The sequence below is a fragment of the Dasypus novemcinctus genome, chromosome 31, assembly GCF_030445035.2.
Source record: "Dasypus novemcinctus isolate mDasNov1 chromosome 31, mDasNov1.1.hap2, whole genome shotgun sequence".
In the NCBI taxonomy this organism is placed as follows: Eukaryota; Metazoa; Chordata; class Mammalia; order Cingulata; family Dasypodidae; genus Dasypus; species Dasypus novemcinctus.
The window spans coordinates 17,586,507-17,837,200 of NC_080703.1; the positions used below are offsets into that span (position 1 = coordinate 17,586,507).

General features: G+C 40.7%; 2 long non-coding RNA genes across 2 annotated transcripts; one reads left to right on the plus strand and one right to left on the minus strand.

Moving 5' to 3' along the window:
- Positions 1-65,335: 65,335 nt before the first annotated feature.
- Positions 65,336-222,048, minus strand: LOC131277065 (uncharacterized). Its single transcript, XR_009184252.2, has 10 exons — positions 221,885-222,048; positions 221,423-221,509; positions 147,587-147,902; positions 142,858-142,947; positions 137,516-137,547; positions 137,240-137,409; positions 125,170-125,691; positions 67,956-68,133; positions 66,501-67,172; positions 65,336-65,816 (listed from the first exon to the last, which is right to left on the minus strand). It is a non-coding gene; the product is annotated as an uncharacterized lncRNA (long non-coding RNA).
- Positions 156,922-159,029, plus strand: LOC131277066 (uncharacterized). Its single transcript, XR_009184254.2, has 3 exons — positions 156,922-157,190; positions 157,280-157,342; positions 158,725-159,029. It is a non-coding gene; the product is annotated as an uncharacterized lncRNA (long non-coding RNA).
- Positions 222,049-250,694: the final 28,646 nt, after the last annotated feature.

Consider the following 250,694-nt stretch of genomic DNA (forward strand, 5'->3'; position numbering starts at 1 on the left):
TGCCTTGATTGGGACATTTTCAAAGCCTTGGAACTGTAAGCTTTTAACCTAATGCATTCCCATTATATAAGCCTACATTTTTCTGGTATTTTGTTCCTAGCAGCTTTTAGAAAATTAAAACAAGGTGGTTTCAAATGTTTTCTTATTTCCAACAATGCTGTGGTGATTAATGATGCATATTTCCTTGTACATATCTCTACATATTCCAACAAGGAGTGGGATTACTGAGTTGTGGGAAATGTGTTTGTCCAACTTATTTGCTATAGCCAAATGATTTTCAAAGGAGATCAATTTATACTCCCATCAGCAGTGGCAGATAATTCCCATTCCTCCCCTTTTAAATTATCACCAATCAGATGTTTGTGAAAAAGCATCTCATTATTGCTTTAATTTGCATTTCACTAATTAGGTTATGTTGAGCACCTTTTCAAACAGCTAAAAGAAGTTCAGTTTTCCTGTTCTATGAATTGCTATTGCATATATTTCTATTGGTTGTTTTCATTTTCTTACTGATTTGAGTGTGATCTTCATATATTCTGCATACAAATGAGTATTAAATGTTTCAATGAGAATATAAATCACAGGACCATAGTTTGCCTTTTAATTTTGGTGTCTTTTGGGGACAGGTTTTACTTTAGTAAACTTTCTACTGTCATTATGATTTGCTCTTTTTGTTTTTTTTGTCTGAGATTTATTTCTCTACTCTGATGTTATAAAGGTAGTATTGGGGTTCTCTAGAAAAAGAGAACCAATATGATATGTATGCATATATAAATATTAAAGGAATTGGCTCACGTGATCAGGGATTAACAAGTCCAAATTCCATAGGACAGGCCACAAGCTAGAAATTCCAGTGAAGTTGAAATTGTATTCTGAAGGAGAAATAGGCTGACTGATGCAGACATAGACAAACTTTTGATTGCTGAAATCCTAAGTTCTGCCTTACTAATCAGAAAACTGATTAGATGAGGAAAACTCTATCATTTCTATGGGCAATCTTTTTTGTTGTTTGTAGATGCAAACACCCATATGTGCAATCAAATGATATAGATACTAACCCATCTATGAGATACCGTCACAGTAACAATCAGATCAGTGCTTCCTTGACCAAAAAACTGTACACCATAAACTAGCCAAGGTGACACATGCAATTAGCCATCAGAAAAAGGTCTTATCCAAATTCACTGTTCTATTTGGAGTAGTACTCAAGAATAGAGAGGGGGCAGAAGTAGGGAGAGAGAGAAAAAAAAGATATAGAGATACAGAAATACATATAAAGCTATCTTCAAATTCAAAATATATAAATTTGCATGTAAATATACAAATTTAAAATACTCATTTACATATATACTTTTTTACTAGAGAAGTTGTAGGTTTACAGAAAACTCGTGTATAAAATACAGTGTTTCCATATACTACCCTATTATTAAAACCTTGTATTGGCATTGTACATTTGTTTCAATTGATAAAATCATATTTTTATAACTGTACTATTAACTATAGTCCATGGTTTACCTTATGGTTCACTGTTAATACATAAACTGACAAAACTTTGTTGTGACATAAAGTTAACTAATCTCTATACATTTATTTAAGTTTATTTATTTATTGGTTAACTGAGACTTTAAAAAATTTGTGTATTCTGTTTTCTGTGTATGGATTGCACTGGAGGCAAAAATGGAAATAGGTAGAATTGTTACCAGGCAATTGTTCCATTAAAAAATTATGGTAGTTTAAACTATGTTGATAATGATGGGATCGGGCAAATTGGCAGTTCGGGGATGTATTAAAGAACTTGAGCTAACAGAATTTATCAGATTCTCAAATTAGGGTTTTGCAAATAGAGACTGTGACACCTAAGTTCTTGGTTTTGCTTGCTCTTACTCCTTTTAGCATTTTGGTGATTTCCCCCAAGTGGGTCAGAATGGGTGAATTTAACATCATTATTTAGGGTGCTCTGGTAATGGCTATTGCAGAGAACATTGTGGAGTCTTCAACTTTCTCCCTACCACCAGGATCTATGAAGCTGAATTATTAATGAGACTGAGATGAGGAGATAGCAAAGCAAGAGCAAAGGCTTAGTAGGGTCTCCAAAGAATAAAATATGGCATGGAATAGAAATGTGCAAGCAACTGCAATAAAAATCAGTTTTCCTTTTTTCCGAATATATATTTCTCAGCCTTTTTCTCTCTCTCTCTTTTTTAATGTTACATTAAAAAAATATGAGGTCCCCATATACCCCTCACCCCCTCACCCTACTCCTCCCACATCAACTTCCTTCATCATTGTGGGACATTCATTGCTTTTGGTGAATACATTTTGGAGCACTGCTGCACCACATGGATAATGATTTACACTATAGTTTACACTCTCCCCCAGTCCACCCAGTGGGCCATGGCAGGGCATACAATGTCCAGCATCTGTCCCTGCAGTACCATCCAGGACAACTCCAAGTCCTGAGAATGCCCCCACATCATATCTCTTCTTCCCTCTCCCTCCCCTCAGCAGCTACCATGGCCACTTTCTCCACATCAGTGCTACATTTTCTTCCACTGCTAATCACAATAGTTCCATAGTAGAATATCAGTAAATGCACTCTAATCCATACTCTATTCCTCCATCCTGTGGATTCTGGGATGATTATGATAGTTAGGTCCATAATTAAGTGATAGTCAATTGAACATAAGTGGAATGATGAGTGAAGTTTCCAAGTGTATCTCATAGAAGATTCCCAAGATTTCACTTAATATTCAGATCTATTTCTGGGTGACATGTTTATTGCATATGCAGAACTTTGGTCAACCTGAGGACTGAATTTATGCATGAATTGAAGTCTGTCCCCACTCTTGCTGATCTGGAAACAAACTACACTGTTATTTGAATAAGACATAAACTTTTACTACATTTAATTCATTATAACTTTGGGTCAATTTGTTGCTGCAGCCTAGCTCACCAAAACTAAGAGAAACGTGAATTGGAAGTGGCCTGTGCCATAATATAAACCACAAATATATGACATTTTGAAATCATATTAATAGAGCTTTAGCCATTTTAACTGATTTTCTAGTTTTCATATCTCTTTTCCCCTTTTATTAATTTTATTTTACTTTGAATCATCCTGCTTATCTTTAGAAACATATTAAATACTGTTTCAGCTCTCATTATTTAAATTTTAGTAACTATTTTTCCTCTAAGATTGTTTCTCTTTTATAGAATCTTGGTCTTGTTTTATGAATGCAGTATCATTTGTTCTCCCTCTAAGGATATTAAATTTTTATTTTAGGTGGACTGTCTTCTGCACATGAATTGTCTCTTTCCTGTGAGTTCCTTTTTAAATACCTGTGTATTCGATTTTGCAGTCTATCTCCTATATTATAGAATTTCCTCAAATACTTGCTTGTCCACCGTGACAGTTTTATACTATTTATGAATTCCCAAAAGAGATATATGTTATGTTTGTAAACTGGTCTGTTTCTCTGGGAGTGACAATCCTTTTTATTAAATTCAGAGGTTTCACATTCACTTTATGAAATCAAAATTAGCACTTTGATTCAACCATGCCATTAGGGTGTGAAGGTTTGAGTCCCTGCCCCTTTGATGGCTATATAAATGGATGCTCAATCAAGAACAAAGAAGTAGAACACAGAGGAAGAGAGACAGGTCCATAGATATGGCAGAGGCCCTGGGAGGAGAGATGAATCCAATAGCTTGAAGCAGAATAGAATACAGCATCTAAGAAAGTCTGAGAGACAAGCCATATGCCAGCCCTTAGCTGAGATCAGAAGAAGTTGAGACCATGGAGCCTTAAGAAGAAGAAAGACTGAGCCCTTGCAGACATCACCCACCATCTTTCTTCAGCATGTGGCAAATGACTTTGAGTGAGAAAGTACCACTTATGGTTCCTTATGTTGGACTCTTTAGGGCCTTGTGACTGTAAGCTTCTACCCCAAATAAATACCCTTTATGAAAGAATAAATTTCTGGTACTTTGCATGGCACCCCTTTGGCAAATACAGAATTTGATACCAGGAGTGTGGTGGTGCTTTTGCAATTACCAAAATGCTGGAAAGGTTTTATAAATGGAGAAGGGGTATTTTTTTTTTTTTTTGAGGAATTGTGAGATGCTTGATGCAAAAAGCCTAGATTTCTTTGAAGAGACTTTTGGTAGGAATATGGATGCTAAAGAGACTTTTTATGAGGCCTTAGAAGTTAATGATGAAACTATTATTGGAAACTGGATGAAAGGTGATCCATGTTTTAAAGCCAAAGAGAACTTAACAAGATTAACTCCTGATAGTATATTGAAGACAGAATTTGAAATCTACACACTTGGACATTTAGAGAAGGATATTTCCAAATTAAATGTGGAAAATACAGCCTGGCTTATCCATGCAGCTTATAACAAAATGTTAGAGGAAAGAGATAAGATGATAGCTGACTTGGACACAAAGAAAATAGGAACTGATTCTAGAAATTTCAAGCCTATGGCAATCAAGCCCCCAGAAGATAGTTCCCTATTTGAAGAATTAACTAAACATGGAACTTTTAAGTCAGGATTGAAAATGCAGCTATCTAGGAAAGACTTGTGGAAAATTTTATTGTCTGATGGCTTGGTCCCCTGCTTCCAGCATGCTAAACCAACAAGCTTATTGAGAAAGCTGTATGAAGAAAAACACTGTCAGCCTGGACTAAAAGGGACATGGAGGGGAAAGATGAAAGGGAAAACAGTTTTAAGAGGAAAACCATGGAAGCTGAGGTCTGGAATTAAGACATCTCCTTGGGCCAAGAGAGGAAACCCACCTATGTGTACCGAAAGAGTGAGTTTTCCCCAGCAGCTGAAGAAGGTCGATGTTCCATCCTGTTTAGGGAGAGTTTTGCTGCCCCAGGCTACAGAGAGGGTGGAGAACATTCTGCAGTTCAACACTCCATAGGTCTGAGAAGTGTGGGCATGTCTCCCATAGATGAGGGAAGGTGAGGTTGCCAGCCTATTTCTCTGAAAGAGTTGGGCATGTTCTTCAGAGTTTAGGGAGACCGTTGCCACCCCCTCACTGTACTAAGGGGTTGAGAATACTCAAGAGATTGGGTAAAGTGTGGCCATCACCCTAACATTCTTGGATGGTGAGTTCTGGAGCCATCACCCAGATGCTCGATGAGTGTGGAACCAGGAAAATGGCCATTTGGCAAGCCTGTGGAAAGGATGGGATCCACGAGATCCCAGGGAAAAGAAAAAACATATTATTGTCCTGAATGATATTGCAATGACAGATACAGACTTCTTGCCAAAACCTACAAAATTGTGTGGGACAGAGTGAAAACTACAATGTAAACTATAATCCATGCTTAGTGGTAATGCTCCAAAATGTGTTAATCAATTGAAGGATGTTGTTAATGTGGAAAAATGTGGGGGATATAGGGAGCAGGGTATATGGAAATCCCCCCTTGCTTTTTATATAACATTTATGTAATATTTTTTAAAAATAAGAAATATATTAAAAAATACACACACACACACACACAGAATGACTCTCAGACTTTGAAATATAATGAAGTATACCCTACAGGGTTTTGGAACTGTAGAGTACCAGTGATACATGTTTCCCTCCCAAATCCTCTGTATGGTAATGAAAATGTTTATCTTTTGCCTGTTCCTTTGTATATTGGAATCAGATAAATTGTTTTGTAAATTTCAGAGGCCAACAGCCAGGTAGAACTTTGCCCCAAGACAAACTGTATTTCTAGAAACTGATTATGATGTGATTTTGTACTTAGCATTATTACTGTTTTAAGGTTTTGGGTTTATTTTTAATATGGTGAAGTCTTTTTGAAATTCAGAGGGTGGAATGTGGCAGTTTGATATTATTTATGCATTCCAAAAAGAGATTGTGTTTGTTAACTGGTCTGTTTCCCTGGGTGTGAGTCCTTCAGAAGTTTCACTTTTGCTTTATTAAATCAAGATTAAAGTTTTGATTCAACCATGTCATTAGGGTGTGCAGGGCTGAGTCCCCACCCTCCTGGTGGGCTATATAGATGGATGCTCAACCAAGAACAGAGAAGTAGAGACAGAGAAGATGAAGAGGAAGAGAGACAGCAAATACATATGGAGGAAGCCCTGGGAAGAGACAAGCCTGATAATTTGCAGCTGAGGAAAGCAGAGCAGTGGAGAAACCCTGAGAGACAACCTTATGCCAGCCTACAGCTGAGGGACCACAGACTCTTAAGAGGAAAAAGGAAGGCTCAACCCCCATGGACATCACCTGCCATCTTGCTTCAACATGTGGCAAATAACTTTGGGTAAGAAAGTACCTTTTATTGTACCTTGATTTGGACTCTTTAAGGCATTGACTGTGAGCTTCTACCCCAAATAAATATCCTTTATAAAAGCCAACAGATTTCTGGTACTTTGCACAGTACCCTTTTGAGTGACAAATGTATCCATTCGTATTTAACAATGCTGAAAAATTTTGAAGGTCATTCTTATCAAAAGGTGGATTGTTATAGAACACTCATTTTTGGGAACCATTTTCCTATAGATGTTTCTCCAGAAGAGAATCCTCCAGTATCCACTGAAGGGTGGTTATTTGGCAATTAGTCTCCTGGGTGTAGTATGAAGGAGAGGGAATAAGGACCTCTAACTTCATTAAATAGACTCTTAATTAATGTCCCTGTGCCTAGCATTTGTTAAATCTTTGCATTCCCCTGTTACAAGTATTCTCAGGTCTTGAAATTTTCTCATTCAAATTCTCCATTTCTTTATTCCACAAATCCTTATTGGGACTTATGATGTGTTAAGTTTAAATAGAAACATAAATCCCTTACCATGTGGAGTTCATTTTCATTCTAGCAGGTAAAGGCATTAAATAAGCAACAAATATCATCATGTATGCTATAGTATTTTTCATTATGGTATTATATAAATTCATTAAATAACCATTACATAGTATGACTGTATTATCAAGGTTATGAAAAACAGGAATTAATTAAGAATTAGGAGAATAGGATGTTGGGAAGGTGTTGTCATTTTAAATGGGATTTCCAGGGAGGTCCTCATTAAGAAGGGATTGTGGCAGTTTGAGATTATTTTATGTATGCTAAAAAGAGAAAGATTGTTTGTAAACTAATATATTCCTCTGGGTGTGATACCCTTTAACTGCATTAAATAATTATTAAATTATTTTGTAAGATTGCTTTAGAGCAGGGGTTCTTAACCTTTTTTGTTCCATGGACCTCTTTGCCAGTCAGGTGAAAACCACAGACCCCTTATGAAGTCCACACTATAAGGTGTATTATTTAATAAATATATCACACATATATTTTAATAAATATATCATAAATATACCAACCCATCCCCACAAGAATAATGTTTTTTAAATTTAAATTCAAGCTCATTGACCCCTTGTAAATAACACCTGCTTTAGGGCTTTTTTTTTTTTTTAAAGATTTATTTATTTAATTTCCCCCCCTCCCCTGGTTGTCTGTTCTTGGTGTCTATTTGCTGCATCTTGTTTCTTTGTCCACTTCTGTTGTCGTCAGCGGCATGGGAAGTGTGGGCGGCGCCATTCCTGGGCAGGCTGCTCCCTCTTTTCACGCTGGGCGGCTCTCCTCACGGGCGCACTCTTTGCGCGTGGGGCTCCCCCACACGGGGGACACCCCTGCGTGGCAGGGCACTCCTTGCACGCATCAGCACTGCGCATGGCCAGCTCCACATGGGTCAAGGAGGCCCAGGGTTTGAACCGTGGACCTCCCATATGGTAGACGGACGCCCTAACCACTGGGCCAAAGTCCATTTCCCGCTTTAGGGCTTTTGATTGGACTACATCAGTAGGTGTGACTCATCTGAGTCTTCACCCCTTTGCTAGTCTGATATAAATAGACATTTGTTAAGACACAGAAAAAGAGAGCTCTCATTTCTTTTCCTGCCATGTGACAGAAAGGAGAAGGTAACACAGCTGAGGCCCTGGGGAGAGAAGAGACATTTGCCTGAGAGCTTACAGCTGAATTTGTGAAGAGAGCAGAGCAGCTGGGCCTGAGATCCAGGTAGAGATCACTCACCACCTTGCTTCAAAAGCTGACTTTATTGGGAAAGTCAACAGATTTCTGTTACTTTGCATCTGTATCCCTTTGCCAAACCAAGACAGACATGATAGAGAAACACTTGAAGGATGTGAAGGAATTCATCCTGCAAATATATGAGAACAAATATTCCAATCATACAGGACTGAGGAGGGAACATGGAAAAGATATAAAACATTGTGGAGGGATCCCAATTAGCAAGTGAGAGCTTAGGATGAGATGAGGTGAAGAGGAAAAGTGAAGTCAGTTTGGGTAGAAACCTACTGGCCAATTTTTCTGTTGTTAGAGTTGTGGGATTATAGATAATGATGCATAAAATACAGAATATCCATTTACCATGTCACTATCAACACCCTGCACTGGTGTGGTACATTTGCCACAATTGGTGAAAGCACATATAAAAAATTGTACTATTAGCTATAGTCTGTGATTTAACTTAGGGTTCACTGTGTAGTATAGATTCATGAATTTAAAAAATACATATTCTATTGCCATATATACAAGCTAACATTTCCCCTTTTAACCACAATCAGATATATATTTAAGAGCTCTTAATTACATTCATCGTGTTGTCCTAACACCATCACCATCCATTGCCAAAACATTTCCACTGCTCCAAACTCTGTACAGTTTAAGTCTTAACTTCCCATTTAAGACTTTAATATACCCAAAATACCTACTGGCTTTTTAAAGGATTTTGGATTTTATTCTGAATGAGATGGAAAGCCAATGGAGAGTTTTGAAGTTATTGTATGACTTATCTTAAAAATGTCTTTGACTGCTGCATTGTGAATGAAATACATGGACTGATGTTGGAAGCAGGGGAACAGACTGAATCTCATGCAGGAATCCAGTAGAGATGATGGTGGTCAGGAAAAGCACCATACCATGGAGATGGTAAGAGACTTAAACTTGCTTCATATAATACCACAATGTCTCTTGAAAATTTCCATCAAGTTCTTTTTTATATAATGGCATTTTACTACCCTGAAACATATTAAATATATATGATAATTTGACATTAGAATTTTAGGCAAAGATACATTCATTATTTGCATGGCATAATAGCTGCTTCTTAGAAAATATGATATATGATGTAAAACACATAGAAACTGCTCTCTACATTTGAATGAACCCAAAATACTTTATGCACAAGTGAGAGGGTAAGGCAGCATCTAAATGACTCAGTCTGTGGTTTTCCTGGGATATTTCTCCATATTTTGAAGAGTTATATTGGAAACCCCAAGGAGGTTGAAAACTTGGTAAAGGAAATAGGGCAAAAAAAGGAAAAAGGAATGGATAAAATAAAAACTCTAAGTGTACAATTCAGAAGTATTAAATTCATAATGCTATGCTACCATCAATACCAACCATTGCCTAAATTTTTCCTCACATCAAGTACAAACTCTATACCCATTAAGCAATACCTCTCCATTCTCCCCAATACAGGCTCTGATAATCTCTAATCAACTTTCTGCCTGTATGTATTAGTTTATTCATGTAGTTGGAATCATAGAATATCTGTCCTTTGTATCTAGTTATTTCAGCATAATAGTTTCATTCATCCATGTTGTGGCATGCATCAGAGTTTCATTCTTTTTTTTTTACTGAATATTATTCCATTATTATTATTCCATTAAATATGTTTATATATATATATACACACACACTATGTTCCATTTATCCTTTTATCTTTTGATGAACACTTAAGTTGTTTCCACCTTTGGGCTATTTTAAATAATACTGACATGAACATTCATGTTTAAGAATATATTAGGTATTCTGTTTTCATTTCTTTTAAGTATATACCTAGAAGAATGGCTGTTGATCATAGGTAATTCTACATTGAAATTTTTAAGAAATTACCAAAATGTTTTCCACTGAGCTTGCACCTTTTTACCCTTCCAGAGTCATATTATTCTTAACCATTTTTTTCTTTTGTAAACATAAAAATGCATAGAACACAATGGTCAATTTAAACATTAAGGCAAACACCCATATAATTGAAAATATAGCCAATAACTCAAATCCATCCCAATGGTCAATACTTTACTTTTCCCAGGAATTACCACACAACTGACATTATAGGAATTTGAATCCTTGTTTTTAATTTTTAACCACCTTTTATTTTTTTAAAGATTTATTTATTTATTTATTTCTCTCCCCTTCCCCTCACACCTTGGTTGTCTGTTCTCTGTGTCTATTTGCTTCATCTTCTTTGTCTGCTTCTGTTGTTGTCAGCATCATGGGAATCTGTGTTTCTTTTTGTTGTGTCATCTTGTTGTATCAGCTCTCCGTGTGTGTGGCACCATTCTTGGGCAGGCTGCACTTTCTTTCACACTGGGTGGCTCTCCTTATGGGGTGCACTCCTTGCACGTGGTGGCATGGCATTCCTTGCATGCATCAGCACTGCACATGGGCCAGCTCCACATGTAACCACCTTTTAAAGCACCTGTACAATATTGCAAAGTTTTTCCTGTTTTTGAACTTTCTATAAGATGTGCCTTATATATTTATTTGTGCCTTGCATTTTGCTCTTTTGTTCTATTACCATATATACAACCTAAAATTTTGACTTTTAACCATATTCAAATATATAACTCAGTGATGTTAATTGTGTTCACAATGTTGTGCTAAAATCATCACCATCCATTACCAAAACCTATCCACCATCCCAAAAAGAACCTCTGTACATTTTAATCATTGACTCCCTATTTCCTACCTCCACTCTATTAACCTACATTCTAAATTCTGATTCTATGAGTTTGCTTACTTTACTTATTTCAATGAGATCATACTATATTTGCCCTTTTGTGTTTGGATTATTTCACTCAATATAATGTCTTCAAGGTACAACCTGTTATTGCCTGTATCAGAATTTCACTCCCATTTGTTGCTGAATAATATTCAATTTTCTGTATCTACCACATATTGTTTATCCATTCATCAATTAATGTACACTTGGATTCCTGCCATCATTTGGCATCATGCCACTAAGAACATGGATGTGCAGATATCTGCTTTCAATTGTTTTGGCTATACACCCATGAGTGCGATTGCCAGACCAAATGTTAATTCTATGTTTTCCACAGTGGCACCATTTTACATTCCTACCAACAATGAATGAGTATTCCTATTTCTCCACATCCTCTCTAAGACTTGTAATTTTCAGTTTTTGAAATAGTAACCATTCTAGTGGGTGTGAAATGGTATCTCATTGTGTTTTTTATTTGCATTTCCCTAATGGCTAAGCATCTTCAATGGCTTGAATGTCTTTTCGTGTGCTTTCTGGTCATTTGTATGTTGTTTTTGGAGAAATGTCTATTCAAGTCTTTTACCCATTTTTGAAATGGTGTGGTGGTTTGGAGCTATATGTACCCCAGAAACACATGTTCTTAAACTTATTCCTTGTAAATACCAAGAAATTGCTCTCTTTACTCACTGGTTACTGACACCCATCCCCCACTCTCACATTAGGCAGCAGTGGGATCCAGTCACTGCCATAGATTGCTGGTGCCAGACAGAGACATGTAAAACCTGGTTCCCAAGATTGAAGGGAGTACAGCACAGGCCCAAAGCTTCCCACTGCTTCTTGATTAACTACTTTCTGTCTCTGGGGGCATGGCCTTAAGGGCAATTACTGTTCCATGCCTCCCCATCCTCAGCAAAAGTGACAGAGGAGACTTAAAGAAAGAATGCTTCCTCAGACCTGTGGAAGATAGTTGGACTACATTTTGTAGAAAGGTACCAAGTCAAGAAAGTATAACTTTGTGGAGCTATGAAAGAAGTTCCTGACATACTTACTGGCCTCTATCTGATCCTCTACCCTGAAAGCTACTCTGGCTGGTGCTGGTTTTGTGGTTCCTGGCCTTAATCCAGCAGGAAAAGACTTTCTTGGGAAACTCTATCCAGCTTTTCCCTCCTCCCAGAATTTGTCCTACAGGCAAAAGCAGCTTGAGACAACTAAAGCAGTGTAAAAAACAATTGAGGCAGACAGCCTGTGGCAAGGAATTGTCTGCTTTAAGTCCTACAGTGGGACACCTGGAGAAGGAAGGTCTGCCTCTGTGTAAGTCCAGAGGGGCATTCAAATGCTTGCAAACAGAGGAACTCATAAGAGAAAAAACAATTCTAGAAACAGCAATGAAGACCATACTTCTCTGGACATACCAGACAAATTCTTTAAAAAAAAAGTTATTCAATATGTTCAAGGAGATGAAGGAAAATACAGAGAAAAAGCTAAAGGATAAAAATATTTATAAAGAACCAAACAGAACTACTGGAGTTGAAGACCACAATAATTAAAATGAAAACTTCCCAGGAGGGTCTCAAAGCATATTGGAAGTGGAAGAAGAAAGAATTCATGAATTTGAAGACAAGAAAATTAATGAGCAAGGCTGATGAGTAGAGAGAAAGATGAATTATAAAAAGGGAAAATAGCATAGGAGTCCTGTGAAATATCAAGTGTACCAATATACACATTATGAAATTCCCAGGAATAGAAGAAAGACACAAAGAGGCAGAATGAATATTTAAAGATATAATGACAGAAAACTTCCCAAACTTGGCAAAAGACATGAATATGCATATCTAAGAAGCCAAGGGAAAAGCAAGCAATATAAACCTGAAGAGAAAAGTGTACTTTCACATTCTATTCAAACTACCGAGTACAACAGAGACTGCTCAGAAAGCTGCAAGAGAAAAATAACACATTATGAAAAAGGGAGATTCAATTATTTTAAGTGCTGATTTTGTTGTAGAATTTGAGAGAGGTTCAATTATTTGCATATAGAGAGACCAGGACTCAGGAATGATTTTGAGAAGGAAAAATGGTTTATTGATGGCCGGCCAGACTCGGGAGCTTTCTGTTTGAATCCCAAGCCCCAAACAAGATTTTTGAATCCCTTTTATACAGAGAGGAAAGGCCAAATGGTCCCTTTGTTTCAGTTCTCAATAGGCTTCAATTAGCATATATATCTTCCACATCTTAGGTAAGCTTTTAGCATGGACTTCAGACATTCTAGGTAAGCTTTTAGCATATTTAGTTGGCATTTCCCCTAAATACTTAAAGTTTATAGACCTTGCATTGTTAAACTGTTTCCTGGGACTGGAGTCCTTGCCATTGTTACCAAGGGCAAGACTGCAGCCTCTTACCATCACACTCACAAGTCAGAGAGTTTAGGTTATCTCTGAAGAGACAAAGAGCCTCCCACCCATAGCCCACACCATTTCCCCCCTTTGCCAAAGTTTAACTTGCTAAGCTTTGGCATAATTATAGTTGGAGCTATGAGGTGGATGGCTGTTTGTTGTTTTGATTGATTATTTATCAATCTTTAGTGTAGCATACAGGAGTGTTTTTAAAAGTTTAGAAGTTTTCATTCTGGACAGCAGAATCCTGGGGCGGGGGCCTCCTGCAGTCATCCTGCGGCCACTGGCACTCATGTGGATTTCCAGTCAGGTTCCAGATCCATCTATTACTTTTATTTTACCCTTGAAGAGTTTACACCTTTAATTTAAAAGGGGTGCTGAAGGGAGATGATCTCTTTTCTGTAACTGCTTCCTGCTGGCCATGGGCTGTAGTCATTTCCTAATAAGGTGTAAAACTCTTAATTTATTTTAACTGGAGGAAGATGGATCTGGCATTCTGTACGAAATTGGGTGAAGTGTTCATATGGTTAATAAGATGTTCACTCTGAAAGAAACAAACTTAATTAAAAATTTGGAATACCCATTTTTAAAAGAGGACATTGGATTACAGAGGTAGACAAGGTTAGGTGCCTATAAAGATGGCACTCCTTAAAAGCTGGTGGGAACAGCATATATATTCTTTTTTAAGTTATTCATCTTCAGAGAGAAATTGCAACAGACACTTAGCTTTGTCTGAAGACACATTCCAAGCTGTTCAATGATTGGCACTCATTCACTCTGTCAGATGCTCCTGGTCAACTGGCACTCCTTGGGCAACTGGCTTCACTCAGGATTAGAACACTAAGTTGGAAATTCTCTTAGTTTTCACCTGTGGGAGTGATCAGAACTACAGAATAAAGGTTTTTTTACACCTTGGTTTTAATTGTACAATTTCTAGCAATTTTGACTTGTTCAATAGGTGACTCACCATCAGCAAGCAAGCCGCACTTTTGCTACACAGCAGAGTACAGTAGAATATAGAAGTTGACTGAGACTGGCTGAGACTGCCACCTTATTTTATAGACATGTTTATTAACTGTTTAGAAAATGATTTTACCGGGAATTTAACATGTCTAATATACTTCTGCACTTGATCCAAAATAGAAAAGATAACGTTATAATTATTAGGCATATATTTAGTACAGGATAAAAGTACAGCACTTAATATTAACTAATGTATTACTTAATGCATAAGGATTCAGAGTTGCAATTATTAGTTTTGAGTTTCAGGTTTGTAATACTTTACATGTTATCTCTCCATGAGAGCATGCCATAATGCCATTTGTGTTTAAGTTTCACTTACAGTATCCTGGTATCATGGCTCCACTTAGCATGTTCTTCATTGCAGTGAGCAAGTCACAGTATCCTTGATCTTAGAGAGATTTTCCAGTATTCTACTAGCCTGGTGCATAGTGCTCTCTGGCACTATGGAACACGGCCAGTCTGGAGGCGATATCCATTGTACACTTGGCTGTACTGAGTCATTATTGGCTGCTGCAGGAGCTTGAAACTGCAACGTAGTTTCCATTGACTTCAGGAGCAGAACCAGAGGCTGATATAGCAAATATTTTTAATTGAGGGGTCAGTGACCAGCCTCACCAATAACTCACATGGAGAGGCCACCTGTAATGTATTCAAGGCCTGGTTTGAATGCACAAGAGTTTGACAATGTTAAAGTTTATTCCTTGTTTTTATATATATTTTAAACAACTTAATGCAACACATATATCAAATGACTGTTTACTTACACAATTTTACTATGAAGATAACAGTAGGTACTTTACTTTAGTAATAAAGGAAAAATATTATTTTTCATTGTTAAAATGAAAACAGAAGATTTCCAATAGAATCAAGATAACTTTTTATTACCATTTACTTAAATATGTACTTTGTGGTGGCCTTCAGACAGGTTTTATTATCATTAAGTTATTTCTGCTACCAATACCAATCTAAGTTTTAGTTAACAATGACCTCTAGAAGTAGAACTATTTAAACATTTTCAGTTTGGCAGATGTTTTACAAACTCCTTATAATTGACTATAACCACATTGACTAGACACATCATGTTTAAATAAACTTATTAAATTACAATTACCAAAGAAATTTACTCTATTTATTTAAGAGAGCATATCTACAATCTTTTTCCTTTAGCCTAATTTCACCAATGTGAACTTACAATTTTCATTACTCTAAAGATTTCGTACATAATGTTAATTTAGTTTATAAATTAACTATGGGAGATTACACTCACGTTAAATAAAATTGAAACCATTATAGTTTATGCAAGGAATGTTCTCTTTTTCCCTTACAGGAAGCTAAAAACTTTTCTTTGTTTAATTATGAAAATGAATAATTTAAAAGCATACTGACTACCAGGTTTTAAAACACATTACACAATTATTTAATTTGTTTAATCATAACCCAGGAAAGATCTCTCCATAGTTTTTATGGACTTTTCTTTACTTACTGAAATTTGTTAATAGAGCCACTAATTACCTTTATTTTGTTGCAAAGAAATCTTCTGGAAGTAAATAAGGCTCACCAGATTGTGGAGAAGAAAAGAATTTATTCTCAATCTTGCAAGAAGGGGCACAGAGCCAGATATGGCTGGTGCCCCGAACAAAGAAAAATGACACAATTTATACCCCTAAGCCTAGCATACAAGCTCTTCCTCTGCTTTTCCATAGATTGGATACTCCAGAAGTTACAGCTTATCTGAGATCTAACTTTCCAGCACAAAAGTTTGTGATTTAACTGCTTCCTCTATGACAATCATTTTAGTTTTTACCTGTTCCCCTTTGTTAAATAAGGAATAGAATTTAGTGCTGAAATGGCACCGACCTAGCTCCTTCTTGGGCATCCTTCCACTGCCCATAGGACTGGCCTAAGATGGTCTCCTCCACTGCTGTCCAACCCGGGAGTGGGAGACTGAGGCAGCAGGCCACCAGGTTACAAAAATCAACATTTTTTAAATGTGAAAACTAACCTAATCCTTGTTTGTTTGTTTTTTTAATCTAGACCAATTTCCAGGATGTTAGGACTTGAACCTACAAACAGCCCTTTTTATTAAAATCAAGCCTCCACTCCTTTAGTGGATATAAGACTAGTACCAGATTCTAACATGCAGTTAGACAAGCCCAAAACACCAGGGCTTTTTCCTGGTTTTTCTCCAGGACATTAGGACTCGAACCTATAAACAACCCTTCCTATTAAAATCAAGACTCCACTCCTTTAGTGGATATAAGACTAGTACCAGATTCTAACATACAGTTAGACAAACCCAAAACACCAGGACTTTTCCCCAGTTTTTCTCCTTTTCCCAAGCCTAGAGAGAATGGCTTCCCCCCAACTTTCTGGGGCTACTAGGGTTCTCTCGGGAGGTGATCATCCTCCCCTTCCTAGCAATTAAAGCTAGGGCTTTCCAGACTGTGCTCACCTGGGGAGTCTTACCTTCTTCCATGTTTGGAGTTCTTTTTCATTCCCAGAATCTTTCTCTTCAGACCTTCCATTGCCCTCAATTTTTGTCGGGAAGATTCTGGTGGAGCCCACATCTTTTCTGGATTAAATTTAATCCAGGGGCACCCAGATTTGGGGTTCACCTGAGTCCTCCCAGCTTCCTCAGGGATTTGGAAGGGGCAGCAAAATGCTACCATCTCTGGCCTTCATTTGTTATCCCTTCGTGGTTGCCAAAAATGTTGTAGAATTTGAGAGAGTTTCAATTATTTGCGTATAGAGAGACCAGGACACAGGAATGATTTTGAGAAGGAAAAATGGTTTATTGATGGCTGGCCGGACTTGGGAGCTTTCTGTTTGAATCCCAAGCCCCAAACAAGATTTTTGAATCCCTTTTATACAGAGAGGAAAGGCCAAATGGTCCCTTTGTTTCAGTTCTCAATAGGCTTCAATTAGCATATATATCTTCCACATCTTAGGTAAGCTTTTAGCATGGACTTCAGACATTCTAGGTAAGCTTTTAGCATATTTAGTTGGCATTTCCCCTAAATACTTAAAGTTTATAGACCTTGCATTGTTAAACTGTTTCCTGGGACTGGAGTCCTTGCCATTGTTACCAAGGGCAGGACTGCAGCCTCTTACCATCACACCCACAAGTCAGAGAGCTTACGTTATCTCTGAAGAGACACAGAGCCTCCCACCCATAGCCCACATGAATTTCTCATAAGAAACAAGGAGGCAAGAAGGCAGTGGGGTGAAATAATTAAAATATTGAGAGGAAATAACTGCCAACAAAGAATTTTATATCTGGAAAAACATTCTTTTAAAAATGAGGGAAAGATTATGACATTCTCAGATTAACAAAAGTTGAGGAACTTTATCAACACTAGAACTGCTAAAGGTTATTATACAGTTTGAAAGGAAAGGAAACTAGAGAGCAATTCAAAGTGGCATAAAGCATTAAAGTCATCAGATAAAGCAAACCATAAGAATAATTATAAATAAGAGTATTATTGTATTGTATTTTTAAGTATGTAACTCCTCTTTTCATATACTAAAGGTGTTAAAATGCAAATGCAAAGAAAGTAATGATTTATCTATGGATTTTATTTTAAAAACAATATAAGTTGTAACAAGTACAAAAAAGGTAGGGGAATGGAGGGGTATAGGAACACTCTATCTGTAAGCTATAAAAGTCAAATTGGTATCAAATCAAATATGACTGCTACATATTTAGAGTGGATTTTAGCCCTTGGTAACCATAGGAAAACATGAAAAATAAACTGAGAAAGAAATGAGAAGGTACTTAATATGGTATAATACAAAAAATAACCAGCCAAATGACTATGAAATTATAATATATATAAGTGGACATTAATGGAAGAAGTGAGGGACAAAATAGGCATAAGACTTACAAAGACTAAATAGCAAAATGGCAGACATAAGTCCTGAATTATCAATAGTTACTTTAAATGTAAATGGATTAAACTCTCCAATCAATAGGTACAGATTGGCAGAATGGATAAAATATGCTGTTTACCCAATAATTATAATTAAAAGGTGTAAATGGGTTGGAAGTGAAAGGATTGCAAAAACTTACTATACAAGTATAAAACAAAAGAGAGCTGGAGTAGCAATAATAATATGATAAAATAGATTTTAAGTCTAAAACTGTTAGAAGAGACAACTCAGCAGGAATATACATGATAATAAATATATATATACACCTAAGAGGAAGGTACCAAAATATATAGGAGAAATACAGATTTGAAGGGTGAAATGGTTCTACACTAAGAGTTGGAGACTTTAACACACCACTTTCAACAATGGATAGAATATTTTTACAAAGATCAATAAAAAAGTAGAAAACTTGAATGATACTCTAAATGAGCTAGATCTACTGGGCATATATAGAACACTTCACCCAACAGAATATATATTATTCTCAAGTGCACATGGATCATTTTCAAGGATAGACCATGTATTATGTCACAAAAAGTCCCAATGAATCCAAAACACTGAAAGTATAGCATTTACCTTCTCTAATCACAATGAAATGAACTAGAAATCACTGACAGAGATAGAAATGGAAAATTCATATATTTGTGGAAATTAAACAATGTATTATTCAACAGCCAGTGGGTGAAAGAGGAAATCACAAGGGAAATTAAGAAGTAATTTCAGGTAAAAGAAAATGAAAATATGTTGTACCAAGACTTAAGAGATTCAGCAAAGATAGTGCTGAGAGAGAAATTTATAGCTCTAAACAGTAACATTAAAAAAGAAAAAAGAGGGATTGTGGCTGAAAGGGGTAGTCTAGGGATGTAAATGTCAACTGAAATAAAGCTAGAGAATAATCTTGGGACAGAATGACATAGTGAACCTGGAGGTGGGCGGGGATTATGGTTAATAATACAAATGTAATGGAAAACGGACTTTGGCCCAGTGGTTAGGGCGTCCGTCTACCACATGGGAGGCCCGTGGTTCAAGCCCCGGGCCTCCTTGACCCGTGTGGAGCTGGCCCATGCGCAGTGCTGATGCGCACAAGGAGTGCCCTGCCACACAGGGGTGTCCCCCGCGTAGGGGAGCCCCACGGGCAAGGAGTGCACCCATAAGGAGAGCCACCAGCGCGAAGGAGGGAGCAGCCTGCCGAGGAATGGCGCCGCCCACACTTCCCGTGCCGCTGACAACAGAAGCGGACAAAGAAACAAGACGCAGCAAAAAGACACAGAAAACAGACAACCGGGGGAGGGGAGGGGAATTAAATAAATAAAAATAAATCTTTAAAAAATAATAATAATAATAATACAAATGCAAGAATGTTCTATGAACTAGAACAAAGGTACATCACTATTATAAGGTAGTAAGAATATAGTGTAAGGTACAAATACAATTAATATGAATTATGTACTATGGTTAACAGCAATATTGTGATATTCTTGCATCAATGTTAAAGAAAGTGTTATATTAGTGATAAGGGACAATATTGGGGGTATGAGATTTTTTCTTTTAATAAGGAGGAAGTTCAAACATTAACTGGGGTAAACGTTACACAACCCTGTGATGAAAGTGAGAACACCTGAGTATAAATTTTGGATGGAATGTACAAGCATGGGACTGTATAATACAGTGAACCATGTGGTAGAAGATGGATTATGGTTAACAGTACAAATATGAGAATGTTCTCTCATGAACTATAACAAATGTACAATACTAATACATACTGTTAATAACAGTGTATATATGGAAAAATATACCAAAGGTACAATATGTACCATAGTTAGTGTTAATAGTCTAATCATGTCCTGTCAAAATCTGTAACAAATATTCCATAACAGTGTAAGTTGTCAGTGGATGGGTGACGTATGTGAATTTTGCACATTATGCATGATTGTTTTGTAAGCTCACAACTTCTCTAATAAAAATTTTTAAAGATGAGAAAAAAGAATGATTTCTGAATAGAGAACTATCCTCAAAACTGGAAGAACTGGTAAAAGAAGGGCAAATTAAACCCAAAAGGAGCAAAAGGAAGGAAATAACAAAGCTTGAAATGGAGATGAATTAAATGGAGAATCAAAAAACAATATATGGGAAGTGGACTTTGACCCAGTGGTTAGGGCGTCCGTCTACCACATGGGAGGTCTGCGGTTCAAGCCCCGGGCCTCCTTGACCCGTGTGGAGCTGGCCCATGCGCAGTGCTGATGCGCGCAAGGAGTGCCGTGCCACATAGGGGTGTCCCCCGTGTAGGGGAGCCCCACGCACAAGGAGTGCACCCATGGGGAGAGCCGCCCAGCGCGAGGGAGGGAGCAGCCTGCCGAGGAATGGCACCGCCCACACTTCCCATGCCGCTGATGACAACAGAAGTGGACAAAGAAACAAGACGCAGCAAAGGGACACAGAAAACAGACAACCGGAGGAGGGGAGGGGAATTAAATAAATAAAAATAAATCTTAAAAAAACAAAAAACAAAAAACAATATACATCATGAACCAAAAAATCAATAAATTTGACAAACCTTTAGCTAAACACAAAGAAAAATGAGATAGGCAAAACTAACTAAAATCAGAAATGAAAAGAGGAACATTATTACTGTTCCTTTTTATTACCCCACCAAATAAAAAGGACTTTAAGAGGATAATATGAAAAACTGAACAACAGCAAATTAGATAAGCTAGATGAAATGGAAAAATTTCCAGCAACACACAAAGTACCAGATTGACTCAAGAAGATATAGATGTCAAATAATAACTAGTAAAGACAGTCATCAAAACCTTCCCAACAATGAAACCATATTACTTCATTGGGAATTTTATCAAATATTCCAAGAAATATTAAGACCAATCTTAATTTTTTCCAAAAATTGGAAGAGCAGTCTAATGGTCTGTAGTTGTATGTACCTCAGAAAAGTAGGTTCTTCATGTTAATCCATTCCTGTGGATGTGGATCTAGTTTAAGTAGAAACTTGGTGAGAAGAATCTTAAGATGTGACTCACCTCATCCAGGGTGGGTCCTAATCCTCTTACTGGAGTCCTTGAGAAGAGAATGAAATTCAGATAGAGAGAAGCAAGAAGCTGGAAACAAGGACACCTGAGAGAAAAGGGAGATATCAGCAGACACATCTTCCTTCAGCCCTTGCCTGGTTGCTGCAGTGTTCTGCTGAACTCTGGAGTTTTGAAATAGTTGATTCAGACAGTTCCTCACTATTTAATAGTTAGTTGTTCTGGTTAAGGGATTGATTCCTGGAGCATTCTACTCCACCATCTTCCCACAATTCTCCTGTGTGCATGTATCATTGTGTAAACATGCCCAGATTTCTCTAGGGAAGTTGTTGGCATAATTGTTGGCTATATTGAATGCAGATATTCAATTTTGTTACAAAATGTCAAAATGACTCCTGAACAGTCTATTATGTTGTCCTAATGTCAGTGTATAATAGTATTTGTTGCTTCACATTATTTTTGCACATCTTGTTGTCAGCTTTTTAAATTTTGGTAAATCTCACATGTAGGTATGCAATTGTATCACCTTTTGGTTTTAATTTAGATTTCCCTCTGAGCACCTTTCTTTTACTAAATTATTTCTGTTTTGAAGTATTTGTTCAATTATCTTGTCTAATTTTCCTATAGGATTGTATGTTTGTACTGATTTATGAAGGTATTAATATATGCTTGACATAAGTCTTTGTCATTTATATCTGTTGTAAAGTCTTCTCTAATCAGTCAGTGTCTCTTTAACTTTCTTTATATTGTCTTTCATTAACTGGATCTTATTAATTTTTCTGCCATAAACTTCTCAGTCTTATTCATGGTTGTTATTAATTTCTGTGTCTTGTTAAGAATAAACAACATATAATACAAATAATACTTTGTAATATCTTTATGTTCTTTCCTTCAGCTTTTTGCATGTAATTGACCTTGCATTTTATTGTGTAATATTGACACAGGTGTACAATTCAATTATATATACATACCTAATTATCCCTGTATTAAGTATTTAAAAATTTTTTCCTTCCTCCATTGATCTGCAGTGCCAATCTGGTCATACATAACTCATGGATGGATGTTCCTGTTTCAGGGCTCTTCCTTCTTTCCATTGGCTTATTTTCCTATTTGTGCCCTGATATCACACACGTTGAGTTGTAATTATAGGATGTCTCTGTATTATTGTACAACTGGTTCCTTCACTTTTTTCTTCTTTTTCTGAAGGGTTTTTATGTTTTCCATCCCATTTCCATTTAAAATTTAGACTTGTTGAGGTCTACTTTTATTTATTTTTGTTATTACCTTGTATCCATAACTCATTTCCAAAAAGAAAATCTTTCTCCTATTCTTTTAATTCTCTTAGGTTAAAAACTTTATATTCCATAATGGTGACATTGGGAGTTGCAGGAGATCATTCCATACACTCATTATGCCTTATTTATCTGCAGTTATAATTTATTTATCCATTTTAGCTATATATATATAATGATAATTAAATATCCATGTCATTACCACCCAACTTAAGACAGAGTATCACCAATAGCTTTTGAGCCTCCTAAGTGCAAAAAGATCTCTTTCTTTCTTCAGAAATGAAGTATAAATTTTCTGTTAAAATAAGCAAAACCTACAATATTTCCATTTTACTTCAAGTTGATGAGCTTGTTGAATAGGATGATGTCAAATAACATTCTAAGACTTTCATACTCTGACTATATACTTGTGACTTTCTGAATACTCACATACCCTCTTTAAGCTCCAGCCCTGTAAAACTACCTGAAAACATATGTTTTTCCCTTCCTTGTATTTTTGTCCACTATAATTCTTTTCCATGAAATGTTTCTTTTCTATCTTTCCTCATAGTACTGGCTAATTTTTACTTTTCTCTCAAAACCCTCAAAATATTATTCTCTTCTTCAGAAGATTCTTTTGCTCTTAAATAATGCCTGCTTTTTTTTCTTACATGGTACTTCATTGGCTACAAACCTTTTCTCTCTTTTGCCAGTGTGTGATCTACCTAAAGACAAGTTCACCATCACATCTCCATTTAGTGATCAGAAAAAGATAAGCACTCAAGAAATGACCACGTGGGTCTAAGCCCCCTCTCGATATAGAGGTGAAATAACATTACCGTCCCAGGGGCCACAGGATGGAGGAATAAAATATGGATTAGAGTGGACAAATGGGTGACTAGTAATAGAAGTCACTAGTCACCATTGTGACTAGTAATAGAAGAAACTGTAGCATTGATTTGGAGAAAGTGGCCACGGTAGTTGATGAGGGCAGGGAGAGGGAAGAACAGATGTGACGTGGGAGCATTTTTGGGACTTGGAGTTGTCCTAAATAATGCAGGGACAGATATTGGACATTATATATCCTGCCATAACCCACTGAATGTACTGGGGAGTGTTTAAAGTACAGTGTAATCTATAATCCATGCGGTGCAGCAGTGCTCCAAAATGTATTCACCAAATGCTATGAACATGCCACAATCATGAAAGAGATTGTTGATGTAGGAGGAGTGTGGGGGTGTGGGCTATGTGGGAACCTTTTATATTTTTTAATGTAACATTTTTTGTGATCTATGTATTTTCAAATGAATACAATTTAAAAAAAGAAATGACTGGAATGGCATTTTGCATATAATGGCTAATACATTTTAATCACTCATTATTTGATTTAATTCAGCATGTAATTTTGGTTGTTGAGGCATAAAATGGTTAGGAGACATGACTCAGATTTTATGGGCTCTTATTACAAAGTACCATATTTACATAAATAGTTATGTCATATTATTAGTTTTATATAAGTGCATAATAAAGTGTTTCAAATGTGAAGTAAATGTTGGTTGATTTAATAGTAATATGGATGGAGGGATTCAAATAATTCCTTCAGTTAACAATATTTATTGAGCAACTGTTATGTCAGGCACTCTGCTCAGCACTAGAAATAAGATCATCCAAATATTCTCATTTCCTGCCAGCACAAAATTCAGAGTGGAAGCCAGACTTTAAAAATTGGTATGTAATTTTTTCAACTGTTTTTACATGTTAGTAAGTAAAATAAGTAGCATCAATAAAAATGGATTTGTTTCCTCCTGGCAGTTTGTGCAAGGCTTCTGAGAAATGAAGTACAGAGACAAGACACACTGTGAGAAGAATATTCCATTGTGAGTAGAGTAGGCTATAGTGTCTCATTATGGAGGAGAAACTGAAATGTGAGGAACATAAATAGAATACTAAGCAAGACTGGAGTAACTACAACCAAAAAAAAATAGGCAAAGGGAAATTATTACAACTGAGCATTGCAGTCTGTAGGAGGAAGTTTTCTAAAAATAACAAGAAACCATTACTGGGACTTAAATGAAGATCGCAAATGGAAAGACATGTAGATGGATACATAGATGGATGGATGGTGGATGGATGGATAGGCTGATAGATGAATAAAGGACTGTGCACATGTGTTCAATTAAGTCTTGAGAGCATTTTTGGAATATTGAAATTTCATAGTCTAAAAAATAATGTATCAGGTGATGAAATATATGACTTTAGGGATTACAATACATTGGTCTCCTAGGATACTCTTTGGCCATCTTGTATTAAATAAGAATTTCCTAGTGGAGCCTGATATCCCAAGGGAACAACCCATGAGCTGTCAATAGAGAATGCAAGCATCCATGCTTCAGGGAAACTGACAGCTTCATAATAGAACATGTTTATTCTTAGAGTTCAGGGGAAGCAGAACATCTTTACCTACTACCAAGTTACACTTCTCTAAATGTGGCTTGTTAAAAATATAGCATTTTTTATTGCCACCATTTTCTAGAAATTTGGAGTATTCCAAAATCTGGAATCTGGAAGGATAATACATTTCCAAGGAACCTTGTGGTTGAATTAACATATTAGCTTAAGGGAAATTCCAATGATTTTAGAATTGGATATTACGAGAGAGCTCACTTTATTGCTATCTAGTTGTGATCATAATTATGTTACTTTAGAGACATGTTTCTAAGGTGACAATAGTAGCTTTATTTCTGAGCCCTGTTTTTGCTTTATTAATAATGTACTATCTGTTGACTTTAAAAATGATTTTAATTTTTCCATAGAGCATGTCCAGAAAGCATTTTATTTTTAATTTTCATTTTCCAGGGAAGAAAGCATGAGTTCAAGGATCTGCAATGAGCTGGTGGCCAATCATTTTGGATCAGTGTCACCACTGATTGCATTTTTGTTCAATTTTCTTCTCTATGCTCTTATTCCACTTTAGGAGAAAGCGAGAGCTACTCAACACAAAAAAAGGTACATGATTGCAGAGATCACTTTATATGACTGTTATAGTAATGATGTTGTATTCCCTTACCAGAGCAAAGTTCAGTTATGGATTTCCAGTAGGAAGCTCAGGTAACCAATTACATATAAGTCCTTAGATTTTTATGTATGATTTTATAACTTCCTCTACCAGTTTATCCTATAAGTAGCATTTAAGTACTTCAAAAAATCAATCTATAACCATACACATTGATTGGAGTAGATTTACTTAGACCTATAGATTTTAGGGTTCCTCATGTTGAAGGTTAGAAAGAGTTTTGGACTATCATACCCCTCCCCATTGTCCTGTGTAAGCATTTGTGAATCAGAAAATAATACCTGAGATTAAACTTTATATTTTGGCCTCATTCATGCCATGTTTTTCTCAACTGTTTGAGTAAGCTAATGTAAAGTGACCAAGCTTATCATATCCACTTCTTCCACAATTGCATATCTTAACTCCTTGTCCCTTTCCTGATGCCATTGGTTGCCCTTAATATTTACCAGAAGACCACCTCCCACTGGTTCTGTCTACATAATATATTTGTATTCAACATCCCTTCCTCTCTTTATCCAAAATCAGGACATTCATTACACATTTGTGAAATAGGAATTGTTAAAGCACCAAGTTGAACACTGTTTTCTATCTACAATTCTGTAGTGTTAAGGACTCCTAAAGATATTGGAAGATCAAGTGTTTAATGCTAAATATTTAAGTATTCTCCAAGGTATCAGCATAGGTTGGGAAGCCTAAAACTAAAACTCAAAATATAGCAATTTATCATTAAACAGAATTTAGGGAAAAACAGAGAACTTTGGGCTGTGAGCTCCTGTGATCAAATTCTGTTTCTCCCCTAGAGTCCCCTTGGGTGGGTTACTGCACTAAAAAGTCCCTTAGAGGTCAAGATCTCAGAACAGAGCTTGGCACCTGGTGAGCCCAATGTCTCTTATTATCATCATGGCCACCAGGAACTCAAAGCCATCTTCTGGACTCACAGTTCATGGGTCCTGTTAAATTATCATATTTTGCAGTAAATGTGTTTCCAACTCCTCATGACAAGATAAGTTAGATGCATCAAGAAACTGGTATTAACACCCTCACTTGACATATGGAGAAACTCATTTCTGAGGAAAGGAATAATTTTCCAAGGTGAGTGAGTCAGTGATCACACTGAGCACAGTATCCAGATTTATCACCCCACTCTTGAACCTCTATAAGTAGCCGTTATTCCAAACCTGGCAGTCTCTCAGGAAAAATCCAGCCTAGAAAGGCAGGGCACACTTCTCTTTTCCAAAATAGGTCAGAGTAGACAGAAGTTTTCTGAGCCCAACATCCAGACCAGACAGTGAATTCTGTTGTGCAGAGAGAAGCAGCTTGCAAGCTCAACAATGTGATAGGTACTCTTGGATTTATTTCCAGAATGACTGGACCAGAATTGAACATTTAAAAAAATATATATATTTTTAGAGAAGTTGTGAGTTTACAAAAATTCATGCATCATGTGCAGAATTCCCATACATTTCCCATCCACCAGCACCTGGCATTGTTTTGGAATATTTGTTACAGATTATTTTAAAAATCATCAAAATATGACTAGTAATATGGTCTATTGCTTACATTTGGTATAGCTTCCCATTGATCTGGGGGTTCTTTCAGAGGATTATGTTGGTGGACAGTCCCCTGCAGATACAGAGTAGGGTTTCACCCCACCACCAAGTGACTCAGTGCTTAGTGGTTGCTTTTCCAAGCATATTCAATGATGCCCAGTTTGAAGGACTCCCACTGGCTGCCTGCAAGAAGAAAAATGCACCAGGCCCCTTGAGATACAGTGCAATGAAACATTGGTTACCCAGCTATTGTAACTGGCAACCTCAACATTATTCATATCCATTCTTAAATGACCTGATGGGCTTTATGAAAGTTTTCTCTGAAATTAAGGAGTTATGCTTATTTTCAAACCCATGTTAATTAATCTTTAAATCTCTGCTAAATGCATCATGACTCTCTTACCCAAAACTGCTCTCTAATGATCCTGATTAAATGCTTGTTACATTTCTATTGCTTGCCTTACCTTTATTGGTTTTTCTTCACTTTATTCCCTTTTCTTCACATGTCTAGGTACTTATCTGCACATGGTTACTATGAAGAGAGGATTCACAGAGATGGCCTGAAACCATTTCACATCCATCAACCTGCAGTGCCATAATTAGGCAAGGATGGGAGAACATATGGCTAACCCTTAAACAACTTCTACTTTTTTGGGGGCTTGCTTGTTTCTTCCTAGCCAACAAAGTTCTTGATTGCAATGTATTTTTAATTTTATATCCCTGATATGTAGTGTAGGACCTCAAACACAATATTCATTAAATAAATAAGGATGGATACATGAACTGATTTCATGTCCAAAGACAAATAATTAAGTAATATTATTTCTCTAAGAGGTATAATGTGCTCTTAAAAAGTTGTTTATAAATGAATGGAGCCGAATGTGAAAATTAAGTAGAGTATAAAATATAATCTCAAAAATTAATAAGCTCTTCATGTATTCATTCATATATATAAATATATCCATTTAAAAAAATTTATTGAAGGATATCCATTCATATATAAACATACATATATAAACAATAAGAGTATAGTAATAATTGTGAACTTACAAAACAAACATGTACAACATTATACAGGGCTCTCATACTTCATACTACCCTAAATACCTCACATTGTTGTGAAATATTTTTAACTAATGATTAAAGCACATCCTCAAAATATTACTACTAGCCAAAGTATTTTACATTTGGTGTATCTTTCCCCCAACACACCCCATTATTATTTTATATCATTTACACGTGACCATACATAAACAACATATAGTAAAGGTTTGAACTTACAAAGCAAACATACATAACATCATACAGGGGTCCCATCTACCAACTGACCACCACCACCTTGCTTTGTTGTGAGACATTTGTTACAAATTATTTTTTTAAAGATTTATTTATTTACTTATTTATCCCCTCCCCCCCAGTTGTCTGTTCTCTGTGTCTATTTGCTGTGTCATCTTTGTCCGCTTCTGTTATTGTCAGTGGCACAGGAATCTGTGTTTCTTTTTGTTGCATCATCTTGCTCTGTCAGCTCTCCGTGTGTGTGGTGCCATTCCTGGGCAGGCTGCACTTTCTTTCATGCTGGGCGGCTCTCCTTACGGGGTGCACTCCTTGCGCGTGGGGCTCCCCTACGGGGGGGACACTCCTCCGTGGCACAGCACTCCTCGTGCGCATCAGCACTGTGCATGGGCCAGCTCCACACAGGTCAAGGAGGCCCGGGGTTTGAACTGCAGACCTTCCATGTGGTAGACGGATGCCCTAACCACTGGGCCAAGTCTGCCGCCCTGTTACAAATTATTAAAGAATATTGTCAAAATCTTATTACTAATTATATTCCTTATCTTACATTTGGTATATTTTCCCCTAACCCATCCTATTAATTTTTTTTAAATACATTTTTTATGACAGAGGTAAATTTACAAAACAATCATGCACATGTGTAGTATTCCCATTTACAACACCCCTCTATCAACACACCACACTGTGGTGGAACATTTTCTACGGATGAGATAATATCATCAGATTATTACCAGGACCATAGTGTACATTTGGCACACTTTTTCCATACTCCCCCATTATCAACACAGTACATCTTTGGCATAGATGTATGAATATTACATTATTACTGTTAAGCACATTACATAGGTCATTCCATTTGTATTTTTCCCATGTTTCTCCACATTTCCACCCCCACAAATAGTGATGTACATCTCTTTAGCTCACAAAGAACAGTCTTGAATCTGTCCCATCAACTACAATTCTCACCCACCTCTGGGTTTACTGTATTATTCAGTCCCTAAATTATTCTCTAGCTTTCTTTAGTTGGCATTTACATTCCTAGATTGCCCTTTTCAGCCACATTCCTATTTATAAACCAGCTGTTACTCACTAAAATGTGTTACCATCAACTTTATACATGTCCACACTTTTACACTAGTTAATTAAAACCTCCACATACATTAAATATCAGTAGTCCATCTCAGTCCTCCTCTTATTTCCTTTAAGAATCCACCACCTACCACCAGGTCTTAAAGATATTTTCCCATATTTTCTTCTAGAAGCTTTATTGTTCTTGTTTTTATATTTAGGTTTAATCCATTTTGAGCTAATGTTTATATAAGATGTGCAATAGGGGTTCTCTTTCCTTCTTTTGGTTATGGATATCCCGTTCTCCCAGCACTATTTGTTGACTGGACTGTTCTGCTCAAGTTGGGTGGGTTTGATAGGCTAGTTAAAAATCATTTGACCCTAGATGTTAACGTCTGTTTCTGAACCATCAATTCTCTTCCTTTGGTCTATGTGTCTGTCTTTATGCCAGTACCATCTGTTTTTACCACTGTAGCTAGGTAATTTGATTTAAAGCCCAGAAGTGAGAGTCCCCCAACTTTGTTTTTCCTTTTTAAGATGTCTCTGGCTATTCAGGACCCCTTAACCTTCCAAATAAATTTGATAATTATGTTTTCCATTTATTTAAAAAGTAGTGGTGGAATTTTTGTCAGGATTCCATTGAATCTGTATATCAATTTGAGTGAAACACCTTTTTAAAATTTTTACTTTTATTTAAGAATTGACATCTTAATGATATTAAGTCTTCCAATCTGTGACATTGGAATGTTCTTCTAATTAATTTGTTTTTTTTTAACCAATGAGTTGCTTTACATCATTGGTTAAGTTTATTCCTAAATATTTGGGTTTTATCTGTCATATATTATTTTCATCACTCTCTTGACACTTTTAATTACATTTACTGATATAATCTTCATGTCTAGACTCTCTTCCAAGTCTCCCTCTCCTGACTTTTCTTTTCAGGTTATAGCACACCCTCTAGTATTTCCTGCAAAGCAGGTCTCTTGTTTACAAACTCTTTCAGTTTCTGTTTATTTGTGAATATTCTAAACTAGTCCTCATTTTTGAAAAACAATAATGCTGGATATTAGATTCTTGGCTGGAAGTTTTTCTCTGCTGTATCTTAAATATATCAGACCAGTGTCTTCTTACCTCCATGGTTTCTGTTGAGAAATCAGCATTTAAACTTATTGAGTGTCCCTTATGTTATGCATTACTTTTCTCTTGCTGCTCTCAGAATTCCCTTTGTCTTTGGTATTTGAAATTCTGATTAGCATGTGTCTCAGAGTTGGTCTATTCAGATTTATTCAGATAGGAGTACATTGTGTTTCTTGGACATGGCTACCTATGTCCTTCAATAGGGTTGGGTAATTTTTTACCATATTTCTTCAAATATCCTTCTGTCCCTTTTCCCTTCTTTTCTCCTTCTGGGACACCCATGACATGTATGTTTTCATGTCTCTTACTGTTGTTCGGTTTCCTGAGAATTTGTTCTATTTTTTCCTTTCTTTTCTTCAGCCGTTCTTTTGTATGTTCACTTTCAGAGGCCATTTCTTTAAGCTCAACAATCCTTTATTCTGCCTCATCAAATCTGCTATTATATGATTCCAATGTATTTTTAATTTCATTTACTACCCTTTTCATTCCCATAAGATCTGCTATTTTTCTATGTAAGTGTTCAAATTCTTCTTTGTGCTCATTCAATATCTTCTTAATATCCTTAATCTCTCTAGCCATCCCATTGAATTTATTAAGAAGATTTGTTTGAACATCTATGATTAGTTGTCTGAACTACTTTATGTCATCTGGAAGCTTATCTTGACCCTTTAACTGAGCCATATTTTCCTGTTTTTTTGGTGTGGATTGTAATTTTTTGTTGGTGTCTTGGCATGTGGCTTAATAGATGCATTTATTCTGGGTGCAGTTTCTCTCTTTAGTTTAGGGCTTCTTGCCCTTTCTCCCTTGCTGGTTGTGTAGTAGGTGCCAAGAATATAGTTGATGCTGTTAAGCTGTAGAAGCTCATGCTTCTCTCATTGCCCCAGGGACCAATGAAGCTTCTCCCAACTTTCTCCTTTGCCAGGGGTAGTGACAGAGCCACAGCCAAGTGTAGTAATCCAAGTCATGCAGGCCTAGACTATAGTTGCCTGAGAGACTGATGAAGCTTCATGTCTCTTTCTCCCCTGCCTGAGATGTGGATGGGGCTACAGGTGTGGGCAGCAATCTATGCTGTGTGGGTCTAAACTGACCACATTTGCCCAGGTAGACTTCCAACTCTGTCCAGCCAAATATACCTGCAGTTAACAGGACAGGCTGGCACAGGTCTCCCCTGCTTCCTCCCTGCTGGAGGTGGGGCTGGGGCTTAGGATACAACTGCAATCTGATCTGGATGGAAAGAAGGCTTCCCTTGCCAACACTAAGATTTTCAGTGCACCCTGCTTCCCCTCATGGCAGGGGCAGAGTCTGGCCTCTTTCTGACTTGGACATGTTCAAATTTTATCTGTTCTTAGGGTTATAATTTAGCCTGCCAAATTTACTAATCAGTAGCTGAAGTTGGTGCCCAACTATCTCTTCCTCCCCTGTTTTTTTGGGAAGTGGAGCCTCCAATTCTAGCCACAGATTAGCTCCTAAGGTGGCTTGAAATGCCAGTGGAGGATTGTCACCGGCTTCCAGGACATGGAGTACTTTACTCATGAATCTTCTCTGCAGGTGGGTAGTCTCCTCATTCCATTCTTTCAAGGATACTGGAGGATGTTCTTCTGGTCTCCTGGAGCTCCCAAACAGGAGCTTCAGATAGCTCTGGGTGATTACTAACTGCCCTGTTGCATGAGCTGACTCTAGGCTCCTTACTCTCCTGTCATCTTGCTGGTTGTCTATCCATTTATTTTTTTTAACATCATTTCTGGATTAAAGTGGTTTCTGTTTTAAATTTTACTACATTGTTTAGACACACATCTTTAAAAAGAAAATTCAAACAAAGCCACATCCCTCTTATGAAGACTTTCCTTTTACTTGATGAATAATATACAAATAAGGTTTACTGACCTTTTAGGTCTTTGAAAAATTGACTCAAATTTACCTTTAATTACCATATCCTGCTATTTGATTTAGTCAATATATACAGCAATGTCCCCACAAATTTATTTTTTAAATCTTGTTTATTAGAGTATTTGTGAGTTTACAGAACAACCATGCAAAAAATACAGGGTTCCTATACACCACTCTGCCACCAATGCCTTGTATTGGTGTGGAATGTTTTTTACAAGTGATAACACGATATTTTTACAATTTTACCATTAACTAGAGTCCATTGTTTAACATAGTAGTCACTGTGTAGTGTAGTTCCATGGACTTTTTAAAAAATTTTCTGTTACCAGCTATACAGTCTAGCATTTCCCCTTTTAATCACATTCAGAAATGTATTTCAGTGGTGTTAATTGCATTCACAATGTTGTGCTACCATCAACACCATTCATTACCAAAACCTTTCCATCATTCCAAATAGGAACCCTTAAACTTTGTATATTCTAGCTTTATAATCACAATGACCTTTTGTTTTGTCTCAAGGTAGTTGGAAAACCTATAGCCAGTAGACTGTGTTCACACACACTAATATTTTCTAGTGTGGCCTTTTTCTTCATCTATTTCCAAGGCTTGATTTCCCAGCACAAAATCTTTTTTTTTTTACCTATTAAGTTACTTCATTCATTGCAGAGAGGGTAGACCTACATTTCCTTTTTTAACTTTATTCCATTAAACATGGATTTAGAACTTTCAGCATCTTAAAGGTTTAATAAATATAATATTAATTTATTTAATTGATACTCCATAAATGTAGGGAGATTACATTTAAGCTAAATAAAATTGAAACCATTATATTTTATTCCAGAAATGTTCTTTTTGCTTCTTTTATAGGAGGTTTAAGGGATTTTTCTTGAATAAAATTCTAAACCTGTGAATAATCATAAAAGCATACTGAATGCTAGGTTTTGTAATATATTACAATTGCTTAATTTTTTAAAATTACAATTTAGGAAAGATCATTCCATACATTTCAAGGAATTTTCCTTTACTTATTGATATTTGATAATAGGGATATAACCACTCATATTTTAGGCAGCACTAAATCTTTTTCCTTTTTTGCTTGGGCCCTTTTTATTTTCTTTCTTTATTTTTTTAATGTTACATTAAAAAAATATGAGGTTCTCATATACCCCCAACCCCGTCACCCAACTCCTCCCCCAATAACAAAAACCTCCTCCAACATCATGAGACATTCACTGCACTTCGTAGATACATCTCTGAGTACTGCTGCACCTCATGGCCAATGGTCCACACCATAGCACACACTCTCCCACAGTCCACTCTGTGGGCTATGGGAGGACATACAATGTCTGGTAAATGTCCCCGCAGCACCACTCAGGACAATTCCAAGTCCCAAAAACGTCCCCACATCACATCTCTTCTTCACACTCCCTACCACCAGCAGCCACCATAGCCACTTTCTCCACACCAATGCCACATTTTTTTGATTACTAACCACAATAGTTCATGAATAGATTATCAGTAAGTCCACTCTAATCCATACTCTAATCCTCCATCCTGTGGACCTGGAATAGTTGTGTCCACTCCATATCTATATCAAGAGAGGGCTTAGATTCCACATGGATGTTGCTTGCAATTCTCCTGCTTTCAGGTGAAGGCACTCTTGGCTCCATGGTGTGGTGGTTGACCTTCTTTACCTCCATATTAGCTGAGGGGGGATAAGTCCAATAAATCAGAGTGTAGGAGTTGCAAGTCTATTGAGGCTCAGGGCCTGGCTATCACATGGTCAGTCCAAAGATTCAAGTCCCCTGGGTATACATTAAACCCCAGCACCAACTACAGATCCAGTAAAAGTAACAGGAGAGGTTTGTGAACAAAGATCATATCTGAATCCAGCTCCATCATACAGAAACACAAACTGCAAAGTAGGGCCAACTGACATGGGACTGAACTCCATCTGCCATGACCATAGAAACTGTGGGTCTCTGGCCCTCAGAAGAACCAATATCTGAGGTTGTATCTACTTTATCTGTCTTTAGGACTCTGCTGAGGTGTGCATAAGGGTGACCCCTCTGATAACCTCCTGGCTCTTTTTGGAGACTCATAGCCATATAAACTCATTTGTCCTTTCCATTTCCCCCTTTTATTCAGGTCAAAAAGCATTTTTAACTCAGGGTATTATATGTAGACTGAGATGTTCTGCTGGTCTGAGTTGACCCTTTTATTCAAGGTCATTTTCTAGTTACATCATCAGCTGGTACTTGGTAGTAATCCCTCAACACCAGAGAGGCTCATTCCCGGGAGTCATGCTGGGGGGAATGCAACGCATTTACATGCTGAGTTTGGCATTGAGACTGGCCACATTTGAGCAACACGGAGGCTCTCAGGAGGTAACTCTTAGGCACCCTGCAGCTCTAGGCCTTGTTCTTATTTCAGGTGCACAGGTTCACAAGCATAGTCATTAGTCAAGGTCTCATTGTTGGATCTTCCTTTTTTGGTCTTTGCCATTGCATTTGGGGGGTTGTTGCTGTTCCTTTAGGGAATGTGATAGAGCTCCCCTGGCTAGGAACTCAGCACTCCCTCAGTTGTTTTTAATTGTAACCACTATGAAAATATCCATTTTTATGTACCCTGGATATATACCCAGAGAACTCCCTGCCAGCCATGTGTCCCCTGTTAATAACACCCCACACCAGTATTCCTCCCCTGCCATTGTTGAACCTCTCTGTGCTCCAAAACTTCTTCAAAAATGAAGCCTAATATATTGCCAGGTTCCATTAATAGTAAAATGGAATATAGTGATGAGTTTAAAGGTTAGATATAGAATACATATTAATTTTTAGAAAAATTAAGGTAAAAATAAATTGGGGTATCAAAAAATTAAAAGATGTAAAAGCTTTGTTTTTAATATTTTGCCTTCCATCACTGCAATAAATGTGCAAATTGGCAAGGCAACTTCTTCCATCTTTTCCTCAGTGTCTATATCCTTTGACCTTTTTTCCCTAATTATTAAGCTTGTCTTCACAAAAGTTTTAGATCACAGTAATTCATTGAGGTCATTTAGTATTTGTCCTTCAATGCCTGGGTTGCTTTGCTCAAAATAAGGTTCTCAAGATTCAACCATGTTATCCCATGTGTTTTAATGTATTTGTTCTTAAAGTCGAGTAGTATTCCATTGTATGTATATACCACATTTTATTTATCCATTCATCTGTTGATGGACATTTGGGTGATTCCAACTTTTGGCAATAGTGAATAATGCTGCTATGAACATTGGTGTGCATATATCAGTTTGTGTCCTTGTTTTCCATTCGACTGGGTATATACCCAGCAGTGGAATTGCTGGATCATGTGGCAGATCTATAGCTCGTTTTTGGAGAAACTGCCAAACTGTCCTCCAGAAGGGCTGGATTCTTCTGCATTCCCACCAGCAGTGGATGAGTGTTCCCATTCCTCCACATCCTCTCCAGCATTTGTAGTCTTCTGTTTTTTTCATAGCTGGCAATCTTATGGGAGTAAGATGGTATCTCATTGTAGTTTTGATTTGCATTTCCCTAATAGCTGGAGATCTGGAGCATTTTTTCGTGTGCTTTTTGGTCATTTGTATTTCTTCCTTGGAGAAGTGTCTGTTTAAATCTTTTCCCCATTTTTAAAATGGGTTGTTTGTCTTTTTATTTTTGAGATATAGGAGTTCTTTATATATGCAGGTTATAAGTCTCCTATCAGATATATGGTTATGAAATATTTTCTCCCATTGTGTTGGCTCTCTTTTCACTTTCTTGACAAGCTCCTTTGAGGTACAGAAGGCTTTAATTTTGAGGAAGTCCCTTTTATCTATTTGTTCTTTTGCTGCTTGTGCTTTTGGTGTGAAGTTCATGAAGTGATTTCCTATTACAAGGTCCTGTGGCTGCTTCCCTACACTGCTTTACAAAGTCTTTATGGTCTTGATGCTTATATTTAGGTCTTTGATCCATCTTGAGTTGATTTTTTTATAAGGTGTGAGTTGGTAATCCTCTTAAATTCTTTTACATATGGATATCCAGTTCTCCAGGCACCAATTGTTGAATAGGCCATTCTCTCCCAGTTGAGAGGATTTGGTGGCTTTATCAAATATTATATGACTATATATATGAGGATCTCTATCAGAACTCTTAATTTGGTTCCATTGGTCTTTGTGTCTCTCCTTGTGCCAATACCATGCTGTTTTCACTATTGTAGCTTTGTAGTATGTTTTGAAGTCAGGTACTGTTATTTCTCCTATTTCATTTTTCTTTTTCAATATGTCTTTGGCTATTCAGGGCCTCTTTCCTTTCCAAATAAATTTCATAGTTAGTCTCTCTAGTTCCTTAAAGAATGATGTGTTGATTTTTATTGGGATTGCATTGAATTTGTACATCAGTTTTGTTAAGATAGACATCTAATATTTAGTCTTCCTATCCATGAACAGGGAATATTCTTCCATTTCTTTAGGTCTTCTTTGATTTCCTTGAACAGTGTTGTGTAGTTCTCTGTGTATAAGTCTTTTACCTCTTTAGTTAAATTTATTCCTGGGTATTTAATTTATTTATTTACTATTGTGAATGGTATTTGGTTCTTGATTTCATCAAAAGATTGCTCATTATTGGTGTACAGAAATGCTACTGATTTTTGTACATTTATCTTGTAACCTGTGACTTTACTGAACTTATTTATGAGTTAGAAGCTTTCTTGTAGACTTCTCAGGGTTTTCTATGTATAGGATCATGTCATCTGCAAATAATGAAATTTTGACTTCTTCCTTCCCAATTTGAATGCCTTTTATGTCTGGTTCTTGCCTCAGTGCTCGACCAAGTACTTCTAAGACAATGTTAAATAAGAGAGGTGACAGTGGGCATCCTTGTCTTGTTCCTGATCTTACAGGGAAAGATTTTAGGACGTCACCATTGTAAACAATGTTGGCTGTGGGTTTTTCATATATACTCTTTATCATGTTCAGAAAATTTCCTTGTATTCCAAACATTTGCAGTGTTTTTATCAAGAAGTTTGCTGTATTTTGTCAAATGCTTTTTCTGCATGAGTAGATATAATCATGTGACTTTTTCCTCCAATCTGTTTATATGGTGTAGTACATTGATTGATTTTCTTACGTTGAACCATCCTTGCATAACCAGAATGAATCCCATTGGTCATGGTGTATAATTCATTTAATGTGTTGTTGGATATGGTTAGCAAGTATTCTGTTGAGCATTTTGGTGTCATTAGAGAAATTGGTCTGTAATTTCCCTTTCTTGTGATGCCTTTGTTTGACTTGTTACCAGGGTAATGTTGGCATCATAGAATGAGTTAGGCAATATTTCTTCTCTTTCAATTTTTTGGAAGAGTTTCAGCAAGAGTGGCATTAGTTCTTTCCAGAATGTTTTGTAGAATTCACCAGTGAAGCCGTCTGGCCCAGGGCTCTTCTTAGTTGGGAGGTTTTTAATGACTGATTCTATCTCTTTCTTTGTGATGGTTTGTTGAGATCATCAATTTCTTCTTTCATCAATACAGGCTGCTTATGTGTTTCTAGGAATTTGTCCATTTCCTCTGAATTGTCATTTTTGTTGGAATATAGTTTTTCAAAGTATCCTCTCATGATCGTCTTTATTTCTGTGGGATCTTATTTTGTGTATTTTCATCTTCTCTCTTTTTTTGTTAGTCTAGCTAAGGTTTTGTCAATTTTATTAATCTTCTCAAAGAACCAGCTCTTGGTTTTGTTTATCTTTTCAAGTGCTTCCTTATTTTCTATTTCGTTTAGTTCTGCTCTTATCTTTGTTCTTTCTTTCTTTCTTTCTTCTTACTGTGGGGTTGCTTTTTTATTTCCTTTTTTACTAATTTCTCCAAATGTGCAGTTAGTTCTTCAATTTTTGCTCTTTCTTCTTTTTTGATGTATGAATTTGTTGCTATAAATTTCCCTCTCAGTACTGCTTTTGCTGCATCCCATTAGTTTTGGTAGGTTGTGTTATCATTTTCATTAGTTTCAAGGTAGTTATTAATTTCTTTTGAAATTTCCTCCTTCACCAACTGTTTTTCTAAGAGTGTGCTGTTTAATGTCCATATCTTGGTGTGAAATCTGGGTCTGGTCCTCGTAGATTTCCAGCTTCACTCCCCTGTGATCAGAGAAATTATTTTTTATGATTTTGATCTTTCTGAATTCCTTGAGCCTTTCTTTGTGGCCTAGCATATGGTCTATCTTGACAATAATCCACGTGCACTTGAGAAAAATGTATACCCTGCTGTATTCAGGTGTAATGATCTGTATATGGCTATTAAGTCCTGCTCCTCTAATATGCTGTTCAGAGTTTTTGTTTATTGATTCTCTTTTGGGATGTTCTGTCCAAAGTTGATAGTGGTGTATTAAAGTCCCCCAGTATAATTATAGAGGCATCTATTATTTCACTTAGCTTTTCCAATGTTTGCCTCATGTATTTGGAGGCTCCCTTGTTAGGAGCATAAATATATATGATTGTTCATCCTTCTTGAAAGATTATCCCTTTCACTAATATGTAGTGTCCATCTTTGTCTCTCACAATTGTTTTGCATTTAAAGTCTATTTTGTCTGATATTAATATAGCTACTCCTGACTTTTTTTGGTTATTGTTTGCTTGTAAGATTGTTTTCCAGCCATTCACTTTCAACCTCCTTGAATCCCGGGGTCTATCTAAGATGTGTTTCTTGTAGACAGCATATAGATGGGTCATATTTCCTTATCCAATCTTCCAGTCTGAATCTTTTTACAGGTGAATTTAATCCACTGACATTCAGTGTTATTACTTTCAAAGAATTATTTATGTTAGCCATATTTTCTTTGGACTTGTGTTTGTCTAAAATTTTTTTCTTCTCTTTTTGTCTTTTTTGTTGCTTGTACACTCTCCTCCAACTCTGCCTCTCCTGTTTTTTTCTTTGTTCCTGCAGAACTCCCTTTAGTATTTCTTGAAGGGCAGGGTTCTTGTTGGCATACTCTTTTAATTTCGGTTTATCTGTGAATATTTTGAACTCTCCATCATTTTTGAATGCTAGTTTAGCTGGGTAGAGTATTCTTGGTTGGAAATTTTTTTGTTTTATTATCTTGACTATATCATACCACTGCCTTCTTACCTCCATGGTTTCAGATGAGAAATCAGCACTTAATCTTATAGAGCCTCCCTTGTATGTGATGGTTTTCTTTTCTCTTGCTGCTTTTAGAATTTTCTCTGTCTTGAGCATTGGATAATTTGACAAGTATATGTCTTGGGGTGGGTCTGCTGGGATTTATGGTGTTTGGGGTGCATTGTACCTCCTGGACGTGTACATCCATCTCCCTCAGTAGATTTGGGAAGTTTTCAGTCATTATTTCCTCCAACACCCCTTCTGTCCTCTTTCCCTTCTCTTCTCCTTCTGGGATGTCTATAATACGTATGTTTGTGCATTTTGCATTGTCATTCAGGTCCCTAATTCCCAGCTGCGTTTTTTTTCTACCTTTTTATTGATCAGTTCTACTCTCTGATTTCAGATGTACTGTCTTCCACATCACTAATTCTGTCCTCTGCCTCTTCTAATCTGGTGCTCTTTGCTGAGAGGCTAGTTTTGATTTCTTGAACTGTGGTGTTCATCACCATCATATCTGTTATCTTTTTGTGTGACTGCAATTTCTTCTGTATTCTCTCCAAGTGTTTTCTTCATATTGTTAATCTCTTCCTTTACTTCATTAAGTTGGTCTCTAATATATATGTTTTGAGAGCTCCTCTTCCTGGTTTTTAGTTTGTTCATTGGATTCAGCCACGTTTTCCTGATTATTGGTTTGGTTTGTAGTTTTTTGTTGCTGTCTGGTCATCATTTTATCTTGACAGGTTTAATCAGTTCCTTAGCTTCTTTGTCTAGTCTTGGGGATTAATTAGTTGTTGTTCATGTGTAAGTGTCTTCTCTTCATCACTTTGTTCTTCTTACTCTATTTTCTTGTTGCTGGCTAAGTTCACTTTGAAGGAAAATTTAGGGCCAGGGAAAGCAAAATGAGTAAGAAAAGAAAATGTATAAAGTAGTATTGGTAATAAATGTTAACAGAGAAACAATGTGAGATCTAGGAGAATGGATATTAGACTCATGTAAGTTGTGTAGAGTCATAGCAGTAAGTAGAGTACCTATAATGAGACAGTCAACTGAATATGGGGAGGAATATAGTATGAATTAAAAGGCCAGTATTTTCATGAGAGAGGGAAAGAGAAAAGAAAGACAATAATATCAAGAGTGGATAAAAGAAAACAGAACAAAGATATGAGAAATTAAAAAATCAGACAATTTGGGGGCCAAAGAAAGGGAGGTGGAATGCAAGAGAAACAGTAGATGATGGAGGATAGAAAGATGTAGAGGAAAGGGAGAGTGTAGGTGGCCAAAATTAATACACACAGAAAAGAGGAAATGGAGGATGAGGAAACACAGCAAATGTGAAGTGCTCCCTGCAGCACCTATTAAATAAAGAAAATAAAATAAAAAAGAAGAAAAAGAGAGAAAAAAAGAGAAAAAAGGGGGGAACATAAAAGGGGATGAAACAAGCAAGATAAACAGAAAAAAAACTAAATAAATGAAAAAGAACCTTGTGGGATAAAATAGGAGATAAGACCAGGAGACAATGCAACAGTAGCAACCATAATAAAAAAAAAAAAAGAATCAAAGTTTCAAGCTAGGAATCCTCTTTGCAGTTAAATAAAATGCTTAGGGATCTTACATTCCCTCTTTCTCCCATCCTCACTTCTGTCTCTCCCAGGTCAGCTGGAAAGCTGCCTGAGAGGTCCGGTAGGAGATTTAAGTGGGTTCTTGTTGAACCAACTCAACACAGAAGACAGTGACTCTTTATTTCCAGCATGAGAGTACTTACACCTCACCAGCAACCCCAAATATGGGATAGCATGTCCTACAGTCTCTTCCCCTTAGGTGTGCTAGGGGAGGTCTAATTGATTTTCTGATCCACCTCCTCCCAGACCAAGTTTCCTATCCTAGGACATTTAGGTAAATTGGGCTTTCTCAGCAGATTCACCTCTGCTTTCTTCCCAGACTCTCCCCAAGTCAGCTGGTACACTCCTCAAAGCTCAAAGAAAAAAAAAAAACGTGGAGTGCTAGGGTAATCAAGGACCTCAGACGGGCCTCAGGGTGCTGGATTTGGGGATGGGAAATCCAGGATATTGCAGACTCAAGGTATGTGAGTCTGTGGAGTGTGGGCTACCAGGTTTTAGGGTATACAGACCTGGGAACCATGCATCCAGTAAACATGGGGTTTGGGAATGCTGTAGCACAACAAAGATTTCAGGGATCCCTGTGGCTGGGCTGCCAGCCTTAGGGGGAGGGGTCCCACCCACAACTTCTGAGCTTTGTGTCAGAAACCCAAAATTCCACCTCTCACAAGAATCTGTCACTGTCTCACCAAATTGACATCCAGTCACCTCCTGCCCTGCAAGCCCCTGAAACAGCCTGCTCAGGGTCTGGGAACACCTCAGCACAACAAAGTTTTCAGGGATTACCACATCTGGGCTGCCAGCCCTAGGGGGAAGAGTCCCACCCACAACTTCTGACCTCTATGTCAGAGACCCAAAATTCTACCTCTTGCAAGAATCTCTTCTGTCACTGTCTCACCAAATCAATGTCCAGACACATCCTGCCCTGCAAGCCCCCAAAACAGCCTGGTCCAGCAGAACTCTGATCGTACTCACCTGCTTCTTTGCAGGAGAGATTAAGAGATGCACTCACTCAGACACCATCTTGCCCCTAGCACTAAATCTTTATTGTCATTGATTTGTCATAAAATCCCTGAGGTTAATACATGATATGACTTCATCTTTCAGAAGTGAAAGGTCAAAGTGAGAGTAATTCAGGGGACCAATGAGAGTGCCTCCTCTGGATTTATTCTGATAGGTTTTTCAGACAAGTCTCAGTTAGAGCTGGTTCTCTTTGGAATAATCTTGTTCCTTTACCTCATGACCTTTCTAGGCAACACTGCCTATCATCTTGGTGTCCATCTTGGACTCTAAACTCCACACTCCTATGTATATTTTTCCTCTCCCATTTCTCCTTCCTGGACCTCTGCTTCCTCAGCAGTATCATTCCCCAGCTTCTAGTCAACCTCAAGTGTTCAGATAAGTCCATCACATATGTAGACTGCATGATTCAACTCTATGTCTCCCTTGTAATGGGCTACACTGAGTGTATCCACTTGGCTGTGATGACCTATGATCACTATGTTGCTGTTTGCCATCATTTACATTATATTTTTTCATGCATCTTTGGCTCCGCCATGTCTTGGCCTCTATGGAATGGCTCAGTGGGGTGGCCACTACATTGATTCAGTCCACACTCTCCCTTCAGCTGCCCTTCTGTGGTCACTGCCAGGTGGATCATTTCTTCTGTGAGGTCCCTGTACTCATCAGGTTGGCATGTGTGGACACCACCTTCAACCAGGCTGAGCTCTTTGTGGCTAGTGTATTATTCCTGGTGGTGCCTTTGTCACTCATCCTAATCTCCTATGGGTACATTGCTCAAGCAATTTTGAAGATCAAGTCAGCCACTGGAAGACATAAAGCATTTGGGACCTGCTCTTCCCACCTGATGGTAGTCATCTTCTATGGAACCATCATTTTTATGTATTTGCAGTCAGCCAAAAGTAGATCCAAGGACCAAGGAAAGTTTGCTTCCCTCTTCTACATCGTGGTGATCCCCATGCTTAACTCACTCATCTATACCCTGAGGAACAAGAAGTAAAGGCAGCACTGAAAAAAATTTTGGAAACTCTATGACTGAGTGGGACATGATTATCAAGAAACATTTAGGAGAGACTTACTAAGGGTGAATCACTTAATGAAGGGTGACTAAATAACTAATTTTGTTATGTTCATGACCCTGTCAATGGGATTCAGTAGAAGAGAATAAATTAGAGCTTGAATTTCAGAATCTGAACAATCTGAGTTTGAGTGCCCATTTCACCACAGAAGAGCTGTGGGACTTGGCCAATTTGCACAACTACCATTACATTATTTCTAAACTGGGCTGTATACTAGGACCTGAAATGCAATAGACCCAATTAAAACAGATCACTGTTCTAAGGATTTTATTGTTTTTAAAGTTAGTTTTTATAATATTTATTCTCTTTAATAGCCACAGCCATATTTTTAGATGGCTATAAACTACTGAATTATTATAAAGTTTTTACAATTTTTCTTTCACAAAAATTAAAATACTTTGACCAGTTGCTCAGAACAGAAAGAGAAAACACTAAACTTCAGTGATATTCTTTTATCAACTCTAAGTATGGGTTCCTAAGCCCCTTAAATCCCATTTGTAGGCTCTCTGAATTCACCTCTAGTGCTGCACCCCACACCCAGTCCTGTATTATAAGTTTCTGATTTTTTGTATTTCTTCCCTTACTAGTTTTTTTAAAAATCCCCCCTTGTGGCTTTTTGCTTGCCATCTGCTCTCTGTGTCTATTCTCTGTGCATTCTTTTGTGTCTGTATTTTTTTACTTTTTATTTATCTCCCCGCCCTTGTGGCTTGCTTGCTGTCTGCTCGCTGTGTCCATTTGCTGCATGCTCTTCTGCCTTTTTTTTTTTTGCTTGTCTCCCTTTTTTGTTGTTGTTGCATCACCTTGCTGAGGTGATTGTCCATGGTGCTTGTGGGCTCTCCACAGCATGTGGGTGAGCCTGTCTTCACAATGAGGCTCTGGGATGTGAACCCAGGGCCTCCCATATTGTAGATGGGAGTCCAACTGATTAAGTCTTTTTTTTTTATTTATTTATTTATTTTTTGATTAAGTCTTAACCACTTCCCCCCTCACTAGGTTTTTGAGAACAGCAAGTACATTATGATTTAATCACAATTTAAAATAAAACCTTTGCATATGACTTTACAATGCCTCCCAGCTTTCTCTTTAAGCTCAAATGTCTAATCTTCAAAACCTCATATTAAATTATGTATTTCTCTCTAACAGCCTGTTTTATTCCATTAAAAATTTATTGAAGTATGTTATACTTACATGAACAATCAGAAACAGTAAGTATATAGTAAAAGTTGTGAACTTAGAAAACAAACATGCATAACATCATACAGTTCCCATACATCACCCACAACCAATACCTTGCATTTTTGTGAAACACTTGTAACAAATTATGAAAGAGCATCATAGTATATTACTATTAATATATTACTACTAATTATAGCATATATCTTACATTTGGTGTATTTTTCCCCAAACTCACCATATTATTATATTAAAGTTTACAATCAATGACATTTGATATAATCACAGAGTTGTGCATTTATCATTTTAATCAATATTAGAGCATTTTCCTTTTCAAGACTTGAAAAAAGAAAAAAAATTAACAAAAAACCAACCACTATAATGCTCATATGTTAGTGCTATAAATTATAAATCCTAAAATGTTCTTTGACATTTTTCATTCATTTCTAAACATTTAAAAACACATTTTTACCAATTCTGCAAAGATTAAATTTCAGCTTTTCATTCTGTAACTAGGTTCTATTTTCTGGTGACATATTCTTGCTATTATTAACTCCATGATTTTTCTCATTTTATTTATTAATAGTTCATAATAGTGAAATCATGCAATATTTGTCCTTTTGTGCCTGGCTTGCTTCATTCAACATAAAGTTCTATAGGCTCATCCATGTTGTCATATGCTCCACGACTTCATTATTTCTTACTGCTGAATAAAATTCCATGTGATGGAATCCTGGGTTGATTCCATCTTTTGGCAATTGTGAATAATGTCACTATGAACATAGGTGTGTGGATGTCTGTCCATATCACTGCTCTAAGTTCTTCTGGGTTATATACCTAGTAGTGGTCTTGCAGATTCACATGGTAGATCTATATCTAACTTTCTTACGAACCACTAAACAGACTCACAGTGGGGATTCTACATTCCCACCAACAGTGAATAAGCATTCCTGCCCCTCCACATCCTCTCCAACACCTTCAGTTTTCTGTTTTGTTAATAATGGCCATTCTAGTAGGTGTGAAATTAAATCTCACTGTAGATTTGATTTGCATTTCCCTAATAGCCAGTGATGTTGAACATTTTTTTTCATGTGTTTCTTCACCACTTGTAATTCTTTTTTAAGAAAAATACCTATTCAAGTTTTTTGGCCAATTTTTAATCAGGTCATTTGAATTTTTATTGTTGAGTTGCAGGATCTCTTTATATATAATGAATATTAGACCCTTGTCAGATGTATGATTACCAAATATTTTCTTCCATTGTGTAGGCTGCCTTTTTACCATCTTCACACAGTCCTTTTTGCTGGAGAAGTGTTTAATTTTTAGGAGGTTCTATTTATCTATGTTCTCCTTAGTTGCTTAAGCTTTGGGTATAAGGTTTTGGAGACTGCCACCTACTGCAAGGGCTTGTAAATATTTCTCTACATTATCTTCTAGGAGTTTTATAGTCTTGGCTTTTATATTTAGGTCTTTGGTCAATTTCGAGTTGATTCTTGTATAGGGGGTGATATAGGGCTCATGTTTCATTCTTTTTGTATGGATATCAAGTTGTCCCAGCACCATTTGTTGAAGAGACTGTTCTGGCCCAGAAAAGTGGATTTGGTAGGCTTATCAAAAACCATTTGACCTTAAAGGTGAGGGTCTATTTCTGAACTCTCATTTTCATTCTATTGATCAATGTATCTATCTTTATGCCAATACTCTGCTGTTTTTTTTAAGATTTATTTTATTTATTTCTCTCCTCTTCCTCCCCCCCCGTTGTCTGTTCTCTGTGTCCATTTGCTGCATGTTCTTATTTGTCTGCTTCTGTTGTTGCCAGCAGCACAGGAATCTGTGTTTCTTTTTGTTGTGTCATCTTGCTGTGTCAGCCCTCTGTGTGTGTGGTGCCATTCCTGGGCAGGCTGAACTTTCTTTTGCACTGGGTGGCTCTCCTTACAGGGTGCACTCCTTGCACATGGGGCTCCCCTACACAGGGGTCACCCCTGTGTGGCAGGGCACTCTTTGCGTGCATCAGCACTGCACATGGGCCAGCTCCACACCAGTCAAGGAGGCCCGGGATTTGAACCTCAGACCTCCCATATGGTAGATGGATGTCGTAACCACTGGGCCAAGTCAGCTTCCTTTACCCTGCTGTTTTGACCACTGTAGCTATATACTACTCTTCAGTATTGGGAGGCATGCATCTTATTTTGTTTTTCTTTTTTAGGATGTTTTTTATTATTAAGGAACACTTTCCCTTACAAATAAACTTGGTAATTGACTTTTTTTTATATCTGTTAATTAGGCTGTTAGAATTTTGATTGGTATAGTGTTGAATATATAAATGGGTTTGAGTAGAATTGACATCTTCATGATGTTTGGTCTTCCAATGCATGAACACCAAATGTCCTTCCATTTGTTTAGGTCTTCTTTGATTATTTTTAGCAGTGTTTTGTAGTTTTTGGAATAAAGGTCCTTTACATTCTTGATTAAATTAATTTCTACATATTTGAATTTTTTGTTGCTATTATAAATAGAATTTTTTCTTTATTTCCTCCTCGATTTGCTCATTACTAGTACTTAGAAACACCACCTTTTTTTGGCATAGTGATTTAGTTTCCTGCCACTTTGCTGAACTCATTTTTTAGTTTAAAAGCTTTGTTGTAGATATGTCAGAATTTTCTAAATATAAGATCATGTCATCTGTAATAGAGTTTTATAAGTATTTTTTTATTTTTTAAAAGATACTTAGATTACACAAAATGTTACACACAAAAATATAAGGGACTCCCAAAATTTCCCCATCCCCACAGTGTCCACTCTTCTCCACATTAACAAATTCTTTCTTTGGAGTGGAACATTCATTGCAATTGATGAGCACATCTGAAGAACTGACAAAACATGGATTATAGTTAACACTGTACTTTACACTCTTTCCCACTCAACTCTGTAGGTTATGACAGGATATATAATGGCCTGTATCTTTCATAGCAATGTTACTCAGGACAATTCTAAGTCCTGAAAATGCACCTCTTTTTCCCTCTCCCAACCTTCAGCACCTCCAGTGTCTCCACATCAATGAAATAATTTCTTCCATTACTAGAATCACAATAAGCCTATAGTAGAATACCAGCAAGTCCACTCTAGTCCATTCTTTATTCACCAATCCTGAGGATTCTGGGATGGTGATACAACTCCACATCTAATTGAGAAGGGACCTTGATCCCATATGGCTGATGGATGGGACTCTTGCTTGCAGTTGAAGACACTCTCAGTTACTTGCTATGGTGGCTGTCCATCCTCACCTCTTTGTCAGTTGTCCAGGGTGAGTCCAATGAACTAGAAAGTAGGTATTGCATCTCCACTGAGGCTCAGGGCCCAGCCGGCACATGGAAAGCCCAGAGATTCAAATCTCTTGGATGTACGCCTACCAATGTCAGCACCAACTATAGGTACAAATAGAAGGGACAGAGGAGGCATGTGTAGAGAAGTCACATCTAAGTCCAACTCTGTCACACTAGGTTGCACAAACTCCAAAGTAGGGCCCATTGGAGAGACACCAAACTCTGAAATCTACCTGCCATGACTCTAGGACCTGGGTGTCTCCAGAGCCCTCAGGAGCCCCACTATTTGGGGTAGAATATACTTTGGTAGTCTATGAGATTCGGCTGAGGCATACATGAGCATTACCTCTGGGATGACCTCCCAACTAATTTTGAAGACTCTTAGCCATATAAACTCATTTGTCTTTTCATTTCCCCCCTTTTATTCAAGGTCTTTTTCAAGTTGCATCACCAGCCAGTGCTTGGTAATAAACTCTCAGTGGCAGAGAAGCTTATCCCTGGGAGTCACATATGGTAATATATTTATGTGCTGAGTTTGGCTTACAGAGAGGCCACATCTGAGTGACATGGAGGATCTCAGGGGGTAACTCTTAGGCACCCTACAACACTAGGCTAAGTTTCAATTTCAAGAGCAAAGGCTTATAAGCATAGTCATCAATATCAGGGGTCCATCAATGGACTATCCTTCTCTAGTCATTGCCTCCATACTTGGGGAATGTTGATATTCCATTAGAGAATGTGGCAGAGCTTCCCAGGATGGGAATTCAATATTCTTTCAGTTATTGCATGAATCTCCACTCACTGTGACAATGCCCCATGAACATTCCAGCACATGTATATACCTCACATGTATGTCCAGGTGAACTTCCTTCCATGTATCCCACATCATTGACACCCCACACCAATGATGCACCTCCACCACAGTTGTAACCCTTCTGTGATACAAAACTTCTTCAAAATGAAGCCAATAATATCACCAAATGTAATTAATAGGAAAATGAAATAATAATAATGGGTTTAAACACAAGAAATAAAATATATAAACAGAAAAACAAAAACTAAAATAAAGTTTAAAAATTGGGGTATTCAAATAAAAAATATTTTTAAAAAATGAATACTTTTTTTGACATTTTGCCTTTCATCACTGTAATATCTGTTGTCCTGTATGTACAGTGGAATTTTCTTTCATTTCTTCCTCAATGTCTTACTTTTTTCATTTTCTCTTCAAATAACTTTTAGGTCACAGTAAAGTCACAAACAGAATATAGAGGATTCCCATATACCCCAAATCCTCCCCCTTTCCCCCCTTCCCTATTAATAGCCTTTTTACATATGGATGGTACATATGTTACAACTGATGTAGAAATATTGAAACATAGCTACTAACCATGGTCAATGGTTTACATTATGGTTTACACTTTAGACCACACATTTTTACAAATTTTTTATGAAATTTAACATGGCCTATATCCATCATTGCAAGATAATGCAGAACACTTCCATTGTCCCCTAAATATCCCCCTTCCATATATTCTATTCTTCCCTCCCTCTCCCCATGGGGTCCACTGCAACCACCAGACTTCACTCCTTGAAGGACAAGATTCATAGATACTTGCAACAATGCTGAGGGCTTGACACACTAGTCTGTCTTTCCCTATAAGAAACTGTGTGTGCTCTCAAGAGGCACCCTCCCCTTATTTTGAGAACTTATTGGGCCTCCCCAGGATGGGAGTCTATTTCCCACTCATTATGTGGTTCTTTCCCCAATGATACAACACACTAGGATGAAATGATCATTTGCCCTTTCTCTAGAAGACTGTCCCAGGTGCACCCTGTCCCAAATGACCCCCATTCAACACCCTAAACTAGTAACCCTTTTCATATTGCCAAAAGAGCTTTCTCAACATTGTAATTTCAGCCACATACCTACCAATCCCCAGTGTTTACCTCCTCCCTCCCTCAACAATCCCTCCAGTTCAATGGAGCATCCAACAATCCTCCCCACCCTGTCAAGCTTGCACTGCCCAACCCAATAGTAGTAACCCTGTACCCCTGCCATATTCCTTCACTGCACAACTACTCATTTCCACCTTTTCATGGATTTCGCATATATGGGCATTAGTTAACAAACTTCTCCCTTTCTATTTCATGTAACCCTATTTTTCAGACCCTTGCTCTCTGTCATCTTGATTTGCTAAATTCATATCAGAGAGGTCATGTAATATTTGTCCTTCAAGACTTGACTTGCTTCATGCAATGTAATGTCCTCAAGATTCATCAGTTTTCCCATGCGTTAGTACTGTATTCTTTCTTATGGCTGAGTAATATCCCATTGTATGTATATACCACATTTTATTTATCCATTCATCTCTTGATGGGCATTTGAGCTGATTCCAACTTTTGGTAACAGTGAATAATGCTGCTGTGAACATTGGTGTGCATATAACTGTTTCTGTCCTTACCACCAATTCTTTTGGTTATATATCCAGAAGTGGAGTTGCTAGGTCATATAGAAGATCTATAGTTTCTTTGAGGAATTGCCAAAGTATCTTTCACAATGGCTGGGCCATTCTACATTCCCACCAGCAATTGATGAAGTTTCCCATTCCTCCACATTCTCTATATCATTTGTAGTCCTCTGTTTTTTAATGGCCACCAGTTCAAATTATGTAAGATGGTATCTCATTGTAGTTTTGATTTGCATTCCCTAATAGCTAGTGATGTTGAGTATCTTTTCATGTGCTTTTTAGCCATTTGTATTTCTTCTTTTGAGAAGGGTCTGTTCAAATCACTTGCCCATTTTTAAAATGAGTTATATCTTTATTTTTGAGATACAGGATTTCTTTATATGTGCTCCATATTTGGCCCCTATATGGTTACCAAATACTTTTTCCCTTCGTGTGGGCTGTCTTTTCACTTTCTTGGCATACCCCTTTGTGATGCAAAAGGTTTTAATTTTGAGGAGATCCCATTTATCTATTTTTTCTTTTACTGCTCATGCTTTGGGTGTAAAGTTTATGAAGCCATTTCCTATTACAAAATCCTGTAGATGCTTCCTAATATTATCTTCCAAGGTCTTTATGGTCTTGGCTCTTGTATTTAGATCTTTATTCCATCTTGCATTGATTTTGTATAAGGTGTGGCATGGTGGTCCTCTGTCATTCTTTGGTTATGGATATTGAGTTCCCTGCCTTCAGTTTTATTGAGTATATACCAAGAAGTGGGATTGCTGGTTTTATGGTAATTCTATTTTTAACTTTCTGTGGCATTTCCAAGCTGGTTTCCAAAGAGTCTGTGCCATTTTACAATGCTGCTAGCAATATATTAGGATTTGTATTTCTTTGTATCTTCACCAACATTTACTATTTTTTGTTTTGTTAGTGATAGCCATCTAGTGGATGTTAATTGGTATCTCACTGTGGTTCGGATCTGCATTTCTCTGATAACCAATGATTTTGAGTATCTTTTCAGGCTTTTTGTATATCTCCTTTGGAGAAATTCTACTTAAATCACTAGTGAAGACTTATTGTCCTTGACTTCACTGCATTGGGAGTTTTTTTTTCCTTAAGCAATTTTATTAAGATATATTCACATATTATATAATCCAACTAAAGTATTCATTAAATGGCTTTTCTAAAAATGAATGCATTGTGCATTCATCTCTGCACTCAATTTTAGGGCATTTTCATTACTCCAAAAAGAAAAGTCTCTTACCCATTAGCAGTCAGCAATCCCTCTGTCCTTCCCCTGCCATTCATAACCACTAATCTAATTCCATCTCTATAAATTTATTTTTATTTACATTTCATATAAATGAAGCCTAACAATATGTAGTACTTTGTGTTTGGTTTATTTCAGTCAATTTTTTTTTTACCATTGATAGAAAAATATTAATATTTTACTATTCTCTACAGTCCATTGATTGCTTTAGGTGTATTTTCACCCAAATACCACCCTAATTTTTAATATCATGTGATATTAACATAAATTTGTTCTGATTCAGGGAAGAATATGCTTAAATTTGTACTATTTTTTTAATATACTTTTAAAAATTTTTTAAAGAAACGTAGATTACATAAATATTACATAAAAAATTTAGGGGACTCCCATATGTCCCAATCCCTAGCCCTCATTTCCCACATCAATAATATCCTTAATTAATGTGGTACAATTGCCACAATTGATGAACACATCTTGGAACATGCCACTAAGTGTTGATTATAATTTACATTATAGTTTACACTCCCACATTTTTGTAAGTTATTACAAGATATATGATGGCCTATACCTGTCACTGCAATGTCATTCATGACAATTCCCACGTCCCAAAAATATCCCTAAATTATACCTATTTTTCCTTCTCCCTCCCCTCAGAACCTCCAGTGGCCACTGCCTCCACGTCAATGATAAGAGTTCTTCCATTGCTAGGATCACAATAAGTCTATAATAGAATAACAGTAAGCCTCCTCTTGTCCATTGTTCATTCCCCAATTCTGAGGATTCTGGGATGGTGAGGACCACTCTGTCTCTAGTTGAAAAGAGGCTTAGATCCCATGGGATCAATGGATGGGACTATCTTGGGTGCAGTTGCAGACTCTCTGTTCCTTGAGATGGCTGTTGTCAATTATCATCTGGTTAGTTATCCTGGGTGAGCCAATGAACTGGAGAGTAGCTTTTGCAAATCTGTTGAGATTCAGGGCCCACCTGGTACATGGACAACCCAGAGATTTGAGTCTTTAGCACTAACTACAGGTTCAAATGGAAGAGGCAAAAGAGCCATGTTAGGAAAACCACCACTGAGCCCAACTCTGTCATATAGAGCATAAATTTGAAGTAGGGCCTGCTGGTAGGGTGCCAAAATCCTGAGCTGTCTGCCCTGCCTATAGTGTCCATTTGTCAAGGAAGAGAAAAGGCAACCTACTCAATGAGAGAAAATATTTGATAACCATATATCTGATAGGGGCCTAATATCTAGAATTTTAAAAGAAACCCTACATCTCAAAAATAAAAGAAACATACAACCCATTTTTAAAATATGGGCAAGAAATTTGAATAGACACTTCTCTAAAGAAGAAATACAAATGTCTGAAAAGTGCATGAAAACATACTGAATATCACTAGCTATTAGAGAAATACAAATCAAAACTACAAGAGATATCATCTTACACACATTAGACTGGCAACTATTTTAAAAACAGGACTACAAGATTTGGAGAGGATGTGGAGGAATAGAAACCTTTATCCATTGCTGGTGGAAATATAGAATTGTGCAGCCATTGTGCACAGTTTGATGGTTCCTGTGCTATAGAAGCTAACTATAGAGGTGCCATATTATCCAGTAATCCTTCTGCTGGGAATATACATAGAAGAATTGGAAGCAGGTCTGCAAGCAGATATATGCACACCAATTTTCATATCGGCATTATTCGCTATTGCCAAAAATTGGAAACAATCCAAATGTCCATCAAGAGATGAATGGGGGGGGGGGCAAGATTGCATCTGAGTGATAATCTCTCCTGCAAAGAAGAGGCTGAGTAGAGTTGGAGTCCTGCTGGACTAGGCTATCTCAGGTGCTTGCAGGGCAGGAGGTGTCTGGACATCAATTTAGTGGGATGGTGACAGAGGAGATTCTTGCAAGAGGTAGAATTTTGGGTCTCTTTCATGGAGGTTGGGGTTGTGGGTGGGACCCTTCCCCCTGGGTCTGGTGGCCCGGCACTGGGGATTCCTGAAGGCTTTGCTATGCTGGGGAGTTTCCAAGCCCTGAGTGGGCTGTTTCAGGGGCTTGCAGTGTGGGAGGGGTCTGGAAGTTGATTTGGTGAGACAGTGATGGAGGAGATTCTTGTGAGAGGTGGAATTTTGCATTTCTGAAATGGAGGTCAGAGGTTCTAAGTGGAGCCCCTCCCCCTAGGGCTGGTGGCCAGGCCTTGGTGATCCCTGGAATCTTTGTCATGTGGGGTGTTCCCAAACCCTGAGTGGGCGGTTTCAGGGGCTTGCAGGGCAGGAAGTGTCAGGATGTCGATCTGGTGAGACAGTGACAGAGGAGATTCTTGTGAGAGGTGGAATTTTGAGTTTCTGACATGAAGGTCAGAGGTTGTGGGTAGGACCCCTCCCCCTAGGGCTGGCACCCAGCTGTGGGGATCCCTGAAGGCTGTGTTATGCTGTGGTGCTACTAGGCATGCTGTTAACTGGATACAGGGCTCCCAGGTCTGTGTCCCCTAAACCCTGGTGGACCACACTTCAGAGACTCACACACCTTGAGTCTGCAATATCACAGACTTCCCATTCCTGAATATACCGAACCCTGAGGTCTATCTGAGGTCCTTGATTAACCTAGCCCTTGGAGTTTGTGTGGTTTTTTTTTTTCTCTCTCTCTCTCCCTGAACTTGGAGGAGTATACCAGCTGTCTTGGGGAGAGTCTAGGAAGAAAGGAGAGGTGAATCTGCTGAGAAAGCCCAATTTACCTAAACATCCAGGGATAGGAAACTTGGTCTGGGAGAAGGTGGAGGCAGAAAATCAATTAGACCTCTCCTAACACATCTAATGACGAGGAACTGTAGGAGATGCTATCCAAGCTTCCAGTAGCATATTTGGAGTTGCTGGTAAGGTGTAGGTGATCTCACATTGGAAATAAAGAGCTATAGTCTTCTGTGTTGAGTTGGTTCAAAAAGAACCTACTTGAATCTCCTACTGGACCTCTCAGGCAGCTTTCCTGCTGCCCTGGAAGAGAGAAGTGAGGAAAGGAGAAAGGGGGAAGGTCAGATCCCTAAGTGTATTATTTAACTGCAAAGAGATTCCTAGCTTAAAACGTTGGTTCTTTTTTTTTTTTTTTGTCTTGGTTGCTAATATTGCATTGTCTCCTGGTCTTTTCTCCCATTTTATCAACCAAGGTCCTTTTTCATTTATTTAGTTTTTTTTCTTTTTCTTTTTCTTGTTTCCCTCCCTTTTCTTTGCCCATCCCCTTTCTCTCTTCTCTTTTCCTTCTTATTTTATTTTATTTAGATAATAGGTGCTGCAGGGAGCACTTAACATTTGGCTGTGTTTCCTCATCCTCCATTTTCACTTTTCTGTATGTATTGATTTTGGCCACCTACACTATCCCCTTTCCCCCACATCTTTCTATCCTCCATCATCTACTGTTTCTCTTACATTCCACTTTCCTTTCTTTGGCCCCTTAATTGTCTGACATTTAATGTCTAATACCTTTGTTCTGTTTTCTGTCTTTTATCCACTCTTAATATTATTGTCTTTCTTTTCTCTTTCCCTCTCTCATTAAAACACTGGCTTTTTATTTCATACTATATTCCTCCCCATATTCAGTTGACTGTCTCATTATAGGTACTTTACTTACAGCTATAACTCTACACAACTTACATGGGTCTAATATCCATTCTCCCAGATCTCACATTGTTGCTCTGATAACATTTATTACCTATACTACTTTATACATTTTCTTTTCTTACTCATTTTTGTTCCCTGGCCCTAATATTTTCGTTCAAAGTGAACTTAGCAAGCAACAAAAAAACAGAGTAAGAAGAACAAAGTGACAAAGAGAATACATAACACTTATGTATGAACAACAACTAATTGATCCGGAAGACTAGACAAAGAAGCTAAGGAACAGATTAATCCCATCAAGATAACATAATGACCAGACAGTAACAAAAAACTACAAACCAAACCAATAATCAGGAAAACATGGCTGAATCCAATGAACAAACTAAAAACCAGGAAGGGGAGCAGAACATCGGACAAGTAATTAAAGATTTCAAAACATATATTAGAGACCAACTCAATGAAGCAAAGGAAGAGATTAACAAGATGAAGAAAACACTGGGAGAGGAAATTGCAGACATATGCAAAAAGATAACATATGATGGTGATGAACACCACAGTTCAAGAAATCAAAAATACACTCCCAGCAAATAGCAGCAGATTAGAAGAGGCAGAGCAGAGAATTAGTGACATGGAAGACAGTACATCTGAAATCAAACAGAGAGTAAAACTGATCGATAAAAAGATAGAATAAATCCAGTTAGGACTTAGGGATGTGAATGACAATGCAAAATGCACAAACATATGTATTATATGCATCCCAGAAGGAGAAGAGGAGGAAAAGGGGAAAGAAAGGGTTTTGGAGGAAATAATGGCTGAAAACTTCCCAAATCTACTGAGAGAGAGAGATGTACACGTCCAGGAAGCACAATGCACCCCAAACATCATAAATCCCAACAGGCCCACCCCAAGACATATACTTGTCAAATTATCCAATGCTCAAGACAAAGAGAAAATTCTAAAAGCAGCAAGAGAAAAGAGAACCATCACATACAAGGGAGGCTCCATAAGATTAAGTGCTGCTTTCTCATCTGAAACCATGGAGGCAAGAAGGCAGTGGTATGATATAGTCAAGATAATAAAACAAAAACTAATTTCCAAACAAGAATACTCCACCCAGCTAAGCTAGCATTCAAAAATGATGGAGAGTTAAAAATATTCACAGATAAACTGAAATTAAAAGAGTATGCCAACGAGAACCCTGCCCTTCAAGAAATACTAAAGGGAGTTCTGCAGGAACAAAGAAAAAAACAGGAGAGGCAGAGTTGGAGGAGAGTATACAAGCAACAAAAAAGACAAAAAGAGAAGGAAAAAAACAAACAAAACATGACAAACACAAGTCCAAACAAAATATGGCTAACATAAATAATTCCTTGAAGGTAATAACACTGAATGTCACTGGATTAGACTCACCTGTCAAAGGATTCAGACTGGGAGATTGGATAAGGAAATATGACCCATCTATATGCTGTCTACAAGAAACACATCTTAGACCCAGGGATTCATGGAGGTTGAAAGTGAATGGCTGGAAAACAATCTTACAAGCAAACAATAACCAAAAAAGGCAAGTGTAGCTATATTAATATCAGACAAAATAGACTTTGAATGTGAAAAAATTGCGAGAGACAAAGAACGACACTATATATTAGTGAAAGGGATAATCTTTCAAGAAGGAAGAACAATCATAAATATTTATGCTCCTAACAAGGGCACCTCCAAATACATGAGGCAAACACTAGAAAAACTAAGTGAAAGAATAGATGCCTCTACAGTTATACTGGGGAACTTTAATACACCACTATCAGCTTTGGACAGAACATCTCAAAAGAGAATCAATAAACAAAAACTCTGAACAGCATATTAGAGGAGCTGGACTTAATAGACTTATACAGATCATTATACCCGAATACAGCAGGATATATATTTTTCTCAAGTGCACATGGATCATTCTCCAAGATAGATCACATGTGAGGCCACAAAGAAAGTCTCAATGAATTCAGAAAGATCAAAATCATACAAAACAATATCTGTACCAGGAGGGAAGGAGGGCCCAACAGTGGGCTCCTGATACTAAGTGGCTATGCTTTTGAGCCTATACACCTGCAATAAGAACGGGGCCTGGAGTAGCACTGTGCCTGGGAGTTTCCTCCTGACAGCCTTCATGTTACTCAAATGTGGCCACTCTCACAGCCAAACTCAGCATGTAGATGCAGTGCATTCCCCCCAGTGTGGGACATGACACCCGGGGATGAGCCTCCCTGGCACTGAGGGATCACTACCACATACCAGCTGAAGAGGCAACTAGAAAATGACCTTGAATTAAAGGTTCAATACGGATCAGCAGAATATCCCGGTCTACATATAATAACATGACTTCAAAATGCTGTTTGACCTAGTGTAAGGGAGAAATGGAAAGGAGAAATGAGATTATAAGGCTATGAGTCTCTAAAAAAGAGTCTGGAGGCTGTCAGAAAGAATGCCCTTATGCACAACTGAGCAGAGTCTAAGAGACGGATAAAGTAGATACAACCCCAGGTATTGGTTCTTTTGAGGGATAAAGAGACCCATGGGTTCTATGGTCATGGTGGATGGGGTTCACTGCCATGGCAGATGGCCCTTCTTTGGAGCTGGTGTTTCTGCGTGATGAAATTGGACTCAGAGGGGATCTCTTCTCACAAGACTTGCATGCTACTTTATTAGAATTGTAGTTGGTGCTGGGGTTTAAGATACATTTACGGGACTTGAATTCTCTGGACTGATAATATGACACCCAGGCCCAGAGCCTCAACAGACTTCAGCTCCTACACTTTGATTTATTGGACTTACCCCACTCAGCTAACATCGAGTTGAAGAAGGTCAACCACCACACCATGGAGCCTAGAGTGTCTACAACTGAAAGCAGGAGGAGTGCATCCAGTATCCATGTGGAATCTAAGCCCCCACTTGACATAGATGTGCAATGGACACAACCAATCCAATGTCCACAGAGAAAATGTGGAATGTGTGTGGGAAGGGTAGCCATGGTGGCTGCTGGGTTTGGGGAATGGGAGAAAGAGATGAGATGTGGAGGCAGTTTCGGGACATGGAGTTGTCCTGGGTGGTGCTTCATGGACAATTACGGGACATTGTAGATCCCCCCAGGGCCCACTGGATGGAACGTGGGAGAGTGTGGGCTATGATGTGGACCATTGATTTATGGGGTGCAGTGATGTTTGAGATGTACTTACCGGGTGCAATGGATGTGTCACGATGATGGGAGAGAGTGTTGCTGTGGGGGGAGTGGGGGGTGGGGGCGGTGGGGTTGATTGGGACCTCATATTTTTTTAATGTAATTTTTAAAAATAAATAAATAATTTTAATAAAAAAATAGGATCACACAAAAAAAACCAATATCTGTGACTACAGTGGAGTGAAGCTGGAAATCTGCAAGGGCCAGTGGCCCAGATTTCACACCAAGATATGGAAATTAAACACCACACTCTTTGAAAAACAGTGGGTCAAAGAGGAAATCTCAAAAAAAATTAATAACTACCTTGAAACTAATGAAAATGATAACACAACCTACCAAAACTAATGGGATGCAGCAAAAGCAGTACTGAGAGGGAAATTTATAGCCATAAATTCATACATCAAAAAAGAAGAGCAAAAATGGAAGAACTAACTGCACATTTGGAGAAATTAGTAAAAAAAACCAACAAAGTAATCCAACAGGAAGAAGAAAGAAAGGAACAAAGACAAAAGGAGAACTAAATGAAATAGAAAATAAGAAAGCACTTGAAAATATAAACAAAATGAAGAGCTGGTTCTTTGAGAAGATCAATAAAATTGACAAAACCTTAGCTAGACTAACAAAGAAAAAAAGAGAGAAGATGCAAATACACAAAATAAGAAAGGAGAAAGGAGATATCACAACTGACCCCACAGAAATAAAGACTATCATGAGAGGATACTTTGAAAAACTATATTCCAACAAAAATGACAATTCAGAGGAAATGGACAATTCCTAGAAACACATAAGCAGCTTATATTGATGAAAGAAGAAATTGATGATCTCAACAAACCAATCACAAGTAAAGAGATAGAATTAGTCATTAAAAACCTCTCAACTAAGAAGAGCCCTGGGCCAGACAGCATCACTGGTGAATTCTACAAAACATTCCAGAAAGAACTAATACCAATCCTGCTGAAACTCTTCCAAAAAATCAAACCAGAAGGAACATTACCTAACTCATTCTATGATGCCAACATTACCCTAGTACCAAACTCAAACAAAGACATCACAAGAAAGGAAAATTACAGACCAATTTCTCTAATGAACCTAGAAGCAAAAATCCTCAAGAAAATACATGCCAACTGTATTCAACAACACATTAAATGAATTATACAGCATGACCAAGTGGGATTCATTCCAGGTATGTAAGGATGGTTCAACATAAGAAAATCAATCGATGTAATACACCACATAAACAGATTGAAGGAAAAAAATCACATGATTATATCTATAGATGCAGAAAAAGCATTTGACAAAATACAGCACACTTTCTTGATGAAAACATTGCAAAAGATGGGAATACAAGAAAATTTTCTGAACATGATAAAGAGTATATATGAAAAACCCACAGCCAACATCATTTACAATGGTGAAATCCTAAAATCCTTCCCTCTCAGATCAGGAACAAGACAAGGATGCCCACTATCTACCTCTTCTATTTAACATTATCTAAGAAGTACTTGCTTGAGCACTGAGGCAAGAACCAGATATAAAAGGCATTTAAATTGGAAAGGAAGAAGTGAAAATATAATTATTTGCAGATGACATGATCCTATACATTGAAAACCCTGAGAGGGCTACAACGAAGTTTCTAGAACTCATAAATGAGTTTAGCAAAGTCACAGGTTATAAGATCAATGTGCAAAAATCAGTAGCATTTCTGTACACCAATAATGAGCAAGCTCAGGAGGAAATCAAGAAATAAATACCATTTACAATAATAAATTAAAAAATCAAATACCTAGGAATAAATTTAAAGATGTAAAAAACTTATACACAGAGAACTACAGAAGACTATACAAGGAAATCAAAGAAGACCTAAATAAATGGAAGAACATTCCCTGTTCATGGATAGGAACACTAAATATTATCAAGATGTCTATCCTACCAAAACTAATCTACACATTCAATGCAATCCCAATAAAAATCAACACAGCATTCTTTAAAGAACTAGAATAACTAGCTATGAAATTTATTTGGAAAGAAAAGAGGCCCCAAATAGCCAAAGACATATTGAAAAAAGAAAAACGAAATTGGAGGAATCACACTACATGACTTCAAAACATACTACAAAGCTACAGTAGTGAAAACAGCATGATATTGGCACAAGGAGAGACACACAGACCAATGGAACCGAATTGAGATTCTGATAGAGATCCTCAAATATATAGTCATATAATATTCGATAAAACCACCAAACCTCTCAACTGGGAAAGAATGGCCTATTCAACAAATGGTGCCTGGAGAACTGGATATCCATATGTAAAGAATGAAAGAGGATTACCATCTCACACCTTATACAAAAATCAACTCAAGATGGATCAAAGACCTAAATATAAGAGCCAAGACCATAAAGACTTTGGAAAGCAGTGTAGGGAAGCATATACAAGACCCTGTAATAGGAAGTGGCTTCATGAACTTTACACCAAAAGCACGAGCAGCAAAAGAACAAATAGATAAATGTGACTTCCTCAATTTAAAGCCTTCTGTACCTCAAAGAATTTGGTCAAGAAAGTGAAAAGAGAGCCTACACAATGGGAGAAAATATTTCATAACCATATATCTGATAGGAGACTTATATAACCTGCATATATAAAGAACTCCTATATCTTGAAAAGAAAAAGACAATGAACCCATTTTAAAATTGGGGAAAAGATTTAAACAGATACTTCTCCAAAGAAGAAATACAAGTGGCTAAAAAGCACATGAAAAAATGCTCCAAATCTCTAGCTATCAGGGAAATGCAAATCAAAACTACAATGAGATACCATCTTACTCCCATAAGATTGCCAGCTATGAAAAAAACAGAAGACTACAAATGCTGGAGAGGATGTGGAGGAATGGGAACACTCATCCACTGCTGGTGGGATTGTCAAAGAATCCAGCCATTGTGGAGGACATTTTGGCAGTTTCTCTAAAAACTAGCCATAGATTTTCCATATGACCCAGCAAGTCCACTGCTGGGTATATACCCAGTAGAACCGAAAACAAGGAAACAAACTGATATATGCACATCAATGTTCATAGCAGCAGTGTTCACTATTGCCAAAAGTTGGAATCAACCCAAATGCCCATCAACAGATGAATGGATAAATAAAATGTGGTATACACATACAATTGAGTACTACTCAGCTATAAGAATGAGTACACTACAAACACACGTGATAACATGGATGAATCTTGAGAAACTCATGTTGAGTGAAGCAACCCAGGCATTGAAGGGCAAATACTACATGACCTCAATGATATGAAATAAGTAAACCAAGCTGCCTCAGAGAGCTAGAGACTGGACGATAGACTTAAAAGAAATTGGGGTGTAGAGGAAGGATGTAACAAGACACCTACATGGGTGAAATCTATGATAAGCTGGAGGTAAGTATTTGTACAAGGAAGGGATAAAATTGGGGCATAGGTTTACCATTGTGTGGGGCTTTGCAGGCTTGAGGGGGGCTAGCAATGGGAAGATGGGTAATATTACCCAAGAAATTGGGGAGAGGGTAGGGCAACATACAAACATAGGAGATTGCTAGGTATTTGGTTGAGAGTATAATGCTGAGAAAACTTTTTTAAAAATATAATAAGGATCATTACCTATTTAAGATGCTTAAAGGAGATAATCAGATGCAGGACAGGCTCCTAGGGAATATGTGAATGCTCATTTTGCCATAGTGGGTTATATCATTGGATAGAGATCCATATGATGAGAGTGAAAGTATACCCACATACTGGGGAGGACTGATGCCCTTAAATAGAGGGAATTGTATCTCTCAAGAGAAATAGTGGCTCCCAGTGCATTAGGGAAGTTGATCATATCAAGCCCTCAACACTGTTGCAAGTATCTCTGAACATGACCCTTCAAGCAATGAAGATTGACTGTCACTGTGGGCCCTAAGGCGAGGGGGAAAGAGGTATTGAATAGATGGAACCAAAGTAACTGTGTGGGCAATAGAAGTGTTCCACAAGAGTACACAAGGATGTATATAAGACATAAAATTAAACCAAAAATATATAGGGGCTGATAGGCTAAAATGTAAATCGTAATGTAAAACATAAGATAACTAAAAATTTAGAAAATTGTATCATCGAAAATATAAACCACAAGGAAAACACAAATGTTACCTTGTTTGAAAGCTATTGTCTCAATATCTGTACAACAGTTTCAGTAAATATAGTAGGAATATGTAAAAAGATTATTGCTGTGGAAGGGAAAAGGTTTTATGTTGGATATGTGGGAGTACTGTATATTGTATATATCAATTACTGTGATCTAAAACTTTTGTGAAGATAAGGTTAATTAGAAAAAAGAAAAGAAAAAGAAAGGACATAGCGAGGAAAAGATGGAAGCATTTGCCTTGACAATTTGCATACAGGGTCACACTTATTGCAGTGATGGAAGGCAAAACATCAAAAACAAAGTTTTTGCATTTTTAAATTTTTTGATACCCCAATTAATTTTTACCTTAATTTTTCTAAAAATTAATATGTATTCTATATCTAACCTTTAAACTCATCACTATATTCCATTTTACTATTAATGGAACCTGGCAATATATTGGGCTTCACTTTCCAAGAAGTTTTGGATCACAGAGAGGTTCAACAATGGCAGGGGAGGAATACTGGTGTGGGATGTTATTGACAGGAAACACATGGTTGGCAGGGATTTCTACAGGGCATATACCCAGGGTGCATAAAAATGTTTGGATATTTTCATAGTGGATATAAATTAAAAACAACTGAGGGAGTGCTGAGTTCCTAGCCATGGGAGCTCTAGCACAGTCCCTAAAGAAACAGCAACAATCCCCCAAGTGCAACGGCAAAGACCAAAAGAGAATGAAGGTCCAACAAGGAGACCTTGATACTAATGACTATGCTTGTGAGCCTGTGCACCTGAAATAAGAACAAAGCCTAGAGCTGCAGGGTGCCTAAGAGTTACCTCCTGAGAGCCTCCATATTGCTCAAATGTGGCCAGTCTCAAAGCCAAACTCAGCTTATAAATGTGTTGCCTTCCTCCCAGCATGGGACATGACTTCCAGGGATGAGCCTCCCTGGCACCAAGGGATTACTACCAAGTACCAGCTGATGATGTAACTAGAAAATGACCTTGAATAAAAGGGTCAACTCAGACCAGCAGAATATCTCAGTCTACATATAATACTAGGAGTTAAAAATACATTTTGACCTGAATCAAGGGGGAAATGGAAAGGACAAATGAGTTTATATGGCTATGAGTCTCCAAAAAGAGCCAGGAGGTTATCAGAGGGGTTGCCCTTATGCACACCTGAGCAGAGTCCCAGAGACAGATAAAGTAGATACAACCCTGGGTATTGGTTCTTCTGATGGCTACAGAGACCCACAGGTTCTATGGTCATGGCAGATGGAGTTTAGTGCCATGTCAGTTGGCCCTGCTTTGGAGTTTGTGTTTCTGTGTGATGGAGCTGGACTCAGATGTTATCTTTGTCCAAAGCCTCTCCTTTTACTTTTACCAGAACTGTAGTTAGTGCTGGGGTTTAATATATACCCAGAGGACCTGAATCTCTGGACTATGTGATAGCCAGGCCCTAAGCCTTAACAGACTTACCCCTCTCAGCTAACATGGAGTTGAAGAAGGTCAACCACCACACCAGGGAGCCAAGAGTGCCTACAACTGAAAGCAGGAGGATTGCAGCCTGCATCCATGTGGAATCTAAGCCCCCACTTAATATAGATGTGGAGTGGACACAACATTCCTAGGTCCACAGGATGGAGGAATAGAGTATGGATTAGAGTGGACTTACTGATATTCTATTCATGAACTATTGTGATTAGTAATCAAAGAAAATGTGGCATTGGTGTGGAGAAAATGGCCATGGTGGCTGCTGGGGATAGGGAATGGGAGGAAGAGATGTGATGTGGGGGCATTTTCAGGGGTTGGAGTTGTCCTGGTTGTGCTGAGGGGACAGTTATCAGACATTGTATGTCTTCCCATGGCCCACTGGGTGGAATGTGGGAGAGTGTGGGCTATGATGTGGACCACTGACCATGAGGTGCAGCGGTGCTCAGAGATGTATTCACCAAATGCAATGAATGTCTCATGATGATGGAGGAGATTTTTGTTATGGGGGGAGAAGTGTGGTGAGGGGGTGGGAGGTATATGGGGACCTCATATTTTTTTAATGTAATATTAAAAAAATAAATTGAAAAAAATAAAATTGTAATAACCATGTAAAAAATGATAAAATTTCTCATTAAAAAAAAGAGATGAATGGATAAGTTGTGGTATAGACATACAGTGGAATATTACTCAGCTAATAATCATTTTCTCAATTATATAGAGATTTAATTCATATAGATACGAGCCAGACCATTCACCTGTTCACACCAGTACACTTTGACAAAGGCCTACCCCAATGAAACCAACAAACCAACCAAAGAATTTTTCCTTCATGCCCTTTTACAGTCAATACCTGCCCACCCCCAGTATTTCTCACACCTGCTGGGAAGAGACCAAACTTGGTCCTCTTCTTTTACAGGACATCATTTTTTCAGTTATAATGAGCTTTGTAACTTCAATCCATTGTGCCTACTGAGAAAGTTTTCTGCTTCCATTGCAAACTCCTCCTTCTTGTATCTATTTCATTTAATAACATGTAATTTAAAAATGATCAAAATATGTTTTCAGGAGTACAGTAGATGCATTATCATAGTACATTGAGAAAACTAGCACTGAGAGTTTAACTGAATCAAAGATGTTCACACAAAAAGGGTACTTGGGATTGAAATCAGGAGCTGACCAATTTCAAATTTCATGCTTGCTACTTATTTTTTTCTCTAATACTCATTTTCCTCACCTTTGAATGGCAATAATTACATGTGTTTATGAGGACATACCTGTGAATTTTCTAATGGGTCCAGGCAATCAGTGAGTAGTTGATAATGCTTTTATTATCTTAATAGGAGTCAGAGAAAATTGAGAATGTTTATTGTCACATACACATACATTCTATCCCTCTCTCTTTCTCCCTCTCTCTCTGTCTCATACCCACCCACAGACACACATGTGCACAAGCACAGAAACACACACAGCTGCTTTCTGAAAGATCATGGCAAGTAATGCAACTCCCGCTTTTCCTGTTTGGGCCGTTGGAATGTGTCCTGGTGCTTAGGAAGACCAGGAACAAAGAGGAATCCCAGAGAAACAGAGCCATGGCCTAGTTGCATGGTGGCTGCAAGAGTCTGCTGGGGATCATGTGACCTCTGTGGGGACCAAGTGACCCTTGCACTCAAGTCTGTGTCTTCTTATCTTCAGCAGCATCTCCATGAGCAAGTCCTAAACATGAATCAGTGTTCCAGTGACCTTCAGGTCTCTGGGCAAAGGGCCAAATGATCCCCCTCAGATGTCATCTTCCTGAGAATTGTAGTTCACAGAAGCATATATTTTCTGAAAAACAATTCATTTATTGTAGACATGCAACTGGAATGAAATGTTTGTAGTGTCCTTCCTACTCTGTTGCCTACCCCAAAACCATAACCAAATCTCCTAGAAGGCTGCAAGTGTTTTTTGTCTGAATTACAGTTTTTCTAAATAGAGACCTAACAGGAATTAGGCATATAAGCTCCTATAGGATGTGTAGATGGAAGGCAATCATCAAGTAATCTTGGAAATTTCCATCTGTGCCCTGGATATAGACAACCCCCTGCAGGTGAGGAATGAAGCTCAGTAGGCATTGTAGGGTCAGGAGAAGGGTCAGCCTCACAGAATTAAGGAACGCACCAGAATGTGGAAATGAAATTTGAGACATGCCTGAAACCTAGAGGAAACCGTGCAGGCTGTGAAGGATCACTCCTATAATGGATCTACTGCTACTTGATTCCTTAAGTGAGACTGATAGCTAGAATATACACTTCATAAAAATTTCTTCACTTAAGCAGCTCTGGGTCTTCCCAGACATAACTGAACTAGTTTTCAATCAGTCTAATTTTAGAAGCTTACACTTTGCATCTGGTTCCCTGAAGAATATTAACCAAACCTTCTCAGTTTTGCTTACTGGAATAAAAACCTCAAAGCAAAACCAAACAGAATGGTGTCAGGAGTATCTTGTGACCCAGGAAATCTGTAACTTACCTCAGAGGATAAAAACCTTGATATCCTTGAGTGCTCACTGAGAAAGGAGTCATGGAGACTGGCATGTAAGCACCTGCACAACACTTTCTAAACTCTGACTTATTTGGTGCTGAAATCAAGGACAAGGTGAATGTGCTTGAGAGAACACAGGCCTGAGAAATTGCATGTATCCTCCTCACAAGGCCCCTGGAATATCTAGTCCTCACTATGTTTGTTTTTTTTACTTGTTTTACTTCTCCCTTAGCCCTCTCCTTTGCCTATAAAAACCCTGGCTCCCATTCTCACTTTGAACAGGTTTTGGGAAGATCCCCCAGTTCCTTGCTTGTGCACTCACATAAATCACCTCCTCACAGAGACCTGTATCTCCTTGTGGCACAGGACTGGGGGTGGAGGGGCCTTCTGTTGGAAATGCCCCTGCACAGGGTAACAAGATCCCAGAGATTCTGTTTGGTGGTGCTAAGTTCACAGCGGTTTTCTTTCTGTTGCTCACAGCTGCAAGTCTCCTGACCACAGTTCTCAGCCCACTTTCATGTCATGATTTTTCACTTAGCTGTGTTCCAAGTGGTGTCCCAACTTGGGTTACCATGTTTGAGCATGAAAGTTGATGTTTTATGAAATATAAAAATAAATTACCTTGGCAACAAGCTTCTTGGTATTTCTCAGGTACTTGTGCTAAAATCATCAGATCATGACACAGAAAGGAAATTGGGAAGGGGAAGGTTAGAATAACAAGATAGGAGAGGCAGGGCAAGATGGTGTCTGAGTGAGTGCACCTTACAGTCTCTCCTGCAAAGAGGTGGCCAAGTGGGGATGGGGTCTTGCCAGAGTGGGCTGTTTTGGGGGCTTGCAGGGTGGAGGGTGTGTGGATGTTGATTTGGAGAGACAGTGACAGAGGTGCCATTTGCTAAAGGTAGAATTGCGGGTTACAAGTACAGAGGTTGGAAGCTGTGGGCTGGTGGGACCCTTCCCTCTGGGGCTGGCAGCTGCAGTATGCCCTGAGAACTGTCGGTTGTGCAGTATTCCTGGGCCCCATGGTCCCTGGATGTGTGGTGCCCAGGTCAGTGTCCCCTGAGGCCCCATAGCCCGTGTTCCACGGACCTTCATACCCTGGGTTTGCAGTGTCCCAGATTTTCCTTTCCCTAGTCCAGCACTCCTGGAGGTCTGGGGTTGCCCTAGCCCTCCAGTTTTGGACTGATTCTGTGGGTGGGAGGGATTTGGTGGGGGGTGCAGCAGGGGGGCCTGGCTAATATGGGTTCAATATTCTGGTGATTCCCCCCACTTCTGTTCTTTTTATTTTTCCACTTGGAGGAGCATACCGGCTAGCTTGGGGAGAGCCTGGGAAGAAAGGAGTGGCGAATCTGCTGAGAAAGCCTATTCACCTAAATACCCTGGGATAGGAAACTTGGTCTGGGAGAAGGTGGACTCAGAAAATCAACTAGCCCTCTTGTAGCACACCTTAAGGAGAGGGACTGAAGGAGGTGCATTCCAAGCTTCCAATAGCATACTTGGGGTTCCTGGTGAGGTGTGGGTGCTCTCTCTCTGGAAATTAAGTCATTGTTTTCTGTGTGGAGCTGGTTCAACAAGAACCCTCTCGAATCTCCTACCAGACCTCTCAGGTAGCTTTCCTGCTGCCCTGGAAGAGAAGTGAGAAGGGAGAAAGGCCAAATGTCAGATTCCTAAGCATTTTATTTAACTGAAAAGAGGATTCCCTTGCTCGAAGCTTTGTCTGATATTTTCATGGTTTCGGTTTTTTCCTTCCTCTTTATCCCCTGAAGGCCCTTTTTTCTGTTTTTCTTTTTCTCTCTTTTTCTTCTTGTTGCTTGCTTCCCCCTCCCTTTTGTCCCTTTTTTCCTTTTCTTTCTTTCTCTTCTTTTTTATTCTTTTTATATTAGGTGCTGCAGGGAGCACTTCACATTTGCTGTATTACTTCATCCTCAACTTTCTCTTTTCTGTGTGTATTGATTTTGGCCACCTACACTATCCCCTTTCCTCTACATCTTTCTATCCTCCATCATTTATTGTTTCCCTTACATTACACCTCTCTTTGTTTGCCCCCTTATTTTTCTGACTTTTTATTTCTAATACCTTTGTTCTGTTTTCTGTCTTATATTCACTCTTTATATTATTGTCCTTTCTTTTCTCTTTCCATCTCTCCTGAACACAGTGGCCTTTTAATTCACACTATATTCCTCCCCATATTCAGTTTCTGTCTCATTATACATTCTCTGCTTTACTTACTGTTATAACTCTACAGAGCTTACATGAATCTAATATCCATTCTCCTAGATCTCACATGTTTCTTCTGTTAATACTTACTATAGTAGTATATCAATACTACTATTATTCATTTTCTTTTCTTACTCCTTTTGCTTTCTCTGGCCCTAATGTTTTCCTTCAAGTGAACTTAGACAACAACAAGGAAATAGAATAAGAAAAACAAAGTGACAAAGAGAAGACTTAACACACAAAAAAACAACTAATTAAACCCCTCCACAAAGAAGCTAAGCAACTGATTAAACCTGTCAAGATAAAATGATGACCAGACAGCAACAAAAAACTACAAACCAAACCAATAATCAGGAAAACATGCACCAATCCAATGAACACAGTAAAAAGCAGGAAGAGGAGCAGAACATAGAACAAGTAATTAAAGCTCTTGAAACATATTTTAGGGACCAATTCAATGAAGAGAAGGAAGAGATTAAGAATATGAAAAGAACACTTGGAGAGAATACAGAAGAAATTTATATACACAAAAAGATAATGGATATGATGGTGATGAACAGCACAATTCAAGAAATCAAAAATACACTCTCAGCAAATAACAGAAGACTCAAAGAGGCAGAGGAGAGAATTAGTGATATGGAAGACAGTACATCTGAAATCAAAGAGATAGTAGAACTGATGGATAAAAAGATAGAAAAAATCCAGCAGGGACTGAGGAAATTGAATGATGAGGCAAAACACACAAACATACACATTATAGGTATCCTAGAAGGAGGAGAAGGGAAAGGGGACAGAAGGGGTGATGGAGGAAATAAAGGCTGAAAACTTCCCAAACCTATTGAGGGAAATGGATGTACATTATTCAGGAAGAACAACACACCCCAAACAGCATACATCTCAACAGGCTTACCCCAAGACATACACTTGTCAAATTATCCAATAATCAAGACAAAGTGAAAACACTAAAAGTAGCAAGAGAAAAGAGAGCCATCACATGCAAAGGAGGCTCCATAACATTAAGCACTGATTTCTCATCTGAAACCATGGAGGCAAGAAGGCAGTGGTATGACATAGTCAAGGTCCTAAAAGAAAAAAATTTCCAACCAAGAATACTCTACCCAACAAAGTTAGCATTCAAAAATGATGGTGAGTTCAAAATATTTACAGATAAACAGAAACTAAGAGAGTATGCCAACAAGAATCCTGCCCTTCAAGAAATACTAAAGGGAGTTCTGCAGGAAGAAAGAAAAAACCAAGAAAGACAGAGTTGGAGCAGAGTGTAAGAGCAACAAAAAAGACAAACACAGATAAAATCAAACAAAATATGACAAACACAAATCCAAAGAAAATATGGCTAACATAAGAAATTCCTTGAAAATATTAACACTGAATGTCAATCAATTAAACTCACCTGTCAAGAGACTCAGACTGGAAGATTGGATAAGGAACTATGAACCATCTATATGCTCTCTACAAGAAGCGCATCTCAGACCAAGGGATTCAAGGAGGTTGAAAGTGAATGGTTGAAAAACAATCTTACAAACAAACAATGGCCAAAAAAGGGCAGGAGTAGCTATATTAATATCAGACAAAATAGACTTTAAATGCAAAACAATAGTGAGAGACAAAGATGGACACAACATATTAGTGAAAGGGATAATCTTTCAAGAAGAAAGAACAATCATAAACATTTATGCTCCTAACAAGGGAGACTTGAAATATGTGAGGAAACACTGGACAAACTAAGTGAAGGAATAGATGCTTCTACAATTATAGTGGGGGACTTTAATACACCACTATCAACTTTGGACAGAACATCTCAAAAGAGAATCAATAAAGAAGCAAAGACTTTTGAACAATATATTAGAGGAGCTGGACCTAACAGACATATATGGAACATTATACTCAAATATAGTAGGATATACATTCTGCTCAAGTGCACATGGATCATTCTCCAAGATAGACCACATGCTAGGCCACAGAAAAAGTCTCAATGAATTCAGAAAGATTGACATCATACAAAATAATTCTCTGACCACAGTGGAATGAAGCTGGAAATCTGCTAGGGCCAGGGACCTAGATTTGGCACCAAGAATGGAACTTAAACAACACACCCTTATAAAAACAGTGGGTCAAGGAGGAAATCCCAAAAGAAATTAATAACTACCTTGAAACTATTGAAAATGATAACACAACATACCCGAGCTTATGGGATGCAAAAAAAGCAGTACTGAGAGGGAAATTTATGGCCATAAATTCATACATCAAAAAAGAAGAGCTAAAATTGAAGAACTAACTGCACACTTGGAGGAATTAGTTAAAAAAACCAACAAACTAATTCCAAAGGAATAAGAAAGAAAGACATAACAAAGATAAGAGCAGAACTAAATGAAATAGAAAATAAGAAAGCACTTGAAAAAATAAAACCAAGAGCTGGTTCTTTGAGAATATCAATAAAATTGACAAACCCTTAGCTAGACTAACAAAGAAAAAAGGAGAGAAGATGCAATACACAAAATAAGAAAGGAGAAAGGAGATATCACCACTGACCCCACAGAAATAAAGACTTTCATGAGAGGATACTTTGAAAACTATATTCCAACAAGAAGGACAATTTAGAGGAAATGGACAAATTCCTAGAAACAATAAGCAGTCTACATTGACAAAAGAGGAAATTGATGATCTCACCAAACCAAACACAAGTAAAGAGATAGAATCAGTCATTAAAACCTCCCAACTAAGAAGAGCCCTGGGCCAGACAGCTTCACAGGTGATTCCACCAAACATTCCAGAAAGAACTAACACCAATCTTTCTTAAATCTTCCAAAAAATTGAAATAGAAGGAACATTGCCTAATTCATTCTATTATGCCAAGATTACTCTGGTACCAAAGCCAAACAAAGACACCACAATAAAGGAAAATTACACACCAATCTCTGAAATGAACATAGACGTGAAAATCCTCAACAAAATACTTGCTAATCGTATTCAACAACACATGACCAAGTGGGATTCATTCCTGGTATGCAAGGATGGTTCAACATAAGAAACTCAATTAATGTAATATATCATATAAAAGATTGAAGGGGGGTGGCAGACTTGACCCAGTGTTTAGGGCATCCATCTACCACATGGGAGGTCCGTGGTTCAAACTCTGGGCCTCCTTGATTTGTGTGGAGCTGGACCATGTGCAGTGTTGATGCACACAAGGAGTGCCATGCCATGCAGGGATGTCCCCCACATAGGGGAGCCCCATGCACAAGGAGTGTACCCCATAAGGAGAGCCGCCCAGCATGAAAGAAAGTGCAGGCTGCCCAGGAATGGTGCCGCACACATGAAGAATTGACACAACAAGATGGCACAACAAAAAGAAACACAGATTCCCATGTTGCTGACAACAACAGAAGTGGACAAAGAAGATGCAGCAAATAGACACAGAGAACAGACAACCAGTGTGGTGGGGGGAGGGGAGAGAAATAAATAAATAAATCTTAAAAAAAAAAAACCACAGCTAACATCATTTACAATGGTGAAATCCTAAAATCTTTCCCTCTAAGATCAGGAACAAGGATGCCCATTATCACCCATTCTGTGTAACATAGTCTTAGAAGTACTTGTTCAAGCACTGAGGCAATCACCAGACATAAAACGCATCCAAATTGGAAAGAAAGAAGTCAAAATTTCACTATTTGCAGATAATGTGATCCTATACATAGAAAACCCCGAGGAGTCTACAAGAAAGCTTCTAGAACTTATAAATGAGTTCAGTAAAGCCACAGGTTACAAGATCAATGCGCAAAAAAATCAGTAGCATTTCTATACACCAATAATGATCAATCTGAGGAGGAAATCAGGAATCAAATACCATTTCCAATAGTAAATAAAATCAAATACCTAGGAATAAATTTAACTAGAGATGTAAAAGAAATCTATGATAAGCTGGAGGTAAGTATTTATACAGGGAAGGGATAAAATGGGGGCTTAGGATGGGACTTTGTGGGCTTGAGGGGGGCTAGGGATGGGAGGATGGGGCAGATGGCCCAAGAAATTGGGGGGAACATTTGAACATAGGAGATTGTCAGGTATATGGTTAAAATTATAATGCAGAAAAACTCTTTAGAAAATATAATATGGAAGGTTACCTGTTTAAGATGCTTAAGGGGGGGGCATCTGACACAGGGCAGGCTTCTAGGGAGTGTGTGAGTGTTCATTTTGTCATAGTGCGTTGTTATATCATTGGGTGGAGACCCATACAATGAGAGTGAAGGTATACACACATCCTGGGCAGGACTGATGTTCTGAAACAAAGGGAATTGTATCTTTCAAGAGAATTGGTGGCTCCCAATGGGTTCGGGTAGTCAAGTGTGTCAAGTCCTCAACATTGTTGCAAGTATCTCTGAATATGGTCTTCAAGTAACGAAGATTGTTGTGGTGGGCCCTGATGGGAGGGGAAAGAGGGGTTGAATAGATGGAATCAGTGTAACTGTGCAGCAATAAAAGTGTTCCACAAGACATTCAATTATGGATATAGAACATGTTAAATTACACAAAAAATGTATAAATGTCTATAGGCTAAAAATGCAAACCATAATGTAAAACATAAAATAACTAAAAATTTAGAAAATTGTATAGTCAAAAATACAAAGTATAATGTAAACTCAAATGGAACCATGTTTGAAAGCTATTGTTGCAATATTTGTACATCAGCTGCAGCAAATATAATATGAACACATAAAAGGATCATTGCTGGGGAAGGCACAAAATGATGTTGGATATGTGGGAGTACCATATACTGTACATGTGAATTACTGTGATCTAAAACTTATGTGAAGACAAACTTAATAATTAGGGAAAAAAAAGAAAGGATGTAGACACTGAGGAAGAAATGGAAGAAATTGCCTTGCCACTGTACATACAGGACAATACTTTTGCAGTGATGAAAGGCAAAATGTCAAAAACAAAACTTTTTCATTTTTTCATTTTTTGATACCCCAATTTTTCTTTTTTTTATTTTTTAATGTTACATAAAAAAATATGAGGTCCCCATATACCCTCCACCCCCCCCACCCCACTCCGCCCACATCAGCAACTTCTTTCATCATTGTGGCACATTCATTGCATTTGGTGAATACATTTTGGAGCACTGCTGCACCACAGGGATAGTGGTTACATTGTAGTTTACACTCTCACCCAGTCCACCCAGTGGGCCATGGGAGGACATATGATGTCCAGGAACTGTCCCTGGACATCCTGAAAATGCCCCCACATCATATCTCTTCTTCCCTCTCCCTACCTCAGCAGCTACCATGGCCACTTTCTCCACATTAATGCTACCTTTTCTTCCATTACTAATCACAATAGTTCCAGAATAGAATATCAGTAAGTCCACTCTAATCCATACTCTATTCCTCCATCCTGTGGACCCTGGGATGGTTATGTCCACTCCACCTCTATATTGAGATGGGGCTTAGATTCCACATGGATGATGGATGCAATTCTCCTGCATGCAGTTGTAGGCACTCTTGGCTCCCTGGTGTGGTGGTTGAGCATCTTTTCACATGCATTTTGGCCATTAGTATTACCTCTTTGGAAAATTTTCTAGTCTTTTGGCTTTTTAAAAATTGGGTTGCTTGCCATTTTGTCAAGTTGTGTGATCTCTTTATATAATGTGGAAATAAACCCTTGTCAAATATGTGGATTCTGAAGATATTTTCTCATTGAGTTGGCTACCTTTTCACCGTCTTAGTAAAATTTTTTAAGCACAAAAGTGTTCAATTTTGAGAAAGTCCTATTTACCTATTTTTTCTTTATTGCCTGTGCTTTGGGTGTAATCTCCATGGAACCACCATGTACCACAAGGTACTAAAGATGCTGACCTAATTTTTTTGTTCTAGGAGTTTTATTGTCCTTGCATTTATATTTAGTTGTTTGATCCATTTTGAGTTCATTTTTTAATAAGGTGTGGGATAGGGGGCACTTTCTTTAGGCTAAGAATATCCAGTTTTCCCAGTACCATTTGTTGAAGAGGCTGTACTGACCTGGCCGAGTAGCTTTGACAGCTCTGTGAAAAATCACTTAACCATAGATTTGAAGATCTTGTTTTGAGCACTTGGTTTGATTCCATTTGGCAATCTGTCTGTCTTTATTCAAGTACCAAGCTGTTATTACCTCTGTACCAAGATAGTATCTTTTAAAGCCTGGAAGTGAGAATCTTCCATCTTTATTCTTTTTAAAGATATTTTTGGCTATTTTGGCCCTTATCCTTTTAGACATTTTTAAAAATTGGCTTTTCCAATTCCACAAAGATGACTGTTGGAATTTTTATTGGGATTGTGTTAAAACTGTAGTTCAGTTTGCATAGAATTGACATCTTAATGATATTTAGTCTTCCCAGTTATGCATCCAGAATATTCCTCCATTTATTTATATCATCATTCTTTCTTTTAGCTATGTTTTATACTTTCCTGAATATAGGTAATTTATGGTCTTGTTTTAATTTATTCCTAAGTATTTGATTATTTTAGAAACTATGGTAAATGAAATTTTTTCTGACTTCCCCCCTCAGATTTATCATTAATAATGTATATAAACACTATTGATTTTTGTAAATTAGCCTTGTATCAAGCCACTTTGGTGAAATTGTCTATTAGTTCTAGGAGTGTAGTTGTAGATTTTTTGGAATGTACTAGTTATAGGATTATATCATCAGTGAATAGTGATTTTACATCTTCCTTTCCTATTTGGGTACCTTTTTTTCCCCTTGCCTAATGGCTCTATCCAGAACTTGTAGCACAATATTGAATAACAGTGGACAGAGTGGACACCCTTCTCTTATTCCTCATCTTAGCAGAAAAGCTTTCAATTTTTCATATATGTATTTTATTGTATTAAGAATGTTTCCTGCTATTCCTATGTTTTGGAAGGATTTTATCAGGAAATGATGTTGTATTTTGTCAAATGCCCTCTTTTGCATGTACTGAGATGATCATGTGTTGTCCCAAGGCAAATATTTTCTCCATTTTGTTCTCCCAGGACAATGTGTAAATACGTGATACAACAAGGTACTGTTTTTACTTAACTTTGTGTGTTCTGTTTATATTATAGATAATCCTATTGAGAACTGAGACTGTGGCTTGGTTTTGAATATGAAATACAATCAAAATCCAGCAAAAAGTAGATAGGAAACAATTTCAATTTAATTTAATAATACAAAGTCAATCTGGGTTCTTTCATTTTTCACCATTCTTGTCTGTTTTATTATTATTATTATTATTATGAAAAAAATTAAAATACTTTAATAATGATTGAAGTGATGGAGACTGCCCATCTGCAGAGAAGATTCATAAATAAAGCACCCTATGCCCTAGAGGCCAGTGCCCATCCTCCAGTGGAGGAAAAAACCACTTCGGGATTATTCTGCAGTTGGAAACGGAAGCTCCACTTCCCAAAAATGGGCAGGAAGATACAACTGGGCACCAGCTTCAGCTACTGATTAGTAAATTTGGCAGACTAAAGTATAGTCCTTAGAATGGCTAAAATTTAAACATATCCAAGTCAGAAGAGATTGGTATTCACCATTTTAACTCCACCCCATGCACGAGGGAGGCAAATGGACTAAAAAGCCCAGTGCTGGTAGGGACCAGCTTCTTTCCATCCAGATTGGATTGCAGCTCTAGCCCAAGACCCAGTCCCACTTCCAGAGAAAGTTGGGGGGACCTTTGCCAGACTCTCTGGAAAAATACAGTACACACCATGGATGCCAGTAATCATACCACACTGGTGGTGCAAGCCATCTCAGGAGCTCCTCTGTGACTGGAACTGGAAGCTCTATTTCCCAAAAACAGGGAAGGAAGAGATGGTTGGCCACTGATTTCAGCTACTAATTAGTAAATTTGGCCACCTAAAGTACAATCCTAAGAACAGCTAAAGTTTTAACCTATCCAAGTCAGAAAGAGGCCAGTAGGCTATTTTGACTTTGCCCCCAGCAAAGATGAAGCTGGGCTGACTGAAAATCACCCTGCTGGTAGGGACCAACTTCTTTCACTCAGATCAGCCTGCAGGCCAAGCCAAGGCTTCAGCCCCACCTCTAGCAGGAAAGAAGCAGATGGGTCCTCACCACCGTCTCCAGGTAACTGCAGGTACATTCAGTGGGGAAACTGAATAGTGGGAACTCTACTGGGGCAAATACAATCATTTTGGACATGTGTGGCATAGATTATTGCCCATACCTGTAGCTCCACTCCTCCATAGGCAGGGGAGAAAAGGACTTGAGACATCATCAGTCTCTCTGGGTGACTACGATTAAGGCCTGCAAAACTTGGATTATCACACACAGCTGTGGCTCTGTCCATACACCTGGCAAAGGAGAAAGTTGGGACATGCTTCATCAGTCCCTGGGGAAATGAGGGCAACTTGAGCCTCACAGCTTAAAGCACCAACTACATCTTTGGTTCCTACTACACAACAAGCAAGGGAGTAAGGACAAGAAGCACTAAACTAAAAAGAAAACTGCACCCAGAATAAATACTTTTAGTAAGCCAGATGCCAAGACACCAACAAAAAACTGCAATCCATGCCAAGAAACAGGAAGCTATGGCCCAGTTGAAGGAACAAGATAAGCCTCCAGATGATATAAAGGACAACGTTGAGACAACTAATCAGAGATGTTCCAACAAATCTCCTTAACTAATTCAATGAGATGCCTAAAGAGATTAAGGATATTAAGAAGACACTGCATGAGCACAAAGAAGAATTTGAAAGCATACATAGAAAACTAGCAGATCTTATGGGAATGAAAGGCACAATAAATGAAATTAAAAATACACATGAACCATAAAATAACAGATGAGGAGGCATAAAGATTGGTGAGCTTGAAGAAATGGCCTTTGAAAGCAAACATACAAAAGAACAGATGAAAAAAAAGAATGGGAAAAATTGAACAAGGTCTCAGAGAAATAAATGATAGCAAGAGACATGCAAACATATGTGTCATGGGTAGACCAGAAAGAGAAGAGTAAAAGGGAAGAAGGGAAATTTGAAGAAATACTGGTAGAAAATTAATCAACCCTATTGAAGGACATGGATATGCACATCTAAGAAGCACAACACACTCCCATCTGGATAAATCTGAATAGCAACTGAGACACATACTAATCAGAATGTCAAATGTCAAAGACAAAGAAAGAATTCTGAGAGCAGCAAAAGAAAAGCAATGTATAACACATAAGTGATACCCAATAAGATTAAATGCCAATTTCTCATCAGAAACCATGGAGGCAAGAAGACAGAGTTATTATATATTTAAGATACTGCAAGAAAAAAAGTGCCAGAAAAGAACCTTATATCCAGCAAGATTGTCTTTAAAAATTGAGGGTGAGTTTAGAATATTCACAGATTAAAAGAAATGGAGAGAGTTTATAACCAAAAGACTAGCTTTGCAGGAAATATTGAAGGGTGTGTTACAGCCTGAAAAGAAAAAACAGGAAAGAAATGTTTGGAAGAGAGTCTAAAAATGAAGATTATATTAGTAAAAGTAGCTGAAGTAAAAAGAGTGGTGAAAGTAAAATATGACAGATAAAAGCTCAATATTTATGAATATACTTAACCCATGTTGTAAAGCACTTGTATTCAGAAAACCACAACTCATTGTTAAAAGAAATAAATAAGACCAAAATCTTTGGAAGAACATCCCATGCTCAGATTGGAAGACTAAATGTTACCAAGATGCCAATTCTACTCAAAATGATATACAGATTGAATGCATTCCTTATAAAAATTCCACGAGCATTTTAAAAATGAATGGAAATTTATTTGGAAGGGTAAGGAAGGGGTCCTGAATAGCCAGAAACATCTTAAAAAAGAAAAGCAAAGTCAGAGGACTCTCACTTCTGGTCTTTAAACCATATTACCTAGCTACAGTGGTTAAAAACAGCAATGGTACTGTCATAAAAACAGACACATAGACCAACGGAACTGAATTGATTGTGGTAAGGTGAGGTATGAGACCCCTGTATGATCTTATGTATGTTTGCTTTGTAAGTTCACAAAAATTACAATAAACTTATTGTCTATATATTTTATGTATGAGTGATATACTTCAATATATGAAGAAAAATGGGGGAAAAAATCCACAACCACTCACAACCAGCATATCTGCAGGCTTGGTTTCCTGCCATCTTCCAACCTTGGGATCACCCTGATGAATATGACATCCCTCCCCGCTACTGCTCTGTGGGCCTCCAGCTGGCTCCAGTGCCACCTTCTTCCCATCTGACCAGGCCCTTCAGACACCCCAAGTGGCAGCACTGCCTCAGCCAGAAACCCCCAGCCTGCCCACACTAGGGTTCTGCAACCCTACCCCAAAGTGTAAAGACCTCTTTAACCCTAGAGTCACCCCCTCCAACCTATTTGGAGTCCCTGGTGGGCAGCCTCATGGAGCCATCAGCTCTGACAATTCTTTCCAGTCTGCAAATCTGGCAGCTCCCACCTCAACCTCTCCTCAAGGCCAGCCACCCCTGGGCAGCACCAGTTAGCTTTGGGGGGTTGATACCCACAAGTTCCACCTTGGACACCCAAGCCAGGCTCCAGCTGGCCTATGGGTCCACCCCTACTGTATTCTCCTCTGGCACAGCCAATGCATCTGATTTTGCATACATCACCAACGTGCCCTGTGCTGTGACCAATTTCAAGGCCAATGTGAGGCAGTGAATCTCAACAATTGGCAGCACCACTCCAGTCGGGGTTTAAGCAGCACATAGGAGCTTTGGGAACCAAGTGGAGGTCACAGATCTGTGCTCCAACATTCAAGCACTCAGGATAAAAGCAGAATGGAGGGGGGTCCCACACTACAAATTGCTATGGAATAAGCTTAAGCCTGAAGCCCTAGGGCCCTGGAGCCAGAGAACCCCTACTGCCATTGTGGGAGCCAGCACCCCTAATAGGAACCTTGTGTTTGGAGGCACTAATGCCCTTACAAGCTACCCAACACCCAGAGACCTGCCATGGCAGAGCCCCTTCCCGTGGAGGGCCCAGCACCTCTCAAACCCATATTGGATTTACAAGCACATTCATCCCTTTATTCCCACCAACCCACCAGGAACAGCCTTGCTTTCAGGGTTCAGTCATCACAAGGCAGGGCTTTGCATGAGACAGAACTGTGGGCCCTCAGCTCATTCAATTCTCTCCAGGTGGGGCTCCACCATCTCAGGGTCTAAGACGCAAAAGCTGGCCTGAGGGAGAGGAACCTCAAAAAGCAGCCTTGGGAAGTGGATATGACTCAAGCAATTGAGCTCCCATCCACCATATAGGAGGTCCAGGGTTTGATGCCCAGGGTCCCCTGGTGAAAGCAAGCTGGCCCATGAGGCAAGCTGGCACATGTGGAGAGCTGGTGCAGCAAGATGACACAACAAAAAGACACAGAGGAGAGACAATAAGAGACACTGCAGATCAGGGAGCTGAGGTGGCACAAGAGAATAGTCACCTCTCTCACACTCTGGGAGGTCCCAGAATTGGTTTCTGGAGCTGCCTAATGAGAATACAAGCAGACACAGAACACACAGCGAATAGACACAGAAAGCAGACATCGAGGTGGGGAGAGAAAGAAATAAAATAAATTAATAAAAAAAAAAAAGTAGTCTTGTCCACTTTCCTTCAGGCTGAATCTGCGATTGACCAATTTAAATGTGTTATACAAACCAACCCCTGTTCTCTTCACTCCTAGAGCCAGTTGGAGTCCCAAAGATAAAAGTTTCCACTTCCTCTGCATTCCCTGCAGTTTTGTTCCTGAAGTTGGGGGTTTGGGCTATCATCTGGTAGGGTCGCAGTAGCCAGATTACTTGGGCAGGACAGGAGGTGATGACCTGACCCCTCCAGACGAAGAGCCGGCTGAGCCCACAGCTGCCCATAGGTGCCTCCTGCCCTTCCCATTTTCCTTGTCAGTCTTAGAGATGTCTTATAAATAAAACCTGTTTTTTTTTCCTTTTACATAATATATCTCTGCTCTGTAAATCAAGTATAGAGAAGCCATTGACTTGTACAATTGGAGACAGATGAAGCCAGGTTTAACTCTAAAGTTTCTGATGTCCCAGCTAATGGGGTAGGGAAAGCAGCAAAATAAATGAAACCTGAGTATGAAGCCTGACACATAAATATTAAAAATGTGATCTGAGGTGGGGGGAGGAAAATAAAAAAATAAATAAAACCTTTTTTAAAAAATGTGATTTGACTTTAAGGTCTGGGGGTCCAGATATAGTGGATCCAGGGAAAGGATAGATGGGGTGCCCAGGGTAAAAGTGGCCTGGGGAAGGGATTGGTAGACAGGGACCCTGGGGAGAAGAGGCCCTGGGGAGGGAGGGAGACAGGTGGAGGCCCAAGACAGTGGGTCCAGGGAAGGGGACTCTGACTGTGGAACAGGCTATATCATCACTAGTACACCCAATAAAACACATGTGATACATTTAGTGTTTTGAAGCTGATTTTTTTTTTTTTTTGCTTCTAATTAAGGTTTAGACAAATCACAGCTTCATCTAAAGAATGTGGGCCTGGCATCAAGGCCCTAGGACCAGAGTGAACAAGGGAAGAAAACTCACCTCTGCTCTGTAAGCAGTGAAATGCATATGTCTAAGATATGAAATATTCCTGGTCAATTTGTCTTAAAAAAAGCATAGGACTGACAACCAGCAAGATGGCAGTGGAGTAAGAAGCTCCTAGACTCAGCTCCTGCTACAGGGCAGTTAGTAAACATGCAGAGCTCTCTGGAGCTAGCTGAAGCACCTGTCTGGGGGCTCCAGGAGGCCAGAAGAGCATCCTGCAACATCCCTGAAAGAATAGGAGGAGGAGACTGCCCATCTACAGAGAAGGCTTGTAAGTAGAGCAAGTCACACCATGGAGGCCAGTGCCCATCCTCCATTGGAGGCACAAGCTGTTCCACAACTGTAATTGAAAGGTCCACTTCCCAAAAATGGGGAGGAAGAGATGGTTGGGCACCAACTTCAGCTACTGATGAGTAAATTTGGTGGGCTAAAGTATAATCCTAAGAACAGCTAAAGTTTGATACTGTCGTCAGAAAAAGGCTGGCAGTCACCATCTTAACTCTGCACCTGGCATGAGGGGAAGTGGGGCAGACTGAAAATCCCAGTCCTGATAGGGACAGGCATCTTCCCATCCAGATCAGATTGCAGCTGTAGCCTAGGCCTCAGCCGCACCTCCAGCAGGGAGGAAGCTGGGGGACCTGTGTTAGGCTTTCCAGGAAATTACCAGCCAAGCTACAGAGGCCAGTGAATATCTTACTATGGCAGCACAAGTCACCCCAAGAGCTATTCTGTGGCTGGAATTGGAAGTTCCATTTTCCCGAAAACAGGGAAGGAAGAGATTGTTAGCCACTGATTTCAACTACTGATTAGTAAATTCAGCTTGTTAAAGTCTAACCCTAAGAACAGCTAAAGTATGAACCTGTCCAAGTCAGAAAGAGGCTGGTAGCCACCATTTTGACTATGCCCCCAGCATGAGGGGAAGCCAGCCTGACTGAAAATCACTGTGACCATAAGGACCAGTTTCTTTCATCCAGATCAGCCTGCAGCCTTATCATAGGCTTCAACCCCACCTCCAGCAGGGAGGACACTGGCAAGCCCTATACCAGCCTATCCAGGTAATTGCAGGTACCTTTGGCTGACACAGACTGAATAATTAGAAGTCTACTAGGGCAACTGCAGTCATCTTGGACCCACACTGCATAGACTGCTGTCCACACCTGCAGCTCCATCCCTGCCCCAGGCAGGGGAGAAAGGGCTGTGAAGCTTCATCAGTCTCTCTGGGTAACTACAGTCTAGGCCTGCATGACTTGAATTATTCCACACAGCTCTGATTCTGTCCCTACCCCTGGCAATGGAGAAAGTTGGGAGAAACCTCATCAGTCCCTTGGTAAGGAGGGCAGCTTAAGCCTTCACAGCTTATTGCACCAACTATATGCTTGGCTCCTACTGCACAAACAGAAAGGGAGAAAGAGCAGGAAGCCCTAAACTTAAGAGAAAAACTGCACCCAGAATAAATACCCTAGTAAGCCAGATGCCAAGACAACAACAAAAAATTATTATCCACACCAGGAAACAGGAAGATATGGCCCAGTTAAAGGAAAAAGATAAGCCTCCAAGAGTTGAGACAACTAGTCATAGAAGTTCAAACCTCCTTTATAAAGTCAATGAGATGGTTAAAGAGATTAAGGATACTGAGAAACCATTGCATGAGCACAAAGAAGAATTTGAAAGAATACATGGAAAAATTGCAGGTTTTGTGGGAATGGAAATCAATAAATGAAATTTTAAAAACATTGGAATCATATAATAGCATATTTGAGGAGGCAGAAGAAAGGACTGGTCTCTGAAAGTGAACATACAAAAGAACAGATGAAGAATGGAAAAAAAATTGAACAAAGAATCAAGGAACTAAATGTAGCAAAAGACATGCAAATATACATATCATGGATGTCCAAGAGGAGAAGAGAAGGGAAAAGGGGCAGAAGGAATATTTGAAGAAAAAATGTTTAAAAATTTCCCAACCCTATGAAGGACATAGATATCCATGTCCAAGAAGCACAATGAACTCCCATCAAAAAAAATCTTAATAAACCAACTCTGAGACACATTCTAATCAGAATGTCAGATGCCAAAGACAAAGAGAAAAGCAATGCATAACATAAGGGATATCCAATATGATTACATGCTGATTTCTCACCAGAAGCCATGGAGGTAATAAGACAGTGGTCTGATATATTTAAAATATTACAAGAGAAAAACTTTCAGCCAAGAATCTTATATTCAGCAAGACTGTCTTTCAAAAATGAGGGTGAAGGAAGTGGGCTTGGCTCAGTGGATAGGGCATCCGTCTACCACATGGGAGGTCCGTGGTTCAAACCCTGGGCTTCCTTGACCCAAGTGGAGCTGGCCCATGTGCAATGCTGATGTGTGCAAGGAGTGTCATGCCATGCAGGGGTGTTCCCAGTGTAGGGGAGCCCCACATGCAAGGAGTACACCCCATAAGGAGAGCCACCCAGTGTGAAAGAAAGTTCAGCCTGCCCAGTAATGGCACTGCCCACACAGAGAGTTGATGCAGCAAGATGATGCAACAAAAAGAAACACAGATTCCCATGCCACTGATAACAAAAGAAGCTGACAAAGAAGAACACGCAGCAAATAGACAGAGAACAGACAACTAGGGTGGGAGGGAAGGGGAGAGAAATAAAATAAATAAATAAATATTTTAAAAATATTAGGGTAAGAGTAGAATATTCACAGATAAACAGAAACTGAGAGAATTTCTAAGCAAGAGACAAGATTTTCAGGAAATATTAAAGGGTGTGAGAAGGAAGAAGCAAGATGGTCACTGAGTGAACTTGCCTTGCGATCTCTCCTGGGAAGAGACGGCTGGGCATGGCTGGAGGTTCTCTGAGGCAGGGATTTTTCAGGATTTTTGCAGGGCAGGAAGTGTCTGGACATCGATTTGGTGGAAAGGTAACGGAGAGGATTGGTCTATAAGATATAATTTGGGTTCTATTGCCCAGAGGTGAGACCTGCACATGGGTTCCTCCCTCTTGGGGGTGGGTGGAGCCATGGTGCCATGCAGTGGCTCAGCTTTTTGCTGGCTCGGCGGTGCTGGGGAGTTCGCGAGTCCTGGGTGGGCTGTTGGCAGGTTAATGTGACGGGTTGCCTTTGCGGATCGAATTGGGGAGATAGATGGTGTTTTGTTGTGAAGCGGGGGAAATTTTTGATTGCGGACACAAATAATAGCACTTCCACCTGAAGCCCCACCCCCACAAGGCCAGCTGCCGATCTGCAACTGAATTAGGCTGTAGGCAATAAAGGGAAGTAATTGGGAAGTTGTTTCAGGGTGCAGCGAGGGAGGGGGACACATCTGGAAGCTGATTAGGGAATATTTTGCGAAGCTTGGGAATTCCAGTTTTGGAATCTGTTTTTGGCATCATGGGCCAGGCTTCGGATCTGTACCAGTAAAGTGGCTGTGGTGTAAAGGCGCCCTCAAGTGGCAGTGTTGTGGAAGCACAGGGCGGGAGCTGTCCAAAAGCTGAAGTGATGATATACCCACATTAATGAGCCCTACTAAGTAAGTGAATTGCAGGGTTCAGACATAATATAGAGTTTGTGGATCTGACTTCCCCCATAGGGCTGGTGCCCAGCTGTGGGGATCCCCGAGGGCTATGTTACACTATGGGGCTCCTAGGCTTCCTGTTGACCAGATTGGAGGTTGCCAGGTCTGAATCCCCTAAACTCTGGTGGCCCACACCCCAGAGAATCACACCTCTTGAGTCGTTAATATCTCAGACTTTCCACCCCTGAATGCATCATGCCCTGAGGTCCATCTGAGGTCCTTGAATGCCCTAGGCCTTCAACGTTGGCATTTTTTCTTTATCATTTCATTTTGTTTTGTTTTTATTTTCATTTTGTCTTATTTTTTACTTTTTTTAATGTACTGATTGCTAACATCGCATTATCCCCTAGTCTTTTCTCACAGTGTATCCCCCAAAGTCTTTTTTTTATTCAGTTATTTAGGGTTTTTTTTTTTGTGGTTGTTGTTGTGTAGTTGGTGTTTTAATTGTGGTTCATGTATATCTGTTTTTTTCCTTTCCCCTACCTGTTCCCCACCCTTTTCCCACCCCCTTTTCCTTTCTTCCTTTCTTCTCTTCCCCCCCTTTATTTATTTATTTTATTTTTCTGTTTTCTCTCTCCCTCATGTCCCTCATCTTCTACTTATTTTATTTTAACTCAATTATACAATAGGTGCAGCAGGAAACACCTCACATTTGCTGGGGTTTTCTCATCCTCCACTGCCTCATTTCTGTGTGAACTGATTTAGGCTACCTACACTATCCTCTTCCCCCTACATCTTGATATCCACCATCATCTACTGTCTCTCCTATATTCCACCTCCCACCTCCCTTTCTTTGATCCATGAAGTGTCTAAGTCTTAATTTCTAATAACCTTTGTTTTGTTTTCTGTCTGTTATCCACTCTTGAAACTATTACCTTTCTTTTCTTTTTCCCTCTCTCATGAAAACAATAGCTTTTTAGCTCATACCATATTCCTCCCATATTCAATCATCTACCTCATAATAGGTACTCTACCTACTGCTATAACTCTACACAATTTACATGAATCTAACCTCCACCCTCCCAGATCTCATATTCTTGCTTTGTTAACATATATCACCAATACTACTTTACACTTTTCTCTTGCTTACACAATTGCCTTTCCCTGGCACTAATACTTTCCTTTAAAGTGAACTTAACCAACAACAAGAAATTAGAATAAGAAGAACAAAGTGACAAAGAGAAGATATAACACTTATGCAAAAACAACAGCTAATTAATCTCCAAGAGTAGACAAAGAAGCTAAGGAACTGATTAAATCTGTCAAGATTAAATAATGACCAGAAAGCAACAAAAATCTACAAATCAAACCAGTAATCAGGAAAACATGGCTGAATCCAATCAACAAACCAAAAATCAGGAAGGGGAGCAGAACTTTGCACAAGCAATGAAAGATCTCAGAACATTTATCACCGACAAATTTGATGAAATAATGAAAGAGGTTAACAACATGAAGACATCACGTGGAGGGGAAATTGCAGACATACGCAAAAAGATAACAGATATGATGGGAATGAACAGCACAGTTCAAGAAATCAAAAATACACTTGCAGCAAATATCAGCAGACTAGAAGAGGCAGAGCTGAGAATTAGTGATGTGGAAGACAGTACATCAGAAATCAAACAGATAGTAGAAGGGGTCGATAAAAAGATGGACAAAATCCAGCTAGGACTTAGGGACCTGAATGACAATGCAAAATGCTCAAACATATGTATTATAGGCATTCCAGAAGGAGAAGAGAAGGGAAAGGGGTCAGAAGGAGTGTTGCAGGAAATAATGGCTGAAAACTTCCCAAATCTACTGAAAGAGACAGATGTACATATCCAAGAAGCACAGTGCACTCCACTGGTCATAAACCCCAACAGGCCCACCCCAAGACATATACTTGTAAAATTATCCAATGCTCAAGACAAAGAGAAAATCCTAAAAGCGGCAAGAGAAAAGAAAACCATCACATACAAGGGAAGCTCCATTAGATTAAGTGCTGATTTCTCATCTGAAACCATGGCAGCAAGAAGGCAGTGGTATGATATAGTCAAGGTACTAAAGGAAAAAAATTTCCAACCATGAATACTCAATCCACCTAAACTAGCATTCAAACATGATGGAGAGTTCAAAATATTCTCAGACAAACAGAAACTGAAAGAGTATACCAACAAGAAACCTCCCCTTCAAGAAATTCTACAGGCAGTTCTGCAGGAAGAAAGGAAAAAACAGGACAGGCAGAGTTGGAGGAGAGTATAAGAGCAACAGTGACAACAAAAAAAGACAAAAAGAGAAGGGAAAAAAATACAAACAAAATATGACAAACACAAATCCAATCAAAATATGGCTAACACAAATAATTCCTTGAAAGTAATAACAGTGAATGTCAACGGATTAAACTCTCCTATCAAAACATTCAGACTGGGACACTGGATAAGGAAATATGACCCATCCGTATGCTGTCTACAAGAGACACATCTTAGACCCAGAGACGCATGGAGATTGAAAGTGAATGGCTGGAAAACAATTATACAAGCAAACAGTAACCAAAAAAAGGCAGGAGTAGCTATATTAATATCAGACAAAATAGACTTTAAATGTGAAACAATTGTGAGAGACAAAGAAGGATACTACATTTTAGTGAAAGGGAAAATCTGTCAAGAAGATGGAACAATCATAAATATTTATGCTCCTAACAAGGGCGCCTTTAAATACGTGAGGCAAACAATGGAAAAACTAAGTGAAAGAATAGATGCATCTACAATTATAGTGGGGGATTTTAATACACCACTATCAACTCTGGACAGAACATCTCAAAAGAGAATCACTAAAGAAACAAAACATTTGAACGGTATATTAGAGGAGCTGGATCTAATTGACATATATAGATCATTACACCCAAACACAGCAGGATATACATTTTTCTCAAGCGCACATGGATCATTCTCCAAGATAGACCATATGCTAGGCCACAAAGAAAGGCTGAATGAATTCAGAAATATTAAAATCATACAAAACAATATCTCTGACCACAGTGGATTCAAGCTGGAAATTTGCAAGGGACAGAAGCCCAGGTTTCACACCACGATTTGGAAATTAAACAGCACACTCTTAGAAAAACAGTGGGTCAAAGAGGAAATCTCAAAAGAAATCAATGACTACCTTGAATCAAATGATAATGATAACACAACATGCCAAAATTTATGGGATGCAGCAAAAGCAGTACTGAGAGGGAAATTTATAGCCATAAATTCATATATCAAAAAAGAAGAAAGAGGGAAAATTGAAGAACTAAATGCACATTTGAAGGAATTAGAAAAACAACAACAAAGTAACCCAACAGGAAGAAGAAGGAAGGAAATAACAAAGATAAGAGCAGAACTAAATGAAATAGAAAATAAGAAAGCACTTGAAAAGATAAACAAGACCAAGAGCTGGTTTTTTGAGAAGGTCAACAAAATTGACCAATCTTTAGCGAGACTAACAAAGAAAAAAAGAGAGAAGATGCAAATACACAAAATAAGAAATGAGAAAGGCGATATCACCACTGACCCCACAGAAATAAAGACTATCATAAGAGGATACTTTGAAAAACTATATTCCAACAAAAATGACAATTTAGAGGAAATGGCCAAATTCCTAGAAACACATAAGCAGCCGATATTGACAAAAGAAGAAATTGATGATCTTAACAAACCAATCACAAGCAAAGAGATAGAATCACTTATTAAAAATCTCCCAACTAAGAAGAGCCCAGGGCCAGACGGCTTCACAGGTGAATTTTATAAAACATTCCGGAAAGAACTAACACCAATCCTGCTGAAACTATTCCAAAAAATTGAAACAGAAAGAACATTGCCGAACTCCTTCTAGGATGCCAACATTACCCTAGTACCAAAGCCAAACAAAGACACCACAAGAAAGGAAAATTACAGACCAATTTCTCTAATGAACCTAGATGCAAAAATACTTAACAAAATACTTGCTAATCGTATTCAACAAAACATTAAACGAATTATACACCACGACCAAGTGGGATTCATCCCAGGTATGCAAGGATGGTTCAACATAAGAAAATCAATCAACGTAATACACCATATAAACAGATTGCAGGAAAAAAATCACACAATTATATCTATAGATGCAGAAAAAGCATTTGACAAAATACAGCACCCTTTCTTGATAAAAACACTCCAAAAGATTGGAATACAAGGAAATTTTTTGAACATGATAAAGAGTATATACGAAAAACCTAAAGCCAACATTGTTTACAATGGAGAAATCCTAGAATCCTTCCCTCTAAACTCAGGAACAAGACAAGGATGCCCATTGTCTCCGTTCCTATTTATCATTGTCTTAGAAGTACTTGCTCAAGCACTGAGGCAAGAACCAGATAAAAAGGCATTCAAATTGGAAAGGAAGAAGTCAAAAATTTCATTATTTGCAGATGACATGATCCTATACATAGAAAACCCTGAGAGATCTACAACAAAGCTTCTAGAACTCATAAATGAGTTTAGTAAAGTCACAGGTTATAAGATCAATGTGCAAAAATCAGTAGCATTTCTGTACACCAATAATGAGCAAGATCAGGAGGAAATCAAGAAACAAATACCATTCACGATAGTAAATTTAAAAATCAAATACTTAGGAATAAATTTAACTAAAGAGGTAAAAAACTTATACACCGAGAACTATACAAGACTGTTCAAGGAAATCAAAGAAGATCTAAATAAATGGAAGAATATTCCTTGTTCATGGATAGGAAGACTAAATATTATTAAGATGTCTATCCTACCAAAACTGATCTACACATTCAATGCAATCCCAATAAAAATCAACACAGCCTTCTTTAAGGAACTAGAAAAACTTACTAAGAAATTTATTTGGAAAGGAAAGAAGCCCCGAATAGCCAAAGACATACTGAAAAAGAAAAACGAAATTGGAGGAATCACACTACCTGACTTCAAAACATACTACAAAGCTACGCTGGTGAAAACAGCATGGTATCAGCATAAGGAGAGACACACAGACCAATGGAATCGAATTGAAAGCTCTGATATAGAACCTCACATATATAGCCACATAATATTCGATAAAGCCACCAAACCCTCTCAACTGGGAGAGAGTGGCCTATTCAACAAATGGTGTCTGGAGAACTGGATAGCCATATGTAGAAGAATGAAAGAGGATTACCATCTCACACCTTACACAAAGATCAACTCAAGATGGATCAAAGACCTAAATATAAGAGCCAAGACCATAAAAACCTAGAAAGCAGTGTAGGGAAACATCTACAGGACCTTGTAATAGGAAATGGATTCATGAATATCACACCAAAAGCACGAGCAGCAAAAGAACTAATAGATAAATGGGACTTCCTCAAAGTTAAAGCCTTCTGCACCTCAAAGGAGTTTGTCAAGAAAGTAAAAAGGGAGCCCACACAGTGTAAGAAAATATTTGGCAACCATATATCTGATAAGAAACTTATAACTTGCATAAAGAAAGAACTCCTATATCTTGAAAATAAAAAGATAAACAACCCATTTAAAAAATGGGAAAAAGATTTAAACAGATGCTTCTCCAAAGAAGAAATACAAATGGCTAAAAAGCACATGAAAAAATGCTCCAAATCTCTAGCTATCAGGGAAATGCAAATCAAAACTACAATGAGATACCATCTTACACCCATAAGATTGGCAGCTATGAAAAAAACAGAAGAATAAAAATGCTGGAGAGGATGTGAAGAAAGGGGAACACTCATCCACTGCTGGTGGGAATGCAGAAGGATCCAACCATTCTGGAGGACAGTTTGGCGGTTTCTCAAAAAACTAGTCATAGATTTGCCATATGACCCAGCAATACCACTGCTGGGTATATACCCAGCAGAACTGAAAACAAGGACACAAACCGATATATGTACACCAATGTTCATAGCAGCATTGTTCACTATTGCCAAAAGTTGGAATCAACCCAAATGTCCATCAACAGATGAGTGGATCAATAAAATGTGGTATATACACACAATGGAATACTACTCGGCTGTAAGAACAAATACACTACAAACAGATGTGATAACATGGATGAATCTTGAGAACCTTATGTTGAGTGAAGCAACCCAGGCACTGAAGGACAAATACTACATGACCTCAATGATATGAAATAAGGAAGCTGCCTCAGAGAGCTAGAGACTGAACGATAGGCTTACAGGAAATCGGGGGGTGGAGGAAGGATGTGAGCCAACGTCTGCAGGGGTGGAATTTATGACGAGCTGGTGGTAAGTATGAACACAAAGAAGAGATAAAATGGAGGCAAGGGGTTGCCTTTGGGAGGGGCTTTGCGGGTTTGAGGGTAGCTGGGGATGGGCGGATGGGTAATATTGCCCAAAAGTGGGGGGAGGGTGGGGTAGCATATGAACATAGGAAAGTGTCACGTGTTGGTGGAGAGTAAAATGCCGAGAAAATCGTATCAAAATATAATTAAGAGGGTTACCTGTTTAGAATGCTCGGAGGGGATGGTCCGATGCGGGACGGGCTCCTGGGGAATGTCTGAATGCTCATTTTGCCAGAGTGGGTGGCACCATTGGGTAGAGACCCAAGTAGTGAGAGTGGGGGTGGACCCACATCCTGGGGAGGACTAATGCCATCAAATAGAGGGAACTGTATCTCTCGAGAGAAATGGTGGCTCCCAGGGCATTGGGGCAGTTGAGCAAGTTAGGCCCTGAACAATATTCCAACTATCTCTGGACGTGGTTCCTCGGGAAACGGAGGTTGGTTGTCACTGTGGGCACCAAGGTGGATGGGAAAATGGATGTTAAATGTGTGGAACCAAGGTAAATGGGGGGTAAGAGAGGAGTTTCGCAAGAGTACACAAGGATGGATATAAAACATGTAATATTACACCATAACATATAGGAGACGACAGACTGATAATGTAAACCATAATGTAAAACATAGGATAACTAAAAAATTAGAAAACTGTGTATCCTAAAGTAAGCACCACAATGTAAGCACAGATGTCTCCTTGTTTGAAAGCTATTGTCTCAGACTCTGTACATCACTTTAAGTAAATATGATGTGAATAGGGTGTAAAAGTATTGCTGTGGAAGGGAAAAAGTTTTGTGGTGGATGTGTGGGAGTGCTGTATATTATATATATGAATTGCTGTGGTCTAGGGCTCTTGTGAAGAGAAGTTCAATAATTAGGGGAAAAAGAAAAAGAAAAAGATAGGATGTAGAATTTTTTCCAAGTCAACACGTATTCTATATCTAACCTTTAAACCCATCGCTATATGCCATTTTGCTAGTAAGGGATCCTGGCATTATATTGGGCTTCAATTTTCAGGAAGTTCTGGATCACAGAGTGGTTCAACAATGGCAACAGAGGAATACTGGTATAGCATACTATTGACAGGTGATATATGGCTGAAAGGAAGCTATACAGGACATATGTCCAGGGTGCATGGTAATGTTTGGATATACTCATAGTGGCAACAATTAAAAACTACAGCTGGGGGGGTACTGGTTCCTGGCCGGTGGTGCTCTGTCGTGGTCCCTAGGGGAGCAGCGACAGTCTCCCAGGTGCAGCGGCAAGGACTGGGAAGGAATGAGACTCCAACAGTGAGCCCCTGATGCTAATGACTATGCTTGTGAGCTGATATGCCTGAAATAAGAACAAGGCCTAGAGCAGCATTGTGCTGGGAATTTCCTCCTGACAGCCTTCATGTTACTCAAATGTGGCCAGTCTCGAAGCCAAACTTAGCATGTAAATGCAATGCCTTCCCTCCAGTGTGGGACATGACACCCGGGGATGAGCCTCCCTGGCACCGAGGGATCACTATCAACTACCAACTGATGATGCAACTGGAAAATGACCTTGAGTGGAAGGTTCAATGCGGATCAGCAGAATATCCCTGTCTACATAAAATAACATGACTTTAAAATGCTGTTTGACCTAATGTAAGGGGGAAATGGAAAGGAGAAATGAGTTTATTTGGCTACGAGTCTCTAAAAAAGAGTCTGGAGGCTGTCAGAAGGATTGCCCTTATGCACAACTGAGCAGAGTCTAAGAGACAGATAAAGTAGATACAACCCCCAGGTATTGGTTCCTTTGAGGGCTAAAGAGGCCCATGGGTGCTATGGTCATGGCAGATGGGGTTAACTGCCATGTCAGATGGCCCTTCTTTGGAGCTGGTGTTTATGTGTGATGAATCTGGACTCAGATGGGATCTCTCTTCATAAGACTTTCATGCTACTGTGCTGGAGTTGTAGTTGGTGTTGGGGTTTAAGATATATTTAGGGGATCTGAATCTCTGGACTGATAATGTGATAGCCAGGCCCTGAGCCTCCACAGACTCCAGCACCTACAATCTGATTTATTGGACTCACCTCACTCAGCTAAGATGGAGTTGAAGAAGGACAACCACCACACCATGGAGCCTAGAGTGCCTACAACTGAAAGCAGGAGGATTGCATCCAGTATCCATGTGGAATCTGAGCCTCCTCTTGACATAGAGGTGCAATGGACACAACCAATCCAATGTCCACAGAGAAAAGGTGGCATTGGAGTGGGAAAAGTGGACAGGTGGCTAATGGGTATGGGGAATGGCAGGAAGAGATGAGATGTGGAGGCGTCTTAGGGACTTGGAGCTGCCCTGGATGGTGCTTTAGGGGCAATCACCGGACATTGTAAATCCTCACAGGGCCCACTGGATGGAATGGGGGAGAGTATGGGCCATGATGTGGACCATTGACCATGAGGTGCAGAGGTGCCCAGAGATGTACTTACCAAATGCAATGGCTGTGTCATGATGATGGGAATGAGTGTTGCTGGGGGGGGAGTGGTGGGGTGGGGGTGGTGGGGTTGAAGGGGTCCTCATATATATTTTTAATGTAATATTTTTACAAAATCAATTAAAAAAAAGAGCATTGTCAAAATATTACCATTAAACAAAGTATTCCCCCCCCCAAAAAAAAGGGGTGTGCCAGAGCCTGAAAAGACAAGACAGGAGAGAGAGGCCTGGAAGAGAGTCTAGAAATGAATATATCAATAAAAGTAACTAAAGTGTCAAAAGAATGGTGAAAATAAAATATGACAGATAAAACTCAAATAGTCAAGAATAAATTTATCCAAAGATGTAAAGCACTTGTATTCAGAAAACTGCAACTCAATATTTTAAAAACATAAAAAAAGGCCTAAATAACTCAAAGAACATTCCATGCCCACAAATTGGAAGACTAAATATCATTAAGATGTCAATTATACTCAAATTGATATACAGAGTCAATGCAATCCTGATAAAAATTCCACCAGCATTTTTAAAATTGAAATCATGAATATCAAACTTATTTGCCAGGTTAAGGGGTCTTGAATAGCCAGAAACATCTTAAAAAGGAAAAGCAAATTCTCTTCTCCAGACTTTAAATCATATTTCCTAGCTATAGAAGTTTAAAAAAAAAAGCATGGTACTGGCATAAAGACAGACACATAGACAAATGGAATCAATCTGATGGTTCAGAAACAGATCCTCACATGTATGGTCAAATGATTTTTGACTAGCCTGTCAAACCCACACAGCTCAGGCAGAATAATCCATTCAACAAATGGTGCTGAAAGAACTGGATATCCATAGCCAAAAGAAGGAAAGGGGACCACTATTTCACACCTTATCCAAAAATTATCTCAAAATGGATCAATAACCTAAAAATAAAAGAACCACAAAGCTTCTAGAAGAAATTGTGGGAAAGTATTTTCAAGACTTGGTGGTAAGTGGTAGATTCTTAAAAGACATAAGAGGAGGAATGAGATGTGGACTACTGATGGTTAATATATGTAGAAGTTTTAATTAGCTTTGCTATAAAAGTGTGGAAAAGTATAGAGTGGATGGTAATACATAGTGAGTAAAAGCTAGTTTATAAATGGGGATGTGGTTGAAAATGTTAGTCAAGGTATGAAGTGCCAATTGACAGAATGCTAGAGAATAATCTAGGAACTAAATAGCACAGTAAACCAAGAGGTGAATGAGAATTGTGTTTGATGGTACAGATGCAAGAGTGTCCTTTGTTAGCTAAAGCAAATGTACATCACTACTGCAAGGTGGTGGGAACGTGGAGAAGCATGGGAAAAATACAACTAGAGGGACCTTTGGACTGTGGTTAGCAGCAATAATATAATATTCTTGCATCTATGCCAAAGATGTACTGTGTTGATAATGGGGCAGTGTGGAGTATGTGGGCCAAATGTACACTATGGACATGGTAACAATCAGATGATATTCTTATCTGTAACAAATGTTCAGATAGAGGGGTGTAGTTTGGGAATTCTGCACATGTGGATGATTATAAGTTTACAACTTCTTCCAAAAAAATATACTTTAAAAATTAATGAGGGTGGGTTGGGGGAAAAATACACCAAATGTAAGATAAGGACTTTAAGATTTTGACAATAATTTTTCGTAATTTGTAACAAACGTCTCATGAAAATTCAAGGGTGTTGATGGAGGGTTGATGTATGTGACCCCTGTATGATGTTATACATTTGCTTTGTAAGCCCACAATTTTTACCATACTTATTGTTTATGTATGATCATATATAATGATATAAAGATAATAATAAGGTGGGTTGGGGGAAAATGCTTTGGTTAGTTGTAATAGTTTGACAATGTCCTTTAATCATTAGTTAAAAATGTTTAAAAACATTTCAAGATATTGGTGGTAGGATGAGGTATGAGAGTTCTGTGTGATGCTATATGTTTGTTTTTTAAACTCCCAACTATTATTATATACTTATTGTTTATGTATGCTTATGTATGAGAGATATACTTCAATAAATTTTTTTAAAGATTTATTTATTTCTCCCCTCCCCCCGTTGTCTTTTCTCTGTGTCTATTTACTGCGTGTTCTTTGCCTGCTTCTGTTGTTGTCAGTGGCATGGGAATCTGTATTTCTTTTTCTTGCATCATCTTGTTGTGTCAGCTCTCCATATATGCGGCACCATTCCTGGGCAGGCTTCACTTTCTTTCGTGCTGGGTGGCTCTCCTTATGGGGTGCACACCTTGCGCATGGGGCTCCCCTATGCAGGGACACCCTGCGTGGCATGGCACTCCTTGCATGCATCAGCACTGCACATGGGCCAGCTCCACACGGGTCAAGGAGTTCCAGGATTTGAATCGCAGACCTCCCATGTGGTAGATGGATGCACTAACCACTGGGCCAAGTCTGCTTCCCTTTTTTTTTTTTAAATTTTAAAAAGCATGGGACCCACTGAGTTGTTCAGTCTCCTTTCTGCAGAATAGGGAAGGAAGGAGACTATTTGGGGAGTCAGGCAAGCTAAAATTAGATTTATAAAATAAAGTCTAAAAATTAGGTATGGCTTTTTTTATCACCATTTTACAGATGAGGGATAGGTACAAAGATCTCAAAGTACTTTCCCTGAAGTGACTCACCAAGTACATGCCAAGATCTAAGTACAGGGAAGTCTGACTTTAGGCTAACCCACTGTGGATATGACTCTACAAGAGTCACAATTCCACCCAAGTTGGGCTGCCCTCAAAGCCCATGGTGAGCCTCAACTACATCCAAGGGCTGCAAATATGATGGTCTGAAACCACCTCCCCAGCCAGGAGACTCATTGTAGAGACAGTGGAAAGAGCCACCATCTCCACTCTTTATACTCTATTAAACAGTGAGTGATGACTGTGTATGTAACCCTGTACTAGGCACAGGGCAGGGAGAGATGAATGTAAGCCTTATGGGAGAGATTTACAATCCAGTGAGCAAGAAATAAAGAATTAGCAAATACAACTTGAGGGATCAGTGTTAGGATAACAGAGCAGGTACAAAAGATGCTGGGAGTGGATGAGGTTCAAGCAGTTGAGCATCTGCTTCCCACACAGGATGCCCCAGGTTTGGTTCCTGGTGCCTTCTAAAAACAAGCAAACAAATGAATAAACCAACTCAAGGGAGCCTATGTGGCTTAGTGGTTCAGTGCCAGCTTCCCACATATGAGGTCCCAGGTTCAATGCCCAGTCCTGGTACCTAAAAAAAAAAAAGTTACCTAAGTCAGAGAACACAAGACTAGAGCTGGGAATCAAGGAGGAGGAGGAAACAGCCAACTGATGAGGGGCTATTTCCACATCAAGGAAATAGCCAGTGAAAAGTGGAGAAGGAAGACAACTTGAGTCACTGGGTAACCTCCAAGGGAGGAGGGCATGGCAAAGAAACTCATTTAAAATGGGCAAAGTATTTAAATAGACATTTCTACAAAGAACATATACAAATGGCAAATAAGCATATGAAAAGCTGCTCAAGTCCATTAGCCATTAGGGAAAGGCACATCAAAAGCATGATGAGTTATTACTTCACACCCATACAAAAGGCTATTATTTTTAAAATTGGAAAATAGCAAGTGCTGGTGAGGATGCATATAATTAGGAAAACTTGTACACTGTTAGTAGGAATATAAAATAATGCATTGGCTGTGGAAAACAGCTTGACAGTGAATCAAAAAGTTACACTTAGAATTACCATATGACCTGGCAATCCCACTTCTGGATATGTATCCAAAAGAACTGAAAGCAGAGATTTAGACAGGTATTTGCATGCCAATGTTCAGAGCACAATAGAGAAAAAGTAGAAGCCAAATAACTATCAACAGAAGAATGGATAAGCAAAATGTGGTAAATATATATGATGGGATATTATTCAGCTCTAAGAAAGAAGTTCTGATGCATGAGACAACATGGATGAACCATGATGACATTACATTCAGTAAAATATACCTGGCACAAAAGGACAAATATTGTATGATCTCACTGATATGAAAGAATTATAATAAGCAAAATCATAGAGTTAGAATGTAGAATGTAAGTTACCAAAAGATAGAATGGGGTAGAGAATGGAGAGCTGATGCTTAAATTGTGTAGAATTTCTATTTAGGTTGATTATAAGTGTTTGGGAATGGATAGTGGTGATGGCAGGAACTTACTGTGAATTATGTTTGTGAATGTGGTTGAGAGAAGAAGTTTAAGGTCATATACATTACTAGAAGGAAAATTAGAAGCCAAAACATGGGATTGTTTAATTAAGTGAATACTGTTGTGGATGATGGACTGAGGTTAATAGTACATATATAAAATTGTTCTTTCATGAATTATATCAAATGTCTGACATTATTATATGTTGTTAATAATAGGAAGGTAGATAAAAAAACACCTACCTAATGTAAACTATGGATTATAGTTATCACTAATATCTTATATTCCTTCATCAATCCTCACAAAGGTAATACACTAATGCAAAGAGTCAACAATAGAGGGAAACATAAGAACACTGCATTTTTTACATGAATTTTCTGTAAACATACAACTTCCCTAATTTTAAAAAACTGCAATAATTTAAGAAAGCATCATGCTAAGTGAAAGAAACTACACACAAAGTACTACATAGTCTATGATTTCATTAACATAAAATGTAAAGATAAATAAATGTATAAAGATGGAATGAGATTAGTGGTTATGTAGGAGTGGGGATTGATAGAGGTATTGAGAGGTGATTTCTAAGGGACATAGGGCTTTTCTTCTAGGAGTGATGAAAATGTTCTAAACTTGATTGTGGTGATGAATGCACAACTCTGTGATTATACTAAAGTACACTTTGGATAGATTATACGGTATGTGACTGTATCTCAAAACTGCTTTTAAAACTTGGGGCACACATTGTGGAGGTTCTTGTAGTCCAGTGTAATACCCTTGCATTTTACTGTAAGCTGGGAATGCATGGGGGTTTCAGTAAAGAGAAACAAGAGACAAGACCTGCCTCAGGTTTCAACAGGATCATTCTGGCTGCTAGGTAAGAATGGACCACAGTGGCAAGGAGGTCAAAGGCAGACCAGTTAGGGAGCTACCACAGTAGTCCAGGCAAGTGATATGGTGGATGAGACAGAGCAGTAGCAGTTAGGGAAATGGGTGGTCAGGTTTTGCACATATTTGAAGTAGTTGGTGCTGGAATGATGTGGGGTAAGAAAGTGACACAACTTCAACTCCAAAAGAGAGAGGAATGAACAAACAGGAGGAACACAACTATGGATTAAAGGAGACTACTATTATTCTAATAATGTAAGAACTTGTAACACTGATATAAAGACAGTGGACACAAGAGGTTCTGAGGGGAGGGAAAGGGAAGAATAGGTATAACATGCAGTATTTTTGAAACACTGGAATAATTTTGCATGATACTACAATAACAGATACAAGTCCCTATACATTTTCTCAAAACTTATAAAAATGTGCTGTGCAAAGTGTGAAACATAATGTAAACTATAACCATGCTTAGCAGCAATGCTTCAATGTTTTTGTCATGTGAAACAAATGGACCACATTAATGAATGATGATGTTCTTGGGGAAAAGTGTTAGGGGGAGGGAGTAGGGTATATGGGTATCCCTGATATTTTTTATGGAACATCTATGTCATTTAAAGCTCCTTTAAAAATAAGGGAAACAAAACTTTTAAAAATTGTGACACTGAAGCAGAAGAACCAATGGAGTTGTCATGCTAGGCAAGAGAAAGACTGGAGTATCATCAAAACTATTTGATATTTGAAAACATGGAAAGAGATTCCAAAGGAAGAGTGCTTTGAATGAGATCTATAAAAAATAAAAATGATACATTGGTCTTCACCAAATTTTAAAACTGCAGATCTGAAAAAAAAAAAACAACTATAAAGGTAAACTACAGATGGGGAATAATATTTGCAAACTTAACTATGACAAAGAAAGAACAGATACCTAGAATATCTGGAGCTAATAATGGAACAGGTATCTAGAATATTAGCAGTGGATGTGGTTCAAGGAGTTGAGTGCCTGCTTCCCACATGGGAAGTTCTGGGTTCAGTTGCAGGTACTTGCTAAAAGAAAAAGAAAAAACAAGCAAAGAAATGAAAAAAAAAATTCAGGGGAGCCAATGTGACTTAGTGGTAGAGCACTGGCTTCCGACTTACAAGGTCCTGGGTTCAACCCCTGACCCTGACATCAAAAACAAACAAACAAAAACAAAAAAAACCCACAGATATATAGAATAAATTAAAAGAATTTCCAATATTGTCAAAATTCAACCATGAAAAAACAATTCTATTAGAAAATGGGCAATATATATGAGCAAACATTTCACCATAGTAGATAAATAGATGGGAAATAACTTCAGGAAGAGATGCTGTATATAATTAGCCATTAGGGAAATGCAAACTACACCATTATGATATATAACTACACATGATTAAAACAACTAAAATGCTGTTGGTGACAACACCAAATGCTGGTGAGGATGCAGAGAAATTGAATCTCTCATACACTGCATAAGAGAATGTAAAATGGTATAGTCACTCTGAAAACTAGTTAGCAGTTTCTTATAAAACTAAATATATATTTATCATACAGCCCAACAAGTGTACTCCTGTACATTGACCACATAGAAATGAAAATGTATTCCCAAACTAAAGCATTTGTTTGTTGTTTGAAAAGATTTAATCAAACTGATAAGCCTCTAGCTAGGCTAACCAAACATAAAATAGAGAAGATAAAAATTACTAATACCAGGAATAGAAGAGGGGTCATCACTACTGGTTCCACAGACATTAAATGGATAATCAGATAAGACTATGAACATCAATGTGTCCAATAATTTGATAACTTAGATGTAATCACTCAAAAGTTCTTGAGAGGTGCAAGCTATCAAAACTCACACAAAAACAAATATAAAATCAGAATAGCCCTATAGCCATTAAAAATTTGAATCAATAATAACATTTCAAAATGAAAGGACCTGGTTCAGATAGTTCACTGGCAAATTCTACCAAACATTTAAGGAAAAATAAAACCAATTCTCCACAGCCTCTTTCAGAAAACAAAGCATAGGGAACATTTCCTAACACGCTCAAGGAGGCCAACATTATCCTAATGGCAAAACAAGGAAAAGATATTACTAATAAAAATCAAGTGTTGAGGGAAGCGGACTTGGCCCAGGGGGTAGGACATCTGCCTACCACATGAGAGGTCCGTGGTCCAAACCCTGGGCCTCCTGAGCCGTGTGGAGCTGGCCCACATCCAGTGCTGATGTGCACAAGGAGTGCCCTGCCATGCAGGGGTGTCCCCTGCATAGGGGAGCCCCATGCACAAAGAGTGCACCCCATAATGAGAGTCACCCAGCATGAAAGAAAGGGCAGCCTGCCCAGGAATGGCACCACATACATGGAGAGCTGACACACCAAGATGATGCAACAAAAAGAAACACAGATTCCTGTGCCACTGACAAAGACAGAAGCAGACAAATAAAAAAGCACACAGCAAATGGACACAATGAACAGACAACTGGGGTGGGGGGGGAGGGGAAATAAATAAATAAATAAAAATCTTTTTAAAAAATCGCATGTTGAAAAAGCTACATAATGAAAGGTAAGTCTCCCTCTCATCCAGCCCCTGTTCCTTTAGTTCCTCCCCTGCCCAGGCACCCACTTAACAATTTCACACATCTCCTTGCTGGATAGGCTGTCCAGGCAGAAGTATATATGCCTGTATCTGATTGTACAGCCTATTTTTTGCATTTTTTTACTTGAATTAAGTTATTCAGTCATTAAGCCAATGTTTCTTAAAGAAATGTCCAAAATAGACCTACCAGCATGACCATGTAACAAAGTCACATTAGGAAACTCTTAGTGAGAGGGAGTGACATGAAAAGGCAGAACAGACATAAACCAGGACTGCCCTAGACAAGTGGGAGCACACAGTCATCTTGGAGCTCATCCACCTGTTTAACAGCTCTATGGTAATCCAGTTCATGGACTTACTTTAGTTGACATATCAGTGATCTGGAGTCCCAAGGGTCCACGAAGACAAATGTACCACCTCCAACTCCAGCAGCAGAAGGTCCAGTATTAAAGGATAAGAAACTCAGCACAGGGTCTGAACCCTCCCTAGTGCACAGGACTAACACCTCCCACAAACACTCCAGGATGCAGAGCTCCAGGCAGCCTAGCACCTGAGGAGCCACGGACATCACCAAAGGCCTGGTGGAAGGAGCCTGGAGCTGAGTATCATGGGAGAGAGGGGCAGGACAGCTTCTAGCACTGCCCACATGCAGGCCCCACCCAGACCTCAGTACCCAGCCAGGCCTCAGACTGCGATGGTCCTGGCGACTTCTTGGTTCAGGTACCCAGGGCTCAGCTATTGGGTCATTGGAACCAATCCTCAACTTCTGAGGTTTTTTCCAAATCTTTAACATTCTCCATTTAATTTTTAGGTGCATTCAACTTTTCACCTTTGCTTTCTACTTAAGCATTATCTTGTCAACCTATTTTTTAGAGATTCCATTTCAAGTTTGAATTATGTTCCCATTTTTCTTATTTTTTAATTTCTTCTCATTCATTTTTTTGTTTTTTAAAATTTATCATGTCTTATATAATTTTCTTTTTTGTCTTTATTTTTTTAATGTTACATTTAAAAAATATGAGGTCCCCATATACCCCCACTCCCTCACCTCACTCCTCCCACCATAACAAAAACCTCCTCCATCATCATGAGACATTCATTGCATTTGGTGAATACATCTCTGAGCACGACTGCAATCATGGTCAATGGTCCACATCATAACCCACACTCTCCCACAGTCCACCCAGTGGGCCATGGGAGGACATGCAATGTCCAGTAACTGTCCCTGCAGCACCACCCAGGACAATTCCAAGTCCCAAAAATGCCCCCACATCACAACTCTTCCTCCCACTCCCTACCCCCAGCAGCCATCATGGCCACTTTCTCAATACCAAGGCCACATTTTCTTCTATTACTAATCACAATAGTTCATGCATAGAATATCAGTAAGTCCACTCCAATCTATACTCTATTCCTCCATCCTGTGGACCTTAGAATGGTTGTGTCCACTCCACATCTATATCAAGAGGGGGCTTAGATTCCACATGGATGCTGGATGCAATCCTCCTGCTTTCAGTTGTAGGCACTCTTGGCTCCCTGGTGTGGTTGTTGACCTTCTTCAACTCCATGTTAGTTGAGTGGGGTTAGTCCAATAAACCAGAATGTAGGAGCTGCAAGTCTGTTGAGGCTCAGGGCCTGGCTATCACATGGGCAGTCCAGAGATTCAGGTCCCCTGGGTATACATTAAACCCCAGCAACAACTACAGTTCTGGTAAAAGTAACAGGAGAGACTTGTGGACCAAGATCACATCTGAGTCCAGCTCCACCACACAGAAACACAAACTCCAAAGTAGGGGCAATTGGCATGGCACTGAACTCCATCTGCCATGACCATAGAACCTGTGGGTCTCTGTAGCCCTCAGAAGAACCAATACCTGAGGTTGTATCTACTTTATCTGTCTCTGGGACTCTGCTGAGGCATGCATAAGGGTGACCCCTCTGATAAACTCCCAGCTCTTTTTGGAGACTCATAGCCATATAAACTCATTTGTCCTTTCCATTTCCCTTTTCTTCAGGTCAAAATGTATTTTTAACTCCTGGTATTATATGTAGAGTGAGATATTCTGCTGGTCTGAGTTGACCCTTTTATTCAAGGTCATTTTCTAGTTACATCATCAGCTGGTACTTGGTAGTAATCCCTCAGCACCAGGGAGGCTCATCCCCAGGAGTCATGTCCCATGCTGGGGGGAAGGCAACACATTTACATGCTGAGTTTGGCTTTGAGACTGGCCACATTTGAGCAACATGGAGGCTCTCAGGAGGTAACTCTTATGCACTCTGCAGCTCTAGGCCTTGTCCTTATTTCAGGTGCACAGGCTCACAAGCATAGTCATAGTCTTTTTTGGCCTTTGCCATTGCACTTGAGGGATTGTTGCTATTCCTTTAGGGACTGTGATAGAGCTCCCCTGGCCATTTTCTTAATGCCTTATATATTCTTTTCAGAAACTATATGTCAGTATATGACATAGGTCATGATGAAGAACTTTCATCCATTTGTTGTGGGTTACTCCACACTTACTCCTTTTCTCCCTATATTACTTTGGTACTTGAATGTAACATGAAATTTTTCTGTTGGTATGCATACAATTTTAAAACATTATAGACAAAACTGAGATTCAAAATAGCTTCAGTGAAGCAGAGATCTGTTTCTTTTCCTAGACTTTTAATGAAATTTTTAAAATTATGCAACTTTCTTCCTGATATTTCTGGATTCTCTACTTCTACCACTCTTAAAAATGGGTCCTCACTCTCATTACCTCTATTGCACCTTCTGTTGTTCATTTTCTTTCTCTATCTGACTACCAAATATTCCTTTTACATATACTCTATTGAGGAGAAACATTATTACATTGGCAAAATCTTGTCATTCTCTATGAATGTCTATATATTTTCAAAATCAATTACCTATAGTTTATTTCAATAAGTTACATTGGATTTCATTTCTGAATTATCTTATTATTGCATATTTATATGTATTGTATTTCTACAATCACTAGATTTTAGTTTCTTATATATATTTTATAGTGAAATTTCTTTGTTTTTATACTGAGTCATTTGACTACAGTTTTTAATTTTATATCAATCTATTTTCATACATACTTGGTATTAGCAATGGCAGTCTATATTCAACAAATTTTTAAAAGTATCTATTGCTTCAGATTCACAATCACATAGGTTCAGTGTCATTTATATCTGGACTACAATATTACCACTACATGGCTTTATCTCTATCATCAGGCAAATACACTGACATCTCCCAAAGTAATCTTTATATTTCCCATGGTCCTCAAGGATTCTGCTTAATACTTGCTCTTGCTATGGTTAAAAAAAACACAACAATATTTTATAAATAACCTCTAGAAAGAAAAATTCATTTAATAGGGTTTACTGAATTTTTAAAATTTAAGAACACAAACATTTATGTATATTCTGTCATGATCTTATTATTAAAACTTGAACACAAGTACATTAGTAAGAAACATGTAATTCAAAACCATACAAATATAGGTCTACAATTAGCTCACATTCCAGGATTTCAGAAATGCACTCCCAAGCATCCTATATCCTGGGGGTTTTCTGCTTCTCTCTGAGTGGATGGTCATTTGTGGAACTCATTCCACTCTGTTCTGAGCTGCATCTAAATAACCCACTGCTAAAATAAGCAATAATAAAATACTGAATGTCTTTCCCATGAGGTCAAGAACAAGATACATTAGTTCATTTTCATCACTGCCATTGAACACTGTACTGGAAATTCTAGCCAGGGCATTAGGCAACATAAAGAAATAAAGTCATCAAAATTGGAATGGAAGAAGTAAACTATCTTTATACACAGATGAAAGAATGCTTTCAACAGACAGTCCCAAGGAATCCACAATACAACTGGAAGAAATGGAGATTAAGCAAACTTGCATTCTACAAGACATGCACTCAAAAGTCCGTTTTGTTTATATAGCAGAAAATAATATGAAATGGATTTTTTTAAGAAAATCCATTCATTTAGCCTCTAACAAATAAAATATCTAAGAATGAATTTAATGAAAGGGTGAAGACTTGAATAACTGGCATGCATACATGGAAGAATTTAAGAAGACATATACATATGGCAAGACAACCATTGTTAATGGTTGATGGGACTCATTTGCTCTAATATCAATACTACACACAGGGAACTACAGATTCAATATAATAGTTATAAAAATCCTGGCAGCCTTATTTTTTTCTTACAGAAATGGAAAAACCAATTCTCAAATTTACATGACATCAGTAAGGGGCTTGACTGGTAAAACAATCACCTATTTCTCTTGTGAGATTGGGTAGATTAATTTATGTAACATGAAGACATTTGGCTGACTTAGATATGTAGGATTTGTGGGATCCTATAAGGGATACTGGGGTCACAGAAAAGAGGGATTAATTCTTCCCCTTAATGGAGAGACATCATTTTCCTGTAAGTCTTGAGGGGACTCAGAGGAAAGGATGTGGAATATCTCTGAGAACAGAGCTGTGTCTCTCCTTTGGGGGATTTTTGTTCAGGCTGGGTAAAGCTGTTGGATCTCAGAAGGAAGTGGAGGTCTCTGAAAGAACTAATAATTCACCATGTCCCTTCATCTGTATACCATAGGTCATAGGACCTGCAGTGAGTTAAGCATGAGCAAAGGTATAAACATTCATTCAACAACACTACTGACCAGTAAAATTCATGTGAAAACTACAAGGTCTCACTGCTACATCTCTTGGGAAGGGCATGATCTGGGAGAGGAAGGACTGAAATAGGAAAGGTGCACACACCAAGCTGCTCAGAGAGTTATTCAGGTCTTTCAACAGGGAGCCAAGTGTTGTTGACCACCTCCAGATAAGTTCTCATATCACTGATTGGACTTTTCAAATGCAAAGTTTTTATTTCTGTTGATTTACTACTTTCTATCTCTTTATTAATATTCTCTATTTGGTGAGACATAATTCTCATATTTTCCTTTTACTCATAGAGCATATTAAAACTAGTAATTTATAATCTTTATTTATCAAGTTCAAAATCTGGGCTCCAGAATGAGGAGGATGGCGGTGGAGTAAGGAGCTCCCAGAGTCAGCGCCTGCTACAGGGCAGTTAGTAAACACCCAGAGCTATCTGGAGCTAGGTGAAGCATCCATCTGGGGGCTCAAGGAGGCCAGAAGAGCATCCTGCCACATCCTTGAAGGAATGGAAGGAGGAGACTGCCCATCTGCAGAGAAAACTTGTAAGTAGATCACTCCACACCACGGAGGCCAGTGCCCATCCTCTACTGAAGGTATAAGCCACACCACAAGCTGTTCTATGGCTGGAATTGAAAGCTCCACTTCCAAAAAATGGGGAGGAAGAGATAGTTGGGCACCAACTTCAGCTGCTGATGAGTAAATTCAGTGGGCCAAAGTATAATCCTAAGAACAACTAAAGTTTGGGACTGTCCATGTCAAAAAGAGGCTGGTAGCTGCCATCTTCACTCCACACTTGGCATGAGGGGAAGCAGGGTGGACTGACAATCACAGAGCTGGTGGGGACCAGTTTCCTTCAATCCAGGTCAGATTGCAGCTCTAGCCTAGGCACCAGTGTCGCCTCCAGCAGGGAAGAAGCTGCAGGGACCTGCATCAGCCTCTCCAGGAAATTACCAGCCAAGCCATGAAGGCCAGTGTTTATTCTACTTTGGCAGCATGAGCCACCCCAGGAGCTATTCTGTGGCTGGAATTGGAAGCTCCATTTCCAAAAAACAGGGAAGAAGGAGATGGTTGGTCATGATTTCAGCTACTGATTAGTAAATTCAGCTTACTAAAGTCTAACCCTAAGAACAGGTAAAGTATGAACCTGTCTAAGCTGGAAAGAGTCCAATGGCCACCATTTTGACTCCAAACCCCAGCCTGAGGGGAAGCTGGGCTGACCAAAAGTCATGGTGATGGTAGGAACCAGTTTCTTTCACCCAGATGAGCCTGCAGTCCTAGACTAGGCTTCAGCCCCACCTCTGGTAGGGAAGAGACTGGCCGGCCCTGCACCGTCCTATCCAGGTAACTTCAGGTACATTTGGCTGGCACAGACTGAATAATCAGAAGTCTATCAGGTCAACAGCAGTCATCTTGAACTTGCACTGCATAGATTGCTGCCCACACCTGCAGCTCCATCCTCACCCCAGGCAGGGAAGAAAGGGACGTGAAACTTCATCAGTCTCTCTGGGCAACTAGAGTCTAGGGCTGCATACTTGGGATTATTCTGTCCCAACCCTTGGCAAGAAGAAAGTTGGGAAAACCTTCATTGGTCCCTTAGGCAATGCAGGCAGTTTGAGCCTCCACAGCGTATAGCACCTACTGCACAACGAGGAAGGGAGAAATAGCAGGAAGTCCTAAACTAAAGAGAAAACCTCACCCAAAATAAATACTCTAATAAGCCAGACGCCAAGATACCAACATAAAATCACAATGCACACCAAGACACAAGAAGAAATGGCCCAGTTAAAGGAACAAGATAAGCCTCCAGATGACATAAAGGAGCTGAGACAACTAATTGCAGATGTTCAAACAAATCTCCTTAATAAATTCAATGAGATGGCTAAAGAGATCAAGGATACTAAGAAGACATTGCATGAGCACAAAGAAGAATTTGAAAGCATACATATAATAATAGCAGATTTATGTGAATGAAAGGCACAATAAATGAAATTTTAAAAACTTTGGAATCATATAATAGCAGATTTGAGGAGGTGGAAGAAAGGATTTGTGAGCTTGAAGAAATGGCCTCTGAAAGTGAACATACAAAAGAACAGATGAAGAAAAGAATAGAAAAATTGAACAAGGTTTCAGGGAAACTAAATGACAGCAAAAGAAATGCAAACATATGTGTCATGGGTGTCCTAGAAGGAGAAGAGATAGGAAAAGGGGCAGAAAGAATATCTGAAGAAATAATGACAGAAAATTTCCCAATCCTATTGAAGGACATAAACATCCATGTCCAAGAAGCAAAATATACTCCCATCCGAAAAAGTCCATATAGACAAACTTCAAGACACATACTAAAAAGAATGTAAAATGCCAAAGACGTAAAGAGAATTCTGAGACTAGCAAGAGAAAAGCAATGCATAACATATAAGGGATATCCAAAAAGATTAAGTGCTGATCTCTTACCAGAAACCATGAAGACAAGACAATGGTGTGATATATCTAAGATACTACAAAAGAAAAACTTCCAGCCAAGAATCTTATATCCAGCAAGATTGTCCTTCAAAAATGAGGGCAAACTTAAGATTTCACCATTGTAAATTATGTTAGCTGTGGGTTTTTCATATATACCCTTTATCATGTTCAGAAATTGTCCTTCTATTCCTATCTTTTGCAGTGTTTTTACCAGGAACGGGTGCTTTAGTTTGTCAAATGCTTTTTCTGTATCTAAAAATATGATCATGTGATTTTTTCCTTTTCTGGTCATGTGACATATTAATTACATTGACTGATTTTATGTTGAATCATCCTTCCATACCAGGGATGAATTCCACTTGGTCGTGGTGTATAATTCATTTGATGTGTTGTTAAATAGGATCAGCAAGTATTTTGTTGAGGATTTAAAAAGATTGGCCTGTAATTTTCCTATCTTGTGGTGTCTTTGTTTGGCTTTTGGGTAATGTTGCCATTATTGAATGAGTTAGGCAATGTTCCTTCTATTTCAATTTTTTGAAAGAGTTTAGGCAAGATTGGTGTTAGTTCTTTCTGGAATGTTTGGTAGAATTCACCTGTGAAGTCATCTGGCCCAGGGCTCTTCTTAGTTGGGAGGTTTTAAATAACTGATTCTCTTTATTTGTGATTGGTTTATTGAGATCAACTTCTTTCATCAATGTAGGCTGCTTATGTGTTTCTAGGAATTTGTCCATTTCCACTAAATTGTCTTTCCATTGGCATAGAGACTTTCAAAGTATACTCTTTGGATAGTTTCTACTTCTGTGGGGTCAGTGGTGATATCCTCTTTCTGAGGTATATAGAGTATATAAATATGTTCAGATATTCATTGGGTATTGTCCTTCAAGGTAGACATGACAACTGAGGGAGTGTTGAGCTCTACTGCATTCCCCAATTTAACAGCAACAATCGCTCAAGTCCTAGGGCAAAGACCAGAGAAGGATGGTAGAATGATGGGCCCTTGATACTGAGAACTATGCTTATAAGCCTGTGTGCTTGAAATTTCAACTAGGCCTAGAGCTGCAAGGTACCTAAATGTTACCTCCTGAGAGCCTCCGTGATGCTTAAATGTGGCCACTATCTAAGCCAAACTCAGTATGCACTACCTTCCCCCCAGTATGGGACATGACTCATGGTGATAAGCCTCCCTGGTGCTGAGGGATTACTACCAATTACTAACTGGTGATGCAACTAGGAAAAGACCTTTAATAAAAGGGTGAAATGGTAAAGACAAATGAATTCATATGGCTAAGAGATTTCAAAATGAGTCAGGAGGTCATCAGAGGGGTCATGCTTATGCATGTCTCAGAAGGATCCCAGAGATAGCAAAGTAGATACAACCCCAGGTAGTGGTGCTCCTGAGGGCTATGGAAACACACAGGTTCTCTGGTCATGGTAGATGGCTCTGGAGTTCAGTGCCTTATCAGTGGGCCATACTTTGGAATTTGTGCTCCTGAGTGTGATGGAGTTGGACTCCATCTCTACACATGCCTCTTCTGTCACTTTTACTGAACATGTGGCTGGCACTGGGGTTGGCGTATGCTCAGGAGAATTGAATCTCTGGACTGTCCATGTGCCAGCTCGTCCCTGAGCATCAGCAGAATTGTAAAACCTACTCTCTGGTTCATTGACCTTAACCAGGTCAGCTAACAGGGAGGTGAGGATGGTCAACTACCACACCAGGGAACTGAGAGAGTAGACAACTACAAGCAGGAGAATTGCATCAATCAACCATATTGGATCTACATCCCCTCTTGATTTAGAGGTGGTGTGGACATCACAATCCCAGGGTCCACAGTATGAGGAATAAAATATGGATTAGAGTGGACTTACTGGTATTCTACTATAGAACTATTGTGACTCTAGCAATGGAAGAAATTGTATCATTGATGTGGAGATAGTGGCCACAGGTGTTGCTGAGGACAGGGAGAAGAAAATAGAGGTGTGAAACGATGGCATTTTCAGGACTAGGATTTGTCCTGAATGATATCTGAGGGAGAGATGCAGGGCCTTATATATCCTATCACAACCCACTGAATGGACTAGGAGAGAGTGTAAACTACAATGTAAACTATAATCCATGCGGTGCAGCAGTGCTCCAAAATGTATTCACCAAATGCAATTAATGTGCCACGCTGATGAAAGAGGTTGTTGATGTGGGAGGAGAGAGTGGCTAAGGAGTGGGGTATATGGAAACATCTTTTTTTTTAATATAACATTTTGTGTGATCTATGTATCTGAAAAAAGACAAGAAAAACATTTGCTAAAAAAAAATGAGAGTTTAGAATATTCACAGATAACCAGAACCTGAGAGAATTTCTAACCAAGAGATGAGATTTTCAGGAAATTCTAAAGGGTGGGCTAGAGCCTGAAAAAAAAAGACTGGAGAGATGGGCCTAGCAGAGAGTCTAGAAATCAAGATTATAAAAGTAACTAAAAGTGTAAAAAGAGTGATGAAAATAAAACATGCCAGAAAACTCAAATACTCAGGAATAAACTTAAACCAATGTTGTAAAGCACTTGTATTCAGAAAGCTACAACTCAATGTTAAAGGAAATCAAGAAATGCCTAAATAACTGGAAGAACATTCCATGCTCATGGATTGGAAGATTAAGTATCTTTAAGATATCAATTCTACTCAAATTGATACACAGATTCAATGCAATTCTGATAAAAATTCCACCAACATTTTTAAAATTGAATACACAGGGACGTGGCTATGGCTCAATCAGTTGGGCTCCCATCTACCATATGGGAGTTCCTGGGTTCATGTCCCAGGGTCTCTTTGTGAAAGGCAGGCTCACCCGCCACCCAGCCCGCAGCACTGTTGAGAGGCAACTCAACAAGGTGATGCAACAAAAAAAGGGAGACAAGTGAAAAAAAAACACAAAAGAGAGCACAGCAAATGGACACAGAGAGCAGACAGCAAGCAAGCTGCAAGAGGGGAGGGGAAATAAATAAATAAGTACACACATAGAAGGAACACAGTGAATGGACACAGAAAGCAGACAGCACATCAAAAAAGCCACAAGGTGGGAGATAAAAATTTTTTTGAAAACATGACTATCTAATATTTGGAAGGGTAAGTGGTCCTCAATAGCCAGAATCATCTTAAAAAGGAAAAAGGAACTTTCCTCTCTAGAGTTTAAATTATATTACTTAGCAATCATGGTAAATACAGCATGGTACTGGCAAAAGACAGTGGAACCAAACTGATGGTTCAGAAACAGGCCCTCACATGTATGGTCAAGTGACTTTTGACTAGCCTGTCAAACCCACACGACTCAGACAGAACAGTCCATTCAACAAATGGTGTTGAAAGAACTGGATATCCAAAGCCAAAAAAAAAAGGAAAAAGTACCCCTATTTCACACCTTATCCAAAAATTAACTCAAAATGGATTAAAAAATAAATAAATAAAACAAGAACAATACAGCTTCTAGAAGAAATTGTAGGAAAATGGCTTTAAGACCTGGTGTTAGGTGGCAGATTCTTAAAGGAGATAAGAGAAGGACTGAGATGGACTACTGATGTTCAATGTATGTAGTTTTAAAAGCTTTAATGTAAATGTGTGGAAATGCATAGAGTGGATGGAAACACATAGTAACAGCTAGTTTATAAATGGGGATATGGCTGAAAATGGTAGAAGTCTAGGTATGTAAATGCCAATTAACAGAATGCTAGAGAATATTCTGGGAACTGAATAGCACAGTAAACCAAGAGATGCATGAGAATTATGGTTGATGGTATAGATACAAGATTGTCCTTTGTTAGCTAGAGTAAATGTACTTATTGCAGGGTCATGGGAATGTGGAGAAGCATGGGAAAGATACAACTGGAGTGACCTATAGACTGTGGATATCAGTAATAATACAATATTCTTTCATTTATGCCAAAGAATGTACAGTACTGATAATGGGGCAGTATGGAAAATGTGTGCTAAATGTACACTATGGATGTGGTAACAATCAGATGATATTATATTATTTGTAATAAATGTCCCACCACAGTGTGGTGTGTTGATAGAGGGGTATTGTTTGGGAATTCTGCATGTGTGCACAATTGTTTTATAAATTTACAACTTCTGTCATAAAAATATATTTTAAAAATAATAGCATGGATTGGGAAAACATACATGAAATAGAAGATAAGGACTGTAATTAGGAAGATTTTGACAATATTCTTTCATAATTTGTAACAAATATCTCACAACAATGCAAGGTGTTGGTGAAGGATTGATCAATGGACCCCTGTATTATATTATGCACGTTTGCTATGTAAGTTCCCAACTTACGGTTTTGTATGTTCATATATAAATGATATAAAGATAATAATAATAGGGTGGGTTGGGGAAAATACTCCAGTTAGTAATAATACTTTGACAATGCTCTCTAATCATTAGTTAAAAATTCTAACAACAATGCAAGGTATTGGTGGTATGGTGAGGTACAAGAGCCCTGTATGATGTTACATATGTGTTGTACGTTCACAACTATTAATATTTGTTTATTGTTTATGTATGTTTACATGAGTGATATACTTCAATAAATTTTTAAAAATCTGAGCTTAATGGGGGATAGTTTCTATTAACTGTCTTTTACCTTGTGTGTGTAGTATTTTTTCTTGTTTCAGTGCATGTGCAAAAAACTGGATCTTTGAATATTTTAAGGTGGCCAGTCTGGAAATCCCAGTGTGTCAGAGCTGGACTCAGTTGCATTTTCCTTACATGAGGCTTTTCTGTCCCTTATATCTGAACCTATTTTTAGTACCAGAGTTAAGAGGTATATGTCCAAGAGACTTAAATCTTTGGTCTGTCCATGTACCATTCGGCCCTGACTCTCAACAGATTTGCAACACCTACTCTCCAGTTCATTGGACTCACCCAGGACAACAGGGAGATGATGATGGACAACAAGAATGTCAAGGAACAGAAAGAGTCTTCAAATGGAAGCAAGATAGTCCCATCCGGGAAACGGACTTTGGCCCAGTGGTTAGGGCGTCCGTCTACCATATGGGAGGTCCGCGGTTCAAACTCCGGGCCTCCTTGACCCGTGTGGAGTTGGCCATGCGCAGTGCTGATGCGCGCAAGGAGTGCCGCGCCACGCAAGGGTGTCCCCCGCGTGGGGGAGCCCCACGCGCAAGGAGTGCGCCCATGAGGAAAGCCACCCAGCGTGAAAAGAAAGTGCAGCCTGCCCAAGAATGGCGCCGCCCACACTTCCTGTGCCGCTGACGACAACAGAAGTGGACAAAGAAACAAGACGCAGCAAATAGACACCAAGAACAGACAACCAGGGGAGGGGGGGAAATTAAATAAATAAATAAATCTTTAAAAAAAAAAAAAAAAAGATAGTCCCATCCATCTGCCCCATGGGATCTAAGCCCCCTCTCAGAGGTTAAGTGGGCATCACTATCCTAGAAACCTCCAGTTCAGGGAATGAACAATGGATGAGAGTAGACTTATTGTTATTCTACTACAGACTCATTATGATCCTGGCAATGGAAGAACTTTTATCACTGATGTAGAGGCAGTGGTCACTGGAGGTTCTGAGAGGAAGGAGAGGGAAAAACAGGTCTACTTTGGGGGCATTTTTCAGGATGTGGGAATTGTCCTGAATGGCATTATAATGACAGATATAGGCTATTATATATCTTGTGATAACTTACAAAAATGTGGAGAGAGATGGCGGACATGGCCCAGTGGTTAGGGCATCCATCTACCACATGGGAGGTCCACGGTTCAAACCCTGGGCCTCCTTGACCCATGTGGAGCTGGCCCATGTGCAGTGCTAATGTGTGCAGGGAGTGCCATGCCATGCAGGGTTGTCCCCCATGCAGGGGAGACCCACACACAAGGAGTGCACCCTGCAAGGAGAGCCACCCAGTGCCAAAGAAAGTGCAGCCTGCCTAAGAATGGCACCACCCACATGGAGAAATGACACAACAGGATGATGCAGCAAATAGACACAGAGAGTGGACAACTGGGGTGGAGGGGAAGGAGAGAGAAATAAATAAATAAATAAATAAGTAAGTAAGTAAGTAAGTAAATAAATAATAAATAAATGTATGTATGTATGTATGTGGAGAGAATGTGAACTATAGTGTAAACAATAATCCAACTTAGTGGTCCAGTGCTCCAAAATGTGTTCATTAATTGTAACAAATGTATCACAGTAATGAAGGATGTTGTTAATGTGGGAAAGTATGGGAGGGTAGGGAGCAGGGCATATGGGAATTCCCTATATTGTTTATGTAACATTCATATAATCTAAGTATCTTTTTTTTAAAAAAAATAAAAACTATACAAAAAATAAAAGAATTATCCCTTGATCAAGGGTGATTTATCCCAGTAACAAAAGAGGGGTTCAACACAATATCATTCAATGTTATAATCCTTACTTCTCATGTAAGGAAATACTGCATGAACATTTCAATGAACAAAGAAAAGTTATTTCCAAAATCCAATATCCTTTTATGTAAAAAAACACTCTGGAAAATAGTTTGAGATATTAACTTCCTCAATGTGATGAAAGATCGTGTACAATAACTCACAGCTAAAATTATAGTCAATGGTGAAATTCTGAAAATCCACAACCCAAGGCCAGGAACAGGTTAAGGTATATCAATTTCATCATTGCTACTCATTATTGTACAGGAAGTTCTGTCCAGAGCAATTAGGCAAGAGAATATAAAAGGCATACAAATTGTAAAGGAAGAAGTAAAGCTATCTCTTTACAAAGATTACATGATCCTTTATATACAAAATCCAAAAGAAAACTTTTAAAAAAAAAAGGATCTTCTAAATGAATTCAGTAAATTTGCAGAGTATAAAACAAAAATCCAAAAATTAGTTACATTTTGACACTCCAGCAAGAATTATCTGAAATGAAAATGAAAAGATTCTACTCAATTGACATCTAAAAGAAAAAGTCCTAAGTATAAATTTAATGAAATAGGTGCAATACTGTACACTAAACTAGAAAAAAGACTGCTGAACACAATTGAAGACTGAAACCAAAGGCAGGACATCCATTGGTCATGTCTCATAAGTCAAAGTATTGTTAATGTATCATTACTACCCAAAGTGAGCTACAGATTCAATGACATATTTATCAAATTCCTACTTTACTTTTACAGAAATGGAAAACTTAATCCTCAAATTCACATGGAATCTTTAATTGTCTCACATTATAAAAACAACTTTGAAAAAGTATCAAAATACAATAAGCATGCTAACCAGAATATTACCCAAAATTATACTACATAACATGCAGTGAACCAGGTAAATCTGTTCTCTTCTCCAGGGTAATGTCTTACAACAGAACTAGATAAATTTGCTCTCTTTTCAAGGGTAAATACTTATAAACAGAAACAGTCCTTAAGTAACCACAGAAAGGGTAATCAAAATACCTACTATATGTTGCTCAATGAGAAACCAAATCCTTAGAATGAACGGAAAGAAAAGAGTTCTCAGTAGATAAACAGAAGGAATTAAAAGATGTAAATGAATATTTCAGAGCTCAGACTAAATTATCAAATACAAAAAAATTACTGGTGGACTTAATAAAATGCAGGCATCAGAGGAAAATACTGTCATGCTGGAAGCTAGATGAGTAGAAATCATTTAAGCTCAGTATATACACAGAAAGAGGATACAAAATTAACAGTCTAAAAGAACTGTAGGACACTTAAAGTTTTAATATTCATTCCAAAGATGGAAGGAGATAGAAGGAATTTGATGTGAAATAAATATGTTAAAAGTGACTGAACACCACCCAACTTGCAAATACAGATCCCAAAGATCTCAGAAAATGTCACCTGGAGAAAATCCAGTCAAACAATTGAAGAAATGAAGTCAATCTTGAAAAATCTTGAAAAGAGGCACAGGAAATGAAACATCTTGAAAAGAGGCATAGAGAAATGAACATTACATGTAGGAAAATATTATTTTGAAGGACTGTATTTCCCATCAGAAAACATACATGCCATAAGGGAGTTTAACTTTAAAGTGCTGAAAGAAAGGAATTGTTATTTACCAAAAAGAGTTTAGGCTGCAAATGTTGCTTACACTTTGAAGGGAAAATTAAGAAAGGACAGACTGAAAAACAGACTTCTTCACTAGAGTCCTTCCTCTATAAGGATGTGAAAGGAACTGCTTCAGGCTGAATAGAAATGATACAAGAAGGAAGCTTCAGGAATAAAAGATATAGTCCAGAAATGGGTAAAGGAAATAACCTATTTTTAAACTTTAAAATTGTTTCATATATTTTAAAAGGTACAACATTTTTGTAAAAGTTAGACTCTACTCTGGGTGGGAGGACACCCTCCATGTAGAGGGAATGTAGGTGACCACTATAAGAAGTGGGGTTGAAATGATCCAAGTGCTTCAAAGGCTGTCAGTTGAATTGCTATGTTAACTCTAATACATTTGACTAGATTGGTATACATATGTTATTCTCAGAGCAATCAGTTCAGTGCCATGTCAGTTGACCCAACTTTGGAGTTTGTGTTCCTGAGTGTGATGGAGTTGGACTCAGATGTGACCTTTCTACACATGCCTCTTCTGTTTCTTTCACCAGATCTGTGGTTGGCGCTAGTGTTGGTGTGTACTCAGGAGACCTGAATTTCTGGACTGTCCATGTGACAGCCAGGTCCTGAGCCTCAGCAGACTCGCAACTCCTACCCTCTGGTTTATTGGACTTAACCCAGCCACCTAACAGGGAGGTGAAGAAGGTTAACCACCACACCAGGGAACCAAGAGTGCCTACAACTACAAGCAGGAGAATTGCATCCATCATCTATGTGGAATCTAAGCCACCTCTCAATATAGAAGTGGAGTGGACACAACCATCCCAGGGTCTACAGAATGGAGGAATAGAGTATGGATAAGAGTAGACTTGCTGATAATGTACTATGAAACTATTGTGATTAGTAATGGAAGAAATTGTAGCATTGAGGTGGAGAAAGTGGCCATGGTAGCTGCTGAGGGTAGGGAGAGGGAAGAGGAGATATGTGGGGGCATTTTCAGGACTTGGAGTTGTCCTGGGTGGTACTGCAGGGACAGATGCTTGACATTGTATGTCCTGCCATGGCCCACTGGGTGGACTAGGGGAGAGTGTAAACTACAATGTAAACCATTATCCATGTGGTGCAGCAGTGCTCCAAAATGTATTCATCAAATGCAATGAATGTCCCATGATGCTGAAAAAGGTTGTTCATGTGGAAGGAGTGGGTGAGGGGGGTGGGGGATATTTGTGGACTGCTTATATTTTTTAATGTAAATTTTAAAAAATAGAGAGAAAAAAACAATTGCAAAAAACTCTAGAAAAATTGTGTGACCTAAATAGTCCTTTATCTAAGAGACACATATAAAGCACCTAAAACATTGGCATACAACTTGTGGAGTGAGCAACAGTATTCATTTCTCTTGGCTGAATACCTAGGAGTAGGATTGCTGGGTCAGAGGGGAAGTCGGTCTTTTCCAGCCATCCTCCCTACCAAGGTTGACCATACTACAGCAGGATCTGGGTGGCCACTACTTTTCAGCTGTGCATGGGTTGTCAGTCACCCTGGAGAAAATGCAAGATTTCCTGGTGCTGACCCCACAGCTCCTCCTATAGTAGGCTTCCAAGAGTCTAAGACCAATGACCCACCTGACTCTGCCCTGCAAGTTCAGGGGACTCCTGCCTTACATGGATGATGGCAGTGCTGGTGCTGGAGCAGAAGGTTGGGTATATCTACCATTAAGTCCTTTCTCAATCATACCAAACATGATTTTCAAACAACAGAGTCCAGTAATGCAGGAGTGTCCTAGGGGCTTTGACACACCAACATCCTGCCTGTGTTTGTGCATGTTCTTTCCTCCATTGCACCCCAGGCACAAGTCAATCAGGGTGGACTCTGCCTTTAATAGAGTTTTTCTGGACCATGGTAAGATATTCAGAGACCCACCCTATGTATCTGCTCTTTATGGGCACTTGCCTGGGCAAGCTTTGCCCCTGCCACCAGCTCTGCACAGTCTTAGATGCGCCTCTTCGGCTCTGCAGCACAAAGTTCACATTTATGCTCCAGGTGTCAGTGAGGGCCTCTCCTCCTTCCTGGAAGACCTTGACCTCTAAAGAGAAACCTCTGTTCCAACTGCTCAGAAAGCAGCTCCATCCAGAACTCACAGACCTCTCCCACGACTTCATGTGCCAAACAAAATGCCATTTTCATGAGCCCATACAGCAATACTGGAGGTTTCCCTGGAGGGCAGGAGTCCAGATCCACACCCCTCCCTGCTGCACCAGAGGTCCTCAGAGAACATGAGCTGGATGGCCAGAAGACCATCAACCCAGCCTCACAGGTGGCCAGAGGAAGGTTCTAAGAGAAGATGGTTTAGATTTGTCCACAGGAATAAAAGGAAGTCAAGGAATTGCTCACCCAAATCTGATAGTTATAGACAGAGTGCAGACATTTGACTGCCACACAGGCAAGGGGAGGCTCGGAGGTGGCTGCCATGCCCAGCTAGCTAAATAGACCACTTATGTGGCTCTAGACTTGAATATGGAAGCACATTCCTGAGCATCAATGCACTGGGTGGGGGGGGAGGGGTGAAAGAAGACTGAGTCCATACTGACTGCAGTGCCACCAAGCCTTTCAGTTCCTTCCTTCTGTCTACTGTTTAATCCTGTCTTTATTTATATGGTCAACTTCAGGAATTCACATCAATATACCCATTTTAACCTCCATCCACAGATATTGTTGAGATTCTTGCATTTACATATAAGTAGCTGTTTCCTGTATGCACATTAAGCAAATGTGATAAGATACAACACAGGATTGTTTGTTTCACTAGAATCCCATGGCTGTGGTGAGATACATGAATGGAACTGGTCACCTTTGGGCCACACTTTATACACTGGGCCATTGATTTGTTTCTTCTATTCAGCTTTGCACTCACTCTATCTCCCTGCTTCTGTCATCTCTGCTAAAACAGGGCAAAGCCTTGTGAAAACTCATGTAGTGAAGCATATCTCTCCTGTGAGATTGTGATAGACTAAATCATATCACATGGAGTGATCTCTGGTTGAGCTTCAGTTGACCTAGATATGTAAGAATTTGTGGGACTCTCTGATGATGTAGGCGTGTAATTACCCTCCTTAACAAAGGGATGCAATTCTCTCAAATGTCTTATTGGGACACATAGGGAAGGTTGTAGCTCATCTCACAGAACAGGGCTGGTTGTTTTCCTTGGGGGTTTTGGGATTGGGCTGAAAGCAGGATGGGTTCTCAGAAGGTTGTTGAAGCCTCTGAAAGAACAAATAATCCACAGTGTCTGCTCTTCTGTGAACCATAAATCGTTGGATCTTGTATTAGTCAGGGTTCTCTAGGGAAACAATCAGCAAGAGACGTCTGTCAATAGTATGTGATTCTATAAGAGTCTCTCACACAACTATGGTGATGCACAAGTCCAGGTTCCACAGACAGGCTGCAACCAGGGGCTGCAATGAAAGTCCAATGAAGGTTCGTGACAAGTTCTGGGAGATGATGGCTGTTGAAGATGAGCTGGGAAATCCTCTCTCAATACTGGAATTACTTCCCTTTTTTAAGGGATTCAACTGATTGGGTTAAGTGTCACTCATTGCTGATTGCAATCTCCCTGATTGATGCAATTATAACCAGCTATCTATGATTTACCACTAAAATAAAGTTAATGGTGACTGAAGTCCATAAATACCCTTGTAAGACTTGTTAGTCCAGTGCTTGATTGACCAAACAACTGGGCACAATTACATGGTCTGGTTGACACAATAGCCTAACCATCACAGTCCACCCCTTGTCAACCTGGTAACCATACACATTACCTTAAACCATACTTAGTCTCTAAGCAAAAACAGTAACAGACATGCATATATCTGTATTTCTGCCTAACAATGTTCAACTCTCTTGTGTACAACTGGAAAAATATTAATTCCATATAGAATAGGGTGCAAGTTCTTGAGTAATATTCACTCTCAAACTTGATATCCTCAAATATTATGACATTAAATTGATAAAACTTGTTATATGATAAGGCAAAAGTTTGGGGAAGAAGACAAAGAAATTTGTTTTGTGTACATATAAAATCATCATAATAATGAAACAAGGAAGAAAGATTCATGACCATTCACTTTTCTAACTGGTCACATGACAAAGTTCATATTTATCACTTCTTCCACTACCCATTCCATGTTTCCAAACCATCAGAAAGCATCTCAGCTGGCCATGGTTCTTTGCCTGGTGGGGTGACTGAAACTTTCATTCCTGAAGAATATGGGCCATTGTTAGTCCTGCTTGGATTGGGTTGTTGCAAATTTCCATTGACATTAATCATAGGACATGGCAGTACTAGGAGATGCCCTACAGGATCTCGTGTATTCCAGGCAAACTCTTCTGTACTCCTATTATGTAGATGCAGTAGTAGTTCCCCTTGACAGTCAGGATCAATCACCCCAGCCAGTACAGTAATTCCCTTATTTGACTGTTGATTCAGAGGTAAGAGATCTGGTAGCAGTTTTAACTTCCATTTCAATGGAATCATTGTTGTGTTCCCTGGTGACAGCACTCCTTCTTTTGTGACTAAAACCTGTAGGCCAGCAGAGTTTGAGGTTGCAGGGACAGGAAGCAAAAATTTTCCTGGTGGGTCACTAGGGGTAATAGTCAGTGGTGCCACTCCCCCTTCCACCCCTTGATTCCTGGACCTATGGATCCTGGTTATGGGAGAAACAGTGCCATAGAGTGGACACTGATTTAAAGCATACACAGCCTCCTGGAGAACACTGCCTCAGCCCTGCAAGGTATTGCCACCTGGTTGGCACTGTATTTGAGTCTTCAAAAGGCCATTCCACCATTCTATCAATCTAGCTGTTTCAGGGTGATGGGGAACATGGTAAGACCAGTGAATTCCATGGGCATGTGCCCATTCCCACACATCATTTGCTGTTAAATAGGTTCCCTGATCAGAAACAATGCTGTGTAGAATGCCATGGAGGTATATAAGGCATGTGGTTGGTCCACAGATAGTAGTTTTAGAAGAAGCATTGCATGCAGGAAATGCAAACCCATATCTAGAGTATGTGTCTTATTCCAGTTAAAACAAATCACTGCCCCTTCCATGGTGGAGTGGTCCAATGAGGTCATCCTGCAACCAGGTAGAAGGCTGGTCACCTTGAGGATTGGTGCCATTTCAGGGGCTGAGTGTGGGTCTCTGTTGCTGGCAGGTTGCGCAATCAGCAGTGGCTATAGCCAAGTCAACCTTGGTAAGGGGAAGTCTATATTGCTGAGCCCATGCATAACCTCCATCCCTACCTCATGGCCACTTTGTTCATGGGCCCACTGGGCAATGACAGGAGTGGCTGGGGAAAGAGACAGCATTAGTCACAGAGCAGGTCATCTTATTCACTTGATTAAAATCTTCCTCTGCTGAAGTCACCCCCTGGTGAACATTCATGTGGGACACAAATATTTTCATGTCTTTTGCCCACTCAAAAAGGCCTATCCACATACCTCTTCCCCGGACCTCTTTGTCACCAATTTTCCAATCATGTTCCTTCCAAGTACCTGACCATCCAGCCAAACCATTGGCAACAGCCCATGAATCAGTGAACAAATGCACTTCTGGCCATTTCTTCTTCCAAGCAAAATGAACAACCAGGTGCACTACTCCAAGTTCTTCCCACTGGGAGGATTTTCCCTCACCACTGTCCTTCAGGGATGTCCCAGAAAGGGGCTGCAGTGTTGTAGCTGCCCACTTTTGGGTGCTACCAGCATGTTGTGCAGAACCATCTATAAACCAGGCCCAAGTTTTCTCTTCCTCAATCAACTGATTGTAAGGACTCCCCTAGAGGCCAAAACAGTGGGCTGGGAAAGAAAAGGTAACAAGGCAGGAGTGGTGACCATGGGTATTTGGGTTACTTCCTCATGTAACTTACTTCAGGACCAGCTCGAGTCCTATCTCATATGTACCACTTCCACTTTATTATGCAGTGCTACTGTGCACTCCCAACTTTATGGTTTGGTGGGTCAGACAATAGCCAGCTCATGATAAGAAACTCAAGTCTCATGGTAACTTGATGTCCCATGGTTAAGAATTCAGTCTCCACTATAGCCCAGTAGCAGGCCAAAACCTGTTTCTCAAAAGGGGAGTAGTTATCTGCAGAGGATGGCAGGGCTTTGCTCCAAAATCCTAAGAGTCTGCATTGTGATCCTCCTGTAGGGGCCTGCCAAAGGCTCCAGGTAGCATCTTTATTTGCCACTGAAACTTCCAGCACCATTGGATCTGCTCGATCATATATGGTCCAAGTGAGAGTGCAGCTTGCACAGCAGCCTGAACCTGAAGTAGAACCTCTTCTTGTTCTGGTACCCAATCAAAACTAGCAGCTTTTCTGGTCACTGGTAAATGGGCTGGAGTAGCACACCCAGTGAGGAATGTGTTGTATCCAAAATCCAAAGAAACCAACTAAGCATTGTGCCTCTTTTTGGTCATTGGAGAGGTCAGATGCAACAGCTTATCCTTCACTTTAGAAGGGATAGCTCAACATGCCCCACACCACTGGACACCTAGAAATTTCACTGAGGTGGAAGGACCTTGTATTTTAATTGGATTTATCTCCCATTCTCTCTTATGCAAATGCCTTACTAATAAGTCTAGAGCCTTTGCTATTTCTTGCTTACTAGGTCCTATCAACATGATATCATCAATATAATGGACCAGTGTGATGCCCTGAGGGAGGGAGAGATGATTGATATCCCTGCAGACAATACTATGACATAGAGCTATAGAGTTCATAAACTCATGAGACAGGACAGTGAAGGTATACTGCTGGCCTTGCCAGCTGAAAGCAAACTGTTTCTGGTGGTTCTTACTAATAGCAATTGAGAAAAAACACATTGGCTAAATCAACAGCTGCATACCAGGTACCAGGGGATGTGATTTGCACAAGAAATGGTAACACATCTGGAACAGCAGGTGCAATTGAGGTCACCATCAGGTTAAGTTCACTATAATCTACTGCCATCCTCCAAGATCCATCTGTTTTATGCACAGGCCAATAGGACAGTTGAATGAGGTTGTGGTGGGAATCATCACCCCTGCATCCTTCAAATCTTTGATGGTGGCACTACTTTTTGTAATCCATCCGGGAATCCAGCATTGCTTTTGATTTACTATTTTGCTAGGTAGGGGCAGTTCTAGTGGCTTCCACTTGGCCTTTCCAACCATAATGGCCCTCACTCCACAAGTCAGGGATCCAAGTGGGGATTTATCTAGTCACTTACTGAGTATGTCTATTCCAATTATGCATCCCGCAACTGGGGAAATAACCATAGAATGAGTCCAGGGACCTACTGGACCAACTGTGGGACAGACGTGATCTCCATTAATCATCCGACTTCCATAAGCCCCTACTCTGACTTGTGGACCATAGTGATATTTTGGGTTTCCTGGAATTAATGTCACTTCTGAGCCAGTATCTAATAATTACTGAAATGTCTGATCATTTCCTTTTCCCCAATGCAGTTACTCTGGTAAAAGTAGGTCTCCTTGGGGAAAAGTGGGAGAAAGATTAACAGTATAAAGTTTGGGCAGTTTAATGGGATCCTTCCCCCAAGGAGACTTGGCCTTCTCCTCATTCAAGGGGCTCTGGGTCTGTAAACCATCTCAAGTCTGGGAATTGATTAAGGTGCTGTGATTCTCTGCATCTGTAATTTGAGTTAGGGTTTTATTCACTCAACCTAGAACACTTCTGTTTATAAAGATTGTGAAGAAAATTAGTAGACTGCTTATTTCACTGCTAGGTCCCCCATTATGTATTATCCAATACCATAATTCTATGCAACTCAGACTATTTTGAGTGCTTTTTTGAATCTGCCTTTCATGGTGGTAGCCATGCCCACCTTGACTTTGAGATTATCTGCTATTTGACTTTTACCAGACTGACATCCAATCATCCCCATAATGTTTAAGGATTCTAATTCCATCAGAGTCCCCCCTACAGTTATATCTGGACTACAGAGAACAACAACCACAGGGCTCTCCAGGGAAGATGGAGTAAGTCTTACAAAATTATTCCTTACAATCCTGATTAAAGGTGTGTCCTCTAGACATTTCTGGGGTGGGTGGGCAGCTCTAAAATGGTAAATCCATTCTAGCATTACAATCTCCCTAAGCCTTTGAATTCCTTCTTCTACTGTGTACAAGCATAAATCAGGTATCTCAACCTCAGACATGCTAGGCCATCTTTTGGCCCATGCTTCAATCAGCCACCCAAACAAACTGTTAAAGCCCTTTCTAACCCATCCAGCTATAGCATGGAATCCAGAATTTCTGCTTAGTGGGCCCATATCAATAAATTCAGCCTGATCCAACTTTATATTTCTTCCACCATTATCCCATACCCTTAGTATCCACTCCCACGCATATTCCCATGATTTCTGTCTATATAAGTTGAAAACTCATGCCATTCTTTCTGAGTATACATTACTTCCTCATGGGTCACACTTTGTATTTCACCTTTGGGGTCTTGTTGTGATTTTAAGTCTAGTAATAGGTCTCAAATACAAGAGAGGTGGTGGGGGTGGGTAAGGAGAAGGATTAGAAATGCCTTGCAAGCTACTGACCTCAGGGCATTCTCTTGCATTTTCTTCTGGTGAGACAGGATTAATCTCTTCAGGCAGGGGTTGGAAGGTAGTTTCCTCAGGGCAGACTGGAGGCTAGGCAGTGCATGCTGGAGTTTGGCTGGTACATGTCTCAGTGCTGGGAGGAGGTCCAGACTCCTTGGGGCAGGCCAGAGACTGGGCAGGGCAGGCTGCAGTTTGGCTGGTACCCACCTCAGGGCTGGAAGTTGTTTCAGACTCCCTGGAGCAGGCTGGATATTGGATGATACAAGGTTGGCAAGGTATGATCTGGACAGGGCAGGCCATGGCAGGCTTATGTGATAAAGTCGCAGCAGAATTCAGGGTTTCAATGTCCCCATCAATATCATCATCCCATATATCTCCATCCCAATTCTCTGAATTCCACTCTTTTCCAATCAAAGTCTTCAGTTTGAAGAAACACTGCAGGATTGGGATTTTAGTTTCCTTTGTAACTCCATTACTCATACAATGAGAGTCTGAGTTTGGTTCTCAGATATTTCAAGCCTGTGGCACAGGAGACAAGATTTTCTTTCAGAGCACACATAGAAACTTTTGCATCATCCATGTGGAGTTTAAGTTTCAAATCTGAAGCCTTTAACTCATCTCTTTCTTTTGTAACACTATCCAGACTATCTAGGAGGAGCCAGCCAACATCATTACACTGTTTGACTGCACAGATCTCTGTTAAGGTATTAAGAACACTCTCACCCAGATCCTTGCTTCTTATAAGTATGGAAGTAGGGGAATCCAGTGATGCTATCTGTGCATCTTGATTGCTAACTCACACCATAAACCATTAGCAGCCTCTTTGTTATTGGAAAGGGAATTGTCAGTTCCCTTGAGTTCAATTAAAGAGACTATTGCAAAACTCCCAAAACCACTTCAGACACCCCATGTAAAGACTCTGTTCCTCAAGAACCACTCCCAGGCATTCTTGGGACTTGGAGTTGTCCTGGGTGGTACCCCAGGGACAACTGCTGGATGTTGTATGTCCTCCCATGGTCCACTGGATGGAACATGGGAAAGTGTGGGCTATGGTGTGGAACACGGGACAAGGGGTGCAGCGATGCCCAGAGATGTACTCACCAGATGCAATGGATGTGACATGATGATGGGGAAGAGTGTTACTGAGGGGGGAGTGGTGGGGTGGGGGTGGTGGGGGCGAATGGGGACCTCATATATATATATTTTTAATGTAATATCTTTTAAAAAAATGAATAAATTGAGTAGAAATTGGAAAAAAAAAACCACTCCCTGTACAAAGCTGTATAAGTCAGTGTTCTCTAGGGAAATAGAATCAACAAGAAATTATGTCAATAGCATGTGATTCTATAAGAATCTCTCACACAGCCATGGGGATTCACAAGTCCAGGTTCCACAGGCAGGCTGCAACCAGGGGCTGCAATGAAAGTCCAGTGAAGGTTCTTGACAAATTCTGGGACATACTGGCTGTACAAAGATGGGCTGGGCAATTCTCTTTCAATGCCAGAATCACTTCCCCCATATATATATAAAAGAAGTTGTGAACTTACAAAACAATCATGCTGATATGCAGAATTCCCATACTACAAGCCTTCAACAACCACACCATTGTGGAACATTCATTTGTTACAGATTATGAGATTTATCATCAGACTATTACCACTAAATATGGTCCATAGCATACATTTAGTATATCTCTTCTGTACTCCCCTAGCCTTAACACGTACATTTTGATATTGATGTAAGAATGTTACAATCATGGTTGTTAATAACTTTTAATTGGGTTTTTGCTTTCTTAATGTTGGGTGGCATTTAACTGATTGGGTTAAGCATCACTCACTGCTGATGGCAATGCCCCTGACTGATGTAATTATAACCAGCTATCCATGATTTACCACTGCAGTAGAGTCAATGGTGACTAAAGTTCATAAATGCTCTTGTATTACAGTTAGCTCAGTGTTTGCTTGACCAAACAACTGGGCACAATTACATGGCTGAGTTGACACATTAGCCTAACTGTCACAGATCTGTAGTGAGTTCAGCTTGTGAAACAGTAAAGAAAAAGGCATATAGTATCAGTAATGGTCAGTAAAATTCATAAGGACTGTAAGGTCTCAGACCCATATCTTCCAGAATGGACCTGGTTTGGTGAGGAAGAACACTTGCAGAGAAGGTACATAATTAGTGCTTGTGAACTCTATGCCTATTTTCAATCCAGGCTGCTCAGACAGGATTGAAGACCTTAGCCAGGGAAAAAGCTGGGGGCTTCCAGACTTCATCCATTGAACCAAAAAGCCCTGGTGCAGTGGGTCACTATCCCTGTTGATGAACATCAACTGATCACCCAGGGTTGCTCAGTGGAAGGTGAAGCTAATCATTTGAGGAGCTGCCATGTAGCAGTTGGTCTGGGATGCCCAGGGTTCTGCACCAGCTTGGGGAGCCAAATAGACCACCAGTCACTCAGGGAAGTCACTTGACTGTCAGAGAGGCTCACCAAAGTAGGTGACAGATAATGTAAAAATGCTGTGGGAAGAGGGCTACAAGTCTGGACTTCATCTAGACCTTTGGGGGGGTTCATGTGAGGGAAATGACATAATTGTTAGGGTTTGAAATGTAGAGTCAGGAAATTGTGTCAGCATTGGGGCCATTCTGGTGGCTCATGAACATCCTTTGGGCATTGATTCTCTCCCCCAACAGCTTTGAGAAAGCAGCATTTTTAAGGACTGTCTCAACGGTGAAAGCAGGAAAGCAATTAGGAAACATTCTGAGATGATTGAAAACAAAACCACCACATACAAAAACTTACAGGATGTAGCAAACGCAGTACTGAGGGGGGAATTTATAGCCCTAAATGCTTAAACTACAAAAGAAAAAAGAGCAAAAGTCAAACACTGAACTGCACATCAGGAGGAACTAACAAAACAACAGCACAAACTAAATCCAACACAAGCAGAAAGAAATCACAAAGATTGGAGAGTTTAAAAACCAAAAATGAAGGGGGAAAAAACAATATCATCTAAATTAATGCAGAAAAGGCATGTGACAAAATCCAGCATCCTTTCTTCCTAAAATCACTTAGAAAAATAAGAATAAAAGGAAACTTCACCAACATTATAAAGGGCATACTTGAAAAACACCACTGCAAATACCATATCACTGGTGAAAGATTGAAAACTTTCCAAGATCTGGAATGAGACAAGGATGCCCAATGTCACCGATGTAATTCAACATTGTACTGGATGTTGTAGGCAGAGCCAAGTAAGCAAGAAAAAGAAATTAAAGACATCCAATTAGGAAAAGAAGTAAAACTTTCTCCTTGCAAATGACATGATCTTATATATAGAAAGTCCTGTACATTGTACAACAAAGTTATTCAAGCTAACAATTCCAGCAAAGTGCTGTTTGTTGAGATAAACATGAGCAAATCAGTAGTATTTATGTATAATTTCAGGAAGAAATGAAAAAAAGAAGTCCATTTCCAACTACCAGAATAAATTTAACTGAGAATGTAAAGGAATTATGCATGGGAAACTTCAAAATTATGAATACAAAAAGAATTTTTAAGAGAATGGAAGGATATTCCCTGCTCATGGATTGGAAGGTTAAATATACCAAGATATATGAATTACCGATGCTATGCAGTCCCAATGAAAATTGCAATAAACAACTTTGTAGAAATGGAAAAGACAAGTCAACACATTTATTTGGAAGGACATACAGTCCCAAAAAGCCAAAACCATTATGAAAAACAAACTCAGAGGACACACACTTCTTCACTTTAAAAGATATTACAAAGCTACAGTGGCCTAAACAACATGGTCCTGGGACAAGTAGATACACAGACCAATTGAACTGAATGGACCCTCAAAATTATTCAGAAATAGACTCTCATAACTATGGCCAATTGATTTTTTAAATTTATTTATTATTGACTTTGTAATAATATTACATTAAAAAATATATATATATGAGGTCCCATTCAACCCTACCACCCCCACCCTACCTCTCCCCCCCCCAGCAACACTCCTTCCCATCATCATGACACATCCATTGCATTTTGGCCAATTGATTTTTGACAAGGCTGCCAAGTCCACTCAAAATAGTCTATTCAATAAATGATGCTAAGAGAACTGGATATCCAAATGTAAAACAATGACAGAGGACCCTGATCTCATCTCATATACAAAAAAATTAACTGAAAATGTATAAAGATCTAAAAGAAATAGTAAGATAAGATTTCTAGAAGAAAACATAGGAAATGATCTTCAGCACCTCATGTTGGGCAATGGTTTCTTAGACTTTAAACCCAAAGCACAAGCAACAAAGGAAAAATTGATAAGACCTCATCTAAATTAAAAAGTTTTTCACCTAAAATAATTTTATCATGAAAATGAAAAGACAACTCATTCCATGGGAGAAAACAATTGGAAACTATATATCCAATTAGGGTTTAATACCTAGACTATACAAAGAAATCCTAAAACTCAACAATACAATGAAATAAAACCCAATTAAATATGGGGAAAAGACTTGTGCCTCCAAAGAGTATACACAAATGACCAGAAAGCACATGAAAAGATCCTTACCTTCATTAGCTATTATGGACATGCAACTCAAAACCAAACTGAAATACCATGTCACACTCACTATAATGGTGTTATTAAGAAACAGAAAATAAAAAATATTGGAAAGGATGTTGAGATATAGAAACACCCATTCAATGCTGATGGCCAAGTAAAATGGCCACACAGCAGCAGTTGGACCTTGCAATATGGAGAATACATTCCCTTTGAAAATTCTGTGATGACCGGTTGCCATGGTTATCTCATGATGCATGTAAGGCTCATGGTCCTAACTGTCACTCTATGCCCAGAGAGATTTGGAGTTGGTAGCAGGTGGAAAAGCTCCCAGGTTAGTTTCCACAGTACATAGAGATGGGAAATCTCAATTGCTGCTTAAGAGGTATGATCATATTGGCCTACATGATTAATTCAATCCCCAAAAAATTGGCAGGAAATTTTTCCACAAAATATGATTCACTTTTCTTCTAGTTTCTCCTCTCCAATTTGTCCTAAAGAGTTTTAGATGTGATTTATAGTTTTCTCTTAATCCTTATTTTATATTTTAGATCCATCTATCAAGCTGGTTGCCTCAAAATGAGTCTCCCTTTAGAAAACTTTAGCATTTCTTTTAAAGTTCTTTACCATTCACTCTCTTCCTCAAGATCATGTCTGTGTTAATGTTATTTTACTCAGCAGGGATGTAGTAAAATAATTATTGCAGAATATGGAGTGAATCTGGATTGGTAGGGACCAGAAAGGATGCATTTCATATGATGAGGTGTACTAAAGATGTTTTTAACACCCTTTTCAACCTCTATTCATCATTAAGTGTATATATAACTCAGTATACTTGGGGTATGTTAGTACCATTCATATAACTAGTTTTCCAAACCTAGCTATAAGAACTTGAGTTTCCAAATGTCAGTTTATAAACCAATATACATATTTCCTTTAATCCTTGGGGGTTATCCAAAATTTTCATTTTAGGAAGTTACCTACTGATTTTCTCACTGCCCTGTATGCTCTTCAATAGTAAGTATGGAGAAAATAGAATAATTTTTTTCCATTGTGTTTTACATCACAAAATAAGCTTCTTTAGATGTTGACCATAATAACACATATTAGACTTGTTAGTGGTTCCATGGTTTAGGAAGCTAGAGCATAAGTAAGACAAATTTTGAAGTTAAATGGAGTGATTCCCTTCACTATCCTTTCTCATTAATGGATTGTCTATCTTTACCTAAAAGGGTATATGATTTTGCCAGATTTCATGGTGGGATTTCTCTGGGATAATAGCAGAGGGTGCAGGTAACTGAGTGCAGCCTGGGGGAGGGAGAAGAAGGGACATCCCTTAGTACATGAGCAATTGGGGCCCAAAGAAAGGAGGCTAGAGGTGCTGAGGAAAGTCCTGGGTGGGGATAGCTATGGATGGGACTCTCTCCTCTGCCACTGCTTGTTCAGACTTGAGTGCAAGGAGAGCACATTCTTTGCAGAGCTCTCATGTGGCAGTTCTTTGTGAAAAGGTGGGTTCTGAGCCAGGATGGGAATCAAGCACACCCCTGATCACTAGGAGAGATTACATGCCCCCAGGAAGGCTCACATGAGGCAGCTGACAGTGGGAGTATTTGGGGCACGATGTTCACAAGTTTTGTTCCCTGGTCCTTCAGAGGAACTCTATGAGGGGAAACCTGAGTTACGGTTTGGGTCAGAGAACTCACTTATGCAGAAGGCAGGGTGAGGGTTTGAACCACTCTCTCTCCTGTAATAAAGTAGTTGGCAGGCCTTTCTCCACAGCTCCTGGGAGGTAACTTGTAACCCCAGAATCTGCTGAGTGGGGGCACTGACTACATTTCCTGACTAGAATCATTCACTCAGCAGTGTTGTTGACCACACAGGATTGATGTGGGATCTCAGAACAGAGCACGTGTTCTCCATGAGCTGTAAAGGATCACCCACTGAGGGCTGAAAGTCAGTGTCCATCCCCCTTGTCCTGGAACCATCAGGCACCCACTCTGGAGGGAAGTACTAGCAAGTTTCTTGAAATTCCTCCCCACATTTAATAAGTGAACTCTTCTGGGGCTTTTATGATATATTGGGCATTTTTCTTAAGGATTTCCTTACATTTGCTTATTTTTAGTCTCATAATACAAACTAATAAGCAGGTCTGGCTAAAATCTTCAAAAGACAGCATGGAAAACTGGACACATAAAGAGTTTACATAATGTTCCCTGTTTTGGGTGGCCTCTGAATGAGATTTGAACACAGTTGACCAGACCTTGGCACCCGTGCTTTTGGTCACTGTGCTCTGCTGCCTTCCTATGCTGTGTCATCTATATAAAGTACCCTACATCTGTCTTTTGGGTGTCTAAAGTGAACCCCAAACTACAACTTTTTTTGAAACCCACCTTTTACTCAAGTGGGACACCTGTGTAGACTGTAAATAAGGGATCATAGTGTGAACTGTAAATAAGTTAATAATGATTTCCTACATTCATCTGTTGGTAAGATGTCACCTGAGAGTTCTGTTGTGAATGCCTTTCCCAGTTCTTGTCTCAAGCATGAAAAAAGAAAATTTGCTACCCAGTCCAAAAAATCTACTATCTGACAATCCCATTCAGTTGGGAACCTCAAAATCAGCATCTGGCCAAAGAAAAGGGAGTGTCCTCAAACATTCCTTAGAAAGTATTCCACAGACAGTACAGTAGAAATGCAATTATTTTATTGCATCAGTAATGTTGACTGTAGATACTAAGTATTCCATATTGAGAAAAACCTTTAAAAAGGTTAAGCCATGATAGTTTTCTTAATTCACATGTGAAATTTTGCTTTTAGTAATGAGTCAGTAGTGCCACAACCACATAATTAAAAATGTAGTTACAACTAAAGTTGGTTCACATTTACTGGCAGATTGTATTTTAAGTTAATGTTTGGTCAGTCTATTTCTGAACATTAGTAGGAAGAGTTATCTTCTGAAAAAGTGCTGTGAGATTATTAAAAATCTGATATATTTTTAAGAGAAGTTTTAGATTCACATAAAAAACTGTGGAGAATACAAACAATTCCCACATATTCCCCTGCCACCCTCCCAGTCTAGAGCCAGCAGTTTCCCCTGTTAATAACTCTCATCACTGTGGTATGAACAATTGAAGGGACAGTATTGATACAGTGTTTTGGAGGCTCGCTCTTCCTAATCCTCAGCTTTGTGCATTTTGACAAAGGCATATTGTCATGTACCTACCATGACAGAACATCAGTGGTTGAATTGTGTCCCTCCAAATTACATTGAGAAAACCTTGGTACCTGTGAGTGTGACCACTTTTGGAAATAAGATGTTTGCAAATGTGATTAAGATGAGGTCTACTCATAATGGACAAAGGGTATGGGGAAAGGCAGGAAGAGATGAGAGGTGGAGGCGTCTTCGGGACATGGAGCTGCCCTGGATGGTGCTTCAGAGGTAATCACCGGACATTGTAAATCCTCACAGGGCCCACTTGATGGAATAGAGGAGAGTATGGGCCATGATGTGAACCAATGTATATGAGGTGCAGAGGTGCCCAAAGATGTACTTACCAAATCCAATGGATGTGTCATGATGATGGGAACGAGTGTTGTTGGGGGAGGGGAGAGGGAGGGTGGGGGGGTGGGGTTGAATGGGACCTCACATATATATTTTTAATGTAATATTATTACAAAGTCAATAAAAAATAAAAAAATTTAAAAAAACAAAAACAAAAACAAAAAAACAAAAAAAGATGTGAAAGAACACACACACACACACAAAAAAAGAAACTTCCAATCTATTTTATAAAAATGGTTATACCATTTTACATTCCCTTCAACAGTGTATGACAGTTGAAGTTGTTCCATATCCTCTTTAACATTTAGTCGGATCAGTCTTTTTAATTCTAGACACTGTAAGATGTCTGTAGTGGTATCTCACTGTGGTTCTAATTTACAACTCCCTAATGACTAATAGTATTGAATACCTTTTCATTTGTATAGTATATATAAAGACTATTCTTTCTCCACAAGGTGAAATATGTTCACATTTTTACCCATTATTAAATTGAATTGTTTTTCTATTATTGAGTTTTGTGAGTTTTTTATATATTCTAGACACAAGTCCTATTATAAGATATGTGATTTACAAATATTTTCTCCCTGTTAGTAGCTTGTCTTCTTATTCTCTTACTAGGGTCTTTTGCACAGCAAAGTTCTTGATTTGGATGAAGTCCAATTTATCTTTTTTTTTTTTTAGTGGATTGTGCTTTTAGTGCTGCAGCTAAGAAATCTTTCCTTAGATAAAAGTCATAATTTTTTTCCTATATTTTCTAAAAGTTTTAGGTTTCATTTTTAGGTCAAAAATCCATTTTTATTTAGTTTTTGTATATGGTATATGTGATGGTTAGGATAATGTGTCAACTCAGCCAGGTAACTGTGCCCAGTTGTTTGGTCAGGCAAGCACTGGGTTAACTATAATACAAGGATATCTATGGGGTTTAGTCATCAGTGAGATCGTTGCATAGATAGCTGATCACATCTATGATCAACCTGGGAGATTGCTGTCAGTAATGAGTGACATTTTATCCAATCAGTTGAATGCCTTAAAAGGGGAAGTGATTTCAGCATTCAGAGAGAATTTCCCAGCTCGTCTTTGCAGAGCCAACATCTCCCAGAAACTCATCAAGGACCTTCACTGGACTTTCATAGGAGCCCCTGGTTTGCAGCCTGCCTGCAGAACCGGACTTGTGCTTCCCCACGGTCATGTGAGAGACTCATAAAATCTCATACTATTGACAGATATCTCCTTTTGATTCTGTTTCCCTAGAGAACCCGGACTAATACAGTATGAGTTATGGATCAAAGTTCTTTTTTTTTTCACAAAAAGTTGATTGTTTCAGCATCATTTGTCAAAAAGACTATCCTTTCTCCACAGATTTGCCTGTGCACCTTTACAGAAAACCAATTGGTCACATATGTGTGGGTCTATTTATAGATTATATCTTCTTTTTCATTGATCTATTGTCTGTCTTGATGGTAATATATTGTATCAATTACTGTAGTTTTATAAAGAGCTTTGAAGTCAGGTAATGTAAGTCCTCCAGTTTTGTCCTTCCTTTACAAAGTTATCTTGGCTATGCTAGGTCTTCTGCATTTCAAATGAATTTTAGGAATATGCATGTCAATTTCTACAAAGAAGCCCACTGAGATTTTGACTGGGATTGCACTGAAGTTATGGATCAATCTGGGGAAGAATTGACATATTAATAATATTGAGTCTTCTGATAAATGAACACGATATATCTCTCCAATTATCTAGGATTTAATTTCTCAAAGCAGTATTTTTGTAGTTTTCAGTGTATAGGTCTTTTGTCAGATTTATTCTTAACTACTTCATATTTTTGGTTTCATTGTAAGTGGTGTGAATTTCTGATGATTCATTACTAGAATACAGAATATAGAAATGCAATTGCTTTTTGTATATTAATCATATATTCTGTCACCTTGCTGAACCACTTAATTTTTTTTGTAGAAGTTTTTTTTGGTAGATTTAACAGGACATTTTATATAAACAATTGTGTTGTTGGCAAATAAACACCATTTCTTACTTTAAAAAAAAAAAAAAAGATGAGGTCTACTGAATCAGGGTGAACTGCAATATAATACAACGTGTGAACTTACAAGAAGGGAAGAGACAGAGAGGAGAAGGCTGTGTGAAGATGGACCGACACTGGAGAAGCAGGCCAGGTGAAGATGAGGAAGAGATTAGAGTCATGCTGCCAGGAGCCAGGACACCTGGAGCCACCAGAAGCTGGAAGAGTCAAGGAATGGTTCCTAGCAAGGATCTTCAGAGAGAGGCACAGAGTATGGTGCTGTGGACACATTAATGCTGGACTTTTTGTCCTTAGAATTGTGAAGGTTTAAGTTTGTGTTCTCAAACCACCCAGTCTGTGGCAATGTATTATAGAAGTGCTAAGAAACTAAACACATATAGTGCTGGGAAGTAAGGTGCTGCTGTAAACAGATACATGTGGAAGGCTCACAGAGGCTTCTAGGCAAAATATAACTTCTGAGCAGTCATGGGTGAAATTAGCCCAGATATTTCCAGCCTACCTATAGCCATGACTCTGCATTGAAGCTTCAGACTCCAGAAAGCACAAATGGACCTCATCAATGTGTCTGTCTGGATTGCTAAAGATGTGATACAAAAACCTACTGAAATTGTTGTATTCCACAATTTGGGACAGTAGGGTTTTCATACAAAATAGCAGCAAAAATAATGCATTAATAAGAAATTTAAAATGTATGCAGGACTGTATATTGAAATCTGATTGACCTACCCTCCATTTTCTTTAGCCCTCTAGGTTCTGTGTCTCAAGTAACAACAGTTAAGTTTTTGCACATCCTTTTGGATTGAGTAATTGAGTATTCATATAAAATTGACACTGTACCACAGTTTTCTAAGGGCTTTACCTATATGTACTCATGGTCTTTTTTCCCTTTACTTTTAAGGAAATTTTAGATTACATGAAAGTTAAAGCAAAATTAGGTGGGATTCCCATATACCCCACCTCCACCCCCTCACACTTTATCCATTAAAAACATCTTTCATTAATGTGGGATATTTTTTATAAATCTTGAAGCACTGCTACTAACCGTGGTCCATAGTTTCCAAGGTAAGGCCCACTGATGGGTTGCCAATTTCCTGGGGATATCTGCCCTGGCTAGAATGTCCAGATGTCTTTAGAGCCCTCAGGAACACTCCTGCCTGAGGCATTATTTACTGTGGCAGCCACAGAGATCCTCCTGTGACCTGCCTAAACTTTCCTCTGGAATGACTTCCTGACTCATATTGAAGTATCCTAGCCATAAACACTCATTTGTATTTAATATTCCCTCTCTTGGTCAAGGTCTTTGTACAAATGTATCTCTAGTTGGCAATTGGTAACAATCCCTCAGTGCCAAGGGGGCCCATCCTTGGGAGTAATGTCCCATGCTGGGGAGAAAGCAGACTTCTATGCTGAGTTTGGCTTAGAGAGAGGCCACATTTGAGCAACATACACATTTTCAGAAGGTAACTCTTAGGCAGTATATATCACTAGGCTAAGTTTCAATTTTACAAGAATGAAGTTCATAACTACCAGCATTAATATCAAGGGCCTGGCATATTGGTCTGTCCTCTTTTAGCTAGGTTCTGATGATGTATTGATATTCTTGCCACTGTATTAGAAAATGTAGCAGGGCTCCAAGAATGGGAATTGAAAGTTTTGTTGGTTACTGAGATAACACCCCATGACCATATGGACACATTCATAATCCCTAGAGGCATGCCTGAGGTGCACCCTTCCCCATGCATCTGTCCCTCACTGTCACCCTGCACCAGTAGACCTCCCCTGCCATAGCTGTAACTTTTGTGTAGTTCAAAACCTCCCCATAAAGAAAGTCAAAAGTTTTTTGCATTGTGACTTTCATCACCTTAATATCTGTTATTTTTTATGTATACTTACAATTTCATCTGTATCTTCCCCCAACATCTTATTTTTTTTCACTTTATCTTCAAAGAAGCTTTAGGTTACAGAAATGTCACATCAAAAATATAGGGAATGAGCAGATGTGGCTTAAATGTTTGAATGCCTGCTCTCCACATGGGAGGTCCCAGTATGATTCCCAGTGCCTCCTAAAAACAAAGACAAACAAAAAATGAAAAAAGCAAACACACACACACAAAAACAACTCAAAGGAACTGATGTGGCTCAGTGGTTGACTACTGGCTTCCCACTTACAAAGTCTGGGTTTCACTCCCTGGTCCTGGTACCTAAAAAAAGAGAGAAGAAAACAGAAGAATATATAGGTGATTCCCATATACTGCACCCCTTCCCATCTCATATTTATTCCTATTAGCAATATCATACATGAGTAGGGTTCATCTGTTACAATTGAAAAAAAAAGGAAGCATTGCTACAAACTATGGTCAATGGTTTATGTTATGGTTTACACTTTGCATCATACTTTTATACGTTTTCACACAAGTACAATCATCTGTATCCATCATTGCAAAATCACACAGAACAGTTCCAATGCCCTCAAAATGCCCTATGATCCATCTATTCTTCCCTCCTTCTTCCCTCAGAATCTATGTTAGCCACTAAGTTTCAATTTTCCAAGAATAAGGTTCATAGTCTTATGCATTAATAATGAGGCTTTGACATACTGGTCTGCTTTTATTTGGCACTGCCCATGTACTCTAGAGATTCTTGCCCCTCTCTTTGAGTATATAGCAGGATTCCCAGGATGGAATTTGAATATTTTCTCATTGTTTGTGGGTCTCCATCCACTGATATAACACCTTATGACAAGATGAACACATTCATATTCCTTTGAAGCATCCCCCAGGGGCATCCTTTTCTATATGCCCCCCTAGCACCGGTACACTGCACCCGTGACCTACCTGCTGTATTTGCCAAAAAAAACATTCCCATCCTTGTAGTCCCAACACAAACCAACAAATCCCAAGTACACTTGTTCCTTCCTCCAAGACTTCCACAATTCCATACAGTCCAAATTAAATACCTCCACCATGCTCACCCTTCCATTCCAGTTCCATCAACCCACTCATATCCCTGCATCACCATCACCCCATCCACTGCCAAACCACCCCTTTCTGCCTTATCATAGGCTTTGCCCATATTGAGCTTGGTTCACCACACTCAACTCCCTTTCTGTCTCCTTTAATCTATCTTCCAGACTCTCTGTGAGTCTCCTAAATAAACAGGTCATATCAGTGAGGTCAAGAAGTATTTGCCTTTAGTGACTGGCTTACTTCACTCAACATAAGGTCAAGATTCATCTATGTTGTCACATATATCAACATGCCATTCCTTCCTACAGCTGAGTAATATTCCATTGTATGTATAAACCGCATTTGCTTATCCATTCATTTGTTGCTGGTCACAATTCTTTTGCATATATACCCAATGGTGGGATTGCACAATCATATGGCAATTCTATAATAACCCTTTTGAGCACTGCCAAATCATCCTCCAAAATGGCTGCACCATTCCACACTCCCAGCAGCAGTTGAAGAGGGTTAGTCTTTAAGGAAATGGAGATTCCATTTTTAATAAGTAGGGTGGCTAATATTTTAGAAAGAAACAAAACTAGAAAATAACAAATAGAGATGTGGATATGAGTAAACTGGAGTCCCCATATATTGGTGATAGGAATCTAAAATAAAGCAGCCAATTCGGGAAATAGTTTGACATTCCCTCAAAAAGCTAAATCTAGAACTACTATATGACAGCTACCTATTAGGTTTATATATTAAAGAATTAAAAACAGAGGCTGAAAGAGGTACTCGAAACCAGTATTTATTGCAGCATTATTTGCAATACCCAAAAGCTGGAAACCACCTAAGTGTGCTCATAGAGAGGAATGAGTTTTTTTTAAAAGTGGCATATCCATACAATGGGATATAATTGAGCCATAAAAAGTATTGAAGTTCTGATACATACTACTATATGCATGACCCTTAAAAATGTACTGAATAAGGCAGACACAAAAGTAAAACAGTTGGTGATTGCAATTATTTGAAAGCTAAGAAAAAGTAAATGCACAGAAATAGATAGATTAGAGTTTATACCAGGGACTAGCAGAAAGTAGAATGGGCTTAATAGCTAATAATTACAGAGTTTCTGTTTCAGGTAATGAGAAAGTTTTGGAATTGAATGTTTGGTGACAGTTACAAAACACTGTAAATGTAATTGATTCAAGTAAATTATACATGCTGTAAAAATGGGTAAACTGGCAAATTTTCTATTACATAGCTATCTCATTGAAATTTTTTAAAAAATCCTCTAGAATGGATGGGATATTAAAAGTCAACAAGGCTGTGAGGCTGAAGCAGTATTTCTTGAAATCAGTGTGATACTGACGATTTCCTTGGACTTCAGAATAGGTTGGATATATATCATCATACTGTATAGTTTAGTACCACTTATACATGAACTATTTCACATTGACTTAGATCGTCTTCAGCTACAAAGCCAAGGATTCTATTCTGATTACACTCCACTCTTTCCTTTGTCTCTCTTTCCTACATGAAGGGTTTCTGGGTAGCTCCACCATCCTTGTTTGCACATTGTAGCCTCTTGTCTGGGCAAAGCAAAGTGCCCTGAGTAATGCAGGAGCTGCACCCCAGTGTACTGATCATTACTCTGTGTCCCCCTAGCTCCCATGGAAGACCTAGTAGAGGAGCCTTCTAGTGACAGGGTGGTTGAGGAGGTCCCATCTAATGTTGAGGTGAAGTCATCTGTTTTTGTCTAAGATAGAAATGTTCCTTTCTCAGATTTGTCCTTTTTTAAATTTGATTACAGCACTTATTATATGATGGTATGAATTATAAATATTTTTAAAGATTAGACTACAGCATAATTATATATTTTCTTCTCCTCCCCCAGCCCCACCCCACCCCCACCTCCATCCTACTGTTCTTACTGTCTGTGCCCATTCACTGTATGACCTTCTGCATTTTTGTCTTGTCTTCTCATCTTTCTCCTCTAGGATTCACTAGGACTCAGCCCTGGAGACCTCTGATGTGGAGAGAGGTACCCTTTCACATGTGCCACATCAGTTCCTGGTCTCTGCTGCCCTTCACTTTGACTTTCCCCTTTGTTTCTCTTTTGTTGCATCATCATCTTACTGTGTGACTCACCTAAGCAGGCACTGGCTCACCACAGAGGCACTCAGTTCACCATGTGAGCACTAGCTGACTGCATAGGTACTCACACAGGCACTTGGCTTAACACATGGGTACTTGGCTTACTGTGTGGGCACTGGATCCCTTTACGGGCACTGGCTCAGCACATGGGCATTCACATGGACAATCAGCTCAGCACATGGGCACACAGCTCACCATGAGGGCACTTGGCTTACTATGTAGGCACTGGCTCACCATACAGGCTCACTTTCTCTTTTTTACCAGGAGGCTCCAGTGATCAAACCCAGGTTCTCCTATATGGTAGGTGGAAGCCTTATCACTTGAACCACATCTGCTTCCCTGAACTACAGATATTAACTGTCTGATCCAGTGGGAGTGGATTCCAGGGGCCTGTGGGAAGAAGTGGGGGCAGGGAATGAGAAGAATGGAGACAAGACAGGATTCTGATCAAGCCTCGTTTATTGGGGGTAGAACATGGGAATATATACTGAGGGAAGGGAACGTGTCCATGGGTGATAGGTTGGTCTTGTGGGTGGCAGGCGTCCAAGGAGGGAATTGGCTGAAAATTTGTGCCAGGTCTGCAGAATTTCGCACCTTGCACATGCGTGCTGCTGTGGTTACCAGAGTTGTGGCGGGAAGGGGAGAACAAAGAAACAAGGAGGAAGAAGAAGAAGGAAATGGCAGGGCAGGGCTGAGGTAGTTGTGAAATCCACCCATGTTGTTGGAGGCTGTAAATAGATTTCACAGTGGGTGGCTCCCCACAGGTCCCCCTTCTCTGTTTAATATGTTAGGAACTGAAGTGAAGAACAGCTGGTGATGGCTTATGTTAGGGCAGGGCTTATGCTCAGTGGTGACGTGCAGCTGCAAGGTGCTCCCGTACTGAGGGGGCTGTGCCTGTCTTAGGTTGGGGCTGCACCTGTTAAGTGATCAGTCTTACCTGTCATTGGGAATCATGGCAGCATCTGTCTTAGGCTGACTGATGGGTCAGCCCAGTTGCCCGTCGTTAGCTAACCAGACCAGCGCCTCAGCGATAAATGACTTGTAAATATAACAAGCTATAACAGGGACCTCTACACCATGCATGACATGCATGATGTACTGAGATTAGTGGGTGAGGCCACACCCACCCTGGTCTTGTTTGGCTAGGGCACCTGCTGCTCATTTGAACCACTAAACTCCTCACTGAAGCTGTTTTCCTTACTGAAGCTGTTCAGCGATATTAATTAAACAAAGAAGGGTTAGCTGCAATAGGGGCAGTTGTGACCATGGGCAGGGAGGACAGGCAAGGAAACGCCATTAGGGTACAGGTTGGTGATGAGGCAACATAAGAGATTTGCATTTTCAAAGGTTGGTTGTTTGTTCTTCGGTCTGGATAGGCTGGTATTGATGAACAGCATCAAGATACATCACATGGGCAGAAATTTGCTTCATCCTTTCTTGGAGAAATTTAAGGAGGCAAAGTGCAAATGCACAGATTAAAAGGAGAGTGATTAGGGGGCTGAGGAGGGGACCTAGCCACATTACGAAGGGGGAGGTGAGCCAGGCAGATAAGGAGAGGTTGATTGGGAGGGCAGTATTCCTTCCCCCAATTCTCACAATTTCTTAGCATTTTCCTCAACAATACCAGATTCATTTATATAGTAGCAGCATTCCTCCTGGAGGAAAAGGCAGGTTCCCCCCTTTTTCAGCTGTAAGTTAAGGGCCCTGCAGTTTTGAAGGATTACTTGGGCGAGGGATGTTATTTGCCACTGCAGAGAGTCAAGAGACTGTGCACTGGATTCTAGGCTAATTTGTCATTCTTGTTTAAAGTATTGCAAGCTGATGAGGCCATGACCAAGAGCACCACCTGCTGTGGCAGCTGCAGTGACTGAACCTGTGAGGCTAATTTTTTACCAATATAGGGAGGAAGGCGGCTCTCTTTGACACAGATGCAGATAGTAAAATTTTTAGTTTGCCTTCTCCATAGTATGTTAGGTGCGGGGTACTGGCTATTAGGATGCAAGGCCTCATTTTTATAGAATAGAGCATTTTTGGGTTATAGTTAATTTTCTGACAATCATGAGTAGGATTCTTGGTTATGATTAAATTGTAAGAGGGAAACAAAGTCACAATAAACTGAATATTATTATTTTTGAAGATAATTATGGTCTGATTTTTAACCTACATACAGGAAGGATGGTTACTAATGCATAAGGGTTGATAATCAAATGGTAATATGAGATTATCAATTCTTTGTCTTTCTTTATAGGGTTTAATTGGCAATCGATTATCAATTGGTTTAGGGAATATATGGGTTTTATTCAGATATATATGAAAGAATGGATTTTTCCAGGTTAACACTCTAAGTAATGGGGGTTTAGGTATAAAGGCCTAATAAGTGTAATTACTGGCAGCTTCCTTATTACTTACGATCACCATCATCAGAAGTTGTAGAAGACTCCATCTCTTCATTCTGGGGTTTAATCCTTTTCAGAGATAACTAAATTTGTTCTCCATTTTCTGAAATGATAAGAGCATAGCCTCACCCCCTTACTTTAATCCTGCCTTTTTTCCATTCATTGCTTAAAATATCTTTCTAGAATATTGGTTGATCTTCATTTCCTGTGTCTACTGTAGATGTTTGACATTTTCCAGAGTGACATTCTACAGGTGTTAATGAATTATAAACATTAAGAAAATGTAAAGTAAATAAAGCTTTTGCTAATTAATCTTTTGGTGTCATAATAACATTATTTCCCCCTTTTTGTTTTAAAAGCATAGTTTTTAGGGTATGATGGTTGCATTCAACTATGGCTTGACCTGTAGGATTATAAGGAATATTAGCAACATATTGAATACCATATTTTAAAAGGAAAGATTCAAAGGATTTACTAATGTAAAGTGTATTATTAATGTTTAGAGGGCATCCCATTACAGCAAAAGCAGACTATAGATGTGAATGAACATGATGCAACTGTTCCTTACTTTGAGCAGCAGTGTACATAAAATGAGAATAAGTGTCAATATAAACATGAACATATTGTAGTTTACTAAAGGATGGTATGTGAGTAACACCCATCTGCCATAATTGATTAGGAGTCAGGCCTCCGGGATTAGTTCCAGCTTGAAAAGGCACCACTGTTAGTGGTCCACAAGTAGGACAAGAATGAATAATTTTTGTGCCTGTAGTTTTGTTAACTTTTGATATTTATTTTGCACACCTTTAGCATTAATGTGAGTTAGAGCATGAGCACCTTGTAAACACCCTACTAATAAATCAGCTCAAGCATTATTTGCTGTCATAGGACTAGGCAAAGAGGTATGAGAGCGTATGTGAGTAATGTAAATAGGATGCTGTTTTAACCTGATGAGATGTTGCAAGTCAGCGAAAAGTTGAGATAACTTATTAGTAGCAAAGATATGAGCTGTTCCAATATGCTAAACAGTAAGGCATACATATTCAGAATTAGAGACAACATTCAAAGTTTCCTTAAATATTGTTAACACCTTAATGATGGCAGCAAGTTCAGTATGCTGAGCAGACATGAATGGAGTCTGCCAAGCCTGTTCTTTTCAAGAAGTAATGTATGTTGCTTTTTTATTACTATTACAATCAGTAAATACTGTACAAGATGGTTAGGCCATGCACATAGTCCTGAAAAGCACTGCAAAAGTTCATTGTTAGGTTTTTTATAGATAGAGGAATGCAGCTGGCTTGATTTGTGTAAGAAGACAGTAAAGAAAGTCTTAGCAAGTTTTAAAACAAAGTGATAGCTGTGCTGGACTTTAACTTTTTGCAACAAACTAGCAGTGTTTGGGATTGCCGCATACTAGTGTTGTTACTTTAATCTATGATAAGAGGTTGTTTCTGTGACACATACTCTTTTATTATAATTAAAACCATGAATAAACACACTGTACTTCTCTTTAATATTATGCTGAAATATTGGTAACTTTATACACTTTTAAGCATTTATAGAAACCTTTTGTTCATATGACTTTAATTAATAGAGGGTTTAAGGGAAGAAAAAACTTGTTAATTTTATAACACTGTAAAACACCTTTTATTTACTTATAACATATTAAAAGAACTTAATTATTACTTTAATTTTTCTTTCAAGGTAAAAGAACAAATCTCTTATAATTAGTTTGGAATAAAAGGCTACTGTTCAGGATTAGGTTTTGAGAAAGCAGTTTTGAACATTATGTTCCTTTAAAAGAGATAAAACTTTCCTTTCTTGGAACACCGAGGAAATGATAAGCAGAAGAAGCACAAGAAGCTATTTTGATAAGACAGACTTTCTTTGTATACTGATTATTGAGAATAAGAACTTTTACCAAAACAGATTAATGATGAGAGGCCTTGAGAAAGAATAAAAGTTTTCAACTTTGCAGCAGCATACTACTTGATACTAAAGCCTTTAAAATTTTATAGATAGACCCATCAAATCTTATTCCACTTTAACTATAAAATTTCCTTTTTCACAAACCTTCTGCACTTTTAGTGGTCACTCAGGTTTTGTTCCATATTTTACCCTTTCTTAATAACCAATCATTTTATCTTAGGACAAAATTATCCTGTTTCCTTAATAATAAAAATACATTCCATACAGCCTACATACAAAGTTATCAAGCAAACTTTTTATAACATAATACCATGAACACTAAATGAGCTTGTTAAAATAATGAACTTTACTTTAAATACTTAGTAGCATGCAATATCAGAAACAGTTTCCTAAAAGCAAGTTGTCAAGGGAGGCTGGCTGCAGCCAAGCTTCCCTGTTATAAAATTACTTTTTATTATTATTATTAATTCAGGTTTGTTTAATAATGACCTTTTGGAAATAGCCACTTAAATTAAACACTTTAATTTAAATAATGCTTTATAAGACCTTTTATAATTATTTATAACCATATAGACTATAGTTATATCATTTTTAGACAAATTTTATCTTTACAGAACACATTCCCTTACTTAAAGTTATCACAATACCTTCTACAACTTGCCACATGCAAATTAAGTTTCAAGAGTTTATGAAAAATTAGCCATCCTACTTTAGGACAAAACACACCCCCTTGCAAAACCCATTAAATTTCAGCTAGCATTGCCACAAACACCCAACTCTTTAACATTCATTCAAGTTTCACATCCCCCACACCACCCTGCAAAGAAAAACAAGCCATTCATTTCAATCTAGGCAAGAACCATCCCCTATGAAAAGGCATAGTAATTTTGTTAATCAAGACTTACAATTTTTATCATTGTAGATATCTTATTAACATTTAAACTTATGTATTAATATAATTAACTTAACTATTAATATAAGTGCTTATTTAATTTTTGGCCATTTGAATAGAGCTCTTTTAAAAATTTCTACTAATTTATATTTACCATCCGGAGGTATCACAATATACACTGACATTGAATGAACAGACAAACACAAAACAATTACAACACATTAACAGAAACATACAATTTATTTACAATTGACTCATAATTCTTACTTTCTTGGTATAGCTGCTTTTAAATCCTCTGTTATATATCACATCTTAGATTGTACCTTTTAAGATTTCTTCTGGAATTCATGTCGCCTGTAATATGCAAGCTTGTGCTTGGAAACATTAGTTATCAGCAATCAGTTAAAATAACTTGAGCAGCATAACTATAGTTAAGTTTTTATTTTGCAGTTTAGACAGACCATTAACACACATTTTTGGATTATTACTGTAAGACTATACTGAGACTTGAAGTTCTGGAGAAAACTATTGATTTAAAACTGAAAATTCCTTTTGGACCTTGATAAAAACTTCGTACTAATTTTATTATCTTGGTTAAGTAAGCCCAATCAGAATTAGCATGGAAACAAAACAAAACACAAATGTTGCCACATTTTTCTCTCTTTCTAGTGGCTTAACTATATTAGCCCTCACTAGCCTAGAGCTACATTGTCATGTAGACAGCAGGGAGTTTGAAGAGTTGTGAAAGGGATTGGCATTCGCTGGAGCAAAGTTGATTGCCTCATAAGCTTGTTTGGGTTTCGGGGCCTGTAGCTGGCCTCATGTTCCATTTCCCTGATGGGGAGGGAGAGGTTGACCCTGCATGTTGGTTTGGGACCAACAGCCACTAGCACAGTGCTGGCTGTGGCAGCAATGAGGACAGACTTTAGGGGCACTACTAGGCTTTTTGTTAATACCGGGGGTGGGACAGTTTTGGGTGAAATGGCCGGGATCACCACACTTAAAACAAGTTATTTGCTGCAGCTGTAAAACCTCTTTTAAAGCGGTGGCCGTAGCAAGGCCTTGTTGGTAGGTGGGGCCAATTTCAGAACAAAGCCTGATGTAACCAGACAAGTCCTCCTTCTTTCTATAAGGTCTAACTGCGGCCTGACAAGCCGCATTCACATTTTCAAAGGCAATTTGCTTTACATAGTCTGTTTCTGTATTGGTATCACCAAACAGTCTTTCTGCAGCCATGCACAATCTGCCTACAAAATCTGAAAAGGGTTTCTCTGGCCCCTGCTTAATATTAGTGAGGGAGGAGGCAGGGCGTTCTTTTGTGAGCAACCTTTTGCAGGCCCTAAGGGCTGCAGTTTGAATTTGGGCAAATAGGCCAGGGTTATAATTCATATGCTGTACAGTGCCTTCATAATCTCCTGAGCCTGTTAAAGAGCAGTGGGCCCATAGGTGGAGGAGGCAGTTTTAAGCTCTTTTAAAGATTTAAAGGGGAAAGTGGAATGCACATGAACTATCTTCACCTCACTATCTGCCTCATTATCTGCCTCATTGTTTTGCCCCTCCGTTTGCCTTTGGTGACCCGGATATGCAAAAAAAGGGGGGGGTTTTCACTGCAGGGGATGCATGCCTGGGTGGCCTTTCTAAGCAGGCACAGGTGGGTGGGAAGTTGATAAAAGGATTGTGGTTAACTGCCTTTCTGCATTTATGGTGTTGTAATCCTTTTAGCTGCTGTAGCTCCTTTATGAGTTGTAAATGCTCCCTTCCTGTGGAAACCAGGGATAAACTTCTTTTAGGAACGCAAAGAATTTAGAGAGTTCTTTAACATTAACCTTTACTTCTCTTGTCCTAAGTGGGGCCTGCAGGCCAGACAGGAAAAGGGAACAATTATTAGAGGATGCCTGCCCCATCCTCGCCGATCACTTACCGAGCCTTCAGAAGATAGGCAGTCTTCTGAAGGTCTCTTCCGCCCAAGCTGATAGCTCAGGTCTCCTGCCCAAGCCGATGGCTTAGGTCTTCCACCCAAGCTGATTGCTCAGGTCTTCTGCCCAAGCTGATGGCTTAGGTCTTCTGTCCAAGCTGATTGCTCAGGTCTTCCGCCCAAGAATTCTCAGGTCTTCCGAGTTTGCGTAGATCACCTGGCCAGGTTTTCCGTTGTGTCGGCGTATCAAGAGTACTTCATTCCTGGCCCCACCCACATAGGGTGCCGCTTGTCCGATCTGGCAGGGGTGGATTCCAGGGGCCTGTGGGAAGAAGTGGGGGCAGGGGATGAGAAGAATGGAGGCAAGACAGGATTCTGATCAAGCCTCATTTATTGGGGGTAGAACATGGGAATGTATACTGAGGGAAGGGAACGTGTCCATGGGTGATAGGCTGGTCTTGTGGGTGGCAGGCATCCAAGGATCCAAGGAATTGGCTGAAAGTTCATGCTGGGTCTGCAGAATTTCATGCCTTGTGCATGCATGCTGCTGTGGTTACCAGAGTTGTGGCGGGAAGGGGAGAACAAAGAAACAAGGAGGAAGAAGAAGAAGGAAATGGCGGGGCAGGGCTGAGGTAGTTGTGAAATCCGCCCATGTTGTTGGAGGCTGTAAATAGATTTCACAGCCGGTGGTTCCCCACAATTAACCACTCTTTAGGGGAAGGATAGTTGGGAGATGCCTACCAAAAGATCTCAGACGATGGAAGTGTTAAAATGGCAGTGTTGTTTCATAAACCATATGGTAGTGGATTTATGCTTGAGCACCATTATTCCTGATCAGATTAGGACTTAGCTAATTGCCATCAAAATGGATTTGAGAAACACATACCGCAGGAAAAGTTGACTCCCAAAGTTAGTTGCCAGGCTTATTCATGGGGGCTTTGACTTTACTAGTGCTTCCTATATGTTTTTATAAAATCACCATCTGAACAGAACCTATTCAACATCATAGTATCCTCATAGTTTTCTTTTCTACAATTGCAGGGGAACTCCAGAGCAACTGAAAAAGTAGGTGTTCTGGGCTCATCTGATGTCTGATGAGAAAACAAATATAAGAGACTCGGGCTTCAAACTAGAGACTCAGGCTAATCACAGCCTCATGGCGAGATGAGGATTAGGGGTATGATGAAGGGTTTCCATGGAGGAAATGTGCCCTTGTTACTACATTCTGTGGTAATGGCTGTGATCTCTCTAAGTTGTGCAAGTTTTGCATGCAAGGGGGTTTGCAGGTACTCTAGTTTTAGTTTCTGTGGTGTAATTTTTAGTTTGTCTGTGAGCAAAAGGGGTGACCATAAGCAGCTCCCTAGATGTTAGGTGCCATTTACACTGGACAATTACCAGGGACAGTTTTCTCAAGTACAACCCATCACCACAGCATGCTCTAGGTATATGACCTTGTTCTGTCCTCACCACAGCTGGATCTGGGGTTTGCTTTCTATGATGGCAAAAAGATGTGAAAGTGAGGTGCAGATGTGAACTCACTCTTGCACTGCTAAAGGGAAGGTCATAAATGTGAACTCAGCCATGTGTCATAATACTGTGACCTACAGACATGAACTTACCACACAACCATATGCTTGCTAGAAACCATGCAAGAGAGTTCTAGCACATGTGTATGTACCTACACCCAAATTACCTGGGCCTACAAAGAGACCAAAACTGCCTATCATTATAAAGTAGCCTCCATAGTCACATGGCCTAGGGAAGTTAGCTGTCCAGAATATTACAGACTTTGGCATAGTTATTAGTACCCAAAGCACACAGTACTCCCACATGCAAATGAGCAGCTCAAAATTCTGAGTTGTGTGGCAATACATAGGATAACATGGTCAATCCTAAGAGGGCTGAGGACACAGCTCAGCAAGTCACCAAAAGCAGACAGGCAGGAAGTGGCTGTGGCTCAATCAGTTGGGCTCCTGTCTACCATACGGCATGAACCCAGGGCCTCTTTGTAAAGGCAGGCTCAGCCACATGCTGCAGAGAGCTACTGGCCCAGGTGCCATGGAATGCCGCGAGCCCGCAAGCACTGCAGAAGGTATCCAGGCCTGCAAACACCATGGGGCGCCAAGTCAGCAAGGTGACATAACAAAAAGGGAGACAAGCAAAAAAACACAGAAGAGCATGCAGCAAATCGACACAGAGCAGACAGCAAGCAAGCCACAAAGCGGGGGGGAGAGGGAAATAAATAAGTAAAAATACAGACACAGAAGAACGCACTGTGAATGGACACAAAGAACTGAGAACAAGCAAAAAAAAAAAGCTGCAAAGGGGTGATTAAAAATACATATATATTAAGAAAAAGCAGATAGGCATTGAGAAGACAATACAGTGCATTTGATAACATCATCCCAAATGACAGCATAGATGCTCAAATCATGAGTCAACACAATACTGTCACTGAAAAATAAGAACTCAGGAACATCATCATTCTTAACCTGGTTTCTAAAACCCTTCTTGAAACATTCTTAAACAGCTGTCTTTATGGGTGTTGGCACTCAATCTAGGCAGCCCTCCATAATGAGCATCCCAGAGTTGATGGCCAATAATGAACAAACAATATTTCAATGAATTAACAAAGGGGGTTGCAAAGAAAGATTGGAAGAAAATCCATATGATTAATAAGCAGTAACATTTAAATGGTAATATTTTAGATCATCAATCTTCTACAATTGATTATCTTTATTACAATATGATACTGAATAAATGCAATGGAATGTACAATGTAGACTGGAATCTAGACCACCAAAAAAAAGTTGCTTTTAATCAAGTGGAAATTCCTGTGGAACAAATGGTAAATGTAGCATCAGTACATGTGTATCCAAGGAGCTGAATTTGTTGGATTTGTCAAGAGGATACTGGCAATTTAGGTGAGATACACTAGAGAGAGGAGATGTGATAGTACTCAGCCGCTGGGTCACAGCATGTATTTTTGTGCCATTTGTACACTGGGTATGGCCAATTGCTTTAGGCTTCCATTAGCTACAAAGCTGGGGACACTGAGTTTTGTTTCTTTCCTCCTACTCTCCCTGCCATCTTTCTATCATGATGGAAGGCCCCACAGTAGCAAACGTCATGCTTGTTAAACTACCATCTCTACAAAATTTAGCATCTTGTCCAAGGCCATAAATTTCTTTAGCAATTCATAAGCAACCCACACCACTGCATATTTCACATATATTAACCTGTAAAATCCTCACCAGAATCATTCTTGCAATGATGGACACTCTCCCCATCCCTTACATGAAGATTCTGAGGGGCATTGATTAATGACCCAAGACTTCAAATTCCTAAGTGGTAGAGTCAAATATTCTACCACTAATATCTGTGATAGTGCTACCTATCACAATATATACTAATATTGAGATAGTATATCACAATATACCAATATTGTGAGCTATCATTTACATCACAGGCATGATTTATTAGTGACAATGAAGGAGTTTCCATCATCTGTATATATGCATGTGCCTTAGACAGTTCTTAAACACTGCACTTAAATATTTTATATACTCAGGGGTCATATAACCCAGGGTTGCATTAGTTGCATTTTACCAAATCTTTTAGTTATTAGTTTGAAAAGCAAGAGAAAGCCCAAAATGTTTCTGGTAAATTCCGAGACTTGTGAGGCATCAGTAGAACAAGTTGCCAATCTCTGCCAATGTTGGGTCACAGCTCAGTGCATGGCCCAAGTAGACAGGTATTGGGGAGATATTTTCATCTACTTGATGACTTTATTGCCACAGCCATTAAAATGATCATTCTGTGAGTACGCATTGGAGGAACAGTAACCAGGAAGTAATCAAACTCCATCTTAGTCATAAGCTTCATGTTCATCACTCTCATTGCCACATTCCTGCATAGGTGGGATAAAGAATCAATGCTCAACCTCTCAATACAGTTAATCCAAATTAACTGTCCCACAGTGGGCTGGTTCATGTAAGCATGGAGAGTCACATCACTCAGTGAATACAAAAATACAGTAATGAAAAGAAAGAATGAAGGAAAAATATAAGTTGAACAAGTTACTTTTAAATGGTAATGCTTCAGTATAATGACAAGCTCTATAAAGACTATCCTTATGACACATCTCAGTGACTCAATACAAAGAATAATTTACCTAGAATTATATCCAGTCCACCAATACACACAAAGAAAAATACTACACAACAAATGAGTATTTTAGTAGCAACATTTTGTAGTAGTGGAGATTGAAATGATCTTGTGAAGTACAAAAGGACACTACAATTAGCTTTGATTCAAAAGAGGAAGGAAGAGTGATAAGACTCTGAGGGAATAGCATCTATTTAATACTATTTGTGGGTTGGATATATCATGTTGCTCTTGGATGCCTTAAGCTACATAGCCAAACATTCTTGTTTCTCATTTGTTTCCTGTTCCTCTCCTCCTTTAAAATCCTTCTTCCACCAGAAAGCATGGGCTACCACACATCATTCCAGGCTTATTGCCCTCAGCTCCATATTTTCTTGCCCATTGCAAAGACATGGCAGCTGCCTGAATAATTCATGAACAACACCCCTGTAAAGACACTTACTCTGTGTCCTCCCAGCAACCCCCAAGGGTCTGTTAGAGAAGTCCCCTAGAGATAGGGCAGACAAAGACGTTTCATCTAACTCAAAGGTAAGGTCACCCTTTCGTTTACTGAAATAAACTTCCTAATTTTAGCTTTCATTAAGTTATGAAAATCAGACCAAGTAATTATTCATGATGTATACAATTTCCTTGGTCAGGGGGAGTGTTCATTTGGAGCCTGTTACTAACTTAGCCCTGACACAAGAGGAATCACCTGTATGATACAGGGCTAGTTTTTCCTCGTAGGATTAAGATTTTATTTCCAACCTAAATAGACAGGAGAGATGGATCAAACAGGAAAATCCTGTGCATTTCCACACATCTGTTACAGTTACTTTACGGGCATTTCACTGGACCACTTTTTACCATCAGCTTTTCTAAAGGAAGCAACAGAGTAAAATATTTGTGCAAACATAAACAGCATGGTCCAATCCTCAGTGTTTTCATTTCTCTAATTGTAAGTGGCTTCAGGAGTAAGTGCAAATGGTGGTATTGGTTACACGTTAAGAAAAAAAAATCTAGATAATTTAACCACAAGGTTTTTCATGCTTACTTTATTGTGGAGAGAAGCCTGCTTTCAGCTTCCACTGGGACATAAGAAATAGGGATGAGCTTCTGTTTAAGGTGAAGACAAATGGCCATGTACTACAGTACTTGGAAGCAGTTGTATTCCCATTAGGTGGTTTGGGATTTTGCTCATACTCCACCACAATTGCACACTTTACATATATTTGCTCAGTCAATGGTCAAACTATAACACTGGGCTTCAAAAGGGGCAGGAGGAGTGGTAAGAATCTCTCATTGAACAAACTGCTGCATTTTATTCCCTTTGCAGGGTTATTTCCTGCTAAACACCAGTGACAGCTTCCCTTGCTATTGCTGCCCCTCCATGGTGTGGTTCTTCCTCTCCTCAGCAGCTCACTTGTACTTGCTGATTACCTGCCTCATAGACCCTAATCCCTGCTCCAAATAAGGCCTCATGACCAATCCAGGAGGAACACACCCAAGGTACTGACTGTGACTCCGTGTCCTCCAAGATCCTCCTGAAGGCCAGCTGGAATAGTTTCTAAGTGCCAGGGCAGAGAGCATACACCATTTACTTCAAGGTGAGGTCAACTTTCTTCATCTGAGTTAGAACTGAGCCATTCTTCATTTCTTCCTTTTCCCATCTAATTCAGACATGAAAATTTGATCCTGTGCACTAGAGGTGGGAAGTACAAATGTCTGGTGGGTCAGTGATCAGTGGGCATCTCTTAGCTAATCACTATGTCAAGGGTAAAATCACAAAAGGCAGCATGAAGTTATTAACTATATGGTAGAAAAATATATTCTACTTGGGTTAAAAATTTTGGACTTAGTAATCAAAATGGACTTGAGAGATACATCATCCAGGACAAGCTTCTGTCTTTTCCTGATGTGTCTCCTTTCCTTGAGTTCTTTCCCATCCTGTATTCTAAAGTCACCAAGTGGACATAAGCTTCTGATATCACTATACAGTGAGTTCTGATCCTTACAGTGCTTTCTTTTTTTTAATGAGCATTTATTTTTATTGTATTTTTTGTAGACACAGACCACAAAAAATGTTACATTAAAAAATATATGGGAAACGGACTTTGGCCCAGTGGTTAGGGCGTCCGTCTACCACATGGGAGGTCCGCAGTTCAGACCCTGGGCCTCCTTGACCCGTGTGGAACTGGCCATGCGCAGTGCTGATGCGCGCAAGGAGTGCCTTGCCATGCAAGGGTGTCCCCCGCGTGGGGTAGCCCCACGCGCAAGGAGTGCACCCCATAAGGAGAGCCACCCAGCGTGAAAGAAAGTGCAGCCTGCCCAGGAATGGCGCCGCCCACACTTCCCGTGCTGCTGACGACAACAGAAGCGGACAAAGAAACAAGACGCAGCAAATAGACACCAAGAACAGACAACCAGGGGAGGGGGGGAATTAAATAAATAAATAAATCTTTAAAAAAAAAATATGAGGTTCCCACATACCTCCCACACACACCCTCCTCCAAAGTCAACAACTTCCTTCATCACTGCAGCACATCCATTGCATTTGGTGAATACATCTTGGAACACTGCTGCACCACATGGATTATAGTTCACACTGTAGTTCACACTCTCCCCCAGTACATTCAGTGGGTTATGCCAGGATATATAATGTCCAGCATCTGTCCCTCCAATATTTTCTTTGTAATTGCAGCAGGCCCATAGAGAAAGCAACAATGGTAAGTATTCTGAAATCTCACTAGCTGAGGAAAAAAATCCACATAGTGAAAAAAAAAAGGGGGGGTCTTCCATGCTAGTTTAGTCTCAAGAAGTCCCTGATTATAGCCTCCTGGTAGGAAGGAGAATTGGGGTGTGGTGAAAGCTGCAGCTATTCCAGGTAAGACAACAATTATGTTTCCTGAGAAGCTGTGTTCTCTTTCTTTGGATTAGTCTGTGTGCACCAGAGTGGCACATGATGAAATGAAAACAGACATATGTGGCCATTCATTAACATATGAGACAGGGAAGACTTGAGAAGATGTACAAAGTATTCAGAGCTGCACATCTAGTGAAAACAGACCCAGGCACTGGAGATATTAGAGGCTTAGATTCCTAAACCACACACTTTCTTCATGCCTCTTCTGCCTGGCAGGGTCTCTAAAGTTCTAGTATGAATTTGTCAACATTTCCTATTTTAATTCCTGGTCCTGAGCCCCACAGGGTCAGTGCATGTATAGCAGATTGCAATTTTTGCAAATTTTCAAAAGCCCAGTATCCATTTGTGCTAGTAGTAATGATATGGACAATAGAGAGAACATATTCACCCTTGTAAAATGATCTCCAGGACAGCTACCCAGAGTCTAGCACTAGGTCCATTCTTTGTACTCACCTTAGTATGTGTGTCCAGTCAACATTTCAGGGTGATAAGATTTGAGAAGAATGCTGTAACTTTTGAGCTAAATGAGGCAGTGAGAAGTTGAGGGCTGATTCCTTCACCTCTTCTTCCACATTTGCAAACTGCTTGCAACATCTCGTTGGAGGCCTGGGACTCCAGAGAACACAGGGAATGTCTCAGGACCCAGGCTAGGGAGCTGGGATTCCTATGGTAGCCAGCACAGCCTCAGGTAGAGAAGAGAGGGTGGAGGCCTTATTTTAATAATGTTCCTATGGATGCTTGTGTTCCTAAAAGACTGACTTGTGGATCAGAGGTACATCTCCACCAGAAGCAAAGATGACGACAATCCAGGTAGGTAACAATTCTCAAGAAAGGATCTAATGGAGAGGATTCCAGATCAGTAGTTATACCTGGTGCCAAATCCAAAATGCTGGATTAGGAATTAAACCTACATTTCATCACATTCAAGAAAGGCTTGATTCCAGCTGCCCCTTCAGTGCTAAAAAACCCTAGCAGGTTTTTGTAGGACTTCTGTGAATGGGCTGCTGGATGGCTTCACACACTGGCTCTCCAAATCCTACTCAGCTGGAGTCCTGGAATTGAGCAGGCCCAAGAGAAAATCTCTGGGCAACAGGACCACAGCTTCCCTGCTCCTCCCTAAACCAGTGCTGCTGCCAGGCATCTCTGCTATGTCCTTCAAACAACATGTGTGTCCCTCCCTATACCTTTCCCCAGGCTTGTCAAAGCACCCAAGGTACCCAGTCCTAGAGAGGCTTGATGAAGTCACTTCTTTAATTGCCCATGCATCCTGCATAAACCCTATTATGTCAATTGCAGGACAAGGGAATGTGGGCAAGTTACCTCTAATCTTGTGTTCATCCACCCAAAAGGGTTAGGAAACCTATGGGGGCATTGAGAGGACAAAGGTCTGCCCAATTCCTAAGGTCATCCCAGGCACTTGACAGCCACTTGGTTTGTGAGGTGGGTGGTAGCTCTCTTCCCCAGGATCTGATTCAACTCCAGGTTGCAGAGAGTTGCCCCTGGAGATGGGTGAATTGGTAAGTGAACAATTTATTGACTGGAGAGGACAACAATATACACTTGATCATTCCTCCATTTTCTCCTATGGAACAACAACAAGAATAGAAATTAAAGCAAATAAGCACTAATTAGGAGAAAGAAAAGAGGCAGGGAGGTTCTGAGCCAGGAAAATGGGAAGGAAAGCAATAGCATGCTTAGAAAGACAAGGAGACACTGACTGCTTTCTTAGTGCTCAAGGAAGATAAGAGCATTTCTCCCTAAAATTAGAGCATGTGAGGTATAGAACACAGACCCTATATCTTAGGCAAACCCCACAAGGCAGAAGAGAAGCAATTGAAGCTCAAAATCAGGATGAGATGAGGACAGAATTGTATCCTAGGTGCATGTCATGTTATGACATCAACAATAGGGGCTTGAGCTCCCCTTTCAACCTGAACTTTCTCCTTTCCTTTTGCAAGGCCACCCCATCACCGTTACAGCATTGTGCATTCAGAAGCATTTTTCACAGACGAAGAAGATTCAGACATAGAGAATGGCAACTTGCATGTAATTTATTTCTTTTCCCCCTATTTTTAAAATGTTTCTTATCTGTAAGCATTTCTTTGTAGCTCTTCCTTTATCCATTCTTTATATAATTATCTTGAAGGTCTCTTCCAGGAAGATGAGTTCATACCAATGACAATGTTTTTAAAACATGTCTTCAACTTCCTACCTACTATATTTCTACATCACACTGATTTTTCAACCTACTCTGCACCATGAATCAACTCATGGAATCCAGATGGGCCAGACAAGTAGCTGTGCTGGGATCAGAAGCCTGGATCTCCATCATGGGGAAGGGGACTCTGTGAAGTTGGTTCTGGGCTGGGCTATCCCCTCACGGTAGTGATGCTGCACATGCAGCTCTGGAAATGCAAGTCTGCTCTCCTCCCTGCAGCTGCCTACACTCTTTGAGGAGGAGTCTCTTTATGTCAATTGTCTGTTCCTGGAAAGCACAGATGGCATCCAAGATGTAGAAAGAGAAGAACAAGAAGAGGAAATGTTGAGTGTGGTGTGGGTAGAATGAGGAGGAGAAGGGAAACAGGTCAACTAACACTCCACTGATTCTTTACTTTCTCTTGACACTTCAGGAAATCCAGCCTTCTTGAGGAGCTTACTGAAGAGACTGCAAGTGTGGGAGCATGGAGATAGAGGTGAGAATTGGATGGTGAAAATAAGTGCAGGCAGGTGAAGGATGCCCTGAGACCCTCACCCTAGGGACTAGAAACCCATTCCACAAAAGTCCTAATTTGCTCAGCTATGGCTCCCTAGTTAAGAGGAGAGAGCTCTAGCCCAGTTTAAGAACAGAGTTTGCCCTCCCAATCCCCTTAAAGTCCACCAGCTCTTCCCCTCTCTATTATTGAGTGTGGTGGATAAAGTGGAGTGTCATTGAGTGCCACCTAGTCAGGTCTCAAGGGAAAAGGTTGAGTTAGATTGTTAGTTTGCCAGGGCTGCTTTACCCAATACCACTGGCTAGTTGGTGTATATGCAGGAATTGACTGCCTAAAAGTTTCAGAGGTTAGAAGTAAACTCTAGGTGTGAGCATGGCCATGATTTCCCTCAAGCTGGTGGCAGTTTGCCAGCAATCCATAACTCCACTTCTCCCTCCATCACCTATCATCTCTTTATATTTGTCCCCTCTGCTCCTGCTCATGAATTTCTCTAGACTTGCTCTCTTCAGGACTCCATGCATAAAGGACTAAAGCCACCCTGTAGCAGACTGGCATCACTTACACCAATAAGATCTAACAGCCCTATTCACAAACGAGTTCACTTCCCTAGGAGTCAAGGTGAGGGTGAAATCATGACTTTATGGCTGGACCTGACTTGATCCAACAAGAACAGTGATGCTCTGAGGTCCCTCTTAAGCAAGAAGGGTAGCTACTGTGGCCATCTGTTCTCACTGAGACCTCTCAGTTGCCCAAGACATGGGGTTCTCAGCCTCTGCAGTTCTCTACCCAGATACCAGATTAGTTCATGCACCTTTTCTACAGATGCAGGTCTTCAAGATTTCTCTATGTATGTAGAAGTCAAAGAAACAAAACCTGAAGGAAATTTCCCTGCAGAGCTAACTTGGGATGAGAGAAGCAAGGGAGATTTCGCATTACTCATTTCCCCTTATTAAAGATTGCAATTATTAAAATAACTCTATTATACTATAATGAGGAGTGTTTTATAATATCTACATTTTGGAACATATTAATGTAAGAAAATTTGTTTTTGGTATCACAGTATAACTTTTTAAAAATGGAAAATGACAGGTAAGCTTTGTGTTTGATTAAGAATGAAACTGTTGATTAGGAAAAGGAAGGTTTTTTTTAATGTGAATCTTTCATGACTGAACTCTGTTGGAAATTTCTAGACAATCTTTGTCACAGACAGCACCCTCTGCAAAGAGCAGCAATAGGAATTCAATGCCTCCTGGATCTGGCTCCCAGGGGTATCAGGGACCTAAGGTCACTTCTCCAGGGTCTGAGGTGCCTTCTGGGTCTTGCAACCCACCTCAGGTATTCCAGATTCTGTATTTGTGTTGCAGATCCTACAACTGACAGCTGCAGAGACCTTGACTAGAGGCCCCAGTTTGAGGCTAAGAGGAGCTGGAGATCTCACAGTGTTTGGAGATGCCTCAGTACTCACTCTTCTACTCCACTCAGAATGAGTCAAATTAATGACAGTTCAGTTTTACTTCAAAAGATTAGCTGTTTCAGAAAGAGGTTAATTTAATTTTACTTATTAAACAATATTTGTATCTTTAATACATGTATATATATAGATAAGCACCCTAAACAAAGTTAGCACTATATGAATTATATTTGGTCTCCAAAATGGCTCCCAATTCATACTCTCACTCCTAGAATCCTCATTGTTAGTTGAATAATGGTAAATTGAGTGTGTATCATCCATCCTCCTGTCAATGAATTTCAGTAATTTCATTTACTGAACTCTGTTCACTCACATGGAACATGTCTAGTAGGATAATTGAGTTTCAATGAATTTTTTGCTGTTTTTTCTCTATTTATTTAATGTTACATTCAAAAAATATGAGGTCCCCATATACCCCCCACTCCCCTCACCCCACTCCTTCCACATCAACAACCTCTTTCATCATCATGGGATATTCACTGCACTTTATGAATACATTTTGGAGCACTGCTGCACCACATGATAATGATTTAAATTGTAGTTTACACTCTCTCCCAGTCCACCCAGTGGTCAATGCCTTTTTTTATTACATTTCTGTGTTGCTGGGTATAAAACCACAAATATTGCTTTCCACGAATATACTGCCCCATTTGCATCTGGCACAAAATATTGTTCTCAAAAATGTTGATGAAATAGTAATTACTTTGTATAATGCATGTATAAGGATTTTTATATTTTCTTTAATGGGTAATTTTCCTAAAATATGCCTTGCATTTAGCCTTTCTTAGTCAGTGCTCAGTGTGCACTTTTGATATGCAGCTTCAAAGAATTTCATATCAAACAAAGGAATTGTAATTTTTAGTATTTCTTTCAAGTCTTTCAACTGGTTTTCTGGTTCAGACATTCTATACCATTCCTCATTGTATTAACTCAGGGTTCTCTATGGAAACAGAATCAACAGGAGATATCTGTAAAGAGTATGAGATCTTATAAAATTCTCTCATGTATAGTGGGGATGCACAAATCCAGATTCTGTAGGCAGGCTGCAAAGCCAGGGGCTCTGATGAAAGTCCCACGAAGTTCCCAGGAGACGCTGGCTGTCCAAAGAGGAGCTGGGAAATTTTCTCTCAATGCTGAATCACTTACCCTTTTTAAGGCATTCAGTTGATTACATAAATCATCACACATTGCTGAAGGCAATCTCCCTGGTAGACTGTAGACATAATCAGCCATCTATGCAGTAAACTCACTGATGACTTAAGTCCACAAATGCCCTTACATTACAATTAGCCCAGTGCTTGCTTAACCAAAAAAGTGGGCACACATTCTGGCCAAGTTGACATATTAACATAACCATCACACTCACCTGTTGACTTCTCTTTCAAATCTTTAACATTCTACACTCAATATCTTTTCAGCACTTTCCACTTATTACCTTCTCTTTCTACTTAAGCGTTGTCACTCTATTTCATATATATTACATTTCAAGTTTGAACTGATATTTTTCCAATTTTCTTACTGCCTAATTTCTCCCCATTCATTTTTTGTTTTATAAATAATTTATAATGTCTTCTCAAATATTGTTTCATTTTCTTAGTGCCTCGTATCTTCTTTTGAGAAAGTATATTTCAGTACATAATATAAATCATGATAAAGAACTGTCATTCATTTGGGGTTATTCTGTACTTACTCCTTTTCTCACTATATTATTTGAAAATAACATGAATTTTTTCTTTTGATTTTCACATGATTTTTAAAAATTATAGACAGAAGTGAGATTCAAAATACCTTTTCCAACAACACAGAACTGTTTCTGTGTCTAGATGTATTATGAAATTTTTTTTAAAGCATGGAAGCTTTCTTCCCGATATTTCTGGATTCTGTACTTTTACCACTCCTAAAAATGCATCGTCACTCTCATTACCTCTATTGCACCCATCATTGTGTATTTTTTTCCTCCATGTGACTACTGAATATTCCTTTTAGCAAGTGAAACATGAATTACCACTTTGCCAAAATCAAGTCATTCTCCATAAATGGTTATGTATTTTTAAAACCAATTATCTGTTATTTTCAAATATATAACTTGCATTGTATTTCATAACTGAATTAACTTATTTTTGAATATTTATATACATATTATTCCTATACTCATTAGGTTTTAGTTTCTTATATTTCTTATATATGTAAATTTCTTTGTTTTTACACTTTATATCTGAGTTGACTTCAGAGTTAACTTCCTTTTTATTTCATTTTAAATCAATCTATTTTCATACATATTTGGTGTTAGCAATGGCAGTTCATATCAGCAATTTTTTTAAAATTTCTATTATTTTGATTCACAATCACATGGGCTCAGTGTCATTTATATGGACTACAATATCACCACCATATGGCTTTAAACTTATCATCAGGCACATACACCAACATCCCTGAAGGAATCTTGGTATTCCCATGGCCCCCAAGGATTGTCTTTAATACTTGTCCTTGACCCATTAATAGTATTGTTTTCTTAATAACCTCTAGAAAGAATAAATTCATTTGATATGCTTTACTGAATTTTAAAACTTAAGAACACATCAAAATGTTTCAGGCATATTTTATCATGAGCGGATTATTAAAACTTGAACACGTGGACATTAGAAAGAATTCAGTTCTTCAAAACCATAAAATTGTAGGTATGCTACAATTAACTCACATTCCAGGATTTCATAAATGCACTCACAGGATGCTATCACCTGGGAACTTTCTACTGCTTACTAAGCAGAGGGACATTTGTGGAAGTCATTCTACTCTGTTCATATACCTGCATCTACAAAACTCACTGCTAACATAATACTCAATAGTGAAATCCTGAAAATCTTGCCTATGAAGTCTAGCCAGAGCAGTTGGGTAAGAAAAAGAAATAAAGTCATTCAGATTGTGCGGTCACCCCTTGGGCTGAAGTGTGGTTTGCTGGCCTGGCGGGGGAGCAGCTGCGGCAGGCCAAGCCGCTGCCCCCATAATAGGGTGGCTGGTCGGATTCACCACCACCCCTGAAGGGAGCTTGGCATGGGCGCAGAGTGCCCTCGGGTCTCCCCTTCTCGGCAGCCATGCTTCCGTGGCCACCCCTCCTCCCGGATGGCACCACACGATGCCTGTGGGACGGCATCCTTCTTCTTCTTTCTCCCTGCGCAGGCACAGGGCGGAAAATTCCAGTCTGCCCTTTTCCCCTCCCCCGACAGCAGCAACAGCCAGGCATGGGTGGAAAAATCCAGTCTGCCCTTTTCCCTCCCCCTGACAGCAGCAACAGCCAGGCGTGGGCGGAAAACTCAAGTCTGCCCTCCACCCCAGCAACAGCAGCCACCAATCCCTAAACCCTGCCCCTTCCCCCAGCAACAGTGACAGCCAATCCCTAACCACCACCCCTCTCCCGTCCAGCACCTCCCACTGACCTTTCTCCGGCAACCAATCAGAACAGGGCGTGGCTTCAACCAATCAGCCTTCCCCAGCCCCTATAAAACTGTTGCCTCTCCCTCAATAAAGTGGACCTGCGTGTTTACCTCGTCTCCACGGTAGTTCTTCTGCCATGCGCCCTCCAGTCCTGAGAGCCCCCGACAAGGGCCTGGCCTCCCTTGTCCCCAGTTCACTGCCTGCTTCTCCGGGTGACCCCCTCATCGCCTGCTTCTCCGGGTGACCCCATCAGCCGAACCGTGCAACCCCTGTGAGACCGACCCCTCGTCCCAAGCAGGACCGATCCCTCGTCCCAAGCAGGACCGACCCCTCATCCTGAGCTGGACCAACCCCTTGTCCGCAGCCAGACCCCACCTCTACTGATCGAGCAAGCTGCCGCAAGATTGGAATGGAAGAAGGAAAGCTATCCTTACATACAGATGACATAATCTTATAAAAACAAATTCCAAAGAACCCACAATACTAATTTTACAATAATTTTACAATAAAGAAAACTTGTCATGTATAAGATACACAAAAAAGGTTTTATAATACAGCAAAGGATTTTTTTAGAAGTCCATTTAATTATCCACTAACAAATTGAATACCTAATGAATTTAATGAAAGGGTGAAACACTTGAACACTAGCAAACATACCTGCATTAAACTGAAGTCCTAGACATATGGTAAGACATCATTTGTTCAAGGATGGTAAGACTCAGTAATGTTCTAATATCAATACTACCTACAGGAAACTACAGATCAATATAATAGTTTAAAAAATCCCAGCAGCCATTATTCTTTTTGCAGAACTGGAAAAACTGATTGTCAAATTTAAATGGCATCAATTACTGTCTTGAAGAGTCAAAACAATCATCTTTCTCCTTTGTGAGATTGGGATAGGTTAATTTATGTAACATCAGGAGGTCTTTCCTTGAGATCTGGTTGACCTAAGAATTTGCAGGATCCTCAGGGACATTGGGGTTCACAGAAATTTGGGTTATAATTCTCCTTGTTAATGGAGGGCCACTATCTTCCTGTAAGTTTAATGGGGACTCAGAGGCAAGAATGTGGAATATCTCTGAGTATAGAGCTGTATTGTTGTAGAATTTGAGAGGTTCAATTATTTGAGTATAGAGAGGCCAGGACTCAGGAATGATTTTGAGAAGGAAAAATGGTTTATTGACAGCAGGCTGGACTCAGGGAACTTTCCATTTCAATCCCTTTCCGTTTCAATCCCGAGCCCCAACAAGATTTTTTAGTCCCTTTTATACAGAGAGGAAAGGCCAAATGGTCCTTTTGTTTCAGTTCTCAATAGGCTTGAATCAGCATATATTTCCACTTCTTAGGTAAGCTTTTAGCATGGACCTCAGGCATTCGATAAGTTTTAGCATATTTGGTTTGCATTTCCCCTGAATACTTAAAGTTTATAGACCTTGCTTTGTTAAACTGTTTCCTGCTCACCAAGGGCAGGACTGCAACCTTTTATCATCCCACACCCACAAGTCACAGATAGTTTAAGGTTATCTCTGAAGAGACAAAGAGCCTCTCACCCATAGCCCACATCAGTATCTCTCCTTTGGGGGACTTTCATTCACACTGGGTGCAGACTTGGGTTCTCAGAAGGAAGTAAAGGTCTCTTAAAAAAATGAATTGACCACCTCCCTCCCCCTAGACCTTAAGTCATAGGATCTGCAGTGAGTTAAGCATGAGCAAGGGTATGAACATTCATTCAACATCACTAGTGACCAGTAAAGTTCATAAGAAACCTAGAAAGTCTCACTGATACATCTTATGGAATGAACATGATCTGGGTGAGGAAGGACTGAAACAGGAAGGTGCACAACTCCAGGCTGCTCAGAGAGTGGTTCAGGTCTTTAGCCAGGGGAACTACTGTTGTCGACCACCTCTAGAGAAGTTCTCATTATCACAGATTATACTTTTCACCTCCAGAATTTCTATTTCAGTTGATTTTATACTTCTTAGCTGTTTATTTATAGTCTCTATTTGGTGAGACATCCTTCTCATGTTTTCCTTTTACTCACTGAGCAGATTAAAAATTGGTAATTAAGAGACTAGTCTGGGAAAATGGCATCAATGGAGGTGGGCACTGCTGAGTTCTTTCACAAAAATGGTAGAAAAAGGGCAGGGCCTAACCTGAGTGAGCTGTTTGGGGAATCCACAGAGCAGGAGGCTGCAGGCATGCAGGCATCATTAAGGAGGGAGCTGGACAAAGAGACAAAGATCCCAAGGGAAAACCATGAGGTGCTCAGCCCTGTGGCTGGACAAGTTGGTGGATAAGTCCCACCGTCAAGGCAAATAGCCTGTGTGGACCCCCTGCTCTCAAAGGCCAGCTGAGTGGGAGGAAGCATTCCCTGGAAGAAGGGAGCCCTGGTGAAGGGTGGAGAGTGGTTTCCTTTCTGCCATTTGGGAACCTGAGCCACCTTTGAATCTCAGGGAGGACACCAGCCAGCATTGAGGTGGCCCTGGGGAAAGGAAAGGGGGAATCTGCTCAGGCAAGCTGTCAGACCCAGCCACCTTGGGAGAGGAACTTGGCCAAGGAGGGGGCAGAGACAGGCATCTAACTAGTCCAGCCACTGAAAACTGTTAGAAGTCCACCTGCCTAAGGGAAATGGGGGCAGGAAGAGCCAGATAAACTTTCTTTTTTGTTGTGTTTGTTTCTCCGTGTTATTCAGGAGAAAAACTCTATCAACTTCTACTAAAACAGACTAACAGCTTAAGAAATTTTGTCACATTAATAGAGAAAGAACAAAATTTTAGCTTTACATCATTAGATTTGATATTAAATCTTTTAAATTTTTATAAATAGACCCATCAAATCTTACTCAACTTTAACCATAAAAATTATTTTTCCATGAACATTTCAAACTTTCTGTATTCATTCAGGATTTGTCCCACACTTTACTTTTTCTTAATAACCAGTTATTTTATTTTAGGGCATAACTACTTTCTTTTTCCATAATAATAAAACATTCTATTTACATACATAAGTTACCAAAGTGATTTTGGAAACTATCTCAGAGCAAATCTCTTACAATATATAATTACCTTGCTTACATTAACAGGTAGTTTATTTTAACAATACAGGAAAAATTACTTTTTCTAATTCTAAACCTAAGATTCCCAATGGAATCAAGATCACTTTATTTTTACCACCACCTTAATATGAAGATTGAGGTGTTTGTTGCCTATTTAGCTTGTAGAGCTGCTGTAGAAAAAGAGGGAAATGCCTACCTTGCGCATAGGTACCTGGTTCAAACCTTGGTACCTCCTAAGAGAAGGGATCTAGAGAGAGTAAGGCACCCAGCTAGCACCTCATGATAGGAACTCATAGACTGTGTTTCTATTATTTTGTTTTATGGTTGTTTGGGATCTTTTTTCTTTTTTCTTTTATTCACTAAAACTGGTTACATCACCTGCAGAGGGCAGGCTGCAGGGTGAGTGACTGATGAGCACCAGCAGTCTTGGGAGGTCCCTAGGGGCCTAAGAGGGAAGGCTGCTCTTCCTGGGTTGTTACTCTTTCATTTCTTGTTTGTTCTTTTACCTTTTGTTTCCTTCATTCTTTTACCTAATTTTTCAACCTACTTTCTCTTCTTTCCTTCATTTTTCTGTCTTCCAGCTTCTGTTGATTTTCTTTCATTCCACCACTTCTTCTTTGGTCTTTATGTTTCTTTTTCTTTGTCTTCTTTTTTCCCCTTTCTATTCTCTTCTCATCTGCTTAGTCTTTCAATTCATTATTTTTTTTTCTATTTTGTTTCTTGTTTTTTTTCCTCATCTGTCTAGTCTTCAAATTCATTCTATTTTTTTCTAGTTTTTTCAATCCCAACTCTTTATTCTTATTCCTTTGTATTTGTTATGAATTTTACTCATATTACTTAGTTTCCAAACTTTTGTACAGTTCCTCTTGTATGTTTTATGATTAATACTATTCTCCTTTGCTTATCTCTTTCCTTTTCTCTGAACCTTTTTTTTTTTTTTTTACAAGGGAACAGAGACAACTGCAAGGATATAGAATGAGAGGAACCAAGCAAAAAAAAAAATCCTTGGTGAATGCAAAGAAACAAAATAGCTCATCAAGATAAACAGATGGTTAGACACAACAAAAAATTACACGCCATACTAAGAAAACAGGAAGACACGGCCCACTCCAATGAACAAATTGAAAAACAGGAGAAGATACAAAATGGGGAACTAATCAACGGTGTCCAAACAAATATCATGAGTGAAATTAATGAAGTGAAGGAAGAGATAAAGGATATTAAGTAGTCACTGTGGGAACATACTGAAGAAATTGTAAATATACATAAAAAGATAAAAGACCTGATGGTGATGAATGGCATAATGCAAGAAATCAAAAATACCCTAGAGGTACAAACAACACATCTGAACTGGCAGAGGAAAGAATCAGCAAAGCAGAAGACAGGACAGCTGAAATCAGGACAGATAGATAAAAAGACCCAAAAAATTTCAGGAGGAATTAGGGATGTGAATGAGAACAAGAAATGCACAAACAAGCACAAGAACAGATAGAGCACAGTAATGTCCACAGTGGCATTATTCACTACTACCAAAAGATGGGAACCTAAATGTCCATCAACAGAGGAATGGATACACAAATTGTGCTATATATATACAATGGAATATTACTCAGCTGTAAGAAAGAATGCAGTGTTAACACATGGGATAACATGGATGAATCTTGAAGACCTTATGTTAAGTGAAGCAAGCCAGGCACTGAAGGACAAATATTACATGACCTTACTGATATGAATTAAACAAATTAAGAAAACTCACAGAGCTAGAGCCTGGAAGATAGGTTTACAGGAGATAGAAAGGGAGCAGAAGATTGTGAGCCAAGGCCCATATGAGAGAAACCTATGGTAAGGTGTATAGGAGTAGTTGTACAGTGGAAGGGCATGACAGTGTTGTATCAGCAGTGATGCCATTAGGTAGGTGCTGGTTTGTGAAGGGTTAGGGAGGGGAGGGTTGGTTGGACTGTCAATGGAAATGGGGGAATGATGGGGGAGGGAGCAGGTGAACACTGGGGATTTGTAGGTATGTGATTGAAACTACAATGTTGGGAATGTTATTTTGCCAAGTATGGCAAGGGGGATTACCAGTTTACAGAGTTGGATGTAGGGAGGATGCAGGACAGGGTGCACCTGGGGTAGGCATCTAGGGAGTGAGAGTTCATCTTGTCAATTGTGTGTTGTATCAGTGGGTGCAGGGCCATATAATGAGTGGGAAGGTGTTGGACTCCCATCCTGGGGAGTTCTGCTGTGCTTATCAAATAGAAAGGAGGGAATCTCTCGAGAGCTAGGGTGGTGCCTCATAGGGGAGGACAGAACAGTATGTAAAGCCCAAAATGTTGTAAGTAACTCTGAAACTTGTTCTTCAAGGGAGGGGAAGGAAGGAATAAAATAGATGGAATATGGGGCATTTTTGGGGTGATGGAAGACCATGTTAAATTTCATCAAAATTTATAAAGGAGTATGGTTTCAAATGTAAACCATAATGTAAATCACTGACCATGGTTAGTAGCAATGTTTCAATATCTGTACATCAATTACAACAAATGTATCATCCACATGTAAATGCCTTCAATAGAGGAAAAAGGGGAAGATGTTGGGTATATGGAATCTCCTATACATTGTATGTGAATTTACTGTAATAAAAGCTTCTCTGAAGACAAAACAAAAATAAATAACACCCTGGGGGAATAAACAGAAGAAAATGTCACTTAACACACAATACAACACATCTTACAATGATGAAAGACATGTTAAATTTTTAAAATTTATTTTACTTTTCCTCATTTCAAATTTTAAAGGTATTTTTTTTGTATTTTCATTGATAATTTTTAAACTATCATTATTTCATTTTCCTATTAATTGTATTTGATTATTGTGTTGGTTTCATGTCTGAAGAAGTTCTGGATCACAGAAGGGTTACAACTGTGGCAGGAGAGGATGATTACTGTAGGGTGTCAGTAATGGGGGATGCATGGGAGGAGGGTGACCTGGGGCAAACCTATAAGGCATATAAATGTACGTAAGTATTCATGGGGCATTGTCACAATGGGCAGAGATTTACACACAACTGAAAGAATATCAAATTCCCGTTCTGGGGAGCATGCCACATTCTTGAATGGGGCAGCAAGAATCCCCCAAGTACAGAGACAGTGACTAGTGAAGAAGGATGGACTGATGGCAAGCCCTTGAAAGTGATGACTGTATTTATGAAACTTCACTTCTGAAATTGAAACTTAGCATAGTATTATAGGGTGCCTAAGAGTTACCTCCTGAGAGACTCCTTGTTGCTCAAATGTGGCCTCTCTTAAGTCAAACTCAATATATAAATGCATTACCTTCCTCCCAGCATGGGATTTGACTCATAAGGATGAGCCTCCCTGGCACTGATGGATTACTACCAAGCACCAACTATCAATGCTAGGAGGAGAAAGACCTTGACCAAAAGGGGGAAAGGGTAAAGACAAATGAGTTTATAAGGTAAGAGACTTCAAAGTGAGTCACGAGGTCATTCCAGAGGTTATGCTTCAGCATGATCTCATTGACTGCCAAAGTAAACACTGCCTCAAACATTAGGGCTCCTGAGGGCTCTGGAGACATCCAGACACTATAGGCAGGGCAGACAGCTCAGGCCTGGCATCATGCCAGAGGGCACTATATTGAACTTATACTCCCCAGTGTGACAGAGGTGGACTCAGTTGTGGTTTCCCTACACGTGACTTTTCTGCCCCTTCTACCTGAACCTATAGTTAGTACTAGAGTTGATAAGGGTATGTAAATCTTTGGGCTATCCATATGCCATTTGAGGCCTGAATCTCAACAGAGTTGCAACACCTACTCTCCAGTTCATTGGACTCATCCAGGAGAACTAAAAAGGAGATAATGATGGACAAGGACCATCCCAAGCTACACAGTGTGTGCAACTGCAACCAAGATAGTCCCATCCATCTGCCCCATGGTATCTAAGACCCCTCCCAATTAAAGGATGGAGTGGATTCACCATCCCAGAATCCTCAGGATTGGGGAATGAATGATGGACTAGAGTAGACTTACTGGTATTCTACTATAGACAATGTGATTCTGGCAACGGAAGAACTTTTACCCTTCATGAGAAGGCAGTGGCCACTGGAGGTCCTGAGGGGAGGGAGAGGGAAAAATAGGTGTAATATGGGGGCATTTTCCAGACTTGGGAATTGTCCTGAATTTAATGGCAATGACAGATACAGGCCATCATATATCCTGTCAAAACTTACAAAATTGTGCAGGACATGGTGTAAACTACAATAGGAAACTATAATCCATATATAATGCCTATATAGCATTATAGGCAATGCTCCAAAATGTGTTCATCAATTTTCAAAAATGTACCACATGTATGAAGGATGCTGTTAATGTGGGAAAATGTGGGAGGAATGAGGAACAGGGCATATGGGAATCCCCTATATTTCTTATATATCATTTATATAATCTAAATACCTTCTTTAAAAAAATGGAAAAGTATATAAAATTTGGTAATTTGTAATCTTTGCAGTGTATTAGTCAGGGTTTTCTAGGGAAACAGAATCAACAAGGGATATCTGTCAATGTAAGAGACTTATCAGAGTTTCTCATGCAGCCATGGGGATACACAAGTTCAGGTTCTGCAGGCAGGCTGCAACCAGGAGCTCTGGTAAAAGTCCAGTGAAGATTCTTGATGCATTCTGGGAGATGTTGGCTGTCCAAAGATGAGCTGGGAAATTCTCTCAAGGCTGGAATCACTTCCCCTTTTAAGGGATTCAACTGATTGGGTCAAGTGTCACTCATTGCTGATGGCAATCTCCCTGACTGATGTAATTATAACCAGCTATCTATGATTTACTACTACAGTAAGGTCAATGGTGACTAAAGTTCATAAATGCCCTTGTATTACAGTTAGTTAAGTGCTTGCTTGACCAAAGAACTGGGCATAATTACCTGGCCATGTTGACACAATAGCCTAACCATCACACCTAGTAAGTTCAAAATATGGGTTTCCTAAAGTTTCATTTATATCACTTTTTTCCCTTGTATGTGGGATATTCTTCCTTCTTCCATTGCATGCTCTGAAAACTGGATCCTTTGAATATTTTAAGGTGGCCAGTCTGAAATCAGATTTTCCTGAATCCATGGTTTGTTGTGACTGCTTGCTGTAGTTGTTTGTTTAGTCAGTTTCTGGCACTAATTCTGTGAAACTGGTAAAATTTTCCAGGTATGGTCACTTAAATCTCTGTTCCAATAGCTTAGTGGTCACAAAGGGAATGGGCAGAAATTTCCACACAGACCTAAGATCAATAAAAAATTTCAAAGTCCTTGCAGATATGTTTTATCTGTAAAATGGAACATAGGTTTAACACTCAGTCAGTTTATGACTCCACAACCCTACACATCTTGTTTGTACAAATCTTAAGGGTCAACCAGAGCTGAGAGATTAGGACATTTTTAAGGTCTTTTCTATTCATGCACCTAGCCCTTGCATGCACATTGAATCTAGATATGCAAGAATATATTGCAGCTTTTCAAAGACCTTATTAGACAAACCACCTCATTCCTCCAAAGCATTTGGCTTAGTCTTTTCCAGCCCCAACTACAATCCTGTGAGCCATGTAGCAACTAGTTTATTTACTTAAATATTTTGGTAAATAGCCTGAGCAGCCTGAGCACTGGGAAGGTTCTGAGTTAGGTGAAATAAATGCAGGTCCCTGGAGATGGACCTACAGGGAGTTACCATCCAAGTAAAACTATCAACTACAAACCACTGAGAATAAGTCCTTCCTGCTCCTTACAGTATAGATTATAACAGAAATGCAAGCTGTCATCTTCAAAGCCATTACCAAGCTGATGAGAAGGATTGGACCAAAGTAAACAAAAACAACTCAAACTCTCTCTTACACATTTTTATCTATTCTTTTAAAATCATGATTCAAAGTTCCCCTTGTTGTATTCTTTTGTTTAGCATGGTTTTGTGAAAAATTTTATTTCGCTAGTTTTCTCATATACTTGATGCTTTTTTAGATGGAATGATCCCAGGACTTCCTAATGCACTGTTTATTATTCTTGTTTTAGGAGGTATCTGGCAATGCCCCCCAGGACCCCATACATGGGAAGCAGGCACTCAACAACTGAGCTACATCTGCTCCCAATAAGAGTTGCTTTTTTAATTTATTTGTTTTCAGGAGGTATTGGGGTCAAATCCAGGATGTGGTACATGGGAAGCAAGTGCTCAACCACTTGAGCTACATCTGCCTCCCCCAAGGAACTATTTTTGCTTCTTTAACATTATCAGCTCTTTAAATTTATAAATATTGTGAAGGACTTTCCCTATATTCCATGCTCTGAATTTCCAGACTTATATTTTACCAGTTCACTCTTCTGGGTGTTACTCTTTATGTGAAGTTTTAGAACATCATAAGAATGGTTTATCTCTTCCCTCATCTTTTTTCCCAACAGTTCCTCTCAATCTGCCTTTGTTGGATATTTTTCAACTCATGTGGGGATAGGAGGAAGGGTGAGAGCTCCTCTATGGTTCATTGTTATTCTTATTTGTCCTCAAATTTATTTTTGACATTTCAACATTCTTTCTCTAAAATGCATGCTGAGAGTGTGGCTGTTTCATAAATTTCTTATTTTGTTTTCAGGGTGTACTATCATTTTTAGAAAGAATATTGGGAGAAAATCACCTACACAGATACCATTGTCGTTATGTAACCCTAAGAGTCAGTTTCAGTTTATAAAAAGAAAAATATTCATAGATAAAATCCATACAAAGGAAAGCACTTTGGGATCCATATTTTTTTTCAGGCTATGAAGGAAATTTTATTTATTTATTTTTAATTTTTATTTTTGTATTTTTTCTCTGTTATTCACAATATTTTTGAAAACTGCAAAATGAATACTGAGACAACGCATTGGAGAAAAAATGATGCATCTGAGTGTGTCAGCTAAGGAAAGGAGAGTTCATTTCTAGACTCCCTGATGCCTCGAGGAGGCAGCTTCTGTGCTAACAGATTTATAATAGAATGAAAAGTCAGGCATACAAGAAGGCCTTGAAGTGCTGGCTTCATTCTGCCTAAGTCATTGGAAACTCCTCAAGGGAGACAAAGACAGGCTCTGAAAAGACAAACACTTCCTAGGAAGTACTAGCCACCTGATTGGCCAAAACTGCCTTTAGGAGAATTAGGGCTCAACCAGTCACATCATCTGAGACTGGTCCACTTATCTCAGTGGGACTCTAATTATGTGATCATTGTCTGTTAATGCTATATGCAGAAATGTAACTGAGTCATCAGACAAATAATTATAACAATAAAAACCTATGGATAACAATAGAATAATACAGATTGAGACTGGATTTTAGGCAGGACCATAATTTCCTTCCTAAGGCAGCCTATGAGGTATTATCTCTGTATTTCACATTAGGAAATGCGACCCAGACTATCTAAGTTGCCCAATTGGTAAGGGCAGAGTCTGGGTTTAGCCCTGACCCTGTGGCTCCAAGGGCCATGATCCTAGTCACACTAATATTCTGACTTTGAACATCATAGATGCTGTCAAAATATCATGGATAAAGTATTGGAAAATCATTTCAAGACAAATCTTCACAAGGCCATTCAAGTTTTTTTTCCTTTCATAGACGTCATTAGCACTCAAAATATATCTTATTGCAATTTATATACCCTAATCCAAAAATTCACGATACAGAAGAGAAAGCAAAGGAAATGAAAATCACAAATAATCTTACCATTCAAGGGAAATCACTTCTAATACTAGAAACCATTTTTTCTCTAACATTTCATAGCACATATTTATATGTAAACTGATCATTTAAGAACATCATGACACAACTTATATTGTTTTACCAGAAAGTATTCCAGCTTTTTCTTTCATTTGGATCTTACCATATCAAATATTTGTTTTCAACATATCACTCGTTAAGTTTTGTTCCATTGTATTCATATACCAATCTTTAACGCAGTTTCAAGAGCTTTACTGACATGAAATTTATGTACAAGATAAATCACCCAAGTTGTGGTTATTTAGCATTTTACCCATTGCTTTACTCATTTTGAAATTTCTGTTGGGGAAATACTTAAAATACATGAAGGAGATTCCATGTTAAGATTGCATTTCTCTCTCTGCACTCCTTATTAAAAGCTACATTATAATGCCATATCATTTTTATAAAGTAAGGATTATTAGTATATAATTTAAATAAAGTTTTTAGCATTAGTTTTTATATTTCCTGTTCAATGACAAAGAGGAGAAAAAAATGTTTGCATCTGCATTAATCTAATTCTTTGGTTTGTTACACATAATTTCATTCATGGTTTTCCTGTGGAAAATTTTATGAAAGTAATATTATTTATGTATATTTTACTGTTATTTTTAAAGTGACCTAGATATTTTGGTATATGCTGTCAAGGGGGAAATATGTTTTCATATTCCTCTTATTTTCTAAAAATTGACATTTATTGAATATTGGTAATTTTCTACACCTATTTTTATAATGCATTAAATAATTATTATGGATGACAATGTTTTGGGAATGTTCATTGATCTGTTCACTAAGTATGTACCATAACTACATGCATTTCATATGGCCAATGCCTGAAGTTCTGGAGTTTTCTAGAAAACATTGCTATCACCCAGATATAATGGAGACTACAGGTGAATATCTTCCAGTGACAACAAAAGCACGGAATAGATGTGGAAGGCTGCAGGAAGGCCTTTTCTCCGGTGTGGACCAGGAAATTGTTAAAAGTGTGAACTGTTTGTGTCTGCAATCAAAAATTCCCCTGCTTCACAATAAAACTCCCGTTTGTCTCCCCAAATCAGTCTGCAAATGCCTCCTGTCCTATTAACCCCCCAATAGGCCACTCAGGGCTTATGAATTCCCCAGTACTGCAGAGCCTCAAAAAAAAAAAAAACAAAAAATAAGAACAAAAAACGCCACGGCAGAGCCCGGTGCCGCAGCAGCGCCCAGTGCTGTGGCTCCGCCCACCCAAGGAGGGAGCTTTCCGCGCAGCCGGGACCTCCGTGTATTTTTTCTGTTACCTTCCCACCAAATCGATGTCCAGATACCTCCTGTCCTGCAAAAATCCTGAAACAGCCTGGTGAAAGAAGAGGAAGTTGATACAATCTGTGGGGATCCCTCTCTGTGCTCATCACTGAGTGAAAAGCTGGTGAGGAACAAAAGAGTCAATCTTTGGCCTCACAGGGCTTCATGTCTCTAGTGAAAGTGACCACTATGCAAACTATACAAATCTATTTGGATTTACAAGTCTGTGCACTGCTTAGAAAGAGAAGTTCAGGAAGCTCTGAGGGCATGTACCCACTGTAAATCTGACCTGACCTGTGTGGGAAGTGAATGTTTTCCTCATAGAACACCATATATGGAAGACTTTACTTTTAAAATGGCCAATACTGTCATCTGAGGAACCTGAGATGCCTTTGTTTACCTGCTGCCCAGCTCATGGTGAAGGAGGTAGGTGTCAACCCTGTGTACCTAACTCATGATCCTATCCCATGGCCAAAATCTCCTGCATCCTATACTTTGGAGTGGTATCCGGTGACTGAGTATTTCTTAAGCTAGTCCAGGTGTGTTGTGGTTTGAAATTATGATTACAAGTTCTTTGACCAACCTGTTCTGAGACTTCCCTGCTGCCTAGAAGACCTGGTGACATAGGTCATCAAGGCAAAGCCAGCTTCAACCACAGCAAGTGAGTGAAGTCAAGCCAGATGAGTCAAACTCCTGGCTGCAGAAACAACCCCAGACAGGGAGCTCTTACTGCTGAGGCCCAAGACATCATAAAGCAGAAAAGACATCCCCACTGCTCCCTGCTGAACTCCTAACCCATGATACATGGGCAAACTAATAGTGTTTTCAATCATTATGTAATAACCTAGGATTTCAGCTTTGTTCTTCCTCACTTTGAAATCTCACTATTGGTGACAATGCAGGGGAAAAGATCATTATCCCTCATGTAACTTATTTTCAAAGAAGATAATGTATGGGTCTAGGATTCAGTTTTTAAAACAAAACATTTACTCTGAAATGACACACTTGTCCATGTAAAAACACACGAGTCTATACAGCAGCAGCTGGACCTTGCAAAGTGGAGAACACATGCACTCTGAACATTCTGGGATGGCCCCTCACTGTGGTTATCTCATGAAGCATGTGTGGCTCATGGCTCTGACACTCTGCTCATAGAGTTGCAAAGTTGGCAGCAGGTAGAAAAGCTCTCAGCTTCATTACTACAGTTCACAGAGATGGGAAATCTCAATTGCTGCTCCAGAGGAATGCTGGAATGCTCATATGGACCCACTAATTAACTCACTCCTCCAAAGGAGCTAGTTTACTGTTCACAAATTATTTTCATCTCTTTACAGTTTCTCCTTTTCATTTGATAATGAAGAGTTTTAGATGAGTTTTATATTTTTGTTATTCCTTAATTTATATTTTTGATTATTCTATCAAGCTGGTTGACTTAAAATGAACTTCTATTTAGAATACTTGAGTATTTTTTATTATTCCTTCAGCCCTCACTTCTGTTCACTCTAGGTATTCATTGGGGGATCATATTATGATGTCCATTTTGATGCTGTTCTTTACACATTAAGCATGTATTAAATTATTTGTTTCAGAAATTTAGAGTGAATCTGAACAGTGGAGATAGGAAAGGAGGCATTTCACAATGAAGGGTACTGGACTTGTTTTTAGCATGCCATTCCACTTTAATTTATCCTGAAGCATGATTAGCTCAGTATAATTGTGTACCTGTTGATTTGATGCATATAAGCAATTTCCCAAAGCACATGTTAAGAGTTTTCTTTCCTAAGCATGAGTTTATGGCCCAAAACACAAATTCCTTTACATTCTTGGTAATTATCCAAAATTCCCATTTTAAGGAGATAACTATTTCTACTTTCACTGAACCAACTTGGCTTCCTAAAAGTAACCAAGGGGAAAATAGAGTAAGTTTTTTTTGCAAGTAATCAAAGAGAAGGCTCTTTCCTACAGAGCAGTAGACAGAAGAACAGCCCAATGAACTAAGAGACTGCTAGATAAGCAAATAGTTACACATGCAGAAATATAATGTACACAGGCAAGATAATAAATAAAAAGTAAGAATAATAAAAAGGATGAAGTGGATGGCCCAGCAGCAGCTCAGTTCATACTTGTTAATCAACATGCATAAAGTATACTGTTGGTCCTACATGAAAAGTTCGCTGAGCAATTCATGGGCAGAACCACCTATATACTGACAGTTATTCTTTCTCAGCCCAGGTCCCCCAGGGGACCCACTAGAGGAACTTCCTAAATGCCAAGGCAGAAGAGGAGAACCCATCTAATGCCAAGGTGAGGTTGCCTATCTTTGTTTGACATAGTTATGTTTCTTTCTTGGTTTTTGTCTTTTCTGTCAAGTTCAGATTTAAAAACATCATGCAGATCATAGAAGCTAGGTACCATCCTCTTGTGTGTGTATTGTATGTGTGTGTGAGTACAATCCCTTACTAGTGGATACCTGGATCCAAGGGCATTCAATGTCAATAGCATCACATTGGAAAGTGTATGCTAAAAGGCCTTATCAATAGCAGCATTTTTTCCTCTTTGGATTAAGAATTTTTTTTAACTGTCAACCAAAATGGACTTGAAAGAAAACTCCTCAAGGCCTTTTCTACAGGTGTCTTCTAATCTTGCTTTTGTGATCTTGATATGATCATGGTTTCCCATCCTCTTTTCTAGAGACACCAAGAAGGAAAAAAATGCAAACAACACACAGGTTCATATAACCTCAGCATTTCTTTTCCTTCATTGCAGGTGGCCTCAACTACCAGAGGAAAAGGTGCATGTTATGGTGTCCCTCTGGCTCAGGGAAGGAATCTAGATGACTATGATGGGGCTTCCTTGATTCAGAGTGGAGAACGCAGTGATTCCATATCCATGTGGGAATAAGGACTGAGGGTGTGGTGAGAAAGTGACTTCCAGGAAAAGACCCTTGATCATGTTTCTACAGATCCTGGAGTCAGCAGTAGTCCCTTTGGGTGGTCTTGCTTACCACAAAGTGGAGTTATGGTTTGTTAATGGATAACTATGTAGTGTGATTGTGCATGCTTCGTGTGTGTGTGCACTTCTGTGTATTTATCCTGGGCACAGGTTTTCTTTGCACAAGACAATTGCCACTATCAATTATGTCAAGAAAATAATCTCATCTTACCACTACAAAGTTTACACATGGGAAATTATTAGTCCTCATCAAAGCCACATGTAGTGAGTCTTTACTATACACAAACTCAGATGGAGAATGCCAGGCAGAGACAAAGGTTCCCAATCTCATGCAGAAAAGCCTAATGCATACCCTATCATTAACATCAATACACTGAACCTACACTTGGAACTGTGAAGTAGAAATAGATACTGTACAAGTGAGGTCTAGCATCTGTGCATATTGCTGAAATTTCCCAAGCCTACAGAGTTTACAAATACTGCCCAACATTGTAAGTTAAGCTAAGTAGTCACATCACCTACTGTAACATTCACATGCCTTCATATCTGTCTGTTGGGTGTTTCAAGGAAACACAAAAGATTTTCTTGAAACCCTACTTTGATGCACAGGGGTCCACTAGGCAACTTATGAATCAGGGGATCAAATGTTTGAATTGCAAATAAATTATGAATAACATTCCTACCTTTGTCAGTAAAATGTTAAAAGATCTTCTGATTATGAATACTTTTCCCAGGTTTTGCTTCAAGGGCACAAAAAAGAAAATTTGTTTCTCTGTCAAAAGTATCTACTGTCCATGACACTAGTCCATCAGTAGCACCAAAATCACTATCAGGCCAAAGAAAAGGAAGCACTAGAAGATATACCTGAGCACCTGCTCTACAGAAGATAATGTGGAAATGCAATCATCATGTAGATTCAAGAATAACAATTGTAGCTTATCAGTCCTATATATAGGAAAAATCCATAAAATGCCTAAGCCATATTCTTGTATATGTGAAAATTGTAATTTACTAGTTCAATCGGAATTGCCACAATCACAGAATTAATGCATGTACAATTCAAGATTGGTTCACATCTAATAGTGGACAGTGTTTCAACCTAAAGTTTGGGCATTAGCTTATATTTGAACATTACATGAAATACATCTCTCCTATGATAGCTTGATATTATTTATGATAATTCAAAAAAACATATTGATTATGGTTGTAAACTGGTCTGTTCCTCTGGGCATGATACCCCTCTGATTGTACTGAATTAAAAAGTTTCACTTTTGAGCTGACACAGCAAGGTAATGCAATAAAGAGACAGATTCCTGGTGCCACTGACAAGAAGGCAAGCAGACAGAAGAACACACAGCAAATGGACACAGAGAATGGAAAACTGGGGGGATGAAGGGGGAGGGGAGAGAAATTTTTTAAAAAACTTTTTTAAAGTTTCACTTTTATTTTATTAAATCAGGATGAAGTGGACACTTGCTCATGTAGAACACAGAATAAGATGAAGAGAACAAGAACATAGGGGCAAAAAGACCAAGCCATGGACATTGCAGAGGCTCCATGAAGAGAAATGAGCTTGAAAGACTATCTGAGGAAGTAGATTAAAATTCCCCAACTCTACAAGGAGCTGCCCTGGATGGTGCTTCAGGGGCAATCACCGGACATTGTAAATCCTCACAGGGCCCACTGGATGGAATGGGGGAGAGTATGGGACATGATGTGGACCATTGACCATGAGGTGCAGAGGTGCCCAAAGATGTACTTGCCAAATGCAATGGATGTGTCATGATGATGGGAAGGAGTGTTGCTGGGGGGGGGAGAGGTGGGGTGGGGGTGGTGGGGTTGAATGGGACCTCATATATATATATTTTTTAATGTAATATTATTACAAAGTCAATAAAAAAATAGATGAAACTATCACCTAGATTTAGGATAAAGGGAGTTCATGTTTCTCAGCATTGAAATGCTCCCCAATTTCCATGTGAATCATAGCCCGCTAGAGTCTGATGTTTTGTGGTTATCAGTCTTTCATTATGTGTCTATTATTCTTTCAAAAATTTTCAAAGTAAATTATAAAAATGATTCTCACCTTAAACAGCTGTTTGCTCCAATGGAGATTCAAAAATTAAAGAACTTCCACACACACACACACAAAAATCCCCAAATCTCACAAAAGAAATGACCTACATGTCCAAGAAGCCCACCATACCCAATCACAATAAATCCAAATAAACCAACTCCAAGACACATATACTCAGAATGACAAATGTCAAAGATGAGAAAATTCTGAGATCGATAAGGGAGAAGCAAACCATCACTTACAAGGGATGCCCAGTAAGACATATGCAGATTTCTCATCAGAAATCAAGGAGGCAAGAAAACACTGGTATGACACAATTAAGAGACTAAAAGAGAAAAACTACCAACCAAGAATCTTACATCCAGCAAAACTGTCCTTCCAATATGAAGATGAGTTTAAAATGTTCACAAACAGAAACTAAGAGAGTCTGAAATAAATAATCCATCTTGCAGGAAATATTAAAGGAAGATTTAGAGCCTGAAAGAAAAAGGAGGAGGCAGACTTGGCCCAGTGGTTAGGGCATCCGTCTACCACATTTGAGGTCTACGGTTCAAACCCCGGGCCTCCTTGACCTGTGTGGAGCTGGCCCACGTGCAGTGCTGATGTGCTTAGGGAGTGCCATGCCACACAGCGGTGTCCCCTGTGTAGGGGAGCCCCATGCACAAGGAGTGCACCCCATAGGGAGAGCCACCTAGCCCGAAGGAAAGTGCAGCCTGCCCAGGAGTGGTGCCACATACACAGAGAGCTGACACATCAAGATGACACAATAAAAAGAAACAGATTCCTGTGCCGTTGACAACAACAGAAGCAAACAAAGAAGATGCAGCAAGTGGACACAGAGAACAGACAACCAGGGTGGGGGGGAGGGGAGAGAAATGAATAAATAAATCTTTTTAAAAAAAAAGAAAGAAAGAAAAAGGAGAGAGAGGCTTGGAGAAGAGTATAAAAGAATAATAGGAAGAAAAACCAAAGGAGTAAAAAGACAAACCAAAGTATAATAGGATATATGAAAACCGAAGGATAAAATGGTGTGGAAATCAATATTGCATTTACATAATATTATTGAATTTGAATGTATTAAACTCACCAATCAAAAGATATAGCTGATAGGATATATAAAAAAACATGAGCCATCCACATGCTGCTTACAAGAGACTCAACTTAGACAAATATACTCCATGTAAATACTAACCAAAAAAGAGCAGGGGTAGCTGTACTATTATTGGACAAAACAGACTTTAAATGCAAAAAAAAAGTTATAAGAGATAGGGAAGGCCTTCAATTTTAATAATAAAAAGGAACAATCAACCAGGAAGATATAACAGATATAAATATCTATGCACCTAACCAAAGTGCCCCAAAATACATGAGACAAACTCTGGCAAAGCTGAAGGGAGAAACAGACATCTCTACAGTAATCATTGGGGACTTCAACACCCCACTCACATCATTAGCTAGAACAACTAGACAGAAGATCAACAAGGAAATAGAAAACTTAATATGATAAGCAAGTTAGACCTAACAGACATATAAAGAATGCTGCATCCAAACTCAGCAAGTTATCATTATTTTCCCATGCCCATGGATTCATCTTGAGGAAAGACCACATGTTAGAACACAATGCAGCTCTCAAAACATAAAAAGACTGAAATTATACAAAGCACATTCTCAGATCATAAGGGAATGAAACTAGAAATCAATAAGAGACAAGAAAAAGGTAGATTCGCAAATGTGTGGAGACTAAACAACACACTCCTAAATAAGCAGTGGGTCAAAGAAGAAATTGCAAGTGAAATCAGTAAACGTATTGAGACAAATGTAAGTGAGAAAACAACTTATCAAAACTTATGGATGATGGGCAGGGCAAGACGGCATCTGAGTGAATGCACCTCATAATCTCTCCTACAAAGCAGCAGCTTAGTAAAGTCAGAGTCCTGCTGGACTGGGCTGTTTCAGGGGCTAGCAGGGGAGGAAGTGTCTGGGTGTCGATTTGGTGAGACAGTGACAGAAGATATTCTTGTGAGAGGTGGAACTTTGGGTTTCTGACACAGAGGTCAGAATTTGTAGGCATAACCCTTCCCCCTAGGGCTGGCAGCCTGGCTGCAGCGATCCCTGAAAACTCTGTTGTGCTGCAGGGTTCCCAAACCCTGAGTGGGCCGTTTCAGGAGCTAGCAGGGCAGGAAGTGTCTGCATGTAAATTTGGTGAGACAGTGACAGAAGAGATTCTTGTGAGAGGTGGAATTTTGGGTTTCTGACATGGAGGTCAGAAGTTGAGGGTGGGACCCCTCCCCCTAGGGCTGGTGGCCCAGCCGCAGCAATCCCTGAAAACTTTGCTGTGCTGCAGTGTTCCAAGGCCCTGTGTTTACCAGATGCATGGTTCCCAGGTCTGTATCATCTAAATCCTGGTAGCCCACACTCCAGAGACTCACACACCTTGAGTCTGCAATATCATGGAATTCCCATTCCTGAATCCACTGCAGCCTGAGGTCCATCTGAGGTCCTTGATCACCCTAGATGTCCAGGTTTTTTGGTTTTTGGTTTTTGTTTTTTCTCCTTGAGTGTGGAGGAGTATATCAGCTGACTCGGGAAGAGTCTGCGAAGAAGGCAGAGGTGAATCTGCTGACAAAGACCAATTTACCAAAACGTCCTGAGATAGGAAACTTGGTCTGGGAGAAGGTGGAGTCAGAAAATCAATTAGGCCTCCACTGGCACACCTAAGGGGGAGGGACTGTAGGACATGCTATCCAAGCTTCCAATAGAATATTTGCAATTTCTGGTGAGGTGTAGGTGCTCTCATGCTGGAAATAAAGAGTCATTGTCTTCTGTGCTGAGTTGGTTCAACAAGGACCCACTTAAATCTCCTACTGGACCTCTCAGGCAGCTTTCCTGCTGCCCTGGGAGAGAAGAGAGGAAGGGAGAAAGGGGAAATGTCAAATCCCTAGGCATTTTATTTAACTGCAAAGAAGATTCCTAGCTTGAAACTTTGTTTTTTTTTTTTTTTTTTTTTTGTCATGGTTGCTACTATTACATTGTCTCCTGGTTTTATGTCCCATTTTATCCCACAAGGTCCTTTTTCATTTATTTAGTTTTTTCTCTTTTTCTTTTTCTTGCTTGTTTCCCCTCCTTTTCTTTGCCCCCCCCTTTTCTTTTATTTTCTTTATATATAGGTGCTGCAGGGAGCACTTCACATTTGCTGTGTTTCCTCATCCTCCATTTCCTCTTTTCTATATGCATTGATTTTGGCCACCTACACTATCCCCTTCCCTCTACATTGTTCTATCCTCCACCATCTACTGTCTCTCTTATATTCCACTTCCCATTCTTTGGCCCCCAAATTGTTTGAATTTCTATTTCTAATACTTTATTCTGTTTTCTGTCTTTTATCCACTCTTTTTTTTCAAATGTATTTCTCACCCTTCCACTCCCACCTCGGTTGTCTGTTCTTGGTGTCTATTTTGCAGCATCTTCTTTGTCCACTTCTGTTGTTGTCAGTGGCACAGGAATCTGTGTTTCTTTTTTGGTTGCATCATCTTGTTGTGTCAGCTCTCCGTGTGTGCAGCACCATTCCTGGGCAGGATGCACTTACTTTCACTCTGGGCGGCTCTCCTTATGGGATGCACTCCTTGTGCAAGGGACTCCTCTATGCGGGGGGCACCCCTGTGTGGCACGACACTCGTTGCATCCATCAGCACTGCACATGGGCCAGCACCACATGGGTCAAGGAGGCCCGGGGTTTGAACCGTGGACCTCCCATGTGGTAGACAAATGCCCTAACCACTAGGCCAAGTCTGCCACCTATCCACTCTTGATATTGTCTTTCTTTTCTCTTTCTCTCTCTCATGAAAACACTGACCTGTTAACTCATACTATATTCCTCCCCATATTCAGTTGACTGTCTCATTATAGGTACTCTACTTACTGCTATAACTCTACACAACTTACATTAGTCTAATATCCATTCTGCTAGATCTCACATTGCTCTCTTAACATTTATTACCAATACTACTTTATACATTTTCTTTTCTTACTCTTTTTGCTTTCCTTGGCCCTAATATTTTCCTTCAAATTGAACTTGCCCAGAAACAAGAAAATAGAGTAAGAAAAACAAAGTGACAAAGAGAAGACATAACACACACAAACAACAACTAATTAATCCCCAAGACTAGACAAAGAAGCTAAGGAACTGATTAAACCCATCAAGATAAAATGATAACCAGACAGCAACAAGAAACTACAAACCAAACAAATAATCAGAAAAACATGGCCAAATCCAATGAACAAACTAAAAACCAGGAAGAGGAGCAGAACATCAGACAAGTAATTAAAGATCTCAAAACACATTTTAGAGACCAACTTAATGAAGTAAAGGAAGAGATTAACAATATGAAGAAAACACTAGGAGAGAATACAGAAGAAATTGCAGTCATATGCAAAAAGATAACAGATATGATGGTGATGAACATCACAGATCAAGAAATCAAAAATACACTCTCAGCAAACAGCAGCACATTAGAAGAGGCAGAGGAGAGAATTAGTGACATGGAAGACACTGCATCTGAAATCAAATAGATAGTAGAACTGAATAATAAAAAGTTAGAAAAAATACAGCTGGGACTTAGGGACCTGAATGACAATGCAAAATACACAAACATATGTATTATAGGCACCCCAGAAGAAGAGAAGGGAAGCAGGAAAGAATGGGTGTTGGAGGAAATAAAGGCTAAAAACTTCCCAAATCTACTTAAGAAGATGGATGTACATGTCCAGGAAGCAAAACACACCCCAAACACCATAAATCCCAAAGGCCTACCCCAAGACATGTACTTGTCAAATTTTCCAATGCTCAAGACAAAGAAAAAATTCTAAAAGCAGCGAGAAAAGAGAACCATCACATACAAGGGAGGCTCCATAAGATTAAGTGCTTGCATAAAATAAACACAAAAATAAAATCTGGGGAAAAAAAAGATTAAGTGCTGCTTTCTCATCTGAAACCATGGAGGAAGAAGGCAGTGGTATGATATAGTCAAGGTACTAAAAGAAAAAATTTCCAACCAAGAATACTCTACCCAGCTAAGCTAGCATTCAAAAATGATGGAGAGTTCAAAATATTCACAGATAAACAGAAATTAAGAGTATGCCAACAAGAACCCTGCCCTTCAAGAAATACTAAAGGGAGTTCTGCAGGAACAAAGAAAAAAAGAGGAGAGGCAGACTTGGAGGAGACTGTACAAGCAACAAAAAAGACAAAAAGAAAAGGAAGAAAACAAAATATGACAAACACAAGTCCAAACAAAATATGGTTAACATAAATAATTCCTTGAAAGTAATAACACTGAATGTCAATGGATTAAACTCACCTGTCAAAAGACTCAGACTGGAAGACGGAATAGGATATATGACCCATCTATATGCTGTCTACAAGAAACACATCCTAGACCCCAGGATTCAAGGAGGTTGAAAGTGAATGGCTGCAAAACAATCTTACAAGCAAATAATAACCAAAAAAAGGCAGGTGTAGCTATATTAATATCAGACAAAATAGACTTTAAATGTGAAATGATTGTGAGAGAAAAAGATGGATACTACATATTACTGAAAGGGATAATCTTTCAAGAAGAATGAACAACGATAAACATTTATGCTGCTAACAGGGCACCTCCAATTATGTGAGGCAAACACTGGAAAAACTAAGTGAAAGAATAGATGCCTCTACAATTATACTGGGGGACTTTAATACACCACTATCAACTTTGGACAGAACATCTCAAAAGAGAATCAATAAAGAAAACAAAAACTTTGAACAGTATATTACAGGTGCTGGACCTGACAGACATATACAGATCATTACACCAGAATACAGCAGGATATACATTTGTCTTAAGTGCACAGGGATCATTCTCCAAGATAGACCATATGCGAGGCCACAAAGAAAGTCTCAATGAATTCAGAAAGATCAAAATCATAAAAAAATAATTTCTCTGATCACAGTGGAGTGAAGCTGGAAATCTACAGGGACCAGACACAGATTTCGCACCAAGATATGGAAATTAAACAGCACACTCTTAGAAAAAGTTGGTGAAGGAGGAACTCTCAAAAGAAATTAATAACTACCTTGAAACTAATGAAAATGATAACACAACATACCAAAACTTATGGGATGTAGCAAAAGCAGTACTGAAAGGGAAACTTATAGCCATAAATTCATACATCAAAAAAGAAGAAAGAGCAAAAATTGAAGAACTAACTGCACATTTGGAGGAATTAGTAAAAAAAACAACAAAGTAACCCCACAGGAAGAAGAAAGAAAGAACAAAGATAAGAGCAGAACTAACTGAAATAGAAAATAAGTAAGCAATTGAAAAGATAAAAAAAACCAGGAGCTGGTTCTTTGAGAAGATCAATAAAATTGACAAACCCTTAGTTCAACTAACAAAGAAAAAAAGAGAGAAGATGCAAATACACAAAATAAGAAATGAGAAGGGAGATTATCACCACTGACCCCACAGAAATAAAGACTATCATGAGAGGATACTTTGAAAAACTATTCCAACAAAAATGACAATTCAGAGGAAATGGACAAATTTCTAGAAACACATAAGTAGCCTATATTGATGAAAGAAGAAACTGACAAGCTCAACAAACCAATTACAAGAGATAGAATCAGTCACTAAAAACCTCCCAACTAAGAAGAGCCCTGGGCCAGACGGCTTCACTGGTTAATTCTACAAAACATTCCAGAAAGAAAAATGCCAATCTTGCTGAAACTCTTCCAAAAAATTGAAACAGAAGGAATATTACCTAACTCATTCTGGATGCCAACATTATCCTAGTGCCAAAGCCAAAGAAAGACACCACAAGAAAGGAAAATTACAGACCAATTTCTCTAATGAACCTAGATGCAAAAATCCTCAACAAAACACTTGCTAACCGTATTCAACAACACATTTAATGAATTATACACTGTGACCAAGTGAGATTCATTCCGGGTATGCAAGGATGGTTCAACATAAGAAAATCAATCAATGTAATACACCATATAAACAGATTGAAGGGAAAAAAATCACATGATTATATCTATAGATGCAGAGAAAGCATTTGACAAAATACAGAACACTTTCTTGAGGAAAACACTGCAAAAGATCAGAATATAAGGAAATTTTGAGAACATGATAAAGAGTATATATGAAAAACCCACAGCCGGGGAGTGGTGGGGTGGGGGCAGTGGGGGTGAATGGGGACCTCATATTTTTTTAATGTAATATTTTTTAAAAATGAATAAATATATACATATATATATAAAATAAAAAGCCACATCCAACATCATTTGCAAGGGTGAAATCCTAAAATTTTTCCCTCTAAGATCAGGAACAAGACAAGGATGCCCACTATCACCTCTTCTATTTAACATTGTCTTAGCGGTACTTACTCAAGCACTGAGGCAAGAACGAGATATAAAAGGTATTCAAATTGGAAAGGAAGAAGTCAAAATTTCATTATTTGCAGATACCATGATTCTATACATAGAAAACCCTGAGAAGTCTACAACAAAGCTTCTAGAACTCATAAATGAGCTTAGTAAAGTTGCAGGTTATAAGATCAATGCACAAAAATCAGTAGCATTTCTGTACACCAATAATGAGCAAGCTCAGGAGGAAATCAAGAAACAAATACCACTTACAATAGTCGATACGAAAAACAAATACCTAGGTTAAATTTAACTAAAGATGTAAAAAACTTATACACAGAGAACTACACAACACTGTTCAAGGAAATTAAAGAAGACCTAAATAAATGGAAGAATATTCACTGTTCATGGATAGGAAGACTAAATATTATTAACATGTCTATCCTTCCAAAACTGATCTACACATTCAATGGATTCCCAATAAAAATCAACACAGTCTTCTTTAAGGAACTAGAAAACCTAGCTATGAAATTTATTTGGAAAGGAAAGAGTCCCCCAAAAGCCAAAGACATATTGAAAAAGAAAAATGAAATTGGAAGAATCACACTAGCCAAATTCAAAACATACTGCAAAGCTACAGTAGTGAAAACAGCATGGTATTGGCACAAGGAGAGACACACAGACCAATGGAACCAAATTGAGAGTTCTGATATATATCCTCATATATATAGTCATATAATATTCAATAAAGCCACCAAACCCTCTCAACTGGGAGAGAATGGCCTATTCAACAAATGGTGCCTGGAGAACTGGATATCCATGTGTAAAAGAATGAAAGATGATTACCAACTCACACCTTACACAAAAATCAACTCAAGATGGATCAAAGACATAAATATAAGAACCAAGACCATAAAGACTTTGGAAAGCAGTGTAGGGAAGCATCTACAGGACCTTGTAATAGGAAATGACTTCGTGGGCTTCACACCAAAAGCACGAGTAGCAAAAGAACAAATAGATCAATGGGACTTCCTCAAAATTAAAGCCTTCTGTACCTCAAAGGACTTTGTCAGGAAAGTGAAAGGAGAGCCTACATAATGGGAGAAAATATTTGGTAACCACATATCTGATAGCAGACTTATATCTTGCATATAAAAAGAACTCCTACAGGGGTTGAATGGGACCTCATATTTTTTGAATGTAATTTTTAAAAATAAATAAATAATTCAAAGAAGAAAAAAAGAACTCCTATATCTTGAAAATAAAAAGACAAACAGCCCATTTTAAAAATGGGGAAAAGATTTAAAAAGACACTTCTCCAAAGAAGACATACAAATGGCTAAAACACACATGAAAAAATGCTCCAAATCTCTAGCTATTAGGGAAATGCAAATCAAAACTACAATGAGATACCATCTTACTTCCATAAGACTGGAAGCTATGAAAAAAACAGAAGACTACAAATGCTGGAGAGGATGTGGAGGAATGGGAACAGTCATCCACTGCTGGTGGGAATGCAGAAGGATCCAGACATTCTGGAGGACAGTTTGGCGGTTTCTCAAAAAGCTAGGTATGGATTTGCCATATGACCAAGCAATTCCACAGCTGGGTATATACCCAGAAGAACTGAAAACAAGGACACAAACCAATATATGCACACCATGATCATAGCAGCATTGTTCACTATTGCCAAAAGCCAAATGCCCATCAACAGATGAATGGATAAATAAAATCTGGTATATACATACAAGGAATACTATTCAGCTTTAAGAATGAATACACTACAAACACATGTGATAACATGGATGAATCTTGAGAACCTTATGTTTAGTGAAGAAACCCAGGCATTGAAGAACAAATACTACATGACTTCAATGACATGAAATAAGTAAACAAAGCTGCCTCCGAGAGCTAGAGACTGGATGATAGGCTTACAGGAAATTGGGGGTAGAGAAAGGATGTAAGCTGACACCTACATGGGTGAAATTTATAATAAACTGGAAGTATTTGTACAAGGAAGGGATAAAATGGGGGCATAGGGTTACTTTTGAGTGGGGTTTTGTGGGCTAGAGGGGGGCTAGGTATGGGAGAATGGGTAATAATGCCCAAGAAATTGAGGGGAGGCTGGGGGAACATATGAACATAGGAGATTGTCAGATATTTGGTTGAGAGTATAATGCTGAGAAAACGCTTTCAAAAATATAATAAGGAAGGTTACCTGGTTAAGATGTTTAAAGGAGATAATCTGATACAGGACAGGTTCCTAGGGAGTGTGTGAGTGCTCATTTTGCCATAGTGAGTTATATCATTGGATAGAGACCCATATAATGAGAGTAAAGGTATACCCACATCCTGGGGAGGACTGATGTTCTCAAATAGAGGGAATTGTATCTCTCGAGAGGAATGGTGGCAGTCGAGCATGTCAAGTCCTCAACATTGTTGCAAGTATCTCTGAACATGGCCCTTTAAGCAATGAAGATTGATGGTAACTGTGCGCCCTGAGGGGAGGGGGAAAGAGGTATTCAATAGACTGAATCAATGTAACTATGTGTGCAAAAGAAGTGTTCACAAGATTATGGAAAGATGGATATAAGACATGTTAAATTACACCAAAAAATGTAGAGGGGCCGATAGGTTAAAATGCAATTCATAATGTAAAACATAAGATAATTAAAAATTTAGAAAATTGTATAGTCTAAAATATAAACCACAATGTAAACCCAAATGTTACCATGTTTGAAAGCTATTGTCTCAGTATCTGTACACCAGTTTCAGTAAATATAGTATGAATATGTAAAAAGATTATTGCTGTGGAAGGGAAAAGGTTTTATGTTGGATATGTTGGAGCACTGTATATTGTATATATGAACTACTGTGATCTAAAACTTTTGTGAAGATAAGCTTAATAATTAAGGGAAAAAAAGAAAAAGAAAGGACGTAGACACTAAGGAAAAGATGGAAGAAGTTGCCTTGCCAATTTGCATACAGGACAACACTTACTGCAGTGATGGAAGGCAAAACATCAAAAATAAAGCTTTTGCATTTTTTAATTTTTTGATACCCCAATTTATTTTTACCTTAATTTTTCTAAATTAATATGTACTCTATATCTAACCTTTAAACTCATCACTATATTCCATTTTACTATTAATGACATGTGGCAATATATTATGCTTCATTTTTGAAAAAGTTTTGGATCACAGAGAGGTTCAACAATGGCAGGGGAGGAATACTGGTGTGGGATGTTATTGACAGGGGACATAGGTTGGCAGGGAGTTCTCCAGGGCATATATCTAGGGTACATACAAATGTTTGGATATTTTCATAGTGGTTACAGTTAAAAATGACAACTGAGGAAGTGCTGAGTTCCAAGCCAGGGGAGCTCTATCACATTTCCTAAAGGAACGGCATTAATCCCCCAAGTGCAACAGCAAAGATCAAAAAAGAAGGATGGTCCAACAATGAGCCCTTAATACTAATGACTATGCGTATAAGCCTGTGCACTTGAAATAAGAACTAGACGCAGAGCTGCAGGGTGCCTAAGAGTTACCTCCTGAGAATCTCTCTGTTGCTCAAATGTGGCCAGTCTCAAAGCCAAACTCAGCATGTAAATGCACTGCCTTCCCCCCAGCATGGGACATGACTCCCAGGAATGAGCCTCCCTGGTGCTGAGGGATTACTACCAAGTACCGGCTGATGATGTAACTAGAAAATGACCTTGAATAAAAGGGTCAACTCAGACCACTGAATATCTCAGCCTACATATAATATCAGGAGTTAAAAATGCTTTTTTGACCTTAAATAAAAGGGAAAATAGAAAGGACAAATGAGCTTATATGGCTATGGGTCTCCAAAAAAGAGTTGTGATGTTATCAGAGGGGTCACACCTATGTACACCTCAGCAGAGTCCCAGAAACAGATAAAGTAGATACAACCCCAGTATTGGTTCTTCTGAGGGCAACAGAGACCCAAAGGTTCTATGATCATGGTGGATGGAGTTCAGTGCCATGTCAGTTGGCCCTACTTTGGAGTTTGTGTTCTGGTGTGATGGAGCTGGACTCAGATGTGATCTTGCTTCACAAGTCTCTCTTGTTACTTTTACTGGACCTGTGGTTGGCACTGGGGTTTAGTGTGTACTCAGGGGTCCTGAATCTCTGGACTGCCCATGTGATAGCCAAGCCCTGAGCCTCAACAGACTTGCAACTCCTACACTCTGGTTTATTGGACTTACCCCACTCAGCTAACATGGAGGTGAAGAAGGTCAACCACCACACCAGGGAGCCAAGAGTGCCTTTAACTACATGCAGGAGAATTGCATCCATCATCCATGTGGAATTTAAGCCCCTTCTCAATACAGAGGGAGAGAGGACATAACCATTCCAGTGTCTGCAGGATGGAGGAATAGAGTATGGATTAGAGTGGACTTACTGATATTCTATTCATAAACTATTGTGATTAGTAATCAAAGATAATGTGGCACTGGTGTGGAGAAAGTGGCCATGGTGGCTGCTGGGGGTAGGGAGTGTGAGGAAGAGATGTGATGTGGGGCATTTTCAGGACTTGGAGTTGTCCTGGGTGGTGCTGCAGTGACAGTTATCAGACATTGTATGTCCTCCCATGGCCCACTGGTGGACTGTAGGATAGTGTGGGCTATGGTGTGGACTACTGACCATGAGGTGCAGCGGTGCTCAGAGATGTATTCAGCAAGTGCAATGAATGTCTCATGATGATGGAGGAGGTTGTTGTTATGGGGCGAGGAGTGGGGTGAGGGGGATGGGGGGTATGTAGGGACCTCATATTTTTTAATGTAATATTAAAAAAAGACAAAAAATTTTAAGTAAATATAAAAAAATAAAATAAAGTCAACTATATGCTTCACCAAAAAAAGAAAAAATAGCGATTTTCCAAAGAGTTCCCCCACATCCAATGACTCTTGTGTCTAATAATCCCTCTCCCCATATCAATAATCACTAGATTGACTTAAAATAATTAAAATATACAGCACTGTGAAATGTAGTTTTGCCTATTTTGGAACTTTAAATCTGAGTTGTTGCCAGAGCTGTATTTTGTTTATTTTGCTTTCATACATTCTGCTGTACAATTACAGCACACTTTGTGTATCAAGTCTTCTGTTGATGGACATTTGCCTTGTTTTTGTTTCTGACCACTGCCAATAAGTCTGCAATAAACATTGTGATCCATGTCACACACACAAAAAAAAAACTTATGAGATACAGCAAAGGCAGTCTTGAGAGGGAAACTTAAAACCCTAAATGCCCATATTAAAAGTGAAAAAAGAGCTAAATGCAAAGATTTAACTGAGCAACAAGACAAACTAGAAAAAGAACAACAAACCAATCCTCAAAGCAAGCAGAAGAAATAACAAAGAGTGAAGTAGAAATAAATGAAATTGAAAAGAAAAAAGAACTTTAGAGAAAATCAAAATCAAAAGCTGGTTCTTTGAGAAGATAGGTAAAATTTACAAACCCCTAAGATTAACAGAGAAAAGAGAAGATGCAAATAAATACAATCTGAAAAAAAGGGAAGAACTATGACTGACCCCACAGAAATAAAAAGGATCCTAAGAGGATATTATGAGAAACTGTATGTCAACAAACTAGACAACCTAGATGAAATGGGCAGATTCCTAGAAATGCACAAACAACTTACACTGACACTATAAGAAATGCAAGAACTTAACAAACCACTCACACTTAAAGACATTGAATCCATCATCAAAAACTTCCCATCAAAAAAAAGTCCAGGACCAGATGGCTTTACAGGTGAATTCTACCAAACATTTCAAAAAGAATTAACACCAATCCTGTTCAAATTCTTTCAAAAAATTCAAGAGGGAAAATTACCCAACACTTTTTATGAAATCAACATCACTGTAAAATCAAAGCCAAATAAAGACACCACGAGGAAAGAAAATTATAGACCAATTTCTCTATTAAACATAGATGCAAGAATCCTCAACAAAGTATTTGTAAACAGAATTCAGGAGCATCTCAATAGACTTGTACATTACAACCAAGTGGGATTTATTCCTGGTAGGCAAGGCTCATTCAACATAAGAAAATCAACCACATTACCAAACTGAAAGGAAAAAACACATGATCATCTAAATCAAAAAAAAAAAAAATCATAAAAAATCGGAAAAAGCATCTTACAAAATTTGGCATCCTTTCTTGATAAAAACATTTCAAAAGATATGAATAGGAGGAAAATTCCTCAATATGATAAAAAGTATATATGAAAACCACACAACCAACATCTTAGTGGGGAAAGGTTGAAGGCTTTCCCTCTAAGATCAGGAACAAGACAAGATGCCCACTAGCAACCTTGGTATTTAACATTGTACTAGCTCTAGCTAGAGCAAGAAAAAGAATACAGTAAACGCATCCAAATAGGAAAAAGAGGAAGGAAAGCTCTATTTGTGGATGACATGATCCTATTTTTAGAAAATTCAGAAATGTCTACAAAACAAAGCTACTTGAGCTAAAGAGTTCAGCAAAGTGGCAGGATACAAGATCAATATGCAGAAATCTGTAATGTTTTTGTACATTAGTACTGCATAATCTGAAGAGGAAATTGGGGGGAAATTCCACTAACAATAGCAACAAAATGACTAAAACACCTAGAAATCTATTTAACCAAAGAAGTACAGGACCTATAAGCAGAAAACTACAAAACAACACTAAAAGAAATGTTAGAAAGACTTAAACAAATGGAAAGATATTCCATGTTCATGGATTGGAAGACTATTATGAAGATGTCAATCCTAACCTAACTGATTTAAAGATCCAATGCAATACCAATCAAAATTCCAACAGCTTACTTCACATTAATAGAAAAGGCAATTACCAAATTCACTTGGAAGGGAAAGTACCCCTGAATAGCCAAAAGTATTCTAAAAAAGTATAGTATACTATACTATACTATAGCATAATATAGGAGGAATTTCACTGTCTGATCTCCAAACATATTACAAAGCTACAGTGGTCAAAACAACATGGTACTGGCATAAAGAGAGACACATTGAACAGTGGAATAGAATTGAAAGTCTAGAAATAAACCCTTACCTCTTTGGTCAACTAGTTTTTGACATATCTACTAAGTCCATGTTAACAGGAAAAAACAGTTTCTTCAACAAATTGTACACGGAGAGCTGCATATCTATAACCAAAAGAATGAAAGGGGACCCCTATCTCATTCCCTATACAAGAATCAACTCAAAATGGATCAAAGACCTAAATATAAAAGGCAGGGCCATAAAACAACAGAAGAAAATGTAGGGAAATATCTTAAAGACTTCATGGTACATGGTGATTTCTTGGACCTTACACCCAAAGTACACACAACAAAAGAAAAAACAGATAATTCAGAACTACTCAAAATTAAATACTTTTGCTTCTCACAAGACTTTGTCAAAAGGGTGAAAAGGCAGCCAACTCAATGGGAGAAAATAATCAGAAATCACATATTTGATAAGGGTTTAATATCCATGATATATAAAGAGATGTTACAACTCAACAATATAAAGACAAATGACCCAATTAAAAATGGGCCAAAGACATGAATAGACATTTGTTCAAAGAAGAAATACAAGTGGCAAAAAACATATGAAAAAGTATTCAATGTCAGAGAACTAAATGTTGGAAAGAATGTGGATAGGAACACTTATTCACTGTTGTTGGTAATGCAGAATGTAGAGCCACTGTGGAGTTCAGCAGTTCCTAAAGAAGTTGAATATAGATTTCCCACATGACCTGGCAATACCACTATGGGGTATATACACAGAAGAACTGAGAGCTTGAGAGCAGTGACATGAAGAGACATCTGCACATCTATGTTCATAGTGGCATTATTCACAATTGCCAGAAGCTGGAAACAACCAAGGTGTCCATCAACTGATAAGTGGATAATTGAACTGTGGTATATTCACATAATGGAACATTATGCATCTGTAAGAAGAAATGAAGTCATAACATTGACAACATTGATGAACCTGGAGGACAGTACATTGAGTGAAGCAAGCCAGACAGAAAAGGACAAATACAGGAAAATTGCATTACAATGAACTAAAGTATTATGTAATATAGTGTATGATTCCATTTATATAAAATAGAAATAGAAATCAATTTGTAGATGAAAGAAAAAAGTATTTGTGCAAAATAAGCCAGAAAAGGGAGCTGTGGACAACAAAGAAAGCACAGGAAGATTGAGGGGTGGTGGATTTTATTTGTTTGTTTTTTATTATTATCCCTGAGATAATGAAACTGCTCTAATGATGACTATAGTGTCTGGATATCTCCAGAACCCTCAGGAGCCCTGAAATTTGGGATAGTACCTACTTTGGCAGTCAATAAGATCCTGCTGAGATGTGCAGAAACTCACTTTGAAGTTTCTTAGCTTTATAAACTCTTTTGTCTTGACCTTTCCCCCCTTTTGGTCAAGGGCTTTTCCCAGTTGCATTGCTAGTTGGTGCTTCGTAATAATCCCTTGGTGCCAGACAGGCTCATCCCCAGGATTCACGTCCTACACTGGGGGAAAATAATGTATTTATACACTGTTTGGCTTAGAGAGAGGCCACATTTGAGCAAAAAGGAAGCTCCCAGAAGGCAACTCTTAGCACCCTATAGTACAAGGCTAGGTTTCAACTTAAGAGTAAAGGTTCTTATAGTCATCAATATCAAAGACCCATAAGTAGGCCATCCTCTTTCACTAGTCATTGCCCCTGTATTTGGGGGATTCTTGCTGACCTATTAGAGAATGTGGCAGAGCTCCCCAGGATGGGACTTGGATATTCCTTCAATTATATGAGTCTCCACCCACCACGGCAATGCCCCATGAACATCTGAACACATTTATATGCCTTTTATGTATGCCCAGGTGAGCCTCCTCCTATTTATTCCCCATCACTGACACCCCATACAAATGATCACCCCCTGCCACAGATAGAAAACCACAATTGCTGGACAGGATGTAGAGAGAAATGAACAGTTGGTTTTTCACTGTTGGTGGGAATGCAGAATGGTACAGCCCCTATGGAGAACCATTTGGCAGTTCTTAAAGAAGTTGAATATAAACTTGCTACATGACCCTGCAATATCACTACTAGGTATATATCCAGAAAAAACTAAAAGCACTAACACCAACAGACATCTGCACACCAAAGTTCACTACAGCAGTATTCGCGATTCCAAAAGTTGGAAAAAACCCAAGCGTCCATCAACTGATGAATGGGTAAATAAATTGTGGTATATTCACATAATGGAATATTACATAGCTGTAAGAAGTGAAACCATAAAGCATATGACAAGCATGAATCTAGAGGACATTATGTTGAGTGAAGCAAGCCAGACACAAAAGGACAAATACTGTATGATTGTGTGACTATGAACCAAATATATTGTGTAACATATTGTTTGATTCAAAAAAATTAATATGTATCCAGTACATTTATTTGAGAAATGGTATCTTTATCCAACAGTGTTTTCCTTTTCTTTTTAAATTATTGTTTACATATTCAATTATTAAAATGTACAAAATAAAGTTAAAAAAAAAGTGAGGTTATACTGAAGAGTTGAAAAATCAGAGACTTTAAAATGTGACCCCAGTACTGATAATGCTACAGCATAGATGTATCATATATTGAAAATATTGTATTAAAAGAACTTAGTCACACACAAAAAAGTGATCCTTTACTCAAGAAAAATGAATACCAAAAAAAGAGATATAGAAAACAAGCCTTTTTTAGCATAATAAAATCGTGTGTGAAATATATGAATATGGATAAAGTTGCATATATGCCTGTTTTCTTTGAAATTGAACAAATGTATGTTAACAAAAGATGGTAACAATATCACTTATGGTAAGTGAAGAAGCCTGACACAAAATACTACAAATTGTGTGATCCCATTTATATAAAAGGTAAATGTAAATCAATTTATAAAGTTGAAGTTCAATTAGTAGTTATGTAGGGCTGGGGAGGACTGCTAAAGGTTGTGCATTTTTTCTAGAGTACTGAAAATGTTCTAAAATTTTTGATGGTGAGAAATGCATAATATTGTGATAATACTAAAAGCCACTGATTATACACTTCAGATAGATTGTATGGTATATGAATATATCTCAGTAAAACTTAAGTAAATAATTGTGTAAGAACAGCAAAAAAAAAAATAGCGGTTCAGCAGGGGAAACAAAGAGATCAAGAGGAGAGGAATTTCCTTATTAATTTTTATTTATTATTCAAATAATGAAAATGTTCTAATGATGGTTGAGGTAATGAATACACAACTATGTGATTATACCAAATACCACTGGTTGTGCACTTTTTTTGGTTGTACACTTTAAATGAATTGTTGTTTTATTAATGTATACCAATAAAGTTGATTTGTTAAAAACATATAAGCATGTATCAATAAAATTAGTTTTTAAAAAAAGAAAAACTCTTATAATCCTCATCCAATGATTTCATTGTTAAGGTTTTAGTATAAAACCTCCCCAGATTTTTCCACTGAGCAACATTGTATTCTTCCTCGTCACACTTAGGATCGGCTGAGTGACAGTGCGTTAGGAGAATGGCACAGTCATCTGTGCCCAGCAGCTCTGCCTGGCTTTCCCCCTTCCAGGGTGGCAATTGTGTGAAAACCACCTTCAGAAGCTCCGGGGGAAGCGCAGGGGTCAAAAGAAGGGGGTGGGGGTGAGGAGGTCCAGCACATCTGTCTTAACTAGAGCAGCTGCTCCCCAGCTCTGAACTGCTTCCCTGGAATTGAACCAACTCTTCTAAGAGGCTGAGAACAGTAAGCGCAGAGGCTGAGAACAGTAAGCGCAGAGGCTTCCTCTGCAGCCGGCTCCTTTAAGGTCAGCTGGGTGACGGCCCTTGGCAGACACAGCAGGGCTAGAAGGGTGTCCCCAAGGCACCTGGGTCACTCCCTCTGCCAAACAGAGGTGCCCTAGAGCTCCTGAAATGCTCAGCACAGCCCTGGGCTACCTCAGCAGCCCCTAGTAGGTGCCCTTTCCCACTCTGCAGTGCACCCTAGCAGGCACACAAATCCGGTGGCCTCTGTTGGCCAGCCAACCTCCTCCGGCCCTCACAAGCTAGCATCTTAGCAAGACACGCAAACCATTTCCACCCAGCATTACTCCAACAAATCAAAGTTTTAAGAAAAGCTTTAACCACTACCAAAAGGAAAAGCCTCCCTGGGGCCATGGGGAGCTCTGAGGAAGGTCCTGGCTCAGGCTGTCCCAGGGCGTCCAGGGCAGCACAGCCAGGAGGGGTGCGATGGGAATGGGCTCCTAGACCACAGACCTCGCCTGCCGCGTGTACTCCCGGAAAGCAGAAAGGAGTAAAACGGGAGGAAGAGAGAAAATGAAAGTCTCAAGTGGCTCACCAGGGCTTGGATCCAAAGAATGCAAAAGCCTATGATGAGGAAGAGCGCCACCCGCAGACCTCTGGGTTGGATACACACTTTTAGTTGTAAACTGTTGAGGTCCCTGCAAAACTCCCGGGCTGGGCAGAAACCTGCCCCCAGGCCCCTCACAGGAGAGGGCCCCATTCCTTGTGCTCCCTGAGGGCACACACCGGGTGTCAGTCCTGCTCCCCGCCCCCCGGGCCTTCCCAGGGCCCCTCCCCAGGGAGCAGATCAGTTCCCCTGTAAAAGTCACGCTGTGGACAGGCACCAGCTGGCCCTATCCAGGGGAGAAGAAGAAAGAGTAGCCGCCTGGGCCTGGAGGCAAATGTGAAGTGGAGGGCCTGGGAAGGGAGAGCTGAAAGGGGAGGCCCCCAGGAACCTGGGAGGGTAGGCAGGGAGGGCAGGGGGCAGGGCTGCAGGTTGGACAACGAGGAAACAGGGGGCATGTGGGGAGGGAGGGGGGCTGTGGGCAGAGGAGGGGCCATGGGGGGAAGAGGGATGGGGAGGAAAGGGACTGAGGAGGGGGAGGAAAGAAACGGAGGAGGGGGAGGAGTCATGGGGGAGGGACCAAGGAGGGAAGGAGGGACTGTGGGGGGAGGGACCCTGGGGCAAAGGATGGGGGAGGAGGGACAGTGGGGGCATAAATTGTAAAGAGGAGGAGGAAACGTGTTGGGGGGATAGTGGGGGGTGGGAAGGGACCAAGACTGGGGACAGGTCAGTTTGGGGGGAGGAGGAACCGTGGAGGTAGGGGTACTGGGGGAGGAGGGGCCATGCGGGGAAGGAGGGACCATGCGGAGGAGGAGGGACGGTGGCTGGAAGGGACTATGGAGGGCAGAGGGCCCCTGAGGGGAGGAACAGTGGGGGGGGGAGGGACCATGGGGGCAGAAGGCCCCTGGGGAGGAATAGTGGGGTGGAGGGACCATGGGGGTAGGGAAAGTAGGGGGCGTAGGGAAAATGGGGAAGGAGCGACCGTGGGGAGTGTGGGCCGCCCTCCCTTATTCTGACTCGGGACCCCCCGCAGGACCACCGCGCTGGGACTGGACCACCGAAAGGCCACCACCGGCCCGCGCCGCCCGCGGAAGCAGCCGCCACACGGCCCACCCTGCCAGGTCCCCACCGGCCCCGAAGGACCCCGCCCCCCGCAGGCGAAGCAGCAGGACCTCCGTGGGCGCGGGACGGCGCCCCTCTCGCGGCAAGGGGGGCTCGCTCGCCCTCGTCTGCGCCTACGGGCCCCGCCTGCGCCCGCCCGACGCCACGTGGGTCCCAGACTTACCGCTGCGCGGGCGGGACACGGGGTTCCCAAGGGCGGGCGAGCGCTCCCCGCAGCGCCCCGTGCGCCCCGACACCGCGTCCCTCCTGCCCTCGGGCTCGCAGGGGTGCCGCGGGAGCGCGCAGCAGGTCCACGGGGCGCGCGCCCAACCGCCGCCAGCTGTTAAAGGGGCCGCCCCGCGGGGGCGGGCGGGACTCGAGGGCCTGAGAGCCCGAGGGCCAATCAGGTCTGGACCGGTTCCCCGACTCCGCCCCCGAGGGGGCGTGGCCATCTCCCTGACGGACAGCGCCTAGCAGCCAATCGTCGCGCGGTCCGGCTGGCGCTAAGGAGGGCGATCTCCCCCTACGCCGTGAGGGCGGCTCCTGACTGGTGGGCAGGGGATCCCCGCAAGTGGGGGTGTCCCCACCCACAGTGCACCAGAGGCGGCCTGGGCCCGGGCGTGGGTCATCGAGGCCGGCTGCTTGGAGCTGCTGGAAGCGCGGTGTGAGGGGCCTCTGGCCCGGTGCAGCCGATCCCGGCCCCGAGCGAGGCTGTCGTCCCTGCTCCTTTCTCCCGGAGCTGGGGGCTGGCTCCTCTGAGGAGCCTAAGGAGTGCTGGCCCCTGGCCTGCGTTCTGCGGAGAATTTATTTCCCAAATTTATTTTATTCGTACATGTTAATAAATCATACAATACATCCAAAGACTACAAGCAATCGGTATTTGGTATATCGGAGTTGTGCGGGCATCACTTCATCATTAGGAGTGCGTTATCATTATTTCAATAATAAGAATAAGCAAAAAACAGACTTCTTCATCCCTCACTCTCTCTGTTCCCCTGCCTTACAGAGCTGCTATTTCTGGCCATTCTAGCACAATTATTTATTTATTTAGTCATTTTATTCAGACATGTTCACATACCATAACATCTAAAGTGTATAGTCAGTGGCTTTTACTATAATTCCAATGTTGTGCATTCATCATCACAAAAACTTTTAGAATTATTTCATTACTCCACACCCCTTAGCATGCCTTCCCTAGCCATCCATAACCACTAATCAAAGGTCATCTTTACAAATTGATTTATAATTACATTTTATATCAATGGAATCATGAAATATCTTTTTAACTTTATTTTGTACATTTAATAATTGAAAATATAAGTAGTTAATTAGAAGAAAACTCAGTTGAATAAAAGCATACATTTCTCAAATGTACTGAATACATATAAATTTTTTTCAAATCATATAATATGTTACACAATGTATTTGGTTCATAGTAATGCAATCATACAGTATTTGTCCTTTTGTGTCTGGCATGCTACACTCAACATGTCCTCCAGGTTCCTCCATGCTGTCAATTATTTTATAACTTCATTTCTCCTTGCAGCTGCATAATATTCCACCGTGTGTATATACCACAGTTTCCTTAGCCATTCATGGGTAGGTAGATACTGGGTTTGTTTCCAACTTTTGCCAAGTTTGGATAATGCCTCTATGAATATAGGTGTGCAGATGTCTGTTTACATCACTGCCCGCAGTCCTTCTTGGTACTTTCTTTAAGCATGCACATACCCACTGTATTAGTCAGCCAAAGAGGTGAATATCTGGGGCTTCTCCTGGCTTCCAGAGGAAATCTCGTTCTGAATGGGAGTTTCTAGCAAGGGTCTTCCAGCAGCCATTTTGGGGGCACCGAAGGACACGTGTTTAATGGTGGCAGCTTCCTGCCAGGTTCCAGATCTGCTATCAATTCCCTGTTTTACTAGACTGCCTCAGATTGCCACATGTGCAGCCTTAAAGCCAAGGAGCCATAAGCCATACTGAAGCCCTAACTCAGAGGGAACCAACTGTGTTTCAGAAGCAGTGCTGGTTAGCATAGATTTTGGATAAAGAGTGTTACATGGTAAAATGACTATGTGAACAGAGAAGAAAGGAGAAAAAGTTTTGACCTACTTCCCCATATTCATTGTCACATGACAGAAGACAGCCGTGTTCAGTATATCGTAGCAGTGTTTTCAGACTCAGGTCAGGTCATCTTCAACATTATTCAATTATTCTATGTTAGTGAGATTTCCTTAATTCCACAGAAATCTGAAACATTTTTTATGCACAGGGACTATTTTTATCATTTTTTTTTTAGTTTTTAAAGAAGCTTTAGATTACATAAATGTTACATAAAAATATAAGAAATTCCAATATGCCCCACTCTGTTCACCTCCCATATTTTCCCACATTAACAGCATCCTTCACTAGTGTGGTACATTTGTTAAAGTTGATGAACCCATACTGAAGAATTGCTGCTAACCATGCGCTAAAGTTTACAACATAGGTTACACTTTGTCCTGCATAATTTTGTAGATTATGACAAAATATACAATGGCCTGTATTCATCACTGCAATGCCATGTAGGACAATACCGATGTCCCCAAAATGCCCCCAAATTCCACCTATTCTTCCCTCTCCCCTCTTCAGAACCTTTGGTGGCCACTGCCTTTACATCAATGAAAAGAGCTCTTCAATTGCTAGAATAATAAGTCTTAGTATAATAATAATGAGTCAATTTTAGTCCATTGTTCATTCAATACCAATCAAAATTCCAACAGCCTATTTTACAGAACTAGAAAAGGTAATTACCTAATTCAATTGGAAGGGAAAGTATATGTGAGAAACCAAAAGCATTCTAAAAAAGAAGAGAGACAGGGAGGAATTATTCTGCCTGACCTTGAAACATTACAAAGCTACAGTTGTCAAACAGCATGATACTGGCATACAGGTAGACACATCAATCAGTGGAATAGAACTGAAAGTCTAGAAATAAACCATCATCTCTATGGCCAAATGGTTTTTGACAAACCTACCAAATCCATGTTAATGATACAAAACAGTCTCAGCAACAAATGGTGCTGGGAGAACTGGAAATCTATAACCAAAAGAATGAAAGAGGACCCCTATCTCACTCCCCATACAAGAATCAACTCAAAATGGATTGAAGACCTAAATATAAAAGACAGGACAATAAGACTACTAGAAGAAAATGTAAGGAAACATCTTCAAGACCTAGTGATCAGTGGTGGTTTCTTGAACCTTACATCCAAAGCACACACAACAAAAGAAATCATAGATAAATAGGACCTCCTCAACATTAAACACTTTTGCACCTCAAAGAACTTTGTCAAAAGGCTGAAAAGGCAGCCGACTTAATGGGAGAAAATATTTGGAAATCATTTGTCTGATAAGGGTTTAATCTCCAGGATATATAGAGATGTTACAACTCAACAATAAAAAGACAAATGACCCAATTAAAAAGTGGGCAAAAGATTTGAATTGACATGTGTCCAAAGAAGAAATACAAATGGCAAAACAAAAACAAAAAAAACAAAAAAAAAATGAAAAAATGCTCAACATCACTAATAATTAGGAAAATGCAAATCAAAACTACAATAAGGTATCATTTCACACCTATCAGAATGATCAGTATTAAAAAGACAGAGAACTAAAGTCATGGAGAGGATGTGGAGAGATAGGAAAACTTATTCATCAGTGGGAATACAGAGTGGTACAGTCACTGTAGATGACTGCTTGGCAGTTCCTAAAGAAGTTGAATATAGGGAAGCAGACTTGGCCCAATGGATAGGGCATCCACCTACAACATGGGAGGTCAGCGGTTCAAACCTTGGGCCTCCTTGATCTATGTGGAGCTGGCCCATGTGCAGTGCTCATACATGCAAGGAGTGCCCTGCCATGCAGGGGTGCCCCCCCCGCATAGGGGAGCCCCATGCACAAGGAGTGCACCCTATGTGCAAGGAGTGCACCCCATAAGGAGAGTCACCCAGCACAAAAGAAAGTACAGCCTGCTCAGAAATGGCACCACACACACATGGAGAACTGATGCAGCAAGATGACACAACAAAAAGAGACACAGATTCCCATGCCACTGACAACAACAGAAGCTGACAAAGAAAAACATGCAACAAATAGACACAGAGAACAGACAACTGGGGGGGGGAGGGGAGAGAAACAAATTTTAAAAAAAGAAAACATCAAATGGACTATTATTCCATCATAAAAAGAAAAAGAAGTCCTGATTCATGTGACAGCAGAGAGAACCTTGAAGACAGCTTGTTGAGAGAATTAAGCCAGAAACAGGTGGACAAATCTTATATCATCTCACTAATATGAAATAATTAGAATAAGGGAACACAGAATGGGGAATCCTTTATTTTATTCATGATGGTTCTATAAACCCACAACTTGTGAAAAATTCAGGATCTATCAATTACTGAATTCCTAAATAACTTCCACAGTTTTAGGTATCTGTAACAAAGGCACAGCACTTTCTGGTATCAAATATGCCAAGGCTGATACTATAAATACTTCAAAGTCGGTTGTTTTAAGGATTGGAAACTTATTGCCTCAGGTTTGGAAGCTAGAATTCCAAAATAAAGATCTCAACAGAACACACCTTCTCCCTGACATTGCAATATTCCACTGCTGCTTGCTGTGGACATGGGGTTCCTTATCTGGAATCTCTGTCTCTATCACATGGTTCCACCTTTTCTCTTTTGTGACTACTGGCTTCCCTGATTTGGGGCTTTTACTGATTTTGTGTGTCTGAGTTTCCTTTGCTTGTAAGGACTCCAGTCTTATGGCTTAGGGGCCAGCCTGACTCCATTTTGCCACATCTAAAGAGGAATCTTCAAATGAATCATGATGAATACCTACCTTAACCTTTAAAAAAAAGTGCCCTTATGTTCCAACTCACAGGTAGGCCATCAACAGCTTATGTGAGTGCACAAATGAACAATCGTTGGGAATAATGTAATGCGCCAGCACCTTTTAAATAAAGGTCTCAGAATTTGTAGGAATTTGTAGCTTGCAGAATCATAGACTGTTTTATCTTTCCTGGGTAAAAGGCTTCTTCTGCTGGTGACTGGAGAGTAGTTTTGAAGGACTCTGAAGAAAGACAAAAGGGCAGGTGTAAAATTTTAAACTGACCCTTTACAAGCTGGAATGCTCTCAGCTATGTATTGGTTTGGTAGTAAGGTGTTGCTGTTAGCAAAAAGAATGGGGATGAGGGGCCCAGGTGGACCACACATCCTTCAGTAAATTTGCTTTGTTAAGCCAGTGGCCTTTTAAAGGTAAATTGAACCCAGCACTGGCAAAGTTGAACCAAACTATCATGCAAAATATTGTACAAACAAATGTTATCATCTTATTGCTGGGAGTGTGTCACCTAAGGTCAGGGATGGAAGCCAGTGGTTTTATTCTTGCCTTTTGGTAAGGTACTGTTTTGTTGTAGAGCTTGCCTTTCATCTGGGAGAACTTCTAGGCCCAGCTCCTTAGATACAGCCTGACTCTGCCAGTTGTCTAATCTCTAGAACTTTAAAAGTGAGCTGTTATGCATGGGTGAGAGAAGAGAAGGAACCTGTATGAGGGTATGGCAGCACGCAACAGTTTTCCATATACTTGTCCTTTCAGCCTTGATAAAAATCAGGGGCTTTAGGGGACACCCCACCCCCATCCCCACCCCCAGGAAAACAACAAGAAATTGGATTCTAAATTTAAACTGGAAAAGAAAACAAGAAGTTGCTATAAAATAGTTCTATGGTGTTATATATTTCAGAATTCCAACAAGAAATATGAATATTTCTCATTCTAATCCTGTGATTTTTTAGAAAACTCATGTTTTAAAATTTGAATTTTTAAAAGATTTTTTGCACATATGACTTGTGGCCTATTACAACCAGTTGATCCTTGTTCAAAATGTGTTCCATAGACCAGAAGCCTGACCAAGTTCTGAGAGATTGTAGAAACACCTCACCCCAGACTTTTGAATTATAATAGGAAGTTTCCCCAGGTGATGTGCTGCAACCTGTGTGGGTGAACTGAGAATCTGAGGGGAGGTGACAGGAGCTGAAGAAAGATACATAGAGACAAAGACAAGATTAGAGGGGACCAGGAGCAACAGGGCTAGCTGATGGCAAAGCCAAGGCCCTGAGCTGGCACCACAAGCTTTATTTAAAGCAGTTAAGGGAAGCAGACTTGGCCCAGTGGTTAGGGCATCTGTCTACCACATGGGAGGTCCGTGGTTCAAACTATGGGCCTCCTTGACCCACGTGGAGCTGGCCCACGTGCAGTGGTGATGCGCACAAGGAATGCCATGCCACACGGGTGTCCCCGTGTAGGGGAGCCCCACATGCAAGGAGTGCACCCTGTAAGGAGAGCTGCCCAGTGTGAAAGAAAGTTCAGCCTGCCCAGGAATTACACTGCACACAGGGAGAGTGGACACAACAAGATGACACAATAAAAAGAAACACAGATTCCCATGCCACTGACAACAACAGAAGCAGACAAAGAAGAACATGAGGCAAATAGACACAGAGAACAGACAACTGGGGTGGGGGAGGAAGGGGAGAGAAAAAAATAAAATAAATAAATCTTTAAAAAAATAATAAAGCAGTTAACTAGGTCATTGTTCTCGGAGCAGGGGCTATCAGGCACGAAGTTCTATGAGGAGGATGCTCTTAGAGTTCCTTCTTGTCAGAACACCAGTTCCTTTCTGCTTACTTGCAGATACAGACATGTTTGACCACACCACCACCTCTCTGCACACATTGATCCTCCCTCACAACGTGGCTTGAACCCCGCACATTACTTCAGGGATCCCTACATGATTCACATGCATATTAAAATTTGAGAAGTACAGTCCTCTATGTTTTTGTGCTAAAAATCTCACATGGAAATGTTCTAGGGGAGAGAGCAAGATGACGGCTGAGTGAACTTCCCGGTTGCTGGCTCCTGCGGGGAATCGGCTGGGCGGCGTTGGAGAATGTTCGGGACCGGGCTGTTTCAGGATTTTTGCTGGTCCGGAGGTGTCTAGACATCGATTTGGAGGGAAAGTAACAGAGAGGATCCGTCTGTGAAATATATACGGACATTCCAGCTACGTGTGAGGATTCCCTCCTTGGGTGGGCGGAGCTGAAGCATCTGGTGCCGCAATGGTGGGGGGAGCCGGGCCGAGCGCCTGAGCAGCGGTGGCCGGAGGGGGCGGGGCTGAGCCGGCCGAGCCGGGCCGAGCCGGGCCGAGCCGGGCCGAGCCCGGCGGCGGGATTTCTATTCTTTGTGTGTGTGTGTGTGTTTTTTTTCTTTTTCTTTTTTTATCCTCTCTTTCTTGTCCCTGATCTTCTTCTTATTCTATTTTACCTTAACAATACAATAGGTCCTGCAGGAAACACCTCACATTTGATGGGTTTCCTCATCCTCCACTGCCTCATTTCTCTGTGAATAGATTTAGGCTATCTACACTATCCCCTTTCCCCTACAACTTGATATCCTCCACAATCTGCTATCTCTCCTATATTCCACCTCCCTTTCTTTGACCCACAAAGTGTCTAACTCTTAAATTCTAATACCTTTGTTTAGTTTTCCATCGGGTATCCGCCCTTGAAACTATTACCTCTCTTTTCTCTTTCCCTCTCACGAAAACAATAGCTTCTTAGTACGTACCATATTCCTCCCATATTCAGTCGTCTACCTCATTATAGGTACTTCCCTACTACTATAACTCTACACAATTTACACGATCTAACCTCCATCCTCCCTGAACTCATATTGTTGCTTTGTTAACATATATCACCAATACTACTTTACACTTTTTCCTTCCTTACACAATTGCCTTTCCCCAGAACTAATACTTTCCTTTAAAGTGAACTTAATCAGCAATAAGAAATCAGAATAGGAAGAACAAAGGGACAAAGAGAAGATATATCACTTATGCAAAAACAACAGCTAATTAATCTCCAAGACTAGACAAAGAAGCTCAGGAACTGATTAAACCCATCAAGAAGAAATGATGACAAGACAGCAACAAAAATATACAAATCAAACCAGTAATCAGGAAAACATGGCTGAATCCAATCAACAAACTAAAAATCAGGAAGGGGAGCAGATCTTCGCAAAAGCAATGAAAGATCTCAGAACATTTATCACCGACAAATTTGATGAAGTAATGAAAGAGGTTAACAACATGAAGACAACACTTGGAGGGGAAATTGCAGACATGCGCAAAAACATAACAGATATGATGGAAATGAACACCACAATTCAAGAAATCAAAAATACACTTTCAGCAAATATCAGCAGACTAGAAGAGGCAGAGCAGAGAATTAATGATGTGGAAGACAGTACATTGGAAATCAAACAGATAGTAGAAGTGGTCAATAAAAAGGTAGAAAAAATCCAGATAGGACTTAGGGACCTGAATGATAATGCAAAATGCTCAAACATATGTATTATAGGCATTCCAGAAGGAGAAGAGAAGGGAAAGGGGTCAGAAGGAGTGTTGCAGGAAATAATGACTGAAAACTTCCCAAATCTATTGAAAGAGGCAGATGTTCATATCCAAGAAGCACAGTACACTCCACTGGTCATAAACCCCAACAGGCCCACCCCAAGAAATATACTTGTCAAATTATCCAATGCTCAAGACAAAGAGAAAATTCTAAAAGCAGCAAAAGAAAAGAAAACCATCACATACAAGGGAAGCTCCATAAGATTAAGTGCTGATTTCTCATCTGAAAAGATGGAGAAAGGAGGCAGTGGTATGATATAGTCAAGGTACTAAAGGAAAAGAATTTCCAACCAAGAATACTCTATCCAGCTAAACTAGCATTCAAAAATGATGGAGAGTTCAAAATATTCACAGATAAACAGAAACTGAAAGAGTATATCAACAAGAAACCTCCCCTTCAAGAAATTCTTAAGGGAGTTCTGCAGGAAGAAAGGAAAAAACAGGACAGTCAGAGATGGAGGAGAGTGTAAGAGCAACAAAAAAGACAAAAACAGAAGGGGAAAATAAAATATTACAAACAAAATGTAACAAACACAAATCCAACCAATATATGGCTACCACAAATAATTCTCTGAACGTAATAACACTGAATGTCAATGGACTAAACTCACCTATCCAAAGATTCAGACTGGGACACTGGATAAGGAAATATGAACCATCTATATGCTGTCTACAAGAGACACATCTTAGACCCAGAGACTCATGGAGGTTGAAAGACAATGGCTGGAAAACAATCATACAAGCAAACAACAACCAGAAAAAGGCAGGAGTAGCTATATTAATATCAGACAAAATAGACTTTAAATGCGAAACAATTGTGAGAGACAAAGAAGGATACTACATTTTAGTGAAAGGGACAATCTGTCAAGAAAATCGAACTATCATAAATATTTATGCTCCTAACAAGGGTGCCTCTAAATACATGAGACAAACGCTGGAAAAACTAAGTGAAAAAATAGATGCATCTACAATTATAGTGGGGGATTTTAATACACCACTATCAATTCTGGACAGAACATCTCAAAAGAGAATCACTAAAGAAACAAAACATTTGAACAGTATATTAGAAGAGCTGGATCTAATAGACATATATAGATCATTACACCCAAACACAGCAGGATATACATTTTTCTCAAGCGCACATGGAACATTTTCCAAGATAGACCATATGCTAGGCCACAAATAAAGGCTTAATGAATTCAGAAAGATCGAAATCATACAAAAGAATATCTCTGATCACAGTGGAGTGAAGCTGGAAATTTGCAAGGGACGGAAGCCCAGACTTCACACTACAATTTGGAAATTAAACAGCACACTCTTAGAAAACCAGTGGGTCAAAGAGGAAATCTCAAAAGAAATCAATGACTACCTTGAATCAAATGACAATGATAACACAACATACCAAAATTTATGGGATGCAGGAAAAGCAGTACTGAGAGGGAAATTTATAGCCATAAATTCACATATCAAAAAAGAAGAAAGAGCAAAAATTGGAGAACTAACTGCACTATTGACGGAATTAGAAAAACAACAACAAAGTAACCCAACAGGAAGAAGAAGGAAGGAAATAACAAAGATAAGAGCAGAACTAAATGAAATAGAAAATAAGAAAGCACTTGAAAAAATAAACAAGACCAAGAGCTGGTTTTTTGAGAAGATCAACAAAATTAACAAACCTTTAGTGAGACTAACAAAGAAAAAAAGAGAAAAGATGCAAATACACAAAATAAGAAATGAGAAAGGTGATATCACCACTGATCCCACAGAAATAAAGACTATCATAAGAGGATACTTTGAAAAACTATATTCCAACAAAAATGACAATTTAGAGGAAATGGACAAATTCCTAGAAACACATAAGCAGCCCATACTGATGAAAGAAGATTGAGGATCTTAACAAACCAATCATAAGCAAAGAGATAGAATCAGTCATTAAAAATCTCCCAACTAAGAAGAGCCCAGGGCCAGACGGCTTCACAGGTGAATTCTACAAAACATTCTGGAAAGAACTAACACCAATCCTGTTGAAACTATTCCAAAAAATCGAAACAGAAGGAACATTGCCGAGCTCCTTCTATGAGGCCAACATTATCCTAGTACCAAAGCCAAACAAAGACACCACAAGAAAGGAAAATTACAGACCAATTTCTCTAATGAACCTAGATGCAAAAATACTTAACAAAATACTTGCTAATCGTATTCAACAACACATTAAACGAATTATACACCATGACCAAGTGGGATTTATTCCAGGTATGCAATGATGGTTCAACATAAGAAAATCAATTAATGTAATACACCATATAAACAGATTGAAGGAAAAAAATCACATGATTATAGTTATAGATGCAGAAAAGGCATTTGACAAAATACAGCACCCCTTCTTGATAAAAACACTCCAAAAGATCGGGATACAAGGAAACTTTTTGAACATGATAAAGAGTATATATGAAAAACCTACAGCCAACATTGTTTACAATGGCAAAATCCTGAAATCCTTTCCTCTAAACTCAGGAACAAAACAAGGATGCCCATTGTCTCCGCTCCTATTTAACATTGTCTTGGAAGTACTTGCACGAGCACTGAGGCAAGAACCAGATATAAAAGGCATTCAAATGGGAAGGAAAGAAGTCAAAATTTCATTATTTGCAGATGACATGGTCCTATACATAGAACACCCTGAGAGATCTACAACAAAGCTTCTCGAACTCATAAATGAGTTCAGCAAAGTTGCAGGTTATAAGATCAATGCACAAAAATCAGTAGCATTTCTGTACACCAATAATGAGCAAGATCAGGAGGAAATCAAGAAACAAATACCATTCATGATAGTAAATTAAAAAATCAAATACTTAGGAATAAATTTAACTAAAGAGGTAAAAAACTTATACACTGAGAACTATACAAGACTGTTGAAGGAAATCAAAGAAGACCTAAATAAATGGAAGAATATTCCTTGTTCATGGATAGGAAGACTGAATATTATTAAGATGTCTATCCTACCAAAACTTATCTACACATTCAATGCAATCCCAATAAAAATCAACACAGCCTTCTTTAAGGAACTAGAAAAACTATGAAATTTATTTGGAAAGGAAAGAGGCCCCGAATAGCCAAAGACATATTAAAAAAGAAAAACGAAATAGGAGGAATCACACTTCCTGACTTCAAAACATACTACAAAGCTACAGTAGTGAAAACAGCATGGTATTGGCATAAGGAAAGACACACACACCAATGGAATTGAATTGAAAGTTCAGATATAGAACCTCATGTATATAACCATTTAATATTCGATAAAGCCACCAAACCCTCTCAACTGGGAGAGAGTGGCCTATACAACAAATGGTGCCTGGAGAACTGCATAGCCATATGTACAAGAATGAAAGAGGATTACCAACTCACACCTTATACAAAGATCAACTCAAGATGGATCAAAGACCTAAATATAAGAGCCAAGACCATAAAGATCTTGGAAAGCAGTGTAGGGAAACATCTACAGGACCTTGTAATAGAAAATGGCTTCATGAATTTCACACCAAAAGTACGAGCAGCAAAAGAACTAATAGATAAATGGGACTTCCTCAAAATTAAAGCCTTCTGCACCTCAAAGGAGTTTGTCAAGAAAGTAAAAAGGGAGCCCACACAGTGGGAGAAAATATTTGGCAACCATATATCTGATAAGAGGCTTATAACTTGCATATATAAAGAACTCATAAATCTTGAAAACAAAAAGATAAACAACCCATTTCAAAAATGGGAAAAAGATTTAAACAGACAATTCTCCAAAGAAGAAATACAAATAGCTAAAAAGCACATGAAAAAATGCTCCAAATCTCTAGCTATCAGGGAAATGCAAATCAAAACTACAGTGAGATACCATCTCACTCCCATAAGATTGGCAGCTATTAAAAAAACAGAAGACTACAAATGCTGGAGAGGATGTGAAGAAAGGGGAACACTCATCCACTGCTGGTGGGAATGCAGAAGGATCCAACCATTCTGGAGGACAGTTTGGCGGTTTCTCAAAAAGCTAACCATAGATTTGCCATATGACCCAGCAATACCACTGCTGGGTATATACCCAGCAGAACTGAAACAAGGACACAAACCGATATATGTACACCAATGTTCATAGCAGCATTGTTCACTATCGTCAAAAGTTGGAATCAACCCAAATGCCCATCAACAGATGAGTGGATCAATAAAATGTGGTATATACACACAATGGAATACTACGCGGCTGTAAGAACAAATACACTACAAACACACGTGATAACATGGATGAATCTTGAGAACCTTATGTTGAGTGAAGCAACCCAGGCATTGAAGGACAAATACTACATGACCTCAATGATATGAAATAAACAAGCTGCCTCAGAGAACTATAGACTGAACGACAGGCTTACAGGAAATCGGGGGGTGGAGGAAGGATGTGAGCCGACGTCTGCAGGGGTGGAATTTATGATGAGCTGGCGGTAAGTATGAACACAAAGAAGAGATAAAATGGGGGCCAGGGGTTGCCTTTGGGTGGGGCTGTGCGGGTTTGAGGGGGGCTGGGGATGGGCGGATGGGTAATATTGCCCAAAAAGTGGGGGGAGGGAGGGGTAGCATACGAACACAGGAGAGTGTCAGGTGTTGGTTGAGAGTAAAATGCTGAAAAAATCATATCAAAATATAATTAAGAGGGTTACCTGTTTAGGATGCTCGGAAGGGATGGTCCAATGCGGGATGGGCTCCTGGGGAATGTCTGAATGCTCATTTTGCCAGAGTGCATGATACCATTGGGTAGAGACCCAAGTAGTGAGAGTGGGGGTGGACCCACATCCTGGGGAGGACTAATGCCATCAAATAGAGGGAACTGTATCTCTCGAGACAAAAGGGTGGCTCCCAGGGCATTGGGGCAGCTGAGCAATTTAGGACCTGAACACTGTTGCAAGTATTTCTGGATGTGGCTCCACGGGAAACGGAGGTTGGCTGTCACTGTGGGCACCAAGGGGATGGGAAAAGGGATGTTAAATGTGTGAAACCAAGGTAAATGTGGGGTAAGAGAGGAGTTTCGTGAGAGTACACAAGGATGGATATAAAATATGTAATATTACATCACAAACATATAGGGGACGACAGAATGATAATGTAAACCATAATGTAAAACATAGGATAACTAAAAATGTTAGAAAACTGCATGTCCTAAAGTATGCACCACAATGTAAGCACAGATGTCACCTGGTTTGAAAGCTATTGTCTCAGACTCTGTACATCACTTTAAGTAAATATGTTGTGAATAGGTTGTAAGAGTATCGCTGTGGAAGGGAAAAGGTTTTGTGGTGGATGTGTGGGAGTGCTGTATATTGCATACATGAATTGCTGTGGTCTAGGGCTCTTGTGAAGAGAAGTTCAATAATTAGGGAAAAAAAGGAAAAGAAAAAGATAGGATGTAGAATTTTTTGAAATCAACACGTATTCTATATCTAACCTTTAAACCCATCGCTATATCCCATTTTGCTAGTAAGAGATCCTGACATGATATTGGGGCTTCAATATTCAGGAAGTTCTGGATCCCAGAGTGGTCCAACAATGGCAGCGGAGGAATACTGGTATAGGATACTATTGACAGGGGATATATGGCTCACAGGGAGCTATACAGGGCATAAGTCCAGGGTGCATGGTAATGTTTGGATATACTCATAGTGGCAACAATTAAAAACTAAACCTGGGGGGGTACTGGGTTCCTGGCCGGGGGTGCTGTGCCGTGGTCCCTAGGGGAGCAGCAGCAGTCCCCCAAGTGCAGCAGCAAGGACCGAGAAGGAATGAGGGTCCAACAGTGAGCCCCTGATACTAATGACTATGCTTGTGAGCCTATATGCCTGAAATAAGAACAAGGCCTGGAGCAGCACTGTGCCTTGGAATTTCCTCCTGACAGCCTTCATGTTAGTCAAATGTGGCCAGTCTTGAAGCCTAACTCAGCATCTAAATGCAATGCCTTTCCCCCGGCGTGGGACATGACACCCGGGGATGAGCCTCCCTGGCACCGAGGGATCACTATCAACTAACAACTGATAATGCAACTGGAAAATGACCTTGAATTGAAGGGTCGATGCGGATCAGTAGAATATCCCTGTCTACATAGAATAATATGCCTTTAAAATGCTGGTTGATCTAATGTAAGGGGGAAATAGAAAGGAGAAATGAGTTTATATGGCTATGAGTCTCTAAAAAAAAAAAGAGTCTGGAGGCTGTCAGAAGGATTTCCCTTATGCACAACTGAGCAGAGTCTAAGAGACAGATAAAGTAGATACAATCCCCAGGTATTGGTTCCTTTGAGGGCTAAAGGGACCCACGGGTTCTACGGTCATGGCAGATAGGGTTCACTGCCATGTCAGATGGCCCTTCTTTGGAGCTGGTGTTTCTGCGTGATGAAACTGGACCCAGAGGGGATCTCTTTTCATAAGACTATCATGCTACTTTACTGGAATTGTAGTTGGTATTGGGGTTTAAGATATATTTAGGGGATTGAATCTTTTTACTGACAATATGATAGCCAGGCCCTGAGCCTCAACAGACTCCAGCTCCTACAATCTGAATTATTGGACTCACCTCACTCAGCTAAGATGGAGTTGAAGAAGGACAACCACCACACCATGGAGCCTAGAGTGCCTACAACTGAAAGCAGGAGGATTGCATCCAGTAACCATGTGGAATCTGAGCCTCCCCTTGACATAGAGGTGTAATGGACACAACTAATCCAAGGACCTCAGAGAAAAGGTGGACATGGTGGCTGATGGGTATGGGGAATTGCAGGAGGAGATGAGATGTGGAGGCGCCTTTGGGACTTGGAGTTGCCCTGGATGGTGCTTCAGGGGCAATCACCGGACATTGTAAATCCTCCCAGGGCTCAATGGATGCAATGGGGGAGAGTGTGGGCCATGATGTGGACCAATGACCATGAGGTGCAGAGATACCCAGAGATGTACTTGCCAGGTGCAATGGATGTGTCATGATGATGGGAGTGAGTGTTGCTGGGGGGAGGGGTGCTGTGGGGGTGGTGGTGTCAAATGGGACCTCATATTTTTTTAATGTAATATTTTTACAAAATCAATAAAAAAAAAAAAGAAATAGTATTTAAGGGAATAGTTAAAATTTCCCAATGCTCACAAAAGGAATGACACTGCATGTCTAAGAAGCCCACCTTATCCTAATTGGAATAAATCCAAATAGACATACTCCAAAAGATATATTATTCAGAATGTCAAAAGTCAAAGATAAGAGAAAATTCTGAGAGCAGTAAGGGAAGCAAATCATCACATACAAGCGATGCCCAGTAATAGTATGGATTTCTCATCAGAAACCATGAAGGTAAGAAGACAGTGGTATGATGCAATAAGGAGACTGAAAGAGAAAAACTACCAGCCAAGAATACTGCACCCAGCAAAACTGTCCTCCAAATATGAAGGTGAGTATAAAATATCCACAAACAGAAACTAAGAGAGTTCGTAAACGAGAATCCAAATTGCAGGAAATAATAAGGAAGCCATAGAGCCTGAAAGAAAAAGAAGAGAAAGGCCTGGAGGAGAGTAGAGAAAAAAGAAGAGCAGAAAGGATAACCAAGAGAAAAAAGACACCAAAATATGACATGACACATGAAAACCAAAGAATAAAATGTAGGAAGTAAACAATGCATTTACAGTCCTATCATTGATTGTTAATGGATTAAATGCACCAAACAAAAGATATAGATTGACAGGATGGATAATAAACACATAAGCCACCCATATGCTGCTTACAAGAGACCCACCTTTGACTCACAGATACAAACCAGCTATAAGTAAAAAGTTGGAAAAAGATACTCCATGCAAATAGTAACCAAAAAAGAGCAGGGACAGCTATACTATTATTGGACAAAGCAGACTTGAAGTGAAAAAAAGTTATGAGTCAGAGAAGGCCATTATATATTAATTAAAAGGACAACCCACCAGGAAGATATATTTATGCACCTAACCACGGTGCCCCAAAATACATAAGACAAACTCTGTCAAAACTGAAGGGAGAAACAAGCATCTGTACAAATCACTGGAGACTCTAATACACCACTCACATTATGAGACAGAACAAATGGACAGAAGATCAACAAGGAAACAGAGAACTTAAAGAACAATAAATGAGTTAGACCTAATGACACACAGAATGCTGCATCCAAATGCAGCAGGTTATACATTCTTCTCACGTGCCCATGGACCCTTCACCAGGATACACCACATGTAGGGTACACTGTAGGTCTCAATACATATGAAAAGACTGAAATTATACAAAGCACCTTCTTAGATCATAATGGAATGAAATTGGAAATCAAGAATAGACAGGAAAAAGGTAACTTTGCAACTGTGTGGAGGCTAAACAACACACTCTTAAATGATCAGTAGATCAAAGAAGAAATTGCAAGTGAAATCAGTAAATGTATAGATTAATGAAAATGAGAACACAAATTATGAAAACTTAAGGGATACAGCAAAGCCAGTCTGGAGAGGGAAATTTATAGCCCTAAACACCTATATTAAAAAAGAAGAAAGCGCTAAACTCAAAGACTTAACTGAACACCTAGAGAAATTGGGAAAAGAAGAGCAAACCAATCCTCAAAGCAAACAAAAGGAAAGAAATAATAAAGATTAGAGCAGAAATAAATTAAATTGAGAACAACAACAACAAAAAAAAATAGATAAAATCAAAACCAAAAGCTGGTCCTTTGAGAAGATCAGTAAAATTGACAAATTGCTAGCAAGATTAACAAAGGAGAAAAATAGGCAAATAAATACAATCAGAAATGAAAGGAGGGAAGTAATGACTGACCCCACAGAAATAAAAAGAATCAAAAGATGATATTATGAGAAACTGTATGCCAACAATGACAACCTAGAAATGGGAAAATTCCTAGAAAGGCACAACCAACCTACACTGACACTACAAGAAATACAAGAATTAACAAACCAACCACATTTAAAGAGACTGAATCCATCATCAAACACCTCCCAACAAGGAAAAGCTCAGGGCCAGATGACTTCAGAGATAAATTCAACCAAACATTTCAAAAAGAATTAACAACAATCCTGTTTAAACTCTTCCAATATGATGAAGAGGAGGGAAAATTACCCCACTCTTTTTATGAAGCCAACATCTCCCTAACACCAAAGCCAGATAAAGACACTACACGGAAAGAAAAGTACAGACCAATCTCTTCAATGAACACAGAGATGCAAAAATTCTCAACAAAATATTGACAAATTGAATCCAGCAGCATTATTGAAGACTTACACATCACAACCAAGGGGGACTTGTTCCTGGTTGCAAGGTTAGCTCAACATAAAAAAAAAATCAACATAATACACCACATTAAAAAAATTGAAGGGAAAAAACACATGGTGATCACAATAGACACAGAAAAGGCATTTGACAGAATCCAGCATTCTTTCTTGGTAAAAAAAAAAACACTTCAAAAGGTATGAATAGAAGGAAAATGCCACAATATGATAAAAGGCATATATGAAAAACCCACAGCCAACATTGTACTCAGTGGGGAAAGGTGGAAAGCTTTCCATCTAAGATCAGGAACAAGACAAGGATGCCTACTATCATCATTGCTATTCAACATTGTACTACAAGTTCTAGCTAGAGTAATTACAGAAGAAAAAAAATTAAAGGCATCCAAATAGGAAAAGGGGACATAAAACTTGCACTATCAGCAGATGACATGATCCTATGTCTAGAAAATTCTGAAATGTCTACAACAAAGCTACTTGACATAAGAAATGAGTTCAGCAAAGTGGCAGAATACAAGATCCACATGCAGAAATCAGTGTTCTTGTACAGTAGTACTGCATAATCAGAGGAGAAATCAGGGGAAAATTCCATTTACAATAGCAACAAAAAGATTCAATATGTAAGCATCAACTTAGTCAAAGAAGTACAGGACCTAGATGCAGAAAACTACAAAACAGTGGTAAAAGAAATTTAAAATGACCTAAACAAATGGAATGACATTCTGTGTTCATTTACTCTAAGACTAAATATCATGAAGATGTCAATCCAACCTAAACTGATTTATAGACTCAATGTAATACCAATAAAAATTCCAACAGCCTACTTGACAGAAATAGAAAAGGCAATTACCAAATTCATTTGGAAGGGAAAATGCACTCAAGTAACCAAAAGCATTCTAAAAAAGAAGAGCAACGTGGGAGGAATTTCAATGCCAGACCTTGAAACATATTACAAAGCTACAGTGGCCAAAACAGTATGGCACTGGCATAAAGAGAGACTCATGGATCAGTATTATAGAATTTAGAGTCCAGAAATAAACCCCCACCTCCAAGGTCAACTAGTTTTTCAGACACCCACCAAGTCCATGTTAATGGGGAAAAAGTCCCTTCAATAAATGGTGCTGGGAGACCTGGATATCTATAACCAAAAGAATGGAATGGAACCCCTATCGTACATCCCATATAAGAATCAACTGAAAATGGATCAGAGACCTAGATATAAAAGCACCATAAAACTGCTTGAAGAAAATGTAGGGAAACATCTTAAAGACCTTGTGCTACATGGTGGTTTCTTGGACCTTACATCCAAAGCACACAAAACAAAAGAAAAAATGGATAAATGGGACCTCCTCAAAATTAAACACATGTATACCTCACAGGACTTTGTCAAAAGGGTGAAAAGGCAGCTGCCTCAGCAGAAGGAAATACTTGGAAATCACATGTCCAATAAGGGATTAAGATCCATGATATGTAAACAGATGTTACAACTCAAAAATAAAAAAAGACTCAATTAAATGCAAAAGACATGAATAGATATTTGTCCAAAGAAGAAATACAAATGGTGAGAAAACATGTGAAAAAATGTTCAATATGAGTAATGATTAGGGAAATGCAAATCATACTTAAGAGATATCTTTTCACACCTATCAGAATGGCCACAATTAAAAAGTCAGAGAACTACAAATGTTGGAGAGGATGTGGAGAGATAGGAACTCTTACTCACAATTGGTGGGAATGCAGAATGGTACAGCCCCTGTGGAGGACTGTTGGGCAGTTCCTAAAGAAGTTGAATATAGGGCAGCAGACTTGGCCCAGTGGTTAGGGCATCCATCTACCACATGGGAGGTCTGTGGTTCAAACCCTGGGCCTCCTTGACCCATGTGGAGCTGGCCCATGTGCAGTGCTGATGCACACAAGGAGTGCCCTGCCATGCAGGGGTGTCCCCCACATAGGGGAGACCCATGTGCAAGGAGTGCACCCCGGAAGAAGAGCTGCCCAGTGCAAAAGAAAGTGCAGCCTGCCTAAGAATGGTGCTGCACACATGGAGACCAGACACAACAAGATGATGCAACAAAAAGAAACACAGATTCCTGTGCTGCTGACAACAACAGACGTGGACAAAGAAGAATATGCAGCAAATAGACACAGAGAGCAGACAACTGGGGCAGGGCGGGGATGAGGGGAGAGAAATAAATAAATAAAAATGCCAGTGACCCAGCACTATCACTATTGGGTCTACACCCAGAATTGAAAGCAGTGATACAAATACACATCTGCACACTCATGTTCATAGCAGTGCTAGTCACAATGTCAAAAGCTGGAAAGAACCCAGGTGTCCATCAACTGACAAATGGATAAACAAACAGTGGTATATTCCCACAATGGAATATTATGCAGTACTTAAGAAGAAATGGGCAAGCGGATTTGGCCAGACAGATAGGGCATCTGCCTACCACATAGGAGGTCCAAGGTTCAAACCCAGGGCCTCCTGATCCATGTGATGAACTGACCCATACACAGTGCTGATTTTCCCAAGGAGTGCTGTGGCATGCAGGGGTGTCCCCCACATAAGGGAGCCCCACGTGCAAGGAGTGCACCCCATGAGGAGAGCCACACAGCACAAAAGAAAGTGCAGCCTGCCCAGGAGTGGTGCCACACACATGGAGAGCTGACAGAACAAGATGATACAACAAAATGAGGCACAGATTCTGGGTGTCACTGACAAGAGTACCAGTGGAAACAAGAAGAACACACAGCAAATGGACACAGAGAGCAGACAACTGGGGGTGGGGTGTGGAAGGGAAGAATAAGAAATAAAAAATAAATCTTAAAAAAAAAAAAAGAGGGGAAACGGACTTTGGCCCAGTGGTTAGGGCGTCCGTCTACCACATGGGAGGCCAGCGGTTCAAGCCCTGGACCTCCTTGACCCGTGTGGAGCTGGCCCATGTGCAGTGCTGATGCGCGCAAGGAGTGCCGTGCCACACAGGGGTGTCCCCCGCGTAGGGAGTGCACCCATAAGGAGAGCCACCCAGCGTGAAGGAGGGAGCAGCCTGCCGAGGAATGGCACCGCCCACACTTCCCATGCCGCTGATGACAACAGAAGCGGACAAAGAAAACAAGATGCAGCAAAAAGACACAGAAAAACAGACAACCGGGGGAGGAGAGGGGAATTAAATAAATTAAAAAAAAAAAAAAAAAAAAGAAAAGAAGTCCTAAAACATTTGACAACATCAATGAACCTGGAGGACATTATGTTGAGTGAAGCAAACCAGACACAAAAGGATAAATACAATAAATAGAGGATCGCTATGAACTAAATATATTGTATAACATATTGTATGATTCCATTTACATAAAATGTAAATGTAAATCAATTTACAGAGGGGAAATAAAAGTATCTGTGCAAGAATAGCCAAAAAGGGGAGCTGTGAACAGTAGAAAGCACAGACGGAGAAGTGATGGATTTACTTTTTAAATTATTATTCAAATTAAGAAAATGCTCTAGTAATGATGGAGGTGATGAATGCACAACTATGTGATGCTGCCAAACACCACTGATTGTGCGGTGAACGGTATGCTTTGTTGATACATATAGATAAAAATGATTTGTTAAAAAAAAATGACAAACAGCACTTAAAAATGGGAAACTATGTAAATAACACTTTCACCAGAGGAGAAACATTCAATTCTTTTCATCACTAGGGAAATACAAATTAAAATCTGCTATGACATCATATAGACATAGTAAAATGGCTAATATCAAGAAAGATAATACCAACTGTTAAAGAAGATGTGGAAAACCTGGAGCCCTCATACCTTTCTAGTTAGAATGCCAAAAGGTGCTATCACTTTGGGAAACATTTTGTCAGTTTCTTAAAAATATAAACTGGGAAACGGACTTGGCCCAGTGGTTAGGGCATCCGTCTACCACATGGGAGGTCCGCGGTTCAAACCCCGGGCCTCCTTGACCCGTGTGGAGCTGGCCCATGCGCAGTGCTCATGCGCGCAAGGAGTGCCCTGCCACGCAGGGGTGTCTCCCGCATAGGGGAGCCCCACGCGCAAGGAGTGGGCCCCACAAGGAGAGCTGCCCAGGGCAAAAAAAGTGCAGCCTGCCCAGGAATGGCGCCGCCCACACTTCCCCTCCCACTGACGACAACAGAAGCGGACAAAGAAACAAGACTAAGACGCAGCAAATAGACACCGAGAACAGACAACCGGGGGAGGGGGTGATTAAATAAATAAATACATCTTTAAAAATATATATATATAAACTTACATCATTGTTGCTAGTTCCACTCCGAGATATCTATCCAAGACAAATTGCTGTACCTTGATTCCCACAGCAAGTTCATGGCCGTCAAAACTGGGAAAAAAATACAAATGCCTATCAACTGGGGCTTGGATAAGAGAAAGTGGTACATCGTAAATAGCTCTGCAGCTCTAACGAGGTAATTTCATTCAACTAACTTTCACAGAATAAACAAGTTATCTGTGTCTGGAAAAATGCCAAAGACTGAAGCAGGCCCCGGGCCCCGGCCGCCCACAGGCCCCGTGAAGGCAGCCCCAACCGCACAGCGGGAGCTTTGGCGGCCGTGCAGCTGGGCGCGTCCTCAGCGCAGCGCGGGGACGGCCGCTCGCCCGCTTTTCCGCGCTGCTGGCGGCCCCCGCAGCCCCGCGCCCCGGCCCGCCCTGCGCCCCGGCCCGCCCCGCCGCCCCCGGGTGGGGTCCGCACACGTACGGAGCTCCGAGCCAGGAGCAGGCCGGCGTCCGAGAAGGCACCAAGCGCTCCACCTGAGGGTTCCGGGCCGGCGCTAGCTGCCCGGCACGGAGTCTCGGCCCGGCCCAACCACCAGGACACCGCTGGGACTGGAACCCCTGAGGGTCCGAAAGGTGCAGCCGCTGCGCCGCGTGCTGGGGGGGGCCTCAGGGGGCGGGGCTGAGCGGTGGGGAAAGCCGTTGCGCGGCCAGCAGCTGGGCTGAGCGCCCGCCACGCCCTTACCAGGAGCCCCACCCCCCTGCCGCGGCCCGAGGCGGACCCGCGCACGTAGGGCTCCTGCGCGCTCCCGTCCCACTAGACTTCGGGACCCCTACCTGCATCCTCTGGGAGGAGGGTCTCCCCACCCCCGAGATCCGGCCAGCGCCTGGCAGCCACGTGGATCCCCCTGGCCAGGAATGGGGACGCCTCCTGGGAGGAGCTGCCAGCCACGCCCCCACCCCCCACCCCCTACCCCCTGTTGTAAGATAAATATTCTTCTACATCACAGAAGACTGAAGCTCAGGGTGCAGCGCAATAAAGGGCAGCAGGAGGTGCGCTGGGTCGGGGGGAGCGGGGAGTCTCATTGTAAACAGATGGTTACTGGCCCCTTTTCAACTAACAGGTCATGATTCTAGGACGCAAGATTATAAAAATAGTTAAAATGAACAGAATTATTGTAGTATCCCAAGATACGCAGGATTTTAAAGTGGAAAATCTTCAAGGGAAATTAAGACCTATGAAATGCTATGGTTATAAGTGAATCAACACTTGGAATATTTTAGAGTAATACTTGGGACAAACTATCAGTAATTCATCTTTTAGGACTTGTGTGCTCACTCCAAACAGATTATTCCTGTAATGTCAAAAAACTATCATATAAATGGAAACTTAAAAAAAAAATTTTAGTTGTCTTTTTTTACGCTACCTTGAGCACAAATGTTACATTAAAAATATGAGGTTCCCACATTTGGTTCTACAGTCCACTGTGAAATACGCTATGTAGATTGTGTAATTTTATTCATGTGGGTATACCCAACTGAACCAGCACCAGTACAGCAGGAAAGCACCTTCTCCCCACTGAACTGCAGGGGTGTCTTTTTCATAATCAGGTGGCTGGATATGTATGAGAGCCTCAAATATGCCAGCAGATCTATGAATATTATGATCATTCATGCTCATAATATAAAGCTCTATTAATTACTGCAGCTTTATAGCAGTTTTATATCTTGTAGTCTTTTAAGTTTTCTAATTCTGCTTTTTGAGATTTTCTGGCCTTCCCTAGGTCTTTTGAATATCCATATATGTTTTGGAATCAGGTTTCAATTTCCAAAAAACACTCACTGGGGAGCGGGTGCAGCTCAGTGGTTGAACGCCTGCCTCCCATGTATGAAGTTCCTGGTTCAATCCCTGGTACCTCTTTAAATAAATACTTGCTAAGATTTTTATTGGAATTACATAGAATCTACAGAATAGAGAACTGTCTTCTTTAAAAGATTGCATCATCTAATCCATGAAGAGGGTATTTTCCTGCATTTATCTTCAAAAATTCTCTGAGATATGACGTATAGTTTTCAATGTAATAGTTTTGTACATGCCTTAGATTTATTTCTTTGTATTTGATATATTTGATATATTTTATGCTATTGTAAATTGGATTTTTATTTAATTGTCAAAAAAATAAATAAAAATAAAAAATAAAAAGCAAACAAAAAAAAATATATGAGGTTCCCACCCCCGTAACCCCCACTATACTATGCAAATAAAGAGAGACAGAATGAGGATTAATGGCTGGCAGGGGTTGAGGGGAGTGGGGAAGGTGGAGTAACTCCTTTTGGGTCTATGAGTTTTCCTTCAGAATGGATAAAAATGTTGTGAAATTAGATAAATTTGATGCACAACATAGTGAATGTACTAAATGCCACAGAATGTACTGTTAAAATCGTTAATTTTATGTTATGTCACTTTCACCTAACAAAAAATATACAGATAATGTGAAGTGGAGGAAAAAGAAACTCTCATAATTATAATGCTCTTATAGTGCTTGAAAGGAACACTTTCTTTCTACTGTATCTCTCACCTGCACAGGTCTGAGTTGTCACCTGCTGATGGTAGAGTTCCATGCCATCCAAAAGGACAAGGTGTGCCTACATTGCAAAGGAGCCACAAAAATCCTGACTGGTTCCTGTTCAAGGAATAGGTTTCTCTAGTTCTAAAAATGACTAAAAGCTAGGGTATTAAGTTAAACAAGTATTATCAACACAGACATACCCAAGATGAATTAGGAGGAAAAAGGAATTTTGCAATTGAGCAATTCTCTTGCTAGACTTCATTACTAGTACCAATTAAAGCATTTTTTCTTTTCTGCTCTAGTACAGAACCTGGTCAGAGGGTTTTTCTCCTAGCTCACTTAAGCTTCCCCTCTTCTATTAGTGCCTTTGCAGGGTTCTCTCTGACCACATGAACCTTCCCTGCCATTCTTTATGTCCCATTTCTCCCCTCTTCCCTCCAGTTCCTCCTCCCCCTCCTCCCCCTCCTTCTCCTGACTCTTCTCTCTCTTCTCTCAGGCTTTTCTAAACCATAAGAGGCCATGGCCTCATTTCCATTGTCATAGAACTCTCAAATCCCAAAGAACTGCAGAATCACTCATCAAGGTTGGCAAGTTTTTCTTTTACTTGTGTAGAAGACATGATCTTTTTTGGTTACTGTTAGCATGGAGTATCTTTTTCAAAGATTTCACTTTCAGGCAGTTTTTATCCCTGGATCTAAGGTGAGTCTCTTGTAGGTAGCACATGGATGGCTCATGTTTTTCCATCCATTCTGTCAGCCTGTATCTTTTTTTTTTAAGATTTTATTTATTCCTATTCCCTTCCCCCTTCATTGTCTGCTCTCTGTGTCCATTTGCTGTGTGTTCTTCTGTGTCTGCTTGTATTATCTAGCAGCACTGGGAAACTCTCTTTTTTTTTTTTTTTCCCCCATCATCTTGCTGTGTCAGCTCTCCATGTCCAGTGCCACTCCTGGGTGAGCTGCACTTTTTTTTCACATGGGGCAGCTCTCCTTGTGGGGTGCACTTCTTACACATAAGGCACCGCTATGCAGGGGCACCTGCACAGGTCAGGAGGCCCTGGGGATTGAACCCTGGGCCCTCCATGTGGTAGATGGATTCTCCAGCAGGTAAGCCATGTCTGCTTCCCAGCCTATATCTTTTGATTGGGGAGTTTAATCCATTCACATTCAATGTTATTACTGTAAATACATTATTTACTTCTATCATTTTATTCTTTGGTTTTCATATGTCATGTCTTATTTCTGTCTGTATTTTTGCTCTCTTGATTATCCTTTCTGCTATTCTTTCTTCTATAATCTCTTCCAAACCTCTCTCTCCTGTCTTTTTCTGTCAGGTGGTAAGGCCTCCTTTAATATTTCCTACAAAATGGAATCATTTTTATGAATTCTCTTAATTTCTGTTTTCTTTGTATTTTAAATGCACCTTCATATTTGAAGGCCAATTTTGGTGGATAAAGATTTCTCAGCTGGCAGTTTTTCTCTTTTAGTATCCTAATTACATCATGCCATTGTCTTCTCTTCTTCAAGTTCTGATGAGAAATCCACAAAAAAATCTTTCTGGGCATCCATTGTATGTAATAGTTTGCTTCTCCATTGCTGCTGTCAGAATTTTCTCTTTATCTTTGACATTTGGCAATTGGAGTAGTCCTGTTAGACCTACTATGAATCTGAATAGACCTATTGGAGTAGGTCTATTCACATTTTATTCTGATTGGGGTACACTGTGCTCCCTGGACATGCAAGTTCATTACTTTCATAAGGGTTGGGAAATTTTCAGCTCTTATTACCTCAGATACTCTTTCTACTCCTTTCCCTTCTCTTCCACTTCTGGAACTGACATGACATGCATGTGGTTGTGTTTTCTGTTATCACTCAACTCCCTGAGCCCTTGCTCAATTTTTCACATTCTTTTCTCTTTCTGTTCTTTTCTCTCTTCCATTTCTGCTGTTCTGTCTTCTACATCACTTATTGTTTCTTCTGTCATTTCAAACTTGCTGTTGTATGCCTCTAATGTTTTGTTGTTTTTGTTGTTTTGTTTGTTTCCTCTTAAAGAGGTACTGACAATTGAACCCAGGACCTTGTGCATTGTAAGCAGATGCCCAACCACTGAGCTACATCTGCTCTGCAGTGAGAGTTCATTTTTTCATTTGTTGTTTTTAGAAGGTGCCAGGGATCAAACCTGGGACCTTGCACATGAAAAGTAGATCCTCAACCACGTGAGCTACAACTGCTGCCCTCTAACTTGTTTTTTATCCCACTATTGTGTCTTTCATTACCCTGAGTTCTGTTACTTTTCTATTCAGGCTTCCAAATTCTTCTTTGTGCTCACTTGTCTTCTTGATATCTTTTATCTTTTTATCCATATCATCTTTCAATTCATTAATTTGATTTTGGAATTTTGTGTGCATCTCCTTGGTTAGTTGTATGAAATCCTGTGTCTTTTCTGGGGAATTTGATAGATTCCTTTTCTTGGGTCATTTCTTCTCTTTTCTCAGAATGACTTGTAACTTTTTCCTGATGTCTAGGCATCTGATTTGAATGGTGAGTTTACTCAGATGCTCACTTTCCTTTCATAGGGATTTAGTGGCAGGAGGCTGTGTGTTACTGGTGTCCTTGATTCTTGGTTCACCTTGCTCTGGGTCTTAGGATTGTCCCTGTTAGTTGCTCAGATCTGGGCCCTGAGCAGAGTAATGTGTTGCAGACCTGCTTCCTAGGCCCTTGGGGAGGGAGACTGTAAAGACCAGAAAATGCCTCTCTTGCTTATCTGTGTTCCTTATATGCTTTTCCTTGGTCCAGCCATGGCACTCTTTGTCAGCCTTCTCAATTCAAAGCCTGGTCAGAGTGTGTTTGCGTCCACCAGAGGGGATCACTGTGATAGAGGATCCTGCCTGGAGGCTAAGAGCCCCCTAATTCAAACAGTCAGTCCTGGTCTATAGAGAGGGCAATTAGTCCCCTGCTGGCTCCCATGCAAACAATAGCAGGGCCCCACCCAACCTGCAGGAGCTCAAGGGCACAGCAGACCAAAGTTGTGGGTCAAAAGCAGCCAGCCTTAGGCTGTGTTGCTCTCTCCTCACTTCTGGGAGGTGGGTCCCCCTTTGTAGCCAGTGGCCCTGAGGCCTGAGAATTCAAAGCATCTATATGGTGGGGGTGGATACTGGCAACTGCAGCATGTACTCATAGTTTTGCCACCATGGTTCTTTTCCATTGCCCCTCTGTCTGCTGGGTGGTATCCAGCCTTCCCCTGGGGTCCTGACCCCTAGAAGTTTCTTTCCAGGCCATTTCTGCCTGTCCTCTAGCTATTTTTCTGGAAGAGAAGAGAGTCCTCTGTCTTGCTAATCTGCCATCTTCCCAGAAGAATCATTGTAAAGTAATAGAAGCCATTTGAGTTCACAAGATTTCAATAAAGATAATAATAATGAATATGTATTCAGACTATTTGTACCCCATCTTTCCATAATGGTTTTTTAGTATAGCACAAATACATATTTATAGAAATAATTATAAAATTCTCTTGAAACTAAAGCACTAAAGAAGTTAAAGCCATAAAGAAGGCAAAAGTAAACATTCTCACAAAGAGAGTTAATACAAATTGCATTAAATTTGACTGAATTAGTGTTCAGAGCAAAGTGAGAATTGTGGACATTTGAAATACTGATTTCCAAAGTGATTTTTCACTTAATGATTTTTTTATTGCTTTCTGGGTCCCATTGGAAAGGTGAGTTGTCAGAGGGTATCTTTGGTGTTGGGGATTGCATAATGTCCCCCACAAAAGGTATGTTCAGCTTCCAACCCCTGGTCTGTGGGTGGGAACACTTTTGTAAATAGGACCTTTGAATATATGGGCCTTAAATCCAGTGTCACTGAAGTCCTTATAAGCAAAGCAAATGGATGTGGAAAGGAAGCTCTGGAAGCAGCCTGAAGCTGGAAGTCAACAGAACCCAGAAGAGAAAGGAGAAGACACAGCCATATGCATCAGCACATGACAGAAAAGCCAAGGAGCACCAACATGGCTGGTGAGTTCTAAGTACTGACTCTGGGAGGAAGCAAGCCTTCTGGCCTCTGAAACCTTGAGTCTGTAAATCCCTGTTGGTAAGCCAACCCATTATATGGAATCCATTACAGCAGTGAGGAAATTAATGCAGGAGTCATGGAGGAAACTGAGAGTACACAGTTCTGACCCTCAGCCCCTTCCACCAGGGCAGCCATGCTTTTATCATTTTTGTTAAATATTTCTCAGGCTAAAAAGCAATTACATATTTGTTTTTCACAGAGAAGGAAACATACCATTCTTAAGAAAAAGTTTTCCTGATGCAAGAATGCTGAAAGTGATAGCTTTTACAGGGATAATTAAATAACATATAACTGTTATTATAGACAATTAATAAAAAAGAACAATAATAAAAAAGATAATTTTTTTTTTAGCAAATAAGAACCATTTCTTGGTAAATAAAAAACAAAACTATAATTTAAAGACATTGTGTCAGGAGGTTAAACTGTGGTCCAGGTATATAATATTTTAGTGGTCAGTGGAAAATGAAGAAGCCAATATATATGACTTATGTCAAGGATTCTGAACCTTTCAATTATTGAATTCATTACAGTCTCCCAACAGAAAGGTTCAATCTTTATTGTACATGAAAATCTTGTAGGAAACATATTTAAAATACTATTTTCTATACCTTATACTCAGATATTTTTATCTGTGATTTGGTGTGGAGAACCAGAAATCTGCATTTTATTTAAAATATATTAGTTTTCTTGATTAGATACATGAACATAATGAAAAATATCTATCTAGAATAATCTCACGATCACTAATGTCCCATCAGCCTAGTTTACTCTGCCACTCTTTCAAATTATTATTATTATGAATTTCTTAACTCTATCCAGAAAGTTTGTCCTAAGGTAAGAATTCATTTTAAACACAACCCTTTTTTCCTACTATTATATGTATTGGATGTTTTGAATTGTACCTCATTGATTGCATTCCTTTTCCTATATGGATATATTGTCATTTCCTTTTCCTGTGTTTTCCATGGGGTTAAAATGCAACATCCTTAATATATAAAATCATGTTTCATTTGATACCAACTTAACTTTCATGACATGTACATATACTTTACCTATATCTCTACAAACAGAGAGGGAGATTTCATAACAATAAAAGGATCAACCTAAAGAAAAGATATGACATCTGTAAATATATGCTCATTTAACACCTAAGATTCTATTTAATACCTAAAGTAAAAAAAAAAATTGACTCCTATCTGAGGGATATCCCTGTCAAGGCGGGGGGGAGGGGGAAGCTTGTTGTCGATTGATCTGCCAAACTCAGGTCCTTACACTATGCTCCAAAATTCAGAGCACTTATCCTGACTGTTTTAATCATATGTTTACAAAGTTTGGCTCACCAAGAGCATGTTCTCCCCCTGAATGTAAAGCATATACTAGTTGATATCCAATGATTATTTTGGAGTGTATGAACAAATGAATGACTGAATGAATGGATGGCTCACCAGGCAGAGGTGAAGAAATAGGAGAGTAGAGCATATTGTCAGAACTTTAGGTTTTCCCAAATGCTTTCAGTAACATTTCCCAAACTGAATGCCTTCAGATGTTAGTAGCTATTCAGTGAAAAACAGGAGTTCAGTACTCAAACTTTATCTTCTCTGTTCCTTATGTGGATATCCTCAATGCCCATTACTGTGTTTATTTTTTAAATATACTTTTAAATTTAAAAAAAGATACTTAGACTACATAAATGTTACAAAAAATATAGAGGGAATTCTGATATGTCCCACTCCAAACCCTTTCCACATTTTCCCACATTAACAACATCCTCCATTAGTGTGGTATATTTATTACAATTGATGAGCACATTTTGGAACATTGCTGCTAAAGTATATTACAGTTTACATTATAGTTTACACTCTCTGCCCATCACTGTGTTTAAGTTCATTTCCCCATGTTCACAAACTTATTAGACCAGAGTTTTATTAATATCTGAAAGAAGTGTTCTGTGGGAAACAAAGGCATGTTGTTTCCATGGAAGCAAGTTACTTCCTTGACCACTGAGTCAAGCTGTCCCTTATGATTATCGGTGCGAAGCACAATCTTGGCTGGGTCAGCACACCTGCAGGCAGAACAATACATATAGAACAGAACAATCTGGGCAACAGGATTTATGAGTATAGTTACTGATTCTTATAATAATAGTTCCAGTAAAGTTTGTTGGGTGTTCATCAATCACTAGTTAATATAGTATGAGGTAAGGGTAATAGGTTACTTGATTTTGTGCTGAATGTCACGTAGGTTAGGGGTATATATACTAGCCCCCCAATTCAATAAACTTGTCTGATGAGCTTGAGAAATCAATGCTCTCAGATCCCCTGAACCCAATCTTTCTTTTTCTTTCATTCCCGATACCTCGGGTCGCCGAACAAGACTCCGACAGTGTTCCTTGGAACACTGTTTAGAATATGCTGACCTTTAGTGTAAGATAATTCTGTTGGGGGATTCACAGATGAGTTGTAGAGGTGGATAATGTCCAGTTTGGAGATTTCTGTTCTAAAATGCTGGATTTGAATTTTATTATGCAAACTATATAAATAATTGAATGGTTTTAGATAAGAAATATTTTGAATTTTATACCTGTCCTAGCTGCAGTGTAGAAGATAAATTTGAAGGAGGCTGGACCAGAAGCAGAGAAAATATTTGGAAGCTTGTGACAATAATCCAGGCTATCAGTGATGAAATAATGGACTAAGTCTACAGTGAGAAATGGGGAGGTGGTGTGGAATTGAGAAGATATATAGGAAGTAGTATTGACACATCTTCAGACTAATATTATTTCAGAATGATAGAGTGGGAAATATAAAGGAAATCATCTGGTTTCTGCTTAGAGAATTGGGCAGGAGGTGGTGACATTCATACTGAAAAAGAAAATGGTTTAGACCTGTGGAGTAACAGCCTTAGTTTGAGGGATTTATGAAAGACAAGTGAGAAATTCACATGTGGGACTCAGGAGAGAGAGCTGGGCTAGATATGAAAAGTTAAGAGTCCTTGGCCTCCTCCTTGAAACAATAGGTTTGGATGTGGTCATTGAAATAGACTATGGTGAATGAGAAGGAAAGTGAGAAGATTGAACCTTGTGGAGCATCAATATGTAAATGGGGAGTGGGGCAAGATGGTGGCTGAGTGAGTGCACCTGACAATCTCTCCTGCAAAGAAGCAGCTGGGCAGCATTGGAAATTCTTCAGGGCCAGGCTGTTTTGGGATTTTGCAGGGCAGGAGGTGTCTGGACATTGATTTGGTGGGAAGGTAACTGAGAAAATTCATGTATAAGATAAAATTGAGGCTCAATTACATGGAGGTGGGGGCTGCGCACGGGATGCTCCCTCCTGGGGTGGGTGGAGCTGTGGCACTGGTGCTGCAGTAGCGATTCCTGGAGTCTCTGTGGTACTGGGGAATTCATAAGCCCTGAGCGGGCTATTGGGAGCTAACAGGGCAGGAGGCCTTCGCAGACCGATTTGGGGAGACAGACGGAAGTTTTATTGCGAGGCAGGGATTTTTGATTGCAGACACAAATAATAACACTTCTGGCTAGAGCTGTGCCCCCAAGGCCAGTCTGCAGTGGCCTTAAATTGCTCACAATAAAGAGATGTCACCAGGAGGCTGTTTCAGGGACTGGCAGGGTGGGAGACGTCTGGAAGCCAATTAGGGGAATATTTTGCGAAATGTGGGAATTTTGGTTTTGGACTCTGATATCAGTGTTTCTGACTGGAGCCCCGCCCCCTGGGCCTGGCTACTGATCTGCAGCATCATTAAATTGGCTGTAGTGTAGAGACACCCCCAGGTGGCCGTTTTGAGGACTTACAGGGTGGGAGGTGTCCTGAAGTTGAATTGGTGGTACAGCCACAGAAGAGACCCGAGTGAGAGGGTGAATTGCGGGGTTCTGACACATAGGTCAGAGTTTGTGGATGTGACCTCCCCCATAGGGCTGGCTGGTCCTATCCCAGCTGCAGGGATCCCTGAAGGCTGTTTTGCACTGCGGTGCTCCCAGGCTCCCTGTTAACCAGATTTGAGGTTGCCAGGTCTGAGTCCCCTAAACCCTGGTGGCCCAGACCCCAGAGACTCACACCTCTTGAGTCTGCAATATCACAGACTTTCCATCCCTGAATCCATCATGCCCTGAGGTCCATCTGAGGTCCTTGAATATCGTAGCCCTCAATGTTTCCATTTTTCTTTGTTTTTTTTTGTTTTGTTTTGTTTATTTTTATTTTTTTATTTTTTATTGTCCTGATTGCTAACATTGCATTATCTCCTAGTATTTTCTCCCATCGTATCCCCCAAAGTCTTTTTTTTTTTTAGTTATATGGGGGGGGGGGTTTTGTTGCTGTTGTGGTTGTTCTATATCTTTTTCTCTTTTCCTTACTTGTTCCCCTCCCTTTGCCCACCCCCTTTTTCTTTCTTTCTTTCTTCCTTCTCTTTTTTATTCTCTCTTGTCCCTCATTTTCTTCTATTTTATTTTATCTTAAGTATACAATAGGTGCTGCAGGAAACACCTCACATTTGCTGGGTTTCCCCATCCTCTGTTGCCTCATTTCTGTGTGAATTGATTTTGGTTAACTACACTATCCCCTTTCCCCCACATCTTGATATCCTCCATCATCTACTGTCTCTCCTATATTCCACCTCCCTTTCTTTTATCCCAAAATTGTCTAACTCTTAATTTCTAGTACCTTTGTTTTGTTTTCTGTCTTTTATCCACTCTTGAAACTATTGCCTTTCTGTTCTCTTTCCCTCTCTCACGAAAACACTAGCTTTTTAATTCATACCATATTCCTCCCATATTCAGTCAACTACCTCATTATAGGTACTCTACCTACTACTATAACTCTACACAACTTACATGAATCTAATATCCGTCCTCCCAGATCTCATACTATTGCTCTGTTAACATTTATTACCAATACTAGTTTACACATTTTCCTTTCTTACACAATTGCCTTTCCCTGGCCCTAATAGTTTCCTTCAAAGTGAACTCAGCCAGCAATAAGAAATTAGAATAAGAAGAACAAAGTGACAAAGAGAAGATATAACACTTATGCAAAAACAATAGCTAATTAATCCCCAAGACTAGACAAAGAAGCTAAGGAAGTGATTAAACCCGTGAAGATAAAATGATGACCAGACAGCAACAAAAATCTACAAACCAAACCAGTAATCAGGAAAACATGGCTGAATCCAATCAACAAACTAAAAACCAGGAAGGGGAGCAGAGCTTCACACAAGTAATTAAAGATCTCAGAACATATATCAGAGACAAATTTAATGAAGTAAAGGAAGAGGTTAACAATATGAAGACAACACGTGGAGGGGAAATTGCAGACATATGCAAAAAGATAACAGATATGATGTGAATGAACACCACAGTTCAAGAAATCAAAAATACACTCGCAGCAAATAACAGCAGATTAGAAGAGGCAGAGCAGAGAATTAGTGATGTGGAAGACAGTGCATCAGAAATCAAACAGATAGTAGAATTGATCGATAAAAAGATAGAAAAAATCCAGCTAGGATTTAGGGACCTGAATGACAATGCAAAACGCAAAAACATACGTATTATAGGCATGGCAGAAGGAGAAGAAAAGGGAAAGGGGTCAGAAGGAGTGTTGCAGGAAATAATGGCTGAAAACTTCCCAAATCTACTGAAAGAGATGGATGTACATATCCAAGAAGCACAGTGCACCCCAAACATCATAAATCCCAACAGGCCCACCCCAAGACATATACTTGTCAAATTATCCAACGCCCAAGACAAAGAGAAAAAATTCTAAAAGCAACAAGAGAAAAGAAAACCATTACATACAAGGGAAGCTCCATAAGATTCAGTGCTGATTTCTCATCTGAAACCATGGAGGCAAGAAGGCAGTGGTATGAAATAGTCAAGGTACTAAAAGAAAAAAATGTCCAACCAAGAATACTCTATCCAGCTAAACTAGCATTCAAAAATGAGGGAGAGTTCAAAATATTCACAGATAAACAGAAAGTGAAAGAGTATGCCAACAAGAAACCTCCCCTTCAAGAAATTCTAAAGGGAGTTCTGCAGGAAGAAAGGAAAAAACAGGACAGGAAGAGTTGGAGGAGAGTGTAAGAGCAACAAAAAAGACAACAAGAGAAGAAAAAACACAAAATACGACAAACACAAGTCAAATCAAAATATGGCTAACATAAATAATTCCTTGAAAGTAATAACACTGAATGTCAACAGATTAAACTCACCTATCAAAAGATTCAGACTGGGACATTGGATAAGGAAATATGACCCATTTATATGCTGTCTACAAGAGACACATCTTAGGCCCAGAGATTCATGGAGGCTGAAAGTGAATGGTTGGAAAACAATCTTACAAGCAAACAATAACCAAAAAAAGGCAGGAGGAGCTACATAATATCAGACAAAATAGACTTTAAATATGAAACAATTGTGAAAGACAAAGAAGGATATTACATATTAGTGAAAGGGACAATCTGTAAAGTAGAACGAACAATCATAAATATTTTTGCTCCTAACAAGAGTGCCTCTAAATATGTGAGGCAAATGCTGGAAAAGCTAAGTGAAAGGACAGGTGCATCTACAATTATAGTGGGAGATTTTAATACACCACTATCAACTCTGGACAGAACATCTCAAAAGAGAATCACTAAAGAAACAAAATATTTGAACAGTATATTAGAGTAGCTGGATCTAATAGACTATACAGATCATTACACCGAAACACAGCAGGATATACATTTTTCTCAAGTGCACATGGATCATTCTTCAAGAAAGACCATATGCTAGGCCACAAAAAAAGGTTTAATGAATTCAGAAAGATCGAAATCATACAAAATAATATCTCTGACCACAGTGGAGTGAAGCTGGAAATCTGCAAGGGCCAGAGGCCCAGATTTAACAACAAGATATGGAAATTAAACATCACACTCTTAGAAAACCAGTGGGTCAAAGAGGAAATCTCAAAAGAAATCAAGGACTACCTAGAAACAAATAATAATCACACAACATACCAAAATTTATGGGATGCAGCAAAAGCAGTACTGAGAGGGAAATTTATAGCCATAAATTCATACATCGAAAAAGAAGAAAGAGCAAAAATTGAAGAATTAACTGCACATTTGGAGGAATTAGAAAAAAAACAACAAAGTTATCAAACAGGAAGAAGAAGGAAGGAAATAACAAAGATAAGAGCAGAACTAAATGAAATAGAAAATAAGAAAGCACTTGAAAACATAAACAAGACCAAGAGCTGGTTTTTTGAGAAGATCAATAAAATTGACAAACCTTTAGTGAGACTAGAAAACAAAAAGTGACAGAAGATGCAACTACACAAAATAAGAAAGGAGAAAGGAGATATCATCACTGACCCCACAGAAATAAAGACTATCATAAGAAGATACGTTGAAAAGCTATATTCCAACAAAAGTGACAATTCAGAAGAAATGGACAAATTCCTAGAAACACATAAGGAGCCTATATTGATGAAACAAGAAATCGATGATCTCAACAAACCAATCACAAAGAGATAGAATCAGTCATTAAAAACCGCCCAACTAGGGAAACGGACTTTGGCCCAGTGGTTAGGGCATCCGTCTACCATATGGGAGGTCCGCGGTTCAAACCCCGGACCTCCTTGACCCGTGTGGAGCTGGCCATGCGCAGTGCTGATGCGCGCAAGGAGTGCCGTGCCACGCAAGGGTGTCCCCCGCGTGGGGGAGCCCCACGCGCAAGGAGTGCGCCCGTGAGGAGAGCCGCCCAGCGTGAAAAAAGAAAGAGCAGCCTGCCCAGGAATGGCGCCGCCCACACTTCCCGTGCCGCTGACGACAACAGAAGCGGGTGCCGCTGACGACAACAGAAGCGGACAAAGAAACAAGACGCAGCAAATAGACACCAAGAACAGACAACCAGGGGAGGGGGGGAATTAAATAAATAAATAAATCTTTAAAAAAAAAAAAAAAACCGCCCAACTTAGAAGAGCCCAGGGCCAGACGGCTTTACAGGTGAATTCTAAAAAACATTCCAGAAAGAACTAACACCAATGCTGCTGAAACTCTTCCAAAAAATTGAATCAGAAAGAACATTGCTTAACTCCTTCAATGATGCCAACATTACCCTACTATCAAAGCCAAACAAAGACACCACAAGAAAGGACAATTACAGACCAATATCTCTAATGAACCTAGACGCAAAAATCCTTCACAAAATACATGGTAATCATATTCAACAACACATTAAACGAATTATACACCACGACCAAGTGGGATTCATTCCAGGTATGCAAGGATGGTGCAACATAAGAAAATCAATCAATGTAATACACCATATAAACAGATTGAAGGAAAAAAAAGACTCTGAGCCTGACCTCTCCGGGAGGCAAACTTCTGCAGGCCTGGCTGGGAAACCAGGCCAAAGCCCGCAGGCCACCGGTGGGAAAGGCCGGGGTTCCCCTCAAAAAAGGTGGAGGTGACGGCGATGGCAGACAGCATGTCTGCGACCATGGCCATGGGAGAGACCTGCAGGACAACGCTGGCCGGCCCTAGGTAGGCTCCCGCTGGAGGAAGCCTCGGGGACTTTGGTTGGTGAGGAAACCCCCTCTTCAGAGAAGCCTGGCAGCCAGGCCCGACCCAGACTCTTGGCCTGGGCCAGGTGAGCTAGCCCATGGAGAGGGGGCTCTCCCAGCAGCCCCAGATCTGGTCCACAGGTCCCTTCCCCCACAGCCCCTTCTGCAAGGGGCCCTGCCCCCCCCACCTTAGAGCTCAGCCCTCTGCCCCCCAGCAAGTGTGAGGAAGGAACTATTCCTATCCAACAGTGGCCCCTAGTGGTGGAAGTTTTGGCTCTGACTTTGGGCAACGGAGCAGCTCTCTTGTTCCTGGAGCTGCTTCTGCCTCTTGGCTTTTCACCAGACAGACAGGAGGGAACAACTGTCCGGGACACCATAGCAGAGCTTCTCTAATAGCCCTGTCCCCACCCAGCAGGCTCCACCCATGTCGGCGACCCCTTCCGTCCCATCCCCGTGGCCTCCTGGTGGCATTCGGTGCACACATTTTGGAACCCTGCTTACCCCAGCGCTGGAGATTTTCCTGGTAGTGGACGCGCTGCCCGAAGTGCATCGGGTGGGTTTCGGCAAGATGCCTATTGGCCGCATCTGTCCCGGCACTGCCACTGGGGACAACTGCCGAGTGCAGAAAACGCCCCCCCCCCCAATCTATCAAAACTCTTCCCACTCCCGGCCTTGGGCACCTCCCGCCAGTGGCCACTGTCTCCAGAGCAACCAGGCGGGGCGGGGTCTGGGCGAGTCTCTGGGGGTGGGGTGAGGGGCGCCTGCACGCCTGGGCGGCGGTGGGCGTGGCCAGCCCAGCAGCCTGTGGCGCCTGCGCTTTGTTCCTGGCTCGGCGGGCGTCAGAGAGCGGTCTACGGAGGCGCGGGAGGCCCAGCGCTTGCCCCCCCACCCCCACCTCCGGCGCCGGCTTTCTCCCCGACAGGAGGGGGTGGGGTGCAGGCGGCGGATGGAGCGTGAGGGGGCTTAGATCCCACAGGGCTGTGGGATGCGGCTCTCCCGCTGGCAGGTGTCAGCACTACTGCTTCCCTCCGCGGTGAGGACCATCTTCTCCTCCCTCTCAGCTGACCTGGGCCGGTCCAACGAACCTGAGCGCAGGTGTTGCACATGGGCTGAGGCTCAGGTCCCAGCTGGCATGGGGCCTGTCCACAGACATGCAGAAGCCTGTCTCCTGAGCATGCAGGCACCCAGTGCCAGGCTCAGCCGCAGCCAAAGTGACAGCAGAAGAGGCATGTGTAGAGAGGCCCCCCTGCAACCGACTCCCAACCCCACCCCACCCCCGGTGCAAGAGCACGGATTCCCAAGTAGAGCCCACTGGCAGGGCACTGAGACCCGGAGCCACCTGCCATCAGCAGCGTAGTCCTGGGTGTCCCCGCAGCCCTCAGGAGTACCAGGGCCTGGGGCTTGATCGACTAGGCAGCTGCGCCTCAGCGAGAAGGGCTATCTGCTTTGGTTTGGAAACATTGCCCGCCTTGGTAGCTTGGAACGGCACTCAATAGCAAACTCACCTGGTTGCGTGGCATGTTCTGGCAGAGTGAAATGTGCTTAAGATGATGGGTTCTCACTTTTTTTTCCCCACAAACGGACGGTTACGCCTTGAGTCAATGCCCAAACAACCCATACGTCTGCTTTGGATGGTCACGATGGCTGCTTAGAATGTACCCGGTCCATGGAACACCTGGACCTGTAAGCCCACTTGACCGCAGTGCCTGCCCCAAGTGAGCAGAGATGATTTCCACGCAAGGGTCTCACCACCCAATAGGTAAGCAGTTTCGTTTTGCATCCCCCGGCCCCAGAGCCGAGAGAAATGCTCGTTCGTTCATACTCGTACGGTCGCAAAACAGGAGGGCTAGAGGAGAAAGGGCAGGCTCATTGCTCCGAGTCGTCGGGGTGCTCTGGGGCCCCTCTCGTCCCAGAAAATCAACGCAGAGAAAGAGAGGACATTGACAAGGGAGAGGGAAGACTCTGGGCCTGTCCTCTCTGGGAGGCAGGCCTCTGCAGGCCTGGCCGGGAGCCCAGGCCGAAGCCCGCAGGCCACCGGTGGGAAAGGCCGGGGTTCCCCTCACAAAAGGTGGAGGTGACGGCGATGGCAGACAGCATGTCTGCGACCATGGCCGTGGAAAAGACCTGCAGGGCAACGCCGGCTGGCCCTAGGGAGGCCCCTGCTGGAGGAGGCCTCAGGGACTTTGGTTGCTGAGGAAACCCCCTCTTCAGAGAAGCCTGGCAGCCAGGCCCGACCCAGACCCTTGGCCTGGGCCAGGTGAGCTAGCCCATGGAGAGGGTCTCTCCCAGCAGCACCAGATCTGGCCCACGGGTCCCTTCCCCCACAGCCCCTTCTGCAAGGGGCCCTGCCCCTCCCCCTGCCTTAGAACTCAGCCCTCTGCCCCCCAGCAATTGTGAGGAAGGAACTATTCCTATCCAACAGTGGCTCCTAGCGGTGGAAGTTTTGGCTCTGACTTTGGGCAACGGAGCAGCTCTCTTGTTCCTGGAGCTTCTTCTGTCTCTTGGCTTTTCACCAGACAGACAGGAGGGAACAACTGTCCAGGACAGCATAGCAGAGCTTCTCTCCTAGCCCAGTCCCCACCCAGCAGGCTCCACCTGCGACAGTTTGCTCGGTTGGTAGTGGTGGGGTCTGGCTGCAGACGAGGGGTAGGTCCCGCTTGGGACAAGGGGTCGGTGCCACTTGGGACGAGGGGTCGGTCCGGCAGCAGACGAGGGGCCGGTCTCACAGGGGTTGCGCGGTTCGGCTGACGGGGTCGCCCGGCGAAGCCGGCGATGAGGGGGTCGCCTGGAGAAGCAGGCGACAAACTGGGGACAAGGGAGGCCAGGCCCTTGTCGGGGGCACTCAGGACTGGAGGGCGCATAGCAGAAGAACTACCGCGGAGACAAGGTAAACAGGCAAGTCCACTTTATTGAGGGAGAGGCAACAGTTTTATAGGGCCTGGGGAAGGCTGATTGGTCGAAGCCATGCCCTGTTCTGATTGGTTGCCGGAGAAAGGTCAGTGGGAAGTACTGGATGGGGGAGGGGTGGTGGTTAGGGATTGGCTGTTGCTGTTGCTGGTGGAAGTGGCAGGGTTTAGTGATTGGTGGCTGCTGTTGCTGGCGTAGAGGGCAGACTTGAATTTCCCGCCCATGCCTGGCTGTTGCTGCTGTCGGGGGGAGGGAAAAGGGCAGACTGGAATTTTCCGCCCTGCGCCTGCACAGGGAGAAAGAAGGCATCGTGTGGCGCTATCTGGGAGGAGGGGCGGCCACGGAATCATGGCTGCCAAGAAGGGGAGACCCGAGGGCACTCTGCGCCCATGCCGAGCTTCCTTCAGGGGTGGCGGTGGGCCCGACCAACCACCCTATTACAGGGGCAGCGGTTTGGAATAGGCCTACCATGGCCGCCGCCCCCCGCCAGGTCAGCAAACCACACTTCAACCCGAGGGGCGACCGCATTTTCCCCTTCTTTTCAAATAAGGGCCAGGATGGCAGCAGCAACAAGTAGCCGAGGCCCAAGAGGCAGCAAGCAATGAGGGAAGCGGGGCTGAAGAGGGAGGTGGGTAAGACAGGGATACAAATGTACAATTTGGGGGGTGGTATCTGGCCGTTGCAAACAAGTGTGGGCAATGTCCAATTCTCGTTGATCTCAGTGGCTATAAGGTCCACCTGTGGTTAAAAGTCCAGAGTGACAGCACGCTACAGGTAGTTGATCTCTCCTTGGCGGTGAAGAGTGGCAGAGGCAGACTGTGTGATGGTCTGGAGGATCACAGCTGTGAGGACAAGTCGCATCAGGGCACCAGCGGCGGTGGTGGCGGCAGCGTCGAGAGTGGTGGAGACATAGGCGAGGACAGCAAGAAGGCCAAAGTCTCCACGGGCGCGAGAGAGGCCAATGTTAACGGGGCGGGCCAACATGGGGCGGCCCAATCTGCAACGCAATGGGGGTTCAAGCAAAAAAAAAGGGGAGGGGGGCGGGGGACTAGAAAGGCTGAGAAGAGGAGTGAGGTCGAGACAGGAGGAAGCCCGCAGAAGTATGGGGAGGCAAAAGCAGAAACGTTATTAGATGCTAGAAAGCAGGCCGCGGGCCGGGGAAAGTGGGTTGCGGGCCGCTTAGTGGGGCTGGAGCTGCTTGAGAGTGATGGCGGCATGGGGGGCTGCGGTTACAGAAGACTTGGGGCACCTGCGGGAAGAATGAGCAGGAAGAGGTCAGGTAGGAGGAGGCCGGGAAGATGAAGTGACTCGCTGCTATCAGTGAGTCACTGATAGCTGACCTGTACATATGTGCTAAAAATTGCATTAGCCTGATAAAGCGGGTTATGGATCTGTAGTGGGGGTAGAGGGGTAGGAGGGGTACGGACGGGATTAGAGGATTGACTGCTGGAGGTTATGAAGGAGGGAGGCTACAGGGAGCCGCATGTGCGGCAGCTTGCCACAGATCAGATGGAGGGGGCTGCCCGGGGGAGGCGGAGCCGGGGGGGCGCTGGCGTGGAGGGCGCGAGAGGAGCCATTGCCCATATGGTGTTACAAAATGGCTGCGGGCCGTCCCCAGCGGTACTACAAAATGGCGGCAGGTCACAAAATGGCCGTGGGCTACAAGATGGCCACGGACCACTTTGAGAAAATGGCAGGGCAGAAGCTATCGGTGCCCAAACGGTGCCACAAGATGGCCACGGGCCACCCTGCGCGGAGGGGTAAAATGACGGGGAAAGAGCTTCTGGCCCACCCAGGCAGGAAGTCGTCGGGGGGAGGGAGGGGTAAAGGGACCTCCCCTTTTTGAGCGAGGAAGAAGGCGGAGGTCCGCCATCTGGAGAATGCTTCCCCTTTTCGAGCGAGGAAGAAGGCAGAAGTTCGCCATCTTCACCGGCGCTCGGCGCTGCAAGATTACACTGTTTAGGGGGACAATTTTCAAGCACGTTATTAAGGCACTCGACAAGCGACTCAGAGTCGGAGTCGGAGCCGGCATCAGGATCCCGATTAAAGTCGCCATCCTGACAATCACGGCGGCCAGCGGCGGCGGTGGTGCGGCCGGGGGGAGTTGATGGTAGGGGTGCCTTGAAGGCAGGAGCGGATGGTAAAAAGCGCCGGTAATAAGCCAGGGGGGAATCTTTTACCTTCCTGCTCCACAGCAGAAGTGACCCTATCTATAAGGTGAGTGTAGGTATCCGGGTCACAGAGCTGACACGTGGTAAGCCATGGATTAAAGGGGAGAAGAAGGTCCTAATATACTTGGAGCTGTTTCAAAGAGATCTTACACCGGTGAGTGTCTAGGAGACCAGTGAGAACCCGAACTTGCGGGGCTTGCTTAGCAGAAAGGATGTTACCCATTGCTAATGGCCTTTTAGAGCCGATAAGGAAAGGGGCCCTTACCTTGAGAGCGCGGCGATGGGAGCCGAGATGCACGGTGAGACGAGGGGTCGGAGCTGATGGGACTCCGACGGTGGTCGTGGACCAAAGGAAGGCCCCGACGAGGGGAAGGTGGAATGACGAGCAGTGGAGCAAGACAAAGGGGAGCAAGCACGGAGGGGAGGAGGCAGAGGTGAAGGCAGGGGTGGAGGTGCTCAGGCACACACTCCTGAGAGTTTTATTGGCGCCTCTTAATCAAAGCAGGTCGGTATAAGCCCCTGACATGGAAGGAGAAAGCCATCCAGTGATTCTCCCAGACCGCCATGGATCATATGAGGTCACCAAGGTTCGGGAGCAGCAATGCAGAGCGAAAAGACAGGGGTAAGAAGAGAGGAGGGCGTAGGGCTGTGGTAGGGTTACTTCAGACGTGCAATCGTGCGCTCCCAAGAAATCCAAGGCTCCTCTTAATCATAGCGGGTCGGTATAAGCCCCCGACATGGAAGGAGAAAGCCATCCAGCGATTCTCCCAGACTGCCGTGGATCATATGAGGTAGCCAAGGCTCAGGTAGCAGCAGTGTTGCACGAGAGAAGCCCCACGGTGAGAAGAGAGGAGGGGGGGGCCGCCAGGTTATGGAGTGAGGCTGTAGTGGGGTTGCACTGCCCCACATTGGGTGCCAGCTGTGGTGGCTTGCTTGGTCGGTAGAGGTGGGATCTGGCTGTGGACGAGGGGTCAGTCCAGCTTTGGACGAGGGGTCGGTCCCGTTTGGTACGAGGGGGAGGGTTGGTCCCACTTCGGACGAGGGGCCGGTCCGGCAGCAGACGAGGGGTTGGCCTCACAGGGGTTGCGCGGTTCGGCTGACGGGGTCACCTGGCGAAGCCGGCAACGAGGGTTCGCCCGGAGAAGCCGGCGATGAACTGGGGACAAGGGAGGCCAGGCCTTTGTCAGGGGCTCTCAGGACTGGAGGGCGCACAGCAGAAGAACTAGCGCTGAGACAAGGTAAACACGCAAGTCCAACTTTATTGAGGGAGAGGCAACAGTTTTATAGGGCCTGGGGAAGGCTGATTGGTCGAAGCCACGCCCTGCTCTGATTGGTTTCTGGAGAAAGGTCAGTGGGAGGTACTAGACGGGAGAGGGGTGGTGATTAGGAATTGGCTGTTGCTGTTGCTGGGGGAAGTGGCAGGGTTTAGTGATTGGTGGCTGTTGTTGCTGGGGTAGAGGGTAGACTGGAGTTTCATGTACACGCCTGGCTGTTGCTACTGTCAGGGGTAGGGAAAAGAGCAGATTGGATTTTTCTGCACAAGCCTGGCTGTCCCTGCTGTCAGGGGGAGGAAAAAGGGCAAACGGGATTTTTCCGGCCTGCATCTGCGCAGGCAGAAAGAAGAAGGGTGCCGCCCCAAAAGGCATTGTGTGGGGCCATCCGGGAGGAGGGGCGGCCGTGGAAGCATGGCTGACGAGAAGGGGAGAACTGAGGACACTCTGTGCCCATGCTGAGCTTCCTTCAGGGATGGCGGTGGGCCCAACCAACCACCCTATTATGGGGGCAGCAGTTTGAAATAGGCCTACAGCGGCCGCCGCCCCTCGCCAGGCCAGCAAACCACACTTCAGCCTGAGGGGTGACCGCACCACCCCATGCAAGAGCACGTACACTCAAGCAGGGCCCACTGGCAGGGCACTGAAGCCCAGAGCCTCCTGCCACCAGCGTAGACCTGGCTGTCCCCGCAGCCCACAGGAGCACCAGTGCCTGGGGCTTTATCGACTAGGCAGCTGCGCCTAGGCGAGAGGGGCTATCTGCTTTCGTTTGGAACTCTGGACAGTATACCTGTGCAATTGCCTGCTATGGTAGCTTGGCACGACAACCAATAGGAAAACCACCTGGCTCCGTGGCGCGCTCTGGCAGGGCAAAATGTACTTCAGGTGACGAGTTCTTCCTTTTGTGGGTGTGTTTCAAACACTGGGGGCTGTGGCTCGAGTCAAGGCCAAAACAACCCATACAACTGCTTTGGACGGTCGCGATGCCTGCTTACAATGTCCCTGGTACACGGAACACACGGACCTGTAAGCCCAGTTGACCGCGGTGAGCCTCAAGTGAGCAGAAATGCTTTCCCCTGAAAAGCCTCACAACCCAACAGGTAAGCAGCTTCGTTTTGGGTCCGCCGAACCTGGAGAAAAGATAAATGTTCTTTCGTACGGTACCACAAAGTCAGGCGAGAGGAAAAAGGGCACGCTCATGCCTGAGAGTCGCCTGGGTGCTCAGGGGCCCGCCCCTCTCATCCCAGAAAAGAAACACAGAGCAAGAGTGGACACTGACGAGGAAGGGGAAGACTCTGAGCCTCTGGTCTCTGAGAGACAGGCCCCTCCGGGCCTGGCAGGCAGCCAAGGCAGAAGCCCTCAGGCCACCTGTGGGAAAGGCCAGGTTTTCCGGTCCCAAAACGGTGGAGGTGACGGCGATGGGAGTCAGCACGTCTGTGACCATTGGCGTGGGAGAGACCTGCAGGGCAACGCCGGCCCTAGGTAGGCCCCCTCTTGACGAGGCCTTGGGGACGTTGGTTGGCGAGGAACCCCCCTCTTCAGAGGGACTGACCGGGCAGCCTGGCCCAACGCAGACACTTGGCCTGCACCAGGTGAGCTCTCGCTCTCGCTTTCGCTCTCGGATGGAGAGAGGGTCTCAGCCCAGTCCCAGGTCTGGCTCAGGGGTCCCCTCGCCCACAGCCCCTTCTGCAAGGGGCCCTGCCCCTCCCCCTGCCTTGGAACCCAGGAAGGAACCATTCTTTTCCCACAGCGGCCCCTAGCGGTGGTAGTTTGGGCTCTGAGTTTCCGCACCGGAGCCGCTGGCTTGTTCCTGGAGCTTCCTCTGTCTCTTTTCTTTTCATCAGACGTAGAGGAGAAAACAACAGTCCACGACACCATAGCAGAGGTTCCCTTCCAGCACAGCCCCCACCCAGGAGGGTCCTAGCACGCCAGCGACCCCTTTCCTTCCCGTGGCCTCTGGCGGGCATTCGATGTGTTCATTTGGGAACCCCGCTAACCCCTAAGCCCGGCGCGTGAGTTTTCCTGGCAGTCGACACGCTCCCGGAAGTGCATTCGGTGGGTTTCGGCAGGATGTCTAGTGGCCGCACGTGTCCCGCCACTACCACTGGGGACAACTCCCGAGTGGAGAATTCTCCCCCTCATCACAACTGTCTTACACCTCCAGGCCTTAGGCCCCTCCCGCCAGCAGCCACGGTCTCCAGAGCAATGGAGGCGGGGCGGGGGCGGGGCGAGTCTGCCGGGGGCGGGGCCTCCCCGGCGGGCTTGGGCGCCTGTGCCTGGGTCCCGGCTCGGCGGCGGGGGGGAGAGGCCCGGCTGGGGGGGCGGCGGCTGCAGCCTGACGGGGCTGAGATCCCACAGGGCTGTTGGAGGTGCTTCTCCCGCTGCCAGGTGTCGGCACTATAGCTTCCTGCTGTGCTGGCGACCATCTTCTCCTTCCTCTTAGCTGACCTGGGCAAGTCCAAGGAACTTGAGCCTAGGGCTTGCAGCTGGGCTGAGGCTCCGGTCCCAGCTGGCACGGGGCCTGTCCAGAGATTCAAGGCTCCTGCGCAGGCACAAACCCCCAGTGCCGGGCTCAGCTGCAGCCAAAGGGACAGGAGAGGCATGTGGAGGGAGGCCCCACCTGAGACCGACTCCACCCCATGCAAGAGCACGTATACTCAAGTAGGGCCCACTGGCAGGGCACTGAAGCCCAGAGCCTCCTGCCACCAGCGTAGACCTGGCTGTCCCCGCAGCCCTCAGGAGCACCAGTGCCTGGGGCTTTATCGACTAGGCAGCTGCGCCTAGGCGAGAGGGGCTATCTGCTTTCATTTGGAACTCTGGACAGTATACCTGTGCAATTGCCTGCTATGGTAGCTTGGCACGACAACCAATAGGAAAACCACCTGGCTGCGTGGCGCGCTCTGGCACGGCAAAATGTACTTCAGGTGACGAGTTCTTCCTTTTGTGGGTGTGTTTCAAACACTGCGGGCTGTGGCTCGAGTCAAGGCCAAAACAACCCATACAACTGCTTTGGACGGTCGCGATGCCTGCTTACAATGTCCCTGGTACACGGAACACACGGACCTGTAAGCCCAGTTGACCGCGGTGAGCCTCAAGTGAGCAGAAATGCTTTCCCCTGAAAAGCCTCACAACCCAACAGGTAAGCAGCTTCGTTTTGGGTCCGCGGAACCCGGAGAAAAGATAAATGTTCTTTCGTACGGTACCACAAAGTCGGGCGAGAGGAAAAAGGGCACGCTCATGTCTGAGAGTCGCCTGGGTGCTCAGGGGCCCGCCCCTCTCACCCCAGAAAAGAAACACAGAGCAAGAGTGGAAACTGACGAGGAAGGGGAAGACTCTGAGCCTCTGGTCTCTGAGAGAAAGACCCCTCCGGGCCTGGCAGGCAGCCAAGGCAGAAGCCCTCAGGTCACCTGTGGGAAAGGCCAGGTTTTCCGGTCCCAAAACGGTGGAGGTGACGGGCGATGGGAGTCAGCACATCTGTGACCATTGGCGTGGGAGAGACCTGCAGGGCAACGCCGGCCCTAGGTAGGCCCCCGCTTGACGAGGCCTCGGGGACGTTGGTCGGCGAGGAACCCCCCTCTTCAGAGGGACCGACCGGGCAGCCTGGCCCAACGCAGACACTTGGCCTGCACCAGGTGAGCTCTCGCTCTCGCTCTCGCTCTCGGATGGAGAGAGGGTCTCAGCCCAGTCCCAGGTCTGGCTCAGGGGTCCCCTCGCCCACAGCCCCTTCTGCAAGGGGCCCTGCCCCTCCCCCTGCCTTGGAACCCAGGAAGGAACCATTCTTTTCCCACAGCGGCCCCTAGCGGTGGTAGTTTGGGCTCTGAGTTTCCGCACCGGAGCCGCTGGCTTGTTCCTGGAGCTTCCTCTCTCTCTTTTCTTTTCATCAGACGTAGAGGAGAAAACAACAGTCCACGACACCATCGCAGAGGTTCCCTTCCAGCACAGCCCCCACCCAGCAGGGTCCTAGCACGCCAGCGACCCCTTTCCTTCCCGTGGCCTCTGGCGGGCATTCGATGTGTCCATTTGGGAACCCCGCTAACCCCTAAGCCCGGCGCGTGAGTTTTCCTGGCAGTCGACACGCTCCCGGAAGTGCATTCGGTGGGTTTTGGCAGGATGTCTAGTGGCCGCACGCGTCCCGCCACTACCACTGGGGACAACTCCTGAGTGGAGAATTCTCCCCCTCATCACAACTGTCTTACACCTCCAGGCCTTAGGCCCCTCCCACCAGCATCCTCGGTCTCCAGAGCAACGGAGGCGGGGCGGGGGCGGGGCGAGTCTGCCGGGGGCGGGGGCGGCAGGGGGCATGGCCTCCCCGGCGGGCTTGGGCGCCTGTGCCTGGGTCCCGGCTCGGCTGCGGGGGGGAGACGCCCGGCTGGGGTGGGCGGCGGCTGGAGCCAGACGGGGCTTAGATCCCACAGGGCTCTTGGAGGCGCTTCTCCCGCTGCCAGGTGTCGGCACTATTGCTTCCTGCTGTGCTGGTGACCATCTTCTCCTCCCTCTTAGCTGACCTGGGCAAGTCCAAGGAACTTGAGCCTAGGGCTTGCAGCTGGGCTGAGGCTCCGGTCCCAGCTGGCACGGGGCCTGTCCAGAGATTCAAGGCTCCTGCGCAGGCACAAACCCCCAGTGCCGGGCTCAGCTGCAGCCAAAGGGACAGGAGAGGCATGTGGAGGGAGGCCCCACCTGAGACCGACTCCACCCCATGCAAGAGCACGTATACTCAAGTAGGGCCCACTGGCAGGGCACTGAAGCCCAGAGCCTCCTGCCACCAGCGTAGACCTGGCTGTCCCCGCAGCCCTCAGGAGCACCAGTGCCTGGGGCTTTATCGACTAGGCAGCTGCGCCTAGGCGAGAGGGGCTATCTGCTTTCGTTTGGAACTCTGGACAGTATACCTGTGCAATTGCCTGCTATGGTAGCTTGGCACGACAACCAATAGGAAAACCACCTGGCTGCGTGGCGCGCTCTGGCAGGGCAAAATGTACTTCAGGTGACGAGTTCTTCCTTTTGTGGGTGTGTTTCAAACACTGGGGGCTGTGGCTCGAGTCAAGGCCAAAACAACCCATACAACGGCTTTGGAGGGTCGCGATGCCTGCTTACAATGTCCCTGGTACACGGAACACACGGACCTGTAAGACCCAGTTGACCGCGGTGAGCCTCAAGTGAGCAGAAATGCTTTCCCCTGAAAAGCCTCACAACCCAACAGGTAAGCAGCTTCGTTTTGGGTCCGCGGAACCCGGAGAAAAGATAAATGTTCTTTCGTACGGTACCACAAAGTCGGGCGAGAGGAAAAAGGGCACGCTCATGTCTGAGAGTCGCCTGGGTGCTCAGGGGCCCGCCCCTCTCATCCCAGAAAAGAAACACAGAGCAAGAGTGGACACTGACGAGGAAGGGGAAGACTCTGAGCCTCTGGTCTCTGAGAGACAGGCCCCTCCGGGCCTGGCAGGCAGCCAAGGCAGAAGCCCTCAGGCCACCTGTGGGAAAGGCCAGGTTTTCCGGTCCCAAAACGGTGGAGGTGACGGCGATGGGAGTCAGCACGTCTGTGACCATTGGCGTGGGAGAGACCTGCAGGGCAACGCCGGCCCTAGGTAGGCCCCCGCTTGACGAGGCCTCGGGGACGTTGGTTGGCGAGGAAACCCCCTCTTCAGAGGGACCGACCGGGCAGCCTGGCCCAACGCAGACACTTGGCCTGCACCAGGTGAGCTCTCGCTCTCGCTCTCACTCTCGGATGGAGAGAGGGTCTCAGCCCAGTCCCAGGTCTGGCTCAGGGGTCCCCTCCCCCACAGCCCCTTCTGCAAGGGGCCCTGCCCCTCCCCCTGCCTTGGAACCCAGGAAGGAACCATTCTTTTCCCACAGCGGCCCCTAGCGGTGGTAGTTTGGGCTCTGAGTTTCCGCACCAGAGCCGCTGGCTTGTTCCTGGAGCTTCCTCTGTCTCTTTTCTTTTCATCAGACGTAGAGGAGAAAACAACAGTCCACGACACCATCGCAGAGGTTCCCTTCCAGCACAGCCCCCACCCAGCAGGGTCCTAGCACGCCAGCGACCCCTTTCCTTCCCGTGGCCTCTGGCGGGCATTCGATGTGTCCATTTGGGAACCCCGCTAACCCCTAAGCCCGGCGCGTGAGTTTTCCTGGCAGTAGACACGCTCCCGGAAGTGCATTCGGTGGGTTTCGGCAGGATGTCTAGTGGCCGCACGTGTCCCGCCACTACCACTGGGGACAACTCCCGAGTGGAGAATTCTCCCCCTCATCACAACTGTCTGACACCTCCAGGCCTTAGGCCCCTCCCGCCAGCAGCCACGGTCTCCAGAGCAACGGAGGTGGGGCGGGGGCGGGGCGAGTCTGCCGGGGGCGGGGGCGGCAAGGGGCGTGGCCTCCCCGGCGGGCTTGGGCGCCTGTGCCTGGGTCCCGGCTCGGCGGCGGGGGGGAGAGGCCCGGCTGGGGGGGGCGGCGGCTGGAGCCAGACGGGGCTGAGATCCCACAGGGCTCTTGGAGGCGCTTCTCCCGCTGCCAGGTGTGGGCACTATTGCTTCCTGCTGTGCTGGCGACCATCTTCTCCTCCCTCTTAGCTGACCTGGGCAAGTCCAAGGAACTTGAGCCTAGGGCTTGCAGCTGGGCTGAGGCTCCGGTCCCAGCTGGCACGGGGCCTGTCCAGAGATTCAAGGCTCCTGCGCAGGCACAAACCCCCAGTGCCGGGCTCAGCTGCAGCCAAAGGGACAGGAGAGGCATGTGGAGGGAGGCCCCACCTGAGACCGACTCCACCCCATGCAAGAGCACGTATACTCAAGTAGGGCCCACTGGCAGGGCACTGAAGCCCAGAGCCTCCTGCCACCAGCGTAGACCTGGCTGTCCCCGCAGCCCTCAGGAGCACCAGTGCCTGGGGCTTTATCGACTAGGCAGCTGCGCCTAGGCGAGAGGGGCTATCTGCTTTCGTTTGGAACTCTGGACAGTATACCTGTGCAATTGCCTGCTATGGTAGCTTGGCACGACAACCAATAGGAAAACGACCTGGCTCCGTGGCGCGCTCTGGCAGGGCAAAATGTACTTCAGGTGACGAGTTCTTCCTTTTGTGGGTGTGTTTCAAACACTGGGGGCTGTGGCTCGAGTCAAGGCCAAAACAACCCATACAACTGCTTTGGACGGTCGCGATGCCTGCTTACAATGTCCCTGGTACACGGAACACACGGACCTGTAAGCCCAGTTGACCGCGGTGAGCCTCAAGTGAGCAGAAATGCTTTCCCCTGAAAAGCCTCACAACCCAACAGGTAAGCAGCTTCGTTTTGGGTCCGCCGAACCCGGAGAAAAGATAAATGTTCTTTCGTACGGTACCACAAAGTCGGGCGAGAGGAAAAAGGGCACGCTCATGTCTGAGAGTCGCCTGGGTGCTCAGGGGCCCGCCCCTCTCACCCCAGAAAAGAAACACAGAGCAAGAGTGGAAACTGACGAGGAAGGGGAAGACTCTGAGCCTCTGGTCTCTGAGAGAAAGACCCCTCCGGGCCTGGCAGGCAGCCAAGGCAGAAGCCCTCAGGCCACCTGTGGGAAAGGCCAGGTTTTCCGGTCCCAAAACGGTGGAGGTGACGGGCGATGGGAGTCAGCACATCTGTGACCATTGGCGTGGGAGAGACCTGCAGGGCAACGCCGGCCCTAGGTAGGCCCCCGCTTGACGAGGCCTCGGGGACGTTGGTCGGCGAGGAACCCCCCTCTTCAGAGGGACCGACCGGGCAGCCTGGCCCAACGCAGACACTTGGCCTGCACCAGGTGAGCTCTCGCT